At 43.0% G+C, this 288,358-nt stretch overlaps 2 protein-coding genes across 2 annotated transcripts; both read right to left on the bottom strand.

Moving 5' to 3' along the window:
* Positions 1–26,300: 26,300 nt before the first annotated feature.
* LOC103534790 (collagen type IV alpha-3-binding protein-like) lies at positions 26,301–230,349 on the bottom strand. The gene is made up of 18 exons (XM_030468387.1): positions 229,973–230,349; positions 209,225–209,359; positions 163,602–163,718; positions 79,674–79,781; positions 78,731–78,869; positions 77,990–78,073; positions 70,326–70,483; positions 60,985–61,077; positions 58,981–59,067; positions 58,030–58,122; positions 57,345–57,419; positions 40,406–40,501; positions 39,668–39,800; positions 39,485–39,555; positions 38,270–38,398; positions 35,803–35,932; positions 27,522–27,658; positions 26,301–26,345 (listed from the first exon to the last, which is right to left on the bottom strand). Exons 1-17 carry the CDS (start codon positions 230,066–230,068, stop codon positions 27,531–27,533), a joined length of 1,872 nt encoding a protein of 623 aa, XP_030324247.1. The 5' UTR covers positions 230,069–230,349; the 3' UTR covers positions 26,301–26,345; positions 27,522–27,530.
* Positions 230,350–280,319: 49,970 nt separating this feature from the next.
* LOC115600130 (N-acetylglucosamine-6-sulfatase-like) lies at positions 280,320–284,225 on the bottom strand. The gene is given in 2 exon segments (XM_030468354.1): positions 280,320–280,355; positions 283,059–284,225. Coding segments are annotated over 2 exon segments (1,059 nt in total). The 5' UTR covers positions 284,082–284,225.
* Between the last annotated feature and the right edge of the window lie 4,133 nt (positions 284,226–288,358).

The following is a 288,358-nucleotide window of genomic DNA, read 5'->3' on the forward strand; positions in this document are numbered from 1 at the left end:
CATTTTTTCATCCTGCTCTTTCTTCCTACAGTTCTTCTGGATGTGCCCTCTCTTATTGCAATAAAAACATTTCATGGATCCAAAACAAAATAAATTTTAATGCTACCCCAGACTGTAACAGATCAGCTGACTGCACGAGTCCATGGGGCATGATGGGATTCATCCCAGAATACTGAAGGAGCTAGCTGATGTTACAGCAGGACCCCTCCCTATCATCTACCAAAGGTCTGTGGAGGTTCCTGCTGACTGGAAACTACACAACATGATTCATATTGGGTAGTAAGGTGCTAGGGAAGACCCAGGAAACTACAGACCTGTTAGTTCCTGGAAAAATTATGGAGAAGATCATACTGTGTACTACTGAAAAGCATTTAAAGAATAATTCGATTATCAGGAACATTCAACATGGATTCACAAAGGCAAAGTCCCATCTAAGGGTTCTGATACTGTCACTCACAGCATCCTTCTGGACAAGTTGTCCAACTGTGGCATGAGCAAGTACGCAATGCACTGGGTGAAGAACTGTCTGAAGGGAAGGGTTCAAAGGGTTGTAGTGAATGGGGCTATGTCTGGCAGGCAACCACTAGCCAACAGCGTTCCTCAGGGTTCAATTCTAGGGCGATTTCTGTTCAATATATTTATCAAGGACCTGGATGTGGGAGTTGAATGCATCGTTAGCAAGTTTACTGATGAAACTAAACTGGGAAGTTCTGGTGACTCAAGGGACGAGAGGACTTGCAGAGGGAGCTAGGCAGAACGTAGCTTTGTGCACTGATAAATTAATGATTCTATGATTCTATGACTCTCTAAGTTAAAAAAGAACAAATGCTGTATTCTGCACCTGGGATGGAATAATCACAGAAACACAATTATTTAGGTTGGAAAAGACCTTTCAGATGATTGAGTCCAAGCGTAAACCTAACACTTATGAGTCCACCACTAAACCATGTCGCCAAGCACCACTTCTACATGTCTTTTAAATACTTCCAGGGATGGTGACTCAACCACTTCCCTAGGGAGCCTGTTCCAAGACATGACAACCCTTTCTAAGAACACATTTTTCCTAACATCCATCCTCAACCTCCCCTGTGATACTTGAGGCCATTTCCTCTTGTTCTATAACTTGTAACTTGGAAGAAGAGACCAACACCCACCTCCCTACAAACCTCTTTCAGGTAGTTGTAGAGAGGAATAAGGTGTCCCCTTAGCCTCCTTTTCCCCAGACTGGACAACCCCAGTTCCCTCAGACGCTCCTCATAAGACTTATGCTCCAGACCCTTCACCAGCTTGGTTGCTCTTCTTTGGACATGCTCCAGAACCTCAATGCTTTTCTTGTAGTGAGGAGCCCAAAACTGAACACAGTATTTGAATTGCAGCCTCACCAGGGCCAAGTATAGGTGATAATCACTTCCCTTATCCTGCTGGTCACACTATTTCTGATACAAACCAGTATGCTGTTTGCCTTCTTGGCCACCTGGGCACACTGCTGGCTCATGTTAAGCTTGCTGTCAACCAGCACCTCCAGGTCCTTGTCTGTCGGTCAGCTTTCCAGTCACTCTTCCTCAAGCCTGTAGTGTTGCATGGGATTGTTGTGACTGAAGTGCAGGACCCAACATTTGGCCTTTTTGAATCTTATACAATTGGCCTTGGCCCATCGATCCATCCTGTCCAGATCCCTCTGTAGAGCCTTTCTACCCTCAGGCGGATCAATACTTGCTGTTATCTACAAATTCAATGAGGGTGCACTCAATATCCTTGTCCAGATTACTGATAAAGATATTAAACAGACCTGGCCCCAGTACTGAGCCCTGGGGAACACTGCTTGTGACCAGCCACCAGCTGGATCAAACTCCATTCACCACAACTCTCTGGGCTCGGCATCCAGACAGTTTTTTTACCCAGCAAAGAGTACGCCCATCCAAGCCATGAGAAGTCAGTTTCTCCAAGAGAATGCTGTGAGAAATAGTTTCAAAGGCTTTACTAAAGTCCAGCTAGACAACATCCACAGCCTCTCCCTCATCCACTAAGCAGGTCACCTTGTCATATTAGGAGATGAGGTTAGTTCACAGCAGGACCTGACTATCATAAATCCATGCTGACTGGGCCTGATCACCTGGTTGTCCTGCATGTGCCACATGATGGCACTCAAGATGATCTGCTCCATAACCTTCCCCCTCACCAAGGTCAGACTATCAGGCCTGTAGTTTCCCAGATCCTCCTTCTGGCTCTTCTTGGAGATGGGCATCATATTTGATAACCTCCAGTCAACTGGTTAGTCAGTCAGTCAACTGCTGATGGATGATGTGAAGCGGCTTGGTGAGCAATTCTGCCAGCTCTCTCAGCACCCTTGGGTGTATCCCATCTGGCCCCATAGACTTGTGTGTGTCTAAGTCATGTAGCAGGTCACTAACCATTTCCCCTTGGGTTATGGGAGCTTCGTTCTACTCCCTGTCCCTGTCTTCCAGCTCAGGGGGATGGGTACCGTGAGAACAACTGATTTTACTACTAAAGACTGAGGCAAAGAAGGCATTAAGTACCTCAGCCTTGTCCTCATCCCTGATCAGTGTTTCCCCCTGCATCCAATAAAGGATGGTGATTCTCCTTAGACCTCCTTTTGTTGCTAATGTATTTATAGAAACATTTTTTATTGTCTTTTACAGCAGTAGAATCATAGAATCATTTCTAGTTTGTCTTTTGCCCTTCTAATTTTCTCCCTTCATAGACTCACAATATCTTTGTAGTCCTCCTGAGTGGCCTGCCCTTTCTTCCAAAGGTCAATCTCTTTTTTTTCCTGAGTTCTGGCCAAATCTCAATGTTCAGCCAGGCTGGTCTTCTTCTCTGCCAACTTATCTTTCTGCATACAGGGATGGCAAGTTCCTATGCCTTTAAGGCTTCCTTTCCTTTACTCCTTTGCTTTTCGGGACTGTCTCCCAACGGACTCTGTTAACCAGTCTCCTAAACAGTCCAAAGTTTTCCCCCTGGAAGTCCAGGGTAGCAGTTCTGCTAACCCCCCTCCTTATTTCTCTGAGAATAGAAAGCTCTATCATTTTGTGATCGCTATGCCCAAGGCGGCCTCCAACCATCACATCACCCACATTTCCTTCTCTGTTCATAAACAACAGGTTCAGCGGGGCACCTTCCCTAGTTGTCTTCCTCACCAGTTGTTCCAGGAAGTTATCCTCCACACACTCTAGCAACCTCCAGGACTGTTCCCTCTATACTGTATCAGGTTTCCAGCAGGCATTTGGGATGTTTAAGACCCCCGTGAGAACGAGGTCTAGCAATTGTGAGATTTTTCCCAGCTGCTTACAGAATATTTTTTCTGCCTCTTCATCTTGATTGAGGGCTCCATAACAGATTCCTACTGTGATATCTGCCTTGTTGGCCTTCCTCCTGATTCTTACCCATAAACACTCGATCCTTTCATCACCATCATCAAACTCTAGGCAATCAAAACACTCCCTAACATACAGGGCCATCCCTCCTCCTCTTCCTATCCCTTCTAAAATGTTTGTAGCCATCTATTGCAGCAATTCAGTTGTGTGCCATCCCACCATGTTTCTCTGATAGTTTTCCATCTGCACAATGGATTCCAGCTCCTTCTGTTTGTTGCCCATGGTGCACTTCATTTAGGCTATTGATCCTGCTACCTTTTTTGGAGAAGAAGCCCCAATTCTTACGTGACCCTTATCAGGCTCTTTCATGGTTTCTAACACATCAATAACCCTTCTGATTTTGCTGATGCATGAAGCTCCATCCTCTATGTCCACTGAGATGGCAGACTGAAGGACCTTGCTAGGACACTGTCTCTCAAACATTGGGGTGCTGCCCCCAGGCTTATCTCTAGTAAGCCAGGTTTTATCCCTTCCTCCCTTCAAATCCAGTTTAAAGCTCTTTAAATGAGCCCTTCTCACTCCTGCACAAAGATCCTTTTCCCAGTTTAAGAGATGTGTACAACATCTGTCACCAGCAGGTCTGGTGTTGTGTAAACCAACCCATGATCAAAGACCCAAAAATTCTGCTTGTGACACCAGGCTCAGAGTCTTGTAATGATCTGCTCTTCCCGTTCCTCCATCATTCTCTGCAACTGAAGGGAGAACAACACTTGTGCTCCTGGTTGCTTAACCATTTGTCCCAAGGCCCTAAAGTATCCCTTGATTGCCCATGGACTTCTTATTGCAACTCCATTGCTGCCTACCTGAAAAATCAATAATAGATAATAATCCAGGGGCCACACCAGGGTAGGAAGGTTTCTCTGTACATATTTAACCTGGGAGACAGCAGACATCCCTAAGAGCGAGCCAGGTCTGCCTATTGGGCCTTCTGTTCCCCTCAGGAGAGAGTCTCCTATGACAATGACCTGTCTTTTTTTCTTTATGGAAGTGGTTTTGACACAATATGTAGGCAAACCCAATGATGTAAACACTTTGAAAATACAAAATATGTCTCTCGAATCAGTATTTTTTCTGCTCTTTTAACATACCAAACATACTCTCAATTAACAGATCTTTACCTCACCATATCATGCCTGACAGGCACCTAAAGAGAAGAGTGCATATCAGGTCGCTTCCTGATACATGGTCCAGACAAAGACAGTAAAATTAGCAAGACAACAAAGACTGAAAGATGAGAATAAACAAAAGAAATTCTTGGGAGGGAAAAAGCCTGTGTCATCTTTATCAAGTCTGGGTGCCAGTGATGTATGAAAAGACAGACCCCTGATGTAAACACTTTGAAAATACAAAATATGTCTCTCGAATCAGTATTTTTTCTGCTCTTTTTAAAATATACCAAACAATCCCAATTAACAAATTTCTTCCCCAAACTTAGCTAGCTTTTGTTTTGTATCATGCTTGACAGGCACCTAAAGATAAGACTGCTTATCAGGTCGCCTCCTGGTACATGGCCCAGACAAAGATAATAAATTTAGCAAGGTAACAAGGACTGAAAAATAGTAATAAATAAAAAAGAAGTTCTTGGGATAGCAAAATCTGTGTTATCTTTAGCAAGTCTGTGTGCCAGTGATTTATGAAAAGACAGAACCCCTTCTACTGTATAAAACTCCAAGAGAAAAAGGAGAAGCGGCGGGTCTTCTTCCCCCCCCTTCTCTCTCGACACTTCGGCTACGGGACAACAGCAGCGGAGGAAAGGAAAAGCGGAGAACATCAAACCCCCCCACTCCAGCCAGAGACCAGGATCGGGGACGGTGATAAAATCTTAATTGCTCCCTCATTTTTTTACTTTTCTTAACAACTCTTCTCTCCAAAGCAACGAATCGTGTTTACCCTTTATTAACAGTGATATTTTGTTTCCCCTTTCCTAAAATAAATCCTTGTTGAGGCAGTACAATCTCGAACTGTTGGTGCCGAGCAATTGTTGATGGAACGGTTCGACCATGGGCCCTGGGCTAAGCGCAAGGACAGCTCTGCGTAAAGCAACTTTTGTAACTGCAGGGACCAGTACGTTAGAACACTCGAAGGTTAAGGAGTAAGCAAGACGATTAGATTAAGGGACTCGGCACGATTGTTATGTCTACAAAGAAGCTCAAATGTGTGAAAGACAAGCTTTGTTAGTTAATTGTTGCTAAATGCTTTGTAACCAATCAAGTTAAAACGTGTGTAACGAGATGTAGAAATCACCAATCAGCAATATGTATACGTGGCATTAGCTCTTAGATTAGTGTATAAATATCGCCTTCTGATTCAATAAAGTTGGACATTTGTTTGCATCAAACTGGGTCCCTGTTTTGGACTGCAACAAATGGTGACCCCCCGACGTGATCCGGATTGAAGATTATCCGGTCGCAGGTCTCCAAGAACTCGACAGTGAAGAAAAAGGCTGAAAGGAAGCCGATAATTGTGGTGCGCACCCTCATCACCTCCTTGCGATTGGCAGGTGAGCTTGGAGAAACTTTTTGTTATGGGTTTAAAAGAAGAACGAGACGTTTATTATACTTTAAAGACTTTACTTAATAAGGATAAAAAAGTTATACCGGGCCATGATCTAAAACTGCTTTTAAAATGGACTCGTGAGCATTTTTCTGATACCAATTTGGTCTCTATTTATGACCCTACATTTTGGGACGAGGTCGGAGTTAAATTATGGGATGCCACTACACGGGGCGATAATGAAACCGCCAAACTCTTAGCACCTTGGCGAACACTTTTTGAAACTTTAAAAGGGAAAGACTCTACTACTTCATCTGGCCCCCCTTCCGCCCCCCCGCTGCTAACCACTGCCGCTATGGTGAATGTGGATTCGGAGCCAGACCCCTTTGACCCAAACCCTATCGATCTTGAATCAGAGCCTGACCTGTATCCTGATGACTATAATGACCCGCGAAGTGTATGGGCGGCGATTAAAGTTGAGGCACAAAAATCAGGGAATATGGACATTGCTTGTTTAATTGAAATCCCCCCAAAGCCGAAACCACGTAGGACAGACAGAGGATCCATGATAGCTGCGCCTGTGTTGTATGCCGGGAAGGGGCGACCTCAATGGACCGCGCTGAATTTCTCTATTGTAAAAGAACTTCGCCGCACTGCAGCAGAAAACGGCTTAAGCTCCCACTATTTTCAAGGCTTGTTTGCAAACGTTTGCGAGGGGCATGTACTTACTCCTTATGATTTAAAATCTATTGCTGCTCTTCTTCTCAATCCCGCGCAACAATCATTATGGGAATCGCGTTGGAGAACGGCGGCAGAAAAACTGCTACAGGAGTATGCAGCCGGAGATAACCAGCAGCTGCAAGCCCTTACAATTAACCATCTCATGGGTACGGCTGAGTTTGGCGACCCCGCGAGACAGGCTCGAGATGTCCCGAGAAGGGCACTGATAGATAATATGCATATAGCAAAAAGAGCCTTGTTGCAAATCCCTGACGCAAATAAGCCTGAAAAAGCCTTTACAACAATTTCTCAGGGGCCAAAGGAATCTTATATGGATTTTATTTCAAAATTGCAGGATGCCCTAGAAAAACAAGTTGATAATGCCGAAGCCCGAAACATTCTCCTTCTTAAATTAGCCGCTGAAAATGCTAATTCTGATTGCAAAAAGCTTTTGAAAACTTTACCTAATCCTAACCCAACTTTAGTTGAAATGATGGAAGCCTGTAATAGGTTTGGGTCTTCCGAACATAAATACGAAGTTATGGCAGCGGCATTCAAAAATATCCAGCTCACTCCAGCACAGCCTAGATTCTCTGGGTCCGCCCCTATTTGTTACGGTTGCGGGAAAAAGGGACATTCGCAAAAGCAGTGTCGAGCTAGAACACTCATTCCTATTTGTAGCCGGTGTCGAAAAGGTCGGCACTATAATAGCCACTGCTGTTCTAAGTTTGATATAGATGGGAATGTGATACTTCAACGTCAGAATGCCCTCCAGGGAAACGGGAGGCAGAGCGCGGGTCGGCGCCGCGCTCCAACACCAATTTGCATGCCGAATCAGCAGATGCACAATCTTCCGCAACCACAACCGCCAGCGCTAATGCCGACCCAAACACCATTCGGGCCACCAGTGGCAGCGCAGGCTTGGACCTTTATTATAATTATACCTCTAAAAATGTATCTAAATCCACTAACAAACTTTTATTGCTTCCCCTGGGCTTGTTTTTTTTATAGACCATGGCCTAAAAGTTGCTGAGGAAAGTGAGAACTGCTCCTCGTACATAGAACACAGAGTCAAAAAAAAAAAAAAAAAAAAAAAAAAAAAAAAAAAAAAAAAAAGTGTGTGTGCCTTTGCTGTTTATAGGCTTGGAGTTTTGTCTCTTAACAATTTTATTTGGCTTTTTTAGGTTTTAATTTGGCAACCATGGAGGAAACTAGGACTCCACCGTGCTGTGATCCGGGAGGGGTCTGGGGACGCTTTTGGGGCCCCCCGACCAATTTTTGTCGGATAAGCCTCCTCTACCCCCTTGGTTCTATGCACCAGTGGACATCTGAACTTCCTCATACTAAAAAGTTGTTAAAGTCCTTCCACTGCAGTGTGAAATGTCCTTTTAGTATTGTGTTGTATTGATAACATGTTTTGTTAGTGTTGTAATTCATGTGATCGTTTATATGTCGACTAAGGGATCCCTCGTCTATATGTTGATTGTTGATTGTGCTATTCTGTTGTACTGCTCTTTTTATTGTTAGCTTTTAGGTCATGTTTGTAAAGATTTTAATGGAATGTGTTGTATGAATCTTTCTGAGCACTCGCAATCTATACATGCTGCAATACAATCACTTAAAGAAGGGATCACGCATTTGCAATCACAAGATAATTGGGACTGGTTTGATAAACTTTTTTCAGTATGGGGTTTAACAGGATGGTTAAGAAGTTTAGTTAAGACTGTTTGTTATGCTTTATTTGCTTTCTTGCTTTTGCTAACATTGCTACCTTGTATCTTCCAATGTTTTCAACGGATGCTCAATCGTGCCATGAAAAGAGTTTATCTTGTTCAGTCAGAAGGGGGAATTGAGGCAGTACAATCTCGAACTGTTGGTGCCGAGCAATTGTTGATGGAACGGTTCGACCATGGGCCCTGGGCTAAGCGCAAGGACAGCTCTGCGTAAAGCAACTTTTGTAACTGCAGGGACCAGTACGTTAGAACACTCGAAGGTTAAGGAGTAAGCAAGACGATTAGATTAAGGGACTCGGCACGATTGTTATGTCTACAAAGAAGCTCAAATGTGTGAAAGACAAGCTTTGTTAGTTAATTGTTGCTAAATGCTTTGTAACCAATCAAGTTAAAACGTGTGTAACGAGATGTAGAAATCACCAATCAGCAATATGTATACGTGGCATTAGCTCTTAGATTAGTGTATAAATATCGCCTTCTGATTCAATAAAGTTGGACATTTGTTTGCATCAAACTGGGTCCCTGTTTTGGACTGCAACACCTTGTAACTTGCTTAAGTTTCAAAACGCGTTAGTGTGCAATTTCCATGGTTTTCTCTGAGTAGTGGCTGCATTTTCCTCATAATCAAAATATTAAAATAATAACTCGGATCACGACAACCCCTTTTTTGCAATATAAAAACTCCAAGACGAAAAGGAGAAGGCGCGGCTTTCTCTTCCCCCCCTTCTCTCGCTACTTCGGCTTCAGCTATGGGACAGCAACAGTGGAGGAACGGAGAAGCGGAGAACCCCAAACAAGCAGGAGCGATGGATCCTACGCACCCCCCCACTCCAGCCAGAGGTCAGGGCCTTTGGACGGTGATAAAACTCCATTGTTCTTTTCTTTTCTTAATGACTCTCTCTCCAAGGTGACTAATTTGTGCAAAAGCTCTCTTCTTGCAAACTTGTTTTTCCTTTTTAAAGGTGGCGTTATTGTCTCCTTTCCCTAAAATAAAACTTTGTAATTTTCTTAAATCATAAATCTTGTTATTTTTGTAAATTCGGGCGACGTCTATGAGTAGTGGCTGTTTTTTCCTCACAATCAAAATATAAAATAATAGCTTGGATCATAACAAAAGGTAAAACTAGAGAAAGAATGGTACATTTTTGTATTAAAATCTGGGGAGGGCAAGAAATCAGAAAGGGAGTATATTGGCCTGTTTTTGGATCTTTTGAGGATTGGATATGTTAAGCCTTAAATATATATATATGTTAATAACAATAAACCTTTTAGTAAGGAATAGAGTGAATATGCCTTTATATAGCTGATGGAGAAGCCAAGAAAGCAGCTTTACTATTAATTTCAGATTTGGAAACTGAGCAGTTAAAATCCAACAACACAGTTTTTACTGAGAGCGAAAGAAAAAACTTTTGCAGGTTGGGGCTACAGAAAAAGATGGTAGATGGTACCTACCAGATGAGAGAGAAATATTACCAAAAGCCCTGGCACACAGAATCCTTAGGAAAGTGCATGACCATATTTATTGGGGAACACAGGCTCTTGTAGTGGAACAAAACAATCAGACGCCTCTGATTACCGAGAAGTGGGTGTGAGCCGGTATCAAATCCACCTGTGCCCAATCAGGGCAGGCCCCCTGTGGAGTCTCGAACGCGGGGCTTTCGGCATCGCAGTACTGGGTCTTAACCAGCTGCGCCACAAGAGCCTCACCGTGGAGGCGATGAGCGCTAGTGGCACAATAAAGATAATACAGTGCTCGGGAGTGAGCTAGTCTGTGGCTGTGAGTTTCACCTCTTATTGGCCCCCTGGTCTTGCACATGCTCAATAGGGGGCCTGCCCTGATTGGGCACAGGTGGATTTGATACCAGCTCACACCCACTTCTCGGTAATCAGAGGCGTCTGATTGTTTTGTTCCACTACAGGCTCTTGTGAATCATTTTGAGCTTAAATATTCCTGCATCGGCCTCTATGGGATTGTAAAGACAATATTGGGACATTTTCTTGTCTGTCAGAAGGTAAACACAACTCAATTGTGAGACCGGATACCAGGAGGAAGGGAGCTTGCCAGGAGATCATTTGAGAGACTACAGGTAGACTTTACTGAGCTCCCCAAAGTAGGTAAGCATAAATACATATTAGTAATAGTAGATCATTTGACTTACTTTGTGGAAGCTTTTCCAACAGTTCGTTGTACAGCTAAGACAGTTACTAAAGTTTTGATGGAATAAATTGTTCCGAGGTATGGGGTGGTGGCCGCAATTGATTTAGAGAGAGGCCCACATTTTACCTCAAAGATAGTACACAATCTAATATCTCTGTTAGGAGTCACTTGGAAATATCATACACCTTGGCATCTTCAAAGTTCAGGAAAAGTAGAAAGAATGAATGGAGAAATTAAGAAACATCTGACTAAGCTTGTGTTAGAAACTAAGTTAAATTGGGTTAAATGTGTGCCTCTGGCTCTGCTGCATATTAGGACACAACCTAGGACAGATATGGGAATATCGCCTTTCAAAATGTTGTATGGTATGCCTTATGATTTTGGGCTCTCAGTAGATCACCCTAATGTTGAAGATACGGTATTGAAAACTTGCATCATACAGATGGCCAAAAGAAGGAGTGAACTCAGGAAGAAGGGTATGGTAGTGCAACGACCTCCACTAGATATGGCCATACATATTATTAGACCAGGAGATAAAGTTCTGATAAAAACTTGGAAAGAATCCTCTTTAACCCCACATTGGGAAGGTCTGTTTCTCATTTTATTTACCACAGAAACTTTTTTCCACACTGCAGAACGAGGATGGAGACACGCCAGCCAAATTAAAGGACCAATCGAGACAGAAGAGTGGAAATCTGTCTTGGGACCTGATCCAATGAAGATCATCAAAAATCAGCATTAAGTGTGGATGAAGATCTTGAACACAGAAGAACTGAGGAAGAAACATCATATTATAAGGTTACTCAAACCAATAATAGAAACCTTGGTGGGGATGGTAGATATAGACAAGGTAATACCTTTATCTAGGGAAATAATTGCCTCCACAGGAAGAGACTTTTTAAGGTTACAATCTTCTAAACAGGAGCTCTCCCAAGGATGCAGGTGTGGGGATTGGGCTTGTAATTATTGGGTAAAATTTCAATGCAGACATTGTGGGCATTTTATTGGGATACGAGAAAAGCTGTTAAGGATTCAATAATCTGTAATTCCTTTGCTACTGTTTTTAATGTATCAATAGTTCATTATTTTGATTGGGTCTGGGTGGTACAGAAACACTGGACAGATAAAAACAGAATTCCAGTAGGACAATGGTATAATGTGGGATGACTTGTATTAGAAAACCAAGAACATTTTTAATTGGCTCATTTATGGCATAATTTAAAGAGAACAGTAGACTGTATCCTGGGTAAAAACAGGACAAAAATTGTGAAAAAGTGTTGTGCTGCAAAAGTCCCAATTAAGAAGAGGAGGAAACAGCTGTTAGGTACAGATTGGGAACTGGAAATTGAGGAACTAACCCTTCGGCTGAATCAGCTCAAACGCTCTAAAGGAACCCCTTGTCCCCTGAAGAATACCATCTGCTGCCAAGAAGAGAAAACATTCCCGGCGCTCTCTGCAAAAGACCGGCCGATGGAAAGGCAGAGAGATATACAAGGTGGGGAATTATATGAAGGGGATTCTGGTAATAAGAACCTTAGTGGTAACAACCTTGCTGGTAGGAGCCTGGGGAAATGAGCACCAGCCATATAAGTGGTCTCTAATACAATTTGAGACCACAACAGTTATACAAAAAATTATAACCTCTGGGGCACCAGTATCATCTTGTTCAAATTCAATCGGATATTATTTTTGTCCTGTTTCTAACCATGGAAAGCCTTATTGCAATTATCCAGGCCACTATTACTGTGCTTATTGGGGATGTGAAACGATTGCAGCACATTGGAGCCCTGGAGGAGGGAAAGATAAATTCCTAACTGTGCACTAGGGACCAATAGGATGTGTACACTCACAAGATTTTTGGCAGCTCTACGGAGACTTTGGTGCAAGTATTACCCTTCGAGGTGCTAATAGAACTGTCACTAAAAATAAGAACTATTGTAGCCACCTTTATTTGAATGTCACTTTACCAACAGACCAAGGATGGCTCATAGGAAGAACTTGGGGAGTATGATATTGGGAACCTGGGAAGGACAGAGGGGGACCGATAATAATAAAGAAAGAAGTTCCCAATGTTCCTACTCAGATAGGGCCTAATCAAATACTTACTGGAAACATCACCTGTGAAGAAAATATTACCACTGGCGTTCCGGAACAGATATACGCTACTACTGAAAATACTACATATATGCACCCTAAGCACCCTCTCTGGAACTTAATGTGGGTTGCCTATTTAGCTCTTAATTCAACTAATCCAAATTTAACCAGGACCTGCTGGTTATGTTATGATGTTAACCCTCCCTTTTATGAAGCTATAGAATCTCTATCTCCCTATCGCTGAAGTAACCTAAATCACCCACTTCAGTGTGTATGGGGTCTGGGGAGTATTAAAGGCATCACTCTACAACAGGTTAGGAATAAGGGAAAGTGTATAGGGACAGTACCAGAAAAAATTAAATATATTTGTGTCAATAGATCTAGGGGTCATGCACGATATCAATGGATCATCCCTGCATATGGAAACCACTGGTTATGTTCAAAGATGGGTTTGACCCCTTGTGCATCTGTTTCTACTTTGAGCAGGCTTCAGGATTTTTGTATTCAGGTTACTATTATCCCTAGGATTCTCTATCATAAAGAAGAAAATATGTACCCTAGCTTAGAACAAATCCCTAACATGTACGCTAGATCTAAAAGGGAACCAATTACAGCAATAACTGTAGCAGCTCTACTTGGTCTTGCTGTAGGAGTCACTTCAATTGTTCAGCAGAACCAGGGCTTTGTAGCTTTTCGATCTGCTGTAGATGAGGATTTAGAAAGGATTGAGAGGTCTATCTCCTATTTGGAAAAATCATTGACATCCTTATCTGAGGTAGTTTTACAAAATCGTAGAAGATTAGATTTGCTCTTCCTTAAACAAGGAGGTCTTTGTGCTGCATTAGGGGAGGATGTGGGCAATTTGTAGTATCTGCTGCCACTTTTCTTTGTGCCATACTGGCACACTATTAAATTCCCAGTTATTATTTTCCCAAAATGTTATCCATTCTACATAGCCCTTAAAGACTGCAAAGGAGTCTGCATAGATAAATATATCTTCCTTAGCAGCTATTTCCTTTATAAAAACATTTAAGACTGTGTCCAATCCTCCTACTTGGACATTGCCTTTATCTTGATGTAGTATTTGTTCACCTGTGGAAGGTTTAATAGCATCACATTGTCCTGGTTTGGGCCAGGATAAAGGTGATTCTCTGTCTTGTACTTTTGCTTTCAGCTGAGCCTCTTTAAGTAGTTGCTGAAATTAACAGCAAGTCCCTCAGTGTCTGCTTTTAGAACTGATAACACTTGATGTTTATAGTTACTGCCAGGGACTGGTATGCAGAGCCAAGGACACTGCTCAGCTCTGAGGAAAGCATTTTACCATCCAGGAGCCCTCCTTTGGGGAGGAACAGACAAGATAGATGCTAGAATTGACCAGAGTATTCCATCCCATATACGTCACACTCAGTATAAATTTGAGGGATTTTCCGGATTTCCTTCTCTTCCTGCTTCTCTTCCTGCCTCTCTAGCTGCTTCTCTTCCCGCCTCTCTAGCTGCCTCTCTTTCTGCTTCTCTTCCTTCACCCAGCATCCTGGAAGGCTTCCATCCGTTCCTCTGCCCATGCTCCTGATCTGTGCCAGCCCATATCCGTGTGTTCCTGCCTCCAGCTCCCAACTGCTGCCGACTCCAGGAGTCCAGCCTGGACTTTCCCAGGGCTGCCCTGCAGCCTCGGCTGACGTGAGAGTTATTGGGGGAAAAGGGGGGAGGAATGTGGTTCTCATTTTCCTGTATATCTGCATATATTTACTAATTTGTCCTATCATTACTGTTTCATTAAAGTTCTGTAGTTTAGTCTCCAACCTATAAGTCTCCCTCCCTTATTCTCTCTCCTTTCTTCATCAAGGAGGAGAGAGAGAGATATTAATAAAGAGCGTCTGTTTCGGTTTAATTGCCGGGCCAGTGTTAAACCGTGATACACGTTTAAAGAACCACACCTGTCCTTCCCTCTGGGAAGAAGCATCTGTGAACCATGCTTCTTTCATATAATTTTTGTACTCTGTATCACTTTGTATTCATATCACTTTTGTATTTTGTATCCTCTTTAATAGGACTAGGAGATTCCATTATTAAATCTTTTTCATTCATGGATCCAATTGGTTCCTGAATTTTTAATTGTTTATCTGGACCTTCTTCAATTTGGAAAAGTTCAGAAAAGTATTCAATTTGACTGTACCATTTTCGAAATGCGCCCTTTTGAGATATTCCCTCAGAAGGTGGCTTTCCAGACAGTACATGGTTAATTACCTTGAAAGGCCCTTGGAGGATTACCCTTTGTTTTTTAATTACTTTGCTTTTCTCCTTAAGTGCTGTGCTTACTGTGAGCAAACCGTTTTCTAGGAATATCATTTTTCTGAATCCCTTAATGATTGAGAATAAAAACTTACCAGTCGTGTAGCTCCAGTAGGCCCTTTTTGCCAAAAGTGATATGATAAAGTACTAGAAGAAAAACCCCATTCGATTGTTATTGGGTCCTCTGGGTGAAGAGGTCCCAGGGTTTGAAAAATCTGTGCCTCTAAGAGTAACAATTTTAGCACCTCATCATGGGAGTGATTCCATTCCCAGGATCTGTGTTTCTTTAACAAGTCATATAACAGCTGAGCAATGATTGAAAGGTCAGGTATGTGCCTTCTCTAATATTGAAATGTTCCCATAATTTCTTGTAATTCCTTTTTATTTGTGGGTGCTTTTATTTCTCTAAGGTGAGACAGAGTATTATTAGGGATATTACATGTCCCACCTTTCCATTTGATTCCTAGAAAATTTGTTTCTTGGGAGGGCGGTTGTCTTTTCTTCTCGGGAATTTCTATTTGCAAGTTCGTTAAGTACCCATTTATGGCATCGTAAATTTTTCTATTGGCCTTCTCAGTTTGACCACTTATCAGTACATCATCAATGTATTGATAGATTTTTATGTTCAGGTTGTTTTTTATCTCGGGAATGTTTTCCAGTTCATAGGCAAGAGCATGGTGAGCAAGCATGGGAGAATGTTTGTAACCCTGAGGAAACCTTGTGAAAGTATACTGTATTCCATCCCAGGTAAAGGCAAAATATTTTTGATCCTCTGAGTCAATGGGAATTTGAAAAAAACATATATTTCACATCGAGGGAGGCAAGCACTGGATGTGCTGCTTCCTGTATTTCTAGTACCAGATCTGAAATCTTTGGAACAGCTGCAGTCAATTGTTTGGTACCAGCATTTAATTTCTTATAATCTACCAGCATTCTCCATTTACCATTCTGTTTTAGGTCAGAAATTACTTCTCTGATCCCTTCTTTTGCTGCTATGGGAATGGGATAATGTTTAACATTGGTAATTTTGCTTCGGCGGAGGCATGGAGCAGTTTGTAACAATCTAACTTTAAGTGTGGGCGTGCCAAAGTTCCTGAAGCAGCCATTTTCATCTCTCCACACCTGACCAATGGAGAACATCCATTTCTAACAGATTATAAGGGATGCTATCTACTGTCATTTGGGTTCTAATTAACTCCTTGTCTCCCAGTAACTTTAGGGAAACTTTGGCAGTTTTTTGTAAAACAGGCATGCCCAAAGCACTGCTCATGAATATTGGTTTCAAAGATGAATTAATCCCACATCAGATCTGAGTGTGGAGATCTGTGCACCTGTGTCCACCACAAATTTACAGGATAGCATTTTGGCCCAACTGCACACGTGAGTTCCAGATCACCATTTTTATTCATAACCTATCTCAGCACATTTTGCCAGTCTTTTGGAGGACTGGATATTTAGGATTCTTGCTGATTCAAGAGTTATTTTTTTTTATTTTCAGTGTATCCATATTACACCCTCTCACATTCCCTGATGTTTCTTAACATTTATTTTGTTTTGGATCCACGAAACAAAGTCCAACCTTGGAAGGGTCGGGTGCAAGCAGACTTTTATTTGGCACACAAGCAAAATGATAGATCCAGGCAAAAGAGGGAGAGAGGAAAAGAAGATATAAGAGAGAGAGAAGTGGGAGAGAAAAAGGGGTAAGAAAGTGGGAAGAAAGCATGAGAGAGAGAGACAGAGAGAGAGAGTCACCACCAGGGGTCCAGCTGTCCAGCAAGTTTCTTCAAGATGGCGCTGATCCTGGAAAGGGTCCGATGGGAGACGGCTGTGGGTCAAGAGATGACAAAACAGCCACACCATGGACAGCCATATATACCCCTGAGTTCCTTTTGTTCCAAAGGGGCACCTGTCGGTCAGCTGCCACAGAAGCCAGGGTCATTGGCATAAGAGCCATTGCAGACAGGCTCGCCTTCCTAAGAAGAGTGTAGTCCCCCACCCACTCATCAGTTCTTATCTCCTTCCAGGCGTTACCCCTGTTCTGCTTTGGCCAGGCCAGGTTCCTTAGCATCAGAGCCATTGAAAACAGGCTTGCCTGGAGGGGGGGTCTTCCAGCACACAGGTCTTATCTCTTTCCAGGTGACACTCCTTGCTCTGTTCCAGCCACTTTAGCCAGGTACATTAGCATAAGTACAATCAAGTTGGCTACCTCCACCCTGGCCAGGGTAATCGTGCCTGGAGGGACATCCCAGCATTGAAGGCTGGCCCTCAGAAAAGGGGAGTAGTCTCCACCCAGACATTAGTTCTTAGTTCTTATCTCTTTCCAGGTGTCACCCCCTGCTCAACTCTGGCCAGGCCAGGTCCTCCACCCTAGCCAGGACTATTCACTTTAAAATTGTCCTTTTGAAACAAATTCAAATCAGTGAGATCAGACTCTCACATAATCCCTTACAATTTCAGTGTCCACAAATGGAAAGTCACTGTTCCACTGTTCCACTCATGGTCATCCTAAGCAGAAGCTTGGGCAGTCCAAGGTTTTATCAGTATTATTAAAGACTAGACAAAAAAAAGCATTGACTGCCTCTGCTTTTTCTTCATCCCTGTCAATCAGGTGACCATCATTAACAAGTCCAATGCTTTCTTTATTCTTCCTCTTGCTTGTAACATACTTTAAAAAGCCTTTTTTGTTGTTTGACACAATACTATCAAGTTTCAACTCTGGTTCAATTTCAGCCTTTTGGGTCTTTTCTCTGCATATACAAACCATGGCTCTGTAATCTTCCTGCAAAAGCCTGGCTTTGTTCCCAGAGATTGCACAAATTCTTTTTTCCTCCTGTTATAAAACATAATTTTCCTCCTGTTATGAAAGACCGTGGGGAGTCTCCGCTCCACTCACACGCACCCAGCGCTGTTTTGCTTATTGCAATTTTCTTAATTAAATTAAACCATTAACAGAATATCGAGTCTTAGTCATTTATAACAATTTTGGGGGCTCGTCCAGGATCCCTCTCGGTGCTTGCACTGAGGTCCGGATTGGAGAGGCGCCCCACCGATCTTCAGTGTCTCCTTTTTGGGCCCCCAGATTCACTGACAGAATCCTGAATCCGAAATTGCAATAAGCAAAAATTTAATTTTTTTTTATGAGATCTTTTGTGGACTGCAGTAGTGTGTTTTGCCCGTAATTCTGCGCGCAAAGATCCGAACGAAGACGACGGGGTCATAAGTATTAAAGGTGTATACCGTTTGGTCGAGTGGGATTTGGTTGCTTGTGTGTGTGTAAGAGTGTGACTGAGAGGGAACCTAGTTCCAAAGCAATTGTGGAGGTCTTCTAACCGCGGTTCCAATCTCCCCCAAGGGACTTGGCCGGTGAAGGACCGGAGAGATTCCTATAGGATTCGTGGTTGGGTGATAAGGTATTTAAGCCATCCGCAAGACACTCTTAGTGAAGCAACCAAGGGCGAGAGGATTGCCACTAGTAAAATCCTCACATTATGAGACAGAAGAATACTAAGAGATTAGATCAGACTAATATTGAGAAGTTACCAGATATTCCTTCGGAGAGTCCTTTAGATCTTATGATTAAATATTGGGATAGTAAGGGAAAAAAGAAAAGGAAAAACTAAAATGAAATTAGTGCAATATTGCATGACAATTTGGCCAAAACCATTTTCACAGGAAGAAAGTGACTATGCATATTTATGGATCCAGAATTCTACTTTATGTTCAGTGCCCCTCCTCACATTAAAACCTAGGGAGGAGGAGAATGAAAAGAGAAGCCAAGATAAAGAAAAATGAGAACCTTTAGACCGTCTGCCTCCTCCACATTTGCATAATCTGCCGTCGGTTTCTCCGCCGGCACCGGCAATACTTCCGTCACCTTCTCCATCAATGAAAGGTGACCAGCCGATTGAGAGAGGCAGCACAAGACTGCTTTAACGTGTCCCTTAAGGGAAGTACCACTTGGTGGGAATCAAGGAAGATTAGGATTTGTGACAGTTCCCCTTAATACAAGTGATGTTAGAAGTTTTAAAAAGGATATGGGAAAGCTTGCCCAGACATTAGGAAAAAGCTGGAGAAATTAGAAGATTGGCCCGATAGAGGTCTGAAAGAGCTGTTGAGAGAAGCGCAGAAAGTGTATAGAGGGATGAGAACGTGAAGACGAAGGCGAAAATTTTTGTAGCAGAGGTAAGGGAGGTAAATCAAGGAAGAGATATGGGAATGAGAGGGCAAGAAAAAACAGGCGGGTTCCGTGGGGTATCGCAGCAGAATTTTCTTTGACATCCAGTGGGCCCTCTTTGTTTTTATTGCAATAAGAGAGGGCACATCCAGAAGAACTGTAGGAAGAAAGAGCAGGATGAAAAAATGTTAAAAGGAGAATAGGGGTGTCAGGGGCTTTATTTTTTTGGGACTACAACATCAAATGAGCCCTTGATAAAGTTAATAATAGGTCCCCAAAAGAAGGAATTTTTATTTTTTTATTTTATTTTATTAGGATATTGTAGACCATGGCTTGAAAGCTATGTAGTGAGAAGGTAAAATTCTTGTATGGAAAATTAACAAATAACCAGCTTAAGTGGTTTGCTGAAAATGATCTAAAATTTGAAGAAATTAAAAAAGCATTGTTAGAGGCTCCTGTAGTAAGTTTACCCGATTTAGAAAAAACCTTTTACCTTTTTGTGAATACTGCAAACCAGACAGCTTATGGTCCTCACTCAGGATTGGGCAGGAATCAATAAGCCTGTGGAATATTTATCCAAATTACTTCTATTCGGTTAATTGCCAGCCCAACATTAAACCATGATGTCATGGTTTGGACAGTAGCTGGGCAGTGGCAGATGCTCTCTGTTATTCCTACTTCCCTCCCAGAGAGAAGAAGGGAATAAGGAAGAGAGACTTTACAGTTGAAAAAACTTAGGTAGTAGGTAGAAGGTGACCTGTCTTGGTAAATGCTGTCCTTCTCCAGTGAGGAAACAACAAAGAACAGCAAGAATACTAGATAGCACACCAGTGAGGAAAAAATCCCCCAGAGGGTTCTCTTGGGAGTCATTTTATAATGGGAAGTAATACTGTGCTTGGTTTATTTAGGTCATATGACCCATCCTCTCCTCCCATGGGTTCAGCTGCTCCTCATTATAGCTGCAACATGAAGAGGTTGTCAGTTGGTGGTGGTGTCCCAGGCAGGGTTTTTCTATCCTGGTCCTCACAAACCAGGACACATGACAATTTACCTGAAGCCTGATGTAGCTGAGCTTAATATAAATTTTCTTTTTGTTCATGTAAATGCTTTCTATAAGTTTTTCCTCTAGTCTTCCATACTTGTAAGGTTACTACAACTTTATTGATTACTATAGAAAAAGTAGAAATCCCTGCATAACAAATGAAGGTAGGATTGTTATTGATCCGTTAGACACCAGATATTCCTGTTCTTAAGGAAGCTTGCTCCAAAGGAACTCATTTCAGTTCTTAAAAATTCGTCATACTTTGGAAACAAAAGTTTACTCTCTGTCACTCCTCAGTCCAGGATCTCCATTCGTACCAAGGAAATTTCCATAACATTTTTAGTTCTTTACAAACAGAGACAAAAACTTAAATACAACTTTTGAAGTGCTCTATATTAAGACAATACTGTACAGGAACATCTTTTAACATGCCACTGATAAGTTAGCACAAAATCATAGAATGGTTTGGGTTGGAATGGACCTTAAAGATCATCTAGTTCTAAGTCCACCTGTGTGGGCAGGGACACCTCCCACTAGACCAGGTTGCTCAAAGCTCCATCCAACCTGTCCTTGAACTTCCAAAACTTCCCAGGGCAACCTGTTCCAGCATCTCACCACCCTTGAGCTAAAGAACTTCTTCCTAATGTCTAACCTAAATCTAACCTCTTCCAGTTTAAAACCATTACCCCATATCTTATCACTACAGGCCCTTGTACAAAGTCCCTCCCCAGCTTTTCTGTAGCCCCCTTCAGAAACTGGAAGGTGGATACAAGGTCTCCCTGGAGCCTTCTCTTCTCTAGTTTGAACAAGTCCAACTCTCTCAGCCTGTCCTGTCATCTTTGTGGCCCTCCTCTGGCATTACTCCAACAGCTCAATGTCCTTCTTGTGTTGGGGGCTCCAGAACTGGACACAGTGCTCCAGAAGGGGTCTCACAAGAGCAGAGTAGAGTGGGAGAATCACCTCCCTCATCCTCCTGGCCACACTTCTTTTGATGCATCCCAGGATATGGTTGACTTTGTGGGCTGCAAGCATGCATTTCCAACTCATGTTGAGCTTTTCATCAACCATGTGTCCTTATACTCAGGGCTGTTCACAATCCTTTCTCTTCCCAACCTGTATTTGTTTGGGATTGCCCTGACCCAGGTGCAGGACTTTGCACTTGGCCTAGTGTGCAGTTTGCACAGGCCCACCTTTCAAGCCTATAATGGTCCCTCTGGATGGCCTACCTTTCCTCCAGTGTGTCAATCACACCACACAGCTTGGTGTCATCAGCAGACTTGCTTAGGGTGCACTCAATTCCACAGTCCATGTTGACAACAAATATGTTAAACAGCACTGGTCCCAGTACTGACCTCTGAGGAACACCACTCATCACTCTTCTCCATATGGAAATAAAGCTGTTGACCACTACTCTTTGAGTGCAAACATCCAGCCATTTCCTTACCAAGTGGTGCATCGATCAAATCCATGTCTTTCCAATTTAGAGACCATGCAGGATAGTTTTGAACACTTTGTACAAGTCCAGGTAGATTATGTCAGTTGCTTTCCCCTTGTCCACTGATGCTGTGACCCCATCATAGAAGGCCACTAAAATTTGTCAGGCAGAACTTGCCCTTGGTGAAGCCACGTTGGTTGCCACCAATGACCTCCACATTTTTCATGTGCCTTAGCAGAGCCTTCAGGAGGATCTACTCCATGATCTTGACAGGCACAGAGATGAGACCGACTGGCTTGTAGTTCCCAAGGTCTTCCTTTTTTCCCTTTTTTAAAATGGGGGTTGTTTCCCCTTTTCCAGTCAGTGTGAACTTCACCAGACTGCCATGACTTTTCAAATGTGATGCACAGTGGCTTTGCAACTTCATCTGCCAGTTCCCTCAGAAGCCTTGGATGGATCTTGTTAGGTCTCATGGACTTGTGCACTTTCAGGTTCTTTAGGTAGTCTTGAACCTGCTCTTCTCCTACAGTGGGTGGATCTTCCTTCTCACAGTCCCTGCCTTTGCCTTCTGCAACTTGGGTGATGTGGCTAGAGCCCTTGCTGGTGAAGACTTAGGTAAATGAGCTTTTTAATATATAAACTGTTTCCATCTCCATAACCTCGGTAATGCAAGCCAGCTGCTTTCTTGTGAAAAGTTTTCCATACATTATTGTCATGGTTTAGGCCCATCTGGTAACAACAAGGCCTCCACTCACTCACCCCCCCACTCCCATTGTGAGTAGGGAGGAGAAAATCCACCTAAAGGCTCATTGAGACAAGAATAAGGAGATTTTTCACTTCCCAGTTTCAGTAACAGGCAAAACCAGAAAAACTGAATTTGAGAATAATAATAAAAAATTAATCTATCAGGAGAAAGAGAAAATATGACCAGATCTTAATACCTTCCCCCCAACCCCTCCCTTCTTTCCAGGCCCAAATTGCTTCACTCCTGCCTCCCCCTAAGCAGCACAGCGGGATGGGGAATGAGGGTTTGGAATCAGTTCACCACACATTGTTTCTGCCACTTCTTCATCCTCAGGGGAGGACTCCTCACATTCTTCCCCCACTCCAATGCAAGCTCCCTCTCATGGGAGAGTCCTTCACAAACCCCTCTGACATGAGTCCCTCCTACAAGGTGCAGTTCCTCAAGAACAGACTGCTCCTGCATCGGCTTTCCACATAGTCATGGTCTACTTTGGGAAGGGTCATCTCCCCTGGAATGGGGTCCTTCACAGCTGCAGATCCACATTTGCCCTTCTCTGTGATCCTGCACAGGTGGCAGCTCCACATCTGCCCACCATGATCCTTCAGGGGATATAAATCCACATTTACCCCACTGTGGTCCTTCAGGGACTGCTCTACTATGCTCCTCCATGGGTTGCAGGAGGACAGCCTGCCATTTCACCACAGGCTGTGGGGAAATCTCTGCTTGGGCACCTTCTCTCCCTCTTTCCTCACTGACCTTGGTGTCTTTTCTCTGGCATTGCTCTCATCTCCTCTCCTCTGCAGGTTGTTGTTTTGTTTTGTTTTGTTTTGGTTTGGTTTTTTTTCTAGTTTTGTTTTCTTTTTCTTTAATATGTTACTGGCAGAGGTGCTTCCAGCGTCCCATATTTGTTCAACTTTGGCCAGAAGCAGGGCTGGCATTGGAACTGGGGAGCTTCCAGCAGCTTCTTAGAGGAGCCACCCCTGTTGCCCCCCTGCCTCCAAAACACCACTGCACTTACCCAAGACAATTATATCGTATATAACTTTATATATGATCTAAAAGTAGGTTAAAAGATAAGTATTTAATATTAAGTTTCTCCAAATCACTGAAAGTTAAAAATAACTAGAAACCAGTATTTTTCTTATATTTAATACTTTTCACTTTTAAATCCCAGCTTAAAGTTTGTGATTGTAACACAAAAGAGACAACTCCTTTTATATTTTTAAAACTTATCATTAGGATCATAAAGCTATTATAGAACAGTTACACTCTACACACTCAAGGTACTCAAAAACATGATTCATGTTTTGAGTCTGTAGATGAACAGTGGCAATTAAAATACAGTTATCTGTACAACTTGATAAAATACAGGTGGAAAACTGATTAAAGTGAATCTGCACAACTTCAGATATGACATTTCAGTGCAATTAAGTAAAAGGTATTTTTTTTTCCCTAAAGTACATCACATTTTTCAGATAAATTTGTCAAAATAACATGTTCAGATTTTCAGACAGGATAACAATTACCATCTCTCATCCTCATTCCCAATACAAGTTCTACCAAGTAATTTCCTTTCAGATCTAGTTCAGCAACATCCAAATTATCAAAATGGACACAGATATTCAGTGAATTATATCTGATAGAGAAGATATCTGTGTTCATGGCCTTTCAAATTGGTTCAGCTTATAAAAAACAGCTGTTCTAGAGTAATGGGATGCTTCTGCAAGGACCTCAGCTGTGTAAATACTATAAGTCCATTAACAGGGAGAACTTGGAGTGCACAGATATATGGCAGTGACTATAAAGAAGGGTATGCTCAAGAGATGGGAAATTTAAAAAAAACATAAGAGGAAAATCTCTTCTGGAAGAAAAGACCTAGTGGCTACTTGCATATGGACAATCTGAGAGGGCAATAAAGAGCTGCCCCTTTTCATTTGTTTTTAAAGAGGTCAATTAATAGCTATTTCTCAATGTTTTAAATCCTTCCTCATTCTTTAAGAAGCCATTTACAACTCTGACTGGGCAGGGCAAGCTGTAGTGAAGTATCAATGCCTTTATCTAAAAGTAAAATATTCTTTACAAATAGCATCTGTAGTTTAATTTTATTTACAGAATAAATTGCAAAAGTACATCACATTTAGTACAAATGTAACTAATAATGCAAGATTTCTACACTGCTTTGTAAAATTTCCATACCATTGAAAATAAAGCCTTGTAAAATCAATCCAGTTAAATTAATAAAGTTACTAGCTTGTGTTCAACCATTACCAGAAATGGCAAGTAAGGAGTTAAAAATCTTTACATGTTGGATTTTTTTTTTTTTGCATTCCCACCAGTGGCTATGGTGTAATGAACCGTTGCTTGGTTGACTGTAAAATGATGCAGTACGTTTGAGATAAGATTTTTTTTGTAACGTCACTATATATAATGTTCACTGGTGATATAGTAAACATGTACAAATTTTCATCTTATTTGCCTTATTAGCATTAACATATAGGCACTTTTTACATATTCAAATTAAAAGAATAATTGTAATAAGGCATATTCCATGCACATCACTAGAAAAAGGCAAATAAAAAGGGAAGAGTTATAGAGCATTAAATCTAAATGCATGTGTAATTGTGTATTATGTATGATTTTATTTCTATAGAAATGGACAGATAAAGTTGTTTTTTCAACACTGTGAAGATCAAATTTAATCATTCACCATATCTCCATTAAGGTACTATCTTTTATTTCTTTTCCAGTACCTTCTATAATCTTATCAAATAAGACTTTCAGCTTTCTTTTGGAAAAAAAAAAATGTATATATATGAAACTTCTTTCTTGAGATACACAGGTCAGTGAAACACCCGTCTCTGAAGAGTTTCCAGCTACAGGACATGAATAAAAGACCTCAAAGTCAGTCTGCCAGAGTGCTCTCAATGAACATCTGCAGAATTCAAGGCAGGCAAATATCTGACATTTAAATTCTCACAGCAACTAGAGGGAACTATCCAATAAGAACGGCACATCCTTATAGCTCTAATGGGGTTTTTTTTGATCAAGAGGCAAATATCATTGCAACTCATTTTCTACACAAACCTCATAGCATGGCTTTATTAAGATGAGGAAAACAAGTGCAGGATCTAAAATTGATGTCTTCATATTCATTCTAGACTGGGAACATTGTTCTATGTAGTCCAAATTACTTCAATAAATTATTATAGTGTACTTTCTCACCGCTTTGGGAAAGCCCCAGATATCATGCAAGAAAGCAGTCCACATATGCCATGGACAGGTGACTTCTCACATTGAGGCTGTCTCTTGCCCTCTCATACAGAATCTTAGAAATTTCTGGATCATGTTTAATAAAAATTCTGTAGCACATATTACATGACTAAAAAATGCAATAGAAATATAAAGATATCTGGAAAAAAAAAGCTTTTCAAACTCTTACTCCTTCAGAGCCAAAGATCTTCATTGGAGTAAGACAAAAGTCAAAGTACTAAGGATATTGACAGCCCTCAATTATTAACTATTTTATATAACAAGATGATTCGTTATAGAAACAAGCAGCAATGAACTATGAGTATACAAAGAAAAACAAAACCTGCCAATAAGTCATCTAGACTTTACTGAACTCACTCTCTCCCTTCCAAAATACCACAGATTTTTGTGTATATAAAGCACATATAGTATGCTATATGCACATTTGCCTTTTGTGCTTTTTAGACATGCACAGAATCCACATGAGTATCTTAGGAATGTTGTCCATGAAATTCTGCAAGCAGTAACCCATGTGGGTGATTCCATGTTGTGCACATTCTTCCTCTTCTAAAGCGAGCAAATAAAAGTACCATATACATTTTATCAATACCATTTATAATTACACACCAATTCTGCAAGAAAATTTAGGAGACAGCTAGTGTTAAATGTTCAGCCTCATGGTGTCACAACACTTCTTTACTTCAGTATAGAAAGCCTAGAACATCAGCCATAAAAAGACTAGATACTTCATTCCAGCATGGAGTGCTCTACGCATGGTCAATTCAACATGGAATGCTCACCCAGTCTTGTTCTGATCACTGCAGATAAGCAAAGACAAAATACAGTACTGAAATTTTTTAACACTAATAGGAAAACAAGAACTTGTTAAACCCCTTAAATAGTATCAGCACTGCTATTGTTATGTTTTAACTTATGGATCATGACAGCCATGTTTTAAATGGTTCACCTACACTAGTTCTCTAACAATATTTAATTTAAAATGTTAATTGTTACAGGGCTACCTGTTACAGCAGGATCAAACTACTAAGACTTCTGAAGTCTGACATAATAAATAGAACCTAAAATAGAGGTAGCCTATGTCATGCATAGAAAAGTGATACAAACTAATTTTCAAATCATACTCTAATAATCAAGCTACCAAATTCTACTTTGTAGCTGAAATTTGGTGGTTTCACACTATAGTTATATGTAATGAAGTACATGGCAAGAGTCTACACTAACAAAAATTAAGCAAAGCCTTACTTAGCACAAAGGCTTACATCTGACAGATTCAGACACCCCCAAAAGTGATAAAGAAATTATTTTCTAATGTCACATCATCATTTAAACATTAAAATAATTTTTGATTAGCCCAATGACATATGCCATTAAAATACATCCATTAACTTCAGAAAGCATCTGTAAATTTTCTTTCTTAAGGTCATTAGAAAGACTTAAATTTTAAGTCACAGTCTTTTAAATACTCCAGTATTTGATACTGGTTTGTCAGAAAAGTTACATTAATAGAAATCTTATATCTAAACTATTCTGTCAATAAAAAAGAATACTTTGACCTTCATAATATTCTATCAGATATGCAATTATAACCAGGATATAAGATATCAAAATATCATGAGACTCTAAAGAAACTTCAGTATGTATTCTTTTTAGAACAAGTGTAAAATGCCTGTGATAGCTGAGAATAAATAGTTCATCCTTTTATACTTCTACATAAATTAAACATGCATGCAAAAACTTGCAAGAATAACTAGTAAAAGTCTACAAAAATTAATGCTTGACAACTTGTGAAGCCCTTATTTTTCGTTATAATACACACGAGTTATATGCATGTTTTAAAAAGTATATTGCATACATATATTAAAACTAAGCACTGAATTCATGCTAATTATAAGACATTTCTAGATTGCATACTTCTATTTGGCCTTAAATATTTAAAACAGTGAATCAAGAATAAAAAAAATATGAATGTCTACCTGTTAATACTAGAATAAAATAGGCTTTCCTGTTGTTTTCTCTTGCACATATGACGTAAAACGCTTCAAGAATTTCGGATATTCTCGTTTTGCCACTGCCCGTAATACTGATGCTGGTGCCCATCCTCCTGGGTTTACTAGAAGTAGACAGGAAGCCAGACATTGAAAATACAGCACATCTGCTAAAAGCTAGAAAAGAAAATTAGTTTGTATTCCTGCAACTCTTTCTGAAGTAACAGGAAAGAATAACCAGCAGAATGTACACCCTTACAGCTTGTATTGTAGCACATCTGTGGTATACATGTGGAACTGAAAATATAAAATATGTCTCTCGGTCCAGTTTTTTCCTTCACCCGGCTGGTAAATTACCATATGTTTATCTCAAGGAATGCCTGACAGACACCTGGTCGCCCAAACCTAGCAGGGTTCCAGGACACAAAGATAAGAAATGACTCATCCCAGGAAGCCTGGAGATTTGTATGTATCAGGGCCATCTTGAATGAAGGGACCCCCCCTTTCTTTTTGGGGGATAAATAACCCTAGGAAAAGACGGGAAAGGCGCGCTTCTTCGGCTCGACGCATCCTCAACTCGTCACCCCGATTTCCAGCTACGGAAAGACAGAGCAGCGACTCAACAGCGAAAACCAGAAGCAACCCTCCAGCCCGAGGCCTGGCCCTGCGCGGACGGTGATATTTTCTCTCTCTTTTGTTTCTCCCTTTATTACTCTTAACGACCATCGATTGAGGTGATTACTTTATACAAAAGGCCTTGTTGCTAGTAAAACCGGCTTTCCCTGTTTAGAAATAAACTTTTGTAACTAATTTTAAATCCAACAGTCTGGTTAGTTTTAATTCAAGCGTCGTGTCTGAGTCAGTGGCTGAATTTTCCTCGCAAAATATAAATAATAACTCGGATCGTAACAACATCCTACTAAATACTGTAATTCAGTCCAGTTCTATGATGTCACTATTTAGAAAATTTTAAACCTGATGTGTTCTCTGGTGAATGCCCAGATGAAAGATGATATTCTTTAAGTACTTCCAAGAAACAACAGAAAAAGAGACTCAAGTTACTTCTTATTTCAGAGAAAATAGAATTCACTCTTAACTTTTCAATAACTGCTGCATTTGTTTGCAGAATTGCTATACAGTGACTGTTTTACAAATTATTTTTAAAGCACCTGAAACAAAATTTGAACTGATTCTAAAATATGCTTAAATTCACAGGTCAAGTACTTTGCTGAAAAAGCAGACACTTCCTATATAATTGTTGGGAAACTGTCTGGAAGAAAACAGACGTGATCAATCCTGACTATTTACCTTTAGCTAGAGTAATCTAAGGGCCTTGAGGCTCAGTTGCAAGGTTACTGAAAGATGAGCTATGAGAAAAAGATAAGGGAGCTGGCAACAGAAAAGAAGAATAGCAGAGTAATGAGGTAGCCATCAGAAGTTCTGTGAGAACAGGATTTGTGGCCAAGATATAGCCACCTGCAAGATATTATTATATAAACAAGGGCTCTATATAAAGAGAGTGTGAATTGTTAATAAACGACTTCACTTTAACCATATTGGTGACTACGTGTTGTCCTTAAGCTTCCGTGGATTTTCCACATTTGGCGCCCAAACAGGGACCCTCTCGCTGTTGCTTCCCAGGAGTGATGAAGACAGCTGGGATGAGAGGGTAAGCGAGAAAGCCAAACAAAGCAACAGTGCGGCAGGCGCGGAGAAACCAGTGGAAAGGAGACTGCTGCCCCGGCAGTCTATGTAGCTGGTGCCCAGCTACAGAATAAACGAGCTCGGAATTGAAGAATCTCGCCAGGAAAAAGGTGAGTGGTTGGGGAGGAGATGGGGTCTACACTCTAAAGATGAAGAGGCAGTAGTTAAGCTCCTCCAATGTATTCTCTCTAAGAGAGGTTTATCACACGAAGGCAGGACCTTACGAGAATTACTGAAATGGGCACGGGATAGAGACTTGATCCCCTCGATGGGTACTGTTTTTGAGTTACCTACTTGGGAAGCCATAGGTACTGCCCTATGGGATAAAATTAGCGATGGAGATAAGGAGGCATGACGTTTAGCGACACTCTGGAAATTGATTAGAGAAACCTTTAAAGAGATGGAAAGTGAAAAAGAAGCAGCCTCAGTGTTTGCTGCCTTAACGCCTTATCTACCAGTACTGATGAATACTCAAAATATGAACTTAACCTCTAAACAGTTATTTGAGACACCTAAAATACCTCCACCGGCACCTGCAGGGGCTGTACTGATTCAAGTTCAGCCAACGGTGCCATTTGACCCTGGGGGTCGGATGGAAAGCAAAAATGGGACCGAGAAGCAAAACCAAAAGTGACCAAAAACACCACCAGAATCGTCAGAGGACCCAGAGGGAGAAAAGCCGGAGAACACAGGCGAGGAATCTTGGAATGCAGACTCCCCATCTCGCACCCGCCTGCTGCAGCTCCTGGCCGCTCTGCCACCTTTCCACCTCGGACGCCTGATTTATCTTATTGACCACAGTTGCCATCAATTAATCCTCTGCTTCACCTGTCAACACCATCAGTGCCTGCTATAGAGAAACAGCCAAGGAAAGAACTGGGACTCGGAGACAAGCAACTAAGGGAACTACTGGAAAAAACCAGAAAGAAATGGAGACCAAGGATGAGTATACGTCTGAAAAAAACCCCTAGTTTTTGCTCCGGGAAACACTGTGAACAACCCAGGGGCACTAATCCATTTTTACCTCCTGATCTGTTCCCTATTCCTGCTCCTACTTCCCTTAACCCTTTAACACCCACCGCTCCACCTCTTACAGATCCAACACGGGGAGGGGAGGGTGGTGGAAGGATAGCGGGGGGGGTGGAAGTATGGATCCGGTAACTAGATGGAAGGGAATTATTCAAAATGCTATAGTTGAAGGAGAAATGGTTCCCAACATGGGTCCAATGGCTTTTCCAGTGAATGTGGGACCAGGAGGAGGAGGTCAATGGGTCGCATTAGACTGGAAAATGATAAAAGAAGCCAAAGCTGCCATTACGCAGTATGGTTTGAAATCGTCATTTGCTCAATCTCTTTTTCAGCATCTTTTTACTGCTCAATTGTTGACGCCATATGACACAAAAATGCTCATTAATACTCTGTTAACTCCTTCTCAACAATTGCAATTTCATCATAAATGGTAAATGCTGTGTGAAAATGCAGCTGTGATTCCTAGACAGAACACCGATGCATTATACAGAGTGCAAGCACAAATGTTACTCGGTGCTGGTCCTTTTGTATGTACAGATTTGCAGGCACGGTTTCAAACTGAAGTGTTACAACTTTCACAAGAATTGGCGTATAAAGCTTTGCAAACTGTTCATGATCCTGCACAAGCGGCCCCCTCTTTTACAAATATTAAACAAGAGGGAGCAGAGCCATATTCAAAATTTGTGGATTGCTTATATTCAGCAATAACATCACATCTGGATTTGTCAGAAGAGACGAAAAAAAAATTTTATGTGTTAGCATATGACAATGCTAATGAAAAAACTAAATGTGCATTAGGACTACTACCAAAAGGTGCTACAGCAGCCCAATTGTTAGAAGCTTCTGAGTGAATGCTAGAAGCAGATAAAGCTGCTTAAGGACCATCATTGCAATATGGTCCTCAATATTGATGTATATTGTGGTGCATGGTGCACTGGTGTTTCATACAGAGATAAAAAAAAAAAAACAACTTGGTTGGTAATTATACTTGCAGTTTTGGTTTGGGAGATTGTACCACTTAATTTTATTTTAGGCTAACTCCACCAGATTTTAGTAGCAATATCATTTCACTTTTGAATCTTCTAGTGGTTGTTGTTAATTTTTCTCATATATTGGTGAGGAGTAAGAAAAAAAAAATGCAATTATGAGAATGAGTATGCCTTTTCGGAGGCCGAGAGTTGCTGCGGAGAGTGAGAGCTGCTCCTCATACCCTCGTACAGAGAGAACCCCCACTCCTGCCTCCCCAGCCGCTTCTCGCCCCCCCGCACACACTCCTGCTGCTCAGAAAATGAGCCCTGCTGCAGACACCACAGCAGAGAAAAAAAAAAAAAAAAAAGGGGGGGGGGGAAGGAGTGTGCCTTTGCTGTTTAAAGGCTTGGAATTCTGTCTCTAAACAATTTTATTAGGCCTTTTTGGGCCTCAATTTGGCAACCATGGAGGAAACCAGGACTCCACTGCCATGACCTGGGAGGGGTCTGTGGACGCTTTTGGGGCCCCCCGACGAATTTTTGTCAGATAAGCCTCCTCTACCCTCTTGGCTCTACGCGCCGGTAGACACCAGACCTTCCTCATACTAAAAAGTTATTTAAGTCCTTCCACTGCAGTGTGAAATGTGCTTTTCATATTGTATTGTATTGTATTGATAACAGGCTTTTGTTAATGTTGTGATTCATGTGATCATTTATATGTTGATTATGGGATCCGTCATCTATATGTTGATTGTCGATTGTGCTCTTCTGTTGCACTGCTAAGCAGATGAACTTAACTTCTGGTATTTTAACACAGATGCTAAAAGATGTTGATAGTGTCAAACACACAGTTTTACAATATCGTGCTGCCACTGACTTTTTATTGTTAGCTTTTAGGTTATGTTTGTGAAGACTTGGATGGTGTGTATTTGCATGAATTTACCTCATCATTCAGAGTCAATTCACAACCAAAAACGATTGATTAAGATAACATGAAAGAATTAACTGTTGCATATACTGGGTTAAGTGAATGGTTAAATCATTTAAGGACATGGGGATAGCTCAGAGATTTTATTAGACAAGGTTTATCAATTATATTTGTTATTATTGGTTTTGATTATTAGTATGTTATTATTGCTTTTGTATTATTAGTATGTTGGTTATGGCAATGTATCATTTGCATGTTATCTTGCGTGATGAAGTAAGTCTCAATTGCTCAAAAACAAAAAGGGGGATATGTTGGGAAACTGGAAGAAAACAGACGTGAGCAAACCTGACTATTTAGCTTTAGCTAGAGTAAGCTAAGGGCCTTGAGGCCTAGTTTCAAGGTTACTGAAAGATGAGCTATGGGAAAAGATAAGGGAGCTGGCAACAGAAAAGAAGAATAGCAGAGTAATGATGTAGCCAACAGAAGTTCTGTGAGAACAGGATTTGTGGCCAAGATATAGCCACCTGCAAGATATTGTTATATACACTAGTGCTCTATATAAAGCGAGTATGAATTGTTAATAAACGACTTCACTTTTCACTTTAACCATATTTGTGACTACGTGTTGTCCTTAAACCTCCGCGGATTTTCCACATATAATCACAGTTTAGAACTTGTCAACAAAAATGTATTTTTTACATAATTGGGAATCATAGGAAGTTTGGGGTCTGAAGGGACCTCGAAAGATCATCTAGTCCAACCCCCCTGCCAGAGAAGGGTCACCTACAGGAGGTCACATGGGAACAGGTCCAGGGGGGGTTTGAATGTCTCCAGGAAAGGAAAATGGACACAATATTCCAGATGCAGCCTCACCAGGGCAGAGTAGAGGGGGAGGAGAACCTCTCTTGACCTACTAACCACACCCCTTCTAATGCACCCCAGGATGCCATTGGCCTTCTTGGCCACAAGGGCACATTGTTGGCTCATGGTCATCCTTCCATCCACCAGCACCCCCAGGTCCCTTTCCCTTTTGCTGCTCTCCAACAGCTCACTCCCCAACCTATACTGGTACCTGGGGATGTTCTTTCCCAGATGCAAGACTTGCCCTTGTTGTAATTCATTGAATTTGTCCCTGTCTGACTCTCCAGTCTGTCCGGGTCCCTCTGAATGGCAGCACAGCCTTCTGGGGTGTCAGCCACTCCACACAGTTTTGTGCCATCAGCAAACTTGCTCATAGTACACTCTACGCCCTCATCCAGGTCATCAATAAATATATTGAATAGTACTGGTCCCAGAACTGACCCTTGAGGGACTCCACTAGAAACAGACTTCCAACTAGACTCCATCCCATTAACTACAATTCTTTGGCTTCTATCCATCAACCAGCTCCTGATCCACCTCACCACCTGATCATCCAGGCCACACTTCTTCAGTTTAGCTCCAAGGATGCTGTGGGAGACGGTGTCAAATGCCTTCCTGAAATCAAGATAAACTATGTCTACTGCTTTGCCATTATCTATCCACCTAGTTACATCCTCATAGAAGGCTATCAGATTGGCCAGACATGACTTCCCCTTAGTAAAGCCATGTTGACTGCTCCTGATAAGCCTCATCCTTGATGTGCCTGGAGACAGCACCAGAGATGATGGAAAGTGGCCTAGTAATGACATCTGCCAGTTCCCTCAGCACCCACGGGTGCATCCCATCTGGACCCATGGATTTATGGATGTCCAGCCTCATTAACTGATCATTAACCAAGCCCTCATCAACCAAGGCAAACTCATCTTTTACCCTGACTTCCTCAGCAGCCTTAGGGGCCTGGGGCTCCTGAGGACACCCTTCAGCAGTATACACAGAGGCAAAGAAGGCATTCAGCAATTCTATCTTTGTATCCTCTGTCACCAGGGCACCCACCTCATTCAGCAGTGGGCCTACATTGCCTCTAGTGTTAGTTTTATCTGCTATGTATTTAAAGAAGCCCTTCCTGTTGTCCTTAACCTCTCTTGCAAGGTTTACTTCCAAGGAGGCTTTAGCTTTCCTAGTTGCCTCTCTGCATTCTCGGACAACAGTCTTATATTCCTCCCAAGTGGCCAGCCCTGCCTTCCACAATCTGTAGGTTCTCTTCTTCCATTTGAGTTTACCTATTAATTATTAAGCTCCCTGTTTAACCATACTGGTCTGCTAGTTCCCTTTCTTGATTTCCTTCCTATTGGTATGCACCAGTCTTGAGCTCAGAGGAAGTGGTCCTTGAACGTTAACCATCCATCTTAGGCTCCTTTACCTTCTAGTACCCTGTCCCATAGGATTTCACACAGGAATTATTTTAAAGAGGGCAAAGTTGGCCTTTCCAAAGTTCAGGGTTGTGATTCTACTTGGAATCCTGTTTCAATCACATAAGATCCTCAACTCCACCATCTCATGGTCACTGCACCCAAGGTTCCCCTCAACCTTCACTGCTTCAACCAGGCCCTCCTTGTTGGTTAGGACAAGATCCAGCAATGCTCCACTCCTAGTTGGCTCCTCTACCAATTGCATCAAGAAGTTATCATCAATGCACTGGAGTAACTGAAGCCGAAAAAGGCCAAGCAAAACTGTTTAGAGACAGAGTTTGAGTCTTTAAACAGCAAAGGTATTTATTTTCGAATCCGGGGAAACCCCCAGCTAGCGCTGGACAAGGAGTTCCAAGGGTTAAGGGAAAGGGTTAGGATATTTATACAGTAAAAGGGTAGGTCACATCATCCTTACATACATATTCATAACAGGTGGAGTCTGGGCGGAGTTGTCTTTTTGGGGATGTGTTCGGGGGTCTTTGGGGGTCTTCAGATGAAGTAATGAAGTCTTCCTCAGGGTTGAACTTTTTACCTTTCTTGCTCTTGATGACTTCATCCCCTTGTTATAGAGGATAATTGGACCCTTGCAATAAAACTTCCCCTTATCTGCTAGTTCTGGCAGCCTCATCCTGCCTTTCGTGCCGGTGTTTGCACTCCCCCAGTGCCCAGCCGTCTCAGTGGTGCCAGAATTTACACTTCTAATTATCTCCAAGACAGAAGTTAATCCTGTTAGGGTCTTGGCATGTCTCATCTGCTTTTGGTCACTTCTTTCTTAGTTTATCCCTGAATTCTACTGGTTATGAACATAAATTCATTAACATATATTACAAGTTCTAATTCTACATAAAGTAAATTCACACAAACAGCTTGGCCTGATCCACTCTCTTCTTCAGCAGCTTACCCCAGAGTTTAACATAATATAGTATTAGTTGTACAGGATTTAATAGAGGAAATACAGGAAAAATTGACAGCAATACACAAATAAAAAATCCAAGATTATTACTGAAAATAATAGCTTATGCTAAGTCATTTCAGTTGCAGACATTTCTTCTGCCCACCCTCCTACCACCCCAAGGTTCTGTCCTTAGGACTGTGCTACACATTAATTTATTCTTCACAGAAAACTACACAGTGAAAGATCCCATTCACTGAGTGATGTAGCACATTAATTCACGTCTTTTTGACCATGAAGACCACAATGTGATACTATATATAAATTCAACAGAAAACTGAATCAACCTTTATTGCCAATATTCAGCTCCCCAGAATTTGCATATATTATATATGTCATACTGAAAAAATTTACTTACCATTAGCTACGTATGTAATCTTGCACAGGATATTGTCCCTGCTTATTTCCTTATTCCCATCTGGCGGGCTTACTAATGTCTGACAAATCATAGCAATATTTATTTTGGCGCGGACACAACAATTGTTCAGCTGCCCCCCAAAGAAACAAAACAAAACAAAAAGTGTAAGCTTCAAACCAAGTTTATGTCAGCATACTTGAATGCTAAAATTTTACTTTAGTAAAAAATTTAAGACACTCCAAAAGTTGTGTTTTGGGGAGTTTACATTCTAGCACTACATGGATGTACCATGAATATGAATGAAATGCACATAAAGAATAGGGAAAGGGTTAAACAAATGCTTGAATGTCAGGTTTCTGACATTTAATACAGTGAATTATTTCAATTACTGTGACAAGTAAGGAAACATCTAAAGAATAACAAATCAGTATTTACAAATATCAGTTAGTAACTTTGCCCTTGTAAGCAGGCAATGGCATAGCAATCAGCACAGAAATACTCCAAAGAAAACAATAATTGTTACTATCTCACAGAACCAAGGCAGAACTGTTTAAGCTAGAGGTTTAACAGATTGCATATCTACAGTTACACAAGCCTATTCCCATGTTTGACAATACTGAAGTTACCGATTTAATTCCATATGAAGTAACCTCAGTTTCTTAAAATGTTTTCACAACTCTAGAAATTTTGCTTGTTTTTCTGAAACAGCTTAGATCTGCCAACTGTTTAGATAAGGTAAGAGAGCTTTTCACAGAATCACAGAATCAGAATCATCGGAGTTGGAAGGGACCTCTAGACATCATCTAGTCCAACCCACCTGCTAGAGCAGGATTTCCTGGATCACATTACACAGGTTTGCAGCCAGGCAGGTTTTGAATGTCTCCAGAGAAGGAGACTCCACCACCTCTCTGGGAAGCCTGATCCAGTGCTTTGTGACCCTTACAGTAAAGAAGTTTTTCCTCATGTTTAAATTGAACTTAATTGATCCAGCTTGTGCTCTTTGCCCCTTGTCCTATTGCTGGGCACTACTGAAAAGAGTCTGGCTCCATCCTTACACTCACCCTTTAGATATCGATAGACACTGATAAGGTCTCCTCTCAGGCTTCTCCTATCCAGGCTAAACAGTCCCAGGATCTCTCAACCTTTCTTCACACCAATCATCTTTGTTGCCCTCCTCTAGACTCTCTCCAGACCTCAGCAGGGCAAAATAAAGGGGAAGGATGACCTCCCTTGACCTACTGGCCACACTCTTTCTAATGCATCCCAGGATACCATTGGCCTTCTTGGCCACAAGGGCACAACACTGGCTCATGGTTAACTTATTGTCTACCAGAACTCCAAGATCCTTCTCCTCAGGACTGCTTTCCAGCAGGTCACCCCCTAACCTATACTGATGCATGGGATTGTTCCACCCCAGGTGCAGGACCTTACACTTGTCCTTTTTGAGCCTCATTAGGTTCCTCTCTGCCCAACTCTCCAGTCTGTCCAGGTCACACTGAATAGCAGCACAGCCCTCTGAGAGTGTGTCAGCCACTGCTCCTAGTTTTGTGTCATCAGAAAACTTGCTGAGGGTACACTCTGTCCCCTCATCTAGGTCATTGATGCAGATGTTGAACAAGACCAGACCCAGTACTGAACCCTTGCAGGCACTGCTGGCTACAGTCTTCCAACTCGACCCCGCTCTATTGATTACCACCCTCTGAGATCTGTCACTCAACCAAGCTCTCAATCCACTTCACTGTCCCCTCATCTAACACACACTTACTGAGTTTCTTAATGAGGATATTATGGGAGATAGTGTCAAAAGCCTTGCTGAAGTCAAGGTAGATTACATCTGCTGCTCTCACCTCATATAACCAGACAGTTATGACATTGTAGAAGACTATCAGATTGCTCAAGCATGATTTAATCTTGGTTGAATGGATGTCCTAAGAACTTTCTTTTCTTTCACATGCTTAGATATGACATCCAGAATGATTTGCTCCATCACCTTTCCAGGGACAGAAGTGACACTAACTGGTCTGTAGTTTCCTGGGTCATTCTTCTTGCCCTTTTCAAAGACTGGAGTGATATTTGCCTTCCTCTAGTCCTCAGGCACCTCTCCTGTTTTCCAGGACCTTTCAAAGATGATGGAGAGTGGCCCAGCAATAACATCTGTCAGTTCTCTCAGCACTTGCAGGTGAATCCTATTTATGCCCTTGGACTTATGGTTGTCCAGTTTGGCCAAGTGGTCTCTAACCTGGTCCTCGTCTAACAAGGGGAAGTCTTCCTCTCTCCAGACCTTTTTCCTTATCTCCAGGGTCTGGGATTCATGAGAGCTGGCTCAGAACGCCTTCATCATGTCATGTTTAAACAAACTATATTTTTGCATACCCCTCCCCCTTTCAGTAGTATTGCAAGACCATCACCACATAATAGAAACATGGTACTTAAAAGCAGAAATCGATAGAATGACAATTACACTTACAGGAGCACTGTCATGTTCCACAGAGAAATTGCACACAATCCATGTTTCAGGATCATTTTCACTGAATGCTGGTATCTTTCTGATGACAGACAAATACAGCACATCCCTTTGAGAAGCTGGCCACACCCTCTGCAGAGAAACACCTGAATATAAGCTTTTCCAGTTTTGCAAATTAAGTACTTATTATCCTTAGATAAAGGAAAAAAACAAACAAGGCAAAACAGGTCAGTCTTGTTATTTAAGTAAAAAATTTTCTTCAAGTTAATAATTTCATACAATTTTCAAAACTGAAACAGAACACGTGTTGTACTGATGTCTATCAAGTCATATGCTGACACTTCATTTAAAAAAAAATTAAGGAAAAAGTTTAAGAACTTTGAAAGGAAGAGAGACAAGATGCAATTACTTTTTCAGTAGACAACTGAAGCAAAGTGTCTGATAAAATAAAGTAAAACCACACACGCTATTTTCCTGACAATCAATAGGGGGAAAAAGTCTGTCTTTTGCTACAACATGATACAGTTAACACAACTACCTTATTAAAAAATAGGAGTCTGTTATTATGCTAGTTTTAAGGTAACTACTAATAAAATTGTAAAATAATAGATTTGCTTAAATATCTGAGTATACTAATACGTGGAATAATGCAAGATTAAAGATGAATTTGTACAGTACATTCCCAATTTTTTTAACCTGTTAGGTTACAGTTATAGGGTTATAAGACAAATGAACATTTTAGTAAATCTACATCAGAACTGGTTAGGATGAAAAAATATAATGAAGTTAAAAGAATAAATGTTGTATCAGCAATCATACCACCTCATAATTCAAATGCTTATGTCAACTAATCATGGTCAACAATAGCTTGCATTATTTCAATAAAGAATATGATACAGTGGTATTCCTTGTAGTCAATGTCAATTTATTGCTTCAGTTTGCTTCATATGACCCTTGCTTTGCTGGCAGTGATATACTTAAAGATTAAAAACAGTCCTCATTTGTAATTACAAGCTCTATCAGACACATATACAACCAATTATGCTATCAAGTCAAGTTAGAGAAATTGACAAAGTTGCAGTTTAATAGAGAACTTGTTCTGAACTGTTTTGTACAGTATTTTAAGTTGTTAAGACATTCAAGTATTTCAGAATACATTAGAACACATATGCCCTTGATTGTCTCATTAAGGTGTGTAAAAAGGTGAAGTGTTATTACCTTATGCATCTGGTAAATGATGATTGCATTATCAGCTAATTTTTCCACAACATGGAAATTTTCAATTGTTGCTAAAAGAGAAGGGAAAAATAAAATCCATTAGTAAACAAGCACAGATATTAGGTCAATGTTATAAACAATGTTTGCTGATAAACATGCAAAGATTAATAACTGTTTCCTTACTTTCCCAGTCATTACGAACATCGACATTCCAAAAGTAGTGGCAAACTTCATGCCCTGTCACCCCTTTAACGGCATGTGTTGCTTTCAAAGGATCTAAAACTATTCCATTCTCTTCTACCTCTCTTCTGTACACCTATGGCCAAATACAAAGAAAGAAATGCAGAACAGAAATTGTCAAAACCACTCATGTTTTAATAGTTTAGTTCCATCAGCTTTGATAATAACTTACTTAGAAGTCTAACACATTAATGATTCGCTGTGTGAGTGTTCTCTGGTAACTACCAATGAAGACATTCTGACATGGCACTTCACATTAAAATACCAGTATTTTGAGAATCTATGCTCCAGAAATTATTAAGCTACCTTATTTATCACTATACACAAGAATGCATACAAGCACAGTGAAGTAGCCAACAGTAACTTGTTGCCATATAATATTTTCATACATTGAGTTTACACACCATTTTGATACCAAGTTTTAAGCAGGAGAAAATGATAAAGGAATCTTCAGAGGTGAAGCTATTGCAATAGTTGCATATAATTTTGCATGAATATATATATTTGCATGAATATATTAAACCTGAAGCTCTTGTGGAATCCAGTCCCAACCTAAACAATGATGTTCTTAGAGAGGTTTTAACAGTATAACTTGCTGAGTAATAGCATTTAGAGAGAATTACAATAGCTGCTTCACAGCATATCATCTTATATCAATTAAGAAAAAACCCAAATACTTACTTTCATTTCTCCTTCTTCTACCACTAGCTGCCAATTGGCATCTCCTCCAACATCTTGCAAGGAATATGTCATATGGTTTTGTAACATCTCTTCCACCTTTAAAGGAAAAAATACACATTTTTAAATCATTCCTTCCATCTTCACAGGCAGAGGACTGTACAGTATTGGAAGCCACAAGTCAGTACTTTAAAACCTGTGCAGGAGCTGAACTTCAACAACAGAGCCTTCTATCACAGGTTAGGAACAAGCAGATACTTCTGGCCTTCAGTAACAAGCCACAATTTTGTTTCAATTTCTAAATTAATTCTTTATGAATACTTCCTTATCCTTCCTTATATGGTTTAAACTGTCAAAACTCACTATTTCTAACCAAGACAATGTTATTACATCATGTAGGAAGTTACTTCAGGTATCTCCAAATAGAATTGCAATGCACTGTGAGACTTGAAAGCCAATATTCACTGAAGAGCATTTAAAAAGTGAAACAAAGAAAAGAGAGCAGCCAGGCAGAAAGGGACCTGGGAGTCTGGATTGACAGGAAGCTGAACATGAGCCAGCAGTGTGCCCAGGTGGACAAGAAGGCCAATGGCATCCTGGCCTGTATCAGGAACAGCATGGCCAGCAGGTCCAAGGAAGTGATTCTGCCCCTGTACTCAGCCCTGGTGAGGCCACACCTCGAATACTGTGTCCAGTTCTGGGCCCCTCAGTTCAGGAAGGATATTGAGGTCCTGGAGCGGGTCCAAAGGAGGGCAACCAGGCTGGTGAAGGGACTCGAGCACAGACCCTATGAGGAGAGGCTGAGGGAGCTGGGGCTGTTCAGCCTAAAGAAGAGGTGGCTCAGGGGAGACCTCATCGCTCTCTACAACTACCTGAAAGGAGGTTGTAGCCAGGTGGGGGTTGGTCTCTTTTGCCAGACGACTTTCAACAAGACAAGAGGGCATGGTCTCAAGTTGTACCAGGGGAAGTTTAGTTTAGATATTAGAAAGAATTTCTTTACGGAGAGAGTGATCAAGCATTGGAATGGGCTACCCAGGGAAGTAGTGGATTCTCCGTCCCTGGAGATATTTAAAAAGAGACTGGATGTGGCACTCAGTGCAACCGCAACAGTGGTTCAAGGGTTGGACTCAATGATCTCTGAGGTCCCTTCCAACCCAGCCAATTCTATGATTCTATGAAAGGGAAGGGAGAGAAACAAGCTCTAAAAAAATGAATGCATATCAAAAGTCATATTGAAACAGCAGTGAACGAAATGGTCATGAGCAAGGTATGCCTATTCTGTTTCATTGGCATCTTTGCACAGTTGCCAGCTAAAAAAGCAGAACAGAAATGCTTACATTCCAAAAAAATTGCAATGATGCAGACACTCCTTTATTATTACTCATTTAAAAATTACTTAACTAGACAGTTGCACACTTTTCTTAAAGACCAAATATTTGATACATTTTTATCAAGCTATGTGAACACCTTTTCTTTTTTTTTTTCCAAATAATGTGCATGAAAGTAGGTGGTAGGACAGGAAATGGATTTTTTTTGTTTAATCTAGTTATTTTCTGCTTTTTTGTGTCATCCCCCCATTTCCAAATCCCACTCTCCCTCAAATTAAAATAGAGACAAAAATAGAAGTTATCCATGGCTGTGTAATGTTCACAAGTGCTGGAAACAATAACTTTTTCCATCTAAATGGTGACAACTACTAAAACTCATCATAGTAAATACATCAGTATAATTTACACTATTTTTTTTATTACTAGAAATAACTTTTTTTTAAGAAGGAAAGGCACTGCAAGCAAAGATTAGTCAATTGTCCAACATACAGAGTAGTCTGTGTACAATCACAACATTAATAGCCTGAACCTGTAAGTGTTTTTTGCACAACTTAAAAAACTATTTTATATGCACACTAGGCTTTATAACCTATAAAATATGAATGAGCATGTAGTAGAAGTATAAAACAAAATTAAAGAAAAATTAATGACCTTTTTTCTGACATGATATAGAATTGAAAGATGTTATTTTGTTTTAATTTAAAGCATTAATTTTATTTGTACCATGTACTCTTTGGGCAATACACTTAAGACCAGGAAGAAAAAAATAACTGAATCAATTAAAAAAACTCAAAGTGCAACATAAAAAATCTCTTCAATAGATATTCTACTTTACCTTATTATAACTATAGACTTCTCTACAGAAAAAGAAGTCAACCATCCAGTTTTGGGGTTTTTATTTGTTTTATTTTTTTTTTTTTTATCTATAATGAACGATAAACACCCACAAGATTTGTTTCTGCTTTTAGTCAGGCCACCTTTTCCTGCCACCTGCTAACAGGTTTCCTACAAAATATTATTCTAATATTTTTTTTCAAATGACACAATGACAGTACGAGCTGGGTAAGGATGTGGGGTATTTAAATATTCAATTTACTAGCTCTAGGTCACACTTCTTTTAAAAAAGGAATCCTTGCCATGCTCCCAAACTTTACCTGCAACACCTTCAGATCCCTATTTTTCTTTTCCTCTTGCTCCTAATCTATTCAGGACAAAGATGGCTTTTATATGTTTGGCTTATGTTTTGCTGCTGTTTGCTTTATGCTAAATGCAGTGGGAGAGGAATAACAAAGAAAGAAGAGAATGAGGCATCCACAGCAGTGCAATCCAAACAGTTTAAGGCCTTTGGAACTGTTAAGCATTTAGCCCCTTGATTGCCTCTGAAAACGTCAAAACCATTTTTAGTTTTGTTCTCCTGATAGTTTCATTCCTTTCAGATAGTTTCCCCTTAGGTTTGGTGAAGGAGAGGCATCATTGCAACTTTCAGAGTAGAGTGAATACTGTTTTTTGCTAACAAGCAATGACAGACTTGACCAAGTAATTGCAGTGCATACAACTGTATTGTACATACTACCTGTCCAAACCACGATCTACCTGTTGATAGTGGTCTGTCAGCCTGCACCTATTTCAGATATTACATTAGGCACAGAGTCAAGATTCACAGATCCTTTCCCACTGAGGAGGCCACATTATTTCCTCTGTGTTCCTGGCAGATTGCAGGAATGGTCTACAGAAATACTTGCAACCTCTATTCCATGCAGCCTTGGCTTGAATGTTTACTAGGCAGTTCAGAACAGGCCCTCAGAACAGCTCAATCTATTTTAAAATACGATAGTCTTTTAAAAGAGAAAGTGATCTGCAAAACATCTGCAGTGTTTTAAGCCCACAACCTCCCACTCAACTGGCAGAGACATATCAATGTCTTTCTGAAGGCACACTGAAGAACCATCTACCATCAGAATACGTTTACACTTCTCAGTCTTAAAAACAAAGGTTCAAGTTTCTACTTGACCTTTTACTAATACTGAAAATTTCTTGATATGAAGTTCCATTTATTCAGAATCAGATACTAGCTTGTCTTTCCAAAAGCCATATCCTCAGACTGTGGACAGAGGTCAATTTCCTACTAATAAAGTACAGAGAAGGCTGTCACCAAAAGGTGTGCTGCTTTTCTCTTTGTTATCTCTCAGTTGTCTTTCACCTGCTTGTTCACTAGCAATGAAGCTCCAGAGCAGGTGAAAAATATGGGGGAAGGAGGGGGCAGAAGGGAGTAGGTTTCTGCAATCAGTTAACTTGAAATTACATCCAGTCCTATGAGGAGAGGCTGAGAAAACTGGAAATGTTTAGTTAGGAGAGGAGGAGGCTGAGAGGAGACATTGCTCTCCTGAAAGGAGGTTGTAGGGAGGTGGGTGCTGGCCTCTTCTCTCAAGTGAACAATGATAGCACTAGAGGAAATGGCCTGAAATTGCACCAGGGGAGGTTTAGACTAGATATGAGGAAGAATTTTTTTACCAAGAGTTAAGCATTGGAACTGACTGCCTAGGGAGGTTGTAGAATCACCATCCCTGGAAGTATTTAAAAACTGTGTAGATGAGGTACTTCAGGACATGCTCTAGTGCTCTAGTGGCTGATACAGATATTGATATATTTTAATGTGGAGGGGATATTGACAGTGGTGATCTTAGAGGTCTTATCCAACTGAGACAATTCTGTGATTCTATGACCAATTTGCACTATTGTAATAAGGATCTGGTTGTAATGTATGTTGATGAATTTGTATTCCTAACCAGTAAATTTCAGGAAAAGAATTAAACTGAGTAAGAAGTGAATGTGGGGCTAAGTAAAGCAGTTGATATATGTAATTTTTCCACTGAAACAGTGTGAACAAAACAAGGCCCTAATGAGACTACCTTCTATCTCGAAGATAATTAAAAGTGTAGATCCTGTTCTTAAAACAAGACACTGCCAAGGCTAATTAGGCACCAAAGGAATGTGAGCAACTGCACAAGAAGAACATAAAGACGTCATAACCAGCAGATAAGAGGAAAATTATGGCTAGGTTCTGATATCGTCTTGCAACAACACAATGAAGTCAGCAAAATCAAGAAAGGTAAAAAGTTGAAGCTTGAGGAAGACCTCTTACTTCATCCAAAGACCCCCTGATGACCCCCGTATATCTCCCCAAAAGAAGACTGCCCAGACTCTGCCTATCATGAATATTATAATGACATGATGTAATCCTATGAATATGTGCGTAAACCCACCTTCTTTTGAATATGCATAGAGTTGTAATCAATAAAAGGTAATTTCAGAGTTTTAGGGGTTGTACGTGTGAGTGGAGCGGAGATTCCCCAAGCACCCAGAGCTGTTTTGCTTATTGCAATTTTATTAATTAAACCATTAACAGAATATTGACCTCAGATTTGTTTATAAATTGTTAGATTTTCAGCCACATTAGTGCTCTGATACTCAGGTTTACCATATGGATCCACAGGCATGAGATGAAAATTAGATACTTGGAATTGGAATTGGAAAATGGATACTTGGAATGATACATACTTGAATGACTATGCTAGAGGATGATAATGGCTGACTTGACAAGGACTGATAAACTGGCTCCACTACAGGGAAAAATCTTGCATGCATCGTTAACCATACAGATAAACAGGAAGAGGATGAATCCCCCCCCCCAGGGAAGCATCATTAACCTTGTTGTGTTGCTTAAGGGGCATGAAGTCAGCAGAACAGAGATAAACCAGTCTCATTATCATGATTTTAAAAATCACAGCCTTAAGCCAAAGCACCACTACTCCATTTTAGCCCTTACCCTCTGATTATGCAAAGAGATAAGCATTACAATCAGATCTCCACTTCTACTGTATAAATATTCTGTCCTATCACTATGGTGTGCTAGTTTTTTGGCATTAGCCTGCTAGCACCTGATCCTGTGCAAGATTGTTATGAACCTGATATCTCGTCTCTGTGGATTGGACTTTGCACACCGGGTAAAGAACTTATTTTAGGATAAGAAGAAGGTTTGCATATTTTAATGACTATAAATTTCCATTACATTGAACTGGCCATGTACCTATAGCCTGACAGAAAACAGATTGTCTTTGGAATCACACTGGCTTTCTATTACTTGATTTCCCTCCTTCTCCCAAATAAAACCAAACTTGAATTACTAAACATAGATGACCCTATTGATACCCAGGACTTGAGACTCTTTCCTTAATAAGGTATAGAGTGGAAGAACAAAGCATACTTTTTAATTCCTTTTGTAAGGGCTATACTATGTAAAGATGCAGTGGATAGATAAAGTGGAAGACTTGGGGCACCATGCTATGGAATGGGACTGATAAAGGAAACCACACAAGAAAAGGATGGTTTCCTGTATGTGAGGATGATTCGAACAAGACAAAGGATGGACTAAGCATGCGTTAAAACTGAGTTCAGTTGGTAGACATGGTGATGAAGACTACCGAAGACCACCAGAAGACCCCCAACAAACACTGAGGGACAAAAGTAAGAATGTACTAAGGGCATTTGCAAATGTTAATGAGTTCCAGGAAATTGGATGAATATGTGTCACGTTAATACTGGCCTGGCAATTAAACCGAGTGACAGATGCTCTCTATTAATCCCCGTCCCTTCCCAGATAAAGGAAGAAGAGAGAATAAGGGAGAGAGACTTATGGGTTGGAAACTAAACTACACAACTTTAATGAAACTGTTGCCCGTAACCAAAACACAAACCAACAGAGTCAGTTTATGCGGTGCTTTATTCAGGGCCCGGGAAGCCTGAGGACTAGCGTCCAAAGTCAGGGTTCCGAAGACCCTCATTTTTGGTTCAGCTTTTATACTTTTTTCATTACAGGCCACGTACAGAGTTACATAAATTTTAGTCACAAACTGTCACATAGATCATGCAGATAACAATAGACAAACAGTCACATAGATCTTACAAATAACAATAGATAGTCATCTCTTAAACTGTAAATCCACGGTTTACCATTTCAGCTGTCATTACCACCTGGCCCACCACCTGGATACAATATTTTATCTTGATCTTTGGTATATGGCATCAGTTTGCTTAACTATTCTCCTTTTGATTAATGTTTTTGCTGATGGGGTCAACACACTCCTTATTCTCCTTTGATCATTGTTCTTGTAAGGGTTAGCTCATTCTTAACTAGTTACTTATTTCCAGAGTTTTAGTCTACCCGAGCCCCTTCTAACTCTTAATTTGTCCATTTTAAAATTTTACAACCAATATTATTTTATTTCTACTATAAACTGTAACAAAACAGTAATGATAAATAGGAAAAATTACTAAATATATATAAATATATATGAAAATTGATACCACGTTCCTCCCTCCTTTCCCCCAATAACTCTCACGTCACCACCAAGGCTGCAGGACAGCCCTGGGAAAGTCCAGGCTGGACTCCTGGAGTCAGCAGCAGTCGGGAACTGGAGGCAGGAACACACAGATTCAGGCTGGCACAGATTGGGACCACAGGCAGTCAAACAGACAGAATCCTCACTGGATGCCAAAGCAAGCAGGGAGAGGTGAGGAAGGGGAAGCAGGAAGGGGTTTGACCCTTGTGATCCCTCAAATTTATACTAAGTATGATATGTATGGGATGGAATACTCTGGTCAATTTTGGCCATCTATCTTGTCTGTTCCTCCCTAAGGGAGGGCTGCAGGTGTGACCTCTTTACTCCTTTTCTTCTTCCAGTGGTCAAAATGTTCTTCAGAACTGAGCAGTGTCCTTGGTTCTGCATACCACTCTCTAGCAGTAACTATAAACATCAAACGTTATCAGTCCCAGAAGCAGGCACTGTCTGAGAAACTTGCTGTTAATTTCAGCAAGTGCAGCTACTTACAAGAGACTTAGCTGAAAGAAAAGTACAAGACAGAAAATTACCTTTATCCTGGCCCAAGCCAGGACAATATGTTAATAATTTCTCAGTAAACTAATGAGTATGCATACCTAACCTGTATATAACTTTTGTGCTCAGACAGCTAGATGTGCACTGTTAGGTTGAAGCAATCCCCTGTGCACCCAGCACCACAATAAAGGATGCCTGCTTTCTAATACTCCAAAATTGAATTTTAGAGGTATCACTAATAATGTTGTACATTATTACCTGTATACTTTTCCCCCTTGCAGTAAATTCAAGTTCCAGAAATTAACTGACTGCAATAGGTCAAGGCAAGTGTTAGGATTACAGTCCAATAAGCAAGTCCTTAAGTGTTAGGGTTCTGCTCACACAGAGAGCAGATAGCTGAAGGAAGCCCCATATTTACAAGCCTATATGGACCACAGCAGAAGGAAACTAAAGGCATGAATGCTGTGTCTGAAAAATTATTTTTTTTTATAATAAAGACCAAGCACATGAACTCACTTATCTAACTCAACTCTAAACCATGATCTTCAGAGCAAGCACCTAATTTTGCACATTACTGATATATGTCACTATGACTACATTCACATATTGAGGATGTCAGACGTTTTCTGAAGGATAATTGAATATAATGGAACTCTTCGGTAAAAATTCTCATACCCTGTAGAGTCCTGAAATTAATAATTGTTTTAAAGGAGACACGAATGTCCTGACAAACTGGACATTGCATTTGGGTGGGTTCCTCATTCAGTAAGACACATGGAAACTGCTCTTGCAAAAGGAGCTCCTCATTTGGTATCCACCCTGATAAGCAGGGCAGTGTCCTTACTAGATAAGGAACAGTGGCTAGCAAGAAGGGTTCTGCAGAGGCAGAGTGCCTTCTTGTGAAAATCCCATGTAAGGCCACTGAACAGGGCTCATATGCAGAAATAAGGGTCATTGCTCAGTCAACTGAATGGGAGGAGGTCAAGTGACCACCTGGACCCCTATGCCCGCCTGACTCATTTCCATAACATTCTCAAACCCTACACTGAGTCTGCACAAACTAGGCCAAGCCTCACCCAGGAGAGGCAGGGCAAGGCAGCATAAAAGAAACAGATTTGAAATGCTGGGTGCGTGCACCCGCTATCCAAGGACCACAACATGATGCTGAGATCGTTGTTGGATCCAAGGGTGATGATATCTTTTCTGTCCCCTTTTTCTTCATTGTAGTGTAACAAGGCAACCAGGTGCCACTAATTGCCAGGGAGTGAGCATGAGCTTGTGTCAAGCCCACCTGTGCCCAATTAGGGTGGGCCCCCACTGCACATGAGCAGGATTAGGGGGCCAATAAAAGGTGAGGCTCAAACTCACAGGCTCAGCTCACTCCTGAGCTAGCCAGCAGAGTGATCAGTTGCTCTCAGACCAGCACCAGCACCAGCACCAGCACCAGCACCAGCACCAGCACCAGCACCAGCACCAGCACCAGCACCAGCACCAGCACCAGCACCAGCACCAGCACCAGCACCAGCACCAGCACCAGCACCAGCACCAGCACCGATCCAGGCTAGTCAACCCTGTGGCTATAGGCTCGGAGCACTGTTCGTGAGTCTCTGCTGGAACACCTGGTTGGACCTTGAAGCGCCGTACCCTAAAAGAGGTTCGTCTTGCTACATCTGGTGGAGAATGCGGGCATAGACCTCAGTCTAGCCCGTGCTCAGACAAATCAGAAAAAAGGGATCCAGTCCGGCGCAAACTAGCATTAACAGAAAACCCAAGGAGTCGGGTAAGAAGATCCACTACTGTTTCTTCCCTACCACTGATTGACCAAGAAAAAGGAAAAGATGGGATTGTCAGCAAGTACCCCTGTTAATGAGAAGCTGGTGACACTGGCGAAGGAGCAAGAGCTCTCCTCCTCCCCATCCTCTGCGGCTGTGTGGGAACTCTGGCAGGAGGTCAGTAACCTATTGGGAGACCTCCATACTCAAGAAATGAACAAAAACATAACCAGATTAGACGGTACCTGGGGAGTGGTGATCAATGCCCTAAAAGAAATAAAAGCCGAGGCGGAAGCTGCCATCACCGCCATTGTAGCACTCCCGCCGAAAGCTAGCGTTGACACTAGAGCACCACCACCAGAAGCAGGATCCGGTGTTGTCCCCACAGCACCTCCGCTACCCACCCCTCCTCCTGAGAATGGAAAAACCTGGAAGGCGTTCCTAGGACTAAGAGACAACAGCCTTGCCATCAAGGGCATGAGAGGGAAGCTGCACCATTCCATAGCCGAGTTTCTATCAGATATTGGGCCGGAGGAAGAAAAGGAAGCACCTGTTCCGAGCACCGAAAGAAAGGAACAAAAGAATATGAAGATGCCAACAGCCCGTGCCTCCGAGATGGGTGGCCCCAGCTGCTGCTTGAAACCATCCCTACCGCCCCCTCCCAGCTCAGATAAGAGCATGGGAAAGAAGCAGCCTCCCCACCAGCTGCACCCATGGGCCTGGAGGACAAAATAAAAGCCCTCCTGGAACAAACAAATCAGGCCGTGAAATCCTTAGAAAAAAGGATGACAGACATAGAACAACGCTTGTCTTTCCATAAATATCGAGACCCACCCACCCTCCCTGATGATGATGAGGAGGACATTCCAACCCCACTGTTATCAAGACAGAACAACCAAGGCATCAGAGGTGCTGACAAACCCCAACCTGGAAGATGGTCTGGCTTCATCCGTGATGCCATTCTCGAAGGGGATTGGGAGGCCAGCACTGTTGCTTGCCCTGTTCTGCACAATAGCAATGGGCCACCTCAATTTGAACAGCACAGTTGGAAAACCTTACAGCAAGCCAAGAAGACCCTGAGAGAGGGAGGATTAAAATCAGAGAGCGGTCAGGCCGTCCTGGATTGGCTCTTCGCTGCTGACACCAATTGCCCCCACGACTGCCGCAATCTGGCCAGGTACCTGCTTACCCCCTCCCAGCAGATTGTCTGGGCCAAAGAATGGGAACGCCTGGCCCAAGGAGAGGCAAACTGCCCTCGAGCACCTGGGGATCCACTATCAGGGATAACCGCCGAGATGCTCATGGGCTCGGGACGATATGCAGATGTCCAAGTCCAGCTGCAGTTCCCGACCGTGCTCCACCACATTGCTGCGCACCTAGCCCGCCGAGCCTTTTACATGGTTCCAGAGCCTACTCCAGTCCCTTCATTTACTGCCATTAAGCAAGGGATGAATGAGCCTTTTCAACATTTTGTTGATAGACTCTGGCAGTCCATCGTGGCTCAATCCGAGCTGGGAGCAGAGCAGAAGGAATCCATATTTAAGCTGCTGGCATTTGAAAATGCAAATCCGAGAATGAAGTCGCTGTTCTCCAGTCTACAAAAAATGGCTGACATCTCGGAGATGCTAGAGGTGGCTTCCAGGGCCACCCAAACACAACAAAACCAAGGCATGGCCAGTGCCTTTGCTGCCGCCCTGGAACCCACCCAAAAACTCCTCGCGGCAGTGGTGCAAAAACTAGACAGAAGGGAAAATCGATACAGAAGGAGAAATCGATCAAGAAAATCCACCCCTGTCTGTTTCTGCTGTGGAGCCACAGGCCACTCAGCAAGAGCCTGCTCAGCTACAGTATGGTGTGACCGATGCCAGAGAGACAACCACAACAACCTGGCATGTAGGTCTACAAAAAACAGAAGGCACAGCGCGCCAGGCCCCCGTGCCATGACACAAGTAGCCGGGCCAGCGCTTTACACCAGCTCCCCACCCCAGCCACAAGGGGAAGCCTGGGCATCGATGTGCCCTCAACAATAGATCTCACGCTGATGACAACACAGGTTTACCGGATACCGATGGGAATTCATGGACCGATCTACCAAGAAAATAGCACGGTTGGAGCCTTACTAATGGGCCGTTCTTCCACTGGAGTTGCAGGACTTATTGTGCTCCCAGGTGTTATAGATGTGGATTATACAGGGGAGATAATGATTACTTGCTTTACATTAACGCCGCCCCTGATAATAAAGCAGGAACCTGGCTAGCACAACTGGTCTTCCTCCCAAAAATGAATCTGGGAAAGAACGCCCCTGTGGCACGAGGCAGTCAGGGCTTTGGATCTTCTGGAAGCACTCTGGTAACCTTAGTGCAACAGATGAAGACAAGGCCCATCATTAGTGTGAAGCTGACCGCTGGAAAAGAGGTCAAGACCCTTTCCATGATGATGGACACCGAGGCTGATGTTACAATAATCAATCTTAATGTGTGGCCTCGTCATTGGAAACTTATCACTGCCCACGATGCCGTCCAGGGAATAGGTGGTGGTTCCACCCCCCTTCAGGCCCTTAAACCCGTGCAATTACAGTTTCCCGAAGGACAAACGGTAACTGTACGTCCCTATGTGTTGCCGTTACCAGGGCAACTTGGAGGGTTGGTTGGCAGGGAAGTGATGAGCCAACTAGGGGCTGTTCTCTCCATCCCCGAACCCATCCAACCCCCTCAACATTTTCTATAAGGGCCACTGCAGAAGTGCCACCAACTCCCAGACTGCAGTGGAAAACAGACACCCCTGTCTGGGTGGAGCAGTGGCCCCTATCCAAAGAGCGGCTAGAAATCGCCAGCCTTCTGGTAAAGGAGCAGCTGGATGCAGGACACATCCAGCCGTCTGTCAGTCCTTGGAACACGCCCATCTTCGTAGTTCCAAAAAAGACAGGAAAATGGCGACTATTGCATGACTTACACGAGGTCACCAACCAGATGTGGCCAATGGGTGCCCTCCAACACGGGCTGCCCCTCCTCACAATGTTACCGAGAGGCTGGCACCTTCTGGTAATCGACCTTAAGGATTGCTTCTTCACCGTTCCCCTACATCCTGAAGACACAGCTCGCTTCGCATTCACCATCCCATCGATCAACAAAAGCGAACCTGTGAAGCGATACAAATGGGTAGTGTTGCCCCAAGGGATGAGAAATTCCCCAACGATATGCCAAATGTATGAGGCATGGGCACTCTCACCGATCCGAAAAGAAATGCCAGAAATGGTAATATACCACTATATGGACGACATACTGCTTTGCCAGGAAGCCCCGTTCCCCGACAACTTTAGTCAAATATTGACCGACCAACTGAAGACAAAAGGACTAATAGTAGCTCCTGAGAAAGTGCAAACAAAATCGCCCTGGAGCTACTTAGAGTGGCAAGTCACTTGACATGGTGAGACTGCAAAAACTAGAAGTGATAAGCTCGATTAAAACATTGAACGATGCCCAAAAGCTAGTGGGCCAGCTTCAATGGGTTCAACCCATTATAGGTCTCACCGATGTGGGCATCCACCCCTTTTTGTCTCTATTACGGGGCACGCAACCAAATGCGTTAGTGGACTGGACCGATAACCATACCAATGCGTTAAAACGGGTCATCCACAAACTAGCAACCGGCTTTGCAGATCGTCGAGATGCCACCCAAGCCGTCGGAGTCTGGATATGTAATCACCCTTCATTCCCATTTGCACTGCTGTTACAGGATTTTAATTGGCAAAAGGAAAATGTGGAACACCACCATGACAACCGTGACCAAAACCACAATCAGAGCTCGCAAAAATCAGATTCGATAGCCATCTTGGAATGGTTATTTCCACCACACACGGCCCAGAAAGGTTCTGGCAACAAACTGAGATAATGGCATTCCTGATACGAAAGGGACGACAGCGTTGCCTTGAAGTAGATGGTCAAGAGCCAGGATGGATCAGCATCCCTATCAAAACGATTTTGATTGGTTGCTGCAACGCTCTACACCTCTACAACTCGCCTTGTTCGAATACTCTGGGGAAATCCCTCATGGAGGCCCAAAACACAAGCGCCTACAGGCCATCAGCCAGTTCCATTGGATAGAGCGACCGATTGTTTCAGAGCGCCCGGTGCCTGGTATCACAGTATTCACTGATGCTGGAAAGAGGTTGAAAACGGCTGCCTGCGTATGGCAGGATAAGGGACAGTGGAAGCAACATTTGATTCCAGGCACCGACAAGGACAACCTGCAGACTCTGGAACTACTGGCTGTCATTTGGGCCTTAACACAATGGCGATGCGTCCCCCTTAACATAGTCTCTGACTCGCAATATGCGGTAGGAGTGGCGAACCGTATCGAGGATGCTCTTGTCAAGCCAGTACAAAAACAGCGGCTATTGGAGCTCTTTCTTACATTACAGTGTGTGCTGAAAATTCGCACACAACCGTGCTGCATCTTGCATATCCGCAGCCATAAAACGTCCTTGGGCCTAGGAGAAGGAAATGCAAAGGCTGACTCCCTGGTCAACCTAGGATTACAGGGTCCCTTAAGTCAGTTTGCGAAGGCTCAAAACAGCCATTCCTTATTCCACCAAAATGCCAGGGCATTGAAGCGCATGTTTGCAATTCCATGGGAAGATGCAAAAGGGATTGTTAAAGCATGCCCTCAGTGCGCACAATTTGGCCCTGCCCTAGGAGTGGGAGTCAATCCACGCGGGCTACAAGCAGGAGAGATCTGGCAGATGGATGTCACCCACATTCCAGAATTTGGACGACTCAAATATGTCTACGTAACAATAGACACCTTTTTGGGCATGCTCTGGGTGACAGCTCAGACAGGGGAGAAGGCTCTGCATGTCGTCTGTCACCTGACCAATTGCTTTGCTGTTATGGGGGTCCCTCAAGTAGTAAAAACCAACAATGCGCCCGCTTATACAGGCGGGAAAGTCAAGCAGTTTCTTGCTACTTGGGGAGTAAAACACATTACAGGAATCCCTCATTCGTCTACAGGCCAGGCGATAGTGGAAAGAGCTAATCGCACCCTGAAGACCTATCTACAAAAACAAAAGGACAGCGAAGACATGGACCCACAGATGCAGCTTAGCAAAGTGCTTTTTAGACTAAATTTTCTTAGTCTAAGCCGCGATTCCCAACAACCCCCTGTGTTACTCCAGTACTCGTCCCAGAAAATCAACCGCATGCCAGAAATTCCAAATCAACTACAAGGATCCATCTACAGGTCAGTGGGTAGGGCCCAAGCCGCTACTGTTTACCGGAAGAGGTTATAGCTGTGTCTCCACAGACTCCGGACCTCTTTGGGTACCCAGTAAATGGACACGCCCTGACGCCACCAGATCTCTAAGGGACAAGGATGCGTCATCCAGCACGTCAAATTGAATGACCTTGCCAAACTTCCACATTTGGACATCGTATAATTTTTCTTGTTGCTTGTGTTCTAACAAAAAAAAAAAAAAAAAAGAGAGAGAGAGAAAGTTGTCACTTTTGTTGTATTTGTGTTTATTATGTACTTATTCTTGTCATGGTAGTTCTTCACAAAAAAAAAGGGGGGGGGAAATGTAGTGTAATGAGGCAACCAGGTGCCCCTAATTGCCAGGGAGTGAGCATGAGCTTGTGTCAAGCCCACCTGTGCCCAATTAGGGTGGGCCCCCACTGCGCATGAGCAGGATTAGGGGGCCAATAAAAGGTGAGGCTCAAACTCACAGGCTCAGCTCACTCCTGAGCTAGCCAGCAGAGAGATCAGTCGCTCTCGGAGCAACAGCACCGATCCAGGCTAGTCAACCCTGTGGCTATAGGCTTAGGGCATTGCTCGTGAGTCTCTGCTGGAACACCTGGTTGGATCTTGAAGCGCCGTACCCTAAAAGAGGTTCGTCTTGCTACGCTTCATCTCTTTCTCTTTTTCTAACCTTACTCTCAGCACATACGGGTAACATAACTTCTAATTTTGCTATATTTTTGCTGGTTATCACCTGTTGTTTTGAGAGTACTACTTTTCTAAATTTTGCTAGTAGTAACCCGTTGCCTTGAGAGTAATAGTGCTGTGTGTTTATGACAAGCTTTATAATCTTACCCCAATTTAAAGTAAAAATGTGTTTTGTATAAGCCTCCTGGGTAATGGTTTTCGAGAGGGTAATCTTGCCAAATGTGTTGTTAAGAGATTAAGTAGAGAGGGTTAACCCTGTATCATAACCCACAAGGTGAGTGTGGCACTATCACTGCTCACTTCAGCTACCCAGAGGTGGGGGCCCAAACCAAATATTGCATCCCACAGATTGGATAAGGTGTTACATCCCACAGAGTGGGCATGGGTAGAGTTCCCCAGAGAGGGAGTTGACCCACGGAGATTCGGACTGGACCTCCTTGTTTTCTAAACTCCTTCAGAGAGGAGATCAGGAGCAACTGGGTCCAATCCTGGGCCCAATACTTTCAAACCAATGGATTACAAGTAGCAGAATTTAACAAAATGATACTTTCAAAGCAATGGATTACAATTTAGCAAAATTTAAGGAAATTAAACAGGTTACAAGTAACAAAACTTAACAAAGCAATAGGTTGTAAAATTTAACAAAGTTAGGACCTATGTTACCCTTATGTGCCAAGATAAGATTAGAAACAGAGACACTGAGAGAGATAAAGAAGAGATAGGAAAGACATCACCACCCTTGGATCCACTGATGATCTTGGTAGGAAGTTGTGGTCCTTGGATGGTGGCCACCCATCCAGCATTTCGAGTGTGCCTCTTTTATGCTACCTGTCCCAACCTTTTCTGGGACGACTTTGGTGTATCTTGTGCAGCCAGGTGTTCACTTGAGGCCCTCCAGATGGGATGACACAGCAATAACCCTTATTTCTGCGCATGCACCCTCTTCAGTTGCTTCACCCGGGGCACACACAAGATGTCACTCTGCCTCTGAAGGGTACAGCTTGTCTGCCTCTGTCCCTTATCGAGTAAGGACAGTGTCCTGCCTGTAAGGGTAGCCATCAAAGAGAGCTCCCTTGCAAGGACAATGTTCAGCTTATCAGTATAATCACTGAAGAAGGGGATGCTCTTGCAAGAACAGGACCCCATTTATCAGGATGACCACCAAAATGAGGGCCTCTCCTTGCGAGAAGAGGGCCCCGTTTATCAGGGTTGTTACCCAAATGAAGGTCTCTCTTTGAGAGAAGAGTCTAGGTGGCTTATCAAATGAGGACTCCACTTGAGTGCAGTATCCATTTTCTCAGGGCAGATGTTTCGAGACAATTATTCTTTTCAGGATGCTACATCCTACCCCAGGGGCAGCTAGAAAAGGTTGACTGTACCCTTACAACCCTCACTGAGAGGCACAGGAGAGAGAAGGACTGGATCTAACCATACCTTGGCTCCTCTCTGTGAAGGAGTCCAGTCTGAATCTCCCTGAGTTGCCCACCAGGTGGGATGTGATATATCCACAATCTTGTTTGTTAACATCACACTTTATGACCTTTCAATAATAAAACTAGTTGTAGAGGTAAAAAGTTACATACACTAGAGAGCCTTCACATTAAGTATCCTAATGTCATTTACAAGTGACAAACAAAATTTAAAAACAAAATTAATCCTTTGATTTAAAAGCAAGAAAAGCTATTTTGAAGAAAATACCATCTCCATCCTACACAAAGCAGGTGTTATTTTATTGCATTTATTATAATCAGAAATGCAAAATCTTCAAGTTGTAGGCATTTTTATTTAATCTACTGAAATCCAACAGTTTCACAATATTTGTGCCTCTGCACAAATGATATGCATGCAAGCAGAATGTAAATACAACCGTTTAGTATAGGAATAGAGAACTTTTTTTGGTCTCAACATACTAGTTTAAAGCAAGCAGTGACTTAAGAAACAGGTTCTAAAGAAGAGAATGAAATACAGCAAAGATATGCAACCCCTCCTTTACACATTAATACAGTACCTGGATGCTGAATCTGTGAACATCAGAGGCACTGACTATATCAATGGAAGACATGGAGGAAGTGTGACTATAGGGCTACCAGCGACAGACAAAGAAAAAAACCCAAGTAAATCAGAACAAAGGAACAACAGAGCGTTCAGTACCAACTTGCAAGCATAAGATAATGAAGAAAAGAAAAACAAAAGCACCATAAGCAGCAAGCACAGCAGTGAATGCTGATTTCATGCACCTATTATGTAATTTTCTCCCAGTGAAGCCCTAAGAAAGGCATAGCATTTCCAGTAACACTAAAAATGTCAACTGATCCTAAAGCAAGAGACTGGATTTTTTTTTTTTTAAATCAATTACATGAATTTTGGTGGAGGTATCTTAAAACCACTAAGGGTAGCCAACTTGGGATTTTTTTTCCTTTAATATCATCTCTAACCAACATGTTTGATAAAAGTCAAGAGTATTCTAAATAGATATTTAAATCAGTATTTTTTTTGAGCCAAGACAGAAACAGTCCTTCTTCAATTTCAGCTGCTTCAAATGAAAATGAATAAACCATTGAAAGTTATACTAGAAACACCTAAAAATAATAAAATGTAAAAAACAAAATTAAAAAATCACACCTACCTATATAAAATATTATATAGAAATATGTCAGCCCATTATTCAGAAGAAATAGTGAGAAATATCTTACCTTTTGGACAAATCTATGAGTCCCCACAGCAGAACATGCATCTCCTGAAGGTAAGGATGCTGGACAGTGTAATCTGACCTTTTCACTTTGGGACTACAACAAAATAGGTTTAATTATTGGTAGTCAGCTGCTACTGGGTGGACTATGGAACAGAGTGAGACATCCTGTATCTATATAGTGACTACAACAGCTAATGCTGTCCATGACAGATATGAAGTTGTCATCCTGCTGCAATTCTCAGGCAGTGAATGGGCCTCGAGACTGAATAACCCATTCATCTATAGTTCAAGGTCTATTTCCAGGTTAAGCAAAACAGATTGGTAGAATTAAAGATGCTGCATCCATGTTGTAGTACAATGGTCACTCAAAATATTTACTCTCTTCTAGGAGACCCCAACATAGATAAACTCTGTTGGGTACTCTATGCCCACTAGAAAGTCTTAATATTCTTAACCAAGTCATTGTATTCACCGAATTCATTACCCAAAAAACTTTTAAGACAAAGTAATTACTACTTTGTTATTCCCTCTCATTTTAAACACTACTATATGTTCTCATATTATATCACGTACATCCTATCACTTTTTAATCCTTGTCACTGAAGTGTATTCAAGAAAAGAGCTAGAGAAATAGAACAGTCTACACATATCCAGTACATATAAAGATAAGTTTTATATAGGACTAATACACATTTAGGAATTAAAACAAGAGACATTCAATTAGCTTAAAACTTATACTATCCTTTTCTATGCAAGCTGTGAATTCACTTTCTCAAAATTACAATTAAGCAATGATATTTAACTGTAAAAATATTAGAGTAGTGAATTTCACTTATAAGTATCAGTATAAAATATCTAGAGTATCAGGAAATGCACCCCAGGACTGTGATTATAAGTCACAGAAGTCTTCTATGAAGTGCTCATCATTAACACATTTTTCAAGTATCAATACCTGCTCTTCCATTTTATCCTGTCTATCGAGAGCAGCTTCAACAGCATCAAAGAATTCTTCTTCATTAATCAGACTATTAGGACCCTCCTAGCATAAAACACAAAACCAGTTGAAAATTTTGGATACACAAGAGCACCTTTAAAGTTTTACATTAGAAATAGATATTTATATATTATGCGTATAACTGACAATGAAATTTCTTGCCCAAATATTTTCATCAATATTCTTAAATTACAATCCATCTGAAAACCCTACTTGTTAAAAAAAGTTATTTTCTTTAACAACAATTTAGGGATAGTTCTATAAATAAGAAAAAAAAACAGGAAAATGAAAACAGTAACAGTGTCAGTTGCTTTGACATCAGATTTTGGTTTCAATTAACATATATAAATGCTAAATATAAATAAATATTCACAACATATTATTTCTTAATTTAAATTAATAATTATATTTATTAATATTTTGTTTTTATTTTATTCTAATATTTAATAATATAAATATTTAGCATGTTCGTAAATATATTAACATATTTGTGTAGGTAGACTCCTTCCAAGTATTCCAGTGCCCTAAGGTAGATTCCAGATGTGTGCTCAAAGCATAACAAGATAAAAAAATCCTAGGGATCGCTATTGAAAATTCTTGGAAAGAACAGTTTAACATTAAACAACAGGTAGAGTTGAGTTAACTATTAAAAAATTGTGTCCACTAAGTAAAATAGTAATTTAAGAAAACCAACTTTACTGCTTTTATTGCATTTTAAAAGAAACTGGTCCAGCAAATTTCAAAAACTTACTTTACAACAGGGATATCTGGGAGAAGCAGCTGGGTTCATAACTAGGTAGACAAAGTCCAAATTCCTATCCAACTTTTCCTTTTACAGTTCCTCAGTTACAACAGAGCCTAAGCTCTAAGTATCCTTTAAATATTCCGACATATTAGTACTATTTCCCAGTCTATTAATTGTAAGTATACATATGCTCAATTAGCATAAATAAAAGGGTCAAGTTCTTAAAAATTATGCAAACTGCATAGTAGGTGCATTACATTATTCTTCAAAAGAGCCTTAGATTTGACTAAATAACCAAATTGAGGAGGAATATGTTTGTGAGATTCCACTCTGATTGGAATTTTTCTTTTAAAGTGAATGGTCCTGCTAGGGTGGAGGAAACCACCTTGATTGTACTTATGGTAATGTACTTGTCTAAGGTTGCTGGAACAGAGTGGGGAGTGGCACCTAGGAAGAGATAAGAATTGATGGGGATGGGTGGAAGCTTCGCCCTTCTGTGCCAAGTCAACAAGTCAACGGAAGCTCCCCACCCCCCCCCGTCTGCTCCAGGTGAGCCTGTCTTCAATGGCTCTGATGCTAATGAACTTGGCTTCTGCAGCAGCTGGGGGTATAAAAGGCGGCTATTCTGTGGCTGTGTTGTTGCATCTTGACCCACCGCCATCTCGCATCTGACCCTGTCCGGGATCAGCACGCCATCTTGAAGAAACTTGCTGGACAGCTGGACCCCTGGTGGTGACTCTGACTCTCTCTTATATCTTCTTTTCCTCTCTCCCTCTTTTGCCTGGCAACATATACCCCATGCTTTCATGGAGTTCTAACATTTTTGCTTGTGTCAATTGTCAAATAAAAGTCTATGCTTGAACCCAACCCTTTTGTGGTTGGACTTTGTTCTCATGGATCCAAAACCAAAATAAATTTAATGTTACTCTGGACTGTAACAATGTTAAAACATGGAACTTAACAGGTGAAACAGAACCTAAAATCACTGTATTTATCAACACATTTCAAGGGGCAGTGACAAGTTACTGATCAATTCAAGGTAAACTTCAAATTCTAGGATTTATATTCCATTCAGTTTCCATGGCAGAAAAAGAAAAGCGGCATCAACATGCTTTCACAAAGACCTTGTTTTACACACACACACACACACTCCTTTAAGAAACCAACCATTCTTTAAGTCTTAGCATTTTTAAAAATATCAAAAGCAGACTTTGTACCTCATAATCTGGCCCTCCAAAGTGGGACTTTTTCTTCAGTTCTGTCACAGCATTATTGTATGCTTCTTCAGTTCTTCTCCTTTTCTCTAGCTCCTGTGAAATTACATGATCACTTGATTCAGCAAGAATGAATTGGCTCATAATAGCCAGCATGCCAATAAAAGGAATCACCAGTATAGTGGTTTTTCCCAAGTAACAATCCCAAAGATGCTGATTTTCTGATTTTATTTGCATGTATGCTCTATATGTAATCATACACATTCGTATGTAACGTAAAGCTTGGAGAGCTAGCTACCTTGATGTCGTGGTTTGAGCTTGGCCGATAACAAAGGACCACATGGCCACTCACACCCCCTCTCCCCATTACGGAATGGCAAGGAAGAAATCCACTTAGAACCTTGTAGGTCAAGACAAGGGCTATGAGGTTTTCACTCACCAATTACGGTCACGGGCAAAACAGACTCAACTTGAGGAAAAATCAATGTAATTTATCATTAATCAAATCAAAACAGGGCAAAGAGAAAATCCAAACCAGAGTTTAAATACTTTCCTCCTCCCCCCCTTCTTCCCGAGCCCAAAGTTCTTTGTTCTCGATATCTCTACCCTCTTCACCCCATCAGCAAAGACGGACAGAGAGTGAGGTTTACAGTCTGGACATCACAGGTTGTTTTCTGCCACTCCTTCCTCCTCAGGGGGGAAGGATTCCTCACAGTCTTCCCCTACTCCAATGTGGGGTCCCTCCCATGGGAGAAAGTCCTTCATGAATCCCTCTAACCTGAGTCCCTCCTGCAAGCCACAATCCCTCAGGAGCAAACTGCTCCAGTGCCGGTGGCCCTCAAAGCCACAAACTAGGTCGGAACAGTCCCCTCCACGGCTGCAGGTCCACAACATCTGCTCTGTGATCTTTGCCAGACTGCAGGTCCACAACTGCTCCAACGAGATTCCTTGTGGATGGCAGGTCCACAACACCTTCTCTGCCGTGGTCCTTCAGGGTCTGCTTCACCATGATTCTCCATGGGTGCAATGGACAGGCTGCCATTTCACCATGGGATGTAGAGAAAAATCTCTGTTCAGGCACCTTCTCCCTCTCCTTTCTCACCAGCCTTGCTCTCCTATGGTGTTGTTCTCTCTCCACATGTTGCTTTCTCTCCCCTGCCCCTTCTCTTCTTCCCTGATCTTAACTACTGTGTATATCCCCTTCTTAAATATGTAAATCGCAGAGCACTTTTGTTCACTGATGGCCTAAGGCAGGGCCATGCATTTTGGAGCTGGAAGAGCTAATCATAGATACTTACATGTCCCTCTGGGGGACCCCTTCCCTGGTACCAAAAATGGCACCACATCAACCCAGAACACTTGAGCATGCCTTCTTTTAGTCGCATGGAAGAAACTACATCAGCAAGCAAAATCTGGTATCTAATTTAAACAGCTATTCATGGTTTGTTAAGGGTCAAACTTAGTAACTGACAGTTTATATAAACTTGGCACATGGGCAGTGATAATAAAGGGTGGAAAGTAAGACTGGTAGAAAGCTAACAATGAATGGGGTGAGATACTAGTGAATCACAGCATGTAAGCTGTATCTTCAATTAGCTGGCATAGGATCCACAATAATCATGTTGTGAATTCCATTCAGAGATTAATGAATCAATATCAGTCTCCCACAAAAGGTCTGTGACCATACTAGAACCACTAATGATGTTGATGCTGAGAAAGTCAGTATAACTCAATAGCCACAAAGATTGAGACTATTAAGCAAGTTATTCTTTATTATGGTGCTGGGTGCACAGGAGATAGCTCCACCCAACACGCACACCACTTGGTTATTCAGTTACACTTTTATCCTTACAAATCGTACATACACATTACAGAAGCATACAAAAAATGGGGTTATTCAAATAATTTCCTAGAAGTTATTGACATAAGATTCCATCCATCTCTGCATGCATGCTGGTAGTTGTGGGCGAGGGTCATAGGGAGGAAGGTTTGAAGTCTTCTTGACAGTGTACTTTTAACCCCAGGCCTTGAATTTTTGCATTTAGGCAAGAAATGCTGATGCAGCAAACCAGAACTTCTTGTCTGGCTTTTCTCTAAGTGTATCAGTAGCACCTCTCATTTGCCCTTGCAATAAATCAGTTATCCTGCCTAATGATTCCCACCCTGGCCACATTCTTCCTGTCCATTTCATTGTTACCATGTTAGAAAGTTTTAACCCTTTGCATCAATTCCCCCCTTTTCTTTATACTATGTAAATTCCTTTACATTGAAGAATTATTCTCAAATGATTTAGAAAAATATTTTCCTGTTTCCAGTTGATTCCTTATCTTGTTTCTTTTCCAGTCTTCATAGTTTATAACAGATTTTTTACCACACCAATGAACACATTGAAACAAAGCACAAGTTAGTAATACTAACATCCCTAATACTACAATAGCTACAAATTACTGTTTATTAAACAGAATATTACGACTACTATGAAGTTGAGACATTCTGTGAATGTTTCTGCAGTCTTAATTGTAAGGGTCCTTTCAGAATCACCTTCCACCTCTCTGGAGGAGGGGCTTTCTTCACCCTGCTGTAATGTATCCAGGCAGGTCATTCTCCAATCTTGATTGCGGTAAAAGTGGTAAGAAGTACTTGGAAGGGACCACTCCACTTCTCTTCCAGTGGTTTGCCTGAAAAATTCTTAATATAAACCCAGTCTCCAGGTTTGAAAGGATGTATTGGATAATCCAGTCCTCTTGCCTTGGTTCCCAGAACATGTTTATTAATTTGTTGCAGTTGCCTTCCCAATGTTGTTACATATTGTTATAAATTCTGGTTACCAGTTTGTATCATACACTCACCCCAATATTGTATCTGTTACAGCCTTCCATACAATGTTTCAAAGGGGCTCAGTTCTTCCTTCATGCTTGGCTTGGCCTTGATTCTCAAAAGGGCCACTGGAAGGGCTTGCGGCCAATGCATATTTTATTTGTTTGTTGGCATATTTTGGCACTCTGTTGCTTTATTAAGTGATTCATTTTCTCCACCTGCCCACTTGCTTGTGGCCTATTTGTGGTATGCAACTGCCAATTAATTCCCAAGGCCTTACTAATTTGTTGTACAATTTCTGCTGTAAAATAGGTTCCCCTGTCTGATGACATTTTCAAGAGTACCCCAAAACTAGGGATAATCTCATTTAAGAGTATCTTTGAGACTACCCTTGCCTTATTAGTTTGGCGGGTATGCCTCTGGCCATCTGGAAAAGTGTCTGTTAATATGAAAAGGTATCTATACCTCCTTTTTCTTGGGAGCTCCAAGAAATCAATCTGCCAATGATCTCCTGGCATTTTTCCTTTCCAGTGGTTCCTAATTGTACTCAGTTACCTGTGTTGGGATTGTTTTTCAGACATATTTCACACTGCTAGGTCACAACTATTGTATACAACTTTTTCTCTATTAATTTCTGATGCAAGAATTTATATAAAGAGTTTGCTCCCCAATGTGTCCTATAATGTTCTTCCCTAACAATTCCCCATACCTGATTAGCAGGAGCCACAATTCTGCCATCACTCAAACAGGCCCAGCCTTTGGAACGAATATGTCCTCCTAATTCTTGTATGAATTTTCATCAGAATTGGAATACTGAACAATTCCCTCTTTCATCTAGAATCTTATTTCTGTTCTCTGAAATCAAGGCCAAAACATGCTTTCCTTTTGGTTCTTCTGCTGTCCTTTTTAGCCTTGCGATCAGCCAATCTGTTACCTGTTCCTTGGTCAGTGTCACCCTTTATGTGCCCTGGGCAATACATAATGGCAACTTTAGCCAGTAGTTGTACCCCTCCAATAGACAGACTGCATATCTGGCCTTCCAGACACTTTGTCTGACGAAGCTGCTACCATCCGTGAACCAGGATTCATGTGCATCTTCCAGGGGTTCAGGTCTGGTTGACTGGAATACACAGCAATCCACATACGGCACCAACATGTCATTCCTAGAAAGGTCTTTAATTCCTTTACTGTCTGAGGAAGAGGGGTTCTGCAGATTGCCTCTTTCCATTAATTTCCCAGTTCTTCTTGTCCTCCAGATAGCTCATGTCCAAGGTATGTCACCTGCCGTTGTACCATCTGGGCTTTCTGTTGAGAGACTCGATAACCATTTAGTCCTAGGAAATTCAATAACCTAACAATCCATTGAAATGGGAAGGGTCCTACGTTTCAAGTTCCCAGGCCAACTGGTTTCTGAAAACTGTCAAGCTGTTTTTAAAACCCTTGGGGCAACACTGTCCAAGTAAGCTAGGTTTTTCTATTTGTGGTAGGGTTTTCCCATTCAAAGGCAAATAGCCTCTGATTTTCTTTGGCTGAAGGCAAGCAGCAGCAGAAGAATGTATCTTTTAAGTCCAATACAGTGAGCCATACTTAATTATACTTTAGCTTAGTAAGCAGAGTATAGGGGCTAAATATCACAGGGTGCAGATCCTTAGCAATTTCATTTATTCTCCTTAAATCCTGCACTACCCTTTAAGTTCCGGCTGGCTTTTTCCTCAGCAATATCAGGGTGTTATATTCTGATCCACATTCTATTAACAGCCCATGTTTTAGAAATTTATTGATCAGGCCTTCTATTGCCTATTCAATGGATACTGTTTTTTTGTACTGGATTCCCTCCCTTTTTGAGCTCTACTGTTGTAGGCACTGCAATATTTTTTGCTCCCCCATGGGACTTTAGAAGCCCACACCCCTGCGTAAACTGGGTTAACAATTTCTTCAATTTTGGGTCTAACAAATCCTGACCCAGCAGGGGTTTAGGAGAATTTGGCAAATACAAAAATCAGTATATTCCATTTTGTTTTTCCAGTTCAAATTTAAAGGTTTCAGAAAATGTGCCTTTTCCGGTTGACCAGTAATCTCTGTCACATTTACAGAGTCTCTACTTACAGGTATCAATTCTTGATTCAAAACAGAGAAAGGAGTTCCTGTATCTATCAAAAATTCCACCTGTTCCCCCTGTTTCCCTAGCTTTTAGCTCTTGTTCAGGCATTCATTTTCCAGTGCCCCTCCTCCCGGCAAGTTGCACACTGATTAAACCCTAACGAAGCTCAATTCGGCAATTCCCCAAATATGATGATCCTATATGTCTCCCTCTGCCCTGGCCTCTGATTTTTTCTCCTTCTCATCTAGATTACTGTACACCTTATATGCTATTTCAGTCAACTGTGAGAATGACATTCCTCCTGTACCCTCAGATTTCTGCAATTTCTTTCTGATATCTGAGGCTGACTGACTCATAAACAACATGTTAAATATTTTTCAGTTAGCTTCATCCTCATAGTGCTCCTAAGTTACTCCAAGAATTCCACAGGAATTTTACTAGGTCCCTGCTTTATTGCAAATATAGCAGACCAATTTACAACTCTGGCAGTTGCATTTTCTAACCCGGTTAATACCATCTTGTGCATATTTCTGTTCCCCTTTTTAAACTTTCCTCCTAAACTATTCGCTTTTCCTTAGTAATGAGGAGGGTCTCTATCCCCCCAATGGGGTTATATGCCTTAGCCCATACATCCCCTTTCTATTAGTCCAATAAGACCCCACAGACTGTTTCCAATTTAAAAGGTCTGACGCTGTAAAAGGGACATGAACATAAACAAGCTGTCTCTCCACCTCAAGTGCTTGTCTCCTTCTCCCTGCTGCTGGACTGAAATCTATTTCCTTTGATTGCCCACTTCCCCCCCCTTTTCACTCCCCTTGCAGTGGGAAGGGGGAGCTGAGGATACCCACAGCTGCGCATCTTCCACACCCTCATCCCCTTTCACCAACTTACGACAATCTTTCTTACTAGTTTTAATCCTCCTTAATACCACACTTTTTAAAATCTCTGGCCCTCCATACAAAATAAACAGGCATCCACATACAGCACCTCATCCCACTTATCCTTGCTACAACAAAACATAATTAATTGGAATATGACACTCACTTTGTTCTCCTCCAAACCGACAAAAAATTTAACAACTTTGGCCTTTGACCACTGATTGTCCAAATTAGATTGAAGGTTACACTTAGGGCAAGTGAAACCCAATTCCCAGTAAACTTCAAAAACTTTTCACAGTTTCTACACTTCAGATCATACATCAGATAACATTAATTTCCAGCATGAAAGGGGTAGCATACATACACTTTCGGTAATTTCACATACCTTACGATTCATCTTTCTCTAGCTGTTTCCCTTGCAGGATAACAGAACCGCAGATCCAGAGTCCACACTCACTTCATATCAGTGATACATCTCACTCACTCACTCACACTTTTGCAATTACAAATCAATCATTTATCATGATACAAGACAAGGAATTTCAGTTCCACACTTAAAATAACAACAGACCGATATTACCAAAACAGACAACCACAAATCCCATATAGAGACAAGGCCAGTATATCTTTTTTGGGAGTCTAACCCACAACCCCTGATGAATTCCTATAGGACTCATACTACCCACTATTCATAAAAGGGACCCACAGCCCCAAATACGATGGATTCCTGTAGGACTCGTATTACCCACAATTCAAAAACAATCCCTTCATGTAGTAAAGATGCTCCAGGTGGGACTCTAACCCCCAATCTGAATGCACCCCTGTGATTCGGGTGGGACTCTAACCCAAAATCAGAATGTGCCCTCGAGATTCATAGACACCTATTGTGGTGAGAGTTTAACTCACAATCCCTGATCAATTCCCATAGGACTCATATTACCCACTATTCATAAAAGGGACCCACGACCCCAAATCCGATGGATTCCTGTAGGACTCGTACTTCCTGTACTACCCACAATTCAAAAACAATCCCTTTTCCACAATAGAATGTACCAGACCAGAGGTTCAGGCTCCAGAACCCAGTATACTCACCCTGTGTGGGACATATCCCATGGGTAGAATTTTTACCAGAAACTTGAAATGAAAACCAAACCAAAACCAAACAAAAACAATACCCTTTCACCTCCAATCCCCACACTTTGTACTTTTAATCTGAAAATAGTGATAATTCACATGTCAAAAGACAACTATCCAAAGTTGCCAGCTTCTCTTGGCAACAATATTAAATAGCCAGAAAGTGCAAAATTGATTGCACAGAAGGAAAATTACTGGTGTATTTAAACTCTAAAATTTAATGAAACATTTAATTTAAAATAGTGAAAAGTGAACAAAATAAACTACACAAACATTTTAGAGTAAAATGTAACATTCAGAAGAGAAGTTCACACATTAATGCCATTTATTGATGCCAAAGGAAACAAGAATAGAAAAGTGTTGCTGGAGTCAAGAAAACATCCTGTATTTTTCCCCCTGTCCTGCTGGATGGAGTGGTAAGTGGACAGCTGGGTGAGCATTTCATTGTTAGCCAAGGCTAACTCACCACAATTTATATTATTTAATTTAATCAAAATATCCTCTTCTAAAAGGCTAGCAATTAGAGGAATAAAAAACCCAAAACCTGTTATTTTATATTAGAATTGCAGTACTTCCCCATGAGTGTGCTGCAAACCCCAGAAAATTTCACAGACAAGTGTGACCAAGTTGCAGGCCTACCAGAAAGAGAGAAACTTAAAATCACGGGTTTTTTAGCAGCTTTTGCTATGTTAGTTTCTGAGAAACCAAGTCCAAATCAGCTTGTGACCCCCTTTAAAATGTCTTTACTTATGCTATATGAGGAGGTATGTTGCGGTATGATGTATCAGTCACAAGACTCAAAGCAAAATTTAAGTTTGAATTTAACTGCTTGCAGCTAAAGACAAATGCTTTAAAGTTAGTCTGCAGAAAAAGAAAAACGTGACAAATAACTAATCAATTCAAATTCTATGTTACATGTTATTCTGTGTTAACATATACTAACCTACTGACAAGAAAAATTTCACTTCGTTCATGCTCTAAGTCTGATCAGCAATAGTGAACTGTTAGCTCAGCCCAGAGAAGAGAAGGCTTTTGTGGAAGGACTGAATAGTAGCCTTCCAATACCTCCAAGGACGTCATAAAAAAAAAAAAAAAAGCCAGGCTCTTCACAGCAGCCTATAATGTGAAGATGAAAAACAATAGGCAGATACTGGAATAAGAGCTACTCCAGATGGATATAATAAAAAGCCTTTTCACTATAACAACACTTGAGCAGCAGAACAGGCTGCCCAGAAAGGCTGAGCAGTCTCCAGTTTTGGAGACTTGAAACCAGACTTAATAAAGCCCTGAGAAACCCGGTCTGATCTCAAACTGTACTTCCTTTAAGCAGGAGGTTGGACTACAGACCTCAAGGTCCCTTCCAACCTGAATTACCCCATGATCTTACAAACAAGCTTCAAGTCTTAGGTCTGATATAATTCCTTCAACTACCTAGATGAAGCAATAATAAATAAAGTGTTGACAGAATTCACAACGCACTTAGATAGGACCAGGCCTTTGACATATGGACAAAGAAGAGCCAGGAGACAGGGGCAAGGATTCAAAAGTGGATGTATTTGTCTGAATTACTTCATTATTTGAACTGTGTACCACTAACACATACAGAGTAAGATTTGAAGTGTGATATAAACCATATAGAAACATTTTAAATTAAAAATAAGACAACAGCTAAAGGACTGTACAGGACACTAGTTAGTGATGGCAGGATTCTAGAAATCAAAGCCTGAAGTATAACCTAGCCATGTTTCTAGCACATCTCTTCAGATAAAAGGCACTGCTCCTTTTGAGTTGCTATAGTGGTTGAGTAGGCTTATCATGAACTATCACTGCCATTATAATGACAGATATTATAATATTACATACTCTCCTAATACAAAAAATGACCAATTGGTGTAAAACATTACTTAAATTAATCTCTTCAATCTCCTAAAGGCAAATGAAATAATTTTTTAAAATTGTATTTTAGATTGTTAAAGTTAGAACTGGTTGTTCTCCTCAGTACTGTCGCCATCACTTATCACAATTAAAACATCTTTTTCTGCACATCATTTTGCAAGCATGGATAATTAGGTCTCTTTTAGAAGGCTGCAATCAATGCACGTTACTGTAGAATGCTATCAGGTTCTTTAGAGATATAAAAAGCATAGGAATACTATATGAACAAGGGCTGTGAAAAGAAAGAATATGATGAATAATTTTACTCTATCACCAACAGTCAGGATTAGATTTTAACATTATATAGGAGTAATAAATAATTAAAGTGCCAATGATTCTATGATTCTAAAATTAATAAATGCTGTACATAAAAATAAAACCAATACCTAAATAAATAAAAAAATAAAACCAGAAAATTTGAAATTTCTATTTCAAGCTAAAGAAACAATTTAACAACAATAAAAGGAAAATTATTTTACCTTATCTAGTCTTTTTTGCCAGCTTTCTTCACATTTTACCATGAGTTCAATACAATGAGAGAGCGTAGCAAGGGTTCCAGTAGTAGTTGCCTTGAAAGTTATAGCTTCACCTTTAAAGTCTATGCCATTAATTCCTTTGGGTGTTACATGTGGAAACACTAAACCCAAACATGATAGTTATTCACTGATAACTGCCTTTAACTCAAATAAGCATTTTACATATATGCTTTATATTACATTTTTTTAAGAAAATACTTAGTAGAAAGTTAATTTAAAAATCAAAATCAAAAGTGTTAACAATTTTCATTTATTCACAGGATAAGGAAAGAGATTCAAAAGGAGGAAGACATCCCTTGTGCTTAATCTTGCTATACTGTATTTCAAGTCTGCTTGCAATGCTGTATTACTCGGCAAATCACGAGTGAAGGGAATGGGAATATTTTGTAACAATAGCAGTTTGACAGCTTGAAGTGATCTAATTAACAGGGAGCAACCATAAAACATGTCCGATACAGCACTAAGGAATAATTTCAAAATGCAAACCCAAATGGTAACATTTCAAGGTTGCTTTAAGCAGGTAATTATAGATTTAAAAGCTTCAGCATAAAAAGGTATGATATAAAAGTATCAAATGTGTTGGATAATCCAATTATTCTGGAGCTTTGCAGTTCCAAAAACCAGGCCATCTGTTCCTAAGCTGTCAACAACCAGGCCCAGCTGGTAAGAACCAGGCCTCTGCTCACTAACCCCCCACAGTGATAGGACAAGAGGAAATGGCCTCAAGTTGTGCCAGGGGAGGCTTAGATTGCATAATAGGAAAAAATTCTTCACCAGAAGTATTGTCATGCATTGGAACAAGATGCCCAGGGAAGTGATTGAGTCACCATCCCTAGAGGTATGTAGACCTGGCACTTAGGGACATAGTTTAGTGGTGGACTTGGCAGTGTTAGGTTAACACCAGAAGAGCATAGATGTAAGGAAATCTTCTACAGGAAAATTAAGCTGAAACTCCTATACCATTTTACAAAAAAATGAGTTTGACAAAGATATCTTTTTAAAAAATTAATCATAGAATGGTTTAGGTTGGAAGGGACCTTAAAGATCATCTAGTTCTGATTCCTCCTCTCACTAGACCAGGTTGCTGAAAGCCCCATCCAACCTGGACATGAACACTTCTAGGGTTGGGGCATCCACAACTCCTCTGGACAGCCTGTTCCAGTGTCTCACCACCCTCACAGTCAAGAATTTCTTCCAGATGTCTAACCTAAATCTAACCTCTTTCAGTTTGAAACCATTAGCCCTTGTCATATCACTACATTCCCTTGTACAAAGTCCCTCTCCAGCATTATTGTAAGGTCCCATTCAGGTGTTGGAAGGCCACAATACGGTCTCCCCAGAGCCTTTTCTTCTCCAAGCTGAACAACCCCAACTCTCTCAGCCTGTCTTCATGTGGTGAAATTAAATTCTCACTTAACATTTTTTAAACAAGGACTTTTCAGTTTTCTGAAGTTTGTTTTGACTTAACAGTCCTCAAAAATGTAGACTTTTATATATAAAATAGGATTAGTGGGACTGTGGACTTCTGTACAGAATCACAGAATGGTAAGGGGTTGGAAGGGACCTCTGAGGATCATCTAGTCCAATCCCCCTGTGAGGCAGTACAGCCTCAGACTGTCAGCACCGAACAATTGCTGATAATTTCAACATAAGCTTTGGGCTATGTGCAAGGACAGTGCTGCTTAAAGCATATTTTGTAACCGCAAGGAACAGCACGTTAGAACATTCGAAGGTTAAGGAGTAAGCAAGACGATTAGATTAAGGGACTCGGCACGATTACAATATCCACGAAGAAGCTCGAATGTGTGAAAGATAAGCTTTGTTAGTTAATTGTTGCTAAAGGTTTTGTAGCCAATCAAGTTAAAACGTGTGTAACGAGATGTAGAAATCACCAATCAGCAATATGTATACGTGGCATTAGCTCTTAGATTAGTGTATAAATATCGCCTTCTGATTCAATAAAGTTGGACATTTGTTTGCATCAAACTGGGTCCCCGTCTCGCACTGCGACAAATGGTGACCCCGACGTGATGTCGGTTTGAAGATTTTCCGGTCGCAGGTCTCCAAGAACTTTGATTTTGAAGAAGAAAGGCTGTGAAGAAGCCGGTTATTTGGTGCGCACCTCATCACCTCCTCGCGATTGGTAGGTGAAGCTTGGAGAAACTTACTTCTTTTTGTTATGGATTCAAAAGAAGAACGAGACGTTTATTATACTTTAAAGACTTTACTTAATAAGGATAAAAAAGTTATATCAGGCCATGATCTAAAACTGGTTTTAAAATGGACCTGTGAGCATTTTCCTGACATCAATTCGGTCTCTATTTATGACCCTACATTTTGGGACGAGGTCGGAGTTAAATTATGGGATGCCACTACACGGGGCAATAATGAAAATGCCAAACTCTTAGCACCTTGGCGAACACTTTTTGAAACTTTAAAAGGAAAAGAGTCTACTACTTCATCTGCTCCCCCTTCTGCCCCCCCGCTGCCAACCACTGCCGCTATGGTGAATGTGGATTTGGACCCAGAACCCTTTGACCCTGGGGGCTGGATGAAAAGTAAAAATGGGACCGAGAAGCAAAACCAAAAGCAACCGAAAACACCACCAGAATCATCGGAGTTCCCAGAGGGAGAGAAGCCGGAGAACACAGGCGAGGAATCTTGGAATGCAGACTCCCTCCCTCGTGCCTGCCTGCCGCGGCTCCCAACTGCTCTGCCACCTTTCCACCTCGGAAGCTTGATTTATCTTCTTAACCACAGTTGCCATCAATTAATACTCTACTCCACCTGTCAACACCATCAGTGCCTGCTATAGAGCAACAATCAAGGAAAGAACTGGGACTCGGAGACAAGCAACTAAGGAAGCTGCTGAAGAAACTGAAAGAACTGGAGACCAAGGATGAGTATACCCCTGAAAAAACTCTAGTTTTTGCTCCAGAGAACATCCCGAACAATGGGGCACTAATCCATTTTTACCCCCTGATCTGTTCCCTATTCCTGCTCCTATTTCCCTTAACCCTTTAACACCCACTGCTCTACCTCTTCCAGATCCAGCATGGGGAGGGGAGGGTAGTGGGGGGGGGTGGTAATGTGTATCCAGCAACTAGATGGAAGGGAATTATTTAAAATGCTATAGTTGAAGGAGAAATGGTTCCCAATATGAGTTCGATGGTTTTCCAGTGATTGTGGGACCAGGAGGAGAAGGTCAATGGGTTGCATTAGATTGGAAAATGGTAAAAGAAGCCAAAGTTGTCATTGCGCAGTACGGTTTGAAATCGGTTTGAGTCATCTCATTTGCAACATTCTTTTTACTGCTCAATTATTGATGCCATACGACACAAAAATGCTCATTAATACTCTGTTAACTCCTTCTCAATAACTGCAATATAGTTCTCCATATTGATGTATATTGTGGTGCATGATACACTGGTGTTTCATACAGAGATAAAAAACTTGGTTGGTAATTATACTTGCAGTTTTGGTTTAGGAAATTGTACCATTTCATTTTGTTTCAGGGTGACTTTACCAGATTTTAGTAGCAATATAATTTCATTTTTGAATCTTCTAGTGGTGGTTGTTAGTTTTTCTTATATATTGGTGAGAAGTAAGACAAAAAACACAGTTATGAGAATGAGTATTCCTTTTTGGAGGCTGAATGTTGCTGTGGAGAGCAAGAGTTGCTCCTGGTACGGAGAGCACTCCCACTCCTGCTTCCGCAGCCGCTTCTCACCCCCCCCCCCGCACACACTGCTGCTGTTCAGAAAACGAGCCCACCATACCTTAAAAACTATATTACAGAAACAAAAAGGAGGAGTTGGAGCATTATCAACACCTGAAGAGAGACTGCTCAAGGCTATATATACTTTTAACTTTTTAAATTGTTATACTTCAGATGTGCCTCCCATTGCTAAACACTTTGCGAGTAATAATCTTTTCCAATTCCAGGAAAGACCTCCAGTCCTTATTAAAGATATGGAAACGGGACAAATTAAAGGCCCATATTCACTCATAAATTGGGGGAGGGGTTATGCTTGTTTTTCCACAGATCAAGGACCTAGATGGATTCCAGTGAAAAATGTTCGACCATACAGGCTACGAGCCGCACAGGACTAATAATTCCTGTTATTACTGTTTCACCTGTAGTAACTTTTACGCTACCTAAAGAAAATATGTGGCTCACTTTATTATAATTATACCTCTAAAAATGTATCTAAATCCACTAACAAACTTTTATTGCTTCCCCTGGGCTTGTTTTTTTTTATAGACCATGGCCTGAAAGTTTCTGAGGAGAATGAGAACTGCTCCTCGTACAGAGAACACAGAGTCAAAAAAAAAAAAAAAAAAAAAAGAAAAAGAAAAAAAAAAAAAAGAAGAAAAAAAAAAAGAAAAAAAAAAAAAAAAGAGTGTGTGTGTGCCTTTGCTGTTTATAGGCTTGGAGTTTTGTCTCTTAACAATTTTATTACGCTTTTTAGGTTTCAATTTGGCAACCATGGAGGAAACTAGGACTCCACCGTGCTGTGATCCGGGAGGGGTCTGGGGACGCTTTTGGGGCCCCCTGACCAATTTTTGTCGGATAAGCCTCCTCTACCCCCTTGGTTCTATGCGCCAGTGGACATCTGAACTTCCTCATACTAAAAAGTTGTTAAAGTCCTTCCACTGCAGTGTGAAATGTCCTTTTAGTATTGTGTTGTATTGATAACATGTTTTGTTAATGTTGTAATTCATGTGATCGTTTATATGTTGACTAAGGGATCCCTCGTCTATATGTTGATTGTTGATTGTGCTATTCTGTTGTACTGCTCTTTTTATTGTTAGCTTTTAGGTCATATTTGTGAAGATTTTAATGGAATGTGTTGTATGAATCTTTCTGATCACTCTCAATCTATACATGCTGCAATACAATCACTTAAAGAAGGGGTTGCACATTTGCAATCACAGGATAATTAGGACTGGTTTGATAAACTTTTTTCAGGATGGGGTCTAATGGGATGGTTGCGAAGTTTGGTTAAGACTGTTTGTTATGCTTTACTTGCTTTTTTACTTTCTCTAACCTTGCTACCCTGTATTTTTCAATGCTTTCAACGGATGCTTGATCGTGCCATGAAACGAGTTTATCTTGTCCAATCGGAAGGGGGAATTGAGGCAGTACAGCCTCAGACTGTCAGCACCGAACAATTGCTGATAATTTCAACATAAGCTTTGGGCTATGTGCAAGGACAGTGCTGCTTAAAGCATATTTTGTAACCGCAAGGAACAGCACGTTAGAACATTCGAAGGTTAAGGAGTAAGCAAGACGATTAGATTAAGGGACTCGGCACGATTACAATATCCACGAAGAAGCTCGAATGTGTGAAAGATAAGCTTTGTTAGTTAATTGTTGCTAAAGGTTTTGTAGCCAATCAAGTTAAAACGTGTGTAACGAGATGTAGAAATCACCAATCAGCAATATGTATACGTGGCATTAGCTCTTAGATTAGTGTATAAATATCGCCTTCTGATTCAATAAAGTTGGACATTTGTTTGCATCAAACTGGGTCCCCGTCTCGCACTGCGACACCCCTGCTAGATCAGGATCCCCTGGAGCTGGTTTGAGAGGAATACATCCAGGCAGGTCTTGAATGTCTCCAGGGATGGAGACTCCACAACCTTCATGGGCAATCTATTTCAGTGTTGTGTTACCCTCAGAGTGAAGAAGTATTATCTTGCATTTAATTTAAATCTCTAGTGTGCCAGTTTGTGTCCTTTACTCCTTGTTCTGTCACCAGACACCATGGAGAAGAGTCCAGACCCATCCTCCTGACACCCACCCTTTAGATATTTATAAACATTGATAAGATACCCCTTCAGCCTCCTTTTCTCTAAGCTAAACAACCCAAGGTCTCTTAGCCTTTCCTCATAGGACAGATGCTCCAGTCCCTTAATCATCTTAGTGGCCTTGTACTAGACTCTCTCCAGTAGTTCCTTGTAGTGGAACAAAGCAATCAGACGCCTCTGATTACCGAGAAGTGGGTGTGAGCCGGTATCAAATCCACCTGTGCCCAATTAGGGCAGGCCCCCTATTGAGCATGTGCAAGACCAGGGGGCCAATAAAAGGTGAAACTCACAGCCACAGACTAGCTCACTCTCAAGCACTGTATTACCTTTGTTGTGCCACTAGTGCTCATTGCCTCCAAGGTGAGGAGGGAGCTGCACACAATACTCCAGGTGAGGCCTCACCAGAGCAGAGAAGAGGGGGAGGACAACCTCCCTCAACCTGCTTGCCACTCTCTTCTTAATGCACCCCAGAATGCCATTGGCCCTCTTGGCTTCCAGGGCACATTGTTGGCTCATGGTGAGCCTGTTGTCCACCATGACACCAAGGTCTTTTTCCCCAGAGCTGCTTTCCAGCAGGTCAACCCCTAACCTGTACTGGTGCATGGGGTTGTTCCTCCCCAAATGGAGTACCCTACACTTGCCCTTATTGAACTTCATTTGGTTTCTCCCTGACCAGCTCTCCAACCTGTCCAGGTCATGCAGCACAGCCCTCTGGCATGTCAGCCACCCCTCCCAGTTTTGAATCATCAAACTTGCTGATGATATACTCTATCTCCTCATCCAAGCCATGAATGAATATATTGGATAAGACACCACTGGTCACCGATCTCCAGCCTGACTCAGCCCCACTGACTAGAACTCTAAGCTCTGTCCTTCAACCAATTCCTAATCCATCTTACTAGCCAATTGTCCCAGTGTACAGGTGAGTGCTGCAAGCTTATCTTTGCTGATAAGAGGCAAGAAAGATTTAATCAAAACTTCAGATTTATATAGTACTTAACTTCTGAAATCAGCACTACAATTAATCCTCAGCAGAGCAAGCACTTTAAATATTTTTTTTTTTTAAATCTACTCATATGATTAATTATATGGAAATATACTGAAAGATCCTTCAATTTCCTTTCCTTGTAACAGTTTTGGCAATAATCTAGAAAGATCACTTAAATACAGCAAGGAAACATGCAACATATGGGAACTAGAGCCAGTTAAAAAAAAACAGAAGAAAGAAAAGTCTTATTTTGCCCATATATTTTCCAGGTTCTTGAAGAAATTGTCTACATTTTTTAAAATGTTTTCAGTAAGTACTTCTTTTGGCAATTCCATCAAATTTGAAATTGAACTGCTTCAAACATTTCTGAACCAAAGTCTAACAAATACTGAATTGTCAACAACTAGAGAATGTAAGTACTGAAATAATTTCAGTCAGGAAACAAGAGAAAGTATAAGAAGAATGAAAATAGATTTTAAATGAATACACAACTTCTGGCAGGCCAGAAGTATCAGATTTCTAAACCAGCAATTAACTCAACTTGCATGAGTTCTTCACATTTACTGCATGGATGCAGTGAGTGGCCTTGGACACAGAATAGGCAATTCCAGTTTGACAGGCTTGAATCAATATTTGTTTGAATTAAGAATAACTCAGTCAACCATTCCTTATCTGCTCTTTATGATTCATACATACTTTCAAACAACTATAATTTTCTACATAGAAAAGAGAATATATACCTTTCTTGTATCAAGCTTATCATACCATTAGTATGAATTTTCAGTAAACAAGTTGACACACTTACGTTTTTCCTTACTACTGTTACTGTTATGTAAAAAATCCCCATCAGAACACATTGTAGGGAAATCATCCTCATCATCTTCTACCACTAAATTTGAGAGAGAGAGAGAGAGAGAGTGTATTATGGGAGTGAGAAAGTTTTCCCAGTTCTTTAGTGTGCATGGAAGAATTAAGAAAATTTTCATGACTAAGCAACGTTTAAGATTTTTTCCTATAACAACACTCATGGAAAACCACCACCACTCCTTTTTGTTTTTTTTTTTTTTGACCCAAGACCACTATCAACATTACTGTCAGAAACCATCAGGAGACTAACAATTGCTCAGTGTCTAAATTCAGCACTTGATTCAATGGTAAGAAGAACATTATCTCAGTGTTACTACTAGATAAGCAGGAGGCCACAATTGAGCAACTATCTACTCTTCTACACTAGAAAGTCCTCAAAGCAGTGGAATAGCCATTATCTACTGTTTTCTCACTACCAAAAGGTTCAGGTTGTCAGAAAAAGTGTGGAGATGAATATTGTCCTAGCTTGAGAGAACCAGGATAAACATTTCCTATAGCCATCCTAACCTAAGACCTTCTGGGCCCCACCAGTAGCCTGTTGATGTGGCAGATACAAAGAAGCAGGGAGGCAAAGTAACTATGTGCTAGTATTAGTAGTAACTTTTATACTAATTATTTCAAGGGATATTACTGTGTAAAAATTAAATACCATGGGATGAGTTTTGAATTACAGTTTTACCTTTATCCCTCTGAAGTTCATCTTTGGAAACTGCATCTGCACAGGCATCAAAATATTTCTGTAAAGTATCAACTTGTCTACACAAGATGTCTCTAAAGGTTTCCATTTCTGCAAGCTTCTCGCGTAAGCTATGGCCCTTCTGAAAATACAAGAGAATAAAGGCTGAAATGCTTCTACATACTCAGCAGTAGTTTATTGAAAAAAACAAAAAAGGATTTCTGCATGCATGAAGAACAAATTCTTCAAGTACACTAAAGACATTTCAGATATCAACAGTTATGAAATACTATTATGTTAGGAAACATAAGAAACTGTAAAAGTGTTTCTTACTCACTTAGTCCACTGGTATCAAATTTTACTCTTGACTGCATATGCTACTTTAGAGCATTCAATAAAAGCTTATTAAAAACAATTTTGCATGCTACCGGGTTTATACCTATTTGAAAACAATCAGTTCTAGTTTAAGAACTTTGTTCTGATCTTTACTCCCCCCTTTCTTGTGTTGCTCCACTTCTGTACTCCCAGAAGTACAGCACACCCAAGTTAAAATGTTAAATATTTATATATATGCAACAAGGAAAACCTTAATTTGTCAATAAATATTCATCAATTTTGTTAAGTCACAGAATCAGCATTTCCTTTCATTTAGAAGCCCGTATATTCCTCGAAATATGCCAGGAAAGGTTAAAAAATCCTCGCACAGGTTTGATTTTCTTGCCATTTGAAAATAACACCATAGTTTAAGAGAGACAATATGCAGAGGCATGAAAAAGTTTCCTGCACAATCTGTTCATCATCACATGCTGCATTACTAAAACATAATAAACCAAATATTTGGGGGGAGGGTTCCCTATAATTGTGTAAAAAAATCTTCACATAGCTTATTTCCTTTGCAACTGCGTGTTATTAACACACCAATACTAAGAAAATGTTATTCACTTACCTTGAATGAAGAGGCAGATGTTGCAGAGTATCCACTTGCTCCAGAAACAAGAGACACCATAGAGCCATGGCGTCGTAAGCTTGACTCTGATCCATCACCAGATTCAGTCTAAAAGCCAAACCACACACAAAACTAGATTGCTGAGGCTTTTAATAAAAAAAAAGAAATCATGAAAGCAAGTTTAATGTCATCTCCTCTAAAACCAGTCTGTTTATTTATTGTCAGGAAGCAGCAGGGGCTTAGTAACTGATTGTGTCTGCAAATTTAAGATGTTGATGTAGAATCTGAAAAGTTATTATGAATCTATTTTTTGTTACCATAATAATCTGGGAAAAAGTAGTTATCTACAATTTATTATGTGCCCCCCAAAAAGTAACCCAACATATATTTAAGAATTAAAAAAAGGGGAAATATTTCCATTATTTTGGTATATGTAATCCCTATCAAGCAATTTTCACACAGCATTTGAAAAAATCTAGAATACTCTACAAATAATCAAAGTATTAAAATGGTTTGGTTTTAAGACAATCAATCAACAACATCAATTAATCCTTCCAGTCATTCAAATAGTGCCATTTTAGTTCTAAATTCAACAAAATAAACACTGATCATAGAAAACCAGATATTCTTGCTTGTTCCAGACTTCTTCAGCAATACTCTTTATACTAGCTGAAATCATTTTTGACAAAGAATAAAAGTCTACATAAAATAAGGTGAGATACTGAAAGCAAGAAAAAGACAGTAATAGTAATTTCTGAAGTAATGCCAAAAATGAAAAACATCTCTTGATTAAAATAGCATGAAAAAGATGTAAATATATTAAGTTTGACAAATGTCCTCACAGATGAAACAGAAGTACATAGTGAGGATCTGGAAGAAAAATATTTCCCTAAAATATAGACATCTAGATCAAGGAAAAAAAGCAGATGAATGATGATGCCATAGAATTATAGTTGCTTTGCAAAAAAAGTACTATGTGTGTGTTAAGCACTGATTGGTCAAATCATGTTGTATCTGAACACGAACCATGGTAAAATAGCATTTGGTGTGCCCAATTTAAATAGGACACCCCATGAACATGAATAAAAAATTACTCTATAATTCTATACTTTGTGTGCTAATCTCTCATCTCCGTTGTCATAGGCCAGTTGCAAATTTTTTGTGACAAAAGAAACAGATCGTTCAGAGTAATATTTTAATAGATGAACTTTATTGAGTAGCCAGTGAATATTGTGAAGGATCTTTGGCAGGAATAAGAAATTCTGTAGATGTAGAGAAAATAAGATGGGGCAGGGAGAAGGGGAGACAGAACAAATTATATGGAACAAGCAAGAAGCAACAATGAAATTATAGCTGTTGAAAATTGAAAATGGCATAGGCTTTGGGAAGGCAGGAAAGTGCTGATCAATTAAGATGCAAATTAACTTAAAGAGTATTAAAAGCAAGAAGAAAGGACAGGAGAATTTGGACAATACTGAAAGTGTGCAGGACAAAATATGTATGTTTGTGTTACAAAGAGCAATGACAGAGAAACAAAGTTTCAGAGAAATGAAGGTATGACTGAAAAGAAAAATGTGAGTTCCAGAGTTATTAACATAATTCCTGCATGAACATGACTGAATGAGATTACCCTGCAAAAACAAGTAAGAAGGAGCCAAGAGTCAATTTCTATCTGGCCCATTTAAAGAATGAGGTAGAAGACTAAAAAGTATTGAAGAAACAGAAGAGAAACAGGATGAGTAGAAGCAAAGTAGAAAAATTCATATGACCAAGAGTCTGTGGGAAAAGGCTAACTGATCATCAACTTAAAATAAATAAAATAAAATAAAATAAAATAAAATAAAATAAAATAAAATAAAATAAAATAAAATAAAATAAAACAAAACAAAACATGGGCACTCATAAGTTCACAAGATTTAATAAGGCATATCTAGTTCATCTTTAGTTCATTAGCAAAAAACCCAGAAATATTGTTAGTTACCTGAAATAGCAGAAATATAAGTTTTTTTAAAAGGCAGCTTAGAGTGAAATTATAGAAGGCAAGATACATTTAGGAATTTCTGCTATAAATCATGCATTTAAAGCTATTTTATACAGAGTAAGAATCCTAACAATATAGATATGTAAGTGTAGCAACAGAAGTACTGAAAGCTCAATTTTTAAATAATTGTTCCTACTATTTTTTTTATAAGATAGCTCTAAAATTCTGGAATAGGCTTTTTATTAAAAACATTCATATTGGATACATGGGGTTCTTCTAGAATATCAGTTCAAGTGTTAGGCAGCATATCTGGCTTTGAAAACATATTTTTTATACTGGACCAACACCTCGAACCATCAGAAAACATTTCTGTTCAGATTTTCTCTAAATGCAAATCTAAACAAAACTTTGCTGTTTTCTTGGTAACTTCAATGTTTACTTAATCATATACTACAAATATTAAGATGACTTTAAATTAGCTTTTACTACAGTCAGTTTGACTATGGGGAGTCATTCTATTTTCTGTTTAAGTTGTACACACAAGAAATAAGGTAAAATTTAATTTCAATTGGATATGACTTAATGAACAGCTCAATTTTAAAATCTAGCCAAAATATTCATTCCATTGACATCAGATTATTTTAAGTAAGGACAGGAAATTATTTCTGATTTTATCCTTTAAGAGAGTGAAACATATCTACGCAAGACCAGGATTTAAGCTTATGAAGTGAAATATCTGAATGTCCCTATTTGTGAAGAAGAGAGTGGATCAGGCCAAACTGTTTGTGTGAATTTACTTTATGTAGAATTAGAACTTGTAATATATGTTAATGAATTTATGTTCATAACCAGTAGAATTCAGGGATAAACTAAGAAAGAAGTGACCAAAAGCAGATGAGACATGTCAAGACCCTAACGGGATTAACTTCTGTCTTGGAGATAATTAGAAGTGTAAGTCCTGGCACCACTGAGACAGCTGGGCACTGGGGGAGTGTAAACACCGGCACGAAAGGCAGGATGAGGCTGCCAGAACTAGCAGATAAGGGGAAGTTTTATTGCAAGGGGCCAATTATCCTCTATAACAAGGGGATGAAGTCATCAAGAGCAAGAAAGGTAAAAAGTTCAACCCTGAGGAAGACTTCGTTACTTCATCTGAAGACCCCCAAAGACCCCCGAACACATCCCCAAAAAGACAACTCCGCCCAGACTCCACCTGTTATGAATATGTATGTAAGGATGATGTAACCTACCCTTTTACTGTATAAATATCCTAACCCTTTCCCTTAACCCTTGGAACTCTTTGTCCAGCACGAGCTGGGGGTTCCCCGGATCCGAAAATAAATACCTTTGCTGTTTAAAGACTCAAACTTTGTCTCTAAACAGTTTTGCTTGGCCTTTTTCGGCTTCATTTGAAGATTTAATCAAAGTCATATTTTAATAACTTAAAAGAATGGATGTAATCTTAGAATTAGAAAATCTCGTTACTTATAATCTGCATTTGAATTAAATAATTTTCTTCAGATATTATCTTTATATTAATAGCTATAGTAATAGCTCAATTAATTTAGTTCACAAAATAAAATTTGAGAGGTGAAAGAAAAAAATCATATCAATATGTAAGTTTTTAAGGTACCTTTTCAGCAGCATGTTTATTTGACTGTTACTTATTCTTGTGATTAACAGTTCCACTAGACAGTTTATCCATGCTTCTGAACTGTATACAGCTATTAGCTTGCAAATCCTACCAATAAAAAGGTGCTGGATAAACAGCATTTAGGCAGTTTTAACTATTTGCAACCAAGAAGCAAATATAGCAGATTAAACAGCAAACCAAACAGCACACAACACAAATGCAATGTTTTTACTTTTAGAATCATAGAACCATAGAATTAGCTGGGATGGAAGGGACCTCAGAGATCATCGAGTCCAACCCTTGAACCACCGTTGCGGTTGCTAGACTATGGCAATGAGTGCCACATCCAGTCTCTTTTTAAATATCTCCAGGGACGGAGAATCCACTACTTCCCTGGGTAGCCCATTCCAATGCCTGATCACTCTCTCCATAAAGAAATTCTTTCTAATATTTAAACTAAACTTCCCCTGGCACAACTTAAGACCATGCCCTCTTGTCTTGTTGAAAGTCTTCTGGCAAAAGAGACCAACCCCCACCTGGCTACAACCTCCCTTCAGGTAGTTGTAGACAGCGACGAGGTCTCCCCTGAGCCGCCTCTTCTTTAGGCTGAACAGCCCCAGCTCCCTCAGCCTCTCCTCATAGGACTTGTGCTCCAGTCCATTCACCAGCCTGGTAGCCCTCCTTTGGACCTGCTCCAGGACCTCGATATCCTTCCTAAACTGAGGGGCCCAGAACTGGACACACAACTCAAGGTGTGGCCTCACCAGCTCTGAGTACAGGGGCAGAATCACTTCCTTGGACATGCTGGCCACACTGTTCCTGATACAGGCCAGGATGCCATTGGCCTTCTTGTCCACCTGGGCACACTGCTGGCTCATATTCAGCTTCCTGTCAATCCAAACTCTAAGGTCCCTTTCTGCCTAGCTGCTCTCCAGCCACTGTGTCCCCAGCCTGTAGCACTGCATGGAGTTGTTGTGGCCAAAGTGCAGGACGCGGCACTTGGCTGTGTTGAACCTCATCCCATTGGAACCAGCCCAACTCTCCAGTCTGTCCAGGTCCCTCTGCAGAGCCCTCCTGCCTTCCAGCTGATCCACACTTCCCCCCATCTTAGTGTCATCTGCGAATTTACTGATGGTGGACTCAATCCCCTCATCTAAATCATCGATGAAGATATTGAACAGAGCCGGGCCCAACACTGATCCCTGGGGGACACCACTAGTGACCGGCTGCCAACTGGATGCAGCCCCATTCAGCACCACTCTCTGGGCCCGGCCCTCCAGCCAGTTCTTAACCCAGCACAGGGTGCTCCTGTCGAAGCTGCGGGCTGCCAGCTTTTTCAGGAGGATGCTGCAGGAGACGGTGTCAAACGCTTTGCTGAAGTCCAGGTAGACCACATCAACAGCCTTCCCCTCATCCACCAGTTGAGTCACCTGATCATAAAAGGAGATCAGGTTGGTCAGGCATGACCTGCCCTTTCTAAACCCATGCTGGCTGGGTCTAATCCCTTGTCCATCCTGCAGGTGCTGTGTGATTGCCCCCAGGATGATGTGCTCCATAACCTTGCCAGGGACTGAGGTCAGGCTGACAGGCCTGTAGTTTCCTGGGTCCTCTTTCCGGCCCTTTTTGTGGATTGGCGTGACATTTGCTGGTCGTCTTCCCCGCCGGCTCGCCTTTCAGCACACTGGGACAGCCTGCTCCTGTGCTTTCAAAACTTGCTCCTTGAAGTACGACCATCCTTTTTGAACCCCTCTGTTTTCAAGGGCTGTTTCCCAGGGTATACTCTGGACTAGTCTTCTGAATAGGCCAAAATCTGCCCTCCGGAAGTCCAACGTAGAAGTTTTATTGACGACCCTCCTTGTGTCCCTGAGTATTGAAAACTTTATTATTTCATGATTGCTAAGTCCCAGGCGTCCACCGACCACCACATCTCTCACCAGCCCCTCTCTGTTTGTGAAAAGAAGGTCAAGCAGGGCTCCATCCCTGGTGGGCTCATTTACTAGTTGGAGCAGGAAATTATCATAGAATCATAGAATCATAGAATTGGCTGGGTTGGAAGGGACCTCAGAGATCATCAAGTCCAACCCTTGAACCACTACCGCTGCAGTTACTAGACCATGGCATTGACTGCCACATCCGGTCTCTTTTTAAATATCCCCAGGGATGGAGAATCCACTACTTCCTGGGGCAGCCCATTCCAATGCTTGATCACCCTCTCAGTAAAGAAATTCTTTCTAATGTCCAACCTAAACCTCCCCCGGCACAACTTAAGACCATGCCCACTTGTCTTGCTGAGAGTTGCCTGGAAAAAGAGACCAACCTCCACCTGGCTACACCCTCCTTTCAGGTAGTTGTAGAGAGCGACGAGGTCTCCCCTGAGCCTCCTCTTCTCCAGGCTGAAAAGCCCCAGCTCCCTCAGCCTCTCCTCATAGGATCTGTGCTCCAGTCCTTTCACCAGCCTAGTTGCCCTCCTTTGGACCCGCTCCAGGACCTCAATATCCTTCCTGAACTGAGGGGCCCAGAACTGGACACAGTACTCGAGGTGTGGCCTCACCAGGGCTGAGTACATGAGCTAGACACTCATGTTCCTCTATACACTCTAGGAATCTCCTAGACTGCTTCCTCTCTGTGGTGTGGAGTTCCCAGCAGCTGTCTGGCAGGTTAAATTCGCCCACGAGAACAAGGGATGATGATTTTGAGACATCCGCCAGCTGCCTGTAGAATAATTCATCATCCTCATCATCCTGATTGGGTGGTCTGTAACAGACTCCCATCACGATATCAGTCTTGTTGGCCTTTCCTCTGATCCACAGGCACTCCACCTTATTATTGCTGACTTCAACTTCTACAGTGTCAAGAGACTCTCTAACATACAGGGCTACCCCTCCACCTCTCCTACCCTGCCTGTCCCTTCTGAAGAGCCTGTAGCCACCCATGGCAGCACTCCAGTCATGGGAGTCATCTCACCACTTTTCCATGATAGCGATTACATCATAGCTTTCCTGCTGCACGATGGCTTCCAGCTCCTCCTGTTTGTTGCCCATGCTGCGTGCATTGGTGTACATGCACTTCAGCTGGGCTGCTGGTTTGTCTCTTATCTTGGGTAGACCACCCTTAGGCTTCTTTCTGGAGAGCCCAGTTTCAACCCCATCCACCTTCAAACCTAGTTTACAGATAATATTCACAAAACTGAATTATGATTTGCTAGCCAAAGGGGAAAAAGTGAAAATTGCATGAAGAATACTTATTTTCAGAAGAACCAGAAACAAGTATTGCTTTATAACTGATGCAGAGACGAGTCATCCAGCTCACAGCAGGCACATGCAAGCAGCTTAACATAAACAATGAAAGCATGCATCATGCAAAGCCCCACTATTCTACTATCACAGGGATCAGGTCACTGTCACATTTGTCTTGCAAAGCAAATTATCATTAATTATTCACTGCAGAAATATTCAATTACATTGAGAAGAGGAATGTAGACACAAGCTGCTTCTGTTTACACAATTTTTTGTTTCCCAAGATAAAAAATGGAAAAGCAGGTAGTCCACATGATAGAAGCCAACAGTCTCTGACTGAAAACAGAATAACTTGCAAAGGTTGTATCAATTCATAGCATCAAGCACTAGTGCTAAATTACCATGCTTAGTATATAGATGTTGTTCTTTGAAACTCCATGCATACATCATAGCTTCAAAGCTGTATTTAAAGCTGACATTTGTTAGTACATTCCAACACCCTCAGCTTTCTAAGGTAGTGCATGAAATACACTAATCCTTTCAAAATGTTTTTTCATTATGATAGACAATAGGAAAGAGACACATGATCCAAAGCTTCATGAGATTCTTTACCAGAGCAGGTGATGGTATCAGCAACAAAGCAGTACATAAAAAAACCTGCTTTGAGTAAATTAGCTAAGTATACAGAATCATATTGCAGACCTCCATTATGGCTCACACTGATCCATCATTTAAGGATTTCCTAAAGTGGGTAAATAATACCATGGAGTAAAGCAAATACTCACTGAAAAGCTCCCCCTCTTAAAAAAAAAAAAATCACTTAAGGTAAATTATCCACATCTTAAAGGAATTATTCCATTCGAGCATTTCCATTTCATATGTTTGTCCAATAAAGCAGATATTATCAGTTAGTATTATACATTATTTATTATTTTACATAACACAAACAGCAGGTAGCTCCTCCAAGACACACAGCTCACCATAGGAAGTGATGAAACTGACTTAAATGTTTTCTGCAGTATTTGTGGCAAATCCTACTAAAACATACATGAGATTAAGCCACAATAGCTTTAGAAAAACAATAACATAGAAAAAAAGTAGAAACACAAAATGAAAAAGCTGGAAGGTAATATGAAAAACTTTAGTCTTGTTGCAAAGGTTTCAACATGTACTTGAAGAAAGAAGAGATACTGCTAGGATGAGCCAAGGAAGGGCTACCTTGTATTGCTGTAGACAGAACAACACAGACACTACAGGTAGGGCAGTTCAGAATACATATCTGTGGACTGAAGTTACAGTTAATGTGTCTAGGTTTGATCTATCAGTTGTGCTACAAGCTCTGAAAATAAAAATTTAAGTTTTCAAAAGAAAGGTAGTTTTCAGGAAGACATTTTTCCTCCAACAGTGATAAATGTTGCAACTCCACAGTGAATAAACATAAAACATGCACAGGAGGAAAAAAAAGGAATTCTGAGTTGAAAAATAGACATAATAAGAAAACTGAAAAATAAGACTATAGCACTAAGATTATCATAACTGCTATACTCACTTGTCCAATCTAAGTAACATCATCTTTTTGGTCTTTACTTCTCAAACACCATACATGTGTTGCCTGCAGACAATAATTGCCTTTACTAGCTGCATGAGCTAGAGTGGTGCACAGATTGATAAGCCCTGGAAGCACATACTGGTTTCTAAAGAAAGGGCCAAAACGTAGTACTAATAAGACAAAATATTTCAGAGAGAAAATAATGCAGGTTGACAGTCAACCAAAGGGAAATGACTGTCTTTTGATAATCTTTATCCACAGTTTGCATCCATGTTTAATTACATGGATGAATACTATTTTTCCATTAATTCTCTTAACTGTTTATGTGCACAGGAAAACTATTCACCAAATATTATTCAGCATCTTTAAATGTGAAGATTCCACATAAGCAGAATAGGAAGGGTCAAGCACTCCAGAAGGAGAATGAAGGAAAAGCACTGATGTTCTGGCCTCATCTACCAATGCACTAAGGTTCACCTACTGAGGTTAACCATTACTTTGTCACTGCCACAAACAAGAAAAGATTTTTTTTCTCTCCTCTCAATCCTCAGACATTCACTTAGCCATCAGAATAGAAATCTACTAGATGCTCACCATATCCCAGAGTATGTCATAGGTAGCAAGCACTGGACCATAAAGTTAGAATTGTCAAAGATTGAGAAGTCCATATTATATCTGATATGATTTAAGAAAAAATGATCCTACACACAAAGGAAAATTATGAGAACACATAATTCAGTTTAAACTGCAATTATACAACAGAATTTGGGGGGGGGGGGGGTAGGGAGGGTGTCGTAATTTAGGGCTGTTTGGTGATTAAGCAACATGTGGCAGATTGCTCACTCTTCTGACTTGCTCCTCTGGTGGGATGGGGAGAACTGGAAGAGAAAGATGAAATTCATGCGTTGAAACAAGGACAGTTTAATAAGTAAACACAAGTAGAAAAGAAATAACAAAACCAAACACAATAATAATGATAACATTAATGATAATAATAATGTCCTGGTTTGAGCCAGGATAAAGGTGATTTTCTGTCTTGTACTTTTGCTTTTGGGTAAGTCTCTTGTAAGTAGCTGCACTTGCTGAAATTAACAGCAAGTTTCTCAGACAGTGTCTGCTTCTAGGACTGATAACACTCCATGTTTATAGTTACAGCCAGAGACTGGTATGTGGAGCCAAGGACACTGCTCAGCTCTGAGGAACATTTTGCCATCCAGAAGGAATAGACATCCCACTTGCATCCCTCGTTTGGGGAAGAATGGACAAGATAGATGCCAGAATTGACCAAACAGAGTATTCCATCCCATATACGTCATAATCAGTATAAATTTGAGGGATCACAAGGGGCTTCCAGCTACGGCCTCCGGCCCTTCCTGCCTTTCCTGCTTTCTTTGCCATTTTCTGTTTTGCTTCGGCACCCTGGGAGGATTCCGTCCGTTCGCCTGCCTGTGGTCCTGATCCGTGCCAGCCCATATCTGTGTGTTCCTGCCTCCAGTTCCCGACTGCTGCCGACTCCAGGAGTCCAGCCTGGACTTTCCCAGGGCTGCCCTGCAGCCTCGGTGGTGACGTGAGAGTTATTAGGAAAAAAGGGGGAAGGAACGTGGTATCAATTTTCCTGTATATTTGTATGTAGCGGGAGGAACCATTCTTGCTCCTGACGCTCGACGAGCTGCTGGTCTCTTCCAGGACTCCAGCCACCACACAGCGCTTCCAGGGTAGAAGTGTAGCGGGAAGAGCCTTTCTTGCTCCAGAGGCTCGACGAGCTGCTGGCCTCTCCATACCTCGCACCAGAGTGAGCTGAGGTTTTCTCTGTGGGTGTGTGTTCCACCTTTATTGGCCCCCTGGCCTTGCTCATGCCCAATAGGGGCCTGTCCTAATCAGGCACAGGTGGACTCACACCCACTCTTTGGCAACTCAAGGCACCTGGTTTGTCTTCTCTACATTCCCCCCCCCCCCTTTTTTTTTTTTAACACTGATTACAGAATACAAACATTTTACAAACATTTAACACGATTTAACATGATTTTTACAAACATTTACACTTGAACATTTACACTTATACATAGGATTTTTCTTCGGGCCCCGCGGGACACTCAGCTAAGAGCATCGAGGGGGCACCAAGGGGCAGTACAGAACACACTTATACAGGATTTAGACATAGACATACAGGATTTTTCTTCGGGCCCCGCAGGACACTCAGCTAAGAGCATCGAGGGGGCCCCGAGTACAGGATTTTTACCCATACATACAGGATTTTTTACAAAAATACACTTATAACTTACGGGATTTTAACCCTAGCTTAGGCAACCGAATGTCAGCCCAGGCACTTTTTCACAAAGTCTCTACCTTTTGTTCTTCTCCCTCCTGTTTCTGCTCTTCTCTTGGTTTCCCTCTGCTCAGGGGCTTCCAAAGAGAGAATCCTTCTCTTGGCTTTCCTTTGCTCAGGGGTTTCCAAAGAGATTTCTGGTTCCTCAGGGGTTTCTGGTTCCTCCGTGGGATTCCATACTTTTACTTTTATTTACTTTTACTTTTTAATTTTTTTTTTCTTTTTCCTCCGTGGGATTCCATACCATGAGATTCCATCCTCCTGGCTTTCCTCCACTCAGGGGTTTCCAAAGAGAGAATCCTTATCTTGGCTTCCCTCTGTTCAGGAGTTTCCAAACCAAAGAGCTTGCTGGTCATACCTTTCAGGGAGAGTGTTAGCCCAGGCATTTTTTCAAATCAGGGAGAATGTTTCTGTTGCCAGCTCTTCACACTCTGCTTCTTAAGTTGTCTGTATGCTGCCCGCATTTTCCACCAGATGTAGCGGGAGGAGCCATTCTTGTTCCTGAAGCTCGACGAGCTGCTGGTCTCTTCCAGGACTCCAGCCACCACACAGTGCTTCCAGGGTAGAAGTGTAGCGGGAAGAGCCTTTCTTGCTCCAGAGGCTCAAGGAGCTGCTGGCCTCTCCATGCCTCGCACCAGAGTGAGCTGAGGTTTTCTCTGTGGGTGTGTGTTCCACCTTTATTGGCCCCCTGGCCTTGCTCATGCCCAATAGGGGCCTGTCCTAATCAGGCACAGGTGGACTCACACCCACTCTTTGGCAACTCAAGGCACCTGGTTTGTCTTCTCTACATTTGTATATTTGTATATATTTAGTAATTTTTCCTATTTATCATTACTGTTTCATTAAAGTTGTGTAGTTTAGTTTCCAACTCATAAGTCTCTCTCCCTTATTCTCTCTCCTTTCTTTATCAGGGAGGAGAGAGAGATTAATAGAGAGCATCTGTCACTCAGTTTAATTGCTGGGCTAGTGTTAAACCGTGACACTAGTGTATTTGGCATGGCTCATGTCCACAGTTGGTGGGCTGAAGATGTAATTCTCAGGGAATTTGCTGGGCGTTGGTCACTGAAGCCAGTTCAAGTTTCACTGCTGCTGCACTTGGTTTCATCAAAGTCCATCCTTCATTGATTTGCATGATTCTACCTCTAATACCATTGATATGGCACAAAGCAATTGTAGTAGTGATGACATAGAGTGGCAGGGTTATTTAGCAATAAACATCATACAATTTAATTCACTGGCTATTCTCACCCAAAATCAAATCCTCTTGAGGTACACATCTCTACATGGGCAATAATATCTTGCCACAATGGGGCAGCCCAAATGAGTTATTCTTCTGCTTCAGCAGTGCCTCCAGGAGGATCCGCTCCATGATCTTACAGGGTACAGAGGTGAGACTGACCAGACTATAGTTCCCTAGATCCTCTTTCTTTTCCTTTTTAAAAATGGGGGTTATGTTTCCCCTTTTCCAGTCAGTGGGGACTTCACCAGACTGCCATGACTTTTGGAATATAATAGACAGCGGTTTAACTCCATGCAGTATCAGTTGCATGATGTGTAGAGGAGACCCTTGCTTTGAACATCCAGACCAGCACTGGTAGTCCAGGTGCTAAGGAGCTGTGTTTCAGTACCAACCATTTCTGAGGCAGCTCAAGATCCATCATATGCTACCAATATCTCTTTTTCAGTTGGAGTATAGCAGGCCTTGGATCCTCCAAAACCCTAGGGGTCAACCTCTAGTCTCCCCTGGTGCTTTCTGCCAGAAGCTCCAAATAGGGCCAATCTCCTCAGCTGTGGTGTGGAGCACATTGTGACATCTTCTCTTGCTCAGACTGGCCCAAGGGCTACTGCATGAACTATTTCTGTTTAAGTTGTCCAAAGGCTTCTTGTTGCTCAGGGCCTCATTTAAAATTGTTCTTTTTCTGGGTCACTTGATAGAGAGGGTTTACAGTTAGACTGTTATCTATATTCTCCAAAACCCCACAATGCCTATGAAAGCTTGTGCTTCCTTTTTATCAGTTATTGGAGACATAGCTGTTATTTTGTTGATCACATCCATTGGGATCTGATGACGCTCATCTTGACATTTTATTTCTAGAAACTGTCGTTCAGAAGGATTTGAACTACTCTCTCCCATTTCTCAAAAAAACACAACTTCTGTTGTGTTGTCCCACACGATGATGCCATCAATGTATTGCAGGTGTTTCAGAGCTTCACTCCTCTCCAGTGCAGTATGGATCAGTCAGTGGCAAATGGTATGGCCGATTTTCCACCCCTGGGGCAGTCAATTCCAGGTCTATTGGACACCCCTTCAAGTGAAAGAAAACTGTATCCTGAACTCTGCTGCCAAAGGGATTAGGAAAAACACATTAGTGATATTACTTGTGGCATACCACTTGATTGCCTTTGACTCCCATTTGTATTGAAGTTCTAGCATATCTGGTGCAGCAGCACTCAGTGGCAGTGTGACTTCATTCAGGCCAAGATAGTCCACTTTTAGCCTCCCCTCTCTGTGGGATTTTTGAACTGGTCATATGGGACTGTTAAAGGGTGAGTGAGTATTGCTTATCACTCCTTGGCTCTCCAGTCACTGGATAAACTTATGGATGGGAGTCAAGGAGTCTTGGTTGGTGTGATATTGCCACCAGTGCACTGTTGTGGTAGCAATTGGCACCTGTTATTCAATCCTCAGTAATCCCAAAATAGAAGGGTCCTCTGAGAGACTGGGAAAAGTAGACAGCTGTTCAATTTCTTCCATCTCCAAGGCAACTATATCAAAGGTACAGCAGTACCCTTCAGGGTCCTTGAAGTACCCTCTCCTGAGGTAGTCTATGCCAAGGATGCTCAGGGCCTCTGGGCCAGTCACAATGGCATGTTTATGCCACTCATTTCCAGTTAGGCTTAATTCAGCATCCAATACAGTTAGCTGTTGGAGTCCCCTGCCACTCTAGAAATACAGATGGGTTCTGGCCCTTTATAGCTTGATGGCATTAGGGTACATTGTGCACTGGTGTCCACTACAGCTTTATACTCCTGTGAGTCTTATGTGCCAGGCCGTTAAATGCACAAAGTCCAATAAATCCAATAATTCTATATTCTCTCTCTTGAGCAGAGGAGTGCTTACTCCTAATAGCTGAAATGTGGGCCTGTAGAAGTGGGGGGCAGAACTTATACTTGAATCACTGGAGCTCTCAGGACAGTTTCTTGGCTAGCATGTCTGGCAGTTTTTCCTAATAGCTGAGACACAGACCCATAGGAATATGAGGGAGGCTTCCTTCATATTCCTGGAGTTGGTCAGACACTTCATCCACTGTTTGTCCCCTACCTTCTTTCTAGGACCACCTCATAGGAGGGACTCATGTTGGAGAGGTTTGTGAAGGACTCTCTCCTATGAGGGACCCCATGTAGGAACAGGGGAAGGCTGTGAGGAGCCCTCCCCCTGAGGAGGAAGTAGCAGCAAAAACGACATGTGGTGAACTGATCTTAAACTCCCCGTCCACCTGTGCCTCTGAGGGGGGAGGCAGGAGCGAACTAATTTGGTCCCAGTGACTTATGGAAAATGACTCTACAACTTGGAAAGTTATAGAGAGGGGTATGTTTATTCAGCGCTGGGCGCATGAGGGGATAATTTCTCTGAAATCTGTGCGCATAAATCTTGCAATTAGGCTTTTGTTATATATACTGAAGTTTTACATATTCATTAGATTTCACAATATGCCTATGCATATGCATCACCTACTCACACTTTATATTCAGATTAATCCCAAGAGGTCATTTTCATAATCTCCTCCCTCCTGTGCTTGCATAGTGTCTCCTGGTGGTGGTCATGGAGGTCGTGGGGATGAAGTAAAAATGAAGCAAAGGTCTTTCTCTTCGTAAACTTTTCACCTCTTCTTCTCTGGGCATGTGCATTTCTTCAGTCTCCAGCCAAGCCGACAACATGTTCTGTTTCTTATCTCAAGGTTGCTGCAGTTATCAGTTTAGCACATATATTTCCCTTAAAAGGTGATGAGTACCTAAACTATTTCTTAGCTTCTATTAAACAAGCATTCTGTGTTAGCTTCTATCAGGTCAATTTGACCCCTAAACAATTAATACCAGGCATTTTATATTAACCCTTACATCAGTTCCCCTGTCTCTCTATTCAGTTAGTAAATTCTTTTACTTAACCCAAAGAATACTCTCTCTGTTTAGGCTTCATTTTGAAATATTTGCCTGATTCTACCTTTTGACAGAGTCATAGTCATTCATTGGTCTATTAGTATAACACATAACCAGTGTTGGAGTAGCTGCAATGCTTGTTGGTCTGTTTCCCCTTCATCAGGGGGAAAAACTATCCCAGCCAAACTCAGGACAGGGGGAGAGAAAGTTTTGATGTCAACAGTGGTTGTTCTGCATTTCACACCTCATGAAATCTAATACATTTTCATTGGCTTGCAAAACCTATTCCCCATTCTTCATATACTTCCTCCTTGCTGTAGCCCTTATTTTTATCAGGTCTCAACACCCACTTCCCTCAAAACTCCACAAATATCAAGGAAGGCTCACTTGCTGCACCAATTAGAGTTGATTAAAAATTGTTATAAGGGAGTCTCCAGGACATGCATCTTTTTGTCATGTTCCTGATATAACTTCAACTTCCTGAAGTTGATCAGAGTTGAAATTCCATAAAACCAGTCCTCCTGTTTGTGTCAAAAATGTTTGCTCAGAAACAGAGCCCAGTCTGGTCAAACACCTGATACACAATGAATGTATTAACATTTCTTAAAACTTAAATGAAAACATGAATTGGTTTACAAAGACTAGCCCTACCGGCTTCTTTAATTCTCATATTAGTCTGTGGGTCAAGAACAAGCCAAACATGATAAAACCGAAATGCTAAAGTGATAAATTATCTTAACACTCTAGACATAACACCTAGTCTGATACAGAAAGGAAAAAGATATACATATAGTGCAGCTCTTGCCTCAGAAGGCTCAAAGCATTTTAAAAGCAAATTTAGATTATGCTAAGAGCTCTGTGTAACTGAGTTTCCAGGAAAGAGCACATTTGAATATCTAGAAGTAGACAAATTCAGATCATCTCCAAAACCTTGTTGAACCACCAACATGAAGCATAAGTGAATGCCCTCCCATCATGAGATATCACAACACACTGTGTTCTAAGAGGTCAGGACTAGAAAAATTAGGTTTCCATACATCCCATATTACTTCTGTGTTGATTTATTAATGTACATGTATTTGAAAAGATACCAGTTCTTATAATTAACCTCCCCAAGTCAATATCCTTTGTGGCCACTTCACAGAAATAGCAAAAGTGAAACATACACGTCTCAAGGTTACTATTGGTCAAAGCCCAACAGTAACCCTTATCCTGTTTCTGCTTCAGTCCCAGGGCATATGAACCTCCTTTTCTTGGCAGACAATTACATACAAAGAAGTTTTATCCTTAGCCTTATTACATTTGAGAAACATTGCTAAGTGAGGATAAAGTTTGCAGCATAGTATGCAAGAAGTAACAATATCTATCACTGAAAGAATAACAGCAAATTACAAGTTTTAATAGAGATTATTGAAAATATTCTGAAGTCACATTGTAGGCTCAACATAATTTAGCTTTCAAAAAGAATGCTTAATATGTGACACAGAAGACTGGACATCTCTATCTCAAGTACCATGTCCAAGTAGAAGACTTTTCTTCACACTCAACTGCTCTTTCATTAGTTTGCAGTTGTAAAACAAAGCTCATAGTGAAAAGGAGTTTTATATACCAGCCAAATGAACAGGTACAGGATTTCTTTATGTACAGAGTATACATTAAGTAGGTTCTCACCAAAATAGTTTTCACTCTATGCAATGCACTTTGAGAAGCATCAAAAGGTCTCCTGCTCACCCCCTGTCTACCAGACAGGTTACAACTACAGCTACAAAGAAGAAAAGAAGGGTAGTTGTAGTTGGTGACTCCCTTCTGAGGGGAACTGAGGGCCCTATATGTCGACCAGACCCATTCCACAGGGAGGTCTGCTGCCTTCCTGGTGCCAGGGTGAGGGATATTAGTAGGAGACCCCCTCAGCTAATCCGACCCTCAGATTATTATCCACTGCTGGTAGTTCAGGCTGGCAGTGATGACATTAATGGAAGAAGTACCAGGGTGATTAAAAAGGACTTCAAGGCCCTGGGTAGATTAGTTCATGGGACAGGAGCACAGGTGGTGTTTGCCTCAGTTCCTGCAGTAGAGGAGATGAATGAGGAGAGGAATAGGAAAACCTATCTCATCAATAGGTGGCTAAGGGATTGGTGCCACTGGAGGAACTTTGGGTTTTTTGACTATGGGCCAAATTTCAGCATACCAGGTGGGCTGCATCTATCTAACAGGGGAAAAAGTACTCTAGCCCATAAGTTGGCGGAACTAATAAGGAGGGCTTTAAACTAGGTTTGAAGGGGGAAGGGGTTGAAACTGGGCTCTCCAGAAAGGAGCCCGAGGGTGGACAGCTCAAGCTAAGAGCCAAATCAGCAGCCCAGCTGAAGTGCATGTACACCAATGCATGTAGCATGGGAAACAAACAGGAGGAGCTGGAAGCCATCGTGCAGCAGGAAAGCTATGATGTAATCGCTATCACGGAAATGTGGTGGGATGACTCCCATGACTGGAGTGCTACCATGGGTGGCTACAGGCTCTTCAGAAGGGACAGGCAGGGTAGGAGAGGTGGAGGGGTAGCCCTATATGTTAGAGAGTCTCTTGACACTGTAGAAATTGAAGTCAGCAATAATAAGGTAGTGCATGTGGGTCAGAATCAGGGGGAAGGCCAACAAGGCTGATATCCTGGTGGGAGTCTGTTACAGACCACGCAATCAGGAGGATGAGGGTGATGAACTATTCTACAAGCAGTTGGCAGATGTTTCAAAATCGTCGTCCCTTGTTCTCGTGGGTGACTTTAACCTGCCAGACATCTGCTGGGAACTCCACACAGCAGAGAGGAGGCAGTCTAGGAGATTCCTAGAGTGTATAGAAGATAATTTCCTGCTCCAGCTGGTAAATGAGCCTACCAGGGATGGAGCCACACTAGACCTTCTTTTCACAAACAGAGAGGGGCTGGTGAGAGATGTAGTGGTCGGTGGACGTCTGGGACTCAGCGATCATGAAATAATAAAGTTTTCAATACTCAGGGATACAAGGAGGGTAGTCAATAAAACCTCTACGTTAGACTTCCAGAGAGCAGATTTTGGCCTATTCAGAAGACTAGTCCAGAGTATACCCTGGGAAACAGCCCTTAAAATCAAAGGGGTCCAGGAGGAATGGACGTACTTCAAGAAGCAAGTTTTGAAAGCACAGGAGCAGGCTGTCCCGGTGTGCCGAAAGGCAAGCCGGTGGGGAAGACGACCGGTCTGGCTGAACAGGGAGACTTTGAAAGAAATTAGGGTTAAGAAGAGGGCCTACCAATTATGGAAAAAAGGGTTAACTACTCAGGAGGAATTTAGGAATATAGTCAGGTTGTGTAGAAAGAAAATTAGAGAGACAAAGGCACAACTTGAACTGAATCTCACCACCTCTGTGAGGGATAACAAAAAGTCCTTCTACAGATACATTAATGGCAAAAGGAGGGGCAAGGAAAACATCCATTCTTTACTGGACATGGATGGGAATATACTTGTCAAAGATGAAGAAAAGGCTGAGATATTTAACACCTTCTTTGCCTCAGTTTTCAACAGTAAGACAGGTTATCCTGAAGACAGCTGGTTTCTGGAGCTTATAGAAGGTGACAAGAATCTAAACAGCCCCCCTGTAATCCAGAAGGAAACAGTCAGTGATCTACTGAGCTGCTTGGATCCCCACAAGTCTATGGGACCAGATGGGATCCACCCAAGGGTGGCGAGAGAGCTGGCAGAAGAGCTCACCAAGCCTCTCTCTATCATCTATCGACAGTCCTGGCTCACTGGGGACATCCCAGGTGACTGGAAGTTGGCGAATGTCACACCAATCCACAAAAAGGGCTGGAACGAGGACCCAGGAAACTACAGGCCTGTCAGCCTGACCTCAGTCCCTGGCAAGGTTATGGAGCACATCATCCTGGGGGCAATCACACAGCACCTGCAGGATGGACAAGGGATTAGACCCAGCCAGCACGGGTTTAGGAAGGGCAGGTCCTGTCTGACCAACCTGAACTCCTTTTATGATCAGGTGACCTGCCTGGTGGATGAGGGGAAGGCTGTGGATGTGGTCTACCTGGACTTCAGCAAGGCCTTTGACACCATCTCCCGCAGTATTCTCCTGAAAAAGCTGTCAGCCCACAGCTTGGACAGGTGCACTCTGTGCTGGGTTAGGAACTGTCTGGAGGGCCGGGCCCAGAGAGTGGTGCTGAACGGGGCTGCATCCAGTTGGTGGCCAGTCACTAGTGGTGTCCCAGAGGAATCAGTGTTGGGCCCAGTTCTGTTCAATATCTTTATGATTTAGATGAGGGGATTGAGTCCATCATCAGCAAATTTGCAGATGACACTAAGCTGGGGGGGAGTGTCGATCAGCTGGAAGGCAGGAGGGCTCTGCAGAGGGACCTGGACAGACTGGAGAGTTGGGCTGATTCCAGCGGGATGAGGTTCAACAAGGCCAAGTGCTGGGTCCTGCACTTTGGCCACAACAACCCCATGCAGCACTACAGGCTGGGGACAGAGTGGTTGGAAAGCAGCCAGACAGAGAGGGACCTTGGAGTTTGGATTGACAGGAAGCTGAATATGAGCCAGCAGTGTGCCCAGGTGGCCAAGAAGGCCAATGGCATCCTGGCCTGTATCAGGAACAGTGTGGCCAGCATGTCCAAGGAAGTGATTCTGCCCCTGTACTCAGAGCTGGTTAGGCCACACCTTGAGTACTGTGTCCAGTTCTGGGCCCCTCAGTTCAGGAAGGATATTGAGGTCCTGGAGCAGGTCCAAAGGAGGGCAACTAGGCTGGTGAAAGGACTGGAGCACAGATCCTATGAAGAGAGGCTGAGGGAGCTGGGGCTGTTCAGCCTGGAGAAGAGGAGGCTCAGAGGAGACCTCATCGCTCTCTACAACTACCTGAAAGGAGGGTGTAGCCAGGTGGAGGTTGGTCTCTTTTTCCAGGCAACTCTCAGCAAGACAAGTGGGCACGGTCTTAAGTTGTGCCGAGGGAGGTTTCAGTTGGACATTAGAAAGAATTTCTTTACTGAGAGGGTGATCAAGCATTGGAATGGGCTGCCCCAGGAAGTAGTGGATTCTCCATCCCTGGGGATATTTAAAAAGAGACTGGATGTGGCACTCAATGCCATGGTCTAGTAACTGCAGCGGTAGTGGTTCAAGGACTGGACTTGATGATCTCTGAGGTCCCTTCCAACCCAGCCAATTCTATGATTCTATGAAAAGAAATTAAATTCTTGTTAAACCCTTCCAAATCTGTAAGAAGTCATGCAGTGATGTTAGAGACATTACATTTACTCCTTTCATAAGACTTAAGTTTGAGCAGGCTTACTTAGATGCTTGTTGGACTGTTTTATGCAATGCAACTTTCAGAAATCTAATCTTTGATAATTAAAAATCTTATCTGACATTACACACAGTATCAGTAAACTTATCAGTAAAAATATTAAATTCAACTTAATCTGCCAATACAAAAACACCCCCTACACTATCATCACTCATTCATGCAAAAAGAAAAGATATTTCTTTTATTTGCTGAAAGCCAGCACTATTTGTGCAATACAACAGCAAAAACAATTTCAAAGCACAGCACAGGTCTCTACAGTAAGCTGACCTATTATGCCCTTAAAGGAAAACCTCAGAACTGGTAGAAAAACCACAGCTCACAGAAATCTGATTTCTAGTGCACCAGAAGCAAGCAAACCAAAGCATTTAGGTTCTAGCATTTAGTCTTCTAGTAACTAAACTGTCTTGTTTCATTACAGCACCACTGTGTATTGTATAAACCATAGGAACACCTTCTGCAAGAACTTGCACCTTAACTGCACACTGTACTAAGTCCAAGCAACTGCAGAAGCACACTATATGTATGTCCTCAGAATAAATTATTTTGTAGCTCATATATTTTCTACATACTGCTAAAGTCAGATCCTGTTGCTGGTTCCCTTATAGTGGTACATCCCTGAAGAATTCATCATGAGAAAACTACCTGTGTATTAAGACCTCAGGAACTGCTCTAAACACTGATGCCATTGCTTGCAGACACCAGAGTAAGTCTATGGAGAGTGTGGCATAAGATTCAGATCTTAATCACTGTATCCAAATGCACTTAAAGTCACTGAATCCATGTGGCACAAGCACTGAGCATGCTGTCAGCCAATACCAACATGTTAGCATTATTTAGCTGGAAGGATAATGAGGTGCCAGAGGTAGATGAGCTGGATGTTTACAGTGGCAGTATGCAGATAATTTCATGTCCTCCCCATGGGCTAGTATCTCTGCTGTGGAGAAACCATATGACATATCCATGGAACTGTTCAATGAGGTGCTTGACAGACAGACTGTACCATATGGAGAACACGTTACACTTCTTGTTTGTGCTGCTAAGTGTTTCTGCCATACAGAGAAAGTGTGCCCCTGAAAAGCCTGCTTCACAGACAGTACACATCACAAGGTAACCTGTGGTGGTTTTTGTGTGACCATGGAGAAAATGGGAACCTACTTTTGTTTCACAGGCATGTGTGAATGAGTTGCAAACCAAAAAGCCAACAAAGCCAAAAAGGCCAAAAAGGCCACCCAAACACAACAAAACCAAGGCATGGCCAGTGCCTTTGCCGCCACCCTGGAACTCACCCAAAAACTCCTCGCGGCAGTGGCGCAAAAACTAGACAGAAGGGAAAATCGATACAGAAGGAGAAATCGATCAAGAAAATCCACCCCTGTTTGTTTCCGCTGTGGAGCCACAGGCCACTCAGCAAGAGCCTGCTCAGCTACAGTATGGTGTGACCGATGCCAGAGAGACAACCACAACAACCTGGCATGCAGGTCTACAAAAAACGGAAGACGCAGCGGCCAGGTCCCCGCGCCATGACACAAGTAGCCAGGCCAGTGCTCTACACCAGCTCCCCACCCCAGCCACAAGGGGAAGCCTGGGCATCGATGTGCCCTCAACAATAGATCTCACGCTGACGACAACACAGGTTTACCGGATACCGACGGGAATGTATGGACCAATATACCAAGAAGATAGGACGATTGGAGGAGAAGGAAATGCAAGGGCTGACTCCCTGGTCAGCCTAGGATTACAGGGTCCCATAAGTCAGTTCGCGAAGGCTCAAAACAGCCATTCCTTATTCCACCAAAATGCCAGGGTGTTGAAGCACATGTTTGCAATTCCATGGGAAGATGCAAAAGGGATTGTTAAAGCATGCCCTCAGTGCGCACAATTTGGCCCTGCCCTAGGAGTGGGAGTCAATCCACACGGGCTGCAGGCGGGAGAGATCTGGCAGATGGATGTCACCCACATTCCAGAATTTGGACGACTCAAATACGTCTACGTAACAATAGACACCTTTTTGGGCATGCTCTGGGTGACAGCTCAGACAGGGGAGAAGGCTCTGCATGTCGTCCGTCACCTGACCAATTGCTTTGCTGTTATGGGGGTCCCTCAAGTAGTAAAAACCGACAATGCGCCTGCTTATATAGGCGGAAAAGTCAAGCAGTTTCTTGCTACTTGGGGAGTAAAACACATTACAGGAATCCCTCATTCGTCTACAGGCCAGGCGATAGGGCAAAGAGCTAATCGCACACTGAAGACATATCTACAAAACTGAAAGGACAGAAAAGACATGGACCCACAGATGCGGCTTAGCAAAGTGCTTTTTACACTAAATTTTCTTAGTCTAAGCCGCGATTCCCAACAACCCCCTGTGTTACTCCACTACTCCTCCCAGAAAATCAACCGCATGCCAGAAGTCCAAATCAACTACAAGGACCCATCTACAGGTCAGTGGGTAGGGCCCAAGCCGCTACTGTTTACCGGAAGAGGTTATAGCTGTGTCTCCAGACTCTGGACCTCTTTGGGTACCCAGTAAATGGACACGCCCTGCCGCCACCAGATCTCTAAGGGACAAGGATGCATCATCCAGCACGTCAAATTGAATAACCTTGCCAAATTCACATGTTTGGACATCGTATGATTTTACTTACTTGTTGTTTGTGTTCTTCTAACAAAACAAAACAAAACAACCACCAAAAAAACCACCAAAAAACCCTTAAGAACTTTAAAAAAAAAAAAAAAAGAGAGAGAGAGGAATTGTCATTTCTGTTGTATTTGTTTATTATGTACTTATTACAATTGTCACGGTAGTTCTTCACAAAAAAAAAAAAGAGAGGAATTGTCATTTCTGTTGTGTTTGTGTTTATTATGTACTTATTACAGTTGTCATGGTAGTTCTTCACAAAAAAAAAAAAAAAAAAAGAGGGGGGAAATGTAGTGCAACAAGGCAACCAGGTGCCACTAATTGCCAGGGAGTGGGCATGAGCTTGTGTTAAGCCCACCTGTGCCTAATTAGGGCGGGCCCCCACTGCGCATAAGCAGGACCAGGGGGCCAATAAAAGGTGAGGCCTGAGACACAAGCTCACCTCAGTCCTGAGCATGTCTACAGAGAGGCCAGTTGCTCTTGGAGTAGCAGCACTGATCTGGGCTAGTCAACTCTGAGAGCTGTAGTCTTGGAGCATTGCTTGTGAGTCTCTGCTGGAACACCTGGTTGGGCCTTGAAGCGCTGTTCCCTAAAAGAGGTTTGTCTTGCTACACTTACCTGTGTCAACTCCATGGGATATAGAGATGTGTCCACTCCATGTGATGTGATATTTTGTCTGGCCCCTGCATCTGGGGAGCTGTGCTCACTTTGTGAGATATGACAGTGCTGCACCCACCTTGTGGGGCATGACAGGGGCCCTGCCTCCAGGTGAAGGAGAGGGGCAATAGTCTACTAGGCTGTGTGGGTTTAATGGCATGGCACATCAACACAAAAAAAATAAGGCTCTGGTGGATAATGGTCCACAATGTTGTCCAGTAATATCAGAATGCAATTCATATCTAGTGATGGTAGGGGATCCTGGAAATTGGCTATAGTCAAAGCTGAAGTTAGTCAGACTCAATATACTGAAAAAGACAATATACTCTGAAAAGACAATTACATTTTACCAATAACAGGGATCAGTGTACACTGGATTTTTGGGACATAGCATACAAATTGGAAAAACTAACCTTTAATCTCACCTGGTTGTTCAGAGAAGACCACCCCTTAAGACTAAGGAAGAGGGCAAGACCAGAGAAGGAACCGGTATTGCGGCTTGAAAGGTCTGCCAAGGGCTGCAACCCCTTTGGGCTGTGACCACCAATCACTATGGCCCTGACCGGACCTAGTTGTACTTGGGGTGAGTTCCTTGACAGAAATCAGGAAGCTGCACTTATATGCTTTGTGCAAAGAAGGAGATAAAACCGTATGCTATGATCCAAAAGAACTCCCCTATCTATATTGGGTGGAAATAAGGGCAAATTCAGCAGAGGGTAGACTGATTGCAAAGAGTGCAAAGAAAAATCTAGAGAATCAATACAACACCCATTATTGTTTAACTCATTTTAAATAGACAGGAGTGAAATATGAAATTACTACAGTGGCTAAAAATCTATTTGTAAATCTTGCTGAAAACATTGCTAAGTCATTCTACATATGCAGAAGATGAATCCTGGGGCTACAGGACCCCAATATATATTGTATAAATTGCAAAACAAAATACCAAGATGAGAACTGCTTTTTATCAAAATTGCTTAGCTTTGGATTACCTGTTTGCACAAGAAGGGGGTGTCTGTGGAAAATTTAATCTTAGTAATTGTTGTTTAGAAATAGATGATGAAGGAAAAACTGTAAATGAGCTTGTAAAAGAAATGAAGAAAATTGCACATGTCCCAGTTCAAACTTGGAATGGAAACAATCTAGGAGGACTATGGGGGAACTTCATGGGCGATGATTGGCTTACTAAAATCGGGATAGTTGTATTGGGGATATTTGCAAAATTGTGAATAATTCCATGTTTAATACCTTGTATTATTAGACTAATACACTCAGTTATACAAGGGATGCAGATATCTGCGGTACCTGTTGATCCGGAACCAGGGAAAGAGAAAACTCATTCCCTTATGATAATAAAAACAAAAGATAATCCAAAATTGATACCAATTTGGAAGGTGGTAACTTGATTGGAAACAAAAACATGAATCAATACCATAAAAAAGAAGATGGGGTATTGTGAAATATGTTCATCTGATTCGTGTCAATATGGAACAATGCTAGGGTTGCATAATGAAATGTGACCTTCTCTCTTACATACCCTTGTATAACCACAAGCCGAAGATGTATATACTTTCTTTTCTTGCGAAAGCCACCCGAAGAACATTACCAGTTTGAACCAGTTCTGCTGCTAACCGCATTGTGCTGTGCAAGAGAAGCCTATAAAGTGCATGTGTAAAGTTTACGGTCATCCTAAGGGCAAGCTGAGGAGAAGACCTTAAGAGGTGAAGAGGGCATGCGCTGAAGAAGATATGACTATTCCTGGAATTCATTTGCAAAGACCAACCTTTTCTATGAATATGTCTTAGTATAGGGGGCCAATAGGACAACACATGGCGGGAAAAAAAAAAAAAAAAAAGAGGGAGGAGACTTTGGGAGGAAATGCAGAAAAAGGAGGAACTGAATTTGGTGCATGTGCGTCTTGGTGGAGCAGAGACTCCTGGCGCACCCAGAGCTGTTTGCTTGCTTTTATTCACTTAATAAATTGTAAACTTTGATTACAATCCCATTTGGGTCTCATTTATCTCAGGGGGAAGAGCGAACCTGTGTGTTACCAGCTGGGCCTAAACCATGACAGGTGGTCACTCAGGACAGGAAAGGTAGGTGGTGTGTTCTGTGGAGTTATTTGGCAACAAAGCCAGCTTAGGTCAGATTACTGCACTTGCATGGCTTATTGTAACGCTTGTCCTGCATTGATTCAGGTGGTTCCTGCTATAGTAATACCTATAACATACAACTCAAATCATGGATTACAATAATTTAAAGGTATATCCATTACTATCTCCACCATTGTTCCCTTTGGGCCATGTTACAGGGTTTAATGTTGCAATTAATTCCTCCCCTTGCTCATAGCCTGGCTAGTAATAAGAGGTTCCTGTTATAGTAATTACCATGTCATACAACTGAAATCATCGATTATTTTCACCCAGGATTAAATCACAATGAAGTACACATTGGAATCCCCTATCCTTCTGCATTACCTACCAAGCGCATCCAGGTCATTGAACAGAAACAATCCCATGAATATCCTTACCCTTTCCTGAGGAAGGAATTACCCAAACTGCTTTTCCCAACCAATTCCTTATAGGAACTTATCTCCTTCCACAGTGTGCAGGAGTTTTGATTGGGCAGGGCCAGGTCAACTGGCAGATCCTCTAGTGTCAATTAGCCAAGTGGCTTCTGCTAAATGTGTATTCCAAATTCTTGAAGGTTTCATTGCCATTTGTTCTCTGTGTAGTTTTCAACAGTCCATTTAATTGTTCAGTTTTCCCAGAGGCTGGTGCATGATAGGTGATGTGATACACTCAGTTATTTGTAGAGGGATGGTCTGAAAGGTGGGGGCGTGCTGCACTGCTGTATGCACAACCCCATGTTTTGAGACTGTTCACAGTTACAAGGACACCCTGTCCTAGACGTTAGATTAGGAGGAGGCACGAAGTGAAAAACAAGTGGCTCCCACCCCTGCACCAATAGGATTCGCTTTTGCTGGGTGTGAATGGCACCGGGTGACCTGTAGCAGGTAGTTTTGGAGTGCGGTGGAGGGGGTGTGGACACTGTAGCAGTATATAAACTGGTTTTGTACGTAATAAACTCTCCCTTTTCTGGAAGCCTCTATTATACCTCTGTGAGAACTCATCTTTGACTTCTGCGCCGAACCCCTAAGGTCGCCACCTCCCGCAACAGTTAATGCCATGCTTCTTGGCCCATGTGTTTAGGAGGTTGTTTTGGAAATTAGTAACTATTTCTGAAGTGGCTGAAACTCTTCATATGCTGCTAATATTTTTTTTTTCAGTTGGAATGTAACTGGCTTCAGATCCCCTATATCCCTGTCTCCAAAACCCTAGAGGTCAACCCTGAGTCTCTCCAGGTGGGGACATAGTGCCTGGCTGAGGAGTAAAAGCATGCTTTTAACATCTTATCCTACTCAGACTGGCACAAGTGCTACTTCACAATCTATTTCCTGTTTAATTTGTTCAAACGCTTGTTGTTGCTTGGGGTCCAATTTGAAATATTTTTCATTTGGGTCACTCAATAGAGAGGGCTTACTATCAGACTATAACCTGGAATATGCATTTTCAAAATCCCATGACACCTAAGAAACTTGTGTTTCTTTTTTGTTAGTTGGTGGAGACATAGCTTTTATTTTATTGATCACATCCATTGGGATATGATGACGCCCATCTTGTCACTTTGCTATAAAACAAAGTAAGGTCAAAGGACCTGCCCAACAGATACAATTTTTCAGAATAAAGACAGCTTTCAAAAGAATCTGAATGATTCTTCTCCCCTTCTCGAAAATTTGTCTCCTGTGTTATCCCACACAATGATTCTATCAATATGTTGCGGGTATTATGGAGCTTCACCCTGTTCCAGTGCAGTCTGGATCAGTCAATGGCAAATGCTACAGCTGATTTTCCACCCTGGGGCAGTCAATTGCAGGTATACTGGACACCCCTTCAAGTGAAAGCAAACTGGGGCTTGAACTCTGCTGCCAAAAGGATTGAGAAAAATGCATTTGTGATATCAATTGTGGCACACCATTTTGCTGCCTTTGACTTCATCTCATATTGGAGTTCTAGTATATCTGGTACGGCAGCACTCAGTGACAGTGTGACTTCACTCAGGCCAAGATAGTCCACTGTTAGCTTCCCCTCTCTGTTGGATTTTTGAACTGGTCATCTGGGACTGTTAAAAGGTGAGAAAGGGTGATCATTCCTTGACTCTCCAGTTGCTGGATCAGCTTATTCTTGATTGGTGTGATATTGTTGCAGGTGTACTGTTGGGGTAGCCATTGGCACCTGCTGTTCTTTAACCCCACAGCAACCCCTTCACAGACTGGTCCTCCAAGAGACTAGGAAAGCTAGACAGCTGTTTAATTTTCTCTGTACTCAAGGTAGCTATACCAAAATCCTTCCAGTACCCTTCTGGGTCCTTGAAGTACCCTCTCCGGAAGTAGTCTATGCCAAGGATACATGGAGCCTCTGGACTAGTCACAGTATAATGCTTTTGCCACTCATTCCCAGTTAGGATTACCTCAGCCTCCAACACAGACAGTTCTGTAGTTGTTTGGGAGTGAAGTTCCAGAACACTGGAGGTGAGAAGTTCTCTAGATAAATATAGTTCTCTGCACTTTTTCTCCCATATGTTGTTCCACACATGACTATACTGTTGCAGGTCCTGGCTCATATTCCTCAGAAATACCAAGAGAAGTATTTTAACATTAGATGTTCAAGATACTGAGAAGTTATTGTAATGAGGGAGAAAATATCACAAAAGAAGGCAGTGAAAGTGCCATTCTCTATTTCCTTCAAAAAAAAAAACAACAAAGCAGCCTTTCAGAGGAAGAAGTAGAATTGTTAATGGTCTCCATGAGATGGTACACAAAATATGGTTATTGCTTCAGTACAGAGCCCAAATATCAGATTAAGCTCAAGGCCAGTGTTCTAAAAACAAATCTCCCAGGCAAAATATCACTAATTGTTACAGAGCACAGAAAACTGCAAAAGCCAACACAAATCTTTAACATGTACAGCAAAAAAAAGAGCATGTCACAGGTCAGATAAACTAATATTGAGAACAGATGAATCAATATTGTGACCCACAGCTGTTAACAGATATAAATCCCTTCTAATATGCTGCTCTTGTCAATCTTCTATCTCAAATCCTTTGATCCCCACGTTGGGTGTCAAAAAGGACTGTCATGGTTTAACCCCAGCTGGCAACTAAGCACCATACAGCCACTCACTCGCTTCCCCCCAGCAGGGTGGGGAAAGAATTGGAAAGGTAAAAGTGAGAAAACTTGTGGGTTGAGATAAGAACAGTTAAATAACTGAAATAAAATAAAATAATGAAAAGGAAAATAACAAAGGGAAATAAAACCCAAGATAAGTGATACAAATGAAAACAATTGCTCACCACCAACTGACCAATGTCCAGCCAGTCTCTGAGCAGTGACCCACCCACTTAACTCCCCCATAATTTTATTGTTGACCATGATGTCATATGGTATGGAATAGCCCTTTGGTCAGTTGAGGTCAGCTGTCCTGGCTGTGTCCCTTCCCAACTTCTTGTGCACTCCCAGTTTACTCACTGGAAGGGTAGTATGAGGAGCAGAAAAGGCCTTGACTCTGTGCAAGCACTTATCAGCAATAACAAAAAAATCCCTGTATTATCAAAATTGCATTCAAGACTTGCTTTTTGAAGTATGCCCATCCCTCCCGGACCCCTTTTTTTCAAGGGCTGTTTCCCAGGGTACACTGAATCAGTCTTATGAAAAGGAGAAAATCTGCCCTCAGAAGTCCAGCGTAGAGGTTTTATTGATGACCCTCCGTGCACCCCTGAGTATTGAAAACTTTATTATTTCATGGCCTCAGACACTCTGACCACTACATCTCCCACCAGCCCCTCTCTGTTTGTGAACAGAAAGTCTAGCAGGGCCCCATCCCTGGTAGGCTCATTTACCAGCTGGAGCAGGAAATTATCCTCTATACACTCTAGGAATCTCCTAGACTGCCTCTTCTCTACTGTATGGAGTTCCCAGTAGAGACCTGGCAGGTTAAAGTCACCCACGAGAACAAAGGCTGGCGATTTTGAGACATCTGCCAGCTGCTTGTAGCATAATTCATCACACACATCATTCTGGTTGGGTGGTCTATAATGGACTCCCACCAGGATATCAGCCTTGTTGGCCTTCCCCCTGATTTTGATCCACAGGCACTCAACCTTATTGTTACTGACCTCGAGTTCTACAGAGTCAAGAGACTCTCTAATATATACAGCCACCCCTCCCCCTCTCCTACCTTGTCTGTCCCTTCTGAAGAGCTTGTAGCCATCCATGGTAGCACTCCAGTCATACGAGTCATCTCACCACGTTTCTGTGATGGCGACTACATCACAGCTTTCCTGATGCACAATGGCTTCCATCTCCTCTTGTTTGTTTCCCATACTACGTGCATTGGTGTTCATGTACTTCAGCTGGGCTGCTGATTTCACTCTTAATTCGAGCTTTCCACTCTTAGGCTCATCTCTGGAGAGCCTGGTTTCAACCCCCTCCCCCTTCAAACCTAGTTTAAAGCCCTCCTGATCAGCCCCGCCAACTTACAGGCTATAGTCCTTTTGCCCTTTCTAGATAGCTGAAGCCCATGTGATTTGAGGACACTAGGTACCATGGAATTTGCCCCATGGTCAAAGAACCCCAAACCCTGCTGTTGACAGCAGCCCCTGAGCCATGAATTAACCTGCTGGATCTTCCTGCTAGTTCCCTCATCCATCACTGTCATTATAGGGATGGAGGAGAACAAAACTTGTGCTCCTCATCCCTTTGCCAGTTGCCCCAAGGCCCTGAAGTCTCTCTTAATTGAATGAGTGCTTCTCATTATTACATCATCAGTACCCACCTGAAAGACCAGAAGTGGGTAATAACCTGAAGGACTCACAAGGTTGGAAAGCTTACCTACAACATCCTTAACCCAGGCAGCAAGGAGACAGCAGACCTCCCTGTGAAGCAGGTTTGGTCTGCATATGGGGCCGTACACTCCCCTCAGCAGGGAGCCGCCTACTACAATGACCAATTGAGTTTTCTCTTCAGGGTCAGTTTTGATTGCTGTCCTAAGGCAAGTCATCCTTGGTGGTGTTTCTGGCCTTTGTGAGCCTTTGACCTTGCTCGCAACCAGATCCTCCTGTAGAGCCCCATACCTGTTCTGCAAGGGCACTGCAGGTGGTGCACTTCTTAGAGGAACATGCTTGCTCTGTTTTCTTTTTCGGCAAGCACTGACCTGTTCCTATTGACCTGTGGGTTACTGTGGGAGGGCTGGGGGGCTTGCATATGAGAGGATATGGGATCCTCTGTTCCCCTGAGAGTCATTACCTGGTCTAATTTAGGGGAGATCATTTGAAGAAGATAATCAATTTCCCCTTCACTCTCTCTTCCCTGAGCTCCATCACCTTGTCTTGGAGCTGTGCCACCATGCTGAGCAGGTCATCAACCTGCTCACACTGTACACAGCCATAGTCAGAGATGCCACCTGCTGCCAGTGCAAGGCTGTGGCATTCCTCACAGCCTGTGGCCTGGGTACCAATATCCATTTTGGTGGTTGCTGGGAGTACAGTCTTCTTCCTCCAAGTAGCCACCATCATTCCTGGAGTAACTTACATCTCCCTGGCTCCCTGCCGCTCTTCCTGTCTGCGCAAACTGCTCTGAAACCTCCCTGTTTGCCCACCCTTGTTCACCAGGCTCCTCAGGGGCATTTAAATCCCCCCACAGCTTGCCAGAACACGCCCCCCGCCGTGCATGTTTGGTTGAGCAAGCAAGCTTTCAGCTCTCTTCCCACGGTTCTGGGCAGCTGCACAGAGTGTCCTGATCTCAGGAACCTCCCTTTACCACTCGATCTCATAGTTAGCCCCTGGGCTTACCTCATTTTTTCTCTTTCTCACTGCCTCTGCTGGTCGCTGAACCAACTGCCTTATTTTCTGCCATCATTTCTATATACAAGCAATCATGATTCAACATTCTGAACTAAGAATTGATTTTTTCCTGTATAATTAAAAAACAAACAATAATCCATTTTAACTGAACCTAAAATCAATTTCCTGGGGCTCCATTGTGATAAAAGGCAGATGGGGTTTAAGAGATTTTAATAGGTTTACCATGCTTAAAAGGGGACTAGGGCTGGAGCACAGACCAGTCGTCTATCTGAAGGCCCACCAGACATGTACTGAAAGGGTTTACTGGTGTGGCCACTGACAGGCACAAAAAATCCTGGCCTTTCTTTTCTCCTTGGGCTGCAGGGACAGTGAGAAGAATGTTAGCCTTTCTGTTGTGAGGGTGATGATAATGATGAGACAGGAGGCAATGCTGGTCTCACCCATACTGCTGGAATCCAGTGAGGTCCAGAGTCTGTGAAAACACAAGCATATCCTCGCCCCCAGGTTATTAAAGGGAATGGCCCTTCCTATAAATGTGTATTAAAGTTTCCCCCCCCACCCCCCACCCCGTTAAATTTATTGACTTTTGAGCCAGGAAAGATCTTGCGAACGCGGTGAGAAAAAATAAGAAAGGAGAAAAAAGTTGAGGTCAGGCGAGACATATAATTGGAGGTAATATGTCTGACTTTATTCATCAGCAGTGCTCTTTTATAGTGCAGAGTAAACATGGCATCATGATAAGGTGGATTATGCGTTAAAAGCAAGATACAATGAACAGAGACCGTGGGCTTGCTAGCTACATGCATTGTTTACAGCACTTTCCCACAATAGAAAACCCAGGGAAAACCAAGAGTTGATAGAATACATAATCCCTTTGCTGGATGCTGGGGAGGACCTAGAGTATAAATAGGAGCCTCAGTTCAATAAACTTTTGTCTCGATTTTGAAGAGTGACTGAGTCTGTGTATTGATACGCCACAAATGGCACCCATATCAGGACTTGAATAAGGTGGAACAGATTCCATACTGGTGGCCTAACTTGGCTGAACTTAAGGGATTCCTGAAATAAACTGTTGTAATTTGTTCAAACCATAAAGCTTTTGCAATTTGTAGGACGTATATGCGCAGTGGCTAATATTTCCTCACAAACAAAATATAAAATATTAATAGTTACAGACCGTGACACCAGCTCTCTTGTCTGTCTCTGTGTAAGGCCTCTGTAACTTTAAGGGAGTCCACAGCTTCTTTTAGTTTAGTATCATTGGCAAACTTATTTAATGCACATTTCATTGCTGCATCCATCTCATTTGAGAGCGCTGGCTCTAAAATTCAGCCTTGGGAAATCCCACTGGTGACTGGTCACCAGCCTGATGTAGACCCATTTACTATAACTCTTTGAGCCTGACCTGTCAGCCAGTTGCTCACCTATGTCTCCATTTAGCTATCAGGGCAAACCAAAACCCAGATAACAGAATTGCTCTCTGTTATGCCCCTCAACCCTCTCAGGGGAAGATCAAGGGGGAATAAGAAAGAGAGACTTCAAGGTTGGAAGTTAAAACTAGAACAGGGAAGGGAGAGTAATACATGGAATAATGAAAAATATACGAATATATCAGAACTGTCACGGTTGGAACAGACCTCAAAGTTCACCACATCCAACAGTCAACATCCCCCCCCATTAAATAAAACATATTTATCAATATCTATATCATCATGCCTTAGCAGATGAGGGAAAGGCTGTTGGTGTTGTTTACCTGGACTTCAGTAAAGCCTTTGACACTGTCCCCTATAACATCCTCGTGGAAAAGCTGTCTGCCCATGGCTTGGATGGACATATACTTTGCTGGGTTAAACACTGTCTGGATGGCCGGGCCCAAAGACTTGTGGTGAATGGAGTTAAATCCAGTTGGGGGCCAGTCACGAGTAGTGGCTCCCAGGGCTCAGTGCTGGGGCCACTCCTGTTTAACATCTTTATTAATGATCTTGATGAGGGGATAGAGTTCACCCTCAGTAAGTTTGCAGATGAAACCAAGTTGGGAGGGAGTGCTGATCTGCTAGATGGTAGAAAGGCTTTACAGGAGGACCTGGACAGACTGGATCATTGGGCTGAGACCAACTGTATGAAATTCAATGAGGCCAAGGGTCGGGTCCTGCATTTTGGTCACAACAACGCCAGGCAACGCTACAGGCTTGGATAAGAGTGGATGGAAAGCTGCCTGGCAGAAAAGACCTTGGTGTTTTGATTGACCATGACCATCTGCAAACTTACTAAGGAAGCACTCAATCCCCTCATCTAGATCATTGATAATGAACAAGACCGGCCCCAAAACTGAGCCCTGGGGAACACCACTGGTGACTGGTCACCATCTGGATTTAACTTTGTTGACTACAACTCTCTGGGCCCTGCCATGAAGCCAGGTTTAACCCAACAAAGAGTATACATGTCTATGCCATGAGCTGCCCGCTTCTCTAGGAGAATGCTGTGGGAGACGATATTCAAAGGCTTTACTAAAGTCCAGGTAGACAAAGTCCACAGCCTTTCCCTCATCCACAAGACGGGTCGTGTGGCCATAGAATGAGACCAGGTTGATCAGGCAGGACCTGCCTTTCCTGAACCCATGCTGGCTGGGCCTTATCCCCTGGCTATCCTGCACTTGCCATGTGAGCGCACTCAAGATGAACCTCTCCGTAATTTTTCTGGGCACTGAGGTCGGGATGACAGGCTTATAGTTTCCTGGATCCTCTTGTAGATGCGTGTCACGCTGGCAAGCCTCCAGACATCTGGGACCTCCCCTGTTAACCAAGACTGTTGATAAATTATGGAGAGAAGCTTGGTGAGCTCCTCTGCCATCCCATAAGGCCCTATAGACTTTTGAGTGCCTAGGTGCCATAGCAGGTCTTCAACTTCTTCCTTATGGATTATGGGGGGGTTGTGCTGGTCTCTGTCCTTGTCTTCTAGCTCAGGATACCCTGGGGGTGGCTGGTCTGACTAACAAAGACTGAGACAAAGAAGGCATTAAGTATCTCAGCCTTTTCCTCATCCTTGGTTGTAATGTTTCTCCCCACATCCAATAAAGGATGAAGATTCTTCCTGGCTCTCTTTTTGTTTTTAATCTATTTATAAGAACTGGTTTTGTTGTCCCTTATGACAGTGGCCAGATTGAGGTACAGCTGGGCTTTTGCCTTCCTAATTTTTTCTCTGCTAAAAATCTAACGAGATCCCTGTACTCATCCCAATATGCCTGCCCCTTCTGCCAAAGGAGGTAAACTCTCCTTTTTTTCCTAAGTCTCAGCAAAAGGTCCCTGTTCTGCCAGGTCGGTCATCATCTTCCCTGCCATTTTGTCTTACGGCTCATGGGGACAGCCCACTTCTCTGCTTTTAAGATTTCCTTCTTGATGAGTGTCCAGCCTTCCTGGACCCCTTTGTCCATTAGAACTGTCTCCCAAGGCACTCTCTCAACCAGCGTCCTGAACAGGCCGAAGTATGCCGATCTGCCCTCCAGAAGCCCATGGTGGAGGTTTTGCTAACCCCCCTCCTTACTTCACTAAGGATCATGGTCTCTAAGCCCAAGACAGCCCATCTCCCACCAGCTCTTCCCTGTTTGTGAACAGGAGATCCAGCGAGGCACCTCCTCTGGTAGGCTCACTTACCAGCTGTGTCAGGAAGTTATCTTCCATACGCTCGAAGAACCTCCTAGCCTGTCTCCTCTCTGCTACATTATACTTCGAGCAGACATCTGGTAGGTTGAAGTCCCCCACCAGAACAAGGGCTGGCGATTGAGAGACCTCTGCCAACCGCTCGTAGAGTGCTTAGTCTGCCTCCTCATCCTTGTTGGGTGGTCTATAACAGACACCCAACAGGATATCCTCCTTAGTCGCCTGTAAAAAAACACTATTTCAGTGGTTGGCGATATAAGTGTCCAAAAGTCCTTTATGGCAGAGCCGACTTGGAAGTAGGGTCCAGGGCTCTTCCCAGCAACCAGTGGAGACGGATCCTGCAGAGCACATGTTGAAGACAAAGACAAAACCCCTCTGATTACTACCCATTACTGGTCATGCAGGTGGACAGTGACGAGGTTACCAAGAGAAGTCCCAAGACATTAAAAAGGGACTTGAGGGCACTGGGCTGAATGGTAGAGGGTTCAGGAGCACAGGTGGTGTTTTCATCAATTCCTTTACTGGCAGGGAATGCTGAAAGAAATGGGAAAGCACACCTGATCAACAGGTTGCTTAGAGGCTGGTGCCATAGGTTGAATTTTGGGTTTTTTGATCACAGAGGTGTTTACATGGCAGCAGACCTGCTGGCACAGGATGGTGCAGAATTATCCAGGAAAGGGAAAAGGATTTTTGGCTGGGAGTTGGCAGGGCTCATCAACAGGACTTTAAACCAGGTTTGAAGGTGAGGGGGATAAAACTGTGACCACTAGACATGAACCTTGGATGGCATGGTGATGCCAGGGGTGAAGCCAATAGCTCAGCTCAAGAAAAGTTTTTACCCCACTAAGGACAGAGCCACTAATAGATGCCCTGGACCTGGAAGAGAATCACAGACCAACAGAAAGGCATGTGTACAGATAGATATAAGCCCTGCCAGTAAGGCTGCTTTGAAGGGGGCACATCTCAAATGCCTCTATGCCAATGCACAAAGCATGGGGAATAAACAAGATGAGTTACACGTCTGCCTGCCTTTAGGGCTATGATGTTATTGGTATCACCGATATGTGGTGGGACGGCTCCTATGACTGGAGCAGTGGGATGGCTGGGTATAAACTGTTTAGAAAGGACAGGAAAGGCAAAAGAGGAGGAGGTGTTGCTCTCTACATCAATGACCAGCTGGAGTCCATGGAGCTCTGCCTGGGGATGGATGAGGAGCTGACAGAGACCCTATGGGTCAGGATTAAAGGGAAGTCAGGGGCAAGAGATATCATAGTAGGGGTCTGCTACAGACCACCCAACCAGGATGACCAAGTGGATGAGGCCCTCTTTAGACAGATAGGAGCTGCTTTGTACTCTCAAGCCATGGTCCTCATTGGGGACTTTAATCACCCCAACATCTGCTGGAGGGACAACACAGCAAAGCACCAGCATTCCAGGAAGTTCCTTGAGTGCACTGATGACACCTTCCTCCTCCAAATGGTAGAGGAACCACCCAGAAAAGGTGCTTTGCTGGGCCTTGTTCTCACCAACAGAGACGGGCTGGTGAGCTATGTAAAACTCAATGGGAGACTAGGCTGCAGTGACCATGACACTGTAGAATTCAAGATCCTTAGGGAAGCAAGAAAAGTGCAAAGTAAGCTGTCAGTGCTTGATTTTAAAAGGGCAGACTTCAGTCTCTTCAAATACCTCCTTAGTAGGGTAGAATGGGATAAAGTCCTGGATGGGAAAGGAGCCCAGGAAAGCTGGTCCATATTCAAGGATCACATCCTGCATGCCCAGGACCAATGTGTCCCAATGAAGAGGAAAGGAGGCAGGAGTGCCAGGAGGCCAGAATGGATGAGAAAGGAACTCCTGGACACACTTAGGGGTAAAAACTAAGTTTACAGAGAATGGAAGGACAGATACCTGGGAAGAAGTACAGAGAAGTAGTCAGAGAAGCAAGAAATCAGATTAGGAAAGCAAAAGCACAGAGAGAATTGCATCTGGCAAAGGAGGTTAAGGACAACAGGAAAAATTTCTATAGGTATGTCAATGATAAGAGGAACACTAGGGAAAATGTGGGACTACTCCAGAAGGAAACGGGAGATCTGGTCATCCAAGATGTGGAGAAAGCCGAGGTACTCAGTGACTAATTAGCCTCAATCTTCATCGGCAAGTGTTGGGGAAACAGTTCAGAAATATACAGGTTGTGAGCAATCCTGACTTACTTCAATTTAGGCCACATTGGGTTAATGGTTATTGAGGCCTAGTTAGAGGCTTTCTGAGAATGAGCTACTGGGAAAGAGATAACTTAATTGGCAACAGAAGAGGAAAATAATTATGTGAGAAGAATCTTTCCGTGAGAATGGTATGTGTAATTGGAATACAAAGCCACCTGCATGATAAGATGGTGTAAACAAGACTTCTCTATATAAAGTGAGTGCAAGTTGTTAATAAACGATTTCATACAATCATATTGATGTGCACATGGAATCCTTAAGCCTCCGCAGACTGTTTTCCCACAGGCAAGGACTCTGGTCTCATCCTCCCAAGTTGCAGAAGCTAAAGGCAGGGACTGTGAGAAGGAAGATTTGTCCACTGTAGGAGAAGAGCAGGTTCAAGACCACCTAAAAAACCTGAAAGTGCACAAGTCCATGGGGCCTGATGGGATTCACCCACAGCTCCTGAAAGAACTGGCGGATGAAGTTGCAAAGCCACTGTCCATCATATTTGAAAAGTCATGGCAGTTTGGTAAAGATCCCAACGACTCGAAAAGGGGAAACAACCCCCTCATTTTCAAAAAGGAAAACAGGAAGAACAAGGGAACTACAGGCCAGTCACTCTCACCTCTGTGCCTGGCAAGATCATGGAGCAGATCCTCCTAAAGGCTCTGCTAAGGCAAGCAGATAACAAAGGGGTGATTGGTGACAGCCAACATGGCTTCACTAAGGGCAAGTTCTGCCTAATTTGGTGGCCTTTTATGATGGTGTCACAGCCTTGGTGGACAAAGGCAGAGTAACAGGCATTATCTACCTGGACCCGTGCAAAGCATTTGACACCGTCCCTCACAACGTTCTGATCTCTAAACTGGAACGATACAGATTTGATGGATGGACCACTCATTGGGTAAGGGACTGGCTGGATGATCACACTCAAAGAGTTGTGATAATGGCTCAGTGTCCAAATGGAGATGTGTGATGAGTGGTGTTCCTCGAGGGTCAGTACTCGGACCAGTGCTATTTAACATCTTTGTCAGTGACATGGACAGTGGAATCAAATGCACCCTCAGCAAGTTTGCTGAAGACACCAAACTGTGTGGTAAAGTCAACACGCTGGAGGGAAGGGATGCCATCCAGAGGGATCTTGGCAGGCTTGAGACGTGGACTCGTGCAAACTGCATGAAGTTCAACAAGGCCAAGTGCAAGGTTCTGCACCTGGGTTGAGGCAACCCCATGCACCAATACAAGTTGGGAGGAGAAAGGATTTCGGACAGCCCTGTGGAGAAGGACTTGGGGGTGGTGGTGGACCAGAAGCTTAACATGAGCCGTCAATGTGGCGCTTGCAGCCCAGAAAGCCAACCATGTCCTGGGCTGCATCAAAAGAAGCATAGAGAGTCGGTCGAGGGACGTGATTCCCCCACTCTACTCTGCTCTTGTGAGACCCCACCTGGAGTACTCTCTCCAGTTCTGGAGTCCCCAACATAGGGACATAGAGCTCCTGGAACGTCTCCAAAGGAGAGCCACTAAAATGATCAGAGGGCTGTTGGGGAAACAGTTCAGAAATATACAGGTTGTGAGCAATCCTGACTTACTTCAGGCCACCTTGGGTTAATGGTTACTGAGGCCTTGTTAGAGGTTTTCTAAAAATGAGCTAATGAGAAAGAGATAATTGGCAACAGAAGAGGAAAATAATTATGTGAGAAGAATGGTTCCATGAGAATGGAATGTGTAATTGGAATACAAAGCCACCTGCATGATATGATGGTGTAAACAAGGCTTCTCTATATAAGTGAGTGCAAGTTGTTAATAAACGATTTCATACAATCATATTGATGTGTACATGGAATCCTTAAGCCTCCGCAGACTGTTTTCCCACAGAGGGCTGGAGCACCTTCCCTATGAAGCTCAACAGCAAAACATTTGTTACATAAACTAAAAAACACAAGTAACTACATCAAGAATTAATCTATAAACCTGTATATTTTAACGTGCAAAGCAAACTGAATTCTAGAAGCCCTGAAGGACACCATGATCTACATAATTTAGTTGGCTTTTCCTCCTGTACCAACATATTTACCTTTTCTCACAAGAAAGAAGGATTTGGTATTAGGATGAAATGCCAAAAAACCCAAACAAACTCAAAACAAAAAAGAGATTAGTGGACTATGTATTTTGCTCTTCAGACCTCAGCAACCACTACTGAAGCAGCAAATCTTTAAAAAAATTAAAGAAAAATCACACATTAATGAAACACCTGAAATCCAGGAGAAGTAGAATAGTTCAGTTGGAAGGGACTTATACTATACTGTGTCTAACACACCCCAGGATGCAGTTTGCCCTGTTGGCTGTCAGGGCACACTGCTGACTCCTATTAAGCCTGCTGTCAACCAGGACACCCAGATCCCTTTCTGCACGGCTGCTCTCCATCCACTTCTCTCCCAATTTATACCTGCCAGTCATTACTCTATCCCATGTACAGAAACCAATATTTGTTCTTTTTAAATTTCATCCCAATAATTATTGCACAATGCTCCAACTTATATACAACCTTCTGCAAGGACTGTTGTCCCTTGAGAGAATCAGTAGCACTTCCCAGTTTAATATTGTTAGCAAACTTCAACTTCTGCATCTAGATAACTGAAATAACTAATTAATATATTGAACAGAACTGGCCCTAGAACTGAGCCCTGAGGAACACCACTGGTGACTGGTCACCAGCCAGATGTAGCCCAATTGACAACAATCCTTTTAGCCCTTTGAACTTTCTTAATAATTTGTGTAAAGAGTAACAGCCTTTTTTTTTTTTAGGTTAGGTGGAACCTCACACACACATTTTACATGGTTAACAAGTATTGTGAAAATTTCAATCTGATTTTTTTTCTCAACAATATTCTAAAGCACCCATATTACTTGTAATAAAAAATGAGCTGTTTTGTTTGCTCTGCAGTTTTTCTAAAAGAATTTATGACGCATATTCAGAAATTAATCTTTTCAAAATTAAATGTTCCAGTTCTAGTTTACTTGTTTGGAAAGTTATCAGTGTTCAACAAAGAAAGTAAATAAATACTTCTGCCTGAATTTGACTCTGCTAAATCAAATTTTTTGGTTCTTCACCATCCTTACTACATCCATAATTTGAAATTCATGCCTCTGTCTCTAGATGTAAACACATTATATATCATCACTTCAAAATGAAAAAGAGAACCTATCTAGTCCTCACATGCCAAAAATACTTGATATGTAGGTATTCCTCTGAAGAACGATCTCTTCCAGTTTTACACACATAAAGGCAGGAATTGTAAGTTCAACAAGACTTAAAATAGTTCTTCAGTTTGAGAAACAAAAGATTGTGAAAATCCAAGACTTAAAACACTGTCAATTTATTTTGCTGGAGTCACAAAGTCAAAAATAAACAGATACAGAGTGTGTGTGGAAAAATTTAAACTAAGATGGAACAAAATAGGACAAACATAAAGATGCAGAATTTCTAATGAAACATAATTTCTAAACAAATTCTCAGGAAGTTTTTAACTCCAGTGTCTGATCAATGTTACAAAAAATCATTATCTGGGTTTTAAGAGTTTAAAAAAACCATTAATTTCATTTGGTAAAAATAAGTTTATTTTTTCAAAATAGTTCTCACAGGAAACAGCAACTCTTGCCCTCATCTATATCTTTGGGAAGTAATGCAAGTTTGTAAGTTAATGTAACAACTCTACCAGTGGAGGGTAAAAAATGAAAAATTTGGTTAAGTTTAATACATATAAAGAAACACTTTCCACTTAATTGAAACATTAAATCTTAATTGTTTATTAATATTACATAGAACACATTAATTTTATTTCATAGATTCATAGAATGCCTTAGGTTGGAAGAGATCTTAAAGATCATTTACTCCAACCTCCCTGCCATGGGCAGGGACACCTCTCAACTAGACTAGGTTGCTTAAGGCCTCCTCCAACCTGGCCTTGAACCAGGGGGGGCATCCACAACATATCTGGGCAATCTAGAAGGTAGAGAAAATCAGGAGTGAAGTTGAGGCCAGGGAGAAGGGAGGGTGTGAGGAACTAGCCCTCAGGACCTTTTCTTGGAAGTGGCGTAACACCATTGTAAGCCCTCAAACAAACCAAAATGACTACCTGACCCCATAGAAATAATGGCCTGGATATGGAGACGATGGAGATAAAGATGGAAGAGCAGAGGAGGCAGAGGTCCACTCCAGTTGCTCAGTTGTAATATGTCTCAACCACACTTACTCATTGTTAAAAAATGATTGTTTAAACAAAGCAGACCTATAAAAGGAAGAGCTGTGATGGTGGGCTTTGGGAGCTTCTCTGACACCGACACTCCCCCATTTGGTCAGCCCAACACTGGTGAATGACCAGTGATTTGCTCTTATCTACCTCAACTTTTCATCTATTCTTTCTCTCTCCCTCTCTTTTCCTTCCTAAGTAACGCAATTTTAACTATGATTTTTTCCAGGTCATGCAGCTTGAACATATGCATATCGCGACTTTTACAACTGAAGTATCAGCCTTTATGATCGTGCAGCCTGAGCATACATAATAATCAAAGTATCAACTTTTATGAGTTATTCCTTCCATAGTTCTAATTAAATCTTATGTTCAAGTACAGACCTTGAATGTCATTTCATCATAATGAGCATTTCCTCAGACTGTAATATTTTAATCACTGTCCCCAGAAAGGCCAGGTCTGAGACTAAGATTGGATCCAGCTGCAACAAGGCTCCCCTCTGAGAGGGAGTTTAGAAAGCAAGGAGGTCCAATCTGAAGCTCCCTGGGTTGCCCAGTCTGGGTCATTACTGGGGGAGGGGGGGAAAAGGTGTTTTAAGATTCAGTCTTTATTATCCTACTCTGATTTTTTATTGGCAATATATTAATTTTCTTCACTCAAGTCTGTTTTGCCTGTGATGGTAACTGTTCAGTGATCTCCTTGTCCTTATCTCAATCCACAAGCCTTTCATCATATTTTCTCTCTGTCTAGTTGAGTACGGGGAGTGATAAAGCAGCTTGATGGGCACCTGGTATCCAGTCATGGTCAACCCAACACACACACCTTCCTTCTGTTCAGGGAATTTAATAAGAATTTTCAAAGCTGTATTTCAGACAAATTTGATTTGGTCAGCATTCAGGAGCCTCAATGCAAGAAAAGGCTAATGCAATGATAATAAACAAGAGCAGCAAATTCTGACAGTTTTTATGCTTGTTTACATTTTCCATCTACCAGCTACTCAACGGTGTTGCTAAGCAGTAATTTTTTCCGAGTCTGCTCATACTCTAATATAAAGCTTATTTTAAACAAGTGTTTTCTCTGTTCAGAGCACAATCAAACAGTTTAATTCTGTCAGAAACAGCATGTTTCTCAGTGTCTGCTCCTAGGACTGATAATACTCAATGTTTATAGTTATGGCTAGAGAATGGAATGCAGAACCAACACCACTGCTCGGTTCTGAAAAACATCTTATGCTTTGGAAAGAGAAAGGGGGGAATGGGGTCACACCTGCAACCCTCCTTTAGGGAGGAACGGACAAGACAGGTGACCAAAAGTTAAAGCTGTCCAGCACTGTGACGAACAACAAAAATTACTTTTAAAATACATTAACAGTAAAAGGACAATCAGAGATAACATTGTTCTGTTACTTGAGTAGGCTGGTCGCCTCACAAATAAGGACTCAGACAAAGCAGAGACATTTAATGCCGCCTTTGCCTCTGTCTTTAACACTGATGATGGGCCCTGGGACCCCTAAAGCCTTCTGTTACAAGACCATGACTGGGGGAATGACAAATTCCCTACTGCCCCGAACTTGTTTAAGACTTGCTGCTTCAACTGAATGCGCATAAATCTATGGGGCCTGATAGGATTCATTCCCAGGAACTGAAATCACTGACTGATGTTATTGTAGGACCTCTCTCCATTATTTTTCAATGGTCTTGGGAGTCTGGAGAGGTCCCAGTTGGCTGGAAACTAACAAATGTTGCCCAAATTTTCAAGAAGGGTAAGATGGAAGACCCTGGTAATTACAGGCCTGTCAGTCTCACTTCAGTGCCTGGAAAAATTATGAAGGTTATACTGGGACCAATTGAAAAACACTTGAGAGAAAACAATCATTTGTCATAGCCAGCACAGGTTCACAAGGGGAGAGTCATACATCTAGTTGAGTAAGTGAAGCTAGTCAATGTGGGGGTTTTAGGATTTTAGCAAAGCTTTTGATTCTCTCACAGTATCTTTCTGGACACAATGCTCAGCACAGAGCTAGACAAATCCATAATCATAGAATCATAATACTATGGTGGTATAATTTAAGGGGGCACCAGCTAATTTTATGATATTAATACAAGGACCTAGAGGCTTAGGACCATGAGGGATCTAGGGGGCAGAACAGAGAGCTGTTAGTATTTTCCCCCATGTTCTGCCATACCCAGTAAAAGCCAAGAGGGTGAGAAAGTCTATTCCTTCCTTCCTCACTTCACTCATCAGGTGGACATTTTGGAGAGAGGCTCATGCTGTCTTCATCTCGATACATGTTCTGTAGTATCTGACTCCATTGGTTGCTGGGAAGAGTCCTGGACTCTGTTCCTGAGTCAGCTCTGCCACAAAGAACTTTCAGACACTTATATAAGTGACCATTAAACTGGGGGTTATGTATACTCATGTATTTTTCATTGTTAGCCCGTGTGTTACTCTTCCTTCCCTGTTTTACTAAACCTGTTCTAGTTTTAACTTCTATTCAAAAAACTTTTCATTTGAAAAACATAAGAAATTAAAACAAAATTACTTTCATCATGCCTTACCTGCATGACATGTTGTCATATCTTGCCTTTCTTGACTATTCTTTAAAGTTACTAGTTGCAGTGCTGTCCTATGTCCCATTCTTCTGGTTGGGGCCAGGACAAAGGGAAATTTCTGTCTTGTACTTTTGCTTTTGGGTAAGTCTCTTGTAAGTAGCTGCACTTGCTGAAATTAACAGCAAGTTTCTCAGTCAATGTCTGCTTCTAGGACTGATAACACTCCATGTTTATAGTTACTACTAGAGACTGGCATGCAGAACCAAGGACACTGCTCAATTCTGAGGAACATTTTGCCCTCCAGAAGAAGACAAGGAGTAAAGAGGTCACACCTGCAACCATCCTTTAGGGAGGACAATATAAATGACCAAAATTGACCAGAGTATTCTATCCCATACATGTAATACTCAGTGTAAATTTGAGGGATCACGAGGGTCAAACCCCTTCCTGCTTCCCCTTCTTCATCTGTCCCTGTTTGCTTAACCATCCTGGGAGAATTCTGTCTGATTGTCTGCCTGTGGTCCTGATCTGTGCCAGCCTGAATCTGTGTGTTCCTGCCTCCAGTTCCCTACTACTGCTGACCCCAGGAATCCAGCCTGGACTTTCACAGGACTGTCCTGCAGCCTTGGTGGTGACGTAAGAATTATTGGGGGAAAGGGGGGAGGAACGTGGCATCAATTTTCCTGTATATTTGTATGTATTTAGTAATTTTTCCTATTTATCATTACTGTTTCATTAAAGTTGTGTAGTTTAGTTTCCAACCCATCAGCCTCTCTCCCTTATTCTCCCTCCTTTCTTTATCAGGGAGGAGAAGGGGATTAATAGAGATCATCTCTTATTTGGTTTACTTGCTGGGCCAGTGTTAAACCGTAACAGATTCACTGGCGCCCAACGTGGGGCCCAAGCTAATTGGCTCGAGTCCAGTTCAAATTTTGACTCCTTTGCCTGAATAGTTTGAATTTCAACTTCAGTGGGAGGATACCAAGATGGCTCCACTGAGCGGGAATCAAACTATTTTCTTTGGAAATTTCACAGGGTGGGAAATTAAACTGATCATGCCGTGCCTTTGGTATTCAAGGTATGTGGTAAGCGTCTTTTTAGCAGGGATTAGTGTTAATATGTGTTTTATGTTGGGTAAGAGCTGCTTGAGAAAAGTAGTTGCGATATGGTCTGCAATGCTAATATAAAGTGCAGTACATGGTGCACTGGTGTTTCATACAGGGATAAAACCTTTGTTGGTAATTACATTTTCAGCTTTATTTTGAGAAATTATACCACTCTTGGGATGAGATCACCAGATTCTAGTCAAAATGGAAATATGCTTATTATAATTCTGATTCTCCTGCTTGTTGTGGTCAATGTTACTCAGATGTGTGTATGTATTCTCACATATTATGTAGGTGAGGAGTAAGACAACCACAATCAGGGGAATGAGCACACCTCGTAAATAGAGCACCCCCACTCCTGCCGCTGCAGCCCCTTCTCGAACCTCTCACACAAGGGCACAACTCAGATACAGCTGGCGAGAATTGTGAGCCTATCTGTTACAGCTGCAGTTGCTGCTCCACCCCCCCAGACACTGCTGCTGTTCAGAAAGCGAGCCCTGCTGCTACAGCTGCTGCAGAAACCACAGTTTTTCCCCCTCAGCCCGCACAGCTACTTGTTGACCCTGTGACTAGGAGAAAAGAAAAACAATGAAAATCAGAAATGAGCCTTAACCCTTCAAAGTCTGAACAAGATGACCAGGTGATAGAGGAAATAGAGGATACTGCCTCTCCTCGTAGAGCAGCTAGAGCAGAGTCAGCTGAGGAGGACTCAGACTCAGAATCTGCTCAGTCCTCTTCCATGAGGGACTTGCATACTCTGAGAAAAGACTTCAGCCGTTTTGCAGGTGAACCACTTCTCACTTGGTTACTCCAATGCTGCAATGACGGGGCTGCTACCATAACATTAACTCAGAGAGAAGCCAGGCAGTTGGGATCCTTGGCAAAAGATGCAGGTATTGATTGGGCATTTGGGGAAAAGGCTGGAACCACCATCCTATGGAGACGACTCTTGTCAGCTGTAAGGGAGAGAGATCCCTTTAAAGAGGAAATAGACTGCCCACAGGTCAAAGCACCCACACTTAAAAAAGCTATCAGGTATCTGGAAGAATTGGCTGTACGAGACGTGATCTATACTGATGAAAACATTGAAGATCCTTATCAGAGGCCATGCCCTAAGCCTATAATGAAAAGGTTTGTGCATGCTGTACCACCACCTTTTAACCATACACTATCAGTAATGCTGTAGGTTCCCAGAGATCTGGATGGAATTGTAGGCGATGTCATTAAACCAGCATGAGAATATGAAGATGCTGTCACAGCTCCTTGTCGAGCCTGGGTCTCATCTGTAAAGGGAACAGCTGAGAAACTGTGTTTACCCTTTTTTCCTCAACAAGGAGGAGGAGGCCGCATTGCAACCCTTAAGAGGAAACGCTCTCCTAGGAGACTGAAGCAAAACAGAATTTAATAAGAGAAATTCTATGGGCACTCCTGTTTGAGTGTGGAGAGGACATGAAAAAGTGGAATCAGAAACATATTGCTGTCTTAGAGTAGCAAGTATGTAAGTTGCTGAGTAAGGAAATGCAAAATGAGGTCCTTCTAAAAAGATGGTTGCTCAAGTCACCAGTATGGAGTTACCCAATTCAAATATGCTGGTGACTCAAGATCCCTGTACATCAGGTATGAGTACTGGGGATGCAAACCCCAAAATGCACGTACTGACAATGTTGTATGTGCTCAAGCTTAGAGGTGCCCTGCCTCCAGCCAGGTGGAGGAGAGGGACAACCGAATTTATTGGATTTTGTGGATTCGATGGCCTGGCACATTAGAGCCACAAAAGTATAAAGCCTTGGTGGACACCGGTGCACAGTGCACCCTAATGCCATCGAATCAGAAAGGCACAGACTCCGTCACTATTTCTGGAGTGACGGGGGGATCTAAAGAACTGACTATTGTGAAGGCTGATGTGAGCCTCACTGGAATAAAGTGGTCTAAACACCCAATAGTGACTGATCCAGATGTTCCGTGCATCCTTGGCATAGACTACCTCAAGGGAGGTGACTTCAAGGACCCTGAAAGGTACCGGTGGTCCTTTGGTATTGCAGCTATAAAGACTGAGAATGCAGAATGGCTGCATGCTTTGTTTGGCCTTTCAGATAACTCCTTTGGAGAGGGGTTGATGAAAACTAAAAACTATCGTGCCCTAAATGAGGTTACACATTCACTAAGTGCTGCTGTGCAGGACATGCTAGAACTTCAGTATGATCTGGAGTAAAAGCCAGACAGGTGGTATGCTACTATTGACAGTGCTAATGCATTTTTTGCTATTCCTGTAGCACCAGAATGCAGGGCACAGTTTGCTTTCACCTGGAGAGGTGTCCAGTACACTTGGAATCGACTGCCCCAGGGGTGGAAACACAGCCCTACCATCTGCCATAGACTGATCCATGATATCTTGGAAAAGGGTGGAGCTCCAGAACATCTACAGTACATCGATGACATCCCTGTGTGGGTTGGCACAGCAAAAGAAGTCTTCAAGAAAGGTAAGAAGATAATCTAAATCCTTCTAGAGGCTGCTTTTGCTATTAAAAGAATCAAGGTCAAGAGACCTGTGCAAGAGATACATTTTCTGGGGGTTAAGTGGCAAGATGTATGTCACCACATCCCCATGGACATGATTAACAAAATAACAGCTATGGACCCACCAACTACCAAAAAGGAAACTCAGTCCTTCTTAGGAAATGTTGGTTTCTAGAGGATGGATATTCCTGCTTACAATCAGATTGTGAAACCTCTCTATGAGGTTACCAGAAAGAAGAAAGATATTAAATGGGGCTCAGAACAACAAGCTGCTTTTGAAAGTATTAAACAGGAGATTGTCTGCTTCTAGGACTGATAACACTCCATGTTTATAGTTACAGGTAGAGACTGGTATGCAGAACTAAGGACACTGCTCAGTTCCAAGGAACATTTTGCCCTCCAGAAAGAGACAATGAGTAAAGAGGTCCCACCTGCAGCCCTCCCTGAGGAAGGAACAGACAAGATAGATGGCCAAAATTGACCAGAGTATTCTATCCCATACATGTCATAGTATAAATTTGAGGGATCACGAGGGTCAAACCCCTTCCTGCTTCCCCTTCTTCGCCTGTCCCTGTTTGCTTCAGCATCCAGTGAGGATTCTGTCCATTTGTTGGCCTGTGGTCTTGATCCATGACAGCCTGAATCTATGTGTTCCTGCCTCCAGTTCCCTACTGCTGCTGACTCTTGGAGTCCAGCCTGAACTTTCCCAGGGCTGCCCTGCAGCCTTGGTGGTGACGTGAGAATTATTGGGGGAAAGGGGGGAGGAACATGGTATCAATTTTCCTGTATATTTGTATATATTTAGTAATTTTTCCTATTTATCATTACTGTTTCATTAAAGTTGTGTAGTCTAGATTCCAACCCATAAGTTTCTCTCCCTTATTTTCCCTCCTTTCTTTATCAGGGAGGAGAGGGAGATTAACAGAGAGCATCTCTTATTTGGTTTACTTGCTGGGCCAGTGTTAAACCGTGACAAACTTTTCAGACACTGGGACCCACCCAGATAACCCAACAACAATAGAATGTTTTTTTTTTCCTCCAGCTCTTTATCATATCACTTTTGGCAAAAGGAGCCTACTGGAGCTACAAGACTGGTAAGTTTTTATTCTCAGTCATTAAAGGACTCAGAAAAACAATATTCCTAGAAAAGGGTTTACTCACAGTAAGCACAGTTCTTAAGGAGATAAGCAAAATAATTAAAAAACAAAGGGTAATCCTCTGAGGGCCTTTCAAGGTAATTAACCATGTACTGTCTGGAAAGCCACCTCCTGTGGGAATATCTCAAAAGGGAGCATTTTGAAAATGGTACAGTCAAATTGAATACTTTTCTGAACTTTTCCAAATTGAAGAAGGTCCAGATAAACAATTAAAAATTCAGGAACCAATTGGATCCATGAATGAAAAAGATTTAATAATGAAATGTCCTAGTCCTCTTAAAGAGGATACAAAATACAAAAATGATATGAAAGAAGCCTGGTTCACAGATGCTTCTTCCCAGAGGGAAGGAAAGGTGTGGTTCTTTAAATGTGATGCAATTAAACCTTCCACAGGTGAACAAATATTACATCAAGATAAAGGCAATGTCCAAGTAGGAGAATTGGACACAGTCTTAAATGTTTTTATAAAGGAAATAGCTGCTAGGGGAGCTGTATTTATCTAGACAGACTTCTTTGCAGTCTTTAAGGGCTATGTGGAATGGATAACATTTTTGGAAAATAATAACTGGGAAATTAATAGCGTGCCTGTATGGCACAAAGAGTGGCAGCAGATACTACAAAAATCTCCAAACAAAATCCTAACTTTCATGTTGGATGGGTACCTTCTCACCAATCTAATTTAAAAGATGAAACAAGAAAATGGAACAACTATGTTGATGAATTGGCTAAAATTAATGTAATTGAAATCAGAGATGCTATCAATGAAGGTGAAGTACAAGAATGGGGAAAATTGCTAGAATGGCTTCTTTGTAAGAGGTCATTCAGGTATTTTTTATTCGTATAAAGAAGCATAGTGGTTGGTCAGTATCACGCGAGAAATGCAAAACAAAAATATGCTCGTGTTGTTTGTGTAAAATCTGATTGGGAGGACATCCTCTCACTGCTGACAATTTACATCTCAGAGATGGGAAAATTTTATGGTCATCTTGGCAGATTTATTATTTTGGACCCTTCTGAAGGTCAGGAAATAAACAATATGTTATTTTGATTGTGAAAATTATCTCTGGTTTAATTTGTGCTGAAGCTTATGTGAAAGCATATGGGGTAAACAGAGTTTCTTTTCTGAAAAAGGCTTTTGGAGTTTTGCCTAAACCCACCAGCATTCAATCTGATAATGGGGCCCATTTTACATCCAAACTTATGCAATAATGGGCTAAAAGTGAAAATATTAATTGGACATTTCATATTCCCTATCACCCACAAGCAAATGGCATTGTGGAACGCACTAATGGCTTAGCACTAATGGTTAATTAAAAGACTCATTAGGCCACAAGATCCTAAATGGGATGAAAGACTAAATTATGCAGTTTGTCCAGTTAAAAACAGATGGGGAGTGAATGGTTGTCCCAGAATGAATACTTTCTTTCCCTTATCACCCATTCAAGATAATAATTAATAATAATATAATAATTAATAATTAAACTTATTTTGCAAAATACATTAAACTCAAATACATGGGGGGCAACTGATATGAATGATAATTAGCATAAAATCAGTACAAATTGGATAATCTGCGTGGAATAAAAACTAGGTTGTCTTTTCCCTGTGTTTACTGTAAACCAATGTTTTCATTCTGTCATTTGTGCAATTAGTTTTTGTATATTATGATGGAATGGGACTGGATTAATGTGACTGCAGGTCTCGGCAATCTTAGGAGATCAAAAACACACCCCGGTGTACAGTCTCAGAATTGGCTACTCTGATACTGACGCTGGAAAAGATTACTTACTGACGGCTGGAAGGCTGGCTACCTTTTAGCCTAAGCAAAGTAACTTAGAGCATCATGATTCTGTTTATGATTGCTCCTAGATTGCTGTTACCTGTAATATATTTTATTGATGGTGTTAAAATCCATTTTATCTGTTGTAATTGGTATGTCAAAAAAATTGATTTATGTTTTATCTGTGATTATTTTATCTTATTTTATTATTATTATTAATTTCCGTGTATAATCAACATGTGCTTCTCCTGAATTAATTGTTGGAACCCTGTAAATCTCTGCTTTTCCTTTCTTTCAGTACATGTTGTAAATGTCTCCATGTGAGAGAAATGCTTTGCAAAGCCTGTATTCTATTCACGTTAAGTATTTAATTTGTGTAATGTGTGTTGATGAATTTGTATTCCTAACCAGTAAAATTCAGGAAAAGAATTAAACTGAGGAGGAAGTGAATGTGGGGCTAAGCAAAGCAGTTGAGACATGTAATTTTTCCACTGAAACAGTGTGAACAATACAAGGCCCTAATGAGACTACCTTCTATCTCAAAGATAATTAAAAGAGTAGGTCCTGTTCTCCCTGGGAAGCGAGGGAGAGTAACATAACTGATTCAAAGACATAGGAACAGCCTGAAAAAGGTAACAGGAAACACCAATGGGTATTACAAACCTCTATAATTGGAAGAAGTTGCTGGCAAAACTTGGGGGCCAGCATACCAGTGGGTAACCTCGAGTGTGAAGGAGGTTACCTCTGGAATGAAACGACACAAAGATGGGATAAATGGGGAATGCTGTTTGAAATGGCATGGGTGTTTACAAATTGGACTAATGGAACCAATATATCAAAGGGGTGGCCTACTCCTGAGGGCCAGTATTGGATTTTTGGTCAGTTTGCATATGCATTCTTACAAAAAAAAATTGGTCAGGGTCTTGTGTTTTAGGAACAATTAGACCCAGTTTTTTCTTGCTACCTATAAGTAAGGGAGAACGGCTTGGGGTACAAGTATATGCAGAGGCTGAAGAACTAAGGAGGCGACTGATGTAAACACTTTAAAAATACAAAATATGTCTCTTGAATAATTTTTTTTTCTTCCTGCTCTTTTGCAACATGCTGTCAATCAACATATCTTTACCTCACCATATGCCTGACAGACACCTAAAAGATAAGAATGCTTATCAGGTCCCCTCCTGGTGCATGGTGGAGACAAAGACAATGAAAGTAGCAGGACACCAAAAAGACTGAAAGATAAGGATGACTCATCTCTGGGAAGTCTGTGTGTATCGGGGACTTATGCAAAAAAGAGACCCCTCTTCTTTTTGCTGTATAAAAAACCCCAGGAGAAAAGGAGAAGTGGCGGCTTTCTCTTCCCCCCCCCCCTTCTCTCGCTACTTCGGCTTCAGCTACGGGACAGCAACAGTGGAGGAACGGAGAAGCGGAGAACCCAAAAAGAAGCAGGAGCGACGGATCCTACGCACCCCCCCACTCCAGCCAGAGGCCAGGGCCAGCGGACAGTGATAAAACCCCATTGTTCTTTTATTTTCTTAACGACTCTCTCTCCAAGGTGACTAGTGCAAAAGCTCTCTTCTTGCAAACTTGTTTTTCCTTTTTAAAGGTGGCGTTATTGTCTCCTCCCCTACATAAATCCTTGTAAGTTGTTTAAATCATAAAGCTTATTTTTGTAAATTCATGCGTCATCTATGAGTAGTGGCTGAATTTTCCTCACAATCAAAATATAAAATAATAACTCGGATTGTAACAGCGATGAATCAAACATGAATTACAGACAGGCAACTGGGACAATGATGAATGGCCTCCTGAAAGAATAATTGCGTATTATGATCCGGCTACATGGGCTGAGGATGGTCTGTATGGATATCGAACTCCAATTTATATGCTCAATAGAATCATTAGGTTACAAGCTGTGGTAGAAATTGTTGTAAATTACACAGAGGATGCTTTATAGCTAATTGAGAAACAGAATACACAAATGAGAACCTTTTTATATCAGAATCATTTAGCTTTAGATTATTTGTTAGCACAGGAAAGAGGTGTGTGTGGGAAATTGAATCTAACTAATTGCTGCTTGGAAATAGATGATGAAGGAAAAGCTGTACAGGAACTGGTACAGGAAATGAAGAAAATTGCACACATTCCAGTCCAAGCCAGGAGAGGAATTAATTGGGAAGGAATTTGGAACAATTTCCCTGGAGGTGATTGGCTGGTAAAAATTGGGATTGTGGTGTTGGGGATTTTTGGGGGGTTGTTATTTGTACCATGTTTAATACCTTGTATGACACAATTTGCCTGATCAGCAGTCCAAAAAGTGCAAAATGAAACCCCTAAGTTGTTAGTGGTAAATACAGATGAGGAATATCAGGAAGAAGAAGATGATATCAATTTGTGTTCCTGTAAATGGTGTTTACATGGCAAGAGTGATCCATGTAAATGTGAACCTTGTAGGTATGGGAGCAACTGGTGTCATACTTATGCACCCTCAAGCTCTGAGGAAGAGAGTGATTAAAAGGAATACAAATTCATAAATGATTATAAAAAAAGAAAACGGGGGATTGTAATGTATGTTGATGAATTTGTATTCCTAACCAGTAAAATTCAGGAAAAGAATTAAACTGAGTAAGAAGTGAATGTGGGGCTAAGCAAAGCAGTTGAGACACGTAATTTTTCCACTGAAACAGTGTGAACAAAACAGGGCACTAAGGAGGCTAACTTCTGTCTCGAAGATAATTAAAAGTGTAGGTCCTGTTCTTAAAACAAGACACTGCCAAGGCTAACTAGGCACCAAAGGAATGTGAACATCTGCACAAGAACATAAAGATGTCATAACCAGCAGATGAGAGGAAAATTATGGCTAGGGTCTGATATTGTCTTGTAACAATATAGTGAAGCCAGCAAAATCAAGAAAGGTAAAAAGTTCAAGCTTGAGGAAGACCTCTTACTTCATCCAAAGACCCCCTGACGACCCCCATATATCTCCCTAAAAGAAGACTCCGCCCAGACTCTGCCCAGACTCTGCTGTCACGGTTTAACACTGGCCCGGCAATTAAACTGAGTAACAGACACTCTCTATTAATCTCTCCTCCCTGATAAAGAAAGGAGAGAGAATAAGGGAGAGAGACTTATGGGCTGGCACAGATCAGGACCACAGGCAGACGAACGGACGGAATCCTTCCAGGATGCCAGGTGAAGGAAGGGAAGCAGGAAAGGCAGGAAGGGCAGGCAGCCGGAAGCTGGAAGCGGGAAATCATGAAATCTGGCTTGGCCCTCGTGATTCCTCAAATTTATACTGAGTATGACGTATATGGGATGGAATACTCTGGTCAATTCTGGCATCTATCTTGTCCGTTCCTCCCCAAAGGAAGGCCGCAGGTGGGACCTCTTTATTCCTTCTGGACGGTAAAATGTTCCTCAGAGCCGAGCAGTGTCCTTGGCTCTGCATACCAGTCTCTAACAGTAACTACAAACATGGAGTGTTATCAGTCCTAGAAACACACACTGTCTGAGAAACTTGCTGTTAATTTCAGCAAGTGCAACTACTTACAAGAGACTTAGCTAAAAGCAAAAGTACAAGACAGAAAATCACCTTTATCCTGGCCCAAACCAGGACACTCTGCCTATCATGAATATTATAATGACACGATGTAATCCTATGAATATGTATGTAAACCCACCTCCTTTTGAATATGCATAGAATTGTAATCAATAAAAGGTAATTCCAGAGCTTAAAGTGTGTGCGTGTGAGTGGAGACTCCCCATGCACCCAGCGCTGTTTTGCTTATTGCAATTTTATTAATTAAATTAAAACATTAATGGAATATTGAGTCTCGGTCAATTATTACAAGGTCTAAAATATGTTCATGTCTCCTTTGACACCTTTATCAGCCTGTATCTTTGCGTCTGCTCATACTGGGCAAAAGTCTCGTGATATTAAGAGATTTCTTCTATCTGCATTTGCAGTGCTTGGTGTTCTAGCACAAGTAAAAACAGATAATGGGCTAGAGCGCATGGCATTTTAAAAGCCATGTTAGCGAAACAATAAAGGGGATACCTGGGATACACCCCCCCATGAACACTTACAAAAAATGCCTTAAACTTCCTAAACCTCACAGAAATGTGACCCCAATAGAAAAACACTTTGGAAAGTATACAGCAGGCGAAAGCTTAAGTTAAAATTCAGGACTTTATGGGAAGGGCCATTTTCGTTAATAACCTGGAAGCTAGGGTAGGCTTGTGTTTCCACAGTTTCTGGACTTCGCTGGTTCCTAACAAGATATGTGAGGCCAGCCTTGAAGGAAAAGGACTAAGTCCCTTTGACTGTCTGTGCAGCTGTTGATTTTTTTGCTTCTTGCTTATGGACATGGTTGTGATGGCTTGTGTTGTGTGAGCCTAAAAATTTGAAGTTGAAAAGGTATGGAAACTTTTTGCAGAATTGTTAAGGGAAATTATTATGTTGGGAAGTTTCATTCTGTTGATTTTTTAATTACCTTTAGTTTGTATTAACTTGTGCAATTGCTAAATTTGCTAAAACAAGAAAGGGGGAAATGTGGGAAGTGGCAAAGTTCATGTGGGTGATAAGGAATGTGCCAATGAAGCCACTTGTTTACCAGAGGGATGGTGGAAAACTATTGGAAAAGAGTGGAAAACACCAAAACCTTGGATCCTTGGGTTAGGGCCCAGGGAAAGGGCTTAAGAGTATAAATAGGACCCTCAGATGTTTAAAGTTTGTCTTGGCAAGGGAAACTTGTGAGTCCGTGAATAGTATGCCATACCGCCAGAGTCTTCTCTTCTCCAGGCTGAACAACCCCAGCTCCCTCAGCCTCTCCTCATATAGAGGTGCTCCAGCCCCTGTATCACCTTTGTGGCCCTCTTTTGGACTCATTCCAACAAATATGTCCTTCTTATGGTGGAGACATCAGAACTGGAAACAGTATTCAGGGTGGGGTCTCAAGAGCAGAGTAAAGGGGAAGAATCACCTCTCTTCATCTGCTACGCACGCTCCTCTTGATGTATCCTAGGATACAGTTGGCCTACTGGGCTGCATGAGTGCACTGCCAGCTCACGTTGAGAAGACAAGACAAGAGTCATGGGGGACCTTATCACTCTCTACAACTACCTGAAGGGAGGTTGTAGTCAGGAGGGGGTCAGGCATGTTTCCCAGGGAAGTAGTGACAGGATGAGAGGGCATGGCCTGAAGCTGCACCAGGGGAGGTTTAGGTTGGATAACAGGAAGCGCTTCCTCACTGAGATGTTGATTAGACATTGGAATGGGCTGCACAGGGAAGTGGTGGAGTTACCATCCCTGGAGGTGTTTAAGGAAAGGCTGGATGTGGCACTTAGTGCTGTGGTCTACCAATGTGGTGTTAGGTCATAGGCTGGATTTGATGATATTTGAGATCTTTTCCAGCCTAAATAATTCTGTGTAATTCTGTGTGCCCAGGTGGCCAAGAAGGCCAACAGCATTCTGGCCTGCATTAGGAATAGTGTGGCCAACAGGAGAAGGGAAGTGATCATGCCCCTGTATTTGGCACTGGTGAGGCTGCACCTCGAGTACTGTGTTCAGTTCTGGGCCCCTGATTCCAAGAAGGACATTGAGCTGCTGGAGTGTGTCCAGAGAAGAGCAATCAAGCTGGTGAAGGGTCTAGAGAACAAGTCCTATGAGGAGAGGCTGAGTGAACTGGGATTGTTTAGTTTGGAGAAGAGGAGGCTGAGAGGAGACCTTATGGCTCACTACAACTACCTGAAAGGAGGTTGTTGTGAGGTGGGGGTCAGTCTCTTCTCCCATGTAGCCAATAATAGGATGAGTAGTGACTGGAGCATGATGCAAATGGTATGGAATAAGGGGTGGAATATTCTGGTTTGGAATCAATTTTCTTTTACTAAATGTATGTTTCAGTTAAGTCTTTTCTAAGTTATTGCACTTGCTTAAATTTAGGGTATGCTACTCAGTGTCTGCTTCTAGGACTGATAACACTCAATGTTTATAGTTATGGCTAGGTAATGATATGCAGAACCAAGGCCACTGCTCAGTTCTTCTAAACATCTTATGCTCCAGAAAGAGAAAGGGAGGAAGGTGGTCACACCTGCAACCCTCCTTTGGAGAGGAGTGGACCAGACAGGTGACCAAAATAAACCAAATTAAGTATGCCATCCTATATGTGTCATACTTGGCATGAATTTGAGGGATCACAAGGGTCAAGCTGGCTTCAATCATGACCATAGTCCTGAGAGGACTCCATCTGCTTGCCTGCCTTTGATCCCAATCTGTTCCCTCCTGAATCCATGTTTTCCTGTATTCAGCTTCTGTCATCTGCTGATTCCAGTCTGGGAATTCTCCAGGGCCCACCCTGTAGCTTTGGAGAGGATGTGAATGTTATTGCAGGGGAGCAGAATAGTGGTTTTGAATATATTTGTATATATTACATTTTTTTTAATCATAACTTTTTCATTAAAGCTGTGTAGTTTAGTTTCTGACCCAGAAGTCTCCCACCCTTACTCTCTTTCCTTCCTGGGAAGGGAGAGGAGTTAATAGACAGCATCTGTCATTGCCTGCCAAGGGTTAAACTGTGACACAGCCTTACTATTTGCCATGGACTCATCCACAGAATCACATTATTGTCACAGTTGGAAAAGACCTCTTAGATGACTGTGTCCAACCATCAACATCCCCCCCCCCCTCCCCCAACTAACTGTCCTGGTTTGGACAATTTTAAGTTCCTTTCAGGTACTGGAAAGCAGCTATAAGGTCCCCTGAGAGTTTTCTCCAGGCTGAATAATCACAGCTCCCTCAGCCTCTCCTCATAGTAGAGGTTCTCCAGCCCCTGGATCATCTTTGTGGCCCTCTTCTGGACTCGTTCTAACAAATCTATGTCCTTCTAATGGTGGGGACACCAGAACTGGATGTGGTATTCAACGTGGGGTCTCACAACTGCAGAGTAAAGGGGGAAAATCACCTCTCTTGATCTGCTGGCCATATTGCACTTGATGCATCCTAGGATATGGTTGGCCTTCTGGGCTGCATCAGCTCAGTGCCAGCTCATGTTTAGCTTCTCATCAATCAACACCCCCAAATCCTTCTCTTCAGGGCTACTCTCAACCCACTCTGTACCCATCTTGTAATTGTGCCTGGGATTGGCCCATCCCATATGCAGGACCCTGTATTTGGACTTGATGAACCTCATGCAATTTGCATTGGCTCATTTCTCAAGCCTGTCAAGGTCCCTCTGGATGGCATCCCCACCCTTAAGTGAGTTGACTGCACCACACAGCTTGGTGTCATTGGCAAACTTGCTGAGGGTGCGCTCAGTGCCATTGTCCATGTCACTGACAAAGGTTAAACAGCACTGAACCCAGAACAGACCCTTGAGGAACTCCATTTGTCACTTGTCTCCACCTGGACATTGAGCCATTGATCACTCTCTTTGTATGCAACCTTCTAGCTAGTTCCTTATCCACTGAGTGGTCATTCCATCAAATCAGTGTCTCTCCATCTTAGAGAGAAGGGTTTCATGTGGAACAGTGTCAAATGCCTTGCACAAGTCCAGGTAGATAATGTCAGTTGCTCTTCCCATATCAACCAGAGATGAAACTCTGTCATAGAAGGCCACCAAATTTGTCAGGCATGATTTTCCCTTAGTGAAGTCATGTTGGCTGTCACCAACCACCTCGGTTGTTTTCATGTACCTTAGTTGTCCTGGTTTGGGCCAGGATAAAGGTGGTTTTCTGTTTCTGTACTTTTGCTTTTAGCTAAGTCCCTTGTAAGTAGTTGCATTTGCTGAAATTAACAGCAAGTTTCTCATGCAGTGTGTGTGCTTCTAGGACTGATAACACTTGATGTTTATAGTTACTGCCAGAGACTGGTATGCAGAGCCAAGGACACTGCTCAGCTCTGAGGAAAACATTTTACCGTCCAGGAGGACACAGAGGCCCCACCTGAGCCCTCCTTTGGGGAGGAACAGACAAGATAGATGCCAGAATTGACCAAACAGAGTATTCCATCCCATATACGTCACACTCAGTATAAATTTGAGGCATCACGAGGGCCGAGCCAGATCTTTTCCTGATTTCCTGCTTCCCTTCCTTCACCCGGCATCCTGGAAGGATCCTGTCCATTCGTCTGCCTGTGGTCCTGATCCGTGCCAGCCCATATCTGTGTGTTCCCGCCTCCGGTTCCCGACTGCTGCCGACTCCAGGAGTCCAGCCTGGACTTTCCCGGTGCTGCCCTACAGCCTCGGTGGTGACGTGAGAGTTATTTGGGGAAAAGGGGGACGAATGTGGTTTCTATTTTCCTGTATATTTGTATATATTTAGTAATTTTTCCTATTTATCACTACTGTTTCATTAAAGTTGTGTAGTTTAGTTTCCAACCCATAAGTCTCTCTCCCTTATTCTCTCTCCTTTCTCTATCAAGGAGAGAGAGAGATTAATAGAGAGCGTCTGTTATTCGGTTTAATTGCCGGGCCAGTGTTAAACCGTGACAGATTTATTGGCGCCCAACGTGGGGCTTGAGCTAATTGGCTCGAGTCCAGTTTAAAATTTGACTAAATTGCCTGAACAGTTTGAATTCCAACTACAGTGAAAGAATGGCTTTCCTGAGCTGGAATCAGACCTTGTTCTTTGGAAATTTCACAGGGTTGGAGATTAAACCAATCGTGCCATATCTTTGGTATTTAGGGTATGTGATGTGTATTTTCGCAGCTGGAGTTGCTGCTGCTATGTGGGTTTTCTTTCGTAAGAGTTGCTTAAGAACCATCATTGCAATATTGTCCTCAATACTGATGTATATCATGGTGCATGGTGCAGTAGTGTTCCATACAGAGATAAAAAACTTGGTTGGTAATTATACTCCCAGTTTTAATTTGGGAAATTATACCATTCCATCGTATTTTGGGCTGACTCCACCAGATTTTGGTGGCAGTAGCATTTCATTTCTCAATCTTCTGGTGGGTGTTGTTAATTTCTCTCATATATTGGTGAGGAGTAACACAAAACCCCCAGTATTGAGATTGAGTATGCCTTTTCGGAGGCCGAGAGTTGCTGTTCGGAGAGTGAGAGCTGCTCCTCGTACAGAGAGCACCCCCACTCCTGCCTCCCCAGCCGCTTCTCGCCCCCCCTCACGCAAGGGCACAACTCAGATAAGGCCGGCCAGCATCGCCAGTGTTTCTGCTTCAGCTCCAGTTGCTGTGTCTACTCCCACAGACACTGCTGCTGCTCAGAAAACAAGCCCTGCTGCTGCCACTGCTGCAGATGCCTCAGCCTCTCCCCCTCAGCCCACACAGTTACTTGTTAACCCTGTAACTAGGAGAAAAGGAAAACAATGGAAATCAGAAGCGAGCCTTAACCCTTCCAAGTCTGAACAAGATGACCAGGTGATAGAGGAAATAGAGGATAATGGCTCTCCTCCCAGACCAGGTAGAGCAGCTAGAGCAGAATCAGATGAGGACTCAGACTCAGAATCTGCTCAGCTCTATTCCATGAGAGACTTGCGTACTCTGAGAAAAGATTTCAGCCGTTTTCCAGGTGAACCACTTCTCTCTTGGTTACTCCGATGCTGGAATGAGGGGGCTGCTACCATAACATTAACTCAGAAGGAAGCCAGGCAGTTGGGATCCCTGGCCAAAGATGCAGGTATTGATCGGGCATTTGGGGAAAAGGCTGGAACTACCAGCCTGTGGAAACGACTCTTGTCAGCTGTAAAGGAGAGATATCCCTATAAAGAGGAGATAGACTGCCCACAGATCAAAGCACGCAGACTTGGAAAAGCTATCAGGTATCTCGAAGAATTGGCTGTACGAGATCTGATCTATAATAATGATGACATTGAAGATCCCTATCACGTACCATGCCCTAAACCTATGATGCAAAGGTTTGTGCATGCTGCACCACCACCTTTTAATCATACACTATCAGTAATGCTATGGGTTCCTGCAGAGATAGATACAACTGTGGGTGATGTGATTAAAACTGTACGAGAGTGTGAAGATGCTGTCATAGCCCCTTGTCGGGCCTGGGTCTCAGCTATCAAGAGAGCATCTGAGGAATGGCATTCACCCCTTTCTCCTCAGACAGACGGAGGACGCCCCATTGCAGCCATTAAGAGGAGATGCCCTCCTATGAGACAGAATCGAGAGAAACAGAGATCAGTAAGAGGGACCCTATGGGTAATCCTGTGTGAATGTGGGGAGGACATGAAAAAGTGGGACAAAAAACCTACTGCTGCCCTACAGGACCGAGTGATTGAGTTGATACGTAAGCCGAAGGCAAAAGGAGGTCCTTCTGAAAAGATGGCTGCTCAAGTGTCCAGTGTGGAGTTACCCAACCCAAAAATGCTGGTGACTCAAGATCCATGCACATCAGGTGTGAGTACTGGGGATGCAAGCTCCAGTAATGCACATACTGACAATGCTGTATGTGCTCAAGCTTAGAGGTGCCCTGCCTCCAGCCAGGTGGAGGAGAGGGACAACCGAATCTATTGGATTGTGTGGATTCGATGGCCTGGCACATTAGAGCCACAAAAGTATAAAGCCTTGGTGGACACTGGTGCACAGTGCACCCTAATGCCATCGAATCAGAAAGGCACAGACTCCGTCACTATTTCTGGAGTGACGGGGGGATCTAAAGAACTGACTATTGTGAAGGCTGATGTGAGCCTCACTGGAATAAAGTGGCATAAACACCCAATAGTGACTGGTCCAGATGCTCCATGCATCCTTGGCATAGACTACCTCAAGGGAGGTGATTTCGAGGACCCAAAAGGGTACCGCTGGTCCTTTGGTACTGCAGCTATTAAGACTGAGAATGCAGAATGGCTGCATGCTTTGTTTGGCCTTTCAGATAAATCCTTTGTAGTGGGGTTGCTGAGGACTACAAACCAGCGTCTGCCAACTGCTACTTCAGTAGTGCATCGTAGACAATATCGTGTCAACAGAGATGCTGTGGTCCCCATTCACAAGCTGATCCGGCAACTAGAGAGCCAAGGAGTGATCAGCAAGACTCACTCACCCTTCAACAGTCCTGTATGGCCAGTGAAAAAGCCTAATGGAGAGTGGAGGCTGACAGTGGACTATCGTGCCCTGAATGAGGTTACACCACCACTGAGTGCTGCTGTGCTGGACATATTAGAACTTCAGTATGAGCTGGAGTCAAAGGCAGCCAGGTGGTATGCTACTATTGACATTGCTAATGCATTTTTTGCTATTCCTATAGCACCAGAATGCAGGGCACAGTTTGCCTTCACCTGGAGAGGTGTCCAGTACACTTGGAATCGACTGCCCCAGGGGTGGAAACACAGTCCTACCATCTGCCATGGACTGATCCATGATACCTTGGAAAAGGGTGGAGCTCCAGAACATCTACAGTACATCGATGACATCATTGTGTGGGGTGACACAGCAAAGGAAGTCTACGAGAAAGGTAAGAAGATAATTGAAATCCTCCTAGAGGTTGGTTTTGCTATTAAAAGGAGCAAGGTCAAGGGACCTGCACAAGAGATACAGTTTCTGGGAGTTAAGTGGCAAGATGGACGTCGCCACATCCCAATGGACGTGATTAACAAAATAACTGCTATGGCCCCACCAACTACCAAAAAGGAAACTCAGTCCTTCTTAGGAACTGTTGGTTTCTGGAGAATGCATATTCCTTTATATAATCAGGTTGTGAAACCTCTCTATGAGGTTACTCGGAAGAAGAAAGACTTTAAATGGGGCTCAGAACAACAAGCTGCTTTTGAGAATATTAAACAGGAGATTGTGCAGGCAATGGCCCTTGGACCAATTCGAACAGGGCCAGACATCAAAAATATTCTTTACACCGGAGATGGAGTTGATGGTCCTTCATGGAGCCTCTGGCAGAAAGCTCCAGGAGAGACTCGAGGCCGACCTCTAGGATTTTGGGGTCGAAACTACAAAGGCTCCGAAGCCAACTACACAGCTGCCGAAAAAGAGATATTGGCCGCATACGAAGGAGTTAGAGCTGCTTCGGAAGTGATTGGTACTGAAGCACAGCTCCTCCTAGTGCCACGATTACCTGTACTAGGTTTTATGTACACAGGTAGAGAATCTTCCCATCATGCTACCGATGCTACCTGGAGTAAATGGATTGCTTTACTCTCACAGAGAGCTAGGATAGGAAGACTTAATCGTCCAGGAATTGTAGAAGCAATAACACATTGGCCAGAGGGCAAACACTTTGGAATGCCACCAGGAAAAGTGGTAAAACGGGCTGAAGAAGCCCCACCATACGACCAGCTACCAGAGAATGAAAAACAATATGCTCTTTTCACTGATGGATCCTGTCGTCTGGTAGGAGGCCATCGAAGGTGGAAAGCTGCTGTATGGAATCCTACATGACTAGTTGCAAAAACAGATGAAGGAGATGGTGAATCAAGTCAATTAGCAGAGGTAAAAGCTATCCAATTGGCTTTGGACATTGCTGAACAAGAAAAGTGGCCGAGACTTTATCTCTATACTGACTCATGGATGGTAGCAAATGCCTTATGGGGTTGGTTAAAGCAGTGGAAGCAAAACAACTGGCAACGTAGAGATAAACCTATCTGGGCTGCTGAACTCTGGAAAGACATTGCTACTAGGTTAGAGAAACTTGATGTAAAAGTGCGTCACGTAGATGCCCACGTACCTTCATATCGAGCTACCGAGGAACATCGAAACAACCAACGAGCAGATGAGGCTGCTCAAGTGTTCCAAATAGATCTGGACTGGGACCATAAAGGTGAACTGTTTTTGGCCAAATGGGCCCACAATGCTTCAGGTCATCAAGGCAGGGATCGAACATATCGATGGGCTTGTGACCGAGGGGTGGATTTATCTTTGGACTCTATTGCGCAGGTTATCCACGATTGTGACATATGTGCTGCAATTAAGCAAGCTAAAAGGTTGAAACCTCTATGGTATGAAGGGAGATGGTCAAAATATAGGTATGGGGAGGCCTGGCAAGTCGACTACATCACACTGCCTCAAACTCGCCAGGGTAAGCGCTATGTGCTTACAATGGTGGAGGAAAGTACAGGATGGCTGGAAACATATCCTGTGCCTCATGCCACAGCCCGGAACACTATCCTGGGCCTAGAGAAACAAGTGTTGTGGAGACATGGGACACCAGAAAGAATTGAGTCAGATAATGGAACTCATTTCAAAAATAGTCTCATAAATAACTGGGCCAAAGAACATGGTATTGAGTGGATATACCATATTCCCTATCATGCACCAGCCTCAGGTAAAATTGAAAGGTACAATGGTCTGTAAAAAACTACCTTAAAAGCAATGGGTGGTGGAACTTTCAAAAATTGGGACAAGCACTTGGCAAAAGCTACCTGGTTAGTTAATACCAGGGGTTCCATCAATCGAGCTGGTCCTGCTCAGTCAGATCTTCTACACACAGTAGATGGGGACAAAGTGCCTGTGGTGCATGAGAAGAATCTGCTGGGGAAAACAGTTTGGATTTATCCTGCCTCGGGCAAAGGCAAACCCATTCGTGGGGTTGCTTTCGCTCAAGGGCCTGGACACACTTGGTGGGTGATGATGAAAGATGGAGAAGTACAATGTGTACCACAAGGGAATCTAACACTAGGTGAGAATTCCTAATTTCTGCTTGTCTAGCTTAATCAGTAATGCATGGACTCTTTGGGAGTCATGAACTTGTATCCCATCATAACTACTGTTATGTGAACTGTTGCATAAACTAACAGTGTTCTATGAGTGTTTTTCAGGATGATTTTGTGGTGATGAAACCAGAACTAGGTTCATCGGCTGGCATCCAGTAACTTCCTTGAAATTACCATCTGCAACCTGCAACTTGTGGACCATGGACATGAACTATGAAGACTGGTCCTTCTTTTGAGAATCTGCTACAATAGATGAACATCTGCAATTGTAGACTGAATTACTTAGTGATTTTTAGCACAGAGAGATAATAATAATTTTTGTATAATATGTTTAAGGATAAGAGTTAGTAATGATTGGAGCATGACGCAAATGGTATGGAATAAGGGGTGGAATGTCCTGGTTTGGGCCAGGATAAAGGTGATTTTCTGTCTTGTACTTTTGCTTTTAGCTAAGTCTCTTGTAAGTAGTTGCACTTGCTGAAATTAACAGCAAGTTTCTCATGCAGTGTGTGTGCTTCTAGGACTGATAACACTTGATGTTTATAGTTACTGCCAGAGACTGGTATGCAGAGCCAAGGACACTGCTCAGCTCTGAGGAAAACATTTTACCGTCCAGGAGGACACAGAGGCCCCACCTGAGCCCTCCTTTGGGGAGGAACAGACAAGATAGATGCCAGAATTGACCAAAGTATTCCATCCCATATACGTCACACTCAGTATAAATTTGAGGCATCACGAGGGCCGAGCCAGATCTTTTCCTGATTTCCTGCTTCCCTTCCTTCACCCGGCATCCTGGAAGGATCCTGTCCATTCGTCTGCCTGTGGTCCTGATCCGTGCCAGCCCATATCTGTGTGTTCCCGCCTCCGGTTCCCGACTGCTGCCGACTCCAGGAGTCCAGCCTGGACTTTCCCGGTGCTGCCCTACAGCCTCGGTGGTGACGTGAGAGTTATTTGGGGAAAAGGGGGAGGAATGTGGTTTCTATTTTCCTGTATATTTGTATATATTTAGTAATTTTTCCTATTTATCACTACTGTTTCATTAAAGTTGTGTAGTTTAGTTTCCAACCCATAAGTCTCTCTCCCTTATTCTCTCTCCTTTCTCTATCAAGGAGAGAGAGAGATTAATAGAGAGCGTCTGTTATTCGGTTTAATTGCCGGGCCAATGTTAAACCGTGACATTAGTACAGATACCAGGATGATCTGCTCCATGATTTTACCTGGCACAGAGGTGAGACTGACTGGTCTGTAGGTCCCTGGGTTTTCTTTGCTCCCCTTTTTATAAATGGGGGCTATGTTTCCCCTTTTCTGATCCATGGGAACTTTGCCAGACTGCCACGACTTCTCAAATACAAGAGCTAGTGGCCAAGCATCCTCAGCCAACAGTTCCTTCAGGACCCGGTGATGTATCTCATCAGGTCCCATGGACTTGTTCTCTAGGTGTTCCCGGACCTGATCTGCATCTACTCTGGGTGGTTCTTTACTCTTCCAAACGTAGGCATTGCCCTCTGTGACTTGGGTGGTGTGGCTCAAGTGGTTACCAGTGAAGACTGAAGCAAAGAAGTCATTGAGTACTTCAGCCTTCTTCATATCCTCAGCAACCAGGTCACTTGCATACCTCCAGAGGATCCCTCCACATTCTTTCTTGTTTTGCTTTTTTTCTGACATACCTGTCAGTCCTTTCCTGCTATCTTTATTGTCCATGGCCAGATTTGATTCCATCAGGGCTTTAGCTTTCCTAATCTGGTTTCTGGTTGCATGAACAGTTTTCTTGTAATCATCCCATATTCCCTGTCCTTGCTTCCACCCCTTGTGGATTCCCCTTTTGTGTTTGATTTTGGCCAGGAGTTCCTTGTTTATCCATATAGGCCTTCTGGCCTCTTTGCCTGGTTTCTTCTTTTTAGGGATGCAGTGGCTTTGGTCTTGGAGATGATCCTGGAAAGTCAACCAGTTTTTCTGGCCTCACAATCCCTCCAGGGTCTTGTCATAGAATGATTTGGGTTTGAAGGGACCTCTAAAGGTTGTTTAGTCCAACCCCCTCTGAAGTAAGCAGGGACAGCCTCAACTAGACCAGGTTGCTCAGAGTCTCATCAAGCCTCACCTTGAATACCTCCAGGGATGAGGCCTCAACTACCTTCCTGGGCAATCTGCTCCATTTTTCCGCTACCCTCATGGTAAAGAACTTTTTCCTAGCATCCAGTCTAAATCTACTCTTTAATTTAAAACCATTGCCCCTTGTCCTATCACCACAGGCCCTTGCAGACAGTCCCTCTCCAGCCTTCCTGTAGGTCCCCTTCCGATACTGGAAGGTCACTATTAGGTCTCCTTGGAGCCTTTTTTGTTCTCCAGGCTGAACAACCCCAGCTCCCTCAGCCTGTCTTCATAGGAGAAGTGTTCCAGCCCACTGATCATTTTTGTGGCCCTCCTCTGGACCTGCTCCATAAGGTCCATGTCCTTCCTGTATACATGGTACCCTGCTGAGGAGGTTCCTAAAGAGGCCAAAGTTGGCTCTTCTGAAGTCAAGGGTTTCAAGTTTGCTGAGTGTCCCCCTCTTCCCTTCCCTGAGGATCTTAAAACTCCACCATCTCATGGTCACTGCAGCCAAGACTGCCCATGAGCTTAACATTCACCACCAGCCCTTCCCTGTTGGTGAGAACAAGGTCTAGCATGGCACCTCTCCTCGTTGGCTCCTCTATTGCTTGGAGAAGTTATTGTCAATGCATTCCAGGAATCTCCTTGATTGCTTATGCCCTGCTGTATTGTCTCTTCAACAGATGTTGGGGTGGTTAAAGTCCCCCATGAGGACCAGGGATTGTGAACAAGCAGCAACTTCTATCTGTCTATGAAGGGCCTTGTCCACTTGGTCCTCCTGGTAAGGTGGTCTGTAGCAGACCCCCACTGTATTGTTTTCTTCTCTTCCTTTCACCCTGGCCCATACACACCTGATCTTTCCTTTATCACTTGCCAGGTAGAGCTCGATGCATTCTACCTGTTCATTGACATAGAGGGCAACACTCCCTCCTCATCTCCCCTGCCTGTCCTTCCTGAAGAGCTTATACCCTTCTAATCCAACACACCAATCATAGGAGTCATTCCACCATGTCTCTGTGATGCCAATCAGATTGTAGTGCTGCAGGCACACAAGCATCTCCATCTCCTCTTGTTTATTGCCCATTGCTGTGGGTGTTCACATAAAGGCATTTGAGCTTGGCCCCTCGCTACAAGAAGGACATTGAGGTGCTGGAACATGTCCAGAGGAGAGTTACCAAGCTGCTGAGGGGCCTAGAGAACAAGTCATATGAGGAGCAGCTGAGGGAACTGGGAATGTGAAGAGAAGGCTGAGGGGAGACCTCATTGTCCTCTACAACTACCTGAAAGGAGGTTGTATGGAGGTGGGTGTTGGCCTCTTCTCCCAAGTGAATATTGACAGGACCAGAGAAAATGGTTTGAAGTTGGGGCAGGGGAGGTTTAGATTAGATATTAGGAAGAATTTATATACTGAAAGAGTGGTCAGGCATTGAAACAGCCTGTCTAGGGAGGTGGTTGAGTCACCATCCCTGGAGGTATTTAAGAAATGTGTAGATCTGACACTTCAGGGCATGCTCTAGTTGCTGAGATTGTAGGGGTTTTTTTTTTCTTGTTGCATGTGTTTGTGGTTGGATTCAGTGATCTCAGAGGTCCTTTCAATATACAACGATTCTGTGATTCTGGACCCCTCAATGAAGTACAGTTGCACTTCACCTGGGCTAATAGTTTCACCCCCAGCATTGCTATGCTATTCCCAAGATCATCTTCAGTTGATTTGGTTTTATCCCCTTCTCCCTTCATATCTAGTTTAAAGCTCTCTCAATGAGCCCCGGCAGCTCTTGACCCAAGATCCTTTTTCCCTTTACAGTTATCTGAACCCCATCTGATTTCAGCAGGCCAGGTGCTGTGTAGACCTCCCCATGGTTGAAAAACCCAGAATTGGATTGTTGGAACCACCCTTAAAGCCAAGTATTTATCTGGTGTGTTTTTCTGAGACCCTCAGTACTTTTCCTTGCAGTTGAAGAGACTAAGGCAAATACAACCTGCTCACCTGATATTTGTAGCATCCACCCCAGTGCCCTGAAGTCCCTTTTGATTGCTTCTGGCCACAATATGCACCACAATCAAACAAGCCAGATGGTCAAAATGTTTGTGGCATGGAGAGGTCTGGCAGACTGATTACATCACACTCCTTCAAAGTCACCAGGGTAAGTACTACATGCTTACAATGGTGGAATCAAGCACCAGATGTCTGGAAATATATCCTGTGCCTCATGCCACTGCCTGTAATAGTATTCTGGGCCTTAAAAGGCAAACATTGTGGAAGCATGGTACCCCAGAGAGGATCAAGTGAGCCAATGGAAGTCATGTCTGACTAATCTGATAGCCTTCTACAGTGGCATGTGTAGCGGGGAGAGCCTTTCTTGCTCCTGAGGCTCAACGAGCTGCTGGCCTCTCCATTGCCTCACACAAGAATTCTCGGCCTCTGAAAAACATTCTCATGAATCTATCGTACTCCTTACCAATATATGAGAAAAATTTAACAACAACCATTAGAAGATTAAAAAATGAAATGATATTGCTACTAAAATCTGGTAAAGGCACCCTGAAACAAAAGGAAGTGGTACAATCTCTCAAACCAAAACTGCAAGTATAATTACCAACTAAGTTTTTAATCTCTGTATGAAACACCAGTGTACCATGCACCACAATATACATCAATATTGAGAACTGTATTGCAATGATGGTCCTTAAGCAGCTTTATCTTAAGCATTTTTACCTTAAGCAGCTTCTAACAATTGGGCTGCTGTAGCACCTTTTTGGGGGTAGTCTTAATGCACGTTTAGTTTTTTAATTAGCATTGTCATACGCTGACATATAAAAAAATAAAAATTTTTTTTTTTTCATCTCTTCTGACAAATCAAGATGTGACATTACCACTGAATACGTGATCCACAAATTTTGAATATGGCTCTGCTCCCTCTGTTTAATATTTGTAAAGGAAAGGGGTTGCTTGTACAGGATCATGAACAGTTTTCAAAGCTTTATATGGCAATTCTTGTGAAAGTTTTAACACTTCAGTTTGAAACCGTGACTGCAAATCTGCACGTACAAAAGGACAAGCACCCAGTAACATTTGTGCTTGCACTCCGTGTAATGCATCAGCGTTCTGTCTAGGAATCACAGCTGCATTTTCACATGGAATTTACCATTTATGATGAAATTGCAATTGTTGAGAAGGAGTTAACAGAGTATCAATGAGCATTTTTCTGTCAATCTAATGCAACCCATTGACCTCCTCCTCCTGGTCCCACAATCACTGGAAAACCATTGGACTCATATTGGGAACCATTTCTCCTTCAACTATAGCATTTTGAATAATTCCCTTCCATCTAGTTACTGGATACACACTACCACCCCCCCAACTACCCTCCCCTCCCCATGTCGGATCTGGATGAGGTGGAGCAGCGGGTGTTAAAGGGTTAAGGGAAATAGGAGCAGGAATAGGGAACGGATCAGGGGGTAAAAATGGGTTAGTGCCCCATTGTTCGGGATGTTCCCTGGAGAAAAAATTAGGGTTTTTTCAGGGGTATACTCATCCTTGGTCTCCAGTTCTTTCAGTTTCTTCAGCAGTTCCCTTAGTTGCTTGTCTCCCAGTCCCAGTTCTTTCCTTGGTTGTTGCTCTATAGCAGGCACTGATGGTGTTGACAGGTGAAGCAGAGGATTAATTGATAGCAACTGTGGTCAAGAAGATAAATCAAGCTTCGGAGGTGGAAAGGTGGCAGAGCAGTCGGGAGCCGTGGCAGGCGGGTGCGAGGGAGGGAGTCTGCATTCCAAGATTCCTCGCCTGTGTTCTCTGGCTTCTCTCCCTCTGGGTCCTCCGACGATGATTCTGGTGGTGTTTTCGGTCGCTTTTGGTTTTGCTTCTCGGTCCCATTTTTACTTTTCATCCGACCCCCAGGGTCAAATGGCACAGCTGGCTGAGCTTGAATCAGTACAGTCCCTTCAGGTGCTGGTAAGGGTATTTTAGGTGTCTCAAATGACTGTTTAGAGGTCAAGTCCATATTTTGAGCATTCATCGGTACTGGTAGATCAGGCGTTATGACAACAAATGCTGAGGCTGCTGCTGACCTCTCACTTTTCATTTCTTTTAAGATTTCTCTAATCAGTCTCCACAACATAGCTAATTTTCCAGCCTCCTTAGATCCTTTGCTAATTTTATCCCATAGGGCAATACCTATGGCTTCCCAAGTAGGTAACTCAAAAAACAGTACCCATCGAGGGGATCAAGTCTCTATCCCGTGCCCATTTCCGTAATTCACGTAAGGTCCTGCCTTCGTGTGATAAATCTCTCTTAGAGAGAATATATTGGAGGAGCTTAACTACTGCCTCTTCTTCTTTAGAGAGTGTAGACCCCATCTCCTCCCCAGCCGCTCACCTGATCAGGGCAAGATTCTTCAATTCCGAGATCATTTGTTCCATAGCCGGGCACTAGCTACATAGACTGCCGGGGCAGCAATCTCCTTTCGACTGGCTTCTCCGCTCCTCTCTCATTCCAGCTGTCTTCATCGCTCCTGGAAGCAACAGCATGAGAGTCCCTGGTCCGGTCCACCCTGGGTCCCTGTTCCGGGCCACCCTGGGTCCCTGTTCGGGCGCCATTTGTGGGAAAACAGTCTGCGGAGGCTTAAGGATTCCGTGTACAGATCAATATGATTGTATGAAATCGTTTATTAACAACTTGCACTCACTTATATAGAGAAGCCTTGTTTACACCATCATATCATGCAGGTGGCTTTGTATTCCAATTACACATTCCATTCTCATGGAACCATTCTTCTCACATAATTATTTTCCTCTTCTGTTGCCAATTATCTCTTTCCCATTAGCTCATTTTTAGAAAACCTCTAACAAGGCCTCAGTAACCATTAACCCAATGTGGCCTGAAGTAAGTCAGGATTGCTCACAACCTGTATATTTCTGAACTGTTTCCCCAACAGCCCTCTGATCATTTTAGTGGCTCTCCTTTGGAGACGTTCCAGGAGCTCTATGTCCCTATGTTGGGGACTCCAGAACTGGAGAGAGTACTCCAGGTGGGGTCTCACAAGAGCAGAGTAGAGTGGGGGAATCACGTCCCTCGACCGACTCTCTATGCTTCTTTTGATGCAGCCCAGGACATGGTTGGCTTTCTGGGCTGCAAGCGCCACATTGACGGCTCATGTTAAGCTTCTGGTCCACCACCACCCCCAAGTCCTTCTCCACAGGGCTGTCCGAAATCCTTTCTCCTCCCAACTTGTATTGGTGCATGGGGTTGCCTCAACCCAGGTGCAGAACCTTGCACTTGGCCTTGTTGAACTTCATGCAGTTTGCACGAGTCCACGTCTCAAGCCTGCCAAGATCCCTCTGGATGGCATCCCTTCCCTCCAGCGTGTTGACTTTACCACACAGTTGGTGTCTTCAGCAACTTGCTGAGGGTGCATTTGATTCCACTGTCCATGTCACTGACAAAGATGTTAAATAGCACTGGTCCGAGTACTGACCCTCGAGGAACACCACTCATCACACATCTCCATTTGGACACTGAGCCATTATCACAACTCTTTGAGTGTGATCATCCAGCCAGTCCCTTACCCAATGAGTGGTCCATCCATCAAATCTGTATCGTTCCAGTTTAGAGATCAGAACGTTGTGAGGGACGGTGTCAAATGCTTTGCACGGGTCCAGGTAGATAATGCCTGTTACTCTGCCTTTGTCCACCAAGGCTGTGACACCATCATAAAAGGCCACCAAATTAGGCAGAACTTGCCCTTAGTGAAGCCATGTTGGCTGTCACCAATCACCCCTTTGTTATCTGCTTGCCTTAGCAGAGCCTTTAGGAGGATCTGCTCCATGATCTTGCCAGGCACAGAGGTGAGAGTGACTGGCCTGTAGTTCCCTTGTTCTTCCTGTTTTCCTTTTTGAAAATGAGGGGGTTGTTTCCCCTTTTCGAGTCGTTGGGATCTTTACCAAACTGCCATGACTTTTCAAATATGATGGACAGTGGCTTTGCAACTTCATCCGCCAGTTCTTTCAGGAGCTGTGGGTGAATCCCATCAGGCCCCATGGACTTGTGCACTTTCAGGTTTTTTAGGTGGTCTTGAACCTGCTCTTCTCCTACAGTGGACAAATCTTCCTTCTCACAGTCCCTGCCTTTAGCTTCTGCAACTTGGGAGGATGAGACCAGAGTCCTTGCCTGTGGGAAAACAGTCTGCGGAGGCTTAAGGATTCCATGTGCACATCAATATGATTGTATGAAATCGTTTATTAACAACTTGCACTCACTTTATATAGAGAAGTCTTGTTTACACCATCTTATCATGCAGGTGGCTTTGTATTCCAATTACACATACCATTCTCACGGAAAGATTCTTCTCACATAATTATTTTCCTCTTCTGTTGCCAATTAAGTTATCTCTTTCCCAGTAGCTCATTCTCAGAAAGCCTCTAACTAGGCCTCAATAACCATTAACCCAATGTGGCCTAAATTGAAGTAAGTCAGGATTGCTCACAACCTGTATATTTCTGAACTGTTTCCCCAACACTTGCCGATGAAGATTGAGGCTAATTAGTCACTGAGTACCTCGGCTTTCTCCACATCTTGGATGACCAGATCTCCCGTTTCCTTCTGGAGTAGTCCCACATTTTCCCTAGTGTTCCTCTTATCATTGACATACCTATAGAAATTTTTCCTGTTGTCCTTAACCTCCTTTGCCAGATGCAATTCTCTCTGTGCTTTTGCTTTCCTAATCTGATTTCTTGCTTCTCTGACTACTTCTCTGTACTTCTTCCCAGGTATCTGTCCTTCCATTCTCTGTAAACTTAGTTTTTACCCCTAAGTGTGTCCAGGAGTTCCTTGCTCATCCATGCTGGCCTCCTGGCACTCCTGGCCTTCCTCTTAATTGGTACACATTGGTCCTGGGCATGCAGGAGGTGATCCTTGAAAATGGACCAGCTTTCCTGGGCTCCTTTCCCATCCAGGACTTTATCCCATTCTACCCTACTAAGGAGGTATTTGAAGAGACTAAAGTCTGCCCTTTTAAAATCAGGTGCCTTCAGCTTACTTCACACTTTCCTCGCTGCCCTGAGGATCTTGAATTCTACAGTGTCATGGTCACTGCAGCCTAGTCTCCCATTGATTTTTACATTGCTTACCAGCCCGTCTCTGTTGGTGAGAACAAGGTCTAGCAAAGCTCCTTTTCTGGTTGGTTCCTTTACAGTTTGGAGGAGGAAGTTGTCATCAATGCACTCCAGGAACTTCCTGGAATGCTGGTGCTTTGCTGTGTTGTCCCTCCAGCAGATGTTTGGGTGATTGAAGTCCCCCATGAGGACCATGGCTTGCGAGTGTGAAGCAGCTCCTCTCTGTCTAAAGAGGGCCTCATCCACTTGGTCATCCTGGCTGGGTAGCCTGTAGTAGACCCCTACTATGATATCACTTGCCCCTGACTTCCCTTTAATCCTGACCCATAGGGTCTCTGTCAGCTCCTCATCCATCCCCAGGCAGAGCTCCATGGACTCCAGCTGGTCATTGATGTAGAGAGCAACACCTCCTCCTCTTTTGCCTTTCCTGTCCTTTCTAAACAGTTTATACCCAGCCATCCCACTGCTCCAGTCATAGGAGCCGTCCCACCACATATCGGTGATACCAATAACATCATAGCCCTAAAGGCAGGCAGACGTGTAACTCATCTTGTTTATTCCCCATGCTTTGTGCATTGGCATAGAGGCATTTGAGATGTGCCCCCTTCAAAGCAGCCTTACTGGCAGGGCTTATATCTATCTGTACACATGCCTTTCTGTTGGTCTGTGATTCTCTTCCAGGTCCAGGGCATCTATTAGTGGCTCTGTCCTTAGTGGGGTAAAAACTTTTCTTGAGCTGAGCTATTGGCTTCACCCCTGGCATCACCATGCCATCCAAGGTTCATGTCTAGTGGTCACAGTTTTATCCCCCTCACCTTCAAACCTGGTTTAAAGTCCTGTTGATGAGCCCTGCCAACTCCCAGCCAAAAATCCTTTTCCCTTTCCTGGATAATTCTGCACCATCCTGTGCCAGCAGGTCTGCTGCCATGTAAACACCTCTGTGATCAAAAAACCCAAAATTCAACCTATGGCACCAGCCTCTAAGCAACCTGTTGATCAGGTGTGCTTTCCCATTTCTTTCAGCATTCCCTGCCAGTAAAGGAATTGATGAAAACACCACCTGTGCTCCTGAACCCTCTACCATTCAGCCCAGTGCCCTCAAGTCCCTTTTTAATGTCTTGGGACTTCTCTTGGTAACCTCGTCACTGTCCACCTGCATGACCAGTAATGGGTAGTAATCAGAGGGGTTTTGTCTTTGTCTTCAACATGTGCTCTGCAGGATCCGTCTCCACTGGTTGCTGGGAAGAGCCCTGGACCCTACTTCCAAGTCGGCTCTGCCATAAAGGACTTTTGGACACTTATATCGCCAACCACTGAAATAGTGTTTTTTACAGGCGACTAAGGAGGATATCCTGTTGGGTGTCTGTTATAGACCACCCAACAAGGATGAGGAGGCAGACTAAGCACTCTACGAGCGGTTGGCAGAGGTCTCTCAATCGCCAGCCCTTGTTCTGGTGGGGGACTTCAACCTACCAGATGTCTGCTCGAAGTATAATGTAGCAGAGAGGAGACAGGCTAGGAGGTTCTTCGAGCGTATGGAAGATAACTTCCTGACACAGCTGGTAAGTGAGCCTACCAGAGGAGGTGCCTCGCTGGATCTCCTGTTCACAAACAGGGAAGAGCTGGTGGGAGATGGGCTGTCTTGGGCTTAGAGACCATGATCCTTAGTGAAGTAAGGAGGGGGGTTAGCAAAACCTCCACCATGGGCTTCTGGAGGGCAGATCGGCATACTTCGGCCTGTTCAGGACGCTGGTTGAGAGAGTGCCTTGGGAGACAGTTCTAATGGACAAAGGGGTCCAGGAAGGCTGGACACTCATCAAGAAGGAAATCTTAAAAGCAGAGAAGTGGGCTGTCCCCATGAGCCGTAAGACAAAATGGCAGGGAAGATGATGACCGACCTGGCAGAACAGGGACCTTTTGCTGAGACTTAGGAAAAAAAGGAGAGTTTACCTCCTTTGGCAGAAGGGGCAGGCATATTGGGATGAGTACAGGGATCTCGTTAGATTTTTAGCAGAGAAAAAATTAGGAAGGCAAAAGCCCAGCTGTACCTCAATCTGGCCACTGTCATAAGGGACAACAAAACCAGTTCTTATAAATAGATTAAAAACAAAAAGAGAGCCAGGAAGAATCTTCATCCTTTATTGGATGTGGGGAGAAACATTACAACCAAGGATGAGGAAAAGGCTGAGATACTTAATGCCTTCTTTGTCTCAGTCTTTGTTAGTCAGACCAGCCACCCCCAGGGTATCCTGAGCTAGAAGACAAGGACAGAGACCAGCACAACCCCCCCATAATCCATAAGGAAGAAGTTGAAGACCTGCTATGGCACCTAGGCACTCAAAAGTCTATAGGGCCTTATGGGATGGCAGAGGAGCTCACCAAGCTTCTCTCCATAATTTATCAACAGTCTTGGTTAACAGGGGAGGTCCCAGATGTCTGGAGGCTTGCCAGCGTGACACGCATCTACAAGAGGATCCAGGAAACTATAAGCCTGTCATCCCGACCTCAGTGCCCAGAAAAATTACGGAGAGGTTCATCTTGAGTGCGCTCACATGGCAAGTGCAGGATAGCCAGGGGATAAGGCCCAGCCAGCATGGGTTCAGGAAAGGCAGGTCCTGCCTGATCAACCTGGTCTCATTCTATGGCCACACGACCCGTCTTGTGGATGAGGGAAAGGCTGTGGACTTTGTCTACCTGGACTTTAGTAAAGCCTTTGAATATCGTCTCCCACAACATTCTCCTAGAGAAGCGGGCAGCTCATGGCATAGACATGTATACTCTTTGTTGGGTTAAAGCTGGCTTCATGGCAGGGCCCAGAGAGTTGTAGTCAACAAAGTTAAATCCAGATGGTGACCAGTCACCAGTGGTGTTCCCCAGGGCTCAGTTTTGGGGCCGGTCTTGTTCATTATCAATGATCTAGATGAGGGGATTGAGTGCTTCCTTAGTAAGTTTGCAGATGGTCATGGTCAATCAAAACACCAAGGTCTTTTCTGCCAGGCAGCTTTCCATCCACTCTTATCCAAGCCTGTAGCGTTGCCTGGCGTTGTTGTGACCAAAATGCAGGACCCGACCCTTGGCCTCATTGAATTTCATACAGTTGGTCTCAGCCCAATGATCCAGTCTGTCCAGGTCCTCCTGTAAAGCCTTTCTACCATCTAGCAGATCAGCACTCCCTCCCAACTTGGTTTCATCTGCAAACTTACTGAGGGTGAACTCTATCCCCTCATCAAGATCATTAATAAAGATGTTAAACAGGAGTGGCCCCAGCACTGAGCCCTGGGAGCCACTACTCGTGACTGGCCCCCAACTGGATTTAACTCCATTCACCACAAGTCTTTGGGCCCGGCCATCCAGACAGTGTTTAACCCAGCAAAGTATATGTCCATCCAAGCCATGGGCAGACAGCTTTTCCACGAGGATGTTATAGGGGACAGTGTCAAAGGCTTTACTGAAGTCCAGGTAAACAACACCAACAGCCTTTCCCTCATCTGCTAAGGCATGATGATATAGATATTGATAAATATGTTTTATTTAATGGGGGGGGATGTTGACTGTTGGATGTGGTGAACTTTGAGGTCTGTTCCAACCGTGACAGTTCTGATATATTCGTATATTTTTCATTATTCCATGTATTACTCTCCCTTCCCTGTTCTAGTTTTAACTTCCAACCTTGAAGTCTCTCTTTCTTATTCCCCCTTGATCTTCCCCTGAGAGGGTTGAGGGGCATAACAGAGAGCAATTCTGTTATCTGGGTTTTGGTTTGCCCTGATAGCTAAATGGAGACATAGGTGAGCAACTGGCTGACAGGTCAGGCTCAAAGAGTTATAGTAAATGGGTCTACATCAGGCTGGTGACCAGTCACCAGTGGGATTTCCCAAGGCTGAATTTTAGAGCCAGCGCTCTCAAATGAGATGGATGCAGCAATGAAATGTGCATTAAATAAGTTTGCCAATGATACTAAACTAAAAGAAGCTGTGGACTCCCTTAAAGTTACAGAGGCCTTACACAGAGACAGACAAGAGAGCTGGTGTCACGGTCTGTAACTATTAATATTTTATATTTTGTTTGTGAGGAAATATTAGCCACTGCGCATATACGTCCTACAAATTGCAAAAGCTTTATGGTTTGAACAAATTACAACAGTTTATTTCAGGAATCCCTTAAGTTCAGCCAAGTTAGGCCACCAGTATGGAATCTGTTCCACCTTATTCAAGTCCTGATATGGGTGCCATTTGTGGCGTATCAATACACAGACTCAGTCACTCTTCAAAATCGAGACAAAAGTTTATTGAACTGAGGCTCCTATTTATACTCTAGGTCCTCCCCAGCATCCAGCAAAGGGATTATGTATTCTGTCAACTCTTGGTTTTCCCTGGGTTTTCTATTGTGGGAAAGTGCTGTAAACAATGCATGTAGCTAGCAAGCCCACGGTCTCTGTTCATTGTATCTTGCTTTTAACGCATAATCCACCTTATCATGATGCCATGTTTACTCTGCACTATAAAAGAGCACTGCTGATGAATAAAGTCAGACATATTACCTCCAATTATATGTCTCGCCTGACCTCAACTTTTTTCTCCTTTTTATTTTTTCTCACCGCGTTCGCAAGATCTTTCCTGGCTCAAAAGTCAATAAATTTAACGGGGTGGGGGGTGGGGGGGGAAACTTTAATACACATTTATAGGAAGGGCCATTCCCTTTAATAACCTGGGGGCGAGGATATGCTTGTGTTTTCACAGACTCTGGACCTCACTGGATTCCAGCAGTATGGGTGAGACCAGCATTGCCTCCTGTCTCATCATTATCATCACCCTCACAACAGAAAGGCTAACATTCTTCTCACTGTCCCTGCAGCCCAAGGAGAAAAGAAAGGCCAGGATTTTTTGTGCCTGTCAGTGGCCACACCAGTAAACCCTTTCAGTACATGTCTGGTGGGCCTTCAGATAGACGACTGGTTTGTGCTCCAGCCCTAGTCCCCTTTTAAGCATGGTAAACCTATTAAAATCTCTTAAACCCCATCTGCCTTTTATCACAATGGAGCCCCAGGAAATTGATTTTAGGTTCAGTTAAAATGGATTATTGTTTGTTTTTTAATTATACAGGAAAAAATCAATTCTTAGTTCAGAATGTTGAATCATGATTGCTTGTATATAGAAATGATGGCAGAAAATAAGGCAGTTGGTTCAGCGACCAGCAGAGGCAGTGAGAAAGAGAAAAATGAGGTAAGCCCAGGGGCTAACTATGAGATCGAGTGGTAAAGGGAGGTTCCTGAGATCAGGACACTCTGTGCAGCTGCCCAGAACCGTGGGAAGAGAGCTGAAAGCTTGCTTGCTCAACCAAACATGCACGGCGGGGGGCGTGTTCTGGCAAGCTGTGGGGGGATTTAAATGCCCCTGAGGAGCCTGGTGAACAAGGGTGGGCAAACAGGGAGGTTTCAGAGCAGTTTGCGCAGACAGGAAGAGCGGCAGGGAGCCAGGGAGATGTAAGTTACTCCAGGAATGATGGTGGCTACTTGGAGGAAGAAGACTGTACTCCCAGCAACCACCAAAATGGATATTGGTACCCAGGCCACAGGCTGTGAGGAATGCCACAGCCTTGCACTGGCAGCAGGTGGCATCTCTGACTATGGCTGTGTACAGTGTGAGCAGGTTGATGACCTGCTCAGCATGGTGGCACAGCTCCAAGACAAGGTGATGGAGCTCAGGGAAGAGAGAGTGAAGGGGAAATTGATTATCTTCTTCAAATGATCTCCCCTAAATTAGACCAGGTAATGACTCTCAGGGGAACAGAGGATCCCATATCCTCTCATATGCAAGCCCCCCAGCCCTCCCACAGTAACCCACAGGTCAATAGGAACAGGTCAGTGCTTGCCGAAAAAGAAAACAGAGCAAGCATGTTCCTCTAAGAAGTGCACCACCTGCAGTGCCCTTGCAGAACAGGTATGGGGCTCTACAGGAGGATCTGGTTGCGAGCAAGGTCAAAGGCTCACAAAGGCCAGAAACACCACCAAGGATGACTTGCCTTAGGACAGCAATCAAAACTGACCCTGAAGAGAAAACTCAATTGGTCATTGTAGTAGGCGGCTCCCTGCTGAGGGGAGTGTACGGCCCCATATGCAGACCAAACCTGCTTCACAGGGAGGTCTGCTGTCTCCTTGCTGCCTGGGTTAAGGATGTTGTAGGTAAGCTTTCCAACCTTGTGAGTCCTTCAGGTTATTACCCACTTCTGGTCTTTCAGGTGGGTACTGATGATGTAATAATGAGAAGCACTCATTCAATTAAGAGAGACTTCAGGGCCTTGGGGCAACTGGCAAAGGGATGAGGAGCACAAGTTTTGTTCTCCTCCATCCCTATAATGACAGTGATGGATGAGGGAACTAGCAGGAAGATCCAGCAGGTTAATTAATGGCTTAGGGACTGGTGTCAACAGCAGGGTTTTGGGTTCTTTGACCATGGGGCAAATTCCATGGTACCTAGTGTCCTCAAATCAGATGGGCTTCATCTATCTAGCAGGGGCAAAAGGAATATAGCCCGTAAGTTGGCGGGGCTGATCAGGAGGGCTTTAAACTAGGTTTGAAGGGGGAGGGGATTGAAATCAGGCTCTCCAGAGATGAGCCTAAGGGTGGAAAGCTCAAGTTAAGAGTGAAATCAGCAGCGCAGCTGAAGTGCATGTACGCCAATGCACGTAGTATGGGAAACAAACAAGAGGAGATGGAAGCCATTGTGCATCAGGAAAGCTGTGATGTAGTCGCCATCACAGAAACGTGGTGAGATGACTCGTATGACTGGAGTGCTACCATGGATGGCTACAAGCTCTTCAGAAGGGACAGACAAGGTAGGAGAGGGGGAGGGGTGGCTGTATATATTAGAGAGTCTCTTGACTCTGTAGAACTCGAGGTCAGTAACAATAAGGTTGAGTGCCTGTGGATCAAAATCAGGGGGAAGGCCAACAAGGCTGATATCCTGGTGGGAGTCCATTATAGACCACCCAACCAGAATGATGTGTGTGATGAATTATGCTACAAGCAGCTGGCAGATGTCTCAAAATCGCCAGCCTTTGTTCTCGTGGGTGACTTTAACCTGCCAGGTCTCTACTGGGAACTCCATACAGTAGAGAAGAGGCAGTCTAGGAGATTCTTAGAGTGTATAGAGGATAATTTCCTGCTCCAGCTGGTAAATGAGCCTACCAGGGATGGGGCCCTGCTAGACTTTCTGTTCACAAACAGAGAGGGGCTGGTGGGAGATGTAGTGGTCAGAGTGTCTGAGGCCATGAAATAATAAAGTTTTCAATACTCAGGGGTGCACGGAGGGTCATCAATAAAACCTCTACGCTGGACTTCTGAGGGCAGATTTTCTCCTTTTCATAAGACTGATTCAGTGTACCCTGGGAAACAGCCCTTGAAAAAAAAGGGGTCCGGGAGGGATGGGCATACTTCAAAAAGCAAGTCTTGAATGCAATTTTGATAATACAGGGATTTTTTTGTTATTGCTGATAAGTGCTTGCACAGAGTCAAGGCCTTTTCTGCTCCTCATACTACCCTTCCAGTGAGTAAACTGGGAGTGCACAAGAAGTTGGGAAGGGACACAGCCAGGACAGCTGACCTCAACTGACCAAAGGGCTATTCCATACCATATGACATCATGGTCAACAATAAAATTATGGGGGAGTTAAGTGGGTGGGTCACTGCTCAGAGACTGGCTGGACATTGGTCAGTTGGTGGTGAGCAATTGTTTTCATTTGTATCACTTATCTTGGGTTTTATTTCCCTTTGTTATTTTCCTTTTCATTATTTTTATTTTATTTCAGTTATTTAACTGTTCTTATCTCAACCCACAAGTTTTCTCACTTTTACCTTTCCAATTCTTTCCCCACCCTGCTGGGGGGAAGCGAGTGAGTGGCTGTATGGTGCTTAGTTGCCAGCTGGGGTTAAACCATGACAGTCCTTTTTGACACCCAACGTGGGGATCAAAGGATTTGAGATAGAAGATTGACAAGAGCAGCATATTAGAAGGGATTTATATCTGTTAACAGCTGTGGGTCACAATATTGATTCATCTGTTCTCAATATTAGTTTATCTGACCTGTGACATGCTCTTTTTTTTGCTGTACATGTTAAAGATTTGTGTTGGCTTTTGCAGTTTTCTGTGCTCTGTAACAATTAGTGATATTTTGCCTGGGAGATTTGTTTTTAGAACACTGGCCTTGAGCTTAATCTGATATTTGGGCTCTGTACTGAAGCAATAACCATATTTTGTGTACCATCTCATGGAGACCATTAACAATTCTACTTCTTCCTCTGAAAGGCTGCTTTGTTGTTTTTTTTTTTGAAGGAAATAGAGAATGGCACTTTCACTGCCTTCTTTTGTGATATTTTCTCCCTCATTACAATAACTTCTCAGTATCTTGAACATCTAATGTTAAAATACTTCTCTTGGTATTTCTGAGGAATATGAGCCAGGACCTGCAACAGTATAGTCATGTGTGGAACAACATATGGGAGAAAAAGTGCAGAGAACTATATTTATCTAGAGAACTTCTCACCTCCAGTGTTCTGGAACTTCACTCCCAAACAACTACAGAACTGTCTGTGTTGGAGGCTGAGGTAATCCTAACTGGGAATGAGTGGCAAAAGCATTATACTGTGACTAGTCCAGAGGCTCCATGTATCCTTGGCATAGACTACTTCCGGAGAGGGTACTTCAAGGACCCAGAAGGGTACTGGAAGGATTTTGGTATAGCTACCTTGAGTACAGAGAAAATTAAACAGCTGTCTAGCTTTCCTAGTCTCTTGGAGGACCAGTCTGTGAGGGGGTTGCTGTGGGGTTAAAGAACAGCAGGTGCCAATGGCTTGAATGCACAGGAGCAGGCTGTCCTTGTGCACCGAAAGGTCTGGTTTAAATTTACTAGGGAGTAAGAGAAGTACAACAGACACCAACTATCAAATAAGAAATGACCTAGGAAAAGTTAAACAAAACTACTTGAAGCTTCAATTTTTTGTTTGCTTGTTAGTATTTTAATAGCTTCACATATTTGGTCAAGCATGTAAACCTAAGTTCAATTTAAATCAGCCTTAACCCTTCAAGGTCTGAATGAGTTTTTTCCTAATTTAGGAACTTGGTTGTAAAAGATCATTGTGTTGGGAGGTTTTGTATTCTTAATTTTTGTCTTTTAGTTTGTATCCCAAGTATAATTAGACTTATGCAAATTCTTATCGCCCAAGCCCTCAAGGAGGTGATGATGACAAGCTTGCAAAACAAAGAAGGGGGAGATGTGGGAATTGGTGAAGATGTTACGAGAATGGCAACTCTGTGAAGACCTTGGAGCAAAAGCAACAATCCTTTAATTCCAAACAAGCCATGGGAGTGGAGCTGAGCTATGCTTGAAAAGGAGAGCAGATGTGCTTTGTGCTGATAAGAACAATAACTTGGCAAGCACAGAAGGATCTGAAAAATTACAAGAAGGCTGGGGAAGAATCATAGAATTGGCTGAGAACTCTTGAATACAAGAGAACATTCAGGAGGGAGGCTCTGGAGGGAGGCTTGGCTATAAAATGCAGCTTGTGAGTTAATAAACTTTGATTCAGATTATCTCAGTGAATCTGGGTCTGTGCCTTAATACACTATAATATAGTTTAGTTTTAGGTAGGCCTTTTTTTAGGTAGTCATGCAAGGAGAGCAGGGAGCTGGAGTCTGTGACCCTTATGGGTCCCTTCAAACTCAAAACGTTCTATGATTCTTTCTGTATAACCCAGATGCAGAAGACCAGATGCAGAAGATGCATTGTGCTAGGTATTTAAATTAAACACCTTGGAGAATTGCCTATCATTTATCTGAAAACATAACAGATGTTTTGCATGCTACATAGTTTAAAATTACCTGACCTTCAAGCCCTTTAAGTAAAATGAAAATAATAGAGTTCATTAGAAGAGAGATAAGAAGAGATTCGAAGAGATAAGGCATAGATCAAGAGAGCTGAACCAAAATGTTGATAAACAGTAGGCCCTTAAAAGAAAAGAAGATAAAAGCCAAAATCAGATACAGTAAAAGCAGACAAGTGATGAAAGAGATGAGCCTAAAAGCCAGAATGATAACCTAGGAGAATGAACTCCAAGAGAAACAAGTTTAACATCTAAGACATCTAGATAAGAACCTATTCAATAATCAGTGAGAGAGGATGGACAAAAAATGTCATCCAGATATAATGTAAGCTTTGTCTTTTTTAAGCTAAAAAGCTCAACAAAGGTTCATAGTTGTTAGTTCCCAGTTCTGTAAACTCTCATATATGAAGGATAAACAAATCAATTCCTTTGGAACATATTTAACACACTGCTTCAATCTTGTGGCTTTAATCTGTCATAAATACCTTGAGTATTTAATGACTGTATAGTGAAACTTAGAACTTTCCACAAGCACCACCAGATCTAAGTGGGAGTGAGAAAGGAAATCAGAAAAAAAGCATACCTTGCGTTGTTCTATTACATCTACCCACTGTTGTCTGTGGTCTGGGTCCTGAGCTCGGAGGTACCAAACACTATCGTTTACACTAATATCAAATCTACATTCGTCAAAGTCATGAGGCTGTGAAAGAAAAAAGTAAGAATAGTTAAAATTAGCAACATGATCAACAATATTTCACACTCTAAAATACTGTAATTAGAAAAACTGATCAATATTGCCTTGAATCCATCCTAGATTCTAAACTCCGTTTTATTTAGCTGTCTCAAATAATGAACTAACACAAACACTTCCATAATGAAAAATGCCAGTCTTCTGAAACAGAAAAGCCTGTTTAGTACATTCTTATTCAACAAAATAGTCAGTAAAAAGTTGCATACATTGACAAAAACTTCATGCTTCTAAAGGAATTCTTTAGTAAAATAACTAGTGGGCAAAGACAGAAAAATACACCTTTTTAAATATTTTCTAAGCAGGAAAGAGAAATTAAGGTTATTGCTATTGATCTTGATTTTAGATGAAGGAATACATACATTATAGCAAAAGACACCCGGACAGGACCATAAAAACAGACTTCAGCAAAACAACAAGGTAGGCAAGCAACTAAAGGAAGATGTGGCACCCTCTGCCTCAACTACCTTCACTAAGACAGGATTGTCAGATAATTGGGAGTAACATGTAATCCCTTCCTGTTTCACCACTCAAATGCATCTAACTTTTGGTTCACATGCCTCAAATAATAAAAAGCTTCTACTAGCATTACAGCGAAGCTGGTAAGGAAAGTAGAAGGAAATAAAAAAAACAATCTAATCTGCCCTGGGCCCTAACACTATCAGTTCAAAGTTACTCCCTAGAAAATGTCCAACAAAGAGCACAACTTTTTTTTCCCCTTCATTGAAAACTATTCTTAACAAAACATAACACAGGTATAGCTGATAACTGTTTTGAATTTGAATATAAAGAAAAGTTACACATAAAAGTAACCACAGGAAGATAGGCTCTAAGTTTAAGGCAAATTATGCAATCTGAAAGACCATAAATATTGATTTCTGATGCCAAAGACAAAACATGTTAATATCCTTTACAATGCAAGAATTACTCTGTGAATACAACTAAAGAACTGTGGATCACTTACGAAACATTCCACAAAAGAAAAAATAAAGCTAAGTCTCATGTGTTCTATGAACATTAGTTCAGAGTCAGTGAGAATTTTCTAAGGATCTGGAAATCAGAAACTACTTACAGATAATACACAATATTTCTTGTTTAAATTTACCAGGGAGGAAGAGAAGTACAACAGACACCAACTATCACATAAGAAATGACCTAGGAAAAGTTAAACAAAACTACTTGAAGCTTCAATTTTTTATTTGCTTATTAGTATTTTAATAGCTTCACATATTTGGTCAAGCATGTTAACCTAATGTCCTCATTTGGGCCAGGATAAAGGTGATTTTCTGTCTTGTACTTTTGCTTTTAGCTAAGTCTCTTGTAAGTAGTTGCACTTGCTGAAATTAACAGCAAGTCTCTCAGACTGCTGTTGGAATTACTACATAAACTAAGAGTGTTCTGTGACTGTTTTTCAGGATGATTTTGTGGTGATGAAACCAGAACTAGGTTCATCGGCTGGCATCCAGTAACTTCCTTGAAGTTACCATCTGCAACCTGAAACTTCTGGACCATGGACATGAACTGTGAAGATTGCTCCTTCTTTTGAGAATCTGCTACAATAGATGAGCATCTGCAATCATAGACTGAATTACTTAGTGAATTTTAGTACAGGGAGGTAGTAGTAATTTGTGTATAGATATGTTTAGGGATAGGAGATAGTAATGATTGGAGCATGACGCAAACGGTATGGAATAAGGGGTAGAATGTCCTGGTTTGGGCCAGGATAAAGGTGATTTTCTGTCTTGTACTTTTGCTTTTAGCTAAGTCTCTTGTAAGTAGTTGCACTTGCTGAAATTAACAGCAAGTTTCTCAGACAGTGTGTATTTTTAGGATTGATAAAACTCAATGTTTATAGTTACTGCTAGAGACTGGTATGCAGAGCCAAGGACACTGCTCGGCTCTGATGAGAACATTTTACCCTCCAGAAGGAATAAAGAGGTCCCACCTGCAGCCCTCCTTTGGGGAGGAACGGACAAGATAGATGCCAGAATTGACCAAACAGAGTATTCCACCCCATATACCTCACAGTATAAATTTGAGGCATCACGAGGGCCAAGCCATGCTTCATGCTTCCAGCTACCGGCTGCCTGCCCTTCCTGCCTTTCCTGCTTCCCTTCCTTCACCCGGCATCCTGGAAGGATTCCGTCCGTTCGTCTGCCTGTGGTCCTGATCTGTGCCAGCCCATATCTGTGTGTTCCTGCCTCCAATTCCCGACTGCTGCCGACTCCAGGTGTCCAGCCTGGACTTTCCCAGGGCTGCCCTGCAGCCTCGGTGGTGACGTGAGAGTTATTAGGAAAAAAGGGGGAAGGAACGTGGTATCAATTTTCCTGTATATTTGTATATATTTAGTAATTTTTCCTATTTATCATTATTGTTTCATTAAAGTTGTGTAGTTCAGTTTCCAACCCATAAGTCTCTCTCCCTTATTCTCTCTCCTTTCTTTATCAGAGAGGAGAGAGAGATTAATAGAGAGCATCTGTCACTCCGTTTAATTGCCGGGCCAGTGTTAAACCGTGACACCTAAGTTCAATTTAAAGAATTTTAAACTTCCTACAGACAAAAAGGAGGGTCTGTTGGAGACTTTTTGGAAGAAAACGGACATGTGAGTAATCCTGACTATTTAGCTTTAACCAGAGTGAGCTAAGGGCCTTGAGGCCCAGCTGCAAGGTTACTGAAAGATCAGCTACGGTCAAAAGATAAGGGAGTTGGCAGCAGAAAAGAAGAATAACAGGATGGGAAAGTATCTCATAGACAACACATAAAGACGTGTATTTAACCCATTAGATAGTGCACTGCGGCATATAAAAAAAATGTGTTGTACCAATCAGCAATATGTTTATATTATGTTATCAGCCTGACTGTGTATAAAAGGCCTACCGCTACTCTCAAAAAAAGGCAATACTTCGATTACATTAATCTGTGTGTTGTCCACTGTACTCCTGCAGAGAGGGCTGAGGTATTTAATACCTTCTTTACCTCAGTTTTCAATAGTAATACAGGTTGTCCTGAGGACAGCTGCTTCTGGAGATTGTAGAGAGAAATAAGAAGCTGAGTAGCCCCCTGTAATCCTGGAGGGAACAGTTAGTGACCTGTTGAGCCACTTGGATCCTCACAAGTCTATGGGACCAGATGGGATCCACCTCAGGGTGATGACGGAGCTGGAAGAAGAGCTCACCAAGCCTCTCTCCATCATTTACCAACAGTCCTGGCTCATTGGGGATATTCCAGATAATTGGAAGTTGGCAAATATCACACCAATCCACAAAAAGGGCTGGAACGAGGACCCAGGAAACTACAGGCCTGTCAGCCTGACCTCAGTGCCTGGCAAGGTTATGGAACAGATCATCCTGGGGGCAATCACACAGCACCTACAGGATGGACATGGGATCAGACCCAGCCAGCACGGGTTTAGGAAGGGCAGGTCCTGTCTGACCAACCTGATCTCCTTTTATGATCAGGTGACCTGCCTGGTGGATGAGGGGAAGGCTGTGGATGTGGTCTACCTGGACTTCAGCAAAGCCTTTGACACCATCTCCCATAGCATTCTCCTGAAAAAGCTGTCAGTCCACAGCTTAGACAGGGGCACTCTGTGCTGGGTTAGGAACTGGCTGGAGGGCCGGGCCCAGAGAGTGGTGCTGAACGGGGCTGCATCCAGTTGGTGGCCGGTCACTAGTGATGTCCCCCAGGGATCAGTGTTGGGCCCAGTTCTGTTCAATATCTTCATTGATGATTTAGATGAGGGGATTGAGTCCACCATTAGCAAATTTGCAGATGACACTAAATTGGGGGGAGTGTCGATCAGCTGGAAGGCAGGAGGGCTCTACAAAGGGACCTGGACAGACTGGAGAGTTGGGCTGATTCCAAAGGGATGAGGTTCAACAAGGCCAAGTGCCAGGTCCTGCACTTTGTCCGCAACAATCCCATGCAGCTCTATAGGCTGGGGACAGAGTGTCTGGAAAGCAGCCAGGCAGAAAGGGACCTGGGAGTCTGGATTGACAGGAAGCTGAACATGAGACAGCAGTGTGCCCAGGTGGCCAAGAAGGCCAATGGCATCCTGGCCTGTATCAAAAACAGCGTCACCAGCAGGTCCAGGGAAGTGATTCTTCCCCTGTACTCAGCGCTGGTGAGGCCACACCTCGAGTACTGTGTCCAGTTCTAGGCCCCTCAGTTCAGGAAGGATATTGAGGTGCTGGAGCAGTTCCAGAGAAGAGCAACAAGGCTGGTGAAGGGACTCGAGCACAAGTCCTATGAGGAATGGCTGAGGAAGCTGGGGTTGTTTAGTCTGGAGAAGAGGAGGCTCAGGGGAGACATCATCTAATGCTATTTCTGGTTTGTTGCTTTAAATAGATTCAGTAAGACATGCTACTTTACAAAATCATGCAGGCATTGATTTTTAACTCTTTGGTTATGGACATGGCTGTGAGGATTGGACTTGATGATCTCAGACATCCTTTTCAACCTGGCTGATTCTGTGATTCTGTAAAGAACCTATTTTTGGGACTGTACCTCTCTTATGAAGACAGGATGAGAGAGTTTGTATTGTTCAGCCTGGAGGAGAGGAGGCTCCAAGGAGACCACATAGTGGCCTTCTAGTACCTGAAGGGGGCCTACAGGAAAGCTGGAGAGGGAGTTTTTACGAGGGCACATAGCAATAGCAAAATGGATAATGGTTTTAAACTGAAAGAGGATAGATTTAGATGGGATATTGGGAAGAAATTCTTTACTGTGAGGGTGGTGCGGCACTGGCACAGGTTGTCCAGGGAGGTTGTGGATGCCCTTTCCCTGGAAGTGTTCAAGGCTAGGCTGGATGGGGCTTTTAGCAACCTGGTCTAGTAGGAGGTGTCCCTTCCCATGTCAGGGGGATTGGAACCAGATGATCTGTAAGGTCCTGAAACAGCAGTTTAAAATAATATAACGGAAATTTACTAGTTAACTAACATAGGTAGAGATAATAGAACACATGCATGGCAATCTTATAGGATGGAATGTGGTTATCAAGGTGAACTTATCTTTGAGAATAGATAACAGGTTGCTAAAATAGGCAGAAGCAGCAAAACTGGGTAAAACTAGTTCTGCAGTTTCGGACTGCCAGATTATGAAGAATGTTTCAACACGTCCAAAGGGCATGGTGATGAAGAAGAATACGATGAAGAGGAAGATGAAGAAACGACCACCCGAGTGCTTGGAAATTACCGGGAGGCTGTAATGCGCATGAGGGAATGGGTGGTAAAGTATGTTAATGAGTTATTGGGAAAGCTATAAATATGTTAATTGTTTCTTTGAAAGTCATGAATATGCATGTCATCTCTGCATAAAAGCTTTGAAACGGGATACTGCCTACACACACCTTAGGAGGAGTGATCCCCTGTGCGCCCCAAAAGGCAATAAAGAATACCTGCTTAATAGTCTCCCAGGACTATTTTGTCTTTATTCAGCCTTCACAGCATCAGTCCCTTCCAACCCAAATCATTCTATGATTTCATGGTCTTTTAAATCTAGCACTGATGACTGTTACTAAATAAAACTTAAAGGAAAAATCATATTTGGGAAAAAAAAAATCACAGAAAAGAGAACAAGAGAAACATGTAGAATATAAGTAGAGCTCACATAACAGTGAAACAGTAAAAATCAGACCAAACTAGATTCCAATTAGAGAGAAACATATCCCCAGTAGTCAACAGCCTGGCCTTGAGATAGGCCTGCAAGACATATGCAAGACAGAAGAAAGGGATGGGAAAGAGTACCCCCGAGAACTTATTGTGGTTAAAGCCTTGAGTGCTGGGAAGAAAAAACATTGAGTAATTGGATTTTTAAGTTTTACTTAATTCAATTAATAAGATAGTTAGATAGTGCCCTGTGGCATATGAAAAATGTGTTGTACCAATCAACAATATGCTTATATTATGTTATCAGCCTGAATGGGTATAAAAGGGCTACCGCTTCTCTCAATAAACGGCAATACTTCGATTACATTAATCTGCGTGTTGTCCACTGATCTCCTGCAAATGGTGCCTGGAACAGGGATCCTCTTGCTGTTGCTTCCCAGGAGCGATGAAGACAGCTGGAAGGTGAAGGGAGCAGGAAAGCCGGCTTAAACAGCTCATTGCCCTGACAGCTGCTAGTAGCACGTGTTCGCTGGAGGAATCTCACCCTGATCAGGTGAGTGGTCGGGGAGGAGATGGGGTCTACACTCACTAAAGAAGATGCAGTAGTTAAGCTCCTCCAACATATCCTCTCCAAGAGAAGGATACATTATGAGAGTAGCAGTCTGAAGCAGCTGCTACAGTGGGCTAAAGAGAGCCCTGATCCCCACTGTCGGTATAGCTTTTGAGATGGAAACGTGGGATGAAATTGGGAAGTCCCTATGGGATGAAATTAGCAAAGGATCTAAGGAGGCTGGAAAATTAGCCATGTTGTGGAGAGGGATTTGAGTCACATTAAAAGAAATGAAAAGTGAGAGGGTAGCAGCAGCCTCAGTGTTCACTGCCTTAACACCTGATCTAGCAGTATCGACGAGTGCTCAAATATGGACTCGACCTCTAAACAGTTATTTGAGATGCCTAAAATACCCCCACCAGCACCCGCGGGGGCTATACTAATTCAATTCTTCCGCAACCACAAGCGCCAGCGCTAATGCCGACCCAAACACCATTCGGGCCACCAGTGGCAGCGCAGGCTTGGACCTCTTCACAGAATATGCCGTTACATTAACTGATACCACTGTTCACCTCATATCGACAACAATGAAAGGACCTTTGCCATCAAAGACTGTAGGACTTATTATCGGAAGATCCTCTACTACATTCTCTGGTCGTTTTATTCTGCCAGGGGTCATTGATGAGGATTCCATCGACATTTCCGTCATGGCTTGGACCCCATCACCACCTTGTAATATTCCAAAACATAGTCACATCGCCCAGATAGTGTTAATATACGGTGCAGCTGATTTAGTTACTCATTCCTCCACTCAAAGAACAGGAGCCTTTGGCTCAACGAGAGCTCCACAAATTTTTTGGTCTCATCTTATTGGCGAAGATAGACCACTTATTACGTGTCATGTTTCTTATAATTTTCAACAAATTACTATCACAGGCTTAATCGACACGGGAGCAGATGTTACAGTTTTTTCCAAATCTAAATGGCCAGCAAACTGGCCCTTGGTGCCTACCCCGTCAACACTGGCGGGAATAGGTGGCACGGGTACCAGTTTTCAAAGTCAATTTCATGTGCAAATCTACCTGCTCTTAATATGACAGAACCTCTCTCTAGATATCATTGGACGGTTCTCCCACAAAGAATGAAAAATAGCCCGACCATATGTCAATGGTATGTTGCTCAGGTATTAGCTCCATTACGGGAACAATTTCCCCGAGTTTTGATTTATCACTATAAGGATGATATTTTAATCGCTGCTGAAAAAGAGGTAGAATTGTCACTGTTATTCGAAAAAATGACAACTACTTTAAATCAAGCAGGTTTAAAAATATCCCTAGAAAAAGTTCAAAGACAGGAGCCATGGAAATACCTAGGTTGGCGAATTTCCAGACAGAAAATCTCGCCTCAGCAGATCACTATCGCTGCTAAAGTAACTACTCTTCATGATCTCCAAAAACTGCTGGGCACCATAAATTGGCTGCGTCCCTTGTTAGGAATATCGAATTCAGATTTAGCTCCTTTGTTTGACTTGTTAAAAGGTGATACTGACCTCAATGCCCCGCAGGCCTTGACCACTGAGACAGTGGAAGCCCTAGAAAAAGTCAGTCAAATTTTAACTAAACAAGCAGCAAGATGGGACCCACAACTCCCTCTTGCATTAGCCATAATTCCAAAAAAAAAAAAAAAAAAAATTTATGGGACTACTTTTCCAATGGGATGAATCACTTTCTGATCCACTTCTTATATTAGAATGGATTTTTCTTCCTTACCAATCTGCAAAGACAATCCTTCGCCAAGTAGAAATGATCTCTGAAATTATTATTAAGGCTAGAAATAGAGGAATTACATTAACAGGCAGAGATCTTACTCATGTTTATGTCCCCTTTACTGAATTTTACCTCGATTTTATCATCCAACATGAGGTATTGTTTCAAATTGCAATTCTTGATTTTCCGGGACAAATCTCAAACCATTTTCCTCCTTCCAAACTATTGCATGCTTCTCTGCCACTTGTTGAATGCCCAAAGATATCTTTCACCCCCCCCCTTTTTCGCTTTAACGGTTTTTACTAATGGTTCAGCGGCTACCCACAAAGCTGTGGTAACTTGGCTCAATGATTCACAGGAGTGGGTTTCCTACATTACTTTCCACCCAGGATCTTCGCAAATTGTCGAACTTGCTGTGGTCGTTAGAGCATTCCAATTATTTTCAGAACAAGCAATTAATTTAGTTACTGACTCTGCTTATGTTGCAGGAATTGTACAAAGGCTGAACATTCTGCGCTGAAAAATTTAACACATCCCCTTCTATACCCTTTGTTGTTACAACTAATTTCGCTACTTGATGCTAGGAAACATCCATATTTTGTTTTGCAAACGCTCTCATACCTCTTTACCAGGTTTCCTTACACAAGGTAATCGTCAAGCGGATCTCCTCACACTTACTGTTAATGTCCTTCCAAACATTTTTGAACAAGCTCGTATACATCATTCCTTTTTCCATATGAATCTGCGTGGTCTTAAGAGACAATTTAATCTCAGTACCCAGCAGACGGCTGATATAATTTCTGCCTGTCCTGATTGTCAGCAATCCTCATTAATTTCTAATTCGTTGGGCACTCTTCCTAGGGGACTACAAAGTTTAGAAATTTGGCAAACGGATGTTACACACTTTCCTCAATTTGATCGACAAAAATTTATCAAATTTATCCATGTTTCCATTGACACCTTTTCAGGTGCTATTTATGCATCCTGTCATACAGGAGAGACAGTAAAAGACGTTATACGTCACTTTTTAAAGGTATTTGCCTTGTTGAGATTTCCTAAACAGATAAAAACAGAAAATGAGCCCTGCTGCAAACACCACAGCAGAGACAAAAAAAAAAAAAAAAAAAAAAAAGTTTAAGTCCTGCCACTGCAGTGTGAAATGTGCTTTTAGTATTGTATTGTATTGATAACAGGCTTTTGTTAATGTTGTAATTCATGTGATCGTTTATATGTTGACTATGGGATCCCTCGTCTATATGTTGATTGTTGATTGTGCTATTCTGTTGCACTGACTTTTATTGTTAGCTTTTAGGTTATGCTTGTGTTTCTACAGATCAAGGGCCTAGATGGATTCCAACGAAAAACGTTCGACCCTACAGGCTACGAGCCGCGCAGGACTAATATTTCTTGTTATTACTGTTTCACCTGTAGTAACTTTTACTCTGCCTAAAGAAAATGTATGGCTCACTTTAGCAAACACCACAGGTCTGCAATCACTATGCATAGCGACAGCTACACCGCAGAACCCCTTCTCTACATGCTTGGTGGGAATTCCCGTGGACACCTGGCCGATCCCTGAAGATCTGAAATCAATAATGAACGGAACGCATTGCGTTGATTCCTGGGATGGTTGGGTACCATATCTCACTCAAGCTTCTCTGGAACCGCAGGAAATTGAACTGTTAGGGTCCATAGAAATGGATTTTTGCCTTAGGTTTAATTATACAGGAAAAAATAAGACCGAAGCATGGGATGTTTCCCCGATACATCCCGTTTTTACTAATGCATCCCTTTGGTGTAATTATACCTCTAAAAATGTGTCTAAATCCACTAACAAACCTTTATTGCTTCCCCCGGGCTTGTTTTTTATTTGTGGAGATAGAGCATGGCCTGCAATTCCTTCACACATTCATGGAGGACCCTGCTCAATAGGCAGATTGACTTTGTTGGCCCCTCACGATAGTACAATTATACAATGGTGAAAGAAATATCGACACAAAAGACAGACACACGCTTTTACCAATGACTGTCAAGATGATGTTGAATTTTGGAATGTACCTCAGGTTATATTTTCTTCTATTTTAGCACCTGGAGTCGCCAGCGCTCAAGCGTTAACAACACTTAGGAAGTTGGGGTGCTGACTGGCAAAGCAGAGTAATGCTACTAGTGCAGCTTTAACTGATTTATTAATGGATATAGATAGTGTTAGACATGCTACTTTGCAGAACCGCGCTGCTACAGATTTTTTGCTTTTAGCTCATGGGCATGGGTGTGAAGATTTTAATGGAATGTGTTGTATGAATCTTTCTGATCACTCTCAATCTATACATGCTGCAATACAATCACTTAAAGAAGGGGTTGAACATTTGCAATCACAGGATAATTGGGACTGGTTTGATAAACTTTTTTCAGGATGGGGTCTAACAGGATGGTTGCGAAGTTTGGTTAAGACTGTTTGTTATGCTTTACTTGCTTTTTTACTTTTTCTAATCTTGCTACCCTGTATTTTTCAATGCTTTCAACGGATGCTCGATCGTGCCATGAAACGAGTTTATCTTGTCCAATCGGAAGGGGGAATTGAGGCAGTACAGCCTCGGACTGTCAGCACCGAACAATTGCTGATAGAACAATTTCAACATAAGCTTTGGGCTATGTGCAAGGACAGTGCTGCTTAAAGCATATTCTGTAACCACAAGGAACAGTACGTTAGGACACTCGAAGGTTAAGGAGTAAGCAAGACGATTAGATTAAGGGACTCGGCACGATTGCAACATCCACGAAGAAGCTCGAATGTGTGAAAGATAAGCTTTGTTAGCTAATTGTTGCTAAAGGTTTTGTAGCCAATCAAGTTAAAACGTGTGTAATGAGATGTAGAAATCACCAATCAGCAATATGTATACGTGGCATTAGCTCTTAGATTAGTGTATAAATATCGCCTTCTGATTCAATAAAGTTGGACATTTGTTTGCATCAAACAGGTCTCCGTCTCGCACTGCGACACAAGCTCAGACAACTGTGCCATTTGACCCTGTGGTTCCGCTGAAAAGTAAAAATGGGACCGAGAAGCAAAACCAAAAGCAACCAAAAACACCGCTGCCACTGGAATCGTCGGTGGACCCAGAGGGAAAGAAGCCGGAGAACACGGGCGAGGAATCTCAAAATGCAGACCCCCCCCTCCTGCCCGCCTGCTGTGGTTCCCGGTCTCTCTACTGACGCTGCCTTCCTACCCCCCCTCCACCGCCCGATTTATCTCCTCGACCACCGTTGCCATCAATCTATCCTCCGCTTTCCCTCTCAACACCATCAGTGCCTGCTATAGAGCAACAACCCAAGGAAGAACTGTGACTTGGAGACAAGCAACTAAGGGAACTGCTGAAGAAACTGAAAGAACTGGAGACCAAGGATGAGTATACCCCTGAAAAATCCCCAAGTTTTTGCTCCAGGGAACATCCCGAACAACCCAGGAACACTAATCCATTTTTACCCCTGATCCATTCCCTATTCCTGCTCCTCCCTCCCTTAACCCTTTAACACCCACTGCTCCACCTCTTCCAGATCCAACTTGGGGAGGTAAGGGTGGTGGTGGGGGTGGGAGTATGGATCTGGTAACTAGATGGAAGGGAAATATTTGAAATGCTACAGTCAAAGGAAAAATGGTTCCCAACATGGGTCTGATGGTTTTTCCAGTGACTGTGAGACCAGGGGGAGGGGGTCAATGGGTTGCATTAGATTGGAAATTGTCAGAAGCTTCTGAGCGAATGCTAGAAGCAGATAAAGCTGCATATCTCGCTGCTGCAGTAGACGCCGCGGTACGTCCTATAGAACAAAATAAAGAATAAAAAAGAAAAAAAAAAGAAAAAAAAAAAAGAGGGAAAGAGCATATACCCTCATGAGAACACTAATAAGTAAACAACAACTCTTTCGATCAAAACACTCAATACAACAATTGGGCTCAGAATGTAATGACAAACTTGAAATTCTGGGTACAGCAGAAAGGGTTCTTGCTGCTTCGTTTGTCCCACACATACCAGCAGGAAAAGTCCTTGGCGATATACACAAACTATCCTGTTGGACTGCTAAGCAGATGAACTTAACTTCTGATAGCTTAAGACAGATGCTAAAAGATGCTGATAGTGTCAGACATGCTGTTTTACAAAATCGTGCTGCCATTCACTTTTTATTGTTAGCTCAAGATTATGGTTGTGAAGACTGATGGGATGTATTGCATGAACTTGTATGATCATTCAGAGTCGATTCACAAACAAATACAATTGACTAAAATAACATGAAAAAATTAACTGTTGTACATACTGGATTAGACGAATGGTTAAACCGCTTAAGGATAGGGGGATAGCTTAAGCATTTAATTAGACAAGGCTTATCAATTATATTAGTTATTATTGCTTTTGTATTATTAGCATGTTGTTTATGGCAATGTATCATTAGCATGTTATCTCACGCAATGAAGTGAGTCTGGATTGCTCAAAAACAAGAAGGGGGAGTTGTTGGAGTAGTTTTTGGAAGAAAACAGACATGTGAGTAATACTGACTACTTAGCATTAGCCAGAGTGAGCTAAGGGCCTTGAGGCCCAGCTGCAAGGTTACTGAAGGATCAGCTATGGGCAAAAGATAAGGGAGTTGGCAGCAGAAAAGAAGAATAACACGATGGGAAAGCACCGCATAAACAGCACATAAACAGTTGTATTTAACCCATTATATAGTGCCCTGTGGCATATGAAGAATGTGTTGTACCAATCAGCAATATGCTTATGTTATGTTATCAGCCTGACTGTGGATAAAAGGGCTACGGCTACTCTCAATAAACAGCAATACTTTAATTATATTAATCTGCGTGTTGTCCACTGTTCTCCCGCAATTAGACATTTCACTAATTGTCTTTGAAGACCAATTGGAATTAAAATGTATGGGCCATCATCACTTATCCATTGATAAGCCTCCACTTGTGGGACTGAAAGACTGTCGGAGGGTGCGGGCTTGCGGAGCAAAGAGACAACTCAATATGAGTTAGCAACTAAGCTCAATTTTATTAAGCAAAGTGTTACATTTATATGGTCTTGGCATCTTTGTGGCTTATGTTGATTGGCTGCGTGTTGCTGTTCAGACACCTGTTGTCGCGTTGCGATAGGGTACTGCTTATCGTCCTTGTCCTGCTTTGTTGATCGCAGGCATCCTGTTTGCAACTTTTTATCTGCTGTAACTTTCTTCTTCTCAGGGGCTCAGAACTGGTTAAATACAACTGTTTATGTGCTGTCTATGCGATGCTTTCCCATCCTGTTATTCTTCTTTTCTGCCACCAACTCCCTTATCTTTTGCACATAGCTGATCTTTTAATAACCTTGTAGCTGGGCCTCAAGGCCCTTAGCTCACTCTGGCTAAAGCTAATTAGTCAGGATTGCTCACATGTCCGTTTTCTTCCAAAAACTCCCAACAAAAGACCAAGGAATGAATGAACACAACAGCTGCGTTGAAGAAAAAACAACATTGCAGAAGCACTGGTGATTTGCCTCAGTAATCTGAGAAAGAACAGAGAAACAAGAATCAGGACACACATGGGAAAGAAGGAACTTGAAGAGATTTATGTGATGTTTATGGCTTTGATTTCTGTAGAAATATTCCAACTATATATCTGGTAAGATAATATGGGAGTTGGGGATAAGGGGCTATACATGATTGGCTACTAAGTCAGCATACCAGCATATAAATAGTCTGGTGCACAATAAAGTTTGATTCTGTCTTCACCATCATACGGGGTCTGTGAATCTTCATCCATCACAAATGGTGCCTAAACAGGGACAACAAGAAACATGTTTCTGGTGACAGACAAGCAACTGGACAGAGGAATAAGTTTGGAGTGCTCCTTACAATATGGACATCACCTTACTGCTGGACAGTTGCTTCTAGTTTTCGTTATTGGGCAAACAGCCACAAAAGAACAGAGATCGCGTACTGAAATTCTGCAGAGTATATTAAAGGAATGGGGATTCAAGGTCCCTGCATTAAAATTAATTCGACAGCTGGTTTGGATGCGAGATCACTGTACCTGGTCTCCCTTCAACGGATCATGTGACCATAATTTATGGGCAAAAGTTGGGGAAGAATTACAGACAAAAAAGGATTTAACTTAGATGTTTCTGACAAGGTGCTCATTACTTGAAAAATGGTATGTACTGCCTTAAGTACGCTGCATCTGGCTGACAATGTTTTGCAGACTTAATATACAGAGATGTTAATCATGATAAGGAGAGAGCCAGTTTATGATGAAGTTCTCAACATTACAGAGAATGAGAAAATTCCGTTAAATGTGGAGGAGGGAGAAAATGCTGGCACTGGTGCTGATCCTGATGAATTTGACGATCCTTTTGATCCAGGACCAGTGGATCCAGAGACTGAACCTGATTTATATCCCCCACTGACACCCTTCTGGGTGATAGCTGCAAAAGCTCCTTCCGCAGAAGAAATATTACAGGCGGATAGATGTAAATCCCTCTCTCGACTTTCTGTCAATCCACCTACTCTCTGTTTTTCCCACCACCTCGCCCCGCCTCCAAGAATCCACCCCCCATTTATCCTACTGCTTCAGCTCTAGAAGTGTGTCTCATGGAGGCAATTAGACAGAGTGATATTTCATTGTTATGAGCAACGCCTGTCGTTTATAAAGCAAATCGCCCTCCTGAGCACACTCAATTACCCTATGAAGCAGTTAAGGAATTAAGGAAATCGGTCCAAAACTATGGTCTACAATCTTCCTTTTCAATAGGACTGATTCAAGCCATTTTTATGAATCATACACTACGGTCCCAGCAGATTGGAAGTCTCTGTTGAACCTGGTTGTGAATGCGGCCCAATATTCTGTCTGGTGATTGAATACCAGGATATGGTAAACATACAGGTCATGGATAATTTAGCAAATGGCATTAATATTGGCCAAGACGAACTTTTGGGCCAAGGACAATATGCTGCTGTTGGTGCACAGGCAAATATACCACATCAGGTATTTACGCAGATTTCACTTACAAACTGCTATTTCATGACAGGTAGAGCAGGAGGCTGCTGCTCAAGCTTTTTTATTTCAGTTGGCAAGTGAGAATGCCAGTGCAGATTGTAAAAAGGCATTGGAGCCTCTTCAAAACCAAGTGAAATCATTAGCTGATCTTGTTCGGGCTTGCCAGCACATGGGTTCAGATCAATATAAAGCCGAGCTTTTAGCTGCTGCTTCAGCTCAGCAGATGGTAGTAGCTAAAGCTGCTGTAAAATGCTTCCGATGTGGGAAAGAAGGACATCTGAAAAGGGATTGTCCCCTTGGAAATATGCAAGGATGTAATCATCCTCCAGCTCAATTATGTCCTCGTTGCAATAAGGGTTATCATTAGAGTAATCAATGTAGATCAAAATTTGACAGAGGGAAGGCAAATTTCAGAAAACAAGAAGAGGGGCATGAGGTCTGGTGCCCCGATGATACAAAATGGCTTGATAACTGAATTACCTGGAATTGCCATCAAACAGCAACAAGGCCTCCCAAGTGATTGCCAGTCAGTCAGTCAGTCAGTCAGTTACGACCCTGTAGCAGAATGTGGGGAGGAATGGCCTGAGCATGCGTACACAGCCCCATGTTAGAGGCACTTAGGTGCTAATTATGAGGTGGGAGGCATGAGCTTGTGTTAAGCCCACCTGTGTTAAGCCTCCGCCCCAGCCCAATTACGGTTTGCCTCAGCTGCGCATGAGCAGGATTGGGGGCCAATAAAAGGTGAGCTTCCGAACATGCACTCAGCTCACTCTTGAGCAGTCAAAGGAGGAGGTTAGCTGAGTCTGGAGAAGAAGCACTGAATGAGGCTAGCTGAGTCTGAAGGCAGCAAAATTGGAGCACTGACTGTGCACATTGGTGAGAACACCTCTTTGACATCAGGGCACCTAAGGTAAACACTTTGAAAATACAAAATATGTTTCTCAAATCAGTATTTTTTCTGCTCTTTTAACATACCAAACATACTCTCAATTAACAGATCTTTACCTCACCATATCATGCCTGACAGGCACCTAAAGAGAAGAGTGCTTATCAGGTTGCTTCCTGGTACATGGTCCAGACAAAGACAGTAAAATTAGAAAGACAACAAAGACTGAAAGATAAGAATAAACAAAAGATAAATTCTTGGGAGGGCAAAAGTCTGTGTCATCTTTAGCAAGTCTGGGTGCCAGTGATGTATGAAAAGACAGACCCCTTTTTTGCAATATAAAAACTCCAAGAGGAAAAGAAGGCGCGGCTTTCTCTTCTCCCCCCTTCTCTCGCTACTTCGGCTTCAGCTACGGGACAGCAACAGCGGAGGAATGGAGAAGCGGAGAACCCCAAACAAGCAGGAGCAACGGATCCTATGCACCCCTCCACTCCAGCCAGAGGCCAGGGCCAGCGATAAAAGTCCATTGTTCTTTCCTTCTTTCCTTCTTTCCTTCTTTCCTTTTTTTCCCCCTTTTTTTCCCCCTTTTTTTTCCCCCTTTTTTCCCCCTTTTTCCCCCTTTTTTCCCCCTTTTCTCCCCCTTTTCCCCCCCTTTCCCCCCCTTTTCTCCCCCTTTTTTCCCCCTTTTTTCCCCCTTTTTTCCCCCTTTTCCCCCCTTTTCCCCCCCTTTTCCCCCCCTTTTCCCCCCCTTTTCCCCCCCTTTTCCCCCCCTTTTTCCCCCCCTTTTTCCCCCCCTTTTTCCCCCCCTTTTTCCCCCCCTTTTTTCCCCCCTTTTTTTTTCCTTTTCCCCTCTCTTGCCCCCCACTCTCCAAGGTGACTAATTTGTGCAAAAGCTCTCTTCTTGCAAACTTGTTTTTCCTTTTTAAAGGTGGCGTTATTGTCTCCTTCCCTAAAATAAATCTTTGTAATTTGTTTAAATCATAAGGCTTGTTATTTTTGTAAATACTATGAGTAGTGGTTGGTTTTTCCTCACAATCAAAATATAAAATAATATCTCGGATCGTAACAGCGCCGTACCCCAAGAAAGGTTCGCCTGTCTGCACCCATCTACACGACCCAGCACAAAACACAGTGATGGGTTGGATCTTTCCACCTGTGGATCTTATTCCACAAGGAATAACTTGTATACAAAATATGGATGCAACTTTGATCCCTACAGGTGTATATGGTCCTTTGCCAAAAGATACACGTGGCTTTCTTATGGGGTGTTCATCTACCACTAAGGAAAGGTTGTTTGTCATAGATCAAGATTATACTGGGGAGATTAAAATCATGGTTTGGACATTTAAACCTAATGGTTTGGGCCAGGATAAAGGTGATTTTCTGTCTTGCACTTTTGCTTTCAGCTAAGTCTCTTGTAAGTAGTTGCACTTGTTGACATTAACAGCAAGTTTCTCAGACAGTGTCTGCTTCTAGGACTGATAACACTCCATGTTTATAGTTACTGTTAGAGACTGGTATGCAGAGCCAAGGACACTGCTCAGCTCTGAGGAACATTTTGCCCTCCAGAAGGAGTAAATAGGTCCCACCTGCAGCCCTCCTTTGGGGAGGATCGGACAAGATAGATGCCAGAGTTGACCAGAGTATTCCATCCCATACATGTCATACTCAGTATAAATTTGAGGAATCACAAGGGTCAAACGCCTTCCTGCCTTCCTTCGCCTGTCCCTGTTTACTTTGGCATCCAGGGAGGATTCCGTCCGTTCATCTGCCTGTGGTCCTGATCCGTGCCAGCCCATATCTGTGCGTTCCTGCCTCCAGCTCCTGACTGCTGCCGAGTCCAGGAGCCCTGCAGCGACGGTGGTGACGTGAGAGTTATTAGGGAAAACAGGGGAGGAATGTGGTATTAATTTTCCTGTATATTTGTATATATTTGGTAAATTTTCCTATTTATCACTACTGTTTCATTAAAGTTGTGTAGTTTAGTTTCCAACCCATCAATAAGTCTCTCTCCCTTATTCTCTCTCCTTTCTTTATCAGGGAGGAGAGAGGGATTATTAGAGAGCATCTATCACTTGGTTTAATTGCCGGGTCAGTGTTAAACCATGACAACCCCCCTGCACTATTCCTGATGGGAAGCATATAGCGCATTTGCTATTAATACCATACTGGTGCAATGACATATCGGGTGAATTGCTGGCACAAGGGGACAAAGGGTTTGGCAGCTCAGGCTCACTGAATATTTTCTGGTCTAAAAAGGTTACTCTAACCAATCAATGTTAACTGTTCTCATGAAAGGGAAGGCCTTTACTAGACTTGTAGACACAGGTGCAGATGTTACAATCATTAATGAGAGTGAATGGCTGTCCGACTGGCATTCGACAACTTCTTATTCCGCTCTTTCAGGTATTGGGGGAGTTCTGAAGCAGAGCTTTAGAACACTTTTGGTGGAAGGGCCAGAAAAGAGAGTTGCTGTACTAAAAACCTTATTCTTTAAAGGTTCTTTGCACTCTGTGGGGGAAAGATCTGATGTCACAATGGAACATGGTATTAACTACAATTTTTCCACCTGGGCCACTGAAGTTCAGCCTCGACTCAACTAGCCTGGCTCACAGATAAGCCTGTCTGGATTGATCAGCATATAAATAGTCTGGTGCACAATAAGGTTTGATTCTGTCTTCACCATCATACAGGGTCCATGATCTTCACCCGTCACATCTACTTTCTGACAGGCAGGCCAAATTGCCTCTTGGACATTACTAATTTTTTTTTCTTCATACTCTGCAATTCCTCCCCAAGGGGGAAGAAGTGGTTATCTCCCCTTCTGGGAGCTGGTACTGGAGGAACTGAAATATGGTCCTTCCTTTCACTGTTATCTGGTGTAGTGGAACAAAGCAAAGAGGGTGAGGCTCTCTGTGGAGTCTCAAACCCGGGGCCTTCGGCATTGCAGTACTGGGTCTTAACCAGCTGCGCCACGAGAGCCTCACCTTAGAGGCGATGAGCCCTAGTGGCACAATGAAGGTAATACAGTGCTCGGAGAGCTACCAGTCTCTCTCTTGTCTAACCCAAGTGTGAGCTAGTCTGTGGGCGTGAGTTTCACCTTTTATTGGCCCCCTGGTCTTGCACATGCTCAATAGGGGGCCTGCCCTGATTGGGCACAGGTGGATTTGATACCGGCTCACACCCACTTCTCGGTAATCAGAGGTGTCTGATTGCTTTGTTCCACTACAATCTGGTCTCTGGAATTCTTCAATCATACAAGATGATGACAGCAGGCTGACCTTGACTTGCAGCTCTGAGAATGCCAAAGGCTAATGCATTCCTTCATAGATTTTCTTTGCAAATTTTAAAATTTGGTTCCCCTTGATCTAGTTTCATTCCTCTGTTTCAGGGTTCTTATTTTGTGATTCCATTCCCAGGGCTTCACGTTTTGTTTTTCAGATGCTGTATCATCTCAGCCCATTTCAGTCTGTAGTTAACAATGCTATGCATTAATTCTGCCCAGATTGGGAGTTTCTTGTGGACTCTTTGACCATTATCACCTAGTTCCTCTTCGTGTTCTTGATCTCATCTTGTTTTGCAACTGGATGGGGTTTAAGAATTGGTGGGGCTTCTCAGAGGTTTTAACATTGCAAAACCTACTGTAGCATACAGTAGGACATCATGGGGTCCCCATTCCTGCATGGCTTATGAGCAAGCAGCTTTTGTGATGGATGTAGAGAGCTCAGAGATTTAACGGAGATTATGGAGGGTTCACCTTGCTCCATGGTGTCGATTTCTCCAGCTACTTGGCTGGTGATTGAATTGGGTGTATTTGTTGGACAGTCCTAATGTTTAGAAGACTATTGGACCCCAATAGCTGTTTGCTTTGACCTCTAACTCGGGTAAGAGAACACTTAGCCAAACTGGATGTCCATAAATCCATGGGCCCTGACAGGATGCATCCACAAGTTCTGAGAGAGCTGGCAGATATTATTGCTAGGCCACTCTCCATCATCTTTGAGAGGTCGTGGAGAACAGGAGAGGTGCCTGAGGACTGGAGAAGGGCTAAAATCACTCTCATCTTCAAAAACGGCAAGAAGGAAGACCCAGGGAACTCCAGGGTGCTCAGTCTCACCTCTGTCCCTAGTAAGGTGTTGGAAAAAAACATTCTGGACATCATCACAAAACATGAAAGCAAAAAATGTAATTGTGAGAAGTCAGCATGGATTCACCCAAGGGAAAACATGCTTGACCAACATGATTGCCTTCTATGATGCTGTTACTGGCTGGCTAGATGAGGGGAGAGCAGTGGATGTTATCTACCTTGACTTCAGCAAGGCTTTTGATACTGTCTCCCCTAACATCCTCATGAGGAAACTCAGGAAATGTGGGACAGACGATTGGACAGTGAGGTGGATTGATAGCTGTCTAGGTGACAGAACTCAGAGGGTGGTGATCAATGGAGCAGGACTTAGCAGGGCTCATTGAGAGAGCATTAAACTAGATGTGAAGGGGGAAGGGGAGAAAACTGGGTCTGTTAGGGACAAACACAAGAAGAACGAACCAGGGCCCGAAGGCAGGTGGTCTAGGGAGGATTTAGTCCCACCAGTGTGCTCTGTTTGTTTCCTGAAATGTCTGTATGCTAATGCACGCAGCATGGGGAATAAGCAAGAAGAGTTAGAGGTCAGTGTACGGGCTAAGGGTTATGATCTGGTAGCGATAACAGAGACATGGTGGGATAGGTCACATGACTGGAATGTGGCCATGGATAGTTATGTGCTTTTTCGGAAAGATAGGGCAGGGAAGCGAGGTGGTGGAGTTGCTCTTTATGTGAGAGAGCAACTAGAATGTGTTGAGTTTTGTGCAGGGGCTGATGAGGAGCAAGTTGAAAGTTTGTGGGTAAGAATTAAGGGGAAGGCTGGTGTGGGTGATACAGTTGTGGGGGTCTACTACAGACCTCCTGATCAAGGCGAAGAGGTTGATGAGGCCTTCTACAGGCAGCTGAAAGCAGCCTCACAACTTCAGTCCCTAGTCCTCATGGGAGATTTTAACTACCCCGATATCTGCTGGTTGACTCACACAGCCAGCCTTTCACAGTCTAGGAGGTTCCTCCAGTGCATTGATGATAACTTCTTAATGCAAATGGTGGACAAGCCGACTAGAAGAGGAGCGCTGCTGGATCTTGTACTAACCAACAAGGAGGGCCTTGTTGAAGCAGTGGTGGTCAATGGCAACCTTGGCTGCAGTGATCATGAGATGGTAGAGTTCAGGATCCTGTGTGGAAGGAATAGAATTCCCAGTAGGACCAGAACCCTGGACTTCCACAGGGCAAACTTTGGCCTCCTCAATCAACTGTTAAGAGAAATCCCATGGGACAGGGCGTTAAGAGATAAAGGGGCTCAAGATAGCTGGTCAATATTCAAGGACCACTATTTGCAAGCACAGGATCAGAGCGTCCCTATGGTTAGGAAATCTAGTAAGGGAGCTAGGAGACCAGCATGGTTAAAAAAGGAACTGCTGGGAAAACTTAAGTGGAAAAGGAGAATCTACAGATCATGGAAGGGGGGGCTGGTCACTTGGGAGGAATATAGGACTGTTGTCAGAGGATGTAGGGAGGCAATTAGGAAAGCTAAGGCCTCCTTGGAACTTAACCTTACAAGTCAGGTTAAGGATAATAGAAAGGGCTTTTTCAAATACATAGCTAGCAAAACTAACACTAGAGGCAATATTGGCCCACTAAGGAATGAGCTGGGAGCCCTGGTGACAGAGGATATAAAGAAGGCAGAGGTGCTGAACGCCTTCTTTGCCTCTGTCTTTACTCCTGCAGGGTTTCCGCATGAGCCCCAGATTCATTTAGCCCCAGAAGTAGTCAAGATAGATGAGGAGTTTGACATGGTAGATGAGGATTGGGTTAGGGATCAGCTGAGTAATCTGGACATCCATAAGTCGATGGGTCCAGATGGAATGCATCCAAGGGTGCTGAGGGAGCTGGCGGAGGTCATTGTTAGGCCACTCTCCATCATCTTCAGTAAGTCATGGGTAACAGGAGAGGTGCCTGAGGACTGGAGGATAGCAAATGTCACTCCAGTCTACAAGAAGGGCAAGAAGGAAGACCCGGGTAACTATAGACCGGTCAGCCTCACCTCCATCCCTGGAAAGGTGATGGAACAACTTGTTCTTGTCACTATCTTCAGGCATATCAAGGACATGGGGGTCATCAAGAGCAGTCAGCATGGTTTTATCAAGGGTAAATCATGTTTGACTAACCTCATAGCCTTCTATGAGGAAATTACTAGGTGGATAGATGATGGAAGAGCGGTAGATGTGGTTTATCTTGATTTCAGTAAAGCATTTGACACCGTCTCTCACAGCATCCTTGTAGATAAGTTGATCAAGTATGGGTTTGGTGATCAGGTAGTGAGGTGGATCAGGAACTGGTTGAAAGGAAGGAGTCAGAGAGTTGTAGTCAATGGGGCAGAATCTGGTTGGAGGTGTGTGACTAGTGGAGTCCCTCAGGGGTCGGTACTGGGATCGGTGTTGTTCAATATCTTCATCAACGACTTGGATGAGGGTATAGAATGTACCCTCAGCAAGTTTGCTGATGACACTAAGCTGGGAGGAGTGGCTGACACACCAGAAGGCTGTGCTGCCATTCAGAGAGACTTAGACAGGCTGGAGAGTTGGGCAGAGAGAAACATGATGAAATTCAACAAGGGGAAGTGTAGAGTTTTGCATTTGGGGAAGAACAACACGATGTCCCAGTATAGGTTGGGGGCTGACCTGCTGGAGAGCAGTGTAGGTGAAAGAGACCTGGGGGTCCTGGTAGACAAGAGGATGACCATGAGCCAGCAATGTGCCCTTGTGGCCAAGAAGGCCAATGGCATCCTGGGGTGCATTAGAAAGGGTGTGGTTAGTAGGTCAAGAGAGGTTCTCCTCCCCCTCTATTCTGCATTGGTGAGGCCGCACCTGGAGTATTGTGTCCAGTTCTGGGCCCCTCAGTTCAAGAAGGACAGGGAAATGCTTGAAAGAGTCCAGCGCAGAGCTACTAAGATGATTAAGGAAGTGGAACGTCTCCCTTATGAGGAAAGGCTGAGGGAGCTGGGTCTCTTTAGTTTGGAGAAAAGGAGACTGAGGGGTGACCTCATCAATGTTTTCAAATATGTAAGGGGTGAGTGTCAGGGAGATGGAGTTAGGCTTTTCTCAGTGGTGACCAGTGATAGGACAAGGGGTAATGGGTGTAAATTGGAGCATAGGAGGTTCAAGTTGAATATTTGAAAAAATTTTTTTACTGTAAGGGTGACAGAGCCCTGGAACAGGCTGCCCAGGGGGGTCGTGGAGTCTCCTTCACTGGAGACATTCAAAACCCGCCTGGACACGTTCCTATGCGAAGTGCTCTAGGTGGCCCTGCTCTGGCAGGGGGGGTTGGACTAGATGATCTTTCGAGGTCCCTTCCAACCCCAAGGATTCTATGATTCTATGATTCTATGATTCTATGTAGTGGATTCTCCATCCCTGGAGATATTTAAAGAGACTGGATATGGCACTCAGTGCCATAGTCTAGCAACCGCAACGGTGGTTCAAGGGTTGGACTCGATGATCTCTGAGGTCCCTTCCAACCCAGACAATTCTATGATTCTATGATAAGGGGAGGTGACTGTTCCCAAAGCAGGCTGTGACTCTGTGAGCAGCTCATGCCAGAGCAGTTTGCTCCTGAGGGACAGGACCTTGTGGGAGGGACTCAGGTTGGAGAGATTTATGAAGGACTCGCTCCCATGGGAGGGAACCCATGTTGGAGTAGGGGAAGACTGTGTGGAATCCTTTTCCCTGAAGAGGAAGGAGCAGCAGAAAACAACCTTTGACAAATGGACGCCACTCCCTGCCCCCCTGTGCCAGTGTAGGGGAGGAGGTAGAGATATTAGGAACAAAGTAATTTGGTCCCAGAAAGAAGGGAGGGGTGGGGTAAAGTATTTAAGCTCTGGGTTTTGTTTTCTCTTCACAAAAAAAATCAAAATCTCTGTTTTGATTAATGATAAATTAAATTGATATTTTTCCCCAAGTTGAGTGTTTTGCCATAACTGGTGAGTGAGTCTATTTTGACTGTAACTGGTCAGTAAAACCCTCCTAAGTCCTTGTCTTGATCCATGAAGTTTTAAGTTGATTTCCTCCTTGCCATCTCAAAATGGGGGAAGGGGAGTGAGAAGCCGTGTGGTACTTTGTCATTGACTATGCATAAACCACAACACAGGATGGGTAAGGAGACATGTTTTCCTTGAGGTCAAGCTAAAAGTTTTAAACACCTTTCTGGGCCATTCACTGCATACATATTTCTGCATTACCTTTAGTTAAGAGACTAGGCCACATAAAGATCAAGTCTAGGGTGTGAAGCTCACTGTGTAATTTCACATTACAAAAAAATAAGCTGAAGAGGTGGTCCTGTTAGACAAGTTGCTTAAAGATAAAAAGTCTCCACTAGCAATGCTAAATAATGCTTGAAAAGGAAGTTGGGTAGGAGATATATGCTTTGTTCTTGACAAATACATGCTACCTATTTACCATAAGAACTCTGAATTCACTGAACATGACAGACACGTTGTCTAATATGCATTTTACCAAGAGCAAATAAAACATCTAAATCACATATAACCTGTTCTCTTCTTAACCCAGAACAAGCTGTTGCTGATTAACCCTTTTCTCAACCAAGAATAACTTCATATTTCATTTTCATTGATAACTTGGCAGTCAAATATGTAATTTTTTTTGTATTGTATGTTACATTCTCCTCTCCACTGAGCTCTGGGCAAACTTCCTTGTTTTCCCTCTTGCTATAAATGCTTTTATTGTTTTCTGTAGCTGCATCTAAGCAGAGACCACAAAGTATTACACTTCACAGGTCTGTCCTTCATTTTTCTAACATCCTGCTCAGAGTAGTATGAGCCTCTCTCCAAACTTGTTTCAAGTTTTTCCATTTCTCTTCCCTTTACTTTCTTCCCATAGATCTCGCTTCATTTAATTTAAGTCTCCTTTTCTTTGAAGTTCACAATTTCTAGTCAAGTTTCCACTTCCCTCTGTGTGCTCAGAAGTTATTATAAAATGGTCTAGTTTTTAGCCTGTCACTTGACAAGATGTTGCAGGAGAAACAATAGTTCTCAAATATAATAAGCTAAGGACCTGTGTTGGGGCCCAGACATGTCCTACTGCCCTTTCACAAGCAAGACAAGGCAAGAAGAGAGGAATGTTTTAGTCACATAGGGAAACAGAAAGAATCATAGAATTTCAGGTTGGAAGGGACCTCAAGGATCATCTGGTCCAACTCTTCTAATAGTATTGTTTATGTGAGATGTCTCAGCACCCCATTGAGCTGAGACTTAAAACTTTCCGAAGTGGAGGAATCCACCACTTCCTCTGGGAGACCATTACAATGTCTGACTGTCCTCATAATGAAAAATTTTCCTCTTGTGTTCAAACAGAATCTCATTAGGAGCAACTTGTGCCCATTGCCCCTTGTCTTGTCCATGTGACTCCTTGTAAATAGAGAGTCTCCATCTTCTTTGTAGCTGCTCTATAGGTACTGGAACACTGTAATAAGGTCTCCCTAAGCTTTCTCTTCTTGAGGCTGAGCAAACCCAGTCTTCTCAGCCTCTCCTTGTATGGCATGTGCTCTAGTCCTCTGATTGTCCTCGTGGCTCTTCTCTGGACCCTCTCCAGCCTGTGTGCATCTTTTTTGTACAGCGGGGACCAAAACTGAATGCAATACTCCAGGTGCAGTCTGACAAGTGCCAATTAGACTGGGAAAATGTCTCCTTTGTTTCTGCTGGTGATGCTCTTGTTGATGCAATCCAGCATCCTGTTGGCTTTCTTTGCTGCTACTGCAGCACACTGTTCACCCATGTTGAGCCTGTTGTCCACCAAGACCCCCAGGTCCCTTTCCACAAGGCTGCTTTCTAGCTGAATGGATCCCAGCCTGAGCTGCACTCCTGTGTTATGTGTTCCCAGGTGCAAGACCTTGCACTTTTCCCTGTTAAACTTCATAAAGTTCCTGCTAGCCCACTTCTCCAGTCTGTCTAAGTCATCGTGGAGGGTGGCTCTCCCTTCTGGGGTGTCAACCTCTCCACTCTTCTTGGTGTCATCAGTGAACTTCATCAGGGTGCTCTTGATCCCATCATCCAGGTCACTTATGAAGATGTTAAACAGCACCAAGCCTAATATCAATCCCTAGGGTACTTCACTTGTGACCCATTGCCAGTTGGAAGATGACCTATTTACTATTACCCTCTGGGTACGGTCTGTCAGCCAGTTCCCCACCAACTGCACAGACCACTTGTCCAAACCACGATGAGTCAGTTTCTCAGGGAGAAGGCTGTGGGGTGCTGTATCAAAAGCTTTGGAAAAGTCCAGGTAGACTATGTCCACTGCTCAGGTTAATTCATCATAGAAGGCAATCAGGCTTGTTAGGCACAACTTTTCCCTGATAAATTTATGTTGGCTTTTCCTGATCACATTTTTAATTTACTTGTGATATTCCCGAGGAGGATTTGCTCCACGACTTTCCCAGAGACTTAAGTGAGGCTAATGGGTCTATAATTGCCTGAGTCCTCCTTGGAACCCTTTGTAAAGATGGGGGGGGTGACATTTAGCCTTCCTCCAGTTTTCAGGAACGTCTCCTGATCCACAGCTTCTCAAAGATAATGGAGAGCAGCTTTGTGATTACATCAGCCAGCTCTCTCAACACGCTAGGGTGGATGGCATCTGGACCCATTGATTTGTACAGGTCAAGCTCTTGTAGTAGTTGATACACCAACTCTTCCTTCACTGATGGCGGATCAGCGTGTGGTTGTAGCAAGACGAACCTCTTTTAGGGAACGGCACTTCAAGGTCCAACCAGGTGTTCCAGCAGAGACTCACGAGTAGTGCTCTAAGCAGGACTGAGCTCGCCAGCAGAGAGGTCAGTCGCTCTTGGAGCAACAGCACCGATCCAGGCTAGTCAACCCTGAGGGCTATAGGCTTAGAGCACTACTCGTGAGTCTCTGCTGGAACACCTGGTTGGACCCTGAAGCGCCGTTCCCTAAAAGAAGTTCGTCTTGCTACGTGTGGTTCAATTTGAACTTTTGCTCCTATGTCCTGGGACTCAACAGCATTGGTAAAGGCAAAGGTGAAGAAGGTGTTGAGAACCTCTGCCTTTTCAGCATTGTTGGTAACTAATTCACCTCTCCTATTTAATATTATTCCTGTTTCTGTTTATTATTAATATATGTAAGAACCCTTTCTTGAAGTTTTTGACATCTCTGGACAAATTCAGCTCAAGTTGAGCTTTTTCTTTCCTAACTGTTTCTCTGCATACCCTGATAAGACCCTTGTAATTTTCAACCAGTAATGTTCTGTTGGAAAATGGTGAGGGAAAACTAAAGCAACCAATATGGTTGGTAAACAAGCTTCAACTTTATTGCACAGTAACTTTTTCTTATATAGTGTTTCTGTGACCACACCCCCGTCACCAAACATCAACATAGCGTTTTATTGGACACCCGGTGTGTTTACCTGTAGCACAGCGAATCCCTGGTGCAGGTAGCACAGGATTATGGGCCAATCTAATTGGCCCCTCAAACATGGGGTTGGGCACAGCAAAGGGGTTACACCCCCTACCTTTCGGGAACATTCGAGAGCATTCTACGACAATGTTCTACTTTTCAACCTCTGCTACATTGGTATTACTATGTAGCATCACGTCATGCTGCATTGGTTTATGTGTGTCACAATGTGTGGAGCTCCACTCTTCACCAGGGCAGTGTGGATAAGTCCATGGCAGATGGTAGGGCTGTGTTTCCACTACTAGGGCAGTCAATTCCAAGTGTACTGGACACCTCTCCAGGTGTAAGCAAATTGTCACCTGCATTGTGGTGCTGGAGGAATAGTAAAAAATGCATTCACAATGTCAATAGGGGCATTCCACCTTTCTGCCTTTGACTCCAGTTCGTACTGAAGTTCTACCATGTCTGGCACAGGAGCAATTAGTGGTGGCGTAACCTCATTTAGGCCATGATACTCTATTCTTACTTGGTCTATATTCTCCATTGGGCTTTTTCACTGGCCATATAGAACTATTGAAGGGTGAGTGAGTCCTGCTGATGATCACTCCTTGTCTCTCTAGATGTCAGATCAGCTTATGAATGGGCATCACAGCATCTGGGTTGGTGTGATATTGTTGATGCTCTACTGAAATAGCAATTGCCACCCGCTGCTTTTCAACTTTCACCAACCCCACAGCAGAAGGGCCAAGCAAAGTATGCAGCCATTTTGTCCTCTCAGTCTTTACAGCTGTGATACCAAAGAACCACCGGTACCCTTTCGGGTCCTTGAAGTCATCTCCCTTGAGGTAGTCTATGCCAAAGGTACACGGAGCATCTGGGCCAGTCACTATAGGGTGCATATGCCACCTTATTCCAGTGAGGCTCACATCAACCTTCACAATAGTCAGTTCTTTAGATTCCCCCTGTCACTCCAGAAACAGTGACTGGCTCTGTCCCTTTCTGATTCGATGGCATTAGGGTGCACTGTGCACTGGTGTCCACCAAGGCTTGTAGAGAAACAAGATAAACCAGGTGCCTCGAATTGCCAAAGAGTGGGTGTGAGTCCACCTGTGCCTGGTTAGGGCAGGCCCCCTATTACCAGGGGACCAATAAAGGTGGGACACACACCCACAGAGGAAAGCTCACTCTTGTGCGAAGCAATGGAGAGGCCAGCAGCTCGTCGAGCCTCAGAAGCAAGAAAGGCTCTTCCCGCTACAAAGGCTTTATACTTTTGTGGTTCTAATGTGCCAGGCCATCAAATCCACGCAGTCCAATAAATTTGGTTGTCCCTCTCCTCCTTCTGGCTGGAGGCAGGGCACCTCTAAGCTTGAGCACATGCAGTGCTGTCAGCACATGCATTACTGAGGCTTGTATCCCCATTAGTAATACCTGATGTACAGGATCTTGAGTCACCTACATACTCAGAATAGGTAACTCAACACTGGAGACTTGAGCAGCCATCTTCCTACAAGGACCTCCTCTTGTATTTGCTTTACTTAGCAGCTCACATACTCTTGCCTGTAGGTCAGCAGTAGGGTTCTCATCCTACTTTTTCATTTCGTCTCCATAATCACTCTGAAGACACCATAGGATACCTCTTATTGTATTCTCTTTCTCTCCATTCATTCTCGTAGGAGGGCAGCTGGCTCAGCGACCAGTAGCAGCAGCGGCAACAGCAACAATCAAGGTAAGCCCAGGGACTCAGCATGAGATCCTGCGGTACAGGGGGACTTCCAAGATCAGGGAACCCTGTGCAGCCACCTAAAATCATAGTAAAAACCCAGAAGCTCGCAGAAGCTCATCCAGCCAATCAGGCAAGGCAGGGAGATTGTTCAGGAAGGAGGGTGTAGCCAGGTGGGGGTTGGTCTCTTTTGCCAGACGACTTTCAACAAGACAAGAGGGCATGGTCTTAAGTTGTGCCAGGGGAAGTTTAGGTTAGATATTAGAAAGAATTTCTTTACGGAGAGAGTGATCAAGCATTGGAATGGGCTACTCAGGGAAGTAGTGGATTCTCCATCCCTGGAGATATTTAAAAAGAGACTGTATGTGGCACTCAGTGCCGTAGTCTAGCAACCGTAACGGTGGTTCAAGGGTTGTACTCGATGATCTCTGAGGTCCCTTCCAACCCAGCCAATTCTATGATTCTATGATTTAAACAGCTCTAAGGAGCGCGAGCGACCCGGAGTGTGGTGAACAGGAGTGGTCAACCAGGGGCGAGACCTGGCAGTTTGCTCGAGGCAGTTCATGTGGGCAGGGAGAGCAGCAGGACTCCTTCCTGACCATCAGGGCACATCTAACAGAGGCAAAAAACACTACCATTGTAATTGTTTATGCTTCTGGAGATAAGGTATTGGCACGCCAAAGAGCTCAATTCCCTGCAGCTACTGGTGTTACTGATCCAGCTAAAGGCAGAGACCTCCAGCCAGACTGACCTGAAGATTGTAGGTATAGCTCTTGAGGTTCCCAGTTGCCAAAAGTATCCAGTGCCTCTCCACAAGGCTTGGATTGACAATCAGTCCTTCTGTAAAAGCTGTGTGGTAGTTGAGGAGCTGCGCCACCAGGTAAAGAAGCTAGAGAAGGAAGTGAACAGGCTACACAGCATTTGAGCTAATGAGCAAGAGATTGACAGAATATTTTCAGAGATGTTTCAGCCTCAGGAGTCTCACACCTCCACTCCAATGGAGAAGCAGGTAGGCCCAGGACCAAACAGGGTAACTAGTCAAGAGTCTGATGATGACAAGGGCTGGAAATGAGTCACTAAACATACCAGGAGGAAGGCTCCTCCTGCCTCTGAAAATCTTACAAGTAGGGTCTTGCACCTCCTATAAAGGCATGAGGTCCTGGAACTAAAAGGACAGACTACTGATAAGGAGGGAGGAGGTCCTTCTGAGAAAGAAGTGCCTCCCAAAACTAAACCAACTGCAGCCCACATTGTGACCTCCTCTGCTAAGAGGAAAAGACGGGTAGTTGCAATAGGAGACTCCCTTCTGAAGGGAACGGAGGGCCCGATATGCATATCCAATCTAAATCACAGGGAAGTGTGTTGTCTCCCAGGGGCTTGGGTAAAGGGCATTGCTGGTAAACTCCCTATTCTAGGAAGGCCCTCAAATTACTACCCATTACTTGGTATTCAAGCAGGCAATGATGAAATAACCAAGAAAAGTCCGAGGGCAATTAAAAGAGATTTCACGGCGTTAGGACGTTTGGTTGAGGGATTGGGAGTTTAGGTTGTGGTCTCCTCAATCCTCCCATTAACAGGGGATGATACTGAGAAGACTAGACAAATCCATATGGTCAGCGTGTGGTTACAAGAGTGGTGTAAGCAGAAAAATTCTGGATTCTTCGATCATGGGATGGATCTACTCAGTACCTGGGATGCTAACACAGGATGGTAAACACCTATCCCAGAGGGGAAAAAAAGTTCTAGCACAAGAGTTAGTGGGGTTTTTTGAGAAAGTTTTAAAATAGCTTAGAAAGGGGTAGGGGAAAGTGGCCAATATGACAGGGAAGATGCAAGGGCTATCGAGAAGACAGGACACATGATAGTGCCTGAGAATGATCAAGTAGGGACTAGACCCCTACCATGCAGAAAGGTACACCAACTAAAATGCATTTATGCCAATGCATGTAGCATGGGAAATGAGCAGGAAGAGCTTGAAGCTATAATTCAACAGGAAAACTATGATATAATTGCACTTAGAAAAACATGGTGGGATGAATCCAACAACTGGAGTGCTGTGTTAGACAGCTTTAGGCTCTTGAGAAAGGATAGGCCCAGGAGAGGCGATGGTGTGGCCATGTATGTTAGGGAAGGTCTTGACTGTCTAAAACACAATGATGGTTATGGGTAAGAATCAGAGGGAAGGCTAAGAAGGCAGATATCATGGTTGGGGTCTGTTATAGACCACACAACCAGGAAGAAGAGGTTGATGAAGCGTTCTACAGGGTAAGGTTTCTGAATCGCTACCCCTTGTTCTTGTGGGAGACTTTAACTTGCCAGATGTCTGCTGGAAATACAGTACTGCAGTGTCCTGGTTTGGGCCACTACAAAACTACTTTTCTATCTTGTAATTTTGCTTTCAGCTAAGTCTCTTGTAAGTAGCTGCACTTGCTGACATTAACAGCAAGTTTCTCAGCCAGTGTCTGCTTCTAGGACTGATAACACTCCATGTTTATAGTTACTGCTGGAAAACGGTATGCAGAACCAAAGCCACTGCTCAGTTCCGAGGAACATTTTGCCCTCCAGAAGGAGAAAAGGAGTAAAGAGGTCAAACCTGCAGCCCTCCTTTAGGGAGGAGCAGACAAGATAAATGACCAAAATTGACCAGAGTATTCCATCCCAGACACATCATACTCAGTATAAATTTGAGGGATCACAAGGGACAAACCCTTTTTCCTTCTTCCCCTTCTTTGCCTGTTGCTGTTTGCTTCGGCATCCTGGGAGGATTCCTTCTGTTCAACTGCCTAGGGTCCCGATCTGTGGCTGCCTTAATTAGTGTGTTCCTGCCTCCAGCTCCCGACTGCTGCAGACTCCTGCATCCTCAGTCGTGACATGAGAGTTATTGGCGGAAAAGACGGAGGAATGTGGTATCAATTTTCCTGTATATTTTTATATGTTTAGTTATTTTTCCTTTTTATCATTACTGTTTCATTAAAGTTGTGTAGTTTAGCTTCCAACCCTTAAGTCTTTCTACCTTATTCTCTCTCCTTTCTTTATCAGGGAGGGGGATTAATAGAGAGCATCTGTTATTCGGTTTAATTGCCAGGCCAGCGTTAAACTGTGAAATGCAGACTGGCTAAACAAGGAGATTTGGGTAGAACTCAGAAAGAAAAGCTAAGTGTACTGGCTATGGAAGAAAGGACAGGCAACTCAGGAAGAGTACAGAATTGTTGCAAAGATATGTAGGGAGAAAATTTGAGAGGCCAAAGCTCAGCTAGAATTCAATCTGGCCAGTATCATTAAGGACAATGAAGTGTTTCTATAAATACATTAACAGTAAAAGAGCAAAGGAGAATTTCCACCTTCTACTGTATGTGGGAGGGAACCTTGAGACCAAGGACAAGGCTGAGATGGTAAGTGCACACTTTGCTTCAGTCTTTTTAAGCAATGCCAGTTGCTCCCCAAGGGTCCAGCTCCCTGAACTGGAAGACAGTGATGGGGAGCAGAATTAAGCCCCCATAGTCTGGGAGGAAATGATCAGTGCCCTGTTGTGCTGCATGGATGTGCACAAGTCTATGGGACCAGATGGGATCCACCCAAGGGTACTAAAGGAGCTGGCAGTAGTGCTTACCAAGTAACTCTCCAATATTTATCACAGTCCTGGCAAACTGGGGATGTCCCAGTTGATTGGAAACTGGCAAATGTAACACCCATATACAAGAAGGGCCAAAAGGATGATCTGTCAGTTTGACCTCAGTGCCAGGGAAGGTTATGGAGCAGGTCATCTTGAGTGCCATCACATAGTGCATACAAGACAACCAGGTGATCAGGCCCAGTCAGCATGGGTTTATGAACGGGAGGTCCTGTCTGACTAACCTAATCTTCTTCCACAACAAGATGACTCACCTAGTGGATGAGGGAAGAGCTGTGGACGTTGTCTATCTGGACTTCAGTAAAGCCTTTGACACTGTCTCCCACAGTATTCTTCTTCAGAAACTTATGGCATAAGGCTTGGATAAATGCACTCTGCACTGGATAAAAAACTGTCTGGATGGTTGGGCTGAAAGAGTGGTAGTAAATGGAATTAAATCTGGCTGGTGCCCAGTAACAAGTGGTGTCCCCCAGGGTTCACTACTCATGACCTCTTCTCTTTAACATCTTCATTAATGATTTGGATGAGGGGATTGAGTGTACCCTCAGTAAATTTGCAGATGACACCAAACTAGGTGGCTGTGTCAATCTGCTGGAGGCAGTGGGACCTAAAGAGGTTAGACCAATGGGCCAAGGTTAATTGTATGGAGTTTAACAAGGTTAATTGTATGGAGCTGGAAGGCAGGAGGGCTCTACAGAGGGACCTGGACAGACTGGAGAGATGGGCTGATTCCAACAGGATGAGGTTCAACACGGCCAAGTGCCGGGTCCTGCACTTTGGCCACAACAACCCCTTGCAGCGCTACAGGCTGGGCACAGAGTGGCTGGAGAACAGCCAGACAGAAAGGGACCTTGGAGTTTGGATTGACAGGAAGCTGAACATGAGCCAACAGTGTGCCCAGGTAGCCAAGAAGGCCAATGGCATCCTGGCCTGTATCAGGAACAGCGTGGCCAGCAGGTCCAAGGAAGTGATTCTGCCCCTATACTCAGCCCTGGTGAGGCCACACCTTGAGTACTGTGTCCTTTTCTGGGCCCCTCAGTTTAGGAAGGATATCGAGGTCCTGGAGCAGGTCCAAAGGAGGGCAACTAAGCTGGTGAAGGGACTTAAGCAAATATCCTATGAAGAGAGGCTGAGGGAGCTGGGGCTGTTCAGCCTGGAGAAGAAGAGGCTCAGAGGAGACCTCATCACTCTCTACAACTACCTGAAAGGAGGTTGGAGCCAAGTGGGGGTTGGTCTCTTTTCCCAGGCAACTCTCAGCAAGACAAGAGGACATGGTCTTAAGTTGTGCCGAGGGAGGTTTAGGTTGGATATTAGAAAGAATTTCTTTACTGAAAGGGTGGTCAGGCATTGGAATGGGCTGCCCAGGGAAGTAGTGGATTCTCCGTCCCTGGAGGTATTTAAAAAGAGACTGGATGTGGCACTCAGTGCCATAGTCTAGTAACTGCAATGGTAGTGGATCAAGGGTTGGACTTGATGATCTCTGAGGTCCCTTCCAACCCAGTCGATTCTATGATTCTATGAGTTTAACAAGGCCAAATGCCAGGTCTTGCGCCTGGGTCATAACCCCATGATAAGGTACAGACTTGGGGAAGTGTGGTTAGAGAGATGTAAGTTGCAAAGGGACTTGGAGGTATTGGTTGATAGTTGACTTAATATGAGTCAGCAGTGTGCACGGGTGGCCAAGAAGCCCAATGTCATCCTGGCTTGTATTAGAAACACTGTGGCCAGCAGGAATAGGGAGGTGATCATCCCTCTGTACTCAGCTCTGGTGAGGCTGCATCTTGAGTACTGTGTTCAGTTCTAGGCACCTCACTATAAGAAGGACATAAAAGTGCTGGAGCATGTCCAAAGAAGGGCAACGAAGCTCATTAAGGGCCTGGAGCACAAGTCCTATGAGGAGCGGCTGAGGGAGCTGGGGTTGTTTAGTCTGGAGAAGAGGAGGCTGAGATGAGACCTTATAGCTCTCTTCAACTATCTCAAGGGAGGTTGGAGCAAGGAGGGAAACAGCCTCTTCTCCTTAGTAAACTGCAAAAGGAACAGAGGAATGGATGGAAGCTGTGCCAGGGGAGGTTTAGGTTAGATGTTAGGAAATATTTTTTCACTGAGAGGGTTGTCAGGCATTGGAATGGCCTGCCCAGAACAGTGGTGAAGTCACCACCCCTGGAGGCATTTAAAAGGCATTTGGACTTGGTCCTGAAGGACATGGCTTAGTAGTTGACTGAGGTGTTAGTCAAAGGTTGGACTGGATAATCTTGGAGGTCTCTTCCAACCTAAATATTCTGTGATTCTCATCCACCACCACCCCCACCACCCCCAAGTCCTTTTCCTCAGGGCTGCTATCAAGCCAGTCACTGCCCAGACTATATCAGTACTTGAGGTTGCCTGGACCCAGGTGCAGGACCTTGTATTGTCTTGTTGAACTTCATGCAACTGACATGGGCCCACCTCTCCAGCCTGTCAAGGTCCCCCTGGATGGCATCCCTTCTCTTCCAGCATGTCAGCCACACCACACAGCTTGGTGTCATCAGCAAACTTGCTGAGGGTGTACTCAATGCCACTGTCCATGTTGCCAACAAAGATGTTAAGACTGGTCCTAACACTGATCCTTGAGGGATTCCACTTGGATGTTGACCTGTTGACAGCTACTATTTGGGTGCAGTCATCAAGCCAGTTTTTAATCCACTGAGCAGTCCATCCATCAAGCCCATATTTTACCAGCTTGGAGACCAGGATGTCATGCAGGACTGTGTTGAAGGCTTTGCTCAGGTCCAGGTATATGGTTGCTCTTCCCTTGTCTATTGATGTTGCGACCTTTTCATAGAAGGCCACAAGATTTGTCAGGCATGATTTGCCCTTGGTGAAGCCATGCTGATTATACCTAATCACCTCTTCGTTATTCTTCTGCTTCAGCAGTGCCTCCAGGAGGATCTGCTCCATGGTCTTACTGGGCACAGAGGTGAGATTGACCAGCCTATAGTTCCCTGGATCTTCCTTCTTTCCCTTTTTGAAAATGGGAGCTTATTCGGTTTATTCCCCTTTTCCAGTCAGTGGGGACTTCAGACTGCCATGACTTTTGGAAAATAATAAACAGTGGTTTAGCAACCACATCTTCCAGTTCCCTCAGTACCCATGGGTGTATCCCGTCAGGTCCCATGGACTTGTACACTTTCAGGTTCTTCAGATTGTCACGAACCTGATCTTCACTTACAATTAATTGGCAGTTCTTCCTTCCAACCCTTGCCCTATTCTTCTGTGATTTCGGGAGTGTGGCTGGAGCCCTTGCCAGTAAAGACTGAGGTAAAGAAGTCATTGAGAACCTCAGCCTTCTCCATATCACTTCTCACTAGTTCTCCCGTTTCCTTTCACATACAAGTATTCCTGACCACACTTTCCTCAGTAGTTTTTTTTTTTTTTTTGATGCCCTATCAATAATCTTCATTCATGTTTCTCTCCCATTTAGCCAAGATTTTCCACCAATATGGATGTAACTATTTGATTATTTAATGAACACACATCAAAGCCTAAAAATACTAATTGCCTTGTGTCCTAAAAAACCCCTATATAGTTAGGGCTTGTATTCTATGTCTTAGTTTATTCTAATAATTTTTTTAGTAGCAATTAAGGCTGACGAAGTACTTGATTAAGTTACAGAAGGGGAATTATTTAATTAAAAGCTCATCACTTCATGATATAACAGATTGTTTTTCAACTTCAGACAGTTGGAAACAGCATTTCCCCATGCAATTATTACAAATTTACTGCTATGGTATTAAGTATATCAACTACTGGTGTTCTCCTGTGCATTTAAATACATGCTAGGAAGCTTATAGTTAGTAAGACATTATAAGGACATGAAAATAAAGATTAAATTTGTACCTCAGGAAGAATATTTTAACAATGATATTTTTGCATAATTCATTTTTCACTATTGAAAACAGTTGAAAAAAACAAAACTATTAAATTTGCTACCAAACAACTATAAAATCATAAGCATTCATACTAAAAATCTGACCTAGAAAAATATTTTCTGAAAAATGAGATAAAATAATCACATGGCAATTTCCTAAGTAAATTTCTATATCCTAGAGACACATGAAATGATCCAGTAGTATTCCTGAATCTCTAAAACTTACAGAAATCACTAACTAGCTAGAAAAAATTAACATTTTACCATGTTTCAGAGATGCCATTTCACACTACAATCAATCAGTCAAATACCAATCACAATGCATGATCCTGAATGAGAGTGGAACAACTAAAATATCAGATTTTTAGAAGTAATCCCACCAACTCCAAGTTACCAGATGTAACAAGTGCCTATTAGTAGAAAGGGGGGGAAAAAAGTTTCTGTAAGAAGTTTCAGTATTACACACTTCCTAGTCAAAAGATAAGTAGCTCACCAACTTCCTTTCAGAAAGCACAATATAACAATACAATTCAGAAGCAACATCAACACGTCTCCACCACCACAACTGGAATTCAAGCTGCTGCAATGTCCTTCTAGACATCCCTTGGCCTGCTTCCTTGACACCACCTTCCTGTCTCTGCTTGGTTGACATCTTAAGCCTCTTGATAGTGAATAAGATGGTGACTCTACCACCTCCCTGGGTGGCCCGTTCCAATGCCTAACTACTCTCTCAGTAAAGAAGTTCTTCCTAATATCTAGTCTAAACCTCCCCTGGTACAACTTCAGGACACTTCCTATAGTCCTATCTTTATTTACTTGTGAGAAGTGGCTAACACCTGTTGGGGAAACAGTTCAGAAATATACAGGTTGTGAGCAATCCTGACTTACTTCAATTTAGGCCACATTGGGTTAATGGTTATTGAGGCCTAGTTAGAGGCTTTCTGAGAATGAGCTACTGGGAAAGAGATAACTTAATTGGCAACAGAAGAAGAAAATAATTATGTGAGAAGAATCTTTCCGTGAAAATGGTATGTGTAATTGGAATACAAAGCCACCTGCATGATAAGATGGTGTAAACAAGACTTCTCTATATAGTGAGTGCAAGTTGTTAATAAAGGATTTTCATACAATCATATTGATGTGCACATGGAATCCTTAAGCCTCCGCAGACTGTTTTCCCACAAATGGCGCCCGAACAGGGACCCAGGGTGGCCCGGAACAGGGACTCTCGTGCTGTTGCTTCCAGGAGCGATGAAGACAGCTGGAATGAGAGAGGAGCGGAGAAGCCAGCCGAAAGGAGATTTCTGCTCCGGCAGTCTATGTAGCTAGTGCCCGGCTACGGAATAAACGAGCTCGGAATTGAAGAATATTGCCCTGATCAGGTGAGCGGCTGGGGAGGAGATGGGGTCTACACTCTCTAAAGAAGAGGCAGTAGTTAAGCTCCTCCAATATATTCTCTCTATGAGAGATTTATTACACGAAGGCAGGACCTTACGTGAATTGCTGAAATGGGCACAGGATAGAGACTTGATCCCCTCAATGGGTACTGTTTTTGAGTTACCTACTTGGGGAGCCATAGGTATTGCCCTATGGGATAAAAGTAGCAACAGAGATAAGGAGGCACAACGGTATCGACACTCTGGAAGTTGATTAAAAAAACCTTAAAAGAAATGAAAAGTGAGAGGTCAGCAGCAGCCTCAACATTTGTTGTCTTAACGCCTGATCTACCAGTACCGATGAATGCTCAAAATATGAACTTGACCTCTAAACAGTTATTTGAGACACCTAAAATACCCTTACCAGCACCTGAAGGGACTGTACTGATTCAAGCTCAGCCAGCTGTGCCATTTGACCCTGGGGGTCGGATGAAAAGCAAAAATGGGACCGAGAAGCAAAACGAAAAGCGACCGAAAACACCACCAGAATCGTAGGAGGACTCAGAGGGAGAGAAGCCGGAGAACACAGGCGAGGAATCTTGGAATGCAGACTCCCTCCCTTGCACCCGCCTGCTGCGGCTCCCAACTGCTCTGCCACCTTTCCACCTCCGAAGCTTGATTTATCTTCTTGACCACAGTTGCCATCAAATAATCCTCTGCTTCACCTGTCAACACCATCAGTGTCTGCTATAGAGCAACAACCAAGGAAAGAACTGGGACTCAGAGACAAGCAACTAAGGGAACTGCTGAAGAAACTGAAAGAACTGGAGACCAAGGATGAGTATACCCCTGAAAAAACCCTAATTTTTGCTCCAGGGAACATCCCGAACAACCCACCAGCACTAATCCATTTTTACCCCCTGATCCGTTCCCTATTCCTGCTCCTATTTCCCTTAACCCTTTAACACCCACTGCTCTACCTCTTCCAGATCCATCATGGGGAGGGGAGGTGAGTGGGGGGGGTGGTAATGTATATCCAGTAACTAGATGGAAGGGAATTATTCAATGCTATAATTGAAGGAGAAATGGTTCCCAATATGAGTTCGATGGTTTTCCAGTGATTGTGGGACCAGGATGAGGAGGTCAATGGGTTGCATTAGATTGGAAAATGATAAAAGAAGCCAAAGGTGACATTACAGTACAGTACAGGCGCAGTACAATTTGAAATCGGTTTGAGTCATTTACTCAATCTCTTTTGCAACATCTTTTTACTGCTCAGTTGTTGATGCCATATGACACAAAAATGCTCATTAATACTCTCTTAACTCCTTCTCAACAATTGCAATTTCATCATAAATGGTAAATGCTATGTGAAAATGCTGATTCCTAGACAGAACACCGATGCATTACACGGAGTGCAAGAACAAATGTTACTCGGTGCTTGTCCTTTTGTACGTGCAGATTTGCAGGCATGGTTTCAAACTGAAGTGTTACAACTTTCACAAAAATTGGTGTATAAAGCTTTGCAAACTGTTCATGATCCTGCACAAGCAAACTTTTCCTTTACAAATATTAAACAGAGAGACCAGAGTCATATTCAAAATTTGTGGATCACTTCTATTCAGTGGTAATGTCACATCTCGATTTGTTAAAAAAAAAAAAAAAAAAGAAAAAGAAAAAGAAAAAAATATTTTTGTATATATGTCGGCATATGACAATGCTCATGAAAAAACTAAACGTGCATTAGGACTACTCCCAAAAAGGTGCTACAGCAGCCCAATTCTTAGAAGCTGCTTGAGGTAAAGATGCTTAAGATAAAGCTGCTTAAGAACCATCATTGCAATATAGTTCTCAATATTGATGTATATTGTGGTGCATGGTACACTGGTGTTCCATACAGAGATAAAAAACTTGGTTGGTAATTATACTTGCAGTTTTTGATTTAGGAGATTGTACCATTTCATTTTGTTTCAGGGTAACTTTACCAGATTTTAGTGGCAATATAATTTCATTTTTGAATCTTCTAGTGGTTGTTAGTTTTTCTTATATATTGGTGAGAAAGAAGTAAGACAAAAAATGCAGTTATGAGAATGAGTATGCCTTTTTGGAGGCTGAAAGTTGCTGTGGAGAGCAAGAGTTGCTCCTGGTACGGAGAGCACCCCCACTCCTGCCTCCGCAGCCGCTTCTCGCACCCCCGCACACACTGCTGCTGCTCAGAAAATGAGCCCTGCTGCAGACACCACAGCAGAGAAAAGGGAAAAAAAAAAAAAAAAAAAAAAAAAGTGTGTGTGTGCGTGTGTATGTGTGTGCGTGTGCTTTTGCTGTTTATAGGCTTGGAGTTTTGTCTCTAAACAATTTCATTTGGCTTTTTGGGCTTCAATTTGGCAACCATGGAGGAAACCAGGACTCCACCGTGCCGTGACCCGGGAGGGGTCTGGGGACGCTTTTGGGGCCCCCCAATAAACTTTTGTCAGATAAGCCTCCTCTACCCCCTTGGTTCTACATGCCAGTGGACATCTGAACTTCCTCATACTAAAAAGTTATTTAAGTCCTTCCACTGCAGTGTGAAATGTGCTTTTAGTATTATGTTGTTTTTTTAACAGGTTTTTGTTAATGTTGTAATTTATGTGATCGTTTATATGTTGATTATGGGATGCGTCGTCTATATGTTGATTGTTGGTTATGCTATTTTGTTGCACTGCTAAGCAGATGAACTTAACTTCTGATATTTTAACACAGATGCTAAAAGATGTTGATAGTGTCAGACATGCAGTTTTACAAAGTCGTGCTGCCACTGACTTTTTATTGTTAGCTTTTAGGTTATGTTTGTGAAGACTTGGATGGAGTGTATTTGCATAAATTTATCAGATCATTCAGAGTCAATTCACAAACAAAAACTATTGATTAAGATAACATGAAAAAATTAACTGTTGCATATACTGGGTTAAATGAATGGTTAAATCATTTAAGGATGTGGGGATAGCTTAGAGATTTAATTAGACAAGGTTTATCAATTATATTTGTTATTATTGGTTTTGATAGAAAAAAAAAAAAAAAAAAAAAAAAAGGACAGAGCGCGATGTCAAGACATCTGGAGTGGACCCGAGACAGATCATTTTGCCCCTTATGCAGGACTATTTGGTTTGGCTACTACAAACTTCAGCGGACCTACAAATAGCTTTGGCGGGGAAATAGCGAATTCTTACCCCTCATATTGCTTGTTACCACCTTTATCTAACATGCAGTGGGAGTCATGTAGTTTTTTGTCTGACAGTCCAGTGGACGGCATAACGGTCTTTACGGATGCTGGAAAAAAATCCCGTAAAGCTGTTGTTACCTGGGAGGAGACACCTGGGCAATGGAAAGAACATTTAATTCAAGGGAAGTCATTTGACTCTTTGCAAACCCTTGAACTCACCATGGTTATTTGGGTTTTTGAAACGTGGAATAATACTGCTGTAAATATAGTCTCTGATTCACTTTATGTAGTAGATATTGTTTTGAGAATGTATCATGCCATTTTGAAGGAAATTTCAAATAAGCATTTGTATTTCTTATTGCAGAAGTTACTAAGACTCTTAGCAGAAAGAGAACATCCTTATTTTATCACTCATATCCGGAGTCATCTTAGTGACCGAGGTTTGGCTATTGGTAATAACCGAGCTGACTATTTAGTTGCACCAGCGTGGACTGGTCCTTCTGTTGATGTTTTTTCACAAGAACGACAATCTCATGCATTTTTCCATCAAACTGCTAAAGTGCTAGCAAAGCAATTTCATTTACCTCTGAGGGATGCCCAGGGAATTGTGAAATCTTGTCCTGATTGCCAAAAGGTTGATCTTGGTATTGGGATGGAAGTCAATCCTAAAGGTTAAAAATCCTTGGAACTGTGGCAAATGGATGTCACTCATGTACAACAGTTTGGACGCTTACAATATGTGCATGTTGTTATAGATACTTTTTCTATGGCCGTTTGGGCCTCTGCTCAGACTGGTGAGGCAACGAAACATGTTATCAGACATCTATATGTATCCTTTGCTGTTCTTGGAGTACCTCATTCTATTAAGACGGACAATGGCCCCACTTATACTTCTGCTCGTTTTCGACAGTTTTGTGGACAATGGGGTATTCGACATGTTACTGGTATTCCTCGTAACCCTACGGGTCAAGCAATAGTGGAACGTTGCCATTCAGTACCAAAGACACTCCTTGAAAGACAAAAACGGGGGGAGGAAGGGAGTCCTCCTCAGGACCGGTTAAGTAAGGCTGTGCATGTCATGAACTATTTACGCCTTACAGGAGAATGTACAGAACCTCCAATACTGATTCACCAAAAAGCTTTAGCAGACTTTGCTTCAGAACCTTCCCACAAAATTTTGGTGGAATTCAAGAATTCCATCACTGGACAATGGGAAGGGCCGGCAGAGGTGAAACTGACTGGTCGAGGTTATATGTGCTTACTTATAGGAACTGGAGTGCGTTGGGTACCGAGCAGATGGGTTCGACCGTGGAAACAAATGCCTTTAAATGCGGATTCACAGTGATAATATTTCTGATACAAGTATTTGGTTTGGGAGATTGTACTGATTTATTTTAGGCTGATTCCACCAGATTTTAGTAGTAATAGTGTTTTGTTTTTTAAAGTTTTCGGTAGGTGTTGGGAAATTTTTCTCATATATTGGTAAAGAGTACGATAGATTCATGAGAATGTTTTTCAGAGGCCGAGAAATCCTGCGGAGAGAAAGAAATTCCCCCCCCCCCCCGACTCTTTCCCCCGCAGCTGCTTTTCAACCCCCCTTCGCGTGGCGATGCTGCCAGCAAGGCTGCTACAGCTGCAGGTGCTGCCTCTGCCCCCGCAGATACTGTAGCTGTGAGCCCTGCTGGGAGGGGGAGGAAAGGACACCACATAGCCTCATTAAAAAGACAAAAAAAGAAGTTTCTCTAATGCCTTCTCAAAGGTATGAAACAGAAGTGGGAAATATTTTTACATTGTTCTGGACATTAAATGTCCAGGCCTGAATTTTGGTAGGCAGTAACTTAAGGGTTACCTGCTACTCATGAAAGATAGTGATATTTTCTTTTCCTTGAAAGGAGATTTTCGCTATCCATGAAATAGAAATAATTTGGCTTCAATTAGGTTGCATCACTACTCTGCTTTTATGCAAACTCCAGTTATTTTAAAACAACTTACTTTGATGGGCACATTGATTATAATTTGATCTATTGTTTAAGAGAAGAGTTTAAAAGATGCTCAAAGCTGCACTGCAAAATACTGTATACTATGCAGGGAGTGGTGTGATAGAAAGAAATTTCTTCAAGTTTAATTTGAAACCATTAGAATACATGATTCGATAATAAAACCTTTTTCATTTCATACAATAAAAAAAAAAAAAAAAAAGGGAAAAGACAAGGGAAGAGCGTATACCCTTATGAGAAGAAAAAAGAGCGTGACCTCATGAGAGCACTAATGAGTTATCAATAACATTTGTGATCAAACTGGTCAATGCAACAATTAGGCCTAGAATATAAGGGAAAATTTGAAAGAATTGATAAAAATCATAAAATATACCAGTTAGCTTGTTGGCTTACAGATTTATTTAGGCAAGGCTTACCAGTTATATATGTTATTATTGCTTTTATATTACAGATATGTTATTATTGCCTTTGTATTAGTATATATGTTATTATTGCTTTTGCATTATTGGTATGTTATTGCTTTTGCATTATTAGTATGCTGTTTATGACAATATATCATTAGCATGTTATCTTACGTAATGAAATAAGTCAGAATAGCTAAAAAAACAAAAAGGGGAATATGTTGGGGAAACAGTTCAGAAATATACAGGTTTTGAGCAATCCTGATTTACTTCAATTTAGGCCACATTGGGTTAATGGTTATTGAGGCCTAGTTAGAGGCTTTCTGAGAATGAGCTACTGGGAAAGAGATAACTTAATTGGCAACAGAAGAAGAAAATAATTATGTGAGAAGAATCTTTCCGTGAAAATGGTATGTGTAATTGGAATACAAAGCCACCTGCATGATAAGATGGTGTAAACAAGACTTCTCTATATAAAGTGAGTGCAAGTTGTTAATAAAGGATTTTCATACAATCATATTGATGTGCACATGGAATCCTTAAGCCTCCGCAGACTGTTTTCCCACAAACACCCACCTTCCTACAACCTCCTTTCAGGTAGTTGTAAGAAAGCAATGACGTCTCCCCTCAGCCTCCTCTTCTCCAAATTAAACATTACCAGTTCCCTCAGTCTCTCCTCATAGGACTTGTTCTCTAGACCCTTCACCAGCTTGATTGCCCTTCTCTGAACTTGCTCCAGAATCTCTGTGTCTTGGAGTAAGGGGCCCAGAACTGAACACAGTACTTGAGGTGCAGCCTCACCAGTGCTGAGTACAGGGGCATGATAACTTCCCTTATCATGCTGGCCACGCTATTCCCAATACAAGCCAGGATGCTGTTGGCCTTCTTAGCCATCTGGTCACACTGATGGCTGATATTCAGTTAGCTGTCAACCAGCACCCTCAGGTCTTTTTCTGCATGAAAGCTTTCCAGTCACTCCTCCTCAAGCCTGTAGCTTTGCATGGGCATGTTGTGATCTAAGTGCAGGACCCAGCACTTGGCCTTCTTGAACCTCATATTATTGGCCTTGGACCACCGATCCAGCCTGTCCAGGTCCCTCTACAGAGTCCTCCTACCCCTGAGAAGATAACTTTCATCCAACTTGGTGTCATCTGCAAACTTACTGAGGTAGCACTCAATCCCTTCATCTAGATAATTGAAATATTTGTCATCTTCAATTCAGTTTGAAAGAAAAACATTTAGTGGAATAAGAACATAAGTAGTAAGATTTAACAGTAGTGCTTTAGGAAGTTGTGCTACACAGAAGTCCAGCTTTCCTTCCTCCATTAAGTTACATAACTGGACTGACTAACAGTAAACACAAATGCTAGAGCATGCTTTTTGACAAGCATTAGTCATAATTAATACATAGCATAATTCTGAAAACTACACAAGTACTTCTTTTCCTTTATATTGTAAGGCAAATTTATTTTTGAGATTTCACTTATATGTACGCTCTTTATTCTTACCAGCATAATGCTGGATCTTTTAGTATTAGGCAAAAAAAAGCACAATGCTTGTTTAGAGGACAAAAACCAGAATATTTTCTTCTTGAAATATTTTAGAGTCATGTTTAGAAAGTATGAAGAAATAGTACCCTCTCTTTCTAGTGCAAAGCTTAAGGACTGCGATGGATGCTGACCCCTAGGAAAACTTTGCCTCCTCCAGAAGCAAACTGTATACCTACCCACAGAAATTTCTAAGACAAGAGATGAAAAAGTAAATACTGCAGTCTCAAATGAGACCAGCTTGTTTTCTTATTAGTAACTCCTTACCCTGTTCCACAGTGTTGCACAAATATGTAACACCCCAAAATATGAAAATATGGCAGTACTGAAATAGCACTTACCGTAATCACAGCCTTGCTCAGACAGATAGAGCCTCTGCAGCCATACTCCGTTTCATCTTCTGACTTGTAATAACTGAGAATGTTGCTTTTCAGAACTACCCATCGATCCTGCCACCCATGAATATAGTTGGTCCACTGTAAAAAAAGATAAGTGAGTCAAGACCAAGCATGACTCACGAGACAGATGAGACCAGACACAACAGATGACAGTGACCAGACACAATAGACAAGATGTGATGCAACAAGACCAGACAAGACACACCAGACCAGTCAAGAAGAGAGGAAAGGAGACATGACACAACAGATGGGAGGTAACACTAGACATGAAGCAACAGACCCAACAGGACACAACAGACAAGAGGAGAGGCAGGACCAACCAGACCAGATTGGACATGACAAGACTGACTGGATGAGACAGATGAAACCAGATAGGTGAGACCAGACCAGAGCAACAAGACGAGGGAGACACTATGCACCAGATGCAACCAACAAGAGAGACAAGACCAGAGCAACAAGACAAGACTACATGGACCAGACCAGACAGACAGGAGGGGGACAGACAGGACCAACCAGACAAGACCTGATCAGATGGACCAGACAGGACAAGAGACGACAGGACAAGAGAGGATTAGATCAACAAGACAGACAAGAACTGCAGGAGAATCAGTGGACAACACAGATTAATGTAATCCAAGTATTGCCGTTTGAGAGCAGCAGTAGCCCTTTTATATACAGGCAGGCTGATAACATAATACAAGCATTTTGCCGTTTGGTACAACACATTTTTCGTACGCTGCAGTGCATTATCTAACGGGTTAAATACAACTCTGTATGTGTTGTCTATGAGATAATTTCCCAGCCTGTTATTCTTCTTTTCTACTGCCAACTCCCTTATCTTTTGCCCATAGCTGATCTTTCAGTAACCTTGCAGCTAGGCCTCAAGGCCCTTAGCTCACTCTGGTTAAAGCTGATTAGTCAGGATTGCTCACATATCTGTTTTCTTCCAAAAAGTTTCCCAACAGTGAACAGAGAAACAAGACAAGACCAGACCAGGCAGGACCAGACAAGCCAGACTGGACCAACCAGACAAAACAGGACAAGACAAAGGAGATGGGACAAGACAGACAAGACTGAACAGACAAGACAATAATAGACAGGCAACACCAGACCAGACTGACAAGATGCAGGAGATGCGACATGACAGACAAAACCGACAAGACAGGACGGACCTCACCAGAAAAACAGGACAAGACCAACGCTCAGTGTTTATAGTCACAGCTAGAGAATGGCATGCAGAACCAAGGCCACTGCTCAGATCTGAGAAATTTCTTATGCTCCAGAAAGAAGGGAGTAAAGGGGTCACACCTGCAACCCTCCTTTAGAGAGGAGAGGATAAGACAGTTGACCAAAATTGACCAGAGTATTCCATCCCATACGCTCCACACTCAGTATAATTTTGAGGGATCACAAGGGTCAAGCCTCTTCCCCTCTGCTTCATCCATGGCCAGCATTCTGAGAAGACCTTGTTCATTCATCTGTCTGTGGTCCCAATCCCTACCATCCTGAATCTGTGTTCCTGCCTCCAGCTGTCTGCTGCTGACTCCAGCATCCCAGCCTGTATTTTTCCAGTGCTGCCCTGCAGCCTCAGTGGCGATATGAGCGTTATTGGGGGGAAGGGGGGACAAACACGATATCACTTTTGTTTATATGTGTATACATTTGATATTTTTTCCTTTTTATCATTACTCTTTCATTAAAGCTGTGTAGTTTAGTTTCCACGACATAAGTTTCTCTCCCTTATTCTTTCTTTATCAGGGAGGGGAGGGAGATTAATAGAGCATCTGTCATTAGGTTAATTGCCAGCCCAGCATTAAACTGTGACATACAAGAATATGTACATTGTCACTACTCCTCATTGGGCCTGGATCTCAGCCACAGAAGAAGCGACTGAGAGACTGAGTAAACCCCATTCTTCCCCAAAAGGGAAAGGAGGCCACATTGCAGCCATCAGGAGACGCCCTCCTACGAGACTGAATCAAGACAAACAGAATACGCCAATACATTTCCTATGGTATATCCTACATCTTTATGGAGACTGCTCGGTAACAGCTACCGCCTCAGGCACAGGGTTCTCCATATCTGTAGATCCACATCTGCCCCTCCCTGCAATCCTGCACATATTCCTTCTTCACATCAGCCCACCTGTGGAACTTCAGGGGCCACAAATCTATATTTACCCCACAGTGGTCCTTCAAAGACTGCTCCACCGTGATCCTCCTAAGCCTGCAGGGGGACAGCCTGCTATCTCACCAGGGGCTGTGGGGAAAACTCTGCTCAGCACCTTTCCCCGTCCTTCTTCACTGACCTTGATGTATTTTCTCTGGCATTTCTCTCACTTAATCCTCTACTCCACCCTGCATGTCCTTTACTTATATTTCTGCGGTTTCGTTTTCCCTTTCTTGAATATGTTACTCACAGAGGCACATTCAGCTTCCCATATCTGCTCAGCCTTGGGCAGAGGCATGGCAGGCATTGGAACAAGGGGAGCTTCCAGCAGGAGCCACCACCGTGGACCCCCAGCTTCAAAAACACCACTGCACTAATACAATACAAAACGGCAGACCAACCAGACAAGGACAAAGAACAGAACAACGAGTAAAGTCAAGATTAAAGAGCCCAGACAAGACCAGCAAATGACAGACAGACCCACCAAGGACCAAGACCAGGACAAATGGAGCAGCCAAGGAAAAAACCAAGGACAGCATGAGAACCAAAGAACAAAAACAAGGACAGAGCAAGCAGTCAGGGAGAAACAAGGAGAGACCAAGCAGACAGGGACCAAGACAAGGACAGACAAGTGACCAAGAAAAGGGCAGTCTAAGCAGTCAGGAACCAAGACAGGGACAGACCAGGAAGCCAGGGACCAAGAAAGGGACAGACCGAGAAGGCAGGGACCAAGACAAGAACAGACCAAGCAGCCATGTACAGACCAACCAGACAGGGACAAAGACAATGACTGACCAAGCATCAAGAAGCCAAGACTAGGACAAACCCAGCAGCCAGGGACAGACCAAACAGCATGCACCGAGACAAGAACAGATCGAGCAGCCAGGGAAAGGCTGAGAAGCCACAGAGAGAGACAACAAGGACCAAGAGAAGGAGAGACCAAGCAGCCAGGGACCAAAACAAGGACCGACCAAGCAGCTAGGGACCAACCGAGTAGCCAGGCATGAAGAAAAGGACAGACCAGGCAGCCAGGGAGAGACTGAGCCACCAGGGACCAAAATAAGGACAGCTCAAGCCACCAGGGAAAGACCAAGCAGACAGGGTCCAAGACAAGGACAGACCAAGCAGCCAGAAACATTACAAGCAGAGAGGGACCAAGACAAGAACAAACAAAGCAGCCAGGAACAGAGAGAGAAACCAAGGACCAAGGCAAGAAGAGACCAAGCCAACAAGGACCAAGACAAGGAAAGATCAAAAAGACAGGGAGAAAAGACAAGGGCAGTCTGAGCAGCCAGGGACCTGTTGGGGAAACAGTTCAGAAATATACAGGTTGTGAGCAATCCTGACTTACTTCAGGCCACATTGGGTTAATGGCTATTGAGGCCTAGTTAGAGGCTTTCTGAGAATGAGCTACTGGGAAAGAGATAACTTAATTGGCAACAGAAGAAGAAAATATTTATGTGAGAAGAAGGTTCCATGAGAATGGTATGAGTAATTGGAATACAAAGCCACTTGCTTGATAAGATGGTGTAAACAAGGCTTCTCTATATAAAGTGAGTGCAAGTTGTTAATAAACGATTTCATACAATCATATTGATGTGCACATGGAATCCTTAAGCCTCCGCAGACTGTTTTCCCACAAATGGCACCCGAACAGGGACCCAGGGTGGCCCGGAACAGGGACTAAGGACAGCCCGGACCTGGGACTCTCATGCTGTTGCTTCCAGGAGCGATGAAGACAGCTGGAATGAGAGAGGAGCGGAGAAGCCAGTCGAAAGAAGATTGCTGCCCCGGCAATCTATGTAGCTGGTGCCCGGCTACGGAATAAAAGAGGTACCTCGGAATTGAAGAATCTTGCCCTGATCATGTGAGCGGCTGGGGAGGAGATGGGGTCTACACTCTCTAAAGATGAAGAGGCAGTAGTTAAGCTCCTCCAATATATTCTCTCTAAGAGAGGTTTATCATATGATGGCAAATCCTTACGAGAATTTCCGAAATGGGCACGGGATAGAGACTTGATCTCCTCGATGGGTACCGTTTTTGAGTTACCTACCTGGGAAGCCATAGGTACTGCCCTGTGGAAAAAAAATTAGCGAAGGAGATAAGGAGGCGGGACGCTTAGCGTTACTTTGTAAATTGATTAAAGTAACTTTAGAAGAGATGGAAAGTGAAAGAGCGGCAGCCGCCTCTGTTTTCGCTGCACCGATTCCTGAGGAGACCAGTGGAAGCATTAGGACTGGTTGCTCAGCCGCCGCGGCTCCTGCTAGCGAAATGCCGCAGGCGCTTCCACTGAATCCTTTTGCCAGTAGCCCGCCGCCGCCCTTACAAGGATTTTTCGGCACCACAACATCGCGCGGACAGCTGGAATGTGCGGGTGCAGGAGAAAGTACATTTAACGAACCCGATTTGCCGCCTCCTCCGAGTGAGGAAGAGTTAAGACAATTTTATTTAAATAATGAGTCTGGTACTTTATCTGATGCCCAGCATGCTAACCGATCGGAAGCCTTACAGAGCACAGAGCGTCCACCATTGTCAGATAATCCTCTTATCAGCTCGGAACGAGAAGGATCTGTTGAAAAGTTGCTGAACAGCCTTATCCAAAAACTGGGAGATCTTACAGCTAAACCGGCAGGAGAGCGCTTGGGTTTAGAGTCTTCGGCCCTGGTACCGCTTAACTCTTCACAGACTCCTCCGTGTGCAGGAGCAATTATTCCACCTAATTTGCGGAATCCGGTTCCTGAGCTTCCAGGAGAATCCGGATCTGGACAAAAGTGGAGAGGGATCGTACGCGATGCAATAATGGAGGGACAATTTGTACCTAACTTGGCGGCGTTCCCCGTGACGATACAAGCGGATGGGACACGAAGATGGGAGCCTTTTGATTGGAAAATACTAGAAAAGGCTAGAGCAGCAATAAGTCAAAATGGCATTAAGTCTTCTATGGTCCAACAAATGCTAAAATATATTTTTACGAGTGATTTATTGACACCGCAAGATATATCTCAGTTAACTGACATTTTGCTTTCTCCCTCACAAATACTGTTGTTTTCTAGGGAATGGCATAAATTATGCAGTGCTGAAGCATCTCAGCCACAACAAAACGACCCATTGTATGGTATTCAGGAGCAAATGCTAATGGGTCAAGGTCCTTTCCCCAGATAACAATTTGCAAATTCAGTTTGCGCCACAGGTGTTGCAGTTAACTCAAAAGCTTGCTTTACAGGCGCTAACATCGATCCAGGAACCTGGCCGACCGCATGCTTTCGCTCATATCAGACAGGGTTTAAATGAGTCTTTTTCTGATTTTGTTGATAAACTGTTCAGGGCGATCCAAAACCACCCTGATTTGGATGAGGACTCCAGACAGCGTATGTTTAGGGTTTTAGCTTTTGATAATGCGAATGATAAAACAAGGCAAATTTTAGGACCATTGCCTCGAACAGCTGAGGTTGCAGATATGATTGAGCTCGTAGAACGCACTCGGCAATCGGAAAAGGCCGCCTTTATGGCTGCGGCGCTAAAAGATGTGGTTTCAATAGCGCCGAAAGGCAGGTTGGCGAATGATAAAAAATGTTTTAATTGTGGTAAAGCAGGTCATTTTAAATCGCAATGCAGAGGTGCAGGACCCAGACGGAAATGGTGCTCGAATTGCAATAGAGATAATCACAATACATCTGAGTGCCAACAATCGGGAAACCGTCCGCGGACCGCGAATTACCCGCGTGCCAAGACACAAATTCGGGGAGCTTGGTCCGCTGCTCAGGAACCTCAGGGACTTCAGGGACCTCAGGGGCCCTGGACACCATCAGCTCCGCCACGCACGGGAGTGCCGGAGTTGACGTGGAAACCGCAGTAGATGTAACATTGTTAAACACTGACGTGCATTTAGTGGAATCGAATATTCAGGGACCCTTAGGACATAATTTGTGTGCTTTACTTTTAGGACGGTCATCTACTTCTAGGCAAGGTATTTTTGTAGTTCCTGGGGTGATTGATGCTGATTCTACTGGGTTAGTAAAAATTATGGTTTATACTATTACTCCACCGGTATCCATTCCAAAAGGCAGTAGGATAGCACAATTAGTACCGTTTGTGTCACAGGTGCCGTGTAAAGGTGACAGGGATAGAGGAAGTGGAGGTTTTGGCTCCACTGGAGTGCCAGAGGTTTATTTTGCAATGGATATAATGAAAGGGAAACCTGAGGTAGAAGTACTGCTCAAATCTAAATGGAATGAGACTATTACATTGACAATGATGATTGATACAGGAGCAGATGTCACAATAATTTCTCAGCAGCATTGGCCCTCAACATGGCCCACGGTACCGTCCCCCGCAAGTATTATGGGGGTGGGAGGAATGCAGGAGACTAGGATTAGTAAAGATCCAGTTGCTTTGCAATTTACTGACGGCTCTCAAGTGTCAGTTAGACCGTATGTTATGCGTGCACCTATTATGTTAATAGGGAGAGATGTACTCAGTCAGCTGAATGCTAGGCTCGTAACACAGCCTTTTTAGTAGCGGTCACTGAGGAGCAGCCTATCCTAAAAATCAAGTGGTCTACCGACAATCCTGTCTGGATAGATCAGTGGCCGCTAACTAATGAACGGCTGCAGCATGTGAAGGAATTGGTACAAGAACAACTCCTGGCTGGACATATTGTACCGTCTACCTCACCATGGAATATGCCTATATTTACAATTCCTAAAAAATCTGGAAAGTGGCGTTTACTGCATGACTTGCGTGCTATCAATGCGGTCATGGAGGATATGGGAGCGTTACACCCTGGACTACCGTCCCCGGTAATGTTACCAGAAAATTGGGATCTGTTGGTAATAGATTTAAAAGATTGTTTCTTTACAATTCCTTTACATCCAGATGATGCTGAACGTTTTGCTTTTTCAGTTTCTTCTGTTAATAAGGCTGAGCCAGCACAAAGATATCACTGGGTTGTATTACCGCAGGGAATGAAGAACTCCTCAACAATGTGTCAGAATTATGTTGCCTGGGCCCTACAGCCTTTACGATTGCAATTTCCTGAGTTGATTATCTATCATTATATGGATGACATTTTAATTGCAGGGAGAACACTCAACCACGATGACGTTTTAGCTCATGTAACACAGATTGTAGAACAACGTGGTTTAAAAATTGCCCCAGAAAAGGTACAGAAGCACGAGCCTTGGAAATATCTGGGGTGGACAATAACAGGGAGTGCAGTACGGCCACAGAAGGTTGCTTTTAAAACAGAAATTAATACTTTAAGTGATGTACAGAAACTTGTGGGTGATATCCAATGGGTAAGATCACTTTGTGGGATTACTAATGATAATTTACAGCCTTTGATTGATCTTTTGGGTACCACGTCTAATGTGACTGATAAAAGAGAGTTACAGCCCATACATCAAAAGGCCTTGACTGTTATTCAGGAGAAAATTTTAACGTGTCATGCATCTCGCTTTGTAGCCGAGTTGCCGATAACGTTAATGGTAATAAATTCAGGTCAAGATCGAGTTCATCCTTTTGGGTTATTAGCTCAAAGGGATGCTAAGAAAACACAAGCTTTAAGAATTTTAGAGTGGATCTTTTTGTCAATCCGTTTAAACAAAACAATTACAACAAGAGTTGCAGTTTTATCTCAAATTGTTATAAAGGGCAGAGCGCGATGTCAAGACATCGCTGGAGTGGACCCAGGACAGATCATTTTGCCCCTTATGCAAGACTATTTGGTTTGGCTGTTGCGAACTTCCACAGACTTGCAAATAGCCTTGGCACAGTTTGGTGGGGAAATAACGAATTCTTACCCCTCATATCGCTTGTTACCACTTTTATCTAACATGCAGTGGGAGTCATGTAGTTTTTTGTCTGACGGTCCAGTGGACGGCTTAACGGTCTTTACGGATGCTGGCAGAAAATCCCATAAAGCTGTTGTTACCTGGGAGGAGACACCTGGGCAATGGAAAGAGCATTTAATTCAAGGGAAGTCATTTGACTCTTTGCAAACCCTTGAACTCACCATGGTTATTTGGGTTTTTGAAACGTGGAATAATACTGCTGTAAATATAGTCTCTGATTCACTTTATGTAGTAGATATTGTTTTGAGAATGTATCATGCCATTTTGAAGGAAATTTCAAATAAGCATTTGTATTTCTTATTGCAGAAGTTATTAAGACTCTTAGCAGAAAGAGAACATCCTTATTTTATCACTCATATCCGGAGTCATCTTAGTGACCGAGGTTTGGCTATTGGTAATAACCGAGCTGACTATTTAGTTGCACCAGCGTGGACTGGTCCTTCTGTTGATGTTTTTTCACAAGAACGACAATCTCATGCATTTTTCCATCAAACTGCTAAAGTGCTAGCAAAGCAATTTCATTTACCTCTGAGGGATGCCCAGGGAATTGTGAAATCTTGTCCTGATTGCCAAAAGGTTGATCTTGGTATTGGGATGGGAGTCAATCCTAAAGGTTAAAAATCCTTGGAACTGTGGCAAATGGATGTCACTCATGTACAACAGTTTGGATGCTTAAAATATGTGCATGTTATTATAGATACATTTCCATGGCCGTTTGGGCCTCTGCTCAGACTGGTGAGGCAACGAAACATGTTATCAGACATCTATATGTATCCTTTGCTGTTCTTGGAGTACCTCATTCTATTAAGACGGACAATGGCCCCGCTTATACTTCTGCTCATTTTCGACAGTTTTGTGGACAATGGGGTATTCGACATGTTACTGGTATTCCTCGTAACCCTACGGGTCAAGCAATAGTGGAACGTTGCCATTCGGTACCAAAGACACTCCTTGAAAGACAAAAACGGGGGGAGGAAGGGAGTCCTCCTCAGGACCGGTTAAGTAAGGCTGTATATGTCATGAACTATTTACGCCTTACAGGAGAACGTACAGAACCTCTGATACTGATTCACCAAAAAGCTTTAGCAGACTTTGGTTCGGAACCTTCCCACAAAATTTTGGTGGAATTCAAGAATTCCATCACTGGACAATGGGAAGGGCCGGCAGAGGTGAAACTGACTGGTCGAGGTTATATGTGCTTACTTATAGGAACTGGAGTGCGTTGGGTACCGAGCAGATGGGTTCGACCATGGAAACAAATGCCTTTAAATGTGGATTCACAGTGATGATGTTTCTGATACAAGTATTTGGTTTGGGAGATTGTATTGATTTATTTCATTTTAGGCTGATTCTGCTAGATTTTAGTAGTAATAGTGTTTTGGTTTTTAGAGTTTTCGGTAGGTGTTGTTAAATTTTTCTCTTATATTGGCAAGGAGTACGATAGATTCATGAGAATGTTTTTCAGAGGCCAAGAAATCCTGCGGAGAGAAAGAAATTTCCGCCCCCCCTGCCTCTTTCCCCCGCGGCTTCTTTTCAACCCCCCTTTGTGTGCCTGGCGATTTCTCCCACCAAGGCTGCTACAGCTGCAGGTGCTGCCTCTGCCCCCGCAGATACTGTAGCTGTGAGCCCTGCTGGGAGGGGGAGGAAAGGACACCACATAGCCTCATTAGAAAGACAAAAAAAGAAAAGTTTTTCTAATGCCTTCTCAAAGATATGAAGCAGAAGTGGGAAATATTTTTACATTGTTCTGGGCATCAAATGTCCAGGCCTGAATTTTGGTAAGCAGTAACTCGAGGGTTACCTGCTACTCATAAAGGATAGTGATATTTTCTTTTCTTTGAAAGGAGATTTTCGCTATCCATGAAATAGAAATAATTTGGCTTCAATTAGGTTGCATCACTACTCTGCTTTTATGCAAACTCCAGATATTTTAAAACAACTTACTTTGATGGGCACATTGATTATAATTTGATCTATTATTTAAAAGACTTTAAAAGATGCTCAAAGCTGCAAAGCTGCACTGCAAAATACTGTGCAAGGGTGTGGTGTAATAGAAAGAAATTTCTTCAAGTTTAATTTGAAACCATTAGAACACATGATTTGATAATAAAACTATTTTCATTACAATCATAAAAAAAAAAAAAAAAAGAGAGAGAGAGAAAAGGGAAGAGCATATACCCTCATGAGAAGAAAAAAGAGCGTGACCTCATGAGAGCACTAATGAGTTATCAATAACATTTGTGATCAAACTGGTCAATGCAACAATTAGGCCTAGAATATAAGTGAAAATTTGAAATTTGGGTTTCTTGCTGTTTCATTTGTATCATACATAGCAAGAAGAAAAGCCTTTGGTAAGAATTGATAAAAATCATAAAATATACCAGTTAGCTTGTTGGCTTACAGATTTAATTAGGCAAGGCTTATCAGTTATATATGTTTTTATTGCTTTCATATTACTAGTATGTTATTATTGCTTTTGCATCAGTATATATGTTGTTATTGCTTTTGCATTATTAAGCTGCATATGACAATACATCATTAGCGTGTTATCTTACGTAAGAAATAAGTCAGAATTGCTCAAAAAACAAAAAGGGGAATATGTTGGGGAAACAGTTCAGAAATATACAGGTTGTGAGCAATCCTGACTTACTTCAATTTAGGCCACATTGGGTTAATGGCTATTGAGGCCTAGTTAGAGGCTTTCTGAGAATGAGCTAATGGGAAAGAGATAACTTAATTGGCAACAGAAGAAGAAAATAATTATGTGAGAAGAAGGTTCCATGAGAATGGTATGTGTAATTGGAATACAAAGCCACCTGCTTGATAAGATGGTGTAAACAAGGCTTCTCTATATAAAGTGAGTGCAAGTTGTTAATAAACGATTTCATACAATCATATTGATGTGCACATGGAATCCTTAAGCCTCCGCAGACTGTTTTCCCACAGGGACCGAGACAAGGACAGACCGAGCTGCCAGAGAAAAAGATCAGGACAGACTGAGAAACCAAGAACCAAGACAAGAACAGAGCAAGCTGACACAGATAGGCCATGAAGCCAAGGACAGACAGAGACAGCAAGGACCAAAACTAGGAAATACCCAGCAGCCAGGAACGAAGACAAGGAGAGACCAAAGAGACAGGGCGAATAGAAAACGACAAAGAAGCCAGGGACCAAGTCAAGGACAGACCAACCAGCCAGGGACAGACCAAGAAGCACAGAACCAAGACAAGGAGAGACTGAGCAGCCAGGGTCCAAGAAAAGGACAGTCCGAGCAGCCCAGAACAGACCAAGCAGCAAGACACCAAGACAAGGACAGACTAAGCAGCCAGGGACACACTGAGCAGCCAGGGACAAAGACAGACAGAGCAAGCAGCCAGAGACCCAATACAAAGACAGAACGAGCAGGCAGGGACCAAGACATGGGCAGACCGAGCAGCCAGGGATAGACCATGAAGCCAAGGACAGACAGAGCCAGCAAGGACCAAGACAAGGAGAGACCAACCAGAGAGGAAGAAAAGAAAAGGAGAGAAAAAGAAGCCAGAGAGCAAGGCAAGGACAGACAAAGGAGCCAGGGACCAAGACAAGGACAGACCGAGAAGACAAGAACCAAGACAGGGGCAGACCGAGAAGCCAGGGACCAAGATCAGGACAGACTGAGAAACCAAGACAAGAACAGACCCTGCCGACAGGGACAGACCGTGAAGCCAAGGACAGAAAAAGCCAACAATGACCAAGACAAGGAAACCGAGCAGCGAGGGACCAAGACAAGGACAGACCATACAGCCAGGGACAGACCAAGCAGCAAAGAACCAATACAAGGACAGACTGAGCCGCCAGGTACAGATGGAGCAGCCAGGGACCAAGACAAGGACCAACTGATCAGCCAAGGACAGACCGAGAAGCTACAGACAGACAGATCCAGCAAGGACCAAGACAAGGACAGACCAAGCTGCTAAGGACCCAGACAACGACAGACCAAACCGCCAGGTATCAAGACAAGGGCAGGCTGACTGGCCCGTGACAACTGTGACCAGCCAGTAAAATCAAGACTGAACAAACCAGAGAAGAACAGACCAGGTAGGACTATCCAGCCTAGGACAAGACCAGATAAGATCAGCCAAGGACAGACCGACCAGAATAGTCCAGACTGAACAGACCAGAGAAGACCAGATGAGACCAGCCAGCCAGGGACAAGGCGAGCCAAGGACATGACATGGACAAGACCAGACTAAGACAATAGCAGAAAAGGACAGCCTGAACATTAGGAAAGACAAGACCAGCCAGCCAAGGACAAGAGCAACCAAACCAGCCAAGGATGTATCCGGACCAGCCAAGGGACACTACTGGACAAGACTGGACTGATAGAGGACACAACTGGATGAGATAGGATGAACAAAGGTTGCAACCAGACCAGCCAAGGAAGAAAAATATATCTATCTATATATATAGGTAGATATACACACACACACTCAAATATACAGAAAAATGATACAACATTCATCTCCCCCCCTTCCTCCCCCATAACACTCATGTTACCACTGAGGTTGCAGGGCAGGCCCTGCAAAAGCCCAGGATGGACTCCTTGGGTCAGCAGCAGTTGGGAGCTGAAGGCAGGAACACAGATTCAGGATGGCACAGATCGAGACTAAAGGCAAACAAACGTACAGAATCCTCCCAAGATGCCAAAGAAGGCGGGAGGAAGGTGAAGGGGCTTGACCCTTGTGACCCCTCAAATTTATACCAAGTATGATGCTTATGGGATGGACTGAGATGGAACCTGGTTCCGGAGCGATTGTGGAGGTCTTCTAACCACGGTTACAATCTCCCGCGAGGGACTTGGCCAGTGAAGGACCGAAGCGATTCCTATAGGATTTGTGGGTGGGTGATAAGGTATTTAAGCCACCTGCAAGACACTCTTATTGAAGCAACCAAGGGCGAGAGGATTGCCACTAGTAAAATGCTCATATTATGGGACAGAGTTCGAAGAGTTCTAGTCAGGTACCAGATATTCCTCCGGAGAGTCCTTTAGGTCTTATGATTAAATATTTGGATAGTAAGGGAAAAAAGAAAAGGAAAAACTAAAATGGAATTAGTGCAATATTGCATGACAACTTGGCCAAAACCATTTTCACAGGAAGAAAGTGACTATGCATACTTATGGATCCAGAATTCTACTTTACCTACAGTGCCCCTCCTCACATTAAAACCTAGAGAGGAGGAGAATGAAAAGAAAAGCAAAGATAAAGAAAAATGAGAACCTTTAGACCGTCTGCCTCCTCCACGTTTGCACAATCCACTGTCAGTTGCTCTGCCGGCACTGGCAATACTTCTGTCACCTTCTCCGTCAACGAAAGGTGAGCAGTCAATTGAGAGAAGCAGCACGAGACTGCTTTAACGTACCCCTTAAGGGAAGTACCACTCAGTGGGAATCAAGGAGGATTAGGATTTGTGACAGCTCCCCTTAATACAAGTGATGTTAGAAGTTTTAAAAAGGATATGGGAAAGCTTTCACAGACATTAGGAAAAAGCTGGAGAAATTAGAAGATTGGCCCGATAGGGGCTTGGAAGAGTTGTTGAGGGAGAGGCAGAGTACAATTTATTAGGCAGAGATTTGATCATGAAATTAAACATAAATATCCAAACTGATGGAGAAAAGTTACAAGTTAATTTATGTACTCTGACAGAAAGGGATGAAGAAACAATTGATCCCTCAGTATGGTTGTCACGGTTTTTTTGCCCAAACCTGGACAATGGTATACAGAGGGAGAGATTGGGAAGATAGATATGGATCCAATAGAAGTTCAAATAATGGATCCACATAACCCAAGCAAGATTAAACAATACCCTATTTCAATGGAGGGATGGAAAGGGTTAAAGCCTACTGTAGATAGGCTTTTAGAATAAGGGACTTTGGAACCTCACATGTTCCCGCATAATACACCAATTCTGCCTGTAAAGAAATCCAATGGAACATACCGGATGGTGCAGGCTTTAAAGAGCAGTAAATCATAGGGTCATCACTAAATTCCCAGTGGTAGCAAATCCTTATACTTTATGAAGTCACATTTCTCCCCAATATATTTGGTACAGTGTAATAGATTTAAAAGATTCATTTTGGGCTTGCCCTTTTCATGTAAAGTCTAGAGACTATTTTGCTTTTGAGTGGGAGGATCCATCGACAGGGAGAAGGCAGCAGTTAAGGTAGACTGTGTTACCGCAGGGATTAACAGAATCACCTAATTTATTTGGGCAGGCTTTAGAGAAGCTGTTACAAGATTTTGAAATGCCCGAGAATGTGAGGTTGCTACAATATGTGGATGATCTATTAATAGCTGGGGAAACTGAAAAAGAAACTCGGGAAGTTACTATCAGATTATTAAACTTCTTGGGGAAAAAGGGACTAAAAGTGTCAAAGTCAAAATTGCAATTTGTGGAGCAAGAAGTAAAGTATTTAGGACATTGGCCAAGCAAAGGTCAAAAGAAACTGGATCCTGATAGGCTATCAGGAATACTTGCTCTAAGACCCCCAGAAACTAAAAAGGAAATTAGACAATTACTGGGATTACTAGGATATTGCAGACTGTGGATTGAAAGTTATAGTGAAAAGGTAAAATTCTTGTATGAGAAGTTGACAAATAATGAAATCGGATGGTCGGAAAGAGACGATCAGAAATTAGAAGAAACAAAAAGAACATTAATACAAGCTCCAGTATTGAGCCTCCCCAACCTGAAAAAAAATCATTTTCCCTATTTGTCAACGTATCAAATCTGACAGCTTATGGGGTGCTTACTCAAGATTGGGCAGGAATAAAAAAAAAAAAAAAAAAAAAAAAAACCCTGTAAGATACGGCTCAAAATTATTAGACCCCATGAGTCTGTTGGCCAGCCTGTTTACAGGCTCTGGTGGCAACTGCATTACTTATAGAAGAAGCACAGAAAGTTGCCTTTAGTGCACCACTGAAAGTATACACCCCCCCATAATGTTAGAGGTGTTTTACAGCAGAAGGCGGAAAAGTGGCTGACAGATAGCCAACTCCTGAAATGCAAAACCATATCAATAGACTCTCCTAATTTGGAACTTAAAACAACTTCAGTGCAGAGTCCTGCACAATTTCTGTTTGGGGAACCATCAGAGAAATTACAGCATGATTGCCTACAAGTAATAGAAACCCAAATGAAAGTGAGATTAGATTTAAGTGATACCGAACTGGAGAAGGGAGAAAAATTATTTGTAGACAGATCCTCCCGAGTAATAGAAGGAAAAAGAAAATCTGGATATGCAGTATATTATTTTATATTTTGATTGTGAGGAAAAATTAGCCATTACTCATAGACCTTGCATGAATTTACAAAAATAACAGGCTTTATGATTTAAGCAAATGACAAAGATTTATTTTAGGGAAAGGAAACAATAACACCACCTTTAAGAGAGAGAAAAAAAAAAAAAAAAAGGGGGGGGAACAAGTTTACAAGAGGAGAAAATTTACACAAATTAGTCACTCCGGGGAAGAGAGTTGTTAAGAAAAGGAAAGAAAAACAAGAGAGCAATTAAGTTTTATCACCGTCCAGGGGCCCTGTCCTCTGGCTGGAGAGGGGGGGTACAGTGGCGAGAGAGAAAGGGGGAGAGAGAGAGAGCTGCACCTTCCCCTTTTCCCTTGGAGTTTTTATACAGCAAAAAGGGGTTCTGGGTTTTTTTGTTTGTTTCTTTGTTTTTGTTTTTTTTTTCATAAATCACTGGCACACAGACTTGCTAAAGATGACACACAGATTTTGTCATCCCAGGAACTTCTCTTTTATTTATTACTATCTTTCAGTCCTTGTTACCTTGCTAAATGTATTATCTTTGTCTTGACTATGTACCTGGAGGCGACCTGATTAGCAGTCCTATCTTTAGGTGCATGATACAAAACAGAAGCTAGTTAAGCTTGGGGTAAAAATCTGTTAGTTGAGAATATATAAATATATCCCATTTCATGTGGTCATCTTATGTAGTGTGGCTCTTTTTGCAGTCTGTGCTTTTTTAGCAGGCCGATTCCGTCTCCGAGGTTTCTATTAAGGAGCAATTGGAAACCGCGCCCTGCCTGGCAACAGTTCTTCCCGCTGCATGTCTTTCCTGGCTCAAAAGACAATAAATTTTTAACATGTGTCTATGGGGGGTGGTAAACTGTCTGTTGTACCACACATTTGCCACATTGCATTTACCTCACCATATCATATCAAGGACCAAAAGATTCACCCCTGAAGAAGTGTCAAAATTCGAAAAGATAGGGGCCAAAATTGGAACAGGGTAAATGGATGCTGCCTGATGGACGAAAGATGTTACCAAAAGTGTACACCAGGATGTTTAACTTGTCAAAAAATTAATAGGAAAATATTTAAACACGTAGCCATGGGAGGAAGAAAAACTGCCCACAGGCCTTTTGAGAAAAAACAAATTGAATTACCTAAAGTAGGAAGAATCAGATATTGGTAATAGTGGGTCATTTAACACACTGGGTAGAAGCTTACCTGGTAGTGAGAGCTACGGCACAGACGGTGGTAAAGGGGTTTTTTTTGGATCAGGCAATACCTAGATATGGAGTAACTTTTGGTATCGACTCTGACCAAGGCACACATTTTACTTCAAAAATAATTAAATTAATATGCAAATCTTTGGGTATCCATTGAGATTATCATACTCTTTGGTACCCGCAAAGCTCGGACAGGGTGGAAAGAATGAATCAAACTATTAAGCAACAATTGGCAAAATTAATGCTTGAAACCCAAATGCCTTGGATAAGATGTCTACCATTGGCACTCTTAAGTACAAGAACAAAACCACAAAGTGAAACTCGATTATCACCATATGAAATGTTATATGGGATGTCTTATTGTTGGGGAATGCCAATAAAACATGATATAATAGAGAATACAAGTATCAGAAAATACATAGAAATTTTGGGAAAATGGTTGAGTTAAAGGAAATAGGAATGTTGGTGCAAACACACCCCCCCTTGGGACTTGCAATACATCAAAAGAAAGCTTATCCCCTCTCTGGGAAGGACCTTTCCTTGTCTTATTAACTACAGATACTGCTGTCCGTACTGCTGAGAAAGGGTGGACACATGCCTCTGGAGTTAAAGGACCAGTAAAGGAGTGAAAGATCACCTCCCAGCCTGGGGAACCGAAAATCACACTGAAAAGAACATAAGCAGATAAGTAATTGGGGAATTTCATATAGTAACTCCACAAATTTAGATAAATTTAGATAAAATTTTGTTAAAAAAAAAAAAAAAAGTAAATAATATTCTAAAGGAACAGGGAAGGGAAGGGAAGAAGGGAGTGGAGACACAAAGGACAAATACCATAAGGTGGAGTCAGGAGAAAACTAAATTATCTTAAGTTTTCCAATTTGGCCCATCACAGGAAAAGGGGCAAGACCGGATGGGACATAGAAGCTGCAGCTGAAGAAGGTCTGCCAAGGGCTGCAACCCCTCTGGGCTGTGACCACTAAGCAATATGATCCCTACCGTGTTGGGGAAACAGTTCAGAAATATACAGGTTGTGAGCAATCCTGATTTACTTCAGCTTAGGCTACATTGGCGTAATGGTTATTGAGGCCTAGCTAGAGGTTTTCTAAAAATGAGCTAATGGGAAAGAGATAACTAATTGGCAGCAGAAGAGGAAAATAATTATGTGAGAAGAGTGGTTCCGTGAGAATGGAATGTGTAATTGGAACACAAAGCCACCTGCATGATATGATGGGGTAAACAAGACTTCTCTATATAAGTGAGCACAAGTTGTTAAAAAACAATTTCATACAATCATATTGATGTGTACATGGAATCCTTAAGCCTCCGCAGACTTTTTTCCCACACTACCGGACCCTTTTTGATTTTGATGGGGATACTAGCATCCACCTTGGCCAAAATTTGCAGTCAATGTGTGGCCACTACCCATAAAGGAATTGAAAAAGAAGAAGTACAGAAAGACTATACTGCTCATGCTTGTAACCCTCTAAATCTAACCATTCTAAACCCTCAACATTGGAAAGATTTGGAGGTGAAATTTGGGATAAAAATATATGCATCTGGTTATGATCCAGGAGCTGTGATTTATGTAACATTTACTGAGCGAATTAAGGAATCCATATAGCACAGGTTGCTTTTTAACTCATTTTATCATGAATTGGAAACTGAGGTGAAATATGAAATTCCCACAAGTGCTAAAAAACTTTTTAAATTTAGCTGAAAACATTGCTAAATCTTCAAATGTCACTAATTGTTATATGCTCAATAGAATCATTAGATTATAAGCTGTGGTAGAAATTGTTTTATTTACAACAGGGGATGCTTCAGAGCTAGTTGAGAAACAGAATATACCAATGAGAACCTCTTTATATCAATAGCTTAGCTTTAGATTATTTGTTAGCACAAGAAAGAGATGTGTGTGTGTGGGAATTCAATCTAATTGCTGCTTGGAAATAGATGATGAAAGAAAAGCTGTACAGGAACTGGTACAGGAAATGAAGAAAATTGCACACGTTCCAGTTAAGCCTTGGACAGGAGTAAATTTGGAAGGAATTTGGAACAATTTCCTGGGAGGTGATTGGCTGGTAAAAATTGGGATTGTGGTGTTGGGGACTTTTGGGATTGTTAATTAGACCATGTTTAATACCTTGTATGACACAATTTGCCCAATCAGCAGTCCAAAAAGTAAAAAAATGAAACCCTTAAATAGTTAGTGGTAAATACAGGTGAGGAATATCAAGAAGAGGAGGAAGATGATGATATCGATTTGTGTTCCTGTAAATGGTGTTTACATGGCAAGAATGATCCATGTAATGTGAATCTTGTAAGTATGGGTGCAACTTGTGTCATACCTGTGTATCCTCAAGTTCTGAGGAAGAGAGTGATTAAAAGGAATACAAATTCATAATGGTTATAAAAAAGAAAATGGGAGATTGTGATATATTATGATAATGAATTTGTATTCCTAACCAGTAAATTCAGAATTAAACTAAGAAGAAAGTGAATATGGGGCTAGACAAAGCAATTGAGACCTATAATTTTCCACAAAAACAGTGTAAGCAACACAAGGCCTTAACAAGACTAACTTCTGTCTCGGCGATAATTGAAGCATAGGCCTTGTTCTTAAAACAAGGCACTGCCAAGGCTAACTAGGCACCAAAAGAATGCGAACATCTGCACAGAGACAACATAAAAATGCCACAACCAGCAGATAAGGGAAAAATTATGGCTAGGGTCTAATTTTGCTCTGTAACAAGATAATGAAGTTGACGAAAACAAGAAAGGTAAAGGGTTCAAGTTTGAGGAAGACTTCTTACTTCATCCAAAGACCCCCTGACGACACACCCCCCCCCCCCCCCCCCGTATCTCCCCAAGAGAGGACTCTGCCTATCATGAATAATGTAATAACATGATGTAATCCCTATGAATATATATGTAAACCCACCTCTTTTTAATATTCATAGAATTGTAATCAATGTAAGGTAATTCTAGAGTTTTAGAAGCATGCGTGTGAGCGGAGCAGAGACTCCCCATGCACCCAGCGCTATTTTGCTCACTGCAATTTCAATTTATTAATTAAATTAAACCATTAACAGAATATTGAGTCTCAGTCATTTTTAACATTTATGATCTCAATATTCCATTACCTGTGTCTACCTTCTTGTGTAGAAAATGAAAGAAATTGAACACAGTGCTTCATTTCTGAAGATATTTCAATATTATGTACTTTTGTTAAAAAAAAAAGCTTTCATTCAATATTAAACTTTTAAGCACTCCTAACTTCCCAATACAATCCAACACCAACTTCAAGTCATCTTTTATCATCACTGATAAAATAGCAAAAAGTTTTTATTTTTAGAAGGGGAAAACAAGCTTTAGTGCCATTTTCCTTCTGCTCCTCCCCACCTCGCATATCTCTTGTTGCAAGGGTATTTTATCGCCCTGTTTTGATACTTGGACTAAAGGTTGTACGGCCTTCTGGGAAGCGACCACAGGCTGCGTCTGCCTTCAGGAGCTCCCGGGAAGCGGAGCGGGAGGCCATGGCCCCAACCCGCACCCGGGCCTGCCGCCAGCTTCGGTCAGGAACCTGAGAAGTGTGGGGGAGACACCCTCCCCGTACGCACTCGGCCACAACCTCGCAGGCCTCGCTCTCCGGAAGCTCACGCCAGGCATCCAGCGGGCTCGGTACAGGGGTTGCGGCAGAGTGCGGCAAGGGCTCCCGGGCTGGTCGCCGACGCCACCTCAGCCGCCCAGCAAGGGTTGAAGCCGCACACGCGTCTCTTTCCGGAGACAGTGTATGCTCACGCCGCCTCTCGGAGGCGGAGGAGCGGGCAGGCGCTACGCAGATGCGGGGTTGAGTACGCGAGCCCCTCTACTATCCTCATCCAAGGACGAGGGAGCGGCTGTTTCGCAGGTTCCCCGGCGTCAGGTGGTGGCTGCCTTGGCCACGCCGGCACCCCCCACACCCCCACCAAGACCCTCCACTGGCGCCGGGGAAGGCGGAAGCCTCGGCCTGTATGTTCAGAGCGGCGAAAGAAGGAGGAGACAGGCGAACGGAGCTGACGGCCCTCGGCTAGCTGCGGGAAGGTGTAGTGCAGCGCGGAGAAGGGAAGCGAGAAACCGCCAGGTACAGGCTGCGGGGAGGAGGAAAGGCAGCTTACCTTGCTGAGCACCCCACAGAGCTCAACAGGCAGCCCGAGCTCGGTCTCAGAGTCCTCTTCGGAGCCGGAAGAATTCCAACTCTGATTGTCCGACATAACTGAGCAGGGAAGAACCGAGTGACCTCCGCCCACAACAGCCTCAGCCTTCTTCGGCTGAAGGGACGGGAGCAACGCGCTTTACCTGAGCAACACTACCCGCAGTTCCACCAATGCTACTCGCCCGTGCCAGAGACCGGCCGGCGCCGAGGCACGTAAGCTCGGGCTTCTCCCTCACCGTAACTCTACGGCCTCTACCCGCGGAAATAGCCACAACATAGAAGGGACGAGCACGCGTCTACCTGCCGTGCACTCCACTTAAACCGCAGCCGCCACCACCATCTTACACGAGATGGGGTCTCTGTGTCGCTATTTACCAGCTCCGCCCCCCCGCCTTCCCTCCCAGCTCCGCTAGCTGGGCCGCGCGGTGCCTGTTGGGAGTTGTAGTCTTTCATGCAGCGGTAAGCCTCGTCACAATTGTATCTTAAGAAATGTAGTCCGCTGCAGTGACTGCCTCCCTTCTGTCAGCAGTTGGCAGCCATCTTGGTTTCGTCGTTTCTGTGGCGCTGTCGGTGAGTTTCGCTTCTGCAGCCCGATGAGGTAAAGAACTCCATTCCCTCTCCTGCCGGGCGAAGGATGCGGTGCTCCTTAGGGTGGTGTTTGTTTTATTGTTTGTTCTTTTTTTCTTTTCTTGTTTTATTGTTTTTGGTTGGTTGGTTGTTTTTTTTGGGGGGGAGTCGGTGAGGGAGGACCCATTCTTTAGTAAGGTGAACCGTTTCTCCGGCTCTGCTTGCTTTATAGCGTGAGAGAAGTGGTATCGCTTTTCCTCGGTATCGCTTTCCACCCAAAAATGGTGGCTACGGAGGCCGTAGGAAGGGGGAGATGGGAAGTGCTGCCGGCTACCGAGTGAGACTTGGGAGGCCGGGCACCCCGCCGCAGGTGACGTCTGCGTGGGGCTGGCGGGCACTTTGCACTGCTCTCTTGGGCCGCGGGGCGAAGAGGCTGTTGAAGCTTTCGCCCTGCAGGCGGCGGCGATTGCGGGTTAAGTGCGCTGTGCCAAGGAACCATGCTTTGTGAGTGGGGTCAGCAGCCTGGTCTTTCCTAGCTGCTAAGGCGCCTCTCACTTTCGTTCTGCTTCACCGGCTCAGCCCAGAGGTATATTATGAACAGAACGGAAAGTGGCAGTCAGCAGTCTGCCTCTGCTGTGAGATATCGGTATCGTTTTATTTGCCTAATATTTTCACAGTTTAGGGAACATAACGATAATTTTTTTTTCCAGAACCCCGCCAGAGATATGTATCCTTGTCGATATTTATGGGTGGAGAAATATTTGCAGAAAAAAAATAGTAGTTGAATGTATCACTTCTTAGTTTATGAACAGATTTAGTGGATTGGGAAGGACTGACCTATCCTCGTGATTTCTTGCGAGGGAAAAAAAAAAGGTGTTGAATAGCGTTAGTTGAGGAAACTTAAGTTTTGGAATGCACGCATCTGGTTATATTGTAGGAGCAGTGTTGTAAAATTGTATTTTCTCTAACTTCCTTCTTGTGACAAATCATTGTGTAATTTTTTCATGTTGTTATGCTTGAAAGTTTCCACTGAGGGTTTATTATTTTTTAAAGAGCTCATTGCACCGACATAACTATTTATAATATGTATTCTCCATTTGTGCATCAGCTAAATGTTAAATAATATTAGTACTAGCTCAAAGTCTCTGGTATAAAGACATTTATAATTAATACAGCACTGAGAATGAGTGTCCTAAACAGTTAGAAATACATTAATTTCTATATCAAGGTGCATTAACTGGGTTTTAGTTCTTTTAATGATGGTCACTTGAACAGTTGCATGCATATCCTCGAAGATACTTCTATGCAGTGAGAGGAATAAGTAGTGTTCTCTCATTCTTCCCTATAGGGGAGGAGGGTTAATGGAGAGCATCTGTCATTCGTTTAAATTGCTGGCCCAGCATTAAACCGTGACACTTTGTCATTAAAATTAAAGGTAATGGTTATTTTCTTCTGATGCAACCTACATAAAGACAGTATTCCTGAAGTTATCCCTTCACTCATTCTCAACATTTGTATGTGTAGTAGCTGTTATATTTTGTTCTTGCTAAAATAAGAATAAAATATTTTAAATAAAAGAATGTCTAAAACTCTTTAATTGAGAAAAAATAGGAAGTTTATTTTAAGCTTATACTATAGTAAATGAGGTGTCAGATTTTGATGAAATGGTATTGGAGGCTTTTTTGAGTTTCATAGAAATTGCAAAAACTATTTAATTTAGATTCTTGTTTTAACCATCCTAAATTAATAAAAATAATATTAAAAGGAGTATTTAATAATTCTTTTGCTATTTGCAACATAACTATTTATTTTTTACACTCTATGGAGCCTCACTTAGGGATATTGAGATGTAAAAGATGGTCACTTATGTCTGTAATATGTCCTGATTCCCATGTTTAGCTTTTGAGCTATGGGGGAAATAAGCAGTTGTGTAACTTATTTGCATCTCACTATTTCTTTTTTTGGTATGAGCATCAGTGATAGTGAAGATGTCAATTTTTTTTTTTTTTTCCACGAGGACTGGGAGATACTTTACATGCATCAAATCATAATCCCGTATATAAATTATTTTTCAAGCTTTTCCATATAGGTGTCATTTTCCAGTCCTAATATTTCTTTGCAGCAAGCTGTTACACTATTATTAAAAGACAAACTGTTAACATATTTTGAAAGTGTTATTACCTTCCATGTGTTCACTGAAATTAATATTCTTAGAAATATTTAATTTTTTTTTCCTCATGTATTATTTTATTACATGAAAATAATATTAAGGCATTTAAATTTTCATGCAACAGACAGGGTTTCTTTTTCTGGAATTGCAGGATTTTTACTGAAGATAGGCTGGAAGAATAGTACAGGATCAAATAATACAAGTCATTTCATCGAGACTAGCTCAGTCAGCTGTACAAAAAGATGCTAAATTTGAATAAAGGTAGAGGCACTTCAAATAAGATTGTTGCTTTGGGATTTTTTTGTGGGTTTTTTGTTTGTTTGTTTGTTTTGGGTTTTTTACTGCTGTTTCAGTCTCTTGATACTTTCATATACTGTATAACACTGCCTGATGGGTTCAGTTGAGTTTCTGTGCCTGCTTCTAGAAGAGCTTCATTGGGATTTTATTAATGTTTTTTTCCACTTGTGAGCATCTCAGTTTACTAACAAAGCTTCCTATAAAGTAATGCTATTCTATAGTTCCTCTCCAAATTTTTTGTTTTACCATTAATTGTTGGCATTAATTACCGAACTCTTCCTCTTTACCTTTAGAAGTCCTTTCCAGTTGCAATTGGAAAGTTACCTCCTCCATTAACAGATAATTGTCCTACTCCCTTCCCAAATCATAGGAATAATAAGATAGTATTTAATTGTAGACTGCCTTCACAGAATTTTCTGATTTCACACCCTTCTGTCTCAGTTCAGTGGTCACAGTGAACCAAAACCCAGAGAACAGAATCACTCACTATTACTCCCCCACCCTTCCAGGAGAAGATAAAAGGGGAATAAGAATGAGAGACTGAAAAGCTGGAATTTAAAATTAGGACAGGTTTACTAGAACAGGGAAGGGAGAGTAACAAGTGGGATGATAATGAAAAAAATTACAAATATAAACAAAACTCATTTTCAGTGGTTGCTAATGTAAGTGTCTGAAAGTCTCTCATAGCAGAGCTGACTTGGAAAAACGGTCCAGGGCTCTTCCCAGCAAGCAAGCGAGTCATCCTGCAGAGCACATGGTGAACTGAAGACAAACAAGATGAGCTTCTCTCCAAAATATCCAAGCGAAGGAAGGCAGGAAAGAAGAAGGGGTGTCACGGTTTAACACTGGACTGGTAATTAAACAAATGACAGATGCTCTCTATTAATCCCCCTCCCTTCCCCTATAGGGAAGAATGAAAGAGAATACAGGAGAGAGACTTGGAGTTGGAAAATAAATTACACAACTTTATTGAAACAGTAGTGATGAAAAGGGAAGTTATGAAATATGTACAAATATTTACAAAAGCAATGTCACGTTCCTCCCCCCTTCCCCCCCATAATACTCATGTCACCACTGAGACTGCAGGGCAGGCCCTAGAAAAGTCTTAGGCTGGACTTCAGGAGAGAGCAGCAGTCAGGAGCTAGATTCAGGAGGGCATAGATCGGGATCAAAGGCAGATGAATGGATGGAATCCTCCAGTGTGCCAGCCACGGACAAAGAAGTTGATCCTTGTGATCCCTTAAATTTATACTGAGTATAACACGTATGGGATGGAATACTGCGTTTGGTCAATTTTGGTCACCTGTCTGGTCTGCTCCTCCCCAAAAGAGGGTTGCAGGTCTGACATGTTACATGTTAAATGGCCTGCAATAGGATGAGCGGGATCAGGGTTGTCAGCTCTTCTGTATATAATTTTTCCTTATTTATGTTAATTAATGAAAAAAAATTATGGCAAGCAGTCACAAGAAATACAAGTGTCCTGAAAGAAACTTCTGTAGTGTAACAAGGCAACCAGGTGCCCCTAATTGCCAGGGAGTGGGCATGAGCTTGTGTTAGCCTACCTGTGCCTAATTAGGGCAGGCCCCCACTGAGCATGAGCAGGACCAGGGGACCAATAAAAGGTGAGGCCTGAAGCACAGGCTCAGCTCAGTCCTGAGCATGCTTTGCAGAGAGGCCTGTCACTCTTGAAGCACTGTATTACCTTCATTGCCAGTAGCGCTCATCACTCTCAGGGTGAGGCTCTGAGGAGTCTCGAACCCAGGGCCTTGGCATTGCAGTACTGGGTCTTAGCCAGCTGCGCCACCAGAGCCTCACCTTGTGGACAATGAGCGCTAGTGGTGCAATGAAAGTACACAGGCTGAGCCTGTGCTTCAGGACTCACCTTTTATTGCCCCCCTGATCCTGCTCATGTGCAGTGGGGGCCTGCCCTAATTAGGCACAGGTGGGCTTAACACAAGCTCATGCCCACTCCCTGGCAATTAGGGGCACCTGGTTGCCTTGTTACACTACAAACTTCCCTGTGTCAGGGAAGGTTATGGAGCAGGTCATCTTGAGTGCCATCACATGGTATATACAAGACAACCAGGTGATCAGGCCCAGTCAGCATGGGTTTATGAACAGGAGGTCCTGTCTGACTAACCTAATCTTCTTCCACAACAAGATGACTCACCTAGTGGATGAGGGAAGAGCTGTGGACGTTGTCTATCTGGACTTCAGTAAAGCCTTTGACACTGTCTCCCACAGTATTCTTCAGAAACTTATGGCATAAGGCTTGGATAAATGCACTCTGCACTGGATAAAAAACTGTCTGGATGGCTGGGCTGAAAGAGTGGTAGTAAATAGAATTAAATCTGGCTGGTGCCCAGTAACAAGTGGTGTCCCCCAGGGTTCAGTACTAGGGCCTGTTCTCTTTAACATTGTTACGATCCAAGTTATTATTTATATTTTGATTGCGAGGAAAATTCAGCCACTACTTATAGATGACACCTGAATTTACAAAAATAACAAGGTGTTATGATTTAAACAAGTTACAAGGATTTATTTTAAACAGGGAAAACTGGTTTTGCTAGCAGAAAGCCTTTGCATAAATTAGTCACCTTGGAAAGAGAGTCATTAAAGTAAAAGAAAAGAACAAAGAGATTTTGTCACTGTGCTGCACCTGGCCTCGGGCTGGAATTGCTTCTGGGTTCTCCGCTGTTTGATCCTCCGTGGCTGGAAACCGAAGTGCCGAGGGGTTTTTTATACAGCAAGAAAGAAAGAGGGGTCCCTTTTTTGCATAAGTCCCTGATACATACAGATTTCCAGACTTCCTGGAGATGAGTCATCCTTATCTTTTTATCTTTTGGAGTCTTGCTACTTTCATTGTTTTTGTCTCCACCATGCACCAGGAAGCGACCTGATAAGCAATCTTATCTTTTAGGTGTCTGTCAGGCATATGGTGAGGTAAACATATGTTAATTGCAAGCAGGAAGAGAGAAGAAAAAAAAAAAAAGTGATTCAAGAGACATATTTTGTATTTTCAGTTCAAGATGTTTACATCAAACATCTTCTTTAATGATCTGGATGAGGGGATTGAGTGTACCCTAAGTAAATTTGCAGATGACACCAAACTAGGTGGGTGTGTTGATCTGCTAGAGGGTAGGGAAGCCTTACAGCCGATCTAGATAGGTTGGATCAATGGGCCAAGCTTAATTGTATGAAGTTCAATAAGGCCAAGTGCCTGGTCCTGCACTTGGGTCATAACAACCCCGTGGTAAGCTGCAGACTTAGGAATGTGTGGTTAGAAAGCAGCAAGTTGGAAAGGGACCTTGGGGTGCTGGTTGATAGTCGACTTAATATGAGTCAGCAGTGTGCACAGGTGGTCAAGAGGGCCAGTGGCATCCTGGCTTGTATTAGAAATACTTTAGCCATCAGGAACAGGGAGGTGATTTTACCCCTGTACTTGGCACTGGTGAGGCTGCACCTTGAGTATTGTGTTCAGTTCTGGGCACTTCTGTATAAGAAGGACATAGAAGTGCTGAAGTGTGTCCAGAAAAGGGCAACAAGGCTCATTAAGGGCCTAGAGCACAAGTTCTATGAGGAGTGGATGAGGGAGCTGGGCTTGTTTAATCTGGAGAAGACGAGGCTGAGAGGAGACCTTATTGCTCTCTTCAACTACCTCTAAGGAGGATTGAGTGAGGAGGGAGACAGCCTCTTCTTGGTGGCATGTGACAGGACCAGAGGAAATGGATGCAAGCTCTGCCAGGAGAGGTTTAGGCTGGACATTAGGAAACATTTTTTCTCTGAAAGGGTTGTCAGACATAGGAATAGTCTGCCCATGGCAGTGGTGGAGTCACCAACTCTGGAGGTATTTAAACGGTGTGTGGACCTGGTCCTTAGGGACATGGTGTAGTGTTGAACTTACAGTGTTGGTCAAAGGTTGGACTGGATGATCCTGAAGGTCTCTTCCAACCTAAACATTCTGGATTATGTGATTCTGAACTAGAAAGATGAAGAGACTATTTCTCTTCTCAAATGTTGTCACGGTTTAATGGTGCGACAGCGATTAAACAAATGACAGATGCTCTATTAATCCCCCTCCCTGATAAAGGAGAAAGAATAAAGGAGAGAGAAACTTATGGGTTGGAAACTAAACTACATAGCTTTAATAAAACAGTAACGATTAAAAAAGTAAAACATTATTAAATTCATACAAATATACAGAAAAATGATACCATGTTCCTCCCCCCTTTCCCCCCAATAATGCTTACATCACCACCGAGGCTGCAGGGCAGCCCTGGGAAAACCCAGGATGGACTCCTGGAGTCAGCAGTAGTCAGGAGATGGAGGCGGGAACACAGATTCAGGAGGGCATGGATCAGGACTACAGGCAGACAAGCTCTAACAGATGGAATCCTCCCAGGATGCTGAAGCAAACAAGGATAGGCAAAGAAGAGGAGGAAGGAAGGGGTTTGACCCTTGTGATCCCTCAAATTTATACTGAGTATGACGCACATGGGATGGAATACTCTACTCAATTTTGGTCACCTGTCTGGTCTGCTTCTCCCCAAAGGAGGGTTGCAGGTATAACCCCTGTACTCCCTTTCTCTTTCCAGAGCATAAAATGTTCCTCAGAACCAAGCAGTGGCCTTGGTTCTGCATACCAGTCTCTAGCAGTAACTATAAATATTATCAGTCCTAGAAGCAGACACTGAGAAACTTGCTGTTAATTTTCAGCAGTTACAGCTACTTAGAAGAGACTTAGCTGAAAGCAAAATTACAATACAGAAAATTCACTTTATCCTGGCCCAAACCAGGATGAATGTTAATGATAGATAGAAGTATCCAAAACATTACTGTGTGAAAAGTGGTTAAAATGAAACTACAACTGTTGAAGACGGCGGGAGACAAACGACACATACACGTGTTTGAGGATATGTCTCTGACTTTATTTTCCAGACGTGATCTTTTATATGCTCCATAATTAGCTGATGCATATTCCAGAGCCTGAGCTCATCATTGGTTAGCTGTTACTTCATCTTGAAAACAATGGTGGACATCCTCTTATCTTTTACCTTGCTATATTCTTGTCTATGCTTATGATCTGCTAAACTCTCATCTATGCTTAGTCAGACTCTTTGTCTGCAAAGATCATGGTATTACTGGGTTCTGTTAGATATACTGAGTTCTTACCAGTCTCTGCTCATCTGTCGCATGGCCACGTTCTGTGAGCCATGCCTCCATACTAAATCTCTCCACAATTCCCCCATTTTTACTTTGTAAAATAAAAGCAGCAGAGGAATTAACTAAAAACCGTTTGAACCAAGAGAATACACAACTAAAAGCAATAACAATTAATAACATAAGAAGGACTAACAAAAGACATGATTTCAACAAGCTTTTCAACCAGCAATGGCTACACCCCCAAAGGGTGCTCATTAGTGAGAATGATGCCAAGTTGGGACAAGACATCTCGACCAATCAGGCACTGGACTGTAGCTGGTAATTCCACAACAGAAAAAAATGCATTTGCTGATTGTCCATCTATTTCAACTGTTAACATAGGAGTACGGCTTGCAATTGAATATCCTCCCACGCCAGTCACAGTTGTGGTGGACGGTTGGAGAGGCCAGTCCTCAGGCCATTTGCGTGGTGAAATAATACTGGAATCAGCGCCAGTGTCCAGCAGTGCCCACCTGACAATACTTTTGTCACCTAATTTAATGGTGACTTTCTGTTTTGGTCTTTTAGACAGGTCGAGTGTTAGCATAGTAAGTCCTCCAGTAGATCCAAATCCTCTAGCACCTCTCAGAGTAGTAGGTGCAGAAAAACCTTGTGTCAATTGCGGAAGGGGTATTAATTGTGCAATTCGTTGACCCCTTGTTATTTTTAACGGTGGAAACACGGTATAAACCATAATCATAATTTCCCCTTGATAATCTGCGTCAATTAATCCTGGGAGTACGAACAGGCCCGCCAGGCTTGCTGAGGAGCGGCCTATAAGCAGGGCCCCAAATATTGTTCCATTAATCTGAATAGGTCCATGAACTCCTGAAGGGATCTTCTGTGGTTGAGTGGTAATTAACATTACATCTACTGCTGCTGCCAAGTCAAGGCCGAGGCTCCCTGCTGTGGCGGGTCGTAACTCGGAGGCTGGTTCAGAAACGGGTTGCTGTTTGTTAGGACGCTGGTCTGGGCATCTGTTGTCTGTTGCCAGGTCGATTGTTGCACTGCAGTGGCAACTTGTGTCGGGGCGCGGCCACTGCGATTCGGCGCGCTCCTCTGGGAGTTTCCCTGACGGTTGCGGCAAGTGGAGGTGTTGTGAGTGTTACTTCTGCAGTTTTGGCACCACGCTCCTGATGCTTGACACTCCCTCCTGATGTGGCCTGCCGTACCACATCGATAGCATTTTGCTCGAGCCTTATTTCCAAATTTGAATTTTTCCGAGGCTGCTTGAAGGGGCGCAAGAGCGGCTAGTACCTGAACCTGTGTGCTTTGTGCTTGCTCCTGTAGTCCTTTCCCTAGATCTTTAATTGCATTAACTAGAAATGCGTGCTCCCCTGTCGGGATCTGCAGGATACGTTCTATAGCCTCCTCTATAGACCAGTCTGATCCTAAAGTATTTATTACATTTCTTGCTGTTGGATTACAGTTCTGCAAAACACACTGCTTTAACATGGCCCCTTTCATGTATTCTGGCACACCCGCTCTATCAATAGCAGCTGCCACTTTATCAATAAACGACCCAAAAGGTTCTGTCCTACCCTGCTTAATTCCCATATACATAGGGATTCCTCCAGGATCTTTAACCTTTTCCATAGCCATTCTCGCTAATCGCATAGCTTCTCTTAATTTCTCTGGCCCTATCTTGACTTGTTCTTCAGACCGTAGATATGCCCCTGACCCCATTAACTCATCCAGAGTTACGTCTTACAAGGGGTCTGCTGGGTCTCTTTCTACTGCTACTACTTGTTGAACAATTCCCTGCCAATGAGAATTAAAAAGCAACTGTTGATGTTGGGTAAACATTAATTTTGCTATTGCCTTGCAGTCAGATGGTAACAGTATATGCGTGCCCCATAAATAGTCCAAAATCTGTTTTGTTGGTTCACCTGAGAAACCATATTGATTAACCGTACTTCGCAATTGAGCTAATATCTTCCAATCTAAAGCAGTAATTTCAGCAAATAACCCCCCTTCGGGATTCGGCGAAAAAGTTGCTGGGAAAGCCAATAGGTCTGTCGCCTCTAAACTGTCCCCTTCTTGGACGTAGTGCTTAGCCAATGCCGCCCCCGCCTCCCTCCTTTCTTTTGCTATAGCCTCCGCTCGGGCGATAGTTGCCCTAGGGATCGGCTCAATAGCATTGTTGAGGGGGGGTGGCGGGTCCGGCCAAGGTGGGATGGGACAGGCAGTGGCGGAAGTCGGATCAGTGACATGATACGACATTCCTGCAGGGGGGACAGTGGCAGGAGTCACATCAGTAACCTGATACGACATTCCCGCCGGGGGGGGGTAGTGGCATTCCTGCGGGGGGGGCAGCCATTGGAGCCTCACTGGCCTCTCTCCGCTGGTCGCCCCCCTGCTCTCCCCCCCCGGCGCCAACCCCGGCGGGCCCGGTTGCTGGCGAAACAGTCAGTGTTGGAGCGGTTAGTTCCATTGAAACAGTGGGATCTGCCGGTTCCCACGGGGCCTGATTTTGGGAAAATGTTTTCCCTTCCGGCACGGATACAGTGGTGACTGCTGGGGGCAAGGGGATATCAGTTAACCATTCATTATTGTAACTCCTATTTTTTGTAAGAACCGCGGAAGCGTTTTCGACTGCTCTCTTTTCTGCTTCATGCTGTAATAACACATTTCGAATAATCCTCCACAATTTTCCCATTTTCTTAGCAGTTTTATCGTCATCTAAGACCGCCTCCAATAATATATCTCCAAACTTACTCCATTCCTGTAGCGAATGAATTGTGTGCGGATTGGCGAAGCACCCCTTAGAAACCCCATAAGCTACAAGCCCTGGCAGTTCCTTTTTTAAATCCAACCCTTTAACACCCTTTTTCACTAAAAATTCACTAAATAAACTATATGCTGCTTCCCTTTCCATACCTATCGTCAGCGCTGTTGCAGCCCTTCAAGGTCCGGCAGCACGTATGGCTAGGCTCGTCGATACGGTCACCTAGGGCACGGAGCGTCGGTTTGCTCTTATTGCCACCCTTGCTGCGTAGGGTCCAACCACAACGCCGTTCGACCGTGGACTCTGTTCCTCGTCGCAATATCACGTCGGGGTCACCATTTGTCGAAGACGGCGGGAGACAAACGACACATACACGTGTTTGAGGATATGTCTCTGACTTTATTTTCCAGACGTGATCTTTTATATGCTCCATAATTAGCTGATGCATATTCCAGAGCCTGAGCTCATCATTGGTTAGCTGTTACTTCATCTTGAAAACAATGGTGGACATCCTCTTATCTTTTACCTTGCTATATTCTTGTCTATGCTTATGATCTGCTAAACTCTCATCTATGCTTAGTCAGACTCTTTGTCTGCAAAGATCATAGTATTACTGGGTTCTGTTAGATATACTGAGTTCTTACCAGTCTCTGCTCATCTGTCGCATGGCCACGTTCTGTGTACTAAATCTCTCCACATACAACTCCATGGTTACACCCTAAGCATTCTTAGGCACAAGAGAATTTAATTTGCTTGTAGAGGCTGTTTCCTTTTTCATTTGTACTGTTATTCTGTCTTTATTGCATGACTTCTTGCTATTTTCCCCTTACAGAATTCCTACTTCATTCAGTGCACGGTTATAATAGTGTTCACTCAGTGGGCACTTATTTAGTATTTACTGTTGTCCTCATTGTTTAATGGGTGCCCCCAAGCCTTCTTTATTATACACCAGACTAATCCAGTATTGAATGCAGAATTTCTAATTTTTCTCATAGGTACATCCATGCCATATACCACATAATGAGAATTAATTAATTTTTTCTTGCAATTTCATGCAGAAAAGTAGAGTGGTATTTTTGTTTTGTAGATGAGCTGAGGCACATAAAGATTAAATAAATCCATTAATTTTGAATGCCATTTAGAGGATTATAGGTCCTGAGCTTTGGTGTACAATCTTTTTTTGTTTATTGCAGATTTGCAAAACACTTCTGTAAATTACATGCCAGCATCTCAAATTTGGACCCAGAAAAGGATGCAATTATTTAGTACCTCTGAAAAGTTTATTATAAGCCTGTATGCCTCAACTACTTTTAGTTAATCTTTAACATGAATCAGTTATGTCTCTGCTCATCAGGTGGGGTTGTGTCAAAAACGCTGACTTTATGTTTAGACAGAAGAACTTTTTATTGAGAACATGAGAGCTATATAAGTAAAGCAGCGCGCTGGGTGGCCAGGGAGACACAGCTCCAGCAACTGGCTCACCCCTTCGATAATGTAAAACCGGCCCTTTATACTTTCCATCAAGCCCTTCCCCCTCAGTCTCCCATCAGTTTATCATTGGTTCTCATTCCGCGGGCTCCCCCAGCATTGGTTCCCGTTGCGCGGGCTTCACTCTGTTGCCGAGGGGAACAGTTTCATGTTTCGCGGGCTTCGCTCTGCTGCTGAGGGGAATGGTCACGTGACGTCCCTGTCTCGCAGGCCCCCCCCGCGGTCGGCCCGCCCACACAACCCAGACAGCACTAAACAAAACAATAAACTACACTTTTATGACCCCTATTTTTCACAATTCCCCCCTTTTAATTTTTATTGTTTTGTAGCCAACCAGCTATTCACAACCCAATACGCACAGTAATAATGTCCAGGATAGTTGCCGTCTGAGCTACCAACAAAGTCAACACCATTACCGGTATTAAAACCCCCCCATCCTGTGATTCCCCACCACATGTACTCTTCTGCCTTTCCGCCGGCCGTTCTTTGGCAAGGAACGCCGGGAAATGTCATCTTCTCGGCAGCAAGCAGTACTCTTCAAGGGATACAGGGCAAGAGGAGTTACCGGCTCGTGGGTGAGACTGTGGTGTTCATTGTCAATCCTATCCTGGACACCATTAGGTGCAGCTTTGGGATACTGAATACTCGTGTCAATAAGGTCGGTCAAAGGGGTTAATTCACTCATGAAGGTAAACTGACCCACATGGTCTATAGCTTCTAAAACTAAATTTCGTTTAAAACAGTTATATAGAGAAGACACAATAACATCCACGAAGTATGCATTCCAGAGGTGAGTGCCCAAGAAATTACTCCTTGTTACGTGTAAGTCTTAACTTCAGTCCTTCTCCAGGAGATGCTGTCCAGGATCCAGTAGTGACAGGTCCCTTCACCCTACTGGCATGCGTCCATCCTCGTTCCGCAGTTCGAATGGCAGTGTCTGTAGTAAAAAGAACAAGAAAAGGGCCTTCCCACCTAGGGGTTAAGGAGGTTTCCTTCCAAGTGTTAATCAAAACTTGATCCCCAGGCTTTATAGTGTGGATGGCCATATCCAAGGGTGGGCGCTGGGCCACCAATCCTTTCTTCGTTAACTGGGAATGTCTTTTGGACAATTTCAAGATATATTCCTTAAGGTATGTATCTTCTATGTTAGGGTGATCTAGTGGCAAGCCAAAATCATAGGGGATCCCATATAGCATTTCAAAAGGGGAAATCGTAACATCTGCTCTGGGCTGCGTCCTGATATTCAATAAAGCCAGTGGTAAACATTTTAGCCAATTAGAATTAGTTTCTATCATTAGTTTAGTGAGATGTTTTTTAAGTTCGCTATTCATCCTCTCAACCCTACCGGAACTTTGAGGATGATATGGGATATGGTATTCCCAAGTAACCCCTAAGAGGTACATTGTGCTTCGAATAATTTTGGAAGTGAAATGTGAGCCCCTATCAGAATCGATCGCAACCACCATTCCATACCGAGGAATAATGTTTTCCAACAAGACTTTGGTGACCGTTTTTGCTGTGCATCGGACGGTGGGAAAGGCCTCTACGAAGTGAGTTAAATGATCCACGATAACCAGGAGGTATTTATACCTTCCTACTTTAGGAAGCTCGGTGAAATCAACCTGAAGCCTTTCAAAGGGTCTCTTAGCAAGCTCTCTCCCACCCGGTACTCGGTCCCTCAAATGAGACTTATTTACCTTTTTACAAATCAAACAATTTCCCAATATATTTTTAATTACCGTATAAAGTCCAATGCAAGCATACCGAAGTTCGAAATGATCCGCCATAGCCTGTATTCCCCAGTGAGTATGGACATGTAATTTTTGTAACACCTTCCGTGCTAATGCTTTAGGCAATATCTGACGGTCATCTGGGAGATACCACTTACCATCTCGTTCAATTGCTCCGACTTGCCGCAGTTTGTCTGTTTCATTTTCGGTGAAGCTAGTTCTAAACCCTTCATGGTGGGGTTCAGCTGACTCTCTTTCAGAAATTAATAACAAAGCTGCTTGTTTTGCTGCCTCATCTGCCAAGTTATTTCCGTGGACTTTATAGGATAAGCCGCGTTGATGAGCTTTTACATGAACCACAGCAATCTTCTTGGGACCCCGAAGAGCTTTTAATACTGCTCTAATTAATGCCTCATGCGAAAGATTCTTACCATACGTATTAATCAAGCCTCTTTCCTCCCAGATTTTTCCAAATGTATGTACGACTCCAAAGGCATATTTAGAATCTGTGAATATTGTTCCAATTCGACCTTTCAGGAGCTGCAAGGCTCGTAGAAGGGCATAGAGTTCACAAGCCTGAGCTGACCAACTAGAATCCAGTGGTCCTGCTTCTGCAATATTAAAATTGTCCCCTTCTAGTATTGCATATCCTGATTTTCGATGTCCACCCACCACTCGTGAGGAACCGTCTATGTATAGTTTAAGGCCATCCTCCAGTTCTGTATCTTCTAAATCCTCCCTGATCTTGGCTTGCAATTCTATAGTCTGTAAACAATCATGTAAGAGGACAGAATCTGGCTCCCCATACAGGAACTGAGCAGGGTTTTGCAAGCTAGTAACTTCCAATTGTAATTTAGGAGAATTCAATAAAATGCTCTCATATTTTAATAGCCTGCTATCTGTTATCCACTTTTCTGCTTTCTGCTGCAAAATATTTCTTAAGTTATGTGGAGTATATACTTTTAGATTTCCTCCCAAAGTAATTTTTGCAGCTTCCTCTACTAACAGGGCTGTAGCTACTACAGCCTGTAAACAACTGGGCCACCCGCAACTCACAGGATCAAGTAACTTAGAAAAGTAGCCTACAGGTTTTCGAGAATCAGCCCACATTTGTGTAAGTACCCCATATGCTGTTCCATCATTTATATTGACAAATAAATAAAATGGCTTCCTAATATCAGGTAAACTAAGGACTGGTGCATTAATCAAAGCCTCTTTAATTTCATGTAAATATTCATCATCATCATAAGTCCATTTTAACAATCCAGTTTGTGTGAGTTTCTCATAAAGGAATTTAACCTTGCTGCTATAATCCTCAATCCACTGCCGGCAGTATCCCAGTAGTCCGAGTAACTGACGAATCTGCCTTTTATTTTTAGGAGCTGATAGTGATAGAATCCCATTAATCCTCTCAGGGTCTAATTGTTTATGTCCCTTAACCAACCAATGACCCAAGTACTTCACTTTTTCCTCAGTAAATTGTAATTTTGACTTTGATACTTTCAACCCATTTAAACTTAAGAAATTAAGGAGTATAATACTAGCGGTTCTGACATCATTCTCAGTTATTCCGGCAATCAATAAATCGTCCACATAGTGAATTAAGACAGTATTGGGACTCCCTTCAAAGGGTTCAAGAATTTGTTCCAAAGCCTGGCCAAACAGATTAGGAGATTCTGTAAAGCCCTGAGGGAGCACCGTCCACCGAAGTTGTTTCCTGTGTGTGTCAGGATCTTCCCATTCGAAAGCAAAGTAGTCCCTGCAATCTTCCCTCAAGGGACATGCCCAGAAAGCATCTTTAAGGTCAATGACTGTACCACTGATAATCCGGGGATAATTTACTTAAAACTGTATAAGGATTAGAAACTACTGGATATCTAGTTATAGTACGTTTATTCACTTCCCTTAAATCCTGCACCAATCGGTATGACCCATCAGATTTTTTAACTGGCAAGATAGGTGTATTATGGGGAGACATACAGGGTTCCAGCAACCCTTGGGTCAACAACCTCTGAATAATAGGCTGTAGTTCTTTCCTCCCCTCCTGTGAAATAGGGTATTGTTTAACCCTAATTGGGCAGTCAGGGTCCTTGATAGTAATGACAATAGGTTTAATGTTTAAACGTCCAACCGGGAGTATACCAAACTTCGGGATTTATTTTTTTCTCATCCTCTGTAGTTAGGACCAGTAATTTTACATTCAAGGCTTGTTCTTTTATTTCTAAACCGATTCCCAACATAATCATCAAGTCTCTTCCTAATAGATTATATTCAGCTTCAGGCACCAGTAACAACGTTCCCTCAGAAATTTTATTGTTCAACCTAATTTCCACATTTTTAATTAGGGGTACTCCAAAAGGTTCTCCCTTCGCTCCTACAACTTATAACTGTTCTTGAGAAACAGTGCATCCATGCGGAAGAGTTTGAACAGTGGACCTTTCGGCTCCTGAATCTATAAGAAATTCAAATTCTTGTTGCTGGGGACCTAATTTTAACTTTATCAAGGGCTCTGTGTTTTTAGTCGTCCCCAGCAAATAGAGCCCCTGACACCCCTAATCTTCTTCAAACATCTTCTCATCCTGAATTCTTTTGCGGCAGTATTTTTTTATGTGCCCCTTCTGTTTGCAATAGTAACATTCTATCTCTTTATTCACAGCAAGGGGCATATTCCTCCCAGGTGGCCTCGGGTGGTTCCTGGTTCCTCTCGGTCTAGGGGGAGGTCCGATCTCTCGTACTGCTGTGACCAAGAGCTGTGCCTGCCGCTTCTGTTGCTCCTCCTCCCTCCTTACATAAACCTTTTGAGCTTCTCTCAGGAGCTCATCCAGACCCTTATCTTGCCAGTCCTCAATTTTTTCCAACTTCTTCCTAATATCACCCCAAGATTTTGCCACAAACTGGGTTTTTAGTAAAACCTGCCCCACGGGCGTATCAGGATCCAAGCCTGAGTATAACTGCAAACTTCTTCTTAATCTCTCTAGCCATTCGGTAGGGGTTTCTTCTTTCTTCTGACACTCGTTAAAAGCCTTATTAATATTCTGCCCTCTGGGAACCGATTCCCTAATCCCTTGCATAATAATGTCTCGAAGGTCCATCATGTGGCCCCGGTGCTCTGGGTTGTGATTATCCCAATTAGGTCTCTGCATGGGCCATTTTACATCTGCAGCAGGACCTTGTTGGTGTTTTTGATCCCAGTTTCGCATACCAGCCCTCCTAATCATTTCCCTCTCTTCCATAGTAAATAAGATCCTAAGGATAGCTTGCATTTCATCCCAGGTGTATATGTTAGCCCCCAAAAATTGATCAAATCTTTCAGCCACACCCAGAGGGTCTTCCAGCAACGTTCCCATTTCCTTTTTAAAGTCCCTCACATCCATGGGGCTGAGTGGTACCGAAACAAACCCAGTCCCTGGTTGGGGTCCCCCCAGTGCAATTTCACGCAAAGGATATAAACCTCCCCTTTCTTTTGCTCGACTTCTAGTAAGTACCCTCCCCTCAAATTGGTCAGGTTCCTCTGGCTCAGTCTCGTGGGACTCAGCCTCCGGAGTAGCCAGAGGTGGAAGATTATTGTATGCAGGAGGTGGCTCAGCGATCTCCTCCAGATCCCTGCGCCTCCTCCTGCTTCCTTCTCTGACGACAAACACCCCTGCTGGGTGATTTTCCCCCATCCACACAGAAGCATATTCACTCTCTTCTCTACTAAAAGGTTTTTGGGCATTAACCCATAAATTTAAGTTCTGGCATACCCGATTTTCAAATGATCCAAATATTGGCCAGTATACCCCGTCTTCAATTTCCTGGTTTCCCCAAACTCTCATACAGTAGTAAACCATTTTTTCCTTCTGTCTGGGAGAAGCTTCCCAATATCTCAATATGTGCCCTAATGGGCTATTAGGGGGAACATCAGGAAGATATTCGCACCCCCCTGAGATACCGAAAGGCTCCTCCAGCATGGGCTGACTCTCCTTTTGGCCCATCTTACAAGGCACTTCCTCTCACCCGGTTAATCAGGCGCACCCTGTCCCCGGCCGGACACCGGCCGGAGGAAACCGTCCCCGGCCGATCACCGGCCGGAGGAAACCGTCCCCGGACGGACACCGGCCGGAGGAAACCGTCCCCGGCTGATTACCGGCCGGAGGAAACCGTCCCCGGACGGACACCGGCCGGAGGAAACCGTCCCCGGCCGATCACCGGCCGGAGGAAACCGTCCCCGGCCGGACACCGTCCGGAGGAAACCGTCCCCGGCCAGAGGAAAATAATTCTCCCCAGCCGGGGGAAACCCTCCCCAACCGGACAGAACACCTTGATACTCACTCGTCTCCTGCGAGTCTTTGCCCGGGGTCTTCATGCACGTGAATTATGGGGGGATCCTACAAAAATTTCTTTACTTATATCTCTCTCGATTCTCGGTATGATCTCTGAGATCTATGGCACTGAGCTGAACCCCAGGTCCACTCGCAAAAATGCGAATGGGGCGCCCACCCAGGAGTAAAGCTCCGCAGCACAGAGTCTCAGGATCCGAGTCACGGCACCAATTTGTCAAAAACGCTGACTTTATGTTTAGACAGAAGAACTTTTTATTGAGAACATGAGAGCTATATAAGTAAAGCAGCGCGCTGGGTGGCCAGGGAGACACAGATCCAGCAACTGGCTCACCCCTTCGATAATGTAAAACCGGCCCTTTATACTTTCCATCAAGCCCTTCCCCCTCAGTCTCCCATCAGTTTATCATTGGTTCTCATTCCGCGGGCTCCCCCAGCATTGGTTCCCGTTGCGCGGGCTTCGCTCTGTTGCCGAGGGGAACAGTTTCATGTTTCGCGGGCTTCGCTCTGCTGCTGAGGGGAATGGTCACGTGACGTCCCTGTCTCGCAGGCCCCCCCCCGCGGTCGGCCCGCCCACACACAACCCAGACAGCACTAAACAAAACAATAAACTACACTTTTATGACCCCTATTTTTCACAGGTTGTTTTTTAGTTTTCTGGGGTAGCATTTAAATAATTTAATTATGAAAACATATTTCCATTTCCATCCTTTACCACAGAACTTCTCATTTTACAGAAAAGTCTTTCTTATAAAATCAATGACGCATCATATAAAATTAGTGTTATGTATTTAAAGACTTTATAATGCATATAGTGAAAACCAACAAATTTTAATTGCTTTGACTACCTTCATGCTTTATTTTTATTAATTTAATTCTTTGATCTTGCAACATTGTTTTCTTTTAATGTTTTGCATGAAAATTGCTTTCTTTTAAAAAAAAAGAAGCTTAAAAAAAGAAATTCGTTCATATGCATCTTGATACCTAGGACTTTGGACTCTTTCCTTGATAAGGTATAGAGTGGAATAATAAGGTGTACTTTCAAAATCCTTTTGTAATTGCTAAGCTATGTAAAGATGTGTAGTGGATAGATAAGAAGGCAGACTTGAAGCACCATGCCCTGGAGTGAGACTGATAAAGGAAGTTAAACCACAACACTCTGGTTTCATTTATATGAGGATGATAAGGATAAGACAAAGGATGGACTGCGCAAGCATAAAGACTGAGTTCAGCTAGCAGACACGGTGATTAAGGACAGTTGCAAATGTTAATGAGATCCCAGAAATTGAATGAATATGTTAATAATTTCCCAGTAAACTAATGAATATGCATGTATAAACTGTATATAACCCTTGTTTTTGGACAGCTAGGTATGTGCATTAGGTTGGAACTATTCCCCACTCCCCTGTGCATCTGGTGCCTTAATAAAGAATGCCTGTGCTCTAAAATTTAAAAACAAGTGTTAGAGGGTTCTTTCTACAGCTGAGTTTTTTGGTATCAGTTTTTGGTGACCATGAAGGGACAGTGGGACAACTTTCCTGAGTCTTGACATAACCATGGGATTGCAGCACCTCCAGCTAGCACTAAAGGACTCTCAGAGAGAACCTTCAATCCCCAGACCAGATATCAGGACAAAATCCCCTGGTAAGATTTAAAGGCATTCTTTAATTTTATTTTGGTTTGGTGCCTGCCCATCAGACTGAGTGAAAGCTCAGCAGGGTTGGGCTATAAAGGATTCTTAAGGGGTTAGAGTCCCTGTTTGTTTGATGGGGTTCCCCATTTGTCTGGTTGTGGTAATTCTGAAGAAGAAAAAGGAGAATCACAATTGTCACCTTTGTTTATTGGACAATCATCAGATGGCATTAGACATAAGCTGCAAAAATTGCAGGGGAGTTGTCACCGCTTAGCAGTTTGGGACCGCAAACCAAAGGACAGAATTACCCTCTATCCCCCCCACCCCTGCAAAGGGAAGATAAAAGGGGAATAAAGACTGGAGACGTGAAGTTGGAAAGTTAAAATAATTGGAGACATATACTAGCACAGGGGAAAGGCAATAACATAAGGGACAAAGTAACAAATATTCAAATATATGCAAATATACATATACAACCCGATCTCGATGGCGGCAGTGATAGGTGCCTTAGGAGGGCCCCTTGAGGCAGGGCCGACTCAGGAGGGGGGTCCATGGCTCTTCCCAGCACCCGATAGATATGGACTCTGAAGAGCACGTGGTGAGCTGGTGGTAAGCGCGAGGAAACAGCAATGCAGCCAGGAGCGAGTGAAAAAGAAAGGAGGGGCTGCCAGAAGAGCATGGGCAGGAAATGGTAGGGAATAGACACCTCTGTATAGTAGGGAATAGACACCTCTGTGTTCCACCCCTCTAAGAGTCCAAAAGCCCTCCTTCTTTAGTTCCTCAAATTCAAATGATGACAGGAGTGAAGTATGAGACTGGAAAAGTTATTAAAGGTGGCATGGATATTGTACAGAAATTGTACAAAAAAGGAAAAAGTAAACAGTAGGTTAGTTGCATCTCTAGAAGCAAGTGCAGGAAGAGGTAGAGGAACCCCTCTTAGGTGACATAGACTGGGATACAGAGATGGGAGAATTCCATCACAAGTTCCACCCCTTAGGGAATTATAGAATGCAAATACAAGAGTCTGTTTCTCACATGGAAATAAGCTATTAGGAAATAACCGATGTGCCTTTTGTAAGAAGGAAGGACATTGAAAATGAGACTGTCCCAAGCTGTATGGCTCAGGACAGGGTTCGAAATTACTTGCAGAGATTTGTGATGCCTGACTAGAATCTGAGGAATCTCTCGCAGCAGAACCTCTGGTTACAGCTAAGCTAGGAGAAAGTAAAATTGAATTTTTAGTAGATACTGGAGTAACATATTTGGTTTTAGATACCCTGGAAGGAGATATTAGTTCATAAAATATAAATGTTATTGTTGCAACAGGAATTCGAGAAAGTAGTCCTTTCTTTAAGCCTTTGACAATAAAATTGGGAAAACAGTGGGTCACACATCAATTTCTGTATTTACCTAATTCACCTGAACCCCTGTTGGAAAGAGATTTCCTTGACAAAATAGAAGCAGAAATACATTTTAAGAACGGTGAAGTAAAAATCATAATTCTGGAGACTAAATGTATCAAGGCAGCTGACTTATTGTTACAGGATATAAAGCTGAAGAAAAAGGAAATACCATGAGAGGTAGAACATGCTGTGATCCCCATTGCTTGGGCTGGTTCCAGGGAAGTCCAGAAGAGCAGAACCAGTAAGAATTGATCTAAAACCAGGATCATCACTGGTAAGAATTAAACAGTATCCTCTAAGGTTAGAAGCTAAAACTGGATTAGCTCTGATAATACAAATTTTTCTCTAATATAAGTTACTAGTAGAATATGAACCCAAATACAAAACCCTTATTTTGCCAGTCAAAAAGGCTGATGGGAAAACATTGTTTGGTCCAAGATCTAAGAGCAATACATCAAATCACATAGGTTCTTCATACTGTAGTGGCAAATCCATATACATTATTAACTTCCCTCTCTGAAGAACAGGGTTGGTTTACAGTTTTAGACCTAACAGATGCCTTTTTCTGCATTCCTCTTGATGTTAAAAGTCAAGAACTATTTGCTTTTGAATGGGAAAACCCAAAAACTGGGAGGAAAATGCAATATACATGGATAGTCCTACCTCAGGGTTTTAAGAATAGTCCAACAGTTTTTGGAAACCAATTAGCAAAAGAGTTAGAAATTTGGAGAAGAGAAAACCAAGGAACTGTGTTACACTATGTAGATGACATTTTAATTGCTATGGATACTAAGGAACAATGTCTTTTCCTAACTATTAATCTTTTGAACCTTTGGGGGATTAGTGGATATCGGGTGTCCAAAAAAAAAAGCCCAGATTGCTCTAGAAACAGTTATATAGTTGGGATTTGAAATCTTGAGAAGCCAGAGACAATTGGGACCTGAGTGGAAAGAAGCTATCTGTCACCTCCCAGACCTCAAAACCTTGAAGGAGTTGCGTGCAGTTTTGAAAAAGGTGGGATGGTGTTGGATGTGTATTGCCAATTATGGACTATTAGCAAAACTTCTGTATGGATTATTAAGAGATTCTCACAGTGGGTATCTGGACTGGACTGCTAACAGCAGAAATGCATTTACGCAATTAAAATGATCCTTGATGGAAGCACCCACTCTTGGATTGCCAAATCCCAAAAAGGCTTTTGAACTTTTTACTTATGAGAAGAAGGGCATAGGCTTGGGTGTTTTGGCACAATTTATTGGAAAACTGTCGCAGTGGGAGTTTGATGCAAACAGATGCGAGACGGAGACTTGTTTGATGCAAACAAATGTTCAACTTTATTGAATCAGAAGGCAATATTTATACACTAATCTTAGAGCTAATGCCACGTATACATATTGCTGATTGGTGATTTCTACATCTCGTTACACACGTTTTAACTTGATTGGTTACAAAGCATTTAGCAACAATTAACTAACAAAGCTTGTCTTTCACACATTTGAGCTTCTTAGTAGACATAACAATCGTGCCGAGTCCCTTAATCTAATCGTTTTGCTTACTCCTTAACCTTCGAGTGTTCTAACGTACTGGTCCCTGCAGTTACAAAAGCTGCTTTACGCAGAGCTGTCCTTGCGCTTAGCCCAGGGCCCATGGTCGAACCGTTCCATCAACAATTGCTCGGCACCAACAGTTCGAGATTGTACTGCCTCAATTCCCCCTTCTGACTGAACAAGATAAACTCTTTTCATGGCACGATTGAGCATCCGTTGAAAACATTGGAAGATACAAGGTAGCAATGTTAGCAAAAGCAAGAAAGCAAATAAAGCATAACAAACAGTCTTAACTAAACTTCTTAACCATCCTGTTAAACCCCATACTGAAGAAAGTTTATCAAACCAGTCCCAATTATCTTGTGATTGCAAATGCGTGATCCCTTCTTTAAGTGATTGTATTGCAGCATGTATAGATTGCGAGTGCTCAGAAAGATTCATACAACACATTCCATTAAAATCTTCACAAACATGACCTAAAGGCTAACAATAAAAAGAGCAGTACAACAGAATAGCACAATCAACAATCAACATATAGACGAGGGATCCCTTAGTCGACATATAAACGATCACATGAATTACAACATTAACAAAACATGTTATCAGTACAACACAATACTAAAAGGACATTTCACACTGCAGTGGAAGGACTTTAACAACTTTTTAGTATGAGGAAGTTCAGATGTCCACTAGTGCATAGAACCAAGGGGGTAGAGGAGGCTTATCCGACAAAAATTGGTCGGGGGGCCCCAAAAGCGTCCCCAGACCCCTCCCGGACCACAGCACGGTGGAGTCCTAGTTTCCTCCATGGCTGCCAAATTAAAGCCTAAAAAGCCAAATAAAATTGTTAAGAGACAAAACTCCAAGCCTATAAACAGCAAAGGCACACACACACTTTTTTTTTTTTTTTTTTTTTTTTTTTTTTTTTTTTTTTTTTTTTGACTCTGTGTTCTCTGTACGAGGAGCAGTTCTCACTTTCCTCAGCAACTTTTAGGCCATGGTCTATAAAAAAAAACAAGCCCAGGGGAAGCAATAAAAGTTTGTTAGTGGATTTAGATACATTTTTAGAGGTATAATTATAATAAAGGTCCAAGCCTGCGCTGCCACTGGTGGCCCGAATGGTGTTTGGGTCGGCATTAGCGCTGGCGGTTGTGGTTGCGGAAGATTGTGCATCTGCTGATTCGGCATGCAATTTGGTGTTGGAGCGCGGCGCCAATCCGCGCTCTGCCTCCCGTTTCCCTGGAAGGCATTCTGACGTTGAAGTATCACATTCCCATCTATATCAAACTTAGAACGGCAGTGGCTATTATAGTGCCGACCTTTTCGACACCGGCTACAAATAGGAATGAGTGTTCTAGCTCGACACTGCTTTTGCGAATGTCCCATTTTCCCGCAACCGTAACAAATAGGGGCGGACCCAGAGAATTTAGGCTGTGCTGGAGTGAGCTGGATATTTTTGAATGCCGCTGCCATAACTTCGTATTTATGTTCGGAAGACCCAAACCTATTACAGGCTTCCATCATTTCAACTAAAGTTGGGTTAGGATTAGGTAAAGTTTTCAAAAGCTTTTTGCAATCAGAATTAGCATTTTCAGCGGCTAATTTAAGAAGGAGAATGTTTCGGGCTTCGGCATTATCAATTTGTTTTTCTAGGGCATCCTGCAATTTTGAAATAAAATCCATATAAGACTCCTTTGGCCCCTGAGAAATTGTTGTAAAGGCTTTTTCAGGCTTATTTGCATCAGGGATTTGCAACAAGGCTCTTTTTGCTATATGCATATTATCTATCAGTGCCCTTCTCGGAACATCTCGAGCCTGTCTTGCGGGGTCGCCAAACTCAGCCGTACCCATGAGATGGTTAATTGTAAGGGCTTGCAGCTGCTGGTTATCTCCGGCTGCATACTCCTGTAGCAGTTTTTCTGCCGCCGTTCTCCAACGCGATTCCCATAATGATTGTTGCGCGGGATTGAGAAGAAGAGCAGCAATAGATTTTAAATCATAAGGAGTAAGTACATGCCCCTCACAAATGTTTGCAAACAAGCCTTGAAAATAATGAGAGCTTAAGCCGTTTTCTGCTGCAGTGCGGCGAAGTTCTTTTACAATAGAGAAATTCAGTGCGGTCCATTGAGGTCGCCCCTTCCCGGCATACAACACAGGCGCAGCTATCATGGATCCTCTGTCTGTCCTACGTGGTTTCGGCTTTGGGGGGATTTCAATTAAACAAGCAATGTCCATATTCCCTGATTTTTGTGCCTCAACTTTAATCGCCGCCCATACACTTCGCGGGTCATTATAGTCATCAGGATACAGGTCAGGCTCTGATTCAAGATCGATAGGGTCTGGGGCAAAGGGGTCTGGCTCCGAATCCACATTCACCATAGCGGCAGTGGTTAGCAGCGGGGGGGCGGAAGGGGGGTCAGATGAAGTAGTAGAGTCTTTCCCTTTTAAAGTTTCAAAAAGTGTTCGCCAAGGTGCTAAGAGTTTGGCGGTTTCATTATCGCCCCGTGTAGTGGCATCCCATAATTTAACTCCGACCTCGTCCCAAAATGTAGGGTCATAAATAGAGACCAAATTGATGTCAGAAAAATGCTCACGAGTCCATTTTAAAAGCAGTTTTAGATCATGGCCCGGTATAACTTTTTTATCCTTATTAAGTAAAGTCTTTAAAGTATAATAAACGTCTCGTTCTTCTTTTAAACCCATAACAAAAAGTTTCTCCAAGCTCACCTGCCAATCGCAAGGAGGTGATGAGGGTGCGCACCACAATTATCGGCTTCCTTTCAGCCTTTTTCTTCACTGTCGAGTTCTTGGAGACCTGCGACCGGATAATCTTCAATCTTCTTTTTTCTTTAATAATCTTTAGCAATTTTTTAATTTTTATTTACAGTCTTTAGCCCGTATCACGTCGGGGGTCACCATTTGTCGCAGTGGGAGTTTGATGCAAACAGATGCGAGACGGAGACTTGTTTGATGCAAACAAATGTTCAACTTTATTGAATCAGAAGGCAATATTTATACACTAATCTAAGAGCTAATGCCACGTATACATATTGCTGATTGGTGATTTCTACATCTCGTTACACACGTTTTAACTTGATTGGTTACAAAGCATTTAGCAACAATTAACTAACAAAGCTTGTCTTTCACACATTTGAGCTTCTTAGTAGACATAACAATCGTGCCGAGTCCCTTAATCTAATCGTTTTGCTTACTCCTTAACCTTCGAGTGTTCTAACGTACTGGTCCCTGCAGTTACAAAAGTTGCTTTACGCAGAGCTGTCCTTGCGCTTAGCCCAGGGCCCATGGTCGAGCCGTTCCATCAACAATTGCTCGGCACCAACAGTTCGAGATTGTACTGCCTCAGAAAACATCGACAGGCAGTTGCCTACTACTACAAACAGCTAGACAGCATCAGCCAAGGATGGCCTGGATGTCTTAAAGCCATAGCAGCAACTGTATTACTAATCCAGGAGGCTCACAAATTTACTTTGGAACAAAAGATAATGGGGTACGTCCCACGTGGTTATCACAGTGTTAGAGCAAAAAGGCAGTCATTGGTTAGCTCCCAGCTGTATGCTGAAGTACCAAGTAGTGTTCTGAGAACAAGATGATGTCCAATTTACAACTACTTCAATTGTTAGTCCTGCAGCGATTCTCTCAGATGATCAGGTGGAAAATATGCCAGAGCATGGTTGCTTGCAGACAACTGAAGAAGTCTATTCTAGCCAGCCAGACCTCAAAGACACTCCATTGGAAGATCCAGACTGGGAACTGTATCATAGAATCATAGAATCATAGAATTGGCTGGGTTGTAAGGGATCTCATAGATCATCGAGTCCAACCCTTGAACCACCGTTGCGGTTGCTAGACTATGGCACTGAGTGCCACATCCAGTCTCTTTTTAAATATCTCCAGGGATGGAGAATCCGCCACTTCAGTGGGCAGCCCATTCCAATGCTTAATCACTCTCTCCATAAAGAAATTCTTTCTAATATCTAAACTAAACTTCCCCTGGCACAACTTGAGACCATGCCCTCTTGTCTTGTTGAAAGTCGTTTGGCAAAAGAGCCCAACCCCCACCTGGCTACACCCTCCTTTCAGGTAGTTTTAGAGAGCGATGAGGTCTCCCCTGAGCCACCTCTTCTTTAGGCTGAACAGCCCCAGCTCCCTCAGCCTCTCCTCAGAGGGTCTGTGCTTGAGTCCCTTCACCAGCCTGGTTGCCCTCCTTTGGACCTGCTCCAGGACCTCGATATCCTTCTTGAACTGAGGGGCCCAGAACTGGACACAGTACTCAAGGTGTGGCCTAACCAGCGCTGAGTACAGGGGAAGAATCACCTCCCTGGACCTGCTGGTGACGCTGTTTTTGATACAGGCCAGGATGCCATTGGCCTTCTTGGCCACCTGGGCACACTGCTGGCTCATGTTCAGTTTCTTGTCAATGCAGACTCCCAGGTCCCTTTCTGCCTGGCTGCTCTCCAGCCACTCTGTCCCCAGCCTGTAGCGCTGCAAGGGGTTGTTGTGGCCAAAGTGCAGGATCCGGCACTTGGCCGTGTTAAACCTCATCCCATTGGAATCAGCCCAACTCTCCAGTCTGTCCAGGTCCCTCTGTAGAGCCCTCCTGCCTTCCATCTGATCGAAACTCCCTCCCAGCTTAGTGTCGTCTGCGAATTTGCTGATGATGGACTCAATCCCCTCATCTAAATCATCAATGAAGATATTGAACAGAGCCGGGCCCAACACTGATCCCTGGGGGACACCACTAGTGACCGGCTGCCAACTGGATGCCACCCCGTTCAGCACCACTCTCTGGGCCCAGCCCTCCAGCCAATTCCTAACCCAGCACAGGGTGCTCCTGTCGAAGCTGCAGGCTGCCAGCTTTTTCAGGAGTATGCTGTGGGAGACGGTGTCAGAGGCCTTGCTGAAGTCCAGGTAGACCACATCCACAGCCTTCCCCTCATCCACCAGTCGGATCACCTGATCATAAAAGGAGATCAGGTTGGTCAGGCATGACCTGCCCTTTCTAAACACTTGCTGGCTGGGTCTTACTAAGACCTGCATTTCAAACCCCATGTTTGAAATTTTATGCCAATTGCTCGAATAGCAGTACTCCTTCTTTCTAATGGAGTAATTATTAAGTCAGCTTCATGAGAACTGTCATTAGAGGGGAGGTGAGATGCAAACTTTTTTGCTGGCTACTTTCAGATCTTTGCTGCTATTAAAACATATGGAGAACTTGAATTTTTGTTCCATTCTCTGTATACAGATGAGCTCTAGTCCATGATTATTGTTGCTCTCATTTCTTCATCACAAGTTCTGACCCTTTTGTTTTTTCCAGTCTTTCTTTCCAGTTATCCTATATTTAATTTTCCTCTTCTTGTCTCATATCTCCAGATTATCATCAGTCCTCTTTCCAAAATAGTCCTTGTCTATGTCCCCAGGGTCCCTGTTGAAGTCCCCAGTCTCCTGGCCCAGACAGTCTTTATCTATATCTGATATCCTAAATGCCTACGCCATTTACTGTTACTTACTTTTCAGCTACACTTCCACAGGCTATTGCCTCTACCTTTAACTTTGGAAGTCTTTTTTATCCTATTTAGTTTTCTTAATATTTGCTATGTATTGTTTAATCAGATTCTCCGTGTGTTCAGACTTGGATATAGTCATCTCTCATTATCTTCTTTTCTTTGTTGTTGTTGTCTGTTGAGTTCTTTAACCCTTCTTCTTTTTATTACTATATTATGATATACCATGATAGGATTTATTCTTCTAAAAGTAGCAGGTATTCTAGAATTATATCCATATCTGTTTGCTTCCATGAATGCTGCAAGTTCTCATCTTCAGATCAAATCTTCCTTGTAGGATGGTTAGAGGCTTAAATACAGCTTAATAAGCTGGCAGTTGATGCAAGTGTTCTAATGTAAAAACAAACCAAAAGAAAAAAATCCCCACTGGGTTTGATGAAAAAATCCTGATTATTTGATGATACCAGTAATATAAATAAAAGTAGAATCTTCAATATAATGCTGTCTTTCTTGTCAATAGAGTGTTTGTATACACCAAGAAATTTGTGAGGGTATTTCTCATATATTTAAAGTTTTCATTAAGTGTTATGGTTTGAGGGGGCACAGGCTAATTTTATGGTATTGATATGAGGAACCTCCTCATCTAAATCGGACCACTTTCTAGCAGTCTCACACAGCCTCTCAAAAAAGACTGAGGGTTCCTCATCAGCCCCCTGTGTAGCCTCATTTAGTTTTGACAAGTTTTTCGGTTTACAAATCCCATGTTGAATCCCATACAAGATTAATTGCTGGTATCACCTAAATCTGTCCAAATGCCTCCTGGACTTAGGATCCCAGTCCAGGTTCTCCTTAGGCATAATCAGGTTAATATCATCTTGTGCATATTTCTGTTCCCCTTTTTAAACTTTCTCTGAAACTATTTGCTTTTCCTCAGTAGTGAGGGGGTCTCTAAAAGTGCCTGGATACCTCCCTGCAGTGGGGTTATGTGTATTCATGATCGTTTTGAGTAGCATGTATGTCCCCTCCAGATTAGCCTGATAAGATCCCACAAACTATTTAAAATTTAACAGGTCTGACACTAAAAGGGTCATGTGCATAAACAAGCTGTCCCTCCACCTCAACTGCTTATCTTAAAGGGGCTTGAATAGCAGGATGCTGTCCCCTTGTTCTCCTGGCCTACGGACTGAAATCCATATCCATTTCCTCCAATTGCCCGCTTGCCTCCCTTTCACTCCTGTCATACACAGGTGGTGCATTTTCAGGGTGGGGAGGGGGAACTGAGGGTACCAACAGCTGTGTTGCCCGTAACCAAAACACAAACCAACAGAGTCAGTTTATGCGGTGCTTTATTCAGGGCCCGGGAAGCCTGAGGACTAGCGTCCAAAGTCAGGGTTCCGAAGACTCTCATTTTTGGTTCAGCTTTTATACTTTTTTCATTACAGGCCACGTACAGAGTTACATAAATTTTAGTCACAAACAGTCACATAGATCATGCAGATAACAATAGACAAACAGTCACATAGATCTTACAAATAACAATAGATAGTCATATCTTAAACTGTAAATCCACGGTTTACCATTTCAGCTGTCATTACCACCTGGCCCACCACCTGGATACAATATTTTATCTTGATCTTTGGTATATGGCATCAGTTTGCTTAACTATTCTCCTTTTGATTAATGTTATTGCTGATGGGGTCGACACACTCCTTATTCTCCTTTGATCATTGTTCTTGTAAGGGTGAGCTCATTCTTAACTAGTTACTTATTCCCAGAGTTTTAGTCTACCCGAGCCCCTTCTAACTCTTAATTTGTCCACTTTTTAAAATTTTACAACCAATATTATTTTATTTCTACTATAAACTGTAACAGCTGCACACCTTCCACATCCTCATCCCCTTTCACCAATTTACAACCATCTTTCTTACTAGTCTTCAATCCTGCATACAAAATTTAATCCTTTTTAATACCACACTCCTTTTGAATCTGGTATTCCATGCAAAGTCAAAAAAGCATTCACATTCTGTACCTTTTCCACCTTATCCTTGCTATGACAAAACATAATTAATTGGAGTATAACATAAGAATTCAGAGTTCTGTTTACTGGCCAACTGTCCCGAGACTCAAGCTCATACATCGGCCACCAATGGTTACAATATATTATCATTTTTTCTTTTGTCATTAGAACCTTCAGAAATTTTTTCCAGTTTTTAAGGATGCATCCAAGAGGAGAGTCAGGAGGGTACCTCACTGGAAGTAGTCATACCCATACCACAACCATAAAAGAATTATCTCTGTTTCAAACACTCAATATAATGCCGTGTCAGGAAGTTATATTCTATATAACTGCATCCCATCTGGACCCATGGATTTATGGATGTCCAGCCTCACTAACTGAAGTAAAAATGAAGCAAAGGTCTTTCTCTGGGTAAACTTTTCACCTCTTCTTCTCTGGGCATGCACATTTCTTCAGTCTCCAGCCTTTCTTATCTCAAGATTGCTATAGTTATCAGTTTAGCACATATATTTCTCTTATAAGGTGATGACTGCCTAAACAATTTCTTAGCTTCTATTAAACAAGCATTCTGTGTTAGCTTCTATCAGGTCAATGTGACCCCTAGACAATTACTAGCAGGCATTTTATCTTAACCCTTACATCAATATGTCTAGCTGTAAAGCTGGTTGATCATGAGGTGTCATATTAAAAACCCTACTAGGTTCAAACACAAGGAAAGAATGAACCGATAGTGCAGAATTACACTTCAATTTTCTGTCTGTACTAACAAATTACAGTAGCTGAGGAAACTGGAACAGCAGGTAATGAAAGCTGTCGTGATCCGCTTATTATTTTATATATTGATTATGAGGATAAATCAACCACTACCCAGAGACGACGCTTGAATTACAAAATAACAAGACTGTTGGATTTAAAATTAGTTACAAGGGTTTATTTCTAAAAACAGGGAAAGCCGGTTTACTGGCAAAAAGGCCTTTGCATAAAGTAATCACCTTAACGCGAGGGTCGTTAGAGCAAAAGGGAGAAGTTATCACCATCCGCGCGACCTGGCCTCGGGCTGGGGTTGCTCCTGGTTCTCCGCCGTTCGAGCCTCTGCTGTGTCTTTTCGTAGCTGGAAGCCGAGGTGCCGAGAGGAGGGGGCGTCTGGACGAAGAAGCCACATTTTCTTTTTTTCCTAGGGTTTTTTATACCCCAAAAGAAAGAGGGCTCCCTTCATTGAATATGGCCCTGATACATACAATCTCCAGGCTTCCTGGGATGAGTCATCCTTATCTTTTGTTTCCTGGTGTCCTGCTAGTTTTGGGCGACCTGATAGGTAATCTTATCTTCTAGGTGTCTGTCAGGCATACATTGAGGTAAACATATGGTAATTACAAGCAGGATGAAGGAAAGAGGAAAAAAACTGATTCAAGTGACATATTTTATATTTTCAATTCCACGTGTATACCACAAAAGCAATCTTTCAATACCTGCTTTAGATTCAGTAGTTGCAGTTCAACATTGGTAATCATGTTATTTATTAAGGCTGAGAAGACTAATCAGAAATAATCTCCTTAATAAGAAGGGTAAATGAAGATACACATAATTATCCAAATTGAATAAATGGTCAACATCAGCAGTCCCATATCTACACCCATGACCAATACCTTGAATAAAAAACACTACAGAGCTGCTGATAGCCTTAATGCCACTTCTGCTACAGCACTTTTTAACAGGGGAAACACGCTGGATGCTGTCTGCAATGTTTGCTGTGTATTGCTGTCCAAACCTCATAAAAAATAAACGATCACTTACCTAGACTAGCACCTGCAACCACTATTTCTGAACTGCTATAGAAAAAAAAGCTGCAAAGGGCAAAATACCTCTGAACAAGGTAGGTACAGTTACAATGGCATAGCACTGCACCTTAGCTAATATAACCTAGTACTCTGCGGTAGTTCCTAGCTCCTTCAGTGAGTTGTGCTGCTGTGACTATACTGCTACAATGCGTCTCTACACAATACTCTCTTGCTGTACTGTCAGACAGCACAGTACTGGAGGGGGAATTAGGAAAAAAAATGGAGACCCATGTGTTGCCCGTAACCAAAACACAAACCAACAGAGTCAGTTTATGCGGTGCTTTATTCAGGGCCCGGGAAGCCTGAGGACTAGCGTCCAAAGTCAGGGTTCCGAAGACCCTCATTTTTGGTTCAGCTTTTATACTTTTTTTCATTACAGGCCACGTACAGAGTTACATAAATTTTAGTCACAAACTGTCACATAGATCTTACAAATAACAATAGATAGTCATTTCTTAAACTGTAAATCCACGGTTTACCATTTCAGCTGTCATTACCACCTGGCCCACCACCTGGATACAATATTTTATCTTGATCTTTGGTATATGGCATCAGTTTGCTTAACTATTCTCCTTTTGATTAATGTTTTTGCTGATGGGGTCAACATACTCCTTATTCTCCCTTGATCATTGTTCTTGTAAGGGTTAGCTCATTCTTAACTAGTTACTTATTTCCAGAGTTTTAGTCTACCCGAGCCCCTTCTAACTCTTAATTTGTCCATTTTTAAAATTTTACAACCAATATTATTTTATTTCTACTATAAACTGTAACAATTCCCCCCTTTTGAGCATCCTTCGATTATTCCTTCGCAAGGATGCTCAACCTTTAAGCCTCTTGATAAGCAGGTGGAGGCGTCCCTTCTTCTGGAGATATTACCTCCTTCTGGGTTATAGCCTTCAGTGGTTCCACTGACCAGTTCCTGATGTAGACTTGGTCTCCTGGAAGGATGTCGTGGACCGGATTTTCCAGGGGTAACAGTCGGTTCCACTGCAACGCTCCTCTGAGTGCTGTAAGGGTCTTATTCAGAGACAATACATAATTTAATATCACCTGATCCCCTACCAGATGAGGGTCCCCTTGGTAAGTAACAGCATGGTATGGTTTGCCGTACAAAATTTCGTACGGACTTACCCCTATCCTTTCCCTTGGTTTAATCCTAACTCTTAACAGAGCTAAAGGCAATGCCTGCGGCCACTGGATTTTTGCTTCTTGACAAATTTTCTTAATTTGGTTTTTCAATGTTTGATTCATCCGCTCTACCTTACCACTTGATTGGGGTCTCCAGGGCGTGTGCAGATTCCAAGTTATCCCTGGTATTACAGAAATCTCCTGCACAATCCCTGCAGTGAAATGAGGACCCCTATCAGATGATAGCCCAACGGCACCCCAAATCTAGGGATGATTTCTTTCAAAAGTGTTTTTACCACTTCCTTTGCCTGATTGGTCCTGCAAGGGAAAGCTTCTGGCCATCCCAAGAATGTGCACACATACACCAACAGATATTTATATGCTTGGGCTTTTGGTAACTCAGAGAAGTCTATTTGCCAATAATCTCCTGGTTGGGGACCTACCTGTAACTTACCCATTTGTACCTGCCTTCTTACCACTGGGTTGTTTTTGATACACACCGGACACATTGCATTTACTCTTTTTGCCAATGTTAACATCTGGTTTGAGAATATTTCATTTTTCAAAAATTTTACCATTGCCTCCGCACCCCAGTGACACTTATTGTGTTCTGTTTCCAGTACTATCTTCATGATTCTCACCGGCAGGATCACCTGTCCTGTTGGGGTCACACACCAACCCTTGATGTTCTTTCGTGCCTGCAACATCCGAGCCAGCTTCTCGTTCCACAAAGCTGGACCCGTCCGTAAACAGTTCCCAATCAGGGTCCAGCAGTGGCTCATCCTTCAGGTCCTTCCGGCTGGCGTACACTTGTTCGATTACCTCCACACAGTCATGTTCCAGCTCTCCTTCTTCCTGGGTGGACCTGAGGAATTCTGCTGGGTTAAGGTGATTTGTTATTTTCAGCTCCACATCATCCTGTTCCCTCAATTGGGCCTGGTATTGGAGCATCCTGCTCGACAAGAGCCAATGGCCCCCCTTTTGTTCCAATACTGTGATGACCATATGAGGCACATAAACTGTCATGTGCTTGCCCAATGTTAGCTTACGTGCTTCTTGGATCAGGATTACTGTGGCTGCCACTGCTCTTAGGCATCCTGGCCATCCCCCACTTACTGAGTCCAATTGTTTAGAAAAGTACCCAACCGGCCTTTTCCAAGACCCCAGTTTCTGAGTGAGCACCCCCAAGGCTAACTTTTGCCTTTCATGTACATACAGTTGAAAGCCCTTGGTTAGATCAGGCAGGCCCAGGGCAGGTGCTTCCTTGAGGGCCTGTTTTAATTCCCGAAACGCTTTATCTTCCGTGGGTCCCCACTTAAATCTCGGTTCCTTCACAACCTCATACAGTGGTTTGGCTGTCAGCCCAAAGTCGGGGATCCACAGTCGACACCAGCCGATCATTCCTAGAAAAGATCTTAGTTCCTGATTATTGCGGGGTACTGGAATTGCACATATGGCTCTTTTACCTGGGTAATCTTCTATTCCTCAAGTTCCTTGGCCAGCTGGTTACCGAATATGGTGGGCGAGGATTTAAATCCTTGGGGAAGCCTGGTCCATGTGAGCTGGTGCTTCCGTCCCGTGTCGGGGTTTTCCCACTCGAATGCAAAGATATTTCTGCTTTCAGGTGCCAGGGGTATGCAGAAGAAGGCATCCTTTAAATCAATTACTGTAAACCATTGAAATTTCTCAGAAACAGATGTTAACAATGTGTACGGATTTGCCACTACAGGATGTATATCTTTGGTGATTAAATTAATTGCCCTTAAGTCCTGCACTAACCTGTAATTACCATTAAGCTTTTTAACCGGGAAGATGGGAGTGTTGAATTCAGATTCACACTCCTGCAAAATTCCTAAACTTAAGAATTGAGTTATCATGGGGGGCTATTCCTTTCCTAGCTTCCAGACTATTGGGGTACTGCCTTACCCTCACCGGTTGGGCCCCTTGTTTTAATTCCACTACTACTGGTACTGCCGCCTTTGATTTACCTGGGGTCCCTGTTTCCCAAACCCCCGAAGCCTTTCCCCAATCCAGCGCCACCTCTCCTTCAGGGACCTCCCTGGTCGCCGCGCCGGGCCCCACCGGCCCCGACGTCAATCCTGGCGACCCGAGCGGGTCGAGCTCCGCCCGACACAGACAGCCGCCCGCCCGTGCAAGGTGGCCGGGGGAGAGGCCCGCGCCTCCTCCCCCCGACGCCTCCGGCGCCCTTTCTCCTTTTCTATAGTGTCCAGCAACATTTGCAAATCATTCCAATCAAGATTCTAAGTTTTTATTACCATTTTCACAACCCGAGCCACTTTCTCAGGATTTTCCCTGTACGCCCCCGCCGATTGTTTCCATATTATTAAACCATTCGGTGAAAAAGAAACCTTTATCATCGCCTTCCCTCCATCCGCTCCCACTGCCTCTCGCAGCGGAGCCATCAACTGAGGCTGCGAAAAACCGCCCCCTTTCTCCAGCCTCCCTCTCCGAGTCCGCTCCGCAAGCGGCGTTCTCGGCTGATTAACCCAATCCTTCCTGCTCTATCCCCTCCTCGGATGAGGAAGGAAGAGGGACCCTAGCCGTATTTACCAGGGGAGCCTCAGGAGGTAGGAGCGGCGGCGCGCTCGGGGAGACCAACAAAGACACATCCTCCTATTCCTCCGAAAATCGTATCTTACGCTCTTTACAACCAGGACATTTATCACATTCTACTTCCAACAATCCACATGCTTTTTCTTTCTCTTTTTCTTTTTCTTGGTTTTGTTTGTTTGTTTGGTTTTTTCCTTTTTTTTTTTTTTTCCTTTTTTTTTTTTTTTTTTAAGTAAGGTTCTTTTTCTTTTAGATATTAAAACAATTCCAAATACTGAGTTTCATCCCATTTCTCAGTTTCCCGCAAGAAACTCATCATAGAACTTAGTATTTCAGGGGTTAATGTTCCATTTCGTGGCCACTGCATACCCCCCGTTTCATATTCAGGCCACACATGATTACAGTAATCAATCAAGGTTTTCTTCCGTAACTCCTGTCCAAAATTGCCTTCTTTCCAATGTTTCAACAGACAACCCAGAGGTGAATCCTCAGGGATATCCTTGCTATTACAAGAAAGAGCTCTAAAGGTCTTAAAAGGCAGCATGCTGACACTTATATTTGCGCGCTCTTACACACACACACACACACACACAAAACCAATATTCGGCCGATTACCAATACCAAATACCAAACTTGCCTATTCTCGTCGCCGCGAGTGGCAAGTGCTGGATCTGCACAGCTTTCTACTTGCCGTGTCTTACGACCAGCGCCCAATACCAAATACCAAACTTGCCTATACTCGTCGCCGCGAGTGGCAAGTGCTGGATCCGCACAGCTTTCTACTTGCTGTGTCTTACGACCAGCGCCTAGGCTTCCAACCAACCAATCCTAATACTAACCTAATACTAACTTATTTCTATAAGGAATAAAGCACCTTCGGGCTTACCTCATGGTTGTCCGTCGGGCGCGGGGTCAGGCACGGGTTGATGTCTCCTCCAGGAATCACCTGGTGCCAGCTTGGAGTGAATCAGCACGTGAACCGCCCCAGCCGCCTCCGGAGTCCCATCTGGGTCGCCAGAAAACTGTTGCCCGTAACCAAAACACAAACCAACAGAGTCAGTTTATGCGGTGCTTTATTCAGGGCCCGGGAAGCCTGAGGACTAGCGTCCAAAGTCAGGGTTCCGAAGACCCTCATTTTTGGTTCAGCTTTTATACTTTTTTTCATTACAGGCCACGTACAGAGTTACATAAATTTTAGTCACAAACTGTCACATAGATCTTACAAATAACAATAGATAGTCATTTCTTAAACTGTAAATCCACGGTTTACCATTTCAGCTGTCATTACCACCTGGCCCACCACCTGGATACAATATTTTATCTTGATCTTTGGTATATGGCATCAGTTTGCTTAACTATTCTCCTTTTGATTAATGTTTTTGCTGATGGGGTCAACATACTCCTTATTCTCCCTTGATCATTGTTCTTGTAAGGGTTAGCTCATTCTTAACTAGTTACTTATTTCCAGAGTTTTAGTCTACCCGAGCCCCTTCTAACTCTTAATTTGTCCATTTTTAAAATTTTACAACCAATATTATTTTATTTCTACTATAAACTGTAACACATGGGTTGAAATGAAAAGAGATTAAATAGAATAATAATAATGAACTGATATTAATGCAAATGTTAACATAAGATACAAAGTTATACTCAGCTCCAGATAGTCAAAAGCTATGTGCTTCTAGCAGCGAAGGCTGAATGTCCAACACTGCAAGCACAACAGATCCAGTGAGAATACAGTGGTCACACCAAGCCGGGGAGAAGGCCTCAGGTACAGGATGACAGATGAGACATATAGGACCCTCTTGGAAAGGCCGTCATAGTAGAATCCCCCAAACATCCTCACAAGATTCTTAATGTATAATGATGGTGACATTTATGGTATGGAAAACTTTGTTTTTGCTCAGTATAACTTTGAGGGATCACAAGGGTCAAGATCTCTTCGCCCATGGCCAGCATCCTGAAAGGATTCTGTCCATTCGTCTGCCTTCCTGAATCCATGTGTTCCTGCATCCAGCTCCCATCTGCCACTGACTCTAGCAGGGGGAGAGGGGAGGAATGTGATATCCCTTTTGTATATATTTACACGTATTTTTAAATTTTCCTTTTCATCATTATTGTTTCATTAAAGGTGTGTAGTTTAGTTTCCAAGCTGTAACTCTCGCCCTTCTTCTCTCTCCTTTCCAAATAGGGGAATATATCATTCATTTAATTGCTGGATGGCCCATTGTTAAACCATGACAAACAGTAAAAAGTGGAGTGCTGCAGCTACTTAGAAGAGACTTAGATGAAAGAAAAATTACACGAAAGAAAATTGGTTCCATCCTGGCTCAAACCAGGACAAGCTCTCCATGGGAATTAACTCGAGCACACTAAAAAACCCTACATCTATTAATGTAATAATTGTGCAATCATAAAGACTGATTATTTAGATCACAAAAAAGCGCAATACATGGACGTTAATGCTGTGTAATCTGGGAAAAACTTGTGGTTAGTTAATAATTTTAGGAAAGAGAAAAAGAAAGATAAAGCAAGAAAGTAGAAGACAAGTTAAGAGAGAGAGATAATAGAAAATCACCAGTCTTGGATCCAGTGTTGGGCCAGCCAACAGGGGACGGTTGGTGTCAGTGAAACTCCCAAAACCCACCAATGCAGCCCCTCATATTATAGGCCTGTTTTGATTAGTAAGCATGGTTGAGACATATCAGATTGAACAACTGTAGCATACCTCTGCGAGGGTCCAGTGGAGGGGGTTCCTCCATCGAGTTCCTTACAGGTTCTCTCCAGATTCTCTGACTTATAAAATGTAATTCTACCATGACTCAAATGTTCCAAAAGCAGGGCATAATTTCAGTCAGAATCAAATCCATAGAGTCATAGAAAGTTAGATGTTAGAAGGGACTTTGAAGGATCAACTAGTCCAACTCTCCCTGCCAAAGCAGGGTCACCTATAGAAGGTCACACAGGAATGCATCCAGGTGGACTTTGAATGTCTCCAGGGAAGGAGACTCCACAACCTCCCTGGGCAGCCTGTTCCAGTGCCCTGTCACCCTCACAGGGAAAAAATTCTTCCTAATATTTGTACGGAACCACCTATGCACCAGTTTATAACCATTGCCACTTGTCCTATTGTTAGTCACCCCTGAGAAAAGTTTTATTCTGTCCTCCTGGCACTCGCCCCTTATATGTTTAGAAACATTGATGAGGTCACTCCTCATTCTCCTCTTCTCCAAGATGAAGAGAGCCAGCTCCCTCAGTCTTTTCTCATAAGGGAGACGTTCCACTCCCTTAATCATCTTAGTTGCTCTGCGCTGGATTCTTTCAAGCAGTTCCCGGTCCTTCTGAAACTGAGGGGCCCAGAACTGGACACAATATTCCAGATGCAGCCTCACCAGGGCAGAGTAGAGGGGGAGGAGAACCTCTCTCAACCTACTAGCCACCCTCCTTGTAATGCACCCCAGGATGCCATTGGCCTTCTTGGCCACAAGGGCACATTGTTGGCTCATGGTCATCCTTCCATCCACCAGCACCCCCAGGTCCCTTTCCCTTTTGCTGCTCTCCAACAGCTCACTCCCCAACCTATACTGGTACCTGGGGATGTTCTTTCCCAGAAGCAAGACTTTACACTTGCCCTTGTTGTAATACATTAAATTTGTCCCTGCCTGACTCTCCAGTCTGTCCGGGTCCCTCTGAATGGCAGCACAGCCTTCTGGGGTGTCAGCCACTCCACACAGTTTTGTGTCATCAGCAAACTTACTGATAGTACACTCTATCGTCCCTCGTCCAGGTCATCAATAAATATATTGAATAGTACTGGTCCCAGAACTGACCCTTGAGGGACTCCACTAGAAACAGACTTCCAACTAGACTCCATCCCATTAACTACAACTCTCTGGCTTCTGTCCTTCAAAAAGCTCCCAGTCCACCTCACTGCCTGATCATACAGGCCACACTTCTTCAGTTTAGCTCCAAGAATGCTGTGGGAGACAGTGTCAAATGCCTTCCTGAAATCAAGTTGTCTACTGCTCTGCCATCATCCATCCACCTGGTTATATTGTCATAGAAGGCTATCAGATTGGCCAGACATGACTTTCCCTTAGTAAAGCCATGTTGACTGCTCCTGATAAGCCTCTTGTCCTTGATGTGCCTGGAGACAGCACCAAGAATGAGTTGTTCCATTATGTTACCAGGGATGGAGGCGAGTCTAAAGTCTTCCCTCCGGAAGTCCATGGTGGAGGTTTTGCTAATCCCCCTCCTTACTTCACTAAGGATCAACGACCTAACTATTTTGTGGTCACTAAGCCCAAGATGGCCTCCAGCCATCACATCTCCCACCAGTCCTTTCCTGCTTGTGAAAAGGAGATGTAGTGAGGCACCTCCCCTGGTAGGATCACTTACCAGCTGTGTCAGGAAGTTATATTCTATATACTCCAGAAACCTCCCACCCTGTCTCCTCTCTGCTATGTTATACTTCCAGCAGACATCCCATAGGTTGAAGTCCTGCACCAGAACAAAGGCTAGCGACTATGAGATCTCTGCCAGCCACTTGTAGAATGACTTGTCTGCCTCCTCATCCTGGTTGGGTGGTCTATAATAGACACTGTTATAGTTTGAGTGGACCAGGATAATTTTTGGTAACAGTATGATGACCTAAAGAGGTCTCTAGGACTCTGAGCGATCTGAGAGGGGTGGAACACAGAGGGGTCAATATTCCCTCCAGTTTCCTGCCCATACTCTATAAAAGCAGGAAGACTAGAAGCCCTCCTCTCTCTCTTTCATCTGCTCCTTGCTTTGCTGCTGTTCCCCTTGCTCCTTTACCATCTGCTCACCACATGCTGTTCAGAATCCACATCCATCAGGTGCTGGGAAGAGCCATGGACCCCTCTCCTGAGTTGGCCCTGACACAGAGAGCCCTCAGGCACCCATCCCTGTGATCATTGAGATCTGGTTGTATATATATATAGGTATATATTTGTATATGTCTGCATATTTGTTCCTTATCCTATGTGTTACTGCCCTTGTCCTGTACTAGTAGACCTGTTTCAGTTTTAATTTCCAACTTTTAAGTCTCTCGTCCTTATTCCCCTTTTATCTTCCCTTGGGAGGGTGGAGGGGAGGTAATAGAGAGCAATTCTGTCCTCTGGTTTTTGGTCTGCCAAGACTGCTAAACCATAACAGACACCCAACAGGATATCTGCCTTTTTCACCTTTCCCCTCATCCTTACCCATAAAAATGTGACCTTATCATCAGTATCATCATCAAGCTCTATACAATCAAAACACTCCCTAACATAAAGAGCCACCCCACTGCCACTTCTTCTCTGACTATCCTTTCTTAAGAGCTTATAGCCATATGTTGCACCATTCTAGTCATGAGAGTCGTTCCACCATGTTTTTGTGATGATCACTACATCATAGCTGTCCTGCTGTAGAATGGCTTCTAGTTCCTCCTATTTGTTGCCCATGCCACATGCATTGCTGTCTTGCTTTGGGCCAGGATAGAACTAATCTTCTTTCTTGTAATTTTACTTTCAGCTGAGTCTCTTCTAAGTAGCCGCACTTGCTGAAATTAACAGCAAGTTTCTCAGTCAGTGTCTGCTTCTAGGACTGATAACACTCAATATTTAGAGTTATGACTACAGAATGATATGCAGAACCAAGGTCACTGCTCAGTTATGGGGAACATCTTATGCTCTGGAAAGAGAAAGGGAGTAAAGGGGTCACACCTGCAACCCTCCTTTGGGGAGGAGCAGACCAGATAGGCGACCAACATTGACCAATGAGTATGAGTATTCCATCCCATGCGTGTCATACTCAGTATAAATTTGAGGGATCACAAGGGTCAAGTTCTGCTTTATCCATGGCTGGCATCCTGGAGATTCCATCCGTTTGTCTGCTTTTCATCCCAATCCATGCCCTCCTCAATCTGTGTGTTTCTGCCTCCAGCTCCCAACTGCTGCTGACTCCAGGAGCCCAGTCTGGGACTTTTCCAGGGCCTGCTCTGCAGCTTCACTGGTGATTTGAGTGTCATTGGAGGGAAAAGGGCAAGGAACACGATATTGCTTTTGTGTATATTTGTATATATTTAATAGATTTTCTTTTTTCATCATTACTGTTTCATTAAATCTGTATATTTTAGTTTTCAACTTGTATGTCTCTCTCCCTTATTCTCTCTCCTTTCTCTATCAGGGAGGGGGATTAATAGTGAACATCTGTCATTTGTTTAATTGCCAGCCCACCATTAAACCCTGATAGCAAGGCTGTTTGTTCTGGCATTCTTATGTACTCTTTCACTATAAAATAGGATGCTCTGTACAAATTCCCCAATCAGAGTCTGCACAGTGCATATATAAATCCCACTCTCTAGCTCCAGCTCCATGACATTGTGATTTGATGTATGGAATCACACTTTGTTTGAAAGGACCAACTTTACTAAATGATGCAGATGACTCCATTTTAATTTCCATGACTCTGCCCATTGTGAAATTAAAAAAAGCTCATGTTTTATTTTTAGATTCATATTAGGTAATGATATTACTTTGTCATCTTTCTAGTTTTCAGTGTTCTCCTTGAAATGAGCATACTTACCTACTAAAGCTGCTTCATTTCTAAGCGTGTATGTCAAGGTCTTTGAAATGTTTTCGTTTTGTCAATATTTTAGAATTCAGCATTTTCTGATCACTGTCCATTTTTGCAGTATTTGAATACACAAATATTTATACTCAATAAATGGTGAATCTTTTTAAATATTTTTATCGTTATTAAAGATGTTTTATGACTGAACAGTAAGTCTGTCATTACATATAGTCATGTAAATATAAGCAGATTACATTTAGTGAGGACTGAGGAAATGCATACGTTCACACATCTGTTATATGTGCGCTCTGTTCTTCCAAAGGCTAATTGTCATAGACTGAGGACTATATCGATGGCTGGGAAAAGTTGACACAGAAATATGCCGGTTGGTGCTAAACCAATTTGAAAATATGATCTGTATCTTTAATTGGCATAGACTTCTTATTATTCAGGTAGTCTGCAGATGACACATTGACATTTAAAATGTATGGTCTTATTTTTAACTGCATTATGCTATTTATAAATTTATGCTATTCAAAATTCTTTAGAAGAGGTTCAAGTTGGGCAAGGTTAGTTAAGCCATTTCTGATTTTCCAGAGTATGAAGTCTCACTGCTTCCTCTACAGGCATCCTTTGCATGGTGTTTTGCAAACCACAGTGCTACGTCTTAGCCCATCCTTTTTTTTTCCCAAGAGTGTGCATGTTTCTAATGTTTTATGACCCAAATATTTCACCTCAACATGGAACATTAGACTATCTGAGTTTCTATAGGGAATGAAGTTTGAAAGATATTGAAGTGTGAGAGTACTTTGGTATGAAAAATACTACACAAAATATAGGTTATTACAGGGAAGCATGCTTCAGAAATTTCTCCCCAAATGCTACGTTTCTGTTACTGTGTAAATATTTTTTATTTATAGATCATAATCGTGTGTTACATCACAGACAACAAGGTACTGTATAGTGTGCAGCAGGTCAGCAGAAACCCCACTTTCCTGGTAAGGATGGGAATTAAGTGCCAGGGACCTCACTGCACCTTCCCTTCTGGGGAAGTTGGCTGCTTGGACTCAAGGCCAGCCTTGGTAGTGCAGCTGTCCAGCCTTGCAAGAGGGAGCTCTCTGGAAACCACTGTGAGAAAAAGCTGTGAAAAGTAGGGCCTTTCCTCCTTTGCTTGGGAGCTGCTTTTATGACCAGATCCTTGCCCTTGGTCTCCACAGTAGCTACCCTGCAGCTGTGCCCATGCTTGGCTTTGTGCCTCCCGTGTGAGTCAAGTATCATGTATAACTAAAGAAATCTTAATTCTTTTTCTTTTAGACAAAGTGTTGAAAATTTTTTTCTATCTCTGCCACCTGAAACCATAGTGAATTCATCTTGTACATCTAAGTGGCCTTTTCTTGCTGTTACTTATTTGAAATGAAGAGATGTCCAAATGTCTTATTCAGTACTAGGTACATGGATGTGTCTCAAAAGTTTATACATGCCATACAGCAAAATACTGAAGTGCTTCAGTGTCTTGAGGTAGCCTGTTTACTATGGCAGCTCAGAGGATCCCTGTGGGTCCCTGACCCCTTTCTGAGGATTAACTTGAAACATTTCTGTGTGCTTTACCTCTATATTCTATTAATTTCCCAAAGCCAGTCACGTTTAAGTCAACAAAAATACTTGCACGACTGACTCAATGATAAAGGTGGAACATCTACAAAAGGAACATAAAGCACGGTGTAAGGCTAATTCTATGAAAATTTCAACTTTGTTTTCAAGGGAAATACTAATGATCTTTGCTGGATGCTTTTTATTTTATTATTTTTTTCTGTAGCCAGATATTACTGCATTTCTGTCCGGAGAAGGAAATAGTGGAGAAATGTCAAAGTTTAACGCTGGGACAGTTGGTGTGATTAGTAGGATGCTTGAGGGTAAATATCTCTAAGTGCTTCTTACTAAAAGAAAATCAGTTCTATCCTGACTCAAACCAGGACAAGAAACAAAGTTAACGTCTCATAGACAAATATTTAAGGTGCAAGATAAAATAAAATAACGATTTAAAAAAACCCAGACATAATCCTACAGTATTTAATCACAGATGTCTATTTGTCATGCACTTTTAAAACCAGTATGGAATAAATAATTTGAAAGGATCGTAAGGTCTGAATTTTTAAATTCTTTTACAAAGTAGTGATGCTAAAGTTGGGTTTTTTTTTGTTTTTCATCTACCTAGAAACAAAGTCTTTGTCCTGTTGCTAGAGGAATGCAATGTGTTCGTAGTCATATTCTAGGATCACTATAAGCAAAATACCTTGTGTTATTGAGTATGTGATAGCTGTAAATTAATCTGTCCAGATGAGTCATGTAATCTCTACAAAAAACTGCCAGAACAGTAGATTTCATGAGCTTAATTGAATGCATATAAAAAATAAATTTTGTCTGATACATCAGTACACTTGAGGGCAAATTTCAGGAAGGTCTAAGTCATCAGATCCAGGAACAGGAAGAAAGAGGTAGTCTGTGTAAAATTATCAAACTTGAGAGGCATTATTTCCATCAGAGTTGCCTGTGTGCAGGCAATCGACCTCAGGATGTGTTTCCTGGTGGTAGGAATGAGACCTGCTTCCTGCCAACCTGTAATGGGGACATTTTGGGGAAGTAATTTTCTCCTATTGTAAAAATGCTCCTCATGGATGGAAAACAGAGAAAGGAGACACTACCCAGAAGTGAAGACGGAGTTACTGAATGCCTTTTTTGCTTTGGTCTTCACTGCTAAAGCTAGCCCTCATGAATACCAGGGAAAAGGTCTGGAGAAAGGAAGACTCCCTCAGTAGAGGAGGACCAGGTTAGAGACCACTTAGCCAAACTGGTCATTTATAAATCTGTGGGCCCTGATGGGATGCACCCATGAGGGCTGAGAGACCTGGCAGATGCTATTGCTGGGTCACTCTCCATTATCTCTGAAAGGCCCTGGAAAACAGGAGAGGTACCTCAGGACCGGAGGGAGGCCAATATCATTCCTGTCTTCAAAAAGGGCAAGAAGGATGACCCAGGAAACTACAGACCACTTAGTGTCACTTCTGTCCCTGGAAAGGTGATGGAGCAAATCATTCTGGATGTCATATCGAAGCATGTGAAAGAAAAGAAAGTTATTGGGAGTGCTCAACATGGATTCACCAGGGGTAAAATCATGCTTCACCAATCTGATAGCGTTCTACGATGTCATAATTGGCTGGTTAGGTGAGGGGAGAGCAGCAGATGTAATCTACCTTGACTTCAGCAAGGCTTTTGGCACTATCTCCCATAACATCCTCATTAAGAAACTCAGTAAGTGTGTGTTAGATGAGTGGACAGTGAGGTGGTTGAGCTTGGTTGAGTGAGATCTCAGAGGGTGGTAATCAATAGAGTGGGGTCAAGTTGGAAGCCTGTAGCCAGCAGTGCCTGCCAGGGTTCAGTACTGGGTCTGGTCTTCTTTAACATATTCATTAGTGACTTAGATGAGGGCAGAGTGTACCCTCAGCAAGTTCACTGATGGCACAAAACTGGGAACAGTGGCTGACACACCAGAGGGCTGTGCTGCTATTCAGTGTGACCTGGACAGGCTGGAGAGCTGGGCAGAAAAAAACCTGATGTGGTTCAACAGGAACAAATGTAAGGTCTGTGTCGGAGGGTGCGGGCTTGCGGAGCAAAGAGACGACTCAATATGAGTTAACAACTAAGCTCAATTTTATTAAGCAAAGCATTACATTTATATGGTCTTGGCATCTTTGTGGCTCATGTTGATTGGCTGCGTGTTGCTGTTCACACACCTGTTGTCGCATTGCGATAGGGCACTGCTTATGGTCCTTGTCCTGCTTTGTTGATCGCAGGCATCCTGTTTGCAACTTTTTATCTGCCGTAACTTTCTTCTTCTCAGGGGCTCAGAACTGGTTAAATACAACTGTTTATGTGCTGTCTATGCGATGCTTTCCCATCCAGTAATTCTTCTTTTCTGCTGCCAACTGCCTTATCTTTTGCACATAGCTGATCTTTTAATAACCTTGCAGCTGGGCCTCAAGGCCCTTAGCTCACTCTGGCTAAAGCTAATTAGTCAGGATTGCTCACATGTCCGTTTTCTTCCAAAAACTCCCAACAATTCCCCTGTCGTAGAATGCTCTCGAATGTTCCCGAAAGGTAGGGGGTGTGACCCCTTTGCCGTGCCCAACCCCATGTTTGAGGGGCCAATTAGATAGGCCCATAATCCTGTGCTACCTGCACCAGGGATTCACTGTGCTACAGGTAAACACACCGGGTGTCCAATAAAACATTATGTTGATGTGTGGTGGCGGGGGTGTGGTCACAGAAACACTAAATAAGAAAAAGTTACTGCACAATAAAGTTGAAGCTTGTTTACCAACCATATTGGTTGCATTAGTTTTCCCTCACCATTTTCCAACAAGTGGCGCCCGAAAGGTGAAAAGGCCCTGAACAATCAAAAAGTTTGAAGAGTTTTGAAAAAAGTTTGAAAAGTTCGGAAATCGACAGGCACATGCCGCGGAAGACCGATTTTCGTCAGGGAAGCCTTGTGGAGGACCAAACCGTCGATAAGCAGCAATCACAGTTTGGCAGGTAAAACCACTGAGACCAAATAATCTGGCTGGGAACGGAGGGCAATAAATTCGTCTCGTCACAGGCATAGGGAGGCGAATCGTGCCTGCGCGAAAAACGAATGAGTTTCGTCCGCCGCTGGAGAAGGGCTACCGGTTTTCAGTCATAAAAGTTTCAAAAGACTCGAAAAAAAGCCCGCAAAAGGCTCCTACAAAAAGCTCGCAAAAGGCTCGGATTAAGGCTGCACCAAAATAATAAAGGGATAGTTTAGTACACAAAAAAATGGAGAATGAAGTAGGCCTAGACCTTTTTATTAGCTTCTTAAAGAAACATGCCGTAAAAGACTTATACCTTAAAAAAGACCCGGTGGCGCTTGTAGAATATGCCCGCACATACCAGTCTTTTACTGACCCTGCTAAGTTGTTTGATGAGAAAGAATGGAAAAAAATCGGGGATATTTTATGGCATAAGGTAATAAACGAGGATAAAACAGCTCGTAAGTTAGCGAAACGGTGGCTTACAGTGATTAATTGCTTGCAGCGTTATCAGGCAGAGACAAAAATTGCTGCGGTAGCCACTGTAAACTAAGAAGGCCAGCCGCTACCAGGTTTATATCAGTTAGGGATTGATTAGGATCCGTGCCCCCCCACGGAGGAAAAGATAATTGTACAGCTTGCTCAAAATTCCAGTGAAGTTTCGATGCAACCCGCTGCCCCCCCCCCCACCTCCTTCTGATGTGGCTTGCGACGGCCATCTTGAGCCATGCAGCTCGGGAGGTAGGGACGGGACAGAAGTGACCGCTTCGAGCGCCGGAAGCGAACTGAACCAGAATCCGGAAACGCTATGTCATGGCTTTTCCGGCGGGGACGGTTCCGGGGGCGGCCCCGGCCCTCAGTGGGTGCCGCCTTCGGCTCCGCCCCTACGTCCTGCGTCATCCGACAGGGACGTTCCCGGCCCGCAGCACCCCTCCTCCCCCCCCTCCTCCCCCTCCTCCGACCAGCCGGCTTCCCCCCCCACCGCCGCAAGCAGCCGCTTCTAAGAAACAAAAGCCTGCTGCACGGCTTTGCCGCATCTTAAGGATTAGTTGGTCGCAAATGCATGAGGAGGCTCTTGATAATAAAGATTTTGATTTATCCCCAGTTATAGATACCCTCCCACAAGCCTTCCCGATCATATATACAACAGATAATCGGGAAAATGCGGAAGCGGAGTATCACTCTTTAAATTGGAAATTGCTGAGACAACTAAGAGCCACCGTAAATGAATGCGGGTTGCATGGTGAACCAGTCAAGCAAATGATAAGTTATATCTGGGGGTCAGGATTGTTGCTTCCAGAGGATATAAAGGGAATTATGAGAATGATTATGACTCAATCAGCCTTACTGTTATGGCAAGCCCATTGGCAAACATTATGTCACAGATCTGCAGACATTCCTAGGGAACAAAATGACCCCCTGTATGGGGTACCAGTGAATCAGCTTATGGGTTGTGGACAGTATGCTTATTTTGAGGCACAAGCAAGATTGGGCCCACATAATAAGAGAGTCCATGAGACTTGCGAGGGAAGCTATGAATAAAGTTAAACCACACCAGCTGTTCCATCTTATATGTCAATTAAACAAGGCAGAGATGAGCCGTTCTCACAGTTTGTAGATAAACTCACTGATGCTATTAACCAAGCTTGTGTACCAGAGTACATGAAAGCTGCATTGCTCCATCAGTGTATCTTAGAGAACAGCAACACTCCCACAAAAAAATGTAATTTCCTCTATGCCATCGGAAGCAACAATTGAGGAGATGCTGGAATGGTTAGCTAAAATGCCAATAGGGACGCAGGCAATGTTAACTGAGGCAATACAGGGTGTAGGGAGAGATTTAGTGCAAGCCTTTGCAGCCCTAGCCCCGCTACATCCTACTGACACCAAACAGCTGCAAAGATCAACCAGCAAATGTTTTCGCTGTGGACGCAATGGACACTTTCGAAGCCAGTGTCGTAAATCCAGAGTCTGGTGTCAGCACTGCAATATGGATAGTCATGCCACTGAAGCCTGCAGACACCAGGGAAACGAATCGAGGAACGCGAGAAGCTGCGGCGCAAAGACCCCAACTGTGGCTCTAGTGTGGACCCCTCCAAACAACTCCAATCAGCCACTTCCCTCCAGCAACCAGCCACTTCTCTCCAGCAACCAGCCACTTCCACTTCCCTTCAACGATACCTCCATCCAGCCACTTCCCTCCAACCAGCAACCAGTGGGAGCCTTGGGCTGGACCTGGCAACCGCAGTAGACGTGACTTTTATTGACATCAAGCCCCAAAAGATCCCTACGGGTATCACTGGTCCAGTGAAATATGAGGGAAAACCATGTGGAGCCCTCTTATTAGGACGATCGTCTGCTGGGCTTAAGGGTTTGTTTGTCTTGCCAGGAGTAATAGACAGTGACTATACTGGAGAAATTTGTATTGTGGCTATGACTTGGACACCACATATGGTAATCCCAAAAGGAACTCGAATTGCCCAGTTAGTTCGGACACAGCAACTAACTGATGCAGCAGCTGCCTCTTCGATAGTTCCCCACCGAACAGCAAGGTTTGGCTCTACAGGAGAAATGGCTTTACTATGCCTCCCGATGGGTCAATGCCCCAAAGCACCAATTTTATTATAACATCTACAGGACCAGTGTTGCCTTACAGCGCTACTGGATACAGGAGCAGACGTCACTATTGTGGATGAGCAGCTGTGGCCTCGTCACTGGCCAGCTGCCCCAATAATGTCTGGAGTAGAAGGGGTAGGAGGCGCAGCCCAGGTAAAACGAAGCACACATAAGATTTGTCTCACCGTCGATAATTGCACATGTACTCTATTTGTCACCATCATGCCATTGCCTACAAATGTAGAAGCCCTTGTTGGCCGAGATGTATTAGGTCAGATCAGGGCACGCCTGATAACAAGAGATAGTTTTTATTAGCAGTCACTTCTTGGGCTTTCCCAATCCCGTTGACATGGCTAACATCGCAGCCGGTATGGATTGAGCAGTGGCCGCTAAAACGAGAAAGCCTCATGCAAGCACATGTCCTAGTGCAAGAACAGTTAGAGCAAGGGCACATACGACCATCAACTAGCCCTTGGAATACTCCAATTTTTGTAATTAAAAAGAAGTCTGGCAAATATCGTCTGCTACATGATTTATGTGCAGTTAATTCCCAGATGGAAGCAATGGGAGCTCTTCAGCCCGGAATGCCTAACCCCGCGATGCTTCTAGAGCATTGGCATCTACTTATAGTGGACTTAAAGGACTGCTTTTTTACTACACACATATACCCGCAAGACACAAAGCGATTTGCGTTTACACTCCCAGCCCTTAACAGAGAAGCTCCTGCTTCACTGTTTGAGTGGGTAGTGCTCCTGCAGGGCATGAAAAACAGCCCAACTTTGTGTCAATTGTTTGTAGATGCAGCATTATTGCCGGTGTGACAAGCATGGCCAGATGCATTGATTTATCATTACATGGATGACATCTTGATAGCACAACAGGATCCTTTTACTGAGCATCAAGAGTACTTCTTAGCAGAACAGTTAAGTCAGCAGGGACTCCAAGTGGCACCTGAAAAGATACAACGTACACCACCATGGAAGTACCTAGGATGGCATATCACTGAGTCACAAGTCAGATCACAAAAAGCTGCTCTCCATTTGACTCTGTCCTGGTTTGGGCCAGGATAAAGGTGATTTTCTGTCTTGTACTTTTGCTTTTAGCTAAGTCTCTTGTAAGTAGTTGCACTTGCTGAAATTAACAGCAAGTTTCTCAGACAGTGTCTGCTTCTAGGACTGATAACACTCGATGTTTATAGTTACTGCTAGAGACTGGTATGCAGAGCCAAGGACACTGCTCAGCTCTGAGGAAAACATTTTACCGTCCAGGAGGATAAAGAGGTCCCACCTGAGCCCTCCTTTGGGGAGGAACGGACAAGATAGATGCTAGAATTGACCAAACAGAGTATTCCATCCCATATATGTCATACTCAGTATAAATTTGAGGGATCACGAGGGCCAAGCCATGATTTCCTGTTTCCAGCTTCCGGCTGCCTGCCCTTCCTGCCTTTCCTGCTTCCCTTCCTTCACCCGGCATCCTGGAAGAATTCCATCCGTTCGTCTGCCTGTGGTCCTGATCCGTGCCAGCCCATATCTGTGTGTTCCTGCCTCCAGTTCCCGACTGCTGCCGACTCCAGGAGTCCAGCCTGGACTTTCCCAGGGCTGCCCTGCAGCCTCGGTGGTGACGTGAGAGTTATTGGGGGAAAAGGGAGGAGGAATGTGGTTTCCATTTTCCTGTATATTTGTATATATTTAGTAATTTTTCCTATTTATCATTACTGTTTCATTAAAGTTGTGTAGTTTAGTTTACAACCCATAAGTCTCTCTCCCTTATTCTCTCTCCTTTCTTTATCAAGGAGGAGAGAGAGATTAATAGAGAGCGTCTGTTACTTGGTTTAGTTGCCGGGCCAGTGTTAAACCGTGACAGATTTATTGGCACCCGACGTGGGGCTCGAACCAATTGGCTCGAGTCCAGGCTGGTGAAAGGACTCGAGCACAGACCCTGTGAGGAGAGGCTGAGGGAGCTGGGGCTATTCAGCCTGAAGAAGAGGCAGCTCAGGGGAGACCTCATCGCTCTCTACAACTACCTGAAAGGAGGTTGGAGCCAGGTGGGTGTTGGTCTCTTTTCCCAGAGGACTTTTAACAAGACAAGAGGGCATGGTCTTAAGTTGTGCCAGGGGAAGTTTAGGTTGGATATTAGAAAGAATTTCTTTACAGAGAGGGTGATCAAGCATTGGAATGGGCTGCCCAGGGAAGTAGTGGATTCTCCGTCCCTGGAGATATTTAAAAAGAGACTGGATGTGGTACTTAGTGCCATAGTCTAGCAACCGCAACGGTGGTTCAAGGGTTGGACTCGATGAACTCTGAGGTCCCTTCCAACCCAGCCAATTCTGTTATTCTGTAAATTTTGACTAATTTGCCTGAATAATTTGAATTCCAACTCCAGTGGAAGAATGGCTTTGCTGAGCTGGAATCAGACCTTGTTCTTTGGAAATTTCACAGGGTTGGAGATTAAACCAATCATGCCGTACCTTTGGTATTTAGGGTATGCGATCTGTCTTTTCGCATCTGGAAGTGCTGTTACTATGTGGGTCTTTTTTCGTAAGAGCTGCTTAAGAACCATCGTTGCAATATGGCCCTCAATAATGATGTATATCATGGTGCATGGTGCAGTAGTTTTTCATACAGAGATAAAAAACTTGGTTGGTAATTACACTCCCAGTTTTAATTTGGGAAATTATACCATTCCATCGTATTTTGGGCTGACTCCACCAGATTTTAGTAGCAATAGCATTTCATTTCTCAATCTTCTGGTGGGTGTTGTTAATTTCTCTCATATATTGGTGAGGAGTAACACAAAAACCACAGTAATGAGATTGAGCATGCCTTTTCAGAGGCCAAGAGTTGCTGTTCGGAGAGTGAGAGCTGCTCCTCGTACAGAGAGCACCCCCACTCCTGCCTCCCCAGCCACTTCTCGCCCCCCCTCACGCAAGGGCACAACTCAGATAAGGCCGGCCAGCATTTCCAGTGTTTCTGCTACAGCTGCAGTTGCTGTCTCTACCCCCACAGACACTGCTGCTGCTCAGAAAGCAAGTCCTGCTGCTGCTACTGCTGCAGACACCACAGCCTCTCCCCCTCAGCCCACACAGCTACTTTTTGACCTCGAACTAGCAAAGGAACTTTGATAACAAACTCATACAGCTGCCGTTTATCTATTGGCAAAGAAAACTGTCCAGTGTGGAATCCATTGTCTGATGTGTAGAAGATGTATGTGTTGTCTAATTCTCCATTCACTTCCAGTTTCTTCACTACTTTCTCTATCAGGCCATCTACTGACAGCAGAGTTTGCCACCTTTTTCTATAAGCATCATCAAGAAACTGTATTGAAGAGTTAGTCATTGGAGTCTTTGCTTGTCTGATTAACCAGTGCTTGTTCTTTCCATGAATATTAAAATTGCTGTTTCTTGGTGCACTGACATTCTGAAAGCTCTTTGTGTACTGTGGGGCAGCTGTCTAAGGGGAGTGTGGTGCTGGGGTTGAGATCATCATAAAGAAAGGTTCGAAATTTGATTTATACTCCAAGAAGTCCAATGACATGTTGGCCAGTACATTTGTCAGGTAATCTACACTGTAGTTCTCACCATGTCTCCGTGCTTTGCCATTTACTGAGAGAGTGTAGTTGTAGTACTTTGAATTTTTCTCCAAAGCGTACCAAAAACTCCATCCAGGTGGGACATGACCTACACCCCCTGCATCCTTTGCTCCATACTCATTCAAATACTCTCCAGCAAAAAATGTTTGATAACCACACATAGATTTGAGAAGAGCTGGGAAGGTGTAGGGTTCTTGAATCTTCTGCCATAACTTGCTGCTACAGTTTCCTTCCAGAGTGTTATTGACAACATGATGATTATGTGGGTATTTTCCTGTTAAAATGATGGCTTGACTGGGACAGCAAAGTGCACTGGGAACGTACACGTTCAGGAAGGTTTTTCCCGTCTGCGCAATCAGAGCATTCGTCTTCTTCAGGGGGGTCATGCCGCCCAGGCAGACGTCCTGATCATCGGTGAGGATGAGCACCACGTTGGGCCTCCGCGCCTGCTGGGCTTCCCCTGCTGGGCTCAGCACCAGCAGCACGGCCAGCGCCAGCCCGCGGGCCACCGCGGCGGAGAACATGGCGCAGCAGCGGGGACGGACGGGCAGGCAGGCGGGCGGGCAGAGGGAGCCAGTGCAGCCGAACCCCGCGACGCTCAGCGAGACGGCGGAGAGCAGAGCCCCGACGAGCGGCGCTCACACCCGCCCCGCCCCCGGCATATGACCCGGGACAGCGGCAGGGGGAAGGAGGAGGTGGGAGGGCGGTGTCACATGACCACAAAAAGGGAAGTGTCAAGTCAGACCACAAAAAGCTGCTCTCCATTTGACTCTTAAGACCTTGCATGATGTACAACGATTTTTAGGTGACATTCAATGGTTGCGCCCTGTGGTCAGTATAACAAATGATCAACTAGAACTGTTACGACTGCTTCTTAAAGGCACCGATCCTGCCTCCCCCGTCACCCTTTTGACAGCTCAACAACAGGCCATAACTGAAATTGGCCTGATAATTTCTCAGTGCTCCATGGATCGCCGTGACGTGAACTTACCCATAGACTTAACCATTCTTACGGGTAAGCAACATTTACTTGGAGCTCTCATGCAGTCCAAAAAGAAAAAGGGGGAGACTGGGTCTGATGATACTTGTGTGTTAGAATGAATCCTTGGACCACTACAGCCAAAAACTACAATCCAGACAAAGATTGAGGTATTGGCTCTTCTAATTTGTAAAGGCCGAACCTGTATTATACAAATTACTGGAGATGAACCCAGCACAATTTATCTCCCAATGAAACAAGGAGAGTTGGACTGGTATTTGCAGCACTTTCCAGCCCTACAGTCAAGCCTCCTAGAAGCTGTGCAAACCATTGATCTTTCCCCATTGCGGTCTACAGTGTTAAAGTGGATGTCCTTGCATGAATGGATTCCTGTTCCAAAACAATCTGAGGAACCCTTTCAAGATGCATTAACAGTCTTTACCGATGCAGGAAAACGCTCACGACAAGCTGCCGTGACTTGGCAAGGCAAAGAGCAACGGTGCCATGAACTCCTGTCCGCACAAGAGGATGATACCCTACAGACTCTAGAGTTGGAAGCCACGTTTACGCCTTCTCACGCTGGATGAATGTACATCTCAATGTTGTCTCAGATTCCCTATATGCTGTAGGAGTTGTACAGCAAATTGAAGGCGCTCATTTCAAAGATGTTGCAAACCGGCGACTAAATGACTTATTTCGCCAGTTGTGGGCTGCCATCCAACAGAGAGATCAACCCTATGACAAGTGATTTGGCATCTCACCCTTTGTTTCGCCGTCATGGGTGTGCCAGAGCAGATAAAGGCAGACAATGGACCGGCCTATATTAGTAGCAAGCTAGCTCGGTTTTTTCAACAGTGGGGAATTAAGCATATCACAGGCATTCCCCATTCACCAACAGGTCAAGCTATAGTAGAAAGGGCAAATTAAACATTAAAGGATTATCTAATGAAATTTACAGATTTGCAAGACCCACAGGAGCGATTGGCAAAGACTCTATTTGTCTTGAATTATCTGTGTATATTTGGGGAACAAAAGTTAGAACCAGCGTATGTTCATGGGACAGTGGCCCAACGAGCAGAGTCCCAGGAACCCCCGCTGTATGTTACTTATAGAGATCCTACAATAGGTATATGGCAAGGACCAGCAGAAGTTAAATATTTAGGTGGAGGTCACATGTGTGTTTCCACCCCTACAGGTACTTTGTGGTTTCCCAGCAAGTGGACTCGGCCAGCACCTGCTAACCGCAGTAACTCCATTGAATCCAGAACTATAAGCTCAAGAGCGAAGACGGCTGTATTGAGTGGTTAACATGTTCAAAGACAAAGACTGCCGTGTTAGCCTTATTATAGGTTTAACCATCATCTTGGGTTCTAATTGCCTTGCCTTCCTGAACTTTGACCCTCGACAGAATGTCTGGGTTATCCTTGTGCATCAGCTTAACACTACTTCCTTTTGGGCCAGTCTAGCGACCCCCCAATCACCTTTTATTACGTGTTTAGTTGGTGTACCAACCTCTGAAGAAACTTGGCCAATGTTTCAAGCGGCTATGAATCGCACACAAGTGCAATTTCACACTGAGAGTTTATGTCCTACCAAGACCAGTTTAGTTGCGTGTTTAAGTGATTATGACACTTGGGATGATCGTTTGACTGTTGGGCCCGAACCCCAAGAATTAAGCCTTGTGGATTCTCTAAAAGCACTTATTGCTTTTGGATAAATAATTTCTCTGCTGATTGCACAGGAGGTACAGGAAGACAATGTGCTACTACCAACATTTTCCCAATTGGCAATTTTAGCCAATGGTGCAACTACACCCTCTGTGGTGCTACTAACCCATTGCCTGGGATGCAGCTTCCTAGGAAATTACCACCAGGGTATTTTTTAATTTGTGGAGATCGGGCATGGTCAGGTATACCTTCCCTTCCCATTGGAGGGCCTTGCACCATTGGTCAATTGAGTTTAGCCATGCCTCACGCACACCCGAACAGTACCCATCGTGTGCGGTGGAAGCGAAGCCTAGCCCAAACACTAACGCAGGAATGTGATGATGATGTTAACCTTTGGTCCAAATGCTGGGAGCAGCTGCTGCTCGTGCACATCAAAACTTGGAGAAACTGAGTTGTTGGGTACTAAAGCATGCTAGTGATACCAGCAAGGTGTTATCTGAATTAGCTGATGATTTATCTTCTGTACAACATGCATTATTAGAAAATAGAGCTGCCATTGATTTTTTGCTTTTAGCTCATGGCCATGGTTGTGAAGATTTCGACGGTATGTGCTGTATGAACTTGAGTGATCATTATAAATCAATACATTCCCCCTTTTTGTTTTTGAGCAACCCGGACTTGCTTCATCGCGTGAGATAACATGCTAATGATACATCGCCATAAACAACATACTAATAATACAAAAGCAATAATAACTAATATAATTGATAAGCCTTGTCTAATTAAATCTCTAAGCTATCCCCCTATCCCTAAGCAGTTTAACCATTCAGTATATGCAACAGTAAACAATAAAAAGTCAGTGGCAGCATGATATTGTAAAACTCCATGTCTTACACTATCAACATCTTTTAGCATCTGTGTTAAAATACCAAAAGTTAAGTTCATCTGCTTAGCAGTGCAACAGAATAGCACAATCAACAATCAACATATAGACAAGGGATCCCATAATCAACATATAAACAATCACATGAATTACAATATTAACAAAAAACCTACTATCAATACAACACAGTACGAAAAGCACATTTCACACTGCAGTGGAAGGACTTAAATACCTTTTTAGTATGAGGAAGGTCAGGTGTCCACTGGTGCGTAGAGCCAAGGGGGTAGAGGAGACTTATCCAACAAAAATTCGTCGGGGGGCCCCAAAAGCGTCCCCAGACCCCTCCCGGGTCACGGCACAGTGGATTCCTGGTTTCCTCCATGGTCGCCAAATTGAGGCCCAAAAAGGCCTAATAAAATTGTTTAGAGGCAGAATTCCAAGCCTTTAAACAGCAAAGGCACACCTGCCCCCCCCTTTTTTTTTTTTTTTTGATATAACACCAGCACACCTTTCAGGATGCATATGTCCATATGTCTAATGTACAAAATAGAAACAAAGAAAAAACTACAACAAACACATGATCTGTCAAGAATGATTCATTCACCACTCCTAACTATACATATGCATCTAAGTTCATGTTTATAATATTTAGGGAGGTGACTTGACCAACATGCTCATTATTCACAAAGAGGTGTGGGCTTTAGCATTAAAATTAGCTAAGGCAATACCTTCATCCTAACTGCCAGGACTAAGTTCTTACCAAATCTTGATCAAGTTTTCATCCTGTTATGGATCCTGCTTCTAAAAAATAGTTAACTGTGAAATATGTCTTTGGCATCCAACCACAGGGACTCATTGTTCTGAGTTTCAAAACAGAAATCACTATAGTCACTCAGATTGCAAATATTTAGCTCTACCTGCTGACATCAGAAGATACTCTGGTTTTTCTATGGAGATGTTGATGAAAAAATTAAAAATGCAATACTGGATATTGAGGAGTCTCGAACCCACAGCCTAAGAGCATTGCTCGGGTTGTGTTGGTACATGCGTAGCCGGCGGCGCCACTCAAGCCTCACCCTTGGCTTAACTGCTGCTTTCAGCAGTGCACTACCTTTATTGCGCCACTAGCGCTCATCACCCTTAGGGTGAGGCTCTGAAGAATCTCGACCCCGAGACCTCGGCATTGCGGTACTGCATGCTAGCTGGCTGTGCCACTCAAACCTCACCCTGCCGGTGATGAGCTCTAGTGGAGCAATAAAGGTAGTGCAGTGC

Source organism: Calypte anna, chromosome W (genome assembly GCF_003957555.1).
Source record: "Calypte anna isolate BGI_N300 chromosome W, bCalAnn1_v1.p, whole genome shotgun sequence".
NCBI lineage: Eukaryota > Metazoa > Chordata > Aves > Apodiformes > Trochilidae > Calypte > Calypte anna.

What these genes read in the sequence shown, in the direction of transcription:
- LOC103534790 (XM_030468387.1), bottom strand. Translation starts at nt 230,068, where the DNA reads ATGTCGGACAATCAGAGTTGGAATTCTTCCGGCTCCGAAGAGGACTCT. An exon ending in AGGATAAAATGGAAGAGCAG is followed by an intron (nt 58,123 to 58,980) that starts GTATTGATACTT and finishes ATTTTGTTGTAG; the next exon opens with TCCCAAAGTGAAAAGGTCAG. An exon ending in CTCATAGATTTGTCCAAAAG is followed by an intron (nt 57,420 to 58,029) that starts GTAAGATATTTC and finishes TGTCGCTGGTAG; the next exon opens with CCCTATAGTCACACTTCCTC.